A 288,358-nucleotide genomic window follows, 5' to 3' on the forward strand; every position below is an offset into this window, starting at 1 on the left:
TCAGTTCCTCAAAAATGTTTCACTCACTGCCAAGCTTTGGCTACCTGAAACCTTCCTGCTTTGCAGTCCACCTTTTTCAGACTGCTGCCTCCATTCTTTGCATTTCATTAACTTCTGTTGCATCGTGTGACATCTGACAACAGGCCCAGCAGTCATCAACACCCAGCTCATCACTCACACTTACAACCTGCTCTTCAACACCACACTGTGATGTTATCTGTCTACACACATATACATGTAAATTTTCACCTCACTGATGGGTCTAAAAATAGGGCCGACAAATGGCAAACCCATCTAGCATGCAGACTGTTTAATGCAGCAGCAGGAAAACTTCAAAACACATGTTGATATACATACATTTTAATCCCTATATCAACAGTACATTTAAAGAACTCGGATTTAAGTTTAAACTTGATGTAAAAGCGTAAAGAACTTGTTTTGATACAGTAGCACTTTCTCAGAGACCTTGTTTTTAGGTGTTATGTACGGCTGTGCCAATGACTTTCGACAACAGAGACATTCCCACATCCAGTCTGCCTGGCCAGCCTGAAAAGACCTGAACTGACCCTTTTAGACCTTTCACTTCACTGCTGCTCTCTCCCCTTTGTGTGGCAAAAATACAGTGATTATCCACTTGTGCCACCACAGCTTACCCTCATATAGCCTCTGCTTTGGTTGGTCCATGTTTGTACCTATGTTCTTGTGTTTTTAATCACAGACAACTGATGTTGTAAGACCGAGTTTTGTTTTGTTTTGTTTTGTATTTTCTGAAAAGTTTTACACACTTGATATTAATTCCCAAGAAAGGAACCCCCCCCCCCCCCATCTTTGGCCAGTGTTTGGTTTAACAGCTCTAAAACGTGAGCATCCACAGTGTGGAGTGGAGAGCTGTTCTGAGTGACTGCCTGGTTACACAACACTGCTAATCAGTGTTGAAACATCTGTTAACACAGGGACGTGTTGGATGCACAAACTGCTCACAACAGACCAGTCAAACAAAGGCTGAGTTCCAATTCATTAAGCATGCTGTTACTCACAGGGAAAAAAATAAGTGATATTTTCAGATTTAATAACTCTGTGTATTCAGAATATCCCAACAGAAAGATGAGAGGATTTCATGGACTCAAGGTTAACTTGACACAACAAAGATCCTACTTCCATTTGGCATCAGATATTGGTCGTGGATCATTGACAAAATCCATAGATACTGGGCTCAGATGTTTCCACAGTCAAACACACGACTGTCATGCAGGAAATGGATCCACATTTATGTACATTCTTGATGCACATTACAAGTCACAGTCTGTAAATATTTGCTTTACTGTACAGTGTATGTACAGCCTTGCAGATAGGCTAGAGTGAGGCCAGATCTCATTCAAGCCAGCAGGTGTCACACTCAGAGAAGATTTCTCCTTCGTGGACCCCACAGCTACTCTGCTTTCTGCAGTGTCTGTTGCACAGTGCATCCAACACTGAGACGTTCCTGTCAATATGTGATGACAGGAGAAAAGAGGACATTCAATTTAAATTTATTTATTTTTTTTTTTTCACCAAAGAAGTTCTACATAAAATTACTACTTCAATTGACTGGAAATTATTGAAATAAAGCAAAAGGGGGAGGGGGGGGGGGGGGGATCACCCTTTGCTTGAACTGCCTTTATCTCATGGACATACTATAGGCTATATCTGAGAACCGACTCTGACTATTTCCTCTCCATCATTCAAATATGCAATATGACTACTATCCATCTTGAAATTGAAACATGTTCTCTCCAGAAATTGAATGAGCATGAGGTAAAAAGCTTCCTGCTGTGCTTCATTTCCAAGCTTGAAAATGCTCCGTTTTTTTTTTTTTTTTTTTTCTTAACTCAGCTGTCTCAACTTTGCCCCAGTGATAGATAATGTGCTGCCAAAAGTATCACTTTTATCCTTATACCTTCACTGAATTTCTTACATCAGGTTTCCATGACAACTCAGCTTGAAGGGTTGATGGAGAATGGTCAGTGTCCGATGCTGTCACTGCTTACTGATCAACAAAACCCAACTTAGAAAATGATCAGATTTGAGTTTGAAACTTTATCATGAATGTCTTTATGACTTAAACAGAGCTGAATGATGCCTGTATGAAACCCTGGCTTTCCCCATGGTAAGTCTCCCCTTTTATAAACATGCATTAAATCTTATCAGTTTGCTGTTTGGTTGTGGCAGGTCATGGGAGTCCAATAACACACGTTTCTTCAATTCCTCTCACCACTTGGTCATACATTGCTGCAGACGGCAACGTAGCAGTCTTTATTTCAAGCTGCCCAAATAACTGAGACTTATAATTAAAACAACAAGAAAAGTGTGAAATAAAAGGTGTGTTAATGTTGTTGTATGCTTATTTCCACCCTCATCACTTGATGATCATTTAAAGATTGTCCAGAATTTGAGTTTATAGATCACAGTGCATTCTGGGTAAGAAATCCAACACAAGACTGACTTCATTGCTGCCTAAAACTGCAGAAAATGTGACATACCAGTGAAGGAGAGTCTCTAGACAGCCTTGAAGTGCCAGCTACCAGCCAAGTCAGATGTACATCCAGTGCAGCTTTACACCTGTAGACAGACTTGTGTGTGTGTGTGTGTGTGTGTGTGTGTGTGTGTGTGTGTGTTAAGAAAACAAAACGATTGTTCAGAAAGGTTTTCGTACCCATATTGTATAAAGTGCAATGCCCATGTGTTTCCGATTATAAAGCAGGTCTAGGTTCTATATTAATACTGTGAAAGTATCAAAGCCTCAGTCCACAGAGAAATGCACACAGCCTGTATTCAGAAACTGAGCCTTAAAACCAGCCGTCAGGACTTCTGGAACTTTGTGATGTCACAACAAAGCAGTCACTGCCCTCAGTCATGCCCCAAGCCCCGCCCACCTGGACCCACCATCCAACCTTGCAGGATTTGGTTTCTGAGTGTTTACTTGAAATCTGCTGTATTTTTATTCCATCACCCAGAAAGCAGTCAGCCTGTAACTGCAACCTGTTGTGACAAGAGCTCCAGAGAGAAGTCTGGGAGATGGGTTTTAGTTCTTAAAACCACAAATGCATTTTTTATGGATGTCAACACTTCAAATAAAACACAGAAAAAGTGCAAAATACTGGACCTTTTTTTTTTTTTTTTTTTTTTTTTTTTTTTTTTAAACAGATTTTACCTGACCTGTAAGAAGTCAAGTTGTTTCTATAATAGAGAGAAAACCATCCATCAACCATTTATGGAAGCAAAGTTTAAGACTGAAAACTTAAGACAAGCAGGTATAATAATAATAAAAGATGGTTTATTGTTTAACCACAGCAATTCAGAGTGGTCTGAGTCTCCTTGGTGGGGAATAAACAAGGGAGCCGAGGAATCCAGCAGGTGAGTGGCGTGGCTGGTACTTCCCCAAATATTGTTACACTAAATCAAAATCTGAATGTCAAGTGACTAAAGAAACCCTATTACTGACTCCGTTTTCCTCCACCTGTTGACATTTAACAGTATTCTGATTGCTTTTAAGCACCAGACTTTCTACCAAAAACAAACAAACAAAAAAAAATGTAAGCTGTCTCACATGCTTTGCTGTATGTAATGAAAGAAAGCTTTGTCTTGCTATTTCCATTTAGATAAATGATTATTCTTCTGGCTGGAACTTCTGATGTTGAAGTTCTTAAAACATAAATCAGTACCAAATCCAATCAAGCTGAAAAGTTCAACTCATTGCTCTTTAGGTTCAAACTTTTAAACAGTTTTTCAGTCCTGTCTCATTTAAAGTTATAGGGTTTTTATTTATTTATTTTTGGTTAAACACACATCAGTCACAAGCTCTAATGCATTCAGCAGAGCACCGTGGAACTTGTGGTTTTATCAGTGGCCTCAAACAGCTGAGTAAGAGGTAATTAATGGTGAAATAAAGTAGAACTTCACCCACTAATGCTCTTGTGGTTGACTGGAAATCCCTGCAACCAAGCAGTAGATTAATACCCATGTATTTAGAATGATATGTTCAACTACCACATATTGGGTGTCCAGATACATTTGGACATCCTTTGAATTTCTCCTCTACATCACAGCAGCCAGTCTGCTTTTTTTTTTTTTTTTTTTTGTTGAACAGGTAAATAAACTGTCATCAGCCCAGTGACTGCAAAGGAAAAACAAAAATCAAAAAATAAATAAAAGGAAACACATGAATTTGGATGGATAATACATTATGAGTTGATGGACATCCTGTGAGCTGGGTCTGTCTTTAGCATCCATGCTGCCCTCTCATTAGCACCAGCTCCTGTAAGTATTGCAGTAATTTGCTGGATGAGCAACGCGTGCCCTCCATGGTAATGTTCCCATGTGCCCTCTGTGGTTTGACTTATTACCAAATATCACTAAATTACATCTAACCTCATTTAGCAAACACACAGAGGCGAAGCTCCAAAAAATAAAGTTAAATGAGGACATTGTGTGAATCAGCCTTTTCACACAATCTCTTTTGCCAGGCAGGCTATAACTGCCACTAAATGGACAATATTCAGAGAGCACCGGTCACATCTCATCGTTTTATTAACAAAAAGTGGATGACCCTGGCACCGGAATGTGTTAAATGATTTGCCTGCCTATCATTCTACTCTACTCCTACTTGGCTTGTCTTCTGTGTCTTCCATGCTTCCACTTGTTTAAAGAAAGGTATGACCTTTTGTTTTCACAGTGCTTTTCTTCCTTCCCCAAGAGCTTTGCAGAGCCCGAAGACTGACCGCACGAGTCTCACGAACCAATTTCTGCCTCAGAGTGTTATAAGTAATAAAACACACAGGTATGGACAAAAAGCAAAACAGATTCTGGAATTGTGACAGAAAGGGAAATTACTGTCTGACTGTCGTCATCAGAAAAGTGACAGCACTGGCTATTTGTTCAAGTGCTTTTAATAATCCACTTTTTTTACCTTACGCCTTGGCTCTCCTACATCATTTGATCAGTCTTCTTGAAAGATTGTCTCCCGATGACTGTCGTCTTTAAGTAGCACTCAGAAAGAAGGGTGTCATTACACAGCCAGAAACACACAAACACAACATTTCACTGTGGAAGGCTCAGATGGAAAAATAAGTTAAAATTAGAATGATCACCGTGAGGCTGAATACTTCCACGAACCAGCCAAATTGCAGGAAACATGGTCACAATCTCACCTTCCATTACAGTATTGAATAATTGCCAGAGGTGTTTTTGCAAAACATTATGAGGTAACACTGAAGTTGACTTTTCGCCATTTGGATATAAAATGTTGTTGTGTTATCCTTATACACATTTCAATTAAATTGTGTCATTAGAGTGTGAATTTGTAAGTTATGGCCAAAAATGTGTTTTATTAGGTCACAGTAACCTTGACCACCAAAATCTAATAAGTTCATCTTTGAACTGATTAAACCTAACCATATACAGTTTATGTATAGAATATACACAGTATGGCCATTATAGATATTTATGCATTCCACAAGCAGCAACGTCTGGGGCTAAAAAATGAACTCAACTCAGAAGCAGCAAAAATTGCAGTTCCTTATATGGCCACTTGCTCCAAAGGCAAGTCTCCCATGTTAAAACTTTACACAGTTCTGGTCTCTATAGCAAATTTTCCTCCTTCATTACAACTGTGATAAAGGAGTATGGGGGTGATATTTTCATATCACTTACCTGTTTCAATTTTATTAAAGCTTAAAGTTCTGCATAATTGAGGGCGGGCGGCACGGTGGTGCAGTGGTTAGTGCTGTCACCTCACAGCAAGAAGGTTTTGGGTTGGAGTTTGCATGTTCTCCCCGTGTCTGTGTGGGTTCCCTCTGGGTACTCCAGCTTCCACAGTCCAAAGACATGCACATTAGGCTAATTCGTGACTCCCTCTCCCCAGGGACCTTGTACAGATAAGCGGTATAGAAAATATAGATGGGTGGATAATTGAGGGCTGCTTTGAGTGACAGGTGGGTGAGTGTATGTTTACCACAAACAGGCATTCACACATGTCCCACCTCTCTTCGGCAGTCAGGCACTGCCAAGATGGCAAAGGCTGAGCAGCCCACTCAAAACCCCTCCTCCCTAACAGTGGGTAATTAGTAGGAGAAAATGTGACTATTGACACTGCAGTTTGCATTTTCTCTAACTTGCAGTGAATGGTGGTGTCTTGTTACCATGGAAGCAAATCTTTTTTTTTCTTCAACCTTAACCAAACCGTTTGAGTTTCCTACTTTAATAAGACCTTAATAACAATGATAATGGTGCTGGTAGTTCAGAAAACTGTCATTATTTGTGTCATTTCTAAAAGACACTTACAAATGACCTGTTGTGTGATTTATCTACGAGAGAAAAGCACAAAGATTACATTTCATACACTATATATCACAACTGATCAGTGACACTGTGGTTTTCCTTTAGAGGGATACAACGTGTGTGTGTGTGTGTGTGTGTGTGTGTGTGTGTGTGGCTGTGAGGTGAAACTCTCATGGCTGGTAATTGAGAAGAAGGTAAAAGAACCCACCTTATGTGTCATGCTGAAACATACCGTACTGTTAGACTCACTTCTGCTGAAGGATGGGGAAAAACAAATTACCAATGAGGTGTTAAAATTAAAAACTGCCACTGGTACTTGAGTCTAATTAACACTTGTTGAAGTTACAGAAGTTGCTATGTTGTTGTCTTGCGGGCACACCTTTTGATTTATGTGATAATTTCTTTCCACCAGACTGTTTTTATCTGTGGGAAGCGAGTTCATGATGGCACAATGTAACTGTAGGAAAATGAAAGAAATTAAAGTCAGTGTGGGCCTCAATCAAACCTAATTACAGAGCTGCAGCAGAGGTGGACAGTCATTTGCTGCTTTTATGAAACGGCCTTATCAGATGCCATTAACTTTTCTGTGGTTACGCAATAAACGGAAAATGTACTTGGGAACCATGTGGACAAAAACAATATAAAATGAACTCAATCATACCACAGCTGTAGTCCACCTCTAAATTGACACAAAGACCTTTTGGTTTAAAGACCTTGTTGTGTCAATCTCTGCCTCCAAAAACATCAGATTGTTTCTGGTGTTGTGGACTTGCTGTTGTTCTGAAGTGGGAATTTTCCTTAATCTGTGTCATCTTTCACCACTGTTTTGTTGAGAAAAAGCAACAAACTCTTATTCCCCTAATCCTGACTTTTGATTCTGAAACTAAAGGCTATATCATTTGGCCTGAAATGCACAAAATTAGTCAACTCCAGAGGGATCTATTCCAAGAGAAAATCTCCAATAATTACATATGACACAGCTCAGTTAGGGCATGTCATGCTTCCATTTGGCCCATTTTCTTGCACAGCAAGGGTTGCTCATACTGCTGTGTGATTTAGTGTAATTGCTTAATTTTAACTCATTTTTGTGGGATGTAGGAAGTTTAATGCACCAAGTTGAATTTGCTGTAGGGTCACAAACGTTTTTACATTGTCCTGGTGATTTTTTGTTTTATTATTTCAGCCTTGAGAATAAAATGTATGAATCTCAGTCTGGTGACAGATGAAGATTTGCTGTTGACCCACATAGTCCTGATGAAGCACGTTAAATCTTAACAAGTATTAAACTCTATATAACACTATTGATCATCTTCCAAACTTTAACTTTAGATGTTTTTTATTTGATCATGCCTTTCTAATGTTATGTAGTAATCCTCTGAAACCACTTTTTTTTTTTTTTTTTTTTTTTTTTTTCAATAAACTTTATTTTTGATAGGTACATGTTTTAAGTATCTATGACTGAAGAATTCATGCACAGAGTAAAATTTAACTATAACTATCAAAGACCCTCTCTCCACTACCTGAAAAGAGCCAGATATTTCCTTCAGGAGCTGGAGGAGACCAAAAACAGAGCTAAATGAGAGGGAATACTGGACTTAAATTCACTCTAAATGAATGTTAATGTTGTCCTGTAACTGCTGGATGTGTAAATAATAGTAATAATTTTCAAAAAACCATGGTTTGGTCTGGACCTTGCAGGGTGGAGGTGAGGGTAGCAAGGAAGAGGAGCAACAGCAGCTCAAATTTGATAATCAGACAATTTTTATGACATCAGTGAGCAAAACTGTCCTATTATTTAACAGCTTTTTGCCGATTTTGCTGATTATTGAGCAGTATTTTAGATGATCCAATGCAATTGTATGCATTGCCTGTAAGGTGCAACTTGGAGTAAGGCATAGGAGAAAAACAGAGGTGATACTGTAGTTGCAAAAACAGAGCTGTGTATAGTAGTATAATAGTGTCTGTCCCTGCATGATACTTTAAGTCTGGCACAACTGTCTACACATGTTATAACCATCATTTAGTGGGGCAAGTGTGACATATGGTAGAACATTATAGGTCTAAACCAAAGTGAATGGTGTAGGAACATAGTTAAAGTTTCTATTCCTACCGATTTGTTTAACTTCTAATAATATATGTCTCAACACACCTATAAAACACCCAGAGGTTATAAAATTTGTCTCATCTATTGTGAAAGAAATCATTAAGTAAAATTTCAATGTCAAGTATATGTCTGTATTTCTGGATACAGTATGAATCCATAGCATTTAGGAGATTCATCTGTTCATTTGTGCTGGTAATAACCTCTGAAACAGGTAATTGAGGACATCCTTGCTGCAGCACTCAGCTGAGGCAAAATCCATCAGCTTCATTTTTCCTGTGTATTTCTGCCGACATCTTGACAGACGTGGCAACTTCTCATCTGCCTTCAGTGGTGCAAAATTGGATAACTGGCTAAGTCATTCTGCTGCAGAGCCATTCAGCCATTTGTTCAGAGTAATGATCTCTCCCTCTCATTGAAGGAGCACTGTCTGTTAGCAGGAATTAAGCTGTTGTAAATAATTATGGGAAGTTTGCTGTTGAGGTTTTACATAGTGTCAGAATATTTTGACTTCATGCATCATTAACATTTTATATACAGGATATACTATATTTCAAATAAACCAAAAACTATGAACACTCTAGGAGAAAATTTCAGAGTACACAAGGAAAATTCAATTTGTTTAAGTGGCAAGTGAAGGTGACCAATGATCCCAAATCCCTAACAGGGCAAAAAATTACACTTACATAATGTAAATAATTATTATGCAGAGCAGTCCTTTGTCAACTCTGGTACAAGGTGACCTCATTTGAAAGGAAGCTGCCCAGCTACAAATCTAAGGCCAACATGACCCACTGCTGCAAATGTGTGTGTGTGTGTGTGTGTGTGTGTGTGTGTGGCCTGTGTATGTGCCCTAAATGTCAGACTGACCAATTTCCACTTAGTGCGTCCACCCTATGTGTGTCACATGTGGTGGTAGGTGCCCAGGCACCTGAGGACCCAAGTGGAAGTTTCAGTGGCTGGAAATGGAAAACAGGTGAGCATTTATGGAACTTGAAATGGGAATAAAGTCCAGGGACATCTGGTGGGCAGGTGGAGTCTGACAGAAGGCTAATAAACAGGACTTACATAAATCATGACAATCTGTGCAGATGTGTGTGTGTGTGTGTGTGTGTGTGTGTGTGTGTGTGTGTGTGTGTGTTTACCTGTAAGGCTGTCTTTAATGAGGCCTGATTTCCTGCTGGTGAGTCGAGGCTGTATCTAGCTGAAGATAACAAAGAGAAAAACAGGACTAATTCACTGGAGCAACAGCATATTGAGGACATGTTGCTTTCTTCCAGCGTGCTGGTTCTCTAATGTTCAATCATGGTCTGCTTTTGAAAACTAAATGCGTCACTGTCCCAGTCTTTGTATGTTTTTTTCCCCCCTTGCTATTTACATAAGTTTGCAGCAAAGAATCAAACCCAGTCTTGCTGTGCCTCTATCCATGGTGCTGAAAGAGTCAAAGCCAGTCTCTTGCTGTGCCTCTCTCCAAGGTGCTGAAAGAGTCAAACCCAATTGTACTACTATATTTGTGGTAACAGGTTATACAGTAACAATAAAAGAAAATCTTGAAAATCGGAAGCAACTGAGTTAATGCCCCAGGAATGTGGAGTGCTCACAAGGATGTGATTGCTATGTCCCTTGAACTGCTGGCTCAACATAAAACAACTAACAAATCACATTATGTGTCTAAATTTGTGTGCACTCTTTGTGTTATGCATCCAAAGCCCTGTTCCTGGTCTGGATTTGTGGATCTTATAAGTGTTCTTGAACACCACTCCCAGACAAATGCCAAGAAAAGTTAGACTCCACAAGTCTCTCCTCGGACTAAAAGCCAGTGACCAAAAACTTTAGAGTGATTTTCGATCTGACCTTTAATGGGCAGGGAAGGAAGGCAGTACAGTTTGAAAAGGTCAGCCATGTTGTTTTTCTTCATTTTTTTTTAAAATGGAAACACTATATTTCCACATGAGACAGGCAGACTTTAATGTCTCCAACTTGTTCAGAATACAGTTATAGAGACCAATCGAGAGACTGCACCTCCACTAGTATGTAGTTCTGTTGCTACAGTCACAAATTATTTTTAGAAATGACTTTTACATTTTACTGTTCACCTTTTTTAAATCCTTTCAATCACAACGAGCTATGCACCCAAGCTATGATTCATCCCCATGTCAAGTAAAGCACAAAGTGAGATCTCTGTGGAGGGATCCTCTGACTGTTCTTTATTTGTCACACAAGACTGAAGGTGACTGAACTTTGTGATCAGAGACTTTGAGAAAATTAGATTTCCTGGATCAGTATCAATGCCTGAATATCTTGTTTAGACACTTGTATAAACTTGGCTTCATGTTACCAATCTTGTCCCTAAATGTTTCTCATCTCACTTTTCTGCCGTGACTTTATACTTTGTGGAATTAGTATTTTAAATTTTATTGGTCACATGATGCAAAATTAATGATTTTGATTTGATTTGAAAAGTGGATCTCTTCTGAAGATGTAGAGGTGAGAATACCACAGTTCTTTGGGAAATACTATATGTTGGAGCATATTGTAACTTTTAATGCCATGTAGGGCAGGGCAGGACAAACTATAAATTGACAACCAAACAGAAATCATATCAGCAACTTATCCACTAATATTACAATGCCATGTTCTTTTCTTGTCATTGGACTAACAGAGCTAAAACACCTGTTTGACAAAAAGGTCCCCATTGTGATAGGTAAAACACTATTGCCTCTCTCCACAGGTATTTCTAATCCGAATTCTGACTAAATATAGTAATGTGTAATAATAATAATAATAATATTGTACTCTGTGTCTTAATCTGTATCATAAGTGAAAGAAAAGTGCTGTGTTTATATAAAAAGAAAAAAAAAAAGGTAGGTTTTTGCTTATAAGATGTGAAGACAGAGACTCTGTCTTTGTTTTGTCCAATTACTTTCTCTACACCTTTACCATGGTAACAGCTTTTAAAAGGTAATTCATTAAGAAGAGAAATGGCCTTGACTGTGTTTTCCATCGGTGTTCATACAATCACCTGCATCAGACACGCATTAGGTTTATTGGATTCTTTGGATGTGAATTCAGAAGTGAGTTTTAAAGTTGTATTTTTATTATTATGATTATAATTACTATTATCATAAAAATAAATCTTTAATCTTTGATCTATATTTCTATATTTGAAAATGTAACCACGAAAGATGAGTTAACTCTACTCAGTATCACAAAATGTATTAAAGGGGCTATTTGCAAGTTTTCTCTGCTGCTGTACATGGTTTCTTGCTGGGAGCAGGGGGTGGAGATGGTTACTTCCAAAGAGCTTCAGTTGTTGTTGCATTTACAATACAAGGGGTTATAATATGCCCAATAAGCAGCACTACATCTTCAGAGCAGGATGGATGTTATAGTGATTTGCTATTGGAAGGTGGTGAGATGAAATGAAGTTGGATGCTGAACTTGTAATGTTTCTTCTAGACTAGCAGGTAAACAGCTGTTGATGCTAACGTTGGCTATGTAGCAACAGGAAAACTTACAAACTTTTAAATGAATGATTGGCAGTTCTTGTTCTGGTACAACTACAATTAATGACTAATGGCTGTTTACGTTGTTGGGCTTGATAGTTCTGGTTATTCAATCCACTTTTAATGCACTGGATACAGTAATGGCTTTCATAAGTGAGGCTTGCACTTTCAGATGTGTTTTCGGGGGTGTTAAAGACTGTTCCGGTTGCTTGTACTCTGAAAGGTGATGTCTTGTATTTCATTCTGTTTGGTAAATTCTGGTCAGTCCTACTGTAACACTTTAAGAATTTCCAGACCCAAATGCAGTCACACACAAAAGCTGGTAGGTGAGTGAAGCAAAAAACAACCTTACCTATAGAGAGATGGAAAAACTGAAGACCGGGCAAGCTGGCAACCAAAACTTAGGAAGTCCAATGCTGGTAATCCAAAACTCAGGTAGCAAACACATGGAGGAACTTAAGGACAAACGAAGGGTACCAACAGCACATAAGGAACGTGAGGGATAGCCTGCTACACAGAGTAACTGACATGGAGGACTGGGAGCACAGAGAATAAATTAAGCACAAGTAATATCAAAATAAAACAGGAAATACAGAGTCTAAAAGGGACAGATGTATGGGGGACAAGGCTGCAAACCCACTGTGTAAAGCAGTAAGTAAATATGCACATGCATAGTTAAAATATGTACTGAAAGGCATGTCATAAAAGATTAAATCAGAAGGCAGTAATTTTTGAATTAAATTTCTCAATGCTTATAGAAACCTCTCAAATGTCTCCTGCGGCATATTCCACTTTTGTCTTCTTTAACCGAGCCAGACATCATTTCATGATTACATTACGAGTTATTAGATTATTTGCAGTAAATTCTTTTTCGTCACTCCAGAAATGTAGCTTTTGTGGAAATAATGACTCCATAATTACTTCTTAGTGATACTTGTTAATTACTATAATTTCAACTGCCTGTCTTATCTGACTTACCTTTGTTTTTGTAACAATATTTTACAAAAACTAAATGCTGAAAACCACCACGTGCATACTGCGAATAATAATCATTGAGCTTTTTATTGTATTTATACATAACTACAGTTAACTTTTTGACCAATAATTACCTTAATTGCTAAATATATGAAAAGATAATTACTGTACTGTGACAGTGAGTGCTGCTCTGCCTCCCACAAATAAATTCATGCCTGGTCTGAAACACGTTATTCTTGTGAGAGTGACGGTCCTTTCACCAGAGGGTGTCTGTCTGCCTCATCTGTGACGCCCGTCGTTAAGAATGCTCTCTTGAGACGGTGGCTTGTGTTGGTTAAATATCGATTTGTCATTAGCAACACTGTCCCAGTGTGTTGTTGATGCATGTTTTTCAGCCCATTTACTGCACAAAGCTGATATTAATCAATATGACAGGAGACATTTTGTAAGCAAGTTAGGCGAGCTCATTTACCTCGCAGGTTCTCAGAGAGCTGGAGTTGTTGATGTGTCATCACTGAATCCATAATCAGATCCTTTCATGGATCAAATGGAATTATTATTATTAACACTGTCATATGACAAATCTCCAAGCACTAAATGCACAGAGGAGGAAAAAGATCATGTCTCATAATATCTCAACATCTACTGAATGAATTGGGACAAAATTTTGTACAGACACACTCATGGTTCCCAGAGGATAAATCATCGACTCTGCTGATCCTCTTTCCTCTCGCTCCACCAAGGTTGACACGTGTGGTTTCCAGTGAAATGTCTCAACGACTGGATGGACTGTCAGGAAGTTTGGTTGACTGTTATAACTTTGGTGACCCCTTAGCTTTTCGTCTGGTGCTGTTATCAAGCCAGAATTTTAATTAGTTCAGTACTTTGGGTTCTGGAGACCTAGGTCACTTGTGCAAGTAGCTTATTACAGCCAGTAATTACATTTTATTGTTAAGCAAAATCCAGCAGTCATGTGAAACAACATCAATTATTGTAACTTTCAGCACATTCGCTTACCATCATCACACAGGTGTTGACTGACCCTGATGAACTAGCATACATTTTGACAGGATCTGTGGGCTCTTTTCCCTCTAAATGAAACAAAGCGCAGCTGTTCCATCTGTTTATTTCTTCCTAGCAGCACTTGCTGGGAAACAAACCTGCATTACAATAATCAAGCCAGAGCAGTAAAATGCACGTACAACTTTTCATAGGTCAGTAATTGATAGAAACGATCTGATTTTAGAAATGATCCTGAGCTGGTAACCACATATTTGACTTGAATATCAAAACTTATGTTGGCATCAAATATTAACCCAAGATTTCTATCAGCCGGCTTAATATAATTAGAAAGGTCACCAAGATTTGTAGCGAGAGAGCTGATAGACTCTGATAGCTGATAAACACAATCACCTCAGTATGGAATATCAAGCTGTGTATACAGCTGTGTATAAGATTGTATACAACAACTAAGGTTTAAAAATAGTCAATAGCAAAATAGAGTGATATTGGATCTTGTCAGAGTTGTGCCATGAAATGGGGGAAAGTATATTTTGAAATATATGAAATCTATTCACTGACTTAACAGGATTTAATTTCCTTCCAGGTTCACCAGCATTGTAGCCAGTGTATTGTATGAAATATTACTATTACATTCATATTACTAATAATGTATTCATCATTCATAAACATTATTCCATTTAATGTTAAAAGCCTGTAACTCATTACTGGAGGCTTCTTAAATCCATTCATTTTAAAACCACTTCATTCACATGCGTCAAGACAAACTTTGCTCCTCCCCCCACCTCCTCCTCCTTCAGCCCATAGGACGAACAGCTAGAGAATGTGTGTTGTGTGTGTGTGTGTGTGTGTGTGTGTGTGTGTTTGTGTGGGTGTGTTTGCCTGGTATAATAGAAGTGAGACAGAGAGAGTAGGGACCACAGTAGCCTGCAAAGTGATGATCTGCCTGCACTCGCACACAGAGCTGCTGCGCTCTGCGCTCTCCGCCTCTCTGTTCCCGCTCACTGTTAATTAGTCTCACACATGCTCCTTCCCACACATGCTTTTCTGCTCTCTGCTTCACTCCTTCTATTTATCCCTCTTTCATCTTTTTAGGGAGCATTTACTCTAAGTTCTTACTACACAGGAGGAGAGGAGAGCGGATTGTCTTTGGCTGAGAGTTACAGATGTTTGAAGAAAATTCAAGAAAAAGCTGGAGGACGCAAACGGGGAGTAGGAACACTGGCAAAGCTTTTTTCATTCCCCTTTGAAGGCACCGAGGTTGTTATCCAGATAACAAAGATGACTGAAAGCCACACAGGCTAAGACACTAGATGGACGAATAACCACAGCAAAAAAGGAAGACTTAACCCACAAGGACAGGGAACTAAAAAAGGGGACATCATGAACACCACAGAACATCACGGACTGATCCAAGGCTACCACAACAGGAGCCAAACCTCAGCCACTTTGCCTCTTAACGAAGACTTATCAGCCGAGGACAAGGACTCCTCTGCAGGATGCTACGAACAGCTGCTGATTTCCACAGAGGTTTTCCTCACTCTGGGCATCATCAGCCTGCTGGAGAACATCCTGGTTGTTGCTGCTATAGTCAAGAACAAGAACCTTCACTCACCGATGTACTTCTTCATCTGTAGCCTTGCTGTTGCTGACATGCTTGTCAGCGTCTCCAATGCGTCTGAGACTATTGTCATAGCACTCATCAATGGAGGCAACCTGACCATCCCTGCCACCTTAATTAAAAGCATGGACAATGTGTTTGATTCTATGATCTGTAGCTCTCTGTTGGCGTCCATCTGCAGCTTGCTGGCTATCGCAGTCGACCGCTACATCACCATCTTCTACGCCCTGCGATACCACAACATTGTCACCCTGCGAAGAGCGATATTGGTCATCAGCAGCATCTGGATGTGCTGCACCGTGTCAGGTATCTTGTTCATCATCTACTCAGAGAGCACCACGGTGCTCATCTGCCTTATCACCATGTTCTTCACCATGCTGGTGCTCATGGTGTCACTGTACGTCCACATGTTCCTGCTGGCGCGCTTGCACATGAAGCGGATCGCGGCGCTGCCGGGCAACGCCCCCATCCAGCAGCGGGCCAACATGAAGGGCGCCATCACCCTCACCATCCTCCTCGGGGTGTTCGTGGTGTGCTGGGCGCCCTTTTTCCTCCACCTCATTCTCATGATCACCTGCCCCAGGAACCCCTACTGCACCTGCTTCATGTCCCACTTCAACATGTACCTCATCCTCATCATGTGCAACTCCGTCATTGACCCCATCATCTACGCCTTCCGCAGCCAAGAGATGCGGAAAACCTTCAAAGAGATTTTCTTCTGTTCGCATGCTCTCTTGTGTGTGTGAGCTGCCTGTTAAATGTCAGCAGAGCTACGACCTTGACAGTCACAGTCTGCAATGTAAATGAAAGCCGGCCACCGAGGACTTTGAGGTTTTGAGCTGTAATCACTGTGGACCGATGTGGCTCTGTTGTGCCCAGTGCTCTCACAGTCGGCTGTAAATGATTGAAGGCTGTTGTGAGTCAGGTTGCTGAAGAGGTAGGTTTACGAACACCCTGTAACATAGAGTATTGCTCTGTAGACAAATGCTATCTTGTTTTGTGGTAAATGCTGCTCTGAAGTGCAATTTAAAGTAAATGTGACCAGCATGTAAATAGACCAATCACATGCTGAAACTGTGGTTCATTTACAAATCTTTTATCTTTCTCAATCTTAACTCTCTATTTTCCTTTCTTCTAAATGGAACCTAAATGCCACAGTGCATGTACTCTGTATGTCATACTGGATATAAAACAAAGAGATTAATATAATTTATGACAGACTACCTCCGTGTTTGAGAGTGTAATCCCCCTCAGAGCAGAAGACAGGAGAGTATTTTGCAAACTGCAAGCAAAGATTCATTTATCCTTGACATATTCTACCCATACTAATACCGGGCAGGGTTTCCCTTTGCTCTCTAACAGCCTCAGTTCTTTGTGGCATGGATTCCTCCTTTGAGACTCTGCCCAGTGCATCACATAATTTCTGCACATTCATGCAACCAATTGCCTGTTCTACCACATCCCAAAGGATCTACTGGATTCAGATCTGGTGACTGGGGAGGCCACTGAACTCATTATCATATTCATGAAGCCAGTTTCAGAATTTTGCTCTGTGACCTGGTGCATTATCGGGCTGGACATAGAAGATGGTGAACTGTGGCCATTAAGGGATGTTCATGGTCAGCAACTATAGACATGTGGCATCCAAACCATGATTGATTGGTATTAAAAGGCTCAAAGTGTATAAAGAAAACATTCCCCACACCATTACACCACCACCTGCCTGGACTGTCGACACAAGGCAGGTTGGGTCCATGGATACATGCTGTTGATGCCAGATTCTGATCGTACCATCAGCAGGAAATCTAGATTCATCAGACCAGGCTATGTTTTTCCAGCCTTCACCTGTCCAGTGTTGGTGAGACTCAGCTTTCTGTTCTTGGCTGACAGGAAGTGGAACCTCAACATCTGATGTGTTGTTCATTCTGATGCTTTTCTGCTCGTCATAGTTGTAAAGAGTGGTTATCTGAGTGACCGTAACCTTTCTGTCTCTCCACTCTCCTCTGACCGTTCTCATCAACAAGCTGTTTCCTCCACACAGCTGCTGCTCACTGGATGTTTTTTTGTTGTTGGCTCAACAATCTTGCCTCATTCTGATGTTCAATGTAACATTAACTGAAGCTTCTGACCTACACTGCACTGCTGCCACACAATTAGCTAATTGGATAATTGCATAAATAAGCAGGTGTGCAGGTGTTCCTGGTAAAGTGCTCAGTCATTCTGCTCTCCATTACAATGAATGTAAAAAAAAAAAAAAAAAATTTAACGTTTACTTTTCATGTGATACATTTTGCAAGGTGAATTACGGCCACGATGCCTCGCTTATTTCCCTCATGTATTATGTGTTGATCATGAGGGAAGAAATGAAGACAAGCGCAGGGAAAATTCTGCATCACTAAAGTGTCGTATTCATTTTTTTATTAAGGTGGCATTTTGATGAAGTAGACATTCAGAAATCTAATACAGGGGAAAATAGCTCATTTCATTGGCTAATTTATAGAGAAAAGGTGTTGAATGTGATGGATAAGAGCACAAATATCAGACTGGATTTCACCTCATCAAATCATCAAAGAGAAAGAATAGCAAGAGAAAAAAACAAAAAGCACCACATTACTGTTGTTTCATTTGCTGCTGTTTCCCACATCAAACCCCCTCAGTGAACTAAACACAGGCTTGTTTCTGTTGTTGTCTAAAGTGCAGGGTGGTGCAGTTGTAAAATTTATGATAGTAAGGAAAATGTCAGTCAGTGTAAATCTCAGACACCTAAAGACAAGTGGGAGTGGCCTCGAACCTACTGTGCATTCCCAGTTTTGGACTCCGTGTTGGCAATCACGGCAATCAGGGATGCAATTTTTGTAGATCCTCACTTCTGATTTCTTTTTGAGGCAGGGCAACAAAACTGAACATTTTTCCACATTTGAATAGAAAGTTACTTTAAATCATGATTTCCTGCGAGCAAAGAGCTGAAACAGATCATCCACAGACCTGATGAAACCACCTCATGTCCCCTCATGATCTGCTGATTTCCAATCAATGCTCTTGTGACTTTGTGGTTTGTGTAGACATTTGTGTAAATTTGCACATGTGGGTTGTTCACACGCGCACTCACAGCATGTAAATGTAACTGTATAGAGATCTATTTTTCATCATGTTGGTGTAACAGGGCAAAATTTTGCTGAGTGTATTTTTATTGTACGTGTCGTGTTGTTGTGTAACTTGTTGCTTTTTATCTTTGCCTTAAATATGTCGCACTGTGATGTAAAGAGCAACCATATCCTCTGTGATCAGTATTTCAGACACTGATGTAATCTGTATTTCTATGTGGCTAAATGCTATTTTCAATATTGCCTTATTTATTCATGCCTGTTCAGACTTGAAGTGCATTTCTAAACTCGTAAAATACACAAGAAAACTGACAAACAGGTGTCCGTTTAATTTCTATTTAAAGCTTTGCCTGGAATTTGATTCACGTGTGCCAAAGTGAAGGTTTTTTTTTGGTTTGTTTTTTTTGACCACTGCATCCTGTGTGAATCACTGCTGCAAAGTAATTTTAATAAATCATGAAGCCTTCACAGCAACACCTGAGTTTGTCATTATTCCTCAGGTACAGGCTGTAATCTTTACATAAAGACGGATGTGAAAGATGGATCTCACACACAGACATATGGACTTATATAAAAAGTAATGATGCAAATAAATGTATTCTGATACCACTGACAAAAATGCATTCACACAAGCACAACTGCAACTTTGGCTTTTTGCACAAACTTGAATTGAAGAACTAGAAATGTAGCACAGCTTCTTCCCTCAGGTGAGGAACAGAAGTTTCTGTGCGAGGAAAAAAGTGCACAGGGTATTCAATTATGGTGAATAATTTAAAGTGAAGTAAACAAAAACATTTATAACCCTGGAAAAGTACTTACATGTGATTCAGCTTCCAGCCTCGGCCAGTATTCAACACATAGATTCACAACACTACTTTGAGAGCACCAGTGTGACAAATGAATACTAATGGAGTCATAGATTAAACTAAATACTAAATCTGCAAAATATCAGGGATGTTTTCTGTGTCTGAAATACAACAAAACAAAAAGTACAACAAAACAATATCACTATATACTTGTTTAAAATAACAATAATTTTACAAATACCAAGTTGGCTTTATAATTACACAAAATATCCTCTGTTAGCCAGCATTATCCAATCTATACAAACATAAAAAAAGATTAGAAAAAAGAGAATTTTAATATTTTTGTAAGTGTTTCTTATATATCATTGCAAATGTTGATATCATACAGAGAAACATTCAGCAGGGCACAAGGGGATGTGCTAAAAGCTCAAAGCAAAGAATGTAAAATCGAATATGAATATAAAGAAGCAGCGATGCAGCATTAAATACTGTAATCATCTCAGATTGACAGCTTCAATTAGGCCCCGGTTGTATAAGATCTGCCTCTCATCCAGCACAGTGTGGTTCCCCCGGCTCGGTGCTGCACTTTTGTTTTTTCAGCGGGTCACAAAGAATTTACCTTAAATATCAGTGGACTCCTTTTTAGGTTTCTAAAGCCTGAAGTAAAAATGGAACAAGTCTGCATTTGGACACCTACAGGTTATAGGTTCCTGTTCCACTGGGTTCCACTGATACACTGAGGTGGCATAATGGGAATAACAAGTGACTGAAAGGATGAGTTTCTGCAGTTTCATACAAGTCATACAGCAGCTTTTCATCTCCAGTCCCTCTGTGTGTGAATGTGTTGGACGTCACTGGTATTTGTGGTGCTGAATGCAGTTGACTACCTTTTTCAAATCCATATAGCAACAAGTTATGTAGGCTATGGTTTTTGCAGAGGGTTTATCTTGGGCGTTCAACTGTTCAGTGCACCCACCAGCAAAAACAAAAAATTGGTGCCTATGATCTGGTGACGAGTTGAGTGAAGAGTTGATGAACTGGTCAGAAGCAGATGTGCAGGTGATTTGGCAGGAGCAGGAGTCTGGAGGGCCACGCCCAGCAACACACAAACACGAACAAAGACGAAGTGCAGACAAACAGGAAATGTAAGGAAGGGGAGAAGAGCAGGAACACAGGGGAGTGAAGCAGAGGCAAAGCTGATACCTAACAATCAAGGCTCTAATTCAGGTAGAAGAACAGTTCAGGCAGCTCACAGATGCTACTGAGACACTGTGGGAGTCACTACTTTTTCTCTTTTTCTTTAGCCAGCTCCGAGAAATGAATAAAAATCTTCCTCCATGATGCTTTTACCAAACAATGACTCAGTTTCTTTGCTATTCAGTTTCAGTTTTGCATTTTGGTTTGGTTATTGAATTTTTGGCAGGGTGGACGCAGACATTTCCGGATGATGCAGTGATTCAGATAAAATCCTGCTGACACATGCATTACTCTGCAATTTTCAAAAAATAAATATAATGAAAAAGAAATATAAAGAAATATATAAAAGAAATTCTGTCTTTTTTAGGAGGGTCAGTGGATTGAGATGTGATGAGTTCTGTTTCCTTCCCAGCAGCCTTGGTAAATTATTTAAAAAATGTCCATAATGATACATTTCAAATCTCAAGCACAGCTGGAAAGATACTTCAAGATTATATAAATGTACAGAGACTAGATACCAAAAACAAAACAAAACTTTCCAACCACCTATTTGCAGTGAGAAAGGAGCATGCATAGAATCACTGAGGACAAAACATTGGACGATGAGTAAACAGTTGCTTGAGTCGAGTCACAAAGAAAAATCTGACATCTAGTGAGGACACAAATTCCTCAAAGTTTCTCCTAGTATGGATAAAACATCAAAAACAGTTTGTCTTAGTGATTTATGATGCACTTTGTGTGGAAAGGTCAGGGATCTGTGGAAAAATGCTATAGAGAGCTGAAAAGACACTAGAACGCCCGGGTTCTGTTCCAGCAGTCACAAAACCTCATTGACATTTTTTTGTTAAACACTTAATTCCAGCTACAATACGTGAGTTTAACCATCCAGTATCAACAAAGACATTTAAATAATCTTGATGTGAACGAGAGGCAGTTACTGGATCAGAAGGCTAATGATTTAATGCCAGTTGTCACCACCAATGCACCCTGGGCGGGGTTTCATCTAAACTGGATTGAAAATAAAGACAGGAATTCACTCAGTCAGACTGGTCATGATGCCCACATAATAACATTTATTTGTGTGCTTTGTGAGTTGATCCCTACATACACAATTAATGTTGTCATTAATTGTGTATGTATGTAGGGTCAATGAACAACACTGACTGAAGATTGTTGCACCTTGGACTGTCCTCATCAGTTAATCCATACATTCTCTTTGTCTTCTTATCCACTGAGTAATACATTAAACTGAATTCCATCCTTTTCTTAAGGTTTCCAAAAACTTCAACAAAACCCACTGTCTGGTGTGTGGTAGTTATGTAATGCTTCGTCTCTCTGCTCTTCAAATTGTGGTATATCACCTTTAAGCCAGACTCCAGGATGCAGCTGAATCCAATAAGCTTGAGGGAAAGCCGTGGTATCACCGGCTCCAGCATGCAGTGCCTCGTCTGACTGCTTCCCATGTATCCTCTACACACTCATTACTCCACACAGCCAATTGGTCTGCAGATACTCTCGGAAATTATCAATTCAATTGCTCCCTCTTAGCATTGATTCAGTCTTTACACACAATTTACAAGTGGATAAAGGTACTGTGTCTTTTTTTTATCTTATGTATTTTCACTCTGCTTTACCTCTGACTCTTACTGCTTCTATCCATCCTTATCACGCAGGCTTCCTGGGGATTTGTGCACAGAGCTGCCTGCATTAAATTAGTCCGTGTTGACTCTACTCTTGTCATCCCCAGACAGGCCAAATAATGCTGGAATCTATTTCCAAGTCAGGTCATCTCTGTTAAGTTCAATTAACACCCTAATTGGGTTGTTAAAAATGCATTCGCAGTGTCCCCATTTCTAAAACAGCAATTCTCTGACAAAGACTTTGCGGGCAGAAAATAGTCACCCATTGTTAGTCCAAGAGGTATTGTAGGGGAATTAATATTTCCCATTAATTTGAAGAGGCATTCAATCTGAGCCATACTTGAGTCTGGCAATGTTCCAGTTCTTTGTCGATTTGATGATTGCATATTCTGTAACTGTATTTGTTCATCCCTTGGAGTATATTGGAGTGTGTGTGTGTGTGTGTGTGTGTGTGTGTGTGTGTGTGTGTGTGTGTGTGTGTGTGTGTGTTCGCCAAAGTGCAGCCAATAGGTGTTATAGTCACCATAACAACACATTTCATCTAAGAAAATATGCGAGTGGCCAGAGTTCTTGTTTTTCTCCCTCGAAATAAATGCCCAAGTGCTTCATAAGCACTCCTACAACCTCACACCCCTGCATGACACACACCAGAAAAAAAGATCATAAAACCAGAGGTTACAAATAATAGGGTTTGTCAGTGGTGAAGAACACCTACGTTTGGAGGGAAGATTGGGGCAAAGTCATGCTTGTTTTGACAATGACAACAAAGCTGCTGATGACACATCTCATATGTGACAAACCTACAGCATAGTTCCAGCACAGGTAATTATTTTTGTCTTTGAAATTGCTTGATTTTCTTTCATATCTGCAGTGCTGTATTTAGTTTAACACTGGTTTACAAACTGAACATGTAATCAGCGCTAGCTTGTTAGCCAAGAGGGCCCGCTATAAACTACCCTTAGTAGCATATAGCTCGCTGTAGACTGTTAAGTGTCAAGACTGACTTTTGAGCTGGAGTCGGGGCTAGTTCAGAGAGTAGGTTTGCTGTTTTGGTGTTGGCTGTGGCTCAGAGTAGCATTGTGTGCTATTCGCTAATAAATTACCAGCAAATCCAGATAATGTTTTGTAGCGTTTTTACTGAGCTTTGTCAAAATCTTGCAAATACTTGCCCCACATGTTTGGATGCCCAGCATTTCCCCAATTACAAGGTCTGAATCAGCAGGTACTTCAACATCTGGGCCAATTCTGGCACAGAAAATCTGCTCAGGCAAGAGGTTTCAATTTTCTATCAGGGACTAGCTACATACATTTTAAAGGAATAGTTTGATATATTGGTAAAATGCTTATTTGCTGTCTTGCTGAGAATTAGATGCTGCAGCCAGAAGCTGCATGGTTAGCTTAGCTTAGCACAAAGACCAGAAACAGAAAGCTTGACTCTGTCTAAATGTAATGAAATTCACCTCCTATTTCTTCTTCATAACACGTTTTACCTTGTTTTTAACAATGTGTCTAACAATCCTTCAAACACTGTTTTTATGAGACAAGCACCTTATGATATAAAACTCACTTTTGGAGATTTTCCCCTCGTAAAAAAAACAACCCCAAAGGTGTGCAAGCAGCTTATTACGCTAATAGTGTTTTAAAAAAGCTAATAGCTGGATTGGCATCATAATGTATGCACATTCACACTCCTGAGGAGAACAAACCATTGATTTGTTCACCCTACAACCTTTCCTCTATCACAATCATCGAGGCCAAATATCTCAGAGCAACATGTTGAAATGTATTGACCACACTGGCACAAAAGTGTGTGTGTGTGTGTGTGTGTGTGTGTGTGTGTGTGTGTACATTCACTCGTCAAAGTGAAAGGAACACATTGATTTAAGACCCCGTTGACTTTTCCTGTAGTACCAGTATCAAGCCAACTGTTCAGTTTTCCTATGAGTGTATCTCCTGATGAAAACATAGCTTCTCCAAAGACAAAGAGATATATTCGTGTAAGCCAGTTGACCCTGAACCCAGTTCTCTCATTATATTCTCTACTTTTATGTAATACACTGTACAATGTTGACATTGAAAGCATCACCATGGGAGAGTAATAGGTCTTGCACTGTATTGAGTGAATTTTTGTTCAGCTTAGCACTAGACTCACTTTTTTTTCTCGAGTAAGCACAGGTATTATTGTATGCGGAACTGCTGTAAATCTACAGACATAAATGCTGTTGTGTGTTACATCTTAACCACTAATGTTTTCGCTTTCTCTGTGTGCGCTTTGTTGTTGATTTCTGCACACTAGAAGATCAGCAATCAACAGTATCATATGTAGCTGTTCTGGACCTAACACACAATCAAACAACGTTAGGCTATTTGTGAAACCCAACTGTTTCTTCATCCAGCACTCAACTCACCAAACATTTTAACTGGCAAATGATTCTGTACAATTTGAGTCAGACCTGTTTTGACTCTGGTTTGAAGAGGGAATTTAGCCAAATCTGTTATATCATGCAAGACAGAAATTACTATGTTTCCATGCATTGTATTTGTATATCATTTGTAAATCAGTTAGCCAGTCAAACTGATGAAAATATCTGCAACATTTTTTGGGGGCGATAGAACTTTGTTTGAGCAAGGGTGCAAAGCTTGTTTCAAGCTGTTTGAATCAATGCAGCCATATCGTAGCCATGAAGCCTGCTGCGTGGACTCAAAAATGATCAAAACATATCTGCAGGGGGTTGATATGATTGTTGATAAATACAACTGATTCAGTAATTGCTTCACGGAGAGCTGATGTGTCTAGTTTTCAAAGCATTCAGTTTTGGAATAATGGGTACGTGGTCCAACATACAACAGTGAAGTAAAAGAGGTGCTGCAGCTGAGTTATTGGGATTGTTTGACATTATTTACTGTGATGATCAAAAATAAAGTAGCATTAACTCAACAAAGTCACAGCTAACAATTACATTATGTTAATTTTTTATGAAATGCTCATCATTCAAAACATGTAGAAGTAAGTGACACAACTGGCCTCAAGTGTAGGTTCCACCAAATGTGCCTGATCAATATGATATTTAACTTCACAGAGACTAATTACCTGTGTAACAAGCAGCAGTGGTCGCATTAGCACAAGGTCTTGCTGTGCAGCCAAACACTGTTCAAACCAAAATAACTTTACTTCCAGTTCTACAGGTGACCCCAAAGCTTCCAAATACCAAATAGTGTGCACTAGTTCAGGACATTCACATTGAACATACGTCTCCTCAGCTTTAAAGTGAATGTATTAAAGGTTTTATTAGATTCGTCAAAAACACATGCAGGGACATAGCAGACGGTCAGACAGTTGTCAAGCGGTCTGAGACTGGTTGCTCTCTAAGGAGTACATGCGGCACATGGAATGAAATTAGCAATTAGTGAATTCACAATATCTCATTTTGGCTACTTTGCAGCACAGACTCCACGAATGTCCAAATTGCTGATGAATGAAACTGAGAGGAAAATCTCTAACAGTTTGCTCATTTCTGGACCGTCTCATGGGATTCGTGAGCATGGGCTGACACTCAAGCTGCAAATAGTGACTAATGTCCACTGCCTCTGCTGCTGCCTGAGGGGGCCTTCAGATTTATGCATTCCTTATCACAATTAGAACTTTGAATCAGATGCTTTTAAATCTATTTGTATGCTCTTTGTGAAAGGAGCATGGAACTTTAACCGTAGTTAGTTAAGTTCACCGTACACTTTATCTTCAAGTTTCACTTTATTTCCAGTTAGCTGCTGCCTTTATTAGAACTGCAGACTCTCCGGAGAGCTTGAGCTGGGGGCTTGTGGCTGTGCAAGTCGAGGGAGTCATTCAGTAATTAATGGACTCGATCTCCAGCGTCTCCTGTCATTATGTCGATGTGAGACACCGAACTCTGATTACTCCTCACGGTTACAGCCACTGCCTTGCATACTAACCTACTGCAATTGATATGTGAGAGTGAATGTGTGAACGAGAGGCAAAAGTGTAAAGCCCTCTGGGATAAAAAAAGGGCCACATAAATACAGTCCATTTACCATTTACATCTTGAAAGACAGCATGTATAGTGAGACATCCATAAGCACTTGGCACTCTGGTATCTGAAAAGGCTTTCAGATGGACCTCCAGGTTTCCATGACAAGCTAATGTAGTAGAGTAGACATTCAAAGACAGTAAATGGTTTTTGGTTTTGAAGGAATCCGAGGGATGAGCTTTCCCTACAAACATCCAAGGCCTTGTATTGATAACTTATCAGTATCCAGAAGTGCTAAATCAAAGGTACCGGGATTGTCTGTTCTTTTCTTTGCTAGTCCTCCAAGGATTAGGATTTGATTGCCTACAAAAAGTAGGTCAGAACAGGTGCAATAATCTGACTTCCTTAAACGCTGGTATAATTGTTCGCACCCTTTGGCACAGCTGTGTTAAGTCTTTCACAACCTTTCATCTCACATCTGTTTCACTAAGGTAAATGGAAGAGGGCAACTGATATTAACGTTAAGAACTTTTGAGATGACACTCAGGTGGAAAGCCACGCTGATCAAAACAGCATCAGGCAGGTTGTTCTGACGGAGCTAAATTCCTTTTTAAATGAGTGTACAAATCCTCCTCGCCACCTCGCACTTCACATTTAGTGAAAATGTAATAACCTCCCTCCACCGCAGCTCTGTCAGCAGCAAGGTTAAGTCAATATTTACTGTAAAGTCATCAACCACTTTGTTTGTAGGCTGCACTTTCTCCGTCAGAGCAATACAGTAGAGAAGTGATTATATTCTCAGTGGTGAACCTGGTTGCCTGCCACACAGCTGCATGACTCCAGAAGAGAGATGCATGTCCCGGGTGTTGTCAGGTACACGAACCTCTCTCTTCTTCCTGACAGCAGCTGACATGGTCATCTCCCCTCCCATGCCCCTGCTGCTGGCTTGGTGTGTGCTGTTGGCATACTGATCATCACTGTTGCCTCTGTGTGTTGTTTGTGTATCTGTTATTTATTCAGTTTTCATGCTCTACTGCCCAAACTGTTAATTACCCACTAGGTGACCAAGCTTTGTGATACTGGATGTCTACTGGGAAGCTACCAAAAAAAAACAAAAAAAAAGATAAATAAATTAAAAAAAAAGCAACACTGGACTACTGATTAGCACAAGAATTAATTTAGTAAGTACTCCAGAATGAAGGACTGTTTTTGATTTGTGAAGCAAAGAATAAAAGAAAATGTCTGACAGCAGCTTTTGTGTAATTACCACATCTCTAAACTTCTTCAAACAAATAACACCATAAACCCATTTAGACAATTAAGCACATTTATCAGCCCTCGTGAAAAAAACAACTGGCAGAGACATGAAAGACTTAGGGTGAAATTCCTGAAAGCTATTGAACATTAATGAGAGACTCAGCTGCAAAATTGTTTATTTACATGCTATTTACACGTGACATGCTCTAGTTCATGTAGGCATGGCAACTCTCTGCCTATTATTTTTGCTTTGCACAACAAAACATTTGCATAAGCTACAGTACTTTGCATGCATTAATGAACAGGACATGGGCGCAGATGAGCCATGGCTGCTGGGTGTCATTATAGGCAACGCTTGATACCCAGCTCTTATGTAATGTGAAATAAATGAGTGGATCTTTAAGCTTTGTAAAGTGCCATGTGGTGTGCAGCAGTATGAGGAGTATAAGTGTATAGCATTACCCTGTAGTAGCAATCAGGAAGCAGTACCTTGGCAAAAACCTAATTTAGGTGAATTTTGCTCACAACTTTTTTTTTGCTTCACCCTCACTCCTCTCATGTTTTGTTGTTCAATGAAAACCCTATGTTTATCTTTTTCATATCCATGTAAATAATATAAGACAGATATGTCCCTATATGAGGATATTTTATTATCACATTTATACATACTCTTTATGTATGAAGACATACGTTTATAACATATGTGAAATGCCCATAGTAAAAATTGTATATGTACATTTATTAAAAATATCTATATGAAGATTTTTTTTATTTGCTATCACATGCAACCATATTTTCTCATGATCTAGCCTATTTTTAATCACACTGATAATCACACTGGCTTCTGAACACTTCCATTGAAAATCCTCCTGATCATGTTCATATCCCTCCACGGCACGCACTTATATTTCTGAACTTCTAAAACTGTATTCTGCACTGAGATCAGTCAAGTCCTTATTTACTGGATACCTTTTTCCATTTAACTAATTGTTTTCATGCTTCGTACTTTTATGTTGCTTTTTTTCTATTATTAACCATGAAGCACTTTGTAACTGCTGTTTTGAAAAGTGCTTCATATGTAAATCTCTTATTATCACCATTATTACTATATAACTCAACCTGGTAAACCTTAGAGGTAAGAGACTAACTAAGACACTCTCTAAAATATTCACTTAATATCCATTTAAGTTATCTCTTTTCAATACAAAACAGATAAAACTATCACAAATGTGAGTTCAAAGTAACAGGTAATATCCAAGGCTTAGTATAATGGAGGAAGACAGTGGCACAATGAAGCCTCAAGATCTGACTGCATAATGAAAGGCAGCAAGATTTCAGGTGGGAGCATCTCCACATTTACTATTTATCTATTCTCTTTCTGTGCTGAAGCAAAGTGAAAGCTCTTTCTCACTGCAAAGAAGCAACCTGGCCTGCTCAGCACATAAACTATGCCGAAGACTACATAAAAATCCACAGCATTTACATAGTGGAAGGCCTTTAAGGCAATGCTAATAAGGCAAAGAGGGACAGATGGGATTTATGCCGTGATGTACATGTCATACAGCAGACAAAAATCTCATAATGTCATATAAAATAAAACACACAGAACTCTGTAACTCAGGACAAAAGGAGCATACAATCATATTGACAAACAATGAAGCTGCATTGATCTGGATGGTCTTTGCCTCCTACACCAGTGTGGTGTGGTAGAGAAATCCTTGAGTTCAGATCCTCACTTGTGCCAAACAGTTGTACATAAACACCTCTGTTTCTGCAGACTGGGAGTTCTCCATCTTGGCTGATTTACAGCAGTAACTCCGTCCTCTCAATGGTATAAACTACAGAACATCACTCGCACCACATATCATTGAAAGTAACCCACTTCTTCATAATGTAAGCATCTCATTAAACAAACAGAACACTCAAGAATGATTAAAACACACCTGTGGAATAAAAATACTTCCCACATTGGCCCTAAAGCTAAGTATGGCAGTGAAAGGTCAGTCCAACACTTTGGTCCAGACTGAGCTATCAAAACAACTGCTGCAGTTAGCATGGCTGTAGACCCTTAGTCAGATTGAAAGAAACAAACAACAGGAGTAAAAATAAGGAATATAATAAATCAACATGAAGCTGGATCTATATTTATCTTTAAGTGGTTATGGAGTAGATACAAATCTTACTCAAGCATTTTGGGGCTTCTCCTGTATGTTTTCAGTAACACACAACTAACAAAGCCATCTACACCGAAAACCTCCTTCTCACCGTGACTGTCACTCTCACTTCTTTCACTTGTAATTAGGTGTTTTTACAGTTGCTATTTTTTTGGGTAAAGAATCTGAACACTTAATACTGAATACCAAATAGATCTGAATACCACTGAGTGATGTGGTGGTACAATCAATGGGTAAATCCAAGCGGCAACCTCCAGGGCCAATACAGAAGTGCCACAAACTGCAGTTCCTCAAATGACCACTAGAGTCTGGCTCCAAAACCTAGTCAATCCTCATGGACTCTCATGGTAAAAAGCCCAACTTTACAGCAGAAATCAACATGTTTACAGCCCTGTGCAAAAAACTGTTTTGGTCTCTGGAGCTAATTTCCTCCTTCAAGTCAACTGTACAGGGGGTGAATTTTTATATAACTCACACATTTAAATTTTATTAAGGCTTAAAGTTGCACATAATTGAGGGTGTGGCTTTTTTGAGTGACAGGTTGGTGACACTCCACCTCTTTGCCCATTTTTGGATTAGCCAGAAGTTGGATGGAGTCAGGCAGTGCCAAGATGGCGACAGCGCAGCAGCCCACTCTGAACTTCCAAACGACTCTTCAGAAACCTGTGGGTGAAGTCGCAGAGGCTATGTCCATTATTATATGTCCGTTATTTTACAGTCTATGATAAAGTCCAAAACTTAACCCTTGCATCAGCGTCTTTTCTTCTATTTCACAGTCATTCTGATGCAGTTAGCACTATATTAATACCTACATGACGTAAGTATACTTTGAAGAGGTTATGCTAAAGGAACAATTTTTCACCCATGGTTAAAATGCATTTTGCTCTGCAGCTTTAGAGGCTGTGCTGTTAAAAATTCCATTTTTATTTTTGACAGCTTCCCCACAACTGACCAAACCTACTATTTTCATCTGGGGAAAAATCACAGGGTCTCATTACCATCATTTCAGGTCCACTTTGTGATTCACTTTAATGACACAGTTGTATTTTTGGATAATAAATAAAAGCAGTAGCAGCTTCAACTTCCTAGTACATTTTATTTTCCTCGCTCAGGAGCTTTGATGCCTCACCAGACAGTGTGGAGCCTCTGTTTGGGCCATTTCACAAAAAGCTCTCCACACATCCTATCTGACTTGATAGTATTAGATTTGGTGTTATAGTCTGTGGCCATACCACAGAAGATTCCCTTGTCTTTCCTTGTAGTTTACCCTCCCCTCTGTTCCCAGGCTCCTCTATATGTGCCTCTGTCTCCGTCTGTGTGTTGATGCGGTGTCCGTCTTCAATTCTTACTTGGTTTCAGGTGTATAGTGGATTGTCGGTTGTACTTTTACTGATCTTAAAAGCTCTGACAACAAAGTTTTGCCAAAAATACTCAAAATACTAATACCTTTTATTAATTAGTTTTGGCCAGACTGATAATTTTCTAGTGAACAAACTAGCGTTCAACTGGCACCGCTGTTACCCGGTTCAGGATGTATCTGATGGCCCCATCATCCTCAGTTAACCTGCATGGGTGACTCGTCACCGCGAAGTGTATGTTGCACAACAGGTTGTAAACACTGTGGGTCACAGTTTGTTAAACCATCATATGAACCCCCTGGTGGATGTGACCGAGAGATCCTTATGTAGCTATGCTGGTGACGCAAAACTATGTTTGACGATCAGTACCTGTGGAAGTCATTGCAAAGGGAGTGTCACATTAAATCATGACAGGAGATAGAGAGATGCTCAATACTGGATCATCAAACTAAAGAAATCCGGATTTAAAATGTATTGCCCTCAGATCTCTCAACAGATTTACTGATTATAAGTATGTGCCCATGTGAAGCAGAAAATCGAAAGATTTTTAGCATTTCAGACATTCAGAATTAATTGTAAAAAAAAAAAAATTGGGGCTACGGAGACTTTTCATCTAGTGCCATCATCAAGTCAAAATTTTATTTTGTCTCTGAATCCATATGCTGCAACTCAGTGTGAAATTCAGCTTTTGTGTGAAAATAGAAAAAGTTGAAAAATTCCTTTACCTGTCACATAGATAGAAATGTGTTAACCCCATCATAAAGGCCTATTTGGGAGAGCAACACCCTGTAAACTGTTAAGTCCAGGACAGGTAAGTACTAGTTTCTTCTCTTCTCCAGTGTGTATCTTGTTTTCTTTCCGTTCATTGACAACATAATGACTGAATCTTTCTGGAGAAGATGAGCATGATGGGTAACACAATTTTCCTACAGGATGACCACATCCTATATTCTAACTTATTATAACTTATTTGTTAAGTTTAAAACTTTTTATGCCCCACCTTCACCTATAATGTTAATCCTGTCCAATCAGGGCCTAAGATGGTAACAATGGTAAATGCTTATTTCTAGACCTCAGCATGTTAGCAGTGTAATTGACAGCATGTTAGTATGCTGATGTTAGCATATAGCCCAAATCACTGTTATTGGCTAGTTCTATAGTGCTATTGTTACTTTAATTACCCACCTGAGCGCAGTGAAAAGTTTCTTTTACACAACTCTTCAACCAGTACCTCCTGTAACCTTTAAAGAAGCATTGTTGACCTACATAGTTAGAACCATCTTCACAGCCCTGGAGGAGCTGTTCTTCATTTTCTTTCCAGCTATTATTTGTTCCTGCCTTGCTGTGAAGAATTAAGGCACTTATCGTTTAGACATTTTGAAAAGGAAGAAAGTCACACAAGAGAGGTTTCAATAGATCTTTCTCAGACTGCCCAGAAGGTGCCTGCTGGAGCTACTATGTACTGTTTTTGTGTCACATACAGGAGATGCACATGTATGTATGATAGAATGATCTTAAAAAGTTGATAAAAGCATTTTTTTTTTGCTATAGAAAAAACATGGGATGTAAAGTCAATATTTCCTTCAGCTCTGGTTATTATTATGTGAAGACTTCATCCACACCACCTGGGAAGCTGCAGGGTGAGCCATGATACGTTGACCTGTCCTCTTCCTAAGGCTTTGATGCAAGAGGGTTTATCCAGCCCTGCTGTGCCAGGCGTCTGCAGTGTTTCTCTGATGGTGGAGTCCCTGCTGCTCATCAGTTTTAAAGGTCAGTGTTTTGGTGTCTCTCAAGGAGAAGCAGAGGGAAAACACTATGACGTCTTTGGTTTACTGAGGAGTCTCCTCTGTTGTCGATCGCAAAACTGAGCACTGAATGAATTTTTCCACTTTGACTGGGCTCTCGCTGACCATCAGGACTGACTTGACTTCACTATTGTTAATCTACTTCCTTGCAAACCTTCCTGGCACATAGATCCTTTGTTTTAAAGTAACTTGAAGAAACTGGAGGCAAAAGTAAATCTGAAACTGCGATGAATCTCTCACTCCACCACTATCCTGTCTATATTTCTTTTGATTTAGGACTTCATGCACAATGTACGAACACAACTAAACAACAATGAACAGCTGAAGAACAATTATTGCACTGGAACATCTGGTTATTAGATTATTATTGGTATTGAACTGCAATGCTAAGGCTACGTCCACACTCATATTTTTTCAATGAAAACTTTACAACGTTTTAAAACAAAAGCATTCTCTGTCCAGATGACCATTTTAATTCTGTATCAGAAATGATCTCAGTCTATACTAGCACTTCGAAAAGTACCACTGAAATGTGTCTTGACACAAGTGTCATGAACCAAAAGCCACCATCCACTGTCTGCTGAGGCAGGTTACCTTTCTTACTTATTGTTTAAATAAGATTACACATAGATAAGGAGACAATGACACAGCAGGTGCAGGTTTATATCAAAATGCTGCCAATTTTACACAAGGCAAAGTCGGGGACAGTTTTGCTGAATGTGTTTGACAGATAAAAAGAAAAGCATTCTTTTTACCATCCAAAACTTTTGATGTTTGATAAAACCACTCACTTTCAGACAAAATGCTGTATACTTTAGATACTTTAGAAAGCATAAAAATGCTTTGAAGGTGAGATGAAATGCTCTTGAAAAGAAACTTTTGTTATATTCTGGTCTCTCTCTTTTCATTTTTCAAACTCAGGCAAAAATGTCAACAAAAAGCTCTTCAGAGCTCAAAGAATGAGCAGGCTGCATGCTGCTAAATGCAGCACAACCTTTTAGAAGCTCTAATGAACCATTTATACTTGCCCACAATGCAAATTACCTTACTTATGCATTTTTAAGTGTTTTTTTTTTTTCTTTTAATTTTAGGGTGCCAGTCCTTTTCCAGACCTTTCTGCCCCCCTTCTGATCCATTATCTACAGACTCACTGCTCATTACACTAATTTTATAAAGTGTTTGTCTGAGTGCCAGATTGAGGACCCACTAACTGATTGCAGGTCACACATGTAGTGTTTGATGTTGTGTGGACAATTAACCAAAAATGGTTAAATGACCAAAAATGGTCAAACAAATGCTCTTGTTCTGGCTGCCGCAGACTTCTCCACCATGTTACTGAGGGCAAAACATTTCAAGTGCTACTCGGGTCTGTGGCTTTATAGCATTAGTGACAATGCTGATTTACATAATCACATAATAAATCAAGGTGAGGTCACAGTCCTAATTTACCATCAATGTGTACTGCAGCAGAGGGGGCACAGAAATTTCACTTTGTTTCTTTACCTGTAACTGAGAAGTTTGTTTTCATGTGGTTCAGCTGCTCTTCAGTTGAGAGGTAAAGTTATGTCGTGACCTTAGAAATTTGTCAAAACAATCAAAACTAGCTTTTTCCGGCTGCCTCTAGCAGTTTGTATCAGTTGCTCGTGTTGCTCATTTGTCAAATAATAACCACCTGTCATCATGATGGAGGTTCCATCATGAGATGTCATCTCTGTCCACTGATGAAGACTATAGCGCCTTTTCCACTGCTCAAAAACAATCTGCTAAGACCTGCTAACACCAGGCTTTTGTTGGCAATGTAAAAAGGTACAATCTGCATTCACACAAATTACTCTACAGTAGACGGCTCCAGCTCGGACGCCATTGATGTAACCACAACACCCAGGTGAACACTCTAATTTTCCCCTCTTTCACTGCTGTAACATCTTTCTGAGCACACTCACTGTAAACACACCTGTCACCTTACCAGCAAGGTGCTGTTAAACCAGAAACTGCATGGCTATACCGCACTCTGGGATGAAAGAGTGACCTGCAGCCCTGAAATAAGTTATAAGATTTAAGTTAGTTTTACAGCACCAACCCAGGGATGAGATATAATAGTTTGCAAGGTGGCTAGCAGCTCACTCTCTCTCCACTGCGTCTGTGTGTGCTCTGTAAATGCATGATGACATCACTCCTTGCAGTTGTGTTTGACCTCAGTCCGAACAGAAAGGCAAACTCGACTGGCAGTGGAAATGGGGTAATTCTGCTTTTAGCAGGTTTACCCATGGGTTAAAAAAACCCACTTATACCCACTAATTTTAGTGGAAGAATTGTATATGAGGTGCAATTGAAAACCCTGGAAAAAGCTCACTTTGTCAGACTGGTACACCTGGTACGCCTTGGAAGAAGGCTTATCTAACAGTTTGGTATTCTTAACAAGCAGCATTAGAGAATGCCTGTAGTCTCTTGTTTCTCTATTCCTATACTTTTATTCATCTTGGGACGCCTCAGTGGGAACACATGTAATTTACAAACTTGTTTAGTTAATGGGCTTGCCATGCGGCAGTGAACATGATAGTTATTCAGGATTGCAATCATCATGACTGTTGCACACTGACAGTGTGAAGGGACTGAGTCCTGCCAGGTTGTGTGGAGATGTGGGTTTTCCAGATGGCATCGTGGGCTGAATTACAAAATTTAGATTGCTCAACATTTTCAATTGCGCGATTGGTGAGGGCAAGCAATCAGAACTACACAGTAGGCACATATTCATGCTTCGAGCTACATTAAAAGCTCTTTGCATAATCTGTCAGGTGTGTATGAAATTTTCACAAGAAGATTTTGTCCGGTTCTTTCCATGACTTGCAGTTTACATGAGACTGTAAATCTAGCTGTTATTAACTTCTCTGACCTGATTCAGGTGATTAATTGAGGATTTGGAGAGAGACGCAAAGAAAAATGGACCAATAAAGATGGATAAAAGGCAGGTGCTGAATACATAATCAGAATATATAATCAAACCAGCTTCACAGCCCTATCCCTTCAGAAATACAGTTCTGAAAATATTGCAAGAGCTCCTGAAAGAAAATAGAGATTTACCAAAGGTTAGAGGTTAGAAAAAAGAAATCTCCTTCAAGGTTCTTAAATTGCCAACTTAAAACTGAAGGGACAGCATGCTTTGTGAAACAGCAGTGATGTCATTGGCACCCACTCATTTGTGGAGGTGGACAGTCACTGCTTGTGCATCAAAATCCATTAGTTCAGTGATGAACATGGCTGGGATGCACTTGCGTGTTTTATATATATGTTGTATTATATTATAATACATGTACCATAATACATCCATTCACACATGCTCAGTGCTTTTAACTTCGAAAGTCACAAATCATTGAACAACAATTACATCCCAGCCAGGTTCTTAACTTTTCTGTGTCCCCTGTAAACACTTCTGTTGTGTTGTGACTATTTTCAGTGTGTTTGTGTATTTGATCATGTTGTATTTGCAGCACATGTGTTGCGGATGCTTTCTGAATGAGTTTGCGCTTTGTCTTTTTGTATGTGTTTTCTTAAGTTGCAGTGTGTTGAGCATTCAGGGTCACCATAGTTAGGTGGTCTGTGAGTTTCATTTGAATGGTTGAGTGGTCCTTGGTCTGAAAAAGTTTCAGAAACACTGATCCAAACATAGATGAGACTTTCTGAATTCATAAAAGTACCAGATATGACTCATATCACCTTTTCATGGCTCAGAATAATTAAGCAACTGGCTACAGGAGACTGTAAATCCATCATGCGCCATCTTTTCATTGCACTCAGATTCCTTTTTTTTCATTATAATGTATGCACTACATCAGTGATTTGCAAGAACCTGTTTACTGAATGTCTTCTGTGCCTATGGTTGAGTAAAGTGGATTATGTTTGATTGTTTTTGTCAGAAAACAACAGGAAATGCAGCCTGAAGTCTTCCTGCACCCAGTGACATGGTGGTTAAAATTGCTTTTTTGGAAAAATAAACTGAGGTTAGCTGAAAGTGAAAAAACTGAACTCTTGAACCATTACATAAGCATAATATTAAAATGACCTGAGTGTGGGTGGAACAGGGATTACTTTTCAATATAATGCAAGTAAACAGTATATATATATACAGGTGTTTTTATTGAGTTGACCCCAGGAAAAGTTTCCCTCATGATCCCATTTGCCCAGGGCTGTCATTTATTGTTTACTGATTTGTACCCAGTTTTAACGAAGCACATGCGAGCACAGTAAATGTAATAGTTTGATAGTTTAAACTGTCTGTTCTCTTTGCTGTTTTGCACCTCCACTTCCACTCTGTTTCAACCTCTGGCTCAAGGCAGTCCTGTTTCACCTGATTTGATTCTGGAGGTAAATACCGGGCTTTATTTACCAGTTTATATGAAAACACTTTTAAGGGTATTTCGAAATGTTGTTATCCACTGTGGTTCTGCTCAAATATACACCAGTCTTTTTTTTGTGTGTGTGTGTTCAGTTATACAGTGCAGTATGTTAGAAATCTACCATTTCTATGACCAGTTGAGCTTTTTAGTGAGAGTGGTTATTATTCATCAAGCAGGGAATCCAACCTGACCTTAAAATTAACATGTGACCACTTTCATACATGAGTTTGTCCTTGTTGTGTTGGTTAAATGGACTTAATGAGCCACATCAGTTGTCCTGACTGGATGCATGATGTCATCTACTGCAATCCAATTGGATTAAACCTTTACAGAGTCTTAGACAGGTGGATGCTTTTCTCTCTTTTGTTATGGCAAAATGAACAGATATGTTTGCCCTTTTCTCATAAGGTTTACCCTCTCAACAGACTGAAGACAGTTACATTTAACAGAACATGGACAAAATTAAAAAGCAAAATAAAAATGAATTAATAGTTTACACTTACAGAATTACATTGAATTTATAACAAAGTTATTTTTTGCCTTTATTGTGATCGCCACAGAGAGAGAGAGAGAGACAAGATAGTCTGGGAGAGAGAGAGGGGATGGCATGCAGCAAAGGGCCACGGATCAGATTTGAACCTGGACTACTGAAATTAGGCCTCAATGGTACACGCTCAGCCAAGTGAGCCATCAGGGCCCCCCCTTACATTGTTGTTATGTCCATAGTAACAGGCAATATTATTGCAAATAATATAATAATGCGTTTCCATCCTCTAATACTGTTATTATAATTAGCGATGTCAGTGCCTGTTACTCATGCACATAAAACACCTTGTGTGTGTAATGTTTCTATAAAGTTGGCACAGAGTCTGATTATGCTGCAGACAAGTTCAACCTAGTTTAAACAGTGTGAGGAAAAACTGATATTTTAAGCATCAAGAGAGGAAAAAATAGATCAGTGTGTTTTATATTTAGCTTGGTCTTACATTAAAAAAAAAGAAAATAGTGACAAATCATTTGTCTGTCCATCTACTTCTGTGTTTATCCTTCTGCGGGGTCACATGATCAAAGAGCAGCCCACAGGATTCCAAAGTCATCAGCTTAAAATGAATATGTAATGATAAACACCTTCACTTGTATGGACAAACTGAGATCTTTAATTCTGTTCAGGTCATGATTTATTTCCTGCATGACCAGTTTGGACCGGAAACTAGAGATGCAAACTTTGATTTGTTTACTTTGGATCCAGGATGGGTGATGAGTCTTTTATCAGGCCTGTAGCAGAGTTCAGTTCAGATCTGCCCCAGCAGTCGCAGTCACAGACTCTCTGAATAAACCTCATTGCTTCCATTCCCTGAGCAACTTTGCTGCTCAGCCTGATGAAAATCCAGGCCCACACACATCAGTGAATGTGATCTGGATGCTAATGTGTAAGAACATGTGCAGCTGATGTGTGTGTGTGTGTGTGTGTGTGTGTGTGTGTGTATATATATGTGTGTGTATATATATATATATATATATATATATATATATATATATATATATATATATATAAAATATACATCTGCTGCATATGTGCAATATATTCTTGTTATCTTCTTGTGATATTGTGATATTATACAGCATTCTATATATTGTGAATGCTGTATAATATCACATACTGGATATTGTCTGGTTTATTTCTGGGGGTCATAAGAGAGGAAGAAAGCCTGATTAGCAGTGTATGACACAAATTGTGTGAGCCCAGGTGTTAAGCTTGCTGTTAATAATATTTCTGCTCTCAGGTGGACACAATAAGAGAAGTTAATATGCCCATTGTTAGTAGGGATATAAATATATCTGCCTATATGGCCAAGAGACACTCATGTGAAATAGCTTGTCACCGTGTGATTAGACTAAGTAAGTATTATTATTAATTAACTAAGTATTTTCATATGAAATATTCATGGCTTTATCTTTGGCAACTTTAAATTGACTGACTTAACTGTTTTTGTCACTTTTTTGTAGAGTTCGGGTAACTTGCATTCTACATATATGTTCTGACTTTTAGCCCCTGGTATCCACAAACAATGGATCCTTTAACTCAGCAGCATCATTTAATAAACCCCCTGTTTGCCCACACCATTGGAAGCCTTTATATAACTGATAAGTGAGATGATTTTCATTCTTCTTATTCTTGTCTCAGCAGAGAAATATCAGATATACTATGATATTTAGAGATGTTAGATTATTAGCCAGAAAAAGACAGTAGAGCTAATGGATGTTGTTAACCTTTGTATATTTTGAAATGTCATAGAAACTAATTTGTTAACCTAAAATGAGTAATGAAGGAGTAAATCCATTCACAGTAAATTGGATTATTTAATGACCCATAGTTCTGCTGTCAGAAATCGTTCCAACTTTTTCTTTTTACTCACAAAATGAGAGAAAAAAAATCCTCCTTTGATACTGTAAATATGACACATGGCGAGCTGACCTTTATACATCCATTTGTTGTGTTGCATGTTTTTTTAGATACAACAGATTGGCCTTGTCCAGGAGTCATATCTTTTCAAAAGTGTGGTTTGAAACGATTGAGTTATTATTTATTTGAGTTTCCTTGTGTCTTGTTTAGTTATGGTTATTTATCACAACAGCTTTGTTCAGATGTCCTTCAGCAGGATGTCGTTCTGCAGCTGAGCCAGGTTTAACACAAAAATCAGTGCAGCAGAAAAAGTAACAAAATGATACAAACATATATAGTAGAGTTGCATTGATATGATATATAGTAGTACAACGAGTGCGTACGGTATTTTCAATACTTCACATTTGAACAGATGATTAACTAGAGGCTTTGGAAGGGCAGGCAGTTAAACAGCACTGGACAGTTAAACATAAATAAATAATACAAGTTTGAATATTTAACGTGAATAAGCCAAAAGCGAGCGGCCCGTCTGCATTAAAGGAAAACCTGAGGTTCAGATACAAGCAGAATTTCTTCACTTGTTGACACAGATGCATCTTGTTACAAGAACCTATGGCAGCTGGCAACAACCACCCATTGTAGTGTTTCCTTGTCACTGTGGAGCTGGAAGGTATTCTGCTACTGACACACCGGCTGTGGAGGGACTGCAAAATGTTATATAAGATGACAGTTTTCAGCATCTACCTCTGCACTGTCAACAGATCTGGTCTGATGCTTCACGGAGGATTGCACTTAAAACAACAGCCTTGTAAGCAGGTGGCTGGGCATGCACAGAAACACTTCACTAAAAATCTATGAGCTTCCATTGGTTATGAATTACAAACAAATGCAGCTAACCATTTTAGCGTTATTTCACAAAAAAAAAAAAAAATGTATTTGGAATAGAGTTGCCAGGGTTCTATCCAAATGCAGTGCAAATTATAACTGAATTTCCAGAATATCTGCAAAAGAAAATGTAAATTCTGATGTATTTCTACTGTTATGTGTATAAGAGGAGCTGGTTTACTGAGATAACCAGTTTTTGTAGCAACTTCTCCAGTTGGGTTGTATTAAAGCATTGTATTGAGTGCCAGTTAAACCTCAAGCAGTGAAAACTAATGCAGAAAACATAATACAAATAGAGTACTTATGTTTGTTTCATGTATTAATTTGAGGAGCATTACAGCCTCCTCATCAGTCCACACAGATCTGATGTGGAGTGGAGGCTTCAGTGGACGTGTAAGTCACATGCTTCATGTAAGGCTCTTTTTGCATTTAGCTTTTATTGATATGTTCAACTTTTCCGTCTCATGTTTCGGGTTTTGCTTTTCAAATTCCACCCAGATTTTTAATGCAAAAACTAAATTTGACATGCAGGTGCACGGAGGAGAAGTGGCGTGCGCTGCAGGGGTGATTTAAAAAGTGTCCCTGGACATTTTCATAGTTTGCCTTCACCATGATCCTGGGTCACCATTGGAATTCATGATGTGACTCCAAGCTGACAACAGCGAGTGAGGGAGCAAGCTTCAAACTTTTCAAAGCTACCTTTCATGCATACAGGTGGTGACTGTTCTCACTGGAGAATTCCCCTCAAAGAACCAAAGATCTCAGAAAATAATTCACTCCATCCTTTAGAAAGCTACAGTTCTGCCCCTTAAGTCCAGTCTGTGGTCAGGGAGCCTAAACCAGTCAATATTTATTTCTCTTAATCTTAGTTACATTTAGTAAGTAAGGGCTGCCTCCCACTAAACCTTAGAAAAGCTGCCTATCTGTAGAATGATGTCTGCAGACTTGAAGCTGAAGTTTGAGGTGTCCAATAAGAAGAGAAGAAAGAGACTTAATGTTCGCCTCCTTGTCTCCAGTGGTGCTCACATGTCCAGACACAAGCAAACAAGTAAAATGCAATATGCCTGTCAGGTGCTCAGCAATCTGACAAATCGCCTACACTCTTCATCTTTGTAGCTTCTCACTCACACAGCAAGGCTTTGATTGTGTTAAACTGAATGTGCTGCCCACCTGGCTTGTCCAGATTTGCCCTGATTTTTGGTTGATCACTGAACAATTACAGTTACAGTGAGCAAGGACATCACAAAATATCTCAAAAAATTGCAGGTCAGGATGCTGAACTGCTTCAAAGGATGAATTAGGAGGAAATATGGTCCACAATGGCTCAGATGGCCATGATCAGGGACTGCCAATTTATAGAGGAATGAATCAGGCCAATACATTCCTGAAAGAATCCTCAGTGTGTTTCACTGGAGAATAAAAGAGACATTCAGTCCTTCTTCCAACTTGCATCAGGTTTCATTTCTTACGATGGCAATGAAATCCTTTGAGAGAAAAAAAGTGATATGTGAAGCATGAATCTCATGTCATCATGCTGGTATCTCTGTATGGAACATAGTGTTCTGCACAACAGCGTACCCTTAAGTACCCATCAACTAAAATACCACCCATGCATAACAGGATAAAAACAGATAAACATCATGTGCATTTTCTATCAAGGTTTTTCTGATGTGTACAAAGCGATACCACTTTTTATTTTAGACATTATTTTTAATGGTGTTTTAACACATTTTAATTACAGATTGAAGGGGAAATAGTTGCAATTTGTTGAGACAGCAAATTAAATGTGGGCCAATGGCCGTAGCAGACAGGGAAGGATTCCCTCGATGTTTAGATGCTGCTGTGTGGAGGAACAGACCAGAATAAATCTGAATATCATGGTGGTGATGGGGGATGTAGTGGACTTTTACAATAGGCCTGTTGTTAGCATTAGCATTGTCATTGTAGTATAATGTGTATATATATATATATATATATCAATAAACTTTTGCTGTGTCATTTATGCCCTGTCAATCCTGTCCCCACTGGTCTGCACTGATACTCAGACTCCTGTCTCTTAGCATCTTATCACTAATTGTAATACATTTAAAAATCTTACTTCAGGTAATTTCCATAGAGTTGCCTTGATATGAATCACAGCTTGGTGGATGGAGTGGTAAAACAAACTGCTGCCAAGGCCCAAGACAAAGAGACCTGCCTCTGAATGAACTGAGGGCGCTGTTTGTTTATTGTACTTGAATATTGTCACTGAAGAGCAGAAGTCCTTAAAGATGAAATGTCAAACAGCTTTTCAATTTTTATTTTATTATTGTCATAGATGTGAGTATGTGAAAATCAAAATGCCAATAGGATTTCTTTAAAATTTTTACTTTAATAATGCATCCTGTGGGAGGTGGGATCACATGACTGCTGGGCTGCAGCAGCGGCGCAGGTGTGCACACAGGGAAGCTCACACAAGTGCCTTGAGTTTTCTTTGTTCTGTGTCCTGAGCTCAAAGTAATTTCAGCTACATAACTTCAGCAGCCTGACTTATGAAAGCAGGCCTTTATCGTCTTTAGACTATGATAATTGCAAGTCTAAACTTCCAGAGTATGTTCTTCTGCTGTATTACTTCATCATCTGCACTCAATAGCTCTTCATCTGCATTGCACTTTTTCATTTGCTGTGACATGTAGTGGATATTTTAATGGCATACACAAGCGTCAGTGTCTTTTGTGTTGTCTGTGGAGTATCCTGATGTGAGGATTTCTAGCTTTAGGACATACCATAGATAGATTTTACTGTCCTTAAGACTCATATTTAGTCAAACTTGCACAGGTAATTCAAGTTTGTTCATGTGAAAACATTGTGCTTGAGTAGAAGAGATTTGTATTTGTACAAAAAAGACTTATTTAAAATCTGAACAAACCATATCAGTGGTGAGGTAACACAAAGACACTGTGAGAGGTGCTTTTATCAATGTCTGAACAGATGCAGAGCAGAAAACTGTGTAAAATTTACACATAGTGTGTGGCACTGAAGTTACAAGTAGAACTTTGACCCCATTTTTACACCAAAATGTGAATGGACAGTGAAAATCCAATCACAGGACAGGTGGTTCTGGTGCACGATACTAATGCCATAATAAAACCATAATATACTAAATATGGGACCTTTGACGGCATGCTTTACGTGCAACTAAGGTAATCACATAAAGTAACCGCAGTGCTTAAGCTGAGAACATCAGCATAAACTCACTGACCTTTATTTTTCTATGAAATTAATTTCCTCTTCCCAGCACTCCAGTGAAAAGCATCGTCTTTTGCCAGATGAAAAATGCACTCCAATCTCTGCATGTTAGCTCTGTAATTATGTGTTTCCATGTATGCACAGGCTCTATCCTGCACAGTGAATGCGATGATAAAGGCCAACCAATGAGGACAATGTTCCTCAAGAAAATGACATTATTATCCACCTCCATCTAGGAAGGGAATGTTTCAGGTTGCAGTTATCCGAATCAGAATGATCGCTTTTTCTCCTGAACAGAACAGGTTATTTAACAAAATAATGAAAAACATCTGACGAATCAAAATAGCAGTCCAGTCATGTAAATTTGTTCAGTGCAGCACAAATTCATTCTTATTCCTGGGTTTTAAAACCCCTCTTAATGAACATATTAAGACGAGAACGAGAGGAGCCTGGAGGAAAATAAGAGACAGAGTTGAGTTCTTGGTAGGTTTTCAGATCATTAGGAGGCCAAACACAGCACGGCCACACTCACATGGTACAGTTAACATCTGCACAGTTGGTATGTTGGCTTTTCGAGCAAACAAAAATGGAATTTAAAAAAAAGTCCACTGTTCAATCTTGTGCAAATAAAGCGAGGCGAAAATGCACTCTGTGTTCAGTTAACACACCTTATAGTAGACACTGCAAGCTCAGCTCATGCAAACAATTTTAGTATGAAATGGGAGATAGCTGAGTGAGATTATATGTTTAGAAACCCAAAGAGACCCAGATCTTTTTCTTGGGGCTGAAACACAAGTAAAGGTCAGACTCCTCCAACCATCTTCATACTCTCTGCTCTTTCACCTGGACAGCTGGAGCAAGCAGGTGGTGGGTGGGACACAAGGCCTGATCCAGATTTCTCTACAAAGAAGTAAGTATAGATGTGCTTCCAGTTTCCTTTTTTTTTCACTTTTTCCACCCTTTATTGAACAGTTTAATTTTGATGATGGTAAATGATGAAATTACTAGTGAGTTATGGAAGAGTTTTATATATGAAATCACATCATACATTACCACATTAGATCGTAACCTCTGACTGAAGAATTGCTACATGGAACAAAATATGAAAACAGCTAAGGTTTTTGAAAACCACCACATGCCGCTATGATCAGAAATATATGTCTTTATTTCAACAGCCTAACTGCTGAAATATCTATAGCTGTGCCCAGTCTGTGTATTTACCCCACCAGCTAATTTGGCATTGCAGTAATCATTGTCAGAGGTTCCATTTCCGCTCCCATGCACTCTTCTCATTTCTGCTTTCCACCATGCCGCTCGAGCCTCTTTTACCCTCACTTCCATTGGTTATCCCGCAGGCTTCAGAGTAATGCAAAGTGACGCACACAGCTCAGATCTGTGAGCTTCCCCTGAGAAGTTAAATAAGTAAAGAAACTGAGTCATCTTGCTTCTTGGGCTTGTTTGATCTCATACTTTTGTATGAGATTTTAATAAAAATCTACCCTTTGCTGTGGATCCCTAAAACTCGGAAATTATCACAAACATTGTGTAGGTTGAAAACATCATTACACAGATGCGTGGTGTGCAGGAACAGTAAATGCAAGCTCCGGAGCCACAGATGACTAAACTCCTTAGAAAAGCACTCTTTTTTTATTTTCACTTTACAACCTTGAATAAACAAAATAAAATAATAAAATAAATAAGCACTGGAAGTAAGTTCATCAGCACAGTTCAGCATGTATGAAAAACCTACTTAAAAATCTGTGTTTTCATTTCCAACTCGTTTACCACTGCTGTACTCAATCAAATCAAAGAGGAAAACCTCAAAAAAATATGAGTATTTAGCTATATATCATATACACAGTGTGCTCTAGACCACTGACTGGCTCCAGCATCTCATTTGCTTTGCATTCATGCTGACCTTTTTGAGGTTTTCATACACATTAATAGCACTGAAATGACACCCACAGAGACCACAGTGAGCTGCTGATAAGCTGATATACAGCACCTCTTAAATTTGTATTTTGCATTTGAATGACGCTTTATGGCAAGGATATCTGCTTCTCTCAGCCTCTGCAAATGGAAACTTTGACAGATTAGTTAATGTATAATTGCACTAATTATGAATTCAATTTCTGAATCTAAACTAAATTGAAAGCCACTTAAAATATGACATGAGGTTATTTTTCTCAGTAACTGTCTTCAGATTGTTGCAAATGAGTTGTGTTTAATCAAATCTTAACATTTAAAACTATCAATTAAATCCTTCTGATTTCACTGAGAGATGTAACCACAGAGCTCATCCATCCATTTGAGGGAACCTGTTGCATGTGAATATTCACTGACTCAACCCTCCCATGAGTACTTTACTGTCCACGTTCACATCCAGCCATTCAAACCATAAAAAACATCATTTTCTCTTTGGCCTTTTCAGCTAAAGTGAATCATTATGAGGGAAAGTAATGTGTGTTTCCATGCTCAGTATGGTACAATGTGTTGAACTTGAGAGGAGCTCTGCAGCTTGAGAGAATCTCTGCAGAGGTCTTGTTTCAATGCCAAAACTCTGGTTATTGTATGGGTTGTGTTTCACCCTTCAAGCATTGTGGTAAATAAATGTGTCATTTAATAAATCTAAGTTTCCATCTGCTGATAATGTTTAATAATAACAAAAATAATCTGTAAAGTCAGTTCAATTTTATTTGTATAGTGCCAAATCAGAATATACATTATCTTAAGGCACTTTACAGGGTAAGGTGAAGACCTTACATTGTTACAGAGAGAAACACAATAGTTCCCATAAACAGCAAGCACTTGGCGACGGTGGGGAGGAAAAATTCCTGAAAGCAGGGAGGAGCTTTACCTGCTGAGGGGGTGCAGTGCACAACCTAATAGTGAAGAAGGTTTAGAAGTCACATCCATTTAACTCGTCCCTGTTTTCATGATGTCACATTTCTGCATTTTCTTTTGAATTAATAAATCAAGTGCAGAAGATGCTTGGTATTGCATTTCCAAGCATCCCCTGCAATTTCCCAAAAGAAAATCACTTTCTTTTTTTTTCTTTTTTTTTTTGAGGTAGAGGGCGAGACCAGCACAAAGGCAGAGAATATTAATGCTGCTTGACGCGACCTGAAGTGAATGATAATGGAGTTCTCCTGACCATCAGATGTGTCACAGAAAAACCAAGAGGCCTGATGAAAATGTGTTTTTCATAAATTCTGCTGCTCTTACCTCTGGCATGTATGTGAATGACAGCTGTGGCATTTGCACCTGTGAATGTTTCTGTTTTGTATTTACTGATGACTGAAATGTTATGGTGGAAGAGACACACCACTGTCAGGTAAAAGACAAATAACATGTTTATTGCTCCAAAGACTGAATAGAATTCAGATTGATGAGCTCAGTTCAAATTGGACTGCTGACAGGTTAAAGGGGGAATCCATGTTTTTTTTCTTATTTCTAAGGTACAGTAGTTTGCTAACAGAGTCATTATAGAATGGCCAAAAATACTGCTATAAACTCATTTTAAAAAGTTAATCAAGGAACCACAGGCTATTCCCCAAATAAAAAAAAACCTTTACCAAAAATGTCCAGTCCATGTACAATATGGACAGAAAATTAAATCTTTAATGTTTAAGGAGTTCTTTGACTTATGTTTTTGTGTTTTTAATTTATCTTGCTTTATAACCATCTTTGTGTCTTATGCAAATAGCCATACATTACATCCATATGTGATTGTGGAACATGTCATTGCAAAATCATGGGCATTAATAATATGTTGCTATAATAACCCTCGCTTTTCTTGTTTCAGCAGATTTTGGAACCTGGCTGCAGGGATTTGCTGACATTCAGCTACATTAGCATTAGCGAAATCCAACCCTGATATTTGGAGACTGAATGATGAAACTGATTAATTGTCAGATGTGATAGTGAACTGGATATTTTTGCACTTTGGACTGTTATTCAGACTAAAGCAATTTCAAATTGTCATCTTGGACTTTAAGAAATTGTAATTTCCTTTCATTTTATAGACCAAGCAATTGATTAATTGAGAGAAGAATCTGCACATGTACCAGTAAAGTGATTAATAGTTTATTGTAGCCCTAGAAGGCGTTCCAGTTCATCTTAGTGATGTTGGATGGGTTGAAGTAGGGGCTCTACCACACAAAACTGTAAAACAAATTTCTTTATGGACCTAGCTTTGTGCTGGACCTGGCTTCCTCAAACTGTTGGTACATTGTTATGAGGACAATGTTTTCTAGGATATCACTGTCTGCTTCAGCAGTAAGATTGTCCGTCATTGGAAGAAAAGCGGAGCAAAAGTGAAAGTAAAAATAAGTGGAGAATGGCGTCCACATTCTTTTGGCCTCATTGTGTAACTAGCCCTCTAACAAGTGGACATGTTAAATGGTTTTACAGATGATCTCCCCAGTTTGGTGATTAGTGGTCAGAACACAACGTAGGTGTTTCCTTCAAGCAAACTGTGTGGGCCCGTGCACTTCGACCTTGCTCTTCCACAGTGATTCAACCAGTGATGATGTGTGGTGCACAACATCACAGCAGAGAGTGCAGCAATGTTACCACACACTGAGGTTAACAACTGGGCTGTGACCCACGTATTCGCACCAGGATCTCTCGAGACAGTTCAGATCAATGCGGAGCAGAGGTCTAATATGTTTCCCATTCAGAATAATGTGGGAGATGTTGCATGGACTGAGGCGAAACTGTTCCCCAGGTTCTTTAAGAATACAATAACAAAGTTTAACCTTAAGAAATAAATGTACTATGTTGGATGTGTGCTCTTGCTGCTGTCTTATTCATCTGGAAATTACTGTGTCGTGTTTCCATGGCAATGTTGCACCAATTCATTGTACTGTAATATCCAAAAAATAAAAAATAAAACTCTGCCACCCTCTAGTGGATATATGGCAAAAATACACAATAACGGTTAGGTCTTGATTCTTTTTTTTTTTTAATAGTCTCTGCTGCACGAATATTTTGTGAAAATAAAAGACTATTATGTTTTATGTATGGAAAATATTGAAAAAAAACTAAACAAGACAGACAATGTGTTAATTTACTAGATATAAATGCAATGCGGTGTATTGTTCTACTTCATCTGTTTGCTCTAAATGTGTAAATCCAGCGAATATTATTTAAGTCAGTGTATTACAAGGTCTATAAGTAAGCAGGACTGTCTGAGTGGGTGGAAATATTAAATCGAGGACTGAAGCATGAAGTAGGTTAGGCGCCACAACTGTCAACATGAAAAATAAAGTGCGTTTTTTGCTGTTCGGTTGAAATCACACACCACTGGCTTTTATCATGAGGAGGTTTCTAAAAAGAAATACATTTCATGGTTCAGATATCATCGGTAAGAAAGTGGTTTGTTTATGTGCCACAGCGAGGACCGACCGGCGAGAAACAATTCAAACTATATCGCTCTTTGATTGGCTAACGACCAACTCACTGAATGCCATTGGTCAATCCGCGTTGCTCTCCCCAATCGTTCCGGCTAGAAACACGGCCACTCGGAAAGCTTGAAACCCACCAGGTAACTCATTGTGCTGCATATACCTTCATATAATTTACCTTTTTTTAAAAGAAAATTTAGACTGTTATATTTGTACGCTCTTGATCCAGTAGCGAAGACGGAATGATGCGCGTCTTTCGCTAGCTCTTCTTGATTTCTTCCGTAATTTCTTCCCCGTTTATCCTGGCATGATGTGCTAGCTAGCTTGCTAACATGTTACACGGGTAGCCAGTGCAGTTTTAACCGAGCTGCTGGTGTTAGTTCAAGAATAATATTAATATTGGCCCGGAGTGATGACTTTCCCCTCTAACAGCAACAATAACTCAGTTGCTTTCAGTTACTTCATGCGTTATTCTTTGGTAAATTACGTCTGTTTTAGCTCGTCAGCTAATGACGGAGCAAGCAATTAGTTTAACGATGTTCAGCTGTTGCTTATAATAAAGGTAAACGATTAACTTCACCACTATTTATAGCCCCAGTTACATAGGACTATAATATAAGAAAACTTTGTTTTTTTTATAATAATAAATACATCAAAATCTCTTTCGTAAGCGAGACGTGAAAATCATTTATTTAACTACAAACTGCATGAGTTACTCCCACAAAATAATCATCACACATAGAGACTCACTAACTACTACAATTGCAAATATTATTATTTTAAAAATATAAACAAGTAAAGCTTTACTCAGTTTCTTTTTGAGTCGCAGGTGATTCTATTAATAAGTGGTATTGTGTTTCCCTAATCCCAAGCCTGTGAGTTGGACCAGTCCCAGCCTGGTCAGGTGCGAGAAAGAACTGATGAAGCCTCTTGGATGAGAGGTGAAACGTCTTCCTAGACATATAACCAAGTCCAGTTGCTTTCGATTTAAAACTCCTTTGAGAGCCTAAACCCAACTATTCATCTCTGGGACTGTTAACCATAACCCAATAAAAACACTACATTAAGCCCCAGCCACAGAATGCAGTGGCATGAAACACTTTTTAAAGGGGAAATATTAATAGATAAAAGTACTCTTCCACAGTTCAGAGTTGGCACTGTAGTCCTCTAAAATTTATTTATTCCTTGATTTGATGTCATTCTTATAAATTAATTAATGTGATTTTTTTTTCAGTTAATTAAAAAAAAAAAACAAGTAAAGAAAGTTAACTATTATTTAGACACATTTACTTCTAGTTATGTTTCATGAGGGATATAAAGTGAGTATCGGTTTTAATATGATTTTTCTGTGATGTCCACAGTCATGTCTTTCCATCAGGACCGTGGAGGTCCTAGGGGAGGAATGCCCCCAGGCCAGCATGGCTCCCCTCAAAGCTACCGACCCACCAACCTGAGGCCGCCCCCTCCACAACCTCCTGTGCCCCCATACCACTACGATCTACAGACTCCACCTACTTCAGGCTACCATGGAAACAGCAGCTACATGCCTCCACACTCTGACTTCATGCAGTACCCTCCTCCAGCACCATCCCAGACTCCCGGTTCTCTTAACCAGTGTCCAGTTCGCCCACCTTTTCCCAAACCCCCAGTGCGACAGGGCTTCCTAGAACCCCCCCCAAATTTTCCACCTCCTCCCTTGCCCAGTGCAACAGGGGGTCCGACACCAGGGTCCCAGGTATCTGCTCAGAATGCCTACCACCCTTACATGATGCCACCTGTCCCCCCACCACCATTACCACACCCACCTATGCCTCACCCCATGGCTTCTCAGTCGATGGGCTATCACCCTCCATATTCCATGAACTATCCCCATCCTCCCCACCCTCCATTCCCTCCTCCCACCTTCAGCCCTGGCTACACCCAGAGCCCCAGCTCATTCAAACCAGACCACAGCTTTAGGCATGGGGGGCAGTATAAGTATGAAAAACCCATGGACAGCAGGAGGTCTCCAGACAGAGGATATCGCCATGATGACCACAGGCAGAAGGGCTATGGCTACAGTAGCCATGGTGATAGACACAAAATGGAATTTCCTGGGGAGAAGAAAGATCGTGGGAGGAGTCCAGACAGGCGTGTCAGGCCAGACGGTGGAAGGTACAGGTCTGAGTATGACAGAAACCGGAGTCCCCCCAGACACAGGAGCAGGGATCGCAGCAGGTACACAGACAGCAGGGTCCTGAATGAGACCAATCTGTGAAATGAGTTTTTTTCTTACTGCTCTGTGTGTGTGTGTGTGCTCACAGAGAGAGGCATCGTCACAGAGAAAGTCGGAGATCCCAGTCGCCTGACAGGCACAGAAAGAGGCCTCGGAGGTACATGTGTAATCCCTTATTTGTCTTATTTAAGCTGCTGTGAAATACTAATCCCCATTCAAACTTTGAAACATTTACAGATAAATACATTTTTTGTTTTTGTCACTTTTTAGCTTTCACCCATTCTTACAACTTCCATAGTTTTGCATTTTTTGTTGTGTGTTTTATGTCCTTCAAAGTCCACACCCTGAATATAGCACTCCATGAAAGAGGACCTGCTCCCTATGTGGATATGAAGGGCTCGTTCTCAGCTAATTAAAACACAACAGCTTTTAGTTTCAGGTGAATATACACTATTGCTGATCCTTGTTTTTGTCGCCTGAAGTCGGTCCACGAGCAGAGACAGGAAACGTGGTCGCTGGGAAGAGGACAGGGACAGGAGGTCGGAGCTCTCCTCAGGCCCGAGCAGAGAGCGCAGCTACTCCTCCATCAGAAGCAGAGACTCCGATGAGGCGTTCAGTGACAGAGACCGCGAGCGAGAGAGGGAGCGGGACAGAGACCGAGAGAAGGAGAAAGAGAAGGGTGATGATGAAAAAGAGGAGGAAGAGCTGCTGAAACCTGCCTGGATCCGCTGCACCCATGCTGAGAACTACTACTCCAATGACCCCATGGACCAAGTGGTACTGTTTGCACTTTTTAATTATCTGCTCTATGTTCAGCTGCTAATTGTTTGTTGTAATATGCAGTTGTTATTATACACTGTACCATTTTGCAACAGAGTCCATAGCCTTAAAAATATCATTACCTGCATCTTGATAATAGGTAGTTACCAGAGAATGGCTTGTTTTGGTTGATTGGATTTAGAGCATTGCCCATCAACACTGGCAACAGACCAGCCGACTACCACAGGGAACTTTCCCAATCTGCTTCCTGCCATTTTATCACTTCAGCCTTGGATGGTGCTGTTGAAGAGTTATATTAGTTTCTCTCTAAGACTATATGTTTTCAGCCTCTCAGTTAATAGCGAGCACTCAAAAGACATGCCTCAAGTTGCCCTTTGCAAATCACCGGCTGCCCTCTCAAATGCTTTTCTGATGTCTTTGGAGCTTTTGGTTAGTGCCGACTCCTTTTTCTTCTCTGAAGCTCTGACCTTTACCAGGAGTCTCTGAATGCTTACTTCCTGCTGTCCTCAGCTACTTTCTCTCCACAAATTACACACTCTGGCAGAGGCCTGACCTGTCTTTCAGTAAAACTAAAGTGAAGGTAAATGTCGAGATGGAGCCTAACTTTATTTCTTTGCCTGTGTATGAACAGATTTACTACTGTTGTGTCTCTCTCTTGTCTGCTGTGACAGCGAGGATGCTACTTTCTGGAGTTAGTTACTGTCGCTTCCCCAAAAAGGGTGAATGACAGACGGTCTATGGGCCTGAGAGTGCTTTGTGAGGATTGAGACTCTTCTAGCTGTATTTGTAACAGGTCTTTTTCTCACAACATCAAGTTCTGTATTAAGTTTTTTCGTAATGTTTTATGTCATTAGTCTATTTGTGACATCTGTGCACCAGCCAAGGCCACACTCTGCCATTATGATTTCAACACCTCAGTTCTCTCCTTGTTTCTTGTCCACTGTCCTATAAAGGAATAAAACACCACCTGGACTACTTTATCAATCTGGCCTTTCTCTATCTACGACTATTCTGTTTAACATTTAAAAATGAAAAAAACAAAACAACTGTGTCACAGATTTTCATGTATTTTATTTGAATTGATTTACTCCAGGGAGACTCTACAGTCGTGGGGACCAGTAAACTGCGGGACCTGTATGAGCGCTTTGAAGAAGAGTTGGGGCGGAGACAGGAGCGAGCCAAGGACGCTCGACCGAAATGGGAGCCACCTAAGACCAAACTGGATGAGGATCCAGGTGAGTAGTGCTGTGGCATTACGACACTACACTCAGTCAAAACCTCGGCCTTTCAATTATTTTGTTCACCCCATTCAAATCAATATAATTCAGTAACACCACAAACTACATCCTCTAGAGTCATCAAACAGTTGAATGAACACCTCTTTATTAGAGTTTCAATAAAAACTGACCATTATAACCTTCATGAAGGAGGATTTACCACAGGACTGTTGTATTAGGCTGCATTGCTAAACTGAGTGTAGTTGGTTATAATACTGCATGAAGATTTTCATCTTCTGTATTGACTATATATAGATTATTGACATGTTAATGATTTTAAAACCTCAAAATTCCTGTTGTAGTTGAAAAAAGGAACATTCACATGGTTTTGTTGAATCAGTCAAAAGCCATGAGTGCAATGCAGAGTAATCTGAGGTATTTTTTTGTCTTTCAGTCTTGTAGTCCTATAGATCACATGACCTCTGTTTACCTTCAGCAGCCAGTGACTGATTCCCTTATTGAAACGTATCAGTTCACACTTGCTATCTTGTTACTTTTGTAAGTTGTTCTGGATGCTAATGCAGCAGCTAAATAACAATGAAGAGTTAATACATCTGTCAACAACCTTTTGTTGTGGATGCACACAGAAACTTGCTGTCTTCTCGGCGGTGCATTGGGCTGAGACAGAGATTAAGTTCAGTGTTTCTGATGGTATCTGCAGGGCTGTCAGCTGGATTGTCTCTTTCAGCACCACAACTGTATCAATCTCGCCCAGGGAGATCTAATTTGCTAAATATGTTGCTCTGGGCACCGACTTCACAGTCAAGTACTCAAGTTAAAATGCTGATAAGAATTGAAGACTTTGCTGAGCTAAAAGCCACAAACTATTCATCTGAATGGAAATTATAATCCTCATTTTGGCGTGATGTTTATCTCCGGTAAGGGGGGGTGATAAGTGTGAGAGAGAAAAAGAAAACGCAAGGTGTCAATATTGGCAACTGTGCTGTTCCTTCAGTCTCATAGAGATTTAACGCTGCAGACGGCGAGAAAAGTGGACATTGTAATGAACGAGAATATTTAAAGAATGAATCCAACAGAGTTATTGGTAAATCTCACCGAACTCCATTTGTTTCCCTGAAGAATTACCGAGATGTGAAAGTTTGCTGTATCATCAGCATTGTGTGGATAATTATTCCTCCACAAGAGCTGGCAAAGACAGTGCTCACAATTTGAACACTGTGACAGATCGCTTTACTGAGACTTTATGTTGTATAATACTTTGTGAGGGCACAGCTGAGCAAGGGGAGCTTAACCAGTCGACCAGCTCCGCCTCAGCAAATTATGTTTCAGTTGTCGGCCCCATAACGTTGTAATGATTAAAGACCTTTTTGCTCTTTGGTTCCAGATGACAGCAGCAGTGACTCAGACTGTGAGTCAGACGGTGAAGGAAGCACCTGCTCCAGCAGCTCTGACTCTGAGGTTTTCGATGTCATAGCCGAGATCAAGAGAAAGAAAGCTCACCCCGACCGCCTTCACGAGGAGCTGTGGTACAACGACCCAGGACAGGTCGGTGTTAACAAAGGGATCATCTTATAAAACCAAAGCTTCAGCTTCTATATTTATCTAAACAGACCAAAGCAGAACCATCTCTGAAGCAACTCCACAACATTGCTTTCATAATATAAGGCAATGGCAGGCAAATGGTGTCCAGTGGGCCAAGTCTGCTGTAGAATAATAGTCTTCCTACAGAGCCAATGTAAATCCTAAACATCTGCGTCTTTCCCAACATGAGGAAAAGCAGGCAAACCCCAGCTTCTGTCCCGCATTTCCTGCCAGGATATTTAAACAGTGCATGGTGCTCAAACAGTCCAATATGCTTTAACAGATGAATAAACCAAGTAAATAATATAATCCAATTAATTTAAATTAAACCTGCAACCCTTGAATTTTAAACACAGTTTTAATTTTACGGCTTTATCAGAAATTGTGCTGATAAGTTTTTTTCCTCAGGCAACAGCAACAGCAGCACTTTCATCCAACCGTCACTGAAGCAGGCCACTGTTTATTGAGTGTGTAGTGCAAAAACAGAACAGGCATTTGCATATATGAGTCATTTTTTGGCAAATGAGTATTAGTTAATGAGTCTAAGATGCTGTAACTCTGTTAATTCCCTATTTTATTAAAGGAAAATTATGCCGCTGGATATGATCCTAAAACAAATGGTTGTATAGATCAGTTTTAAAAGAAATAAACAGCTGCAGCATGTTGACAACCTTTAGACCTGCAAAATGGGGACTCTGCAACACACAATACACTGCAAGGCACTCATTTGTGGTAATGCTAGACTAAAAAATGGCCAGGCTGATATATGGGTGACGTAGATTGAGGTAATTTAGAATAATTTAGAAACAGTGTCTCTCTTGCATAACGTGTACAGCAGAGCTTGTGAGAAGTTTAGATTCCATCTATAAATTGTCTCAATTCTTAACTTTCTTTTCTTTTTTTATTTATTTATTTTTTGGGGGGCTTTTTGTGCCTTTGTGCCTCGGAGAAATCCCAGGCAAAATAGTTAAAAACAGGAATTAGTGACATAATTCATTTATTCATAAATTTCAAAACAGTCTGTTCTAGAGGCACTGGAGGGATGTCTTGGTGTATTGGTGCCCGTGTGTCTATAATGTAGATACACATCATTATATAATACTTTATAAAACGTTGAATGCATTTCCAACAATACTGGATTGTGCGCAGCAAGTTCAGGTCTGTGGGAGCTTTTGAAATCATTCATATTTCTTCAGTTGACTAGAATAATTCAAGGTCTGACATCTAACCATGCAATTTGAAAAATGCCCAGAGTAATGAAAAGTTTGCTTTCCTTAATACAAATTTTTGGAAAATAAATAAAATAAAGTCAGTAAAATTTAAAATGTAGTCATAGGCCAACAATTTGGCATTTTGTGTTGTGCTGTTGTGTTATTGAAGAGTTCAGACCTTTTTGTCAGAGTTTGCCTTCACATCGCTGTGAGACTATCACAAAGAAAAACTTAAAACTCAAAACTCCAGTGAAGAAGTAAAGGACAGGAGTATGCAGTTTAGAGATGTAAAATGTTCAGCAGCTCCTGTGTTATACATGGCAAGTGGAGCAGTTGTGTCTGATTTACGTATTTTCTTTCTGTCCAGATGAATGATGGTCCCCTGTGCAAGTGCAGTGCCAAGGCCAGACGTACAGGGATCCGCCACAGCATCTACCCGGGGGAGGAGGTATGACACGCTGTGAATAAATCACCCTTTCATAACCTTGAAGTTGTGCCACACAGGGGCAAGGACATTATTCTAGTCAGGCTAAATGTATTCTCTATACAGAGGCCATTTTCTGTTGTATTAGAGGGACAGTAAGTAAGAGTTTATCATCCCAAAGAGCCAAATGATGATATCACATCTGTAAGAATTTGGCAGGGGAGTTGGTCTATACCAGTGATTCATCGATTATTTTGCCTCCTGCTGAGATTTCTGGTTTTTATGACTCATTTTCTCGTCTTACTGTGTTTTAGAACAAAAACTCCCACATAGATGCATCTTCAGCAGAGGTGTGTAACACATTTCAGCATCAAAGACAACGAAGTACAACAAATCTCGAAGCTGTTTAACTGCAGCAGCGATACTACTCCTGGATTGCATTCATTAAACTGTTAACATGTCAGGTGGAAGGGAGGCTGGTTAAGGAGCAGGAAAAGTCCATTTTCCTTTTGTTTGCCTTTTATGACAAATGGTTACTTAAAGTCATGGATTACTTAATGAGTTTTCTAACCTATGGCAAAGTATTTTGCAGGGAGGTAAATTAACATCAGCCTGCAGACAAATGCTGGAACATCTCAGCTGTAACTTTGTAAATTTTTACCTAGAAGCCACTTTTGCAAGCATGTTACTTGGAGGTCATATTATGGCTTAAAAATCTATTTGGGTTGGAAAATGAAGGGGGCATGCTCCCTTGTTAGTCGAGTAGTTGACTAATTTCTTGTTATGTTCTTGGTTGACCTGGAAATGATTAGTCAATTAATTGTTTTTTAACGGGCGGTATGGCTGCATCATTAAAGGATGTACATCAGGCATCACTGGGATGTGTTCATCACATCTCTGGCTTCACAGTAATTTCACAATAATTTTCACAAATATGTTTTGCCCCTCATTAACTTCTATACTTGGTGGAATCCCTCAGTGTAAATGCATTAATGTGTGGAGGTAAAAAAAAAAGTAATATTTTTAAAGTCAAATCAACAAACTCATTAGTGGTAGAAATCCTAAGATGAATCAATCAACAGAAAATGAATTAGCATCTATTTTGATGAATCATTTAGGACATTTTTCAGGCAAAAATGTCAAATATTTCTTAGTTGCAGCTTCTTTATTGGGAGGTTTTGCTGCCTTTATCTGTTTTATATCATTGTAAACTCATTATCTTTGGGTTTTGGACTCTTGGTAAGACAAAAACATCTGAATATGCTTTGCTGATATTTTATAGACCATCTACACATTGAGAATTTATTTGGCAGATTAATTGAAAATGAAAATAGTCATTAGTTGCAGCCCTAAAACTGTTTGACAGGTAGACAAAAGGCCTCATAGTTTATATTTCTTAAATCATAATTGGCTCCAGTATAGTGTCATATATAAATATTTATATGTGTATGTTAAATTCCCTTTTAAAGAGAATGAGCTGAGTTCGTGTGTCTCTCTCAGTCTGTGAAACAGTGTCGTCCAATGAACAACAATGCAGGAAAACTGTTCCACTACAGGATCACCGTGTCTCCTCCCACCAACTTCCTGGTATGACTTTTACTTCTTTTTCAAGCCCCTAAAATAACAGAAGTTGTTGTTGTTGCATGTTTTATGGCAGTAATCAGTGTTGATATTGTGACATTTATTCAGCTGCAATGTCGTTCCAGTGTGTGACCAGCTGTTTTCTCTTTCAGACTGACAGGCCGACGGTGATCGAGTACGATGACCACGAGTACCTGTTTGAAGGCTTCTCTCTCTTCTCCCACACACCTCTCACTAATGTAAGCCTGCTTTGAATTGTTAGCGGTGTAGGCGATAAGCCATGAATTTTACACCACAGTAGTTTCAGATTTCTGACAGTAAGTGGGCGTCACTGTGCAGTCGTTTTTCTCAGTTATGCCTTTCTTTTTTTTCATAGTTTGTGTCGTTATTTGTTTTTTGCTGCTTGGAGCTTGCAGAGTATCTTTCACATTGTGTTTTTGGAGACAGGTGTCACAGTCAGTTTACTTGACTGTTTTATTTTTAAGTGTCATGATGAAACCAAAAAGTTTACAGGGTTGCTTGCAACTTCTCTATAAGCTTAAAAAACCCACCTTTCACCATCAGAGAGTCATTTCACATTCAAACAGAATGCGTGTTATACATAAAACAATGTACACAATGAATTATACATAACTTCTCTGAAGACCTGAAGAACAAAGGCTCATCTAATAGGAATAGTAAGGAGCAATCTAAATTTTTAACACTGGATTTTTTGTTTTGCTGCTTTGTCATGGTGATATTTCAAGGCTATTGTTTGTCAACCTTCAGGAAAATCATATCACAGAAACATGATCATGTTTTACAGTTAAAAACTTTTACATAGCTCTTGCACACCTTTAATTCTTATTGATATCTGCACAGGACTGAGAAGGAACCAGGAAGCCAGCCATCTTACTTTATTTCGCTGCGACATGTCGGTTGATAGACGTTGATTTGATTTGATTTGATTTTATTTGCACTTTGTTGTCAGATTTCTCTCTTTGTTTTGTGTCATCAGTGAAGATTCCTTCATGAAGAGTAGAAGTGACTGACAGGGCGCAGGGTATCTGATCCACTGTTAATTCAAAACAAACAGAACAACTACTAAACTATTTTTATTAATATTTATTTCTTAGTTTTAGCTTTGTAGGCCTGTCCTGGTGTTCCTCTGCCCTCTCTGCTCTCTGCTGTATGAGCCTGTCTGCATGAAACCTCATTACCTCAGACCAACTGCTGCTCAGTCAGCTCTGCACTGACCACATGTGATACCATTCCTCCTCCTTTATGTCTGTTAAGGCAACACATATAATTTAGGTCAGAGTGTGAGTGAAAAGTCCCGCTCCTCCTGTAACTTGACCCTCCTCAAAAATGACTTAAAATCGGCTTTTGGCTTCGGATCTGCTTCTTTGTTGCCCGGACAAAGTGCTCCTCTCTTGCTGTGCTGACCTTGTCACAGACTCCTCTCCCTCACGTTTGAAGGCCCATCAGTGGCTGTCAAACATTAGAGAGGTCGTGACTTAAAAGGACCGTCTCTTTCTGAAGCCATTCGAGCTGTGTGCCTGACTTTTTTTTTTCTTCTCCCAAGGAGGAAGTCTAAAGTCAAAGAGATATCGACAGGAGACAACCAAACCAAATCTGTGGCCGTGTGTGTGTGTGTGTGTGTGTGTTTTTTTTTTTTCCTGCATGTTTAAATAATAAACTACTTGGTCAATATCCTTCTAGCTTGAAAAGAGCCCAGAGGATTAGACATGATTTGAACTGGATAATTTAAGCAGCCCTTGTTAAAAGCTGGGGTAAACGCTTCGTGGCAGTGTGGGGATTAGGAACCTCGGAGCGTGGTGATATTAGCCCCCCTGCTAGTTAGCCGCCGGGATGGGCAAGAATGAATGTGACTCCCAGGTTAATCTCTTAAAATGGACCCCTGTGCTCTGGCAACAAAGACCGTGTAACTATGGAGATTAAACACAGAAGAGCAGGCTTATCTATTTCGAGAGATTTGAGTTACTTAATTTTTGTGTGTGTGTGTGTGTGTGTGTGTGTGTGTGTGTGTGTGTGTGTGTGTGTGTGTGTGTGTGTGTGTGTGTGTGTGTGTGTGTGTGAGTGTGTGTGTGAGTGTGTGTGAGTGTGACTGGGTGTTTGCACACATCTGGGTTTTTAAACTGGCCAGAGCTTGTTTATACACATTGCAGTGAGTTAGAGTGGGATTTCTTCCCCGTCCATACTTTTTCTGAACATGCACATGGTTGCAAGCACCATTTTGGGCAAGCTCCACCGCAGAGATGAGGTTTTAATGAGTTTCCTTGAAAAGCTGTAACCTCTGCCTAGCGCCATGGTAATGAGTCAGGCCGTCCTTTCTTCTGCTCGTCCTCTGTTCCTTTCATCATCACAGATTCCATTGTGCCGTGTGATCCGCTTCAACATAGATTACACCATTCACTTCATAGAGGAGATGACACCGGAGGTCAGTAAAACCCTACTTTATCTCCCAGCTCTTTCTCTCCCCTTTCTCACCCCTTTTGTTTTTATCTCAAACGGCTGAGTCTGAGCACAGCTGAGCCACACGTAACCCTCACACCTCACTGCCTGGGTGAGCGACGGTACTAATCCTTTCTGAAGAGGGAAAGGAGATTCTTTTTAACCTGCCGAAGTTGATTATGTCGATAAGGTGGCTTATGTGATAAAGTTAGAGAACTGGATTTGCTTATCAGTCATATCTACATTAATACACTCTTGCTTTTTTTGAGTCTACTTGCACTGTATACTAACAAAATGCTGCTATCTAACACCGTCTCTCTCTCCCGTGGCCAGAACTACTGTGTGCGAGGCCTGGAGCTGTTTGCCTCCTACTTGTTTCAGGACATTCTTGAGCTGTATGACTGGAACCTGACAGGTAGACATCCCAAAAGAAAGCCCAGCTTAACCAGAAATGACCTCTCTCACATGTTTGACATTTGTTTTGATAGTGAATATAAAAGAGGGAATGATCACAAATTACAAGTTGTAGCAAAAATGAGGTTGACTTTGGGATCCCTTTCTCTCTTTGTGTTGTACTGTGTGTCTTTGTTTGAAGTTATTCTGTAGGGGTTCACATACTTTTCCCAACCAACACTGTGAATGTTTGATATTTGCAATATGGACCAAAACAATACATTGATTTGTGTGTTTCTAGTAAAATAGATTGTTTTTGTTCATTATTGTAACTTAACCAACTTAATTTTAAGACACATTTATGATTAAATGTAGGAAATTTCAAATTTTACTTTTACAGCCATTGATAAGATTAAGAAAGCACATTAAATGTGATGAAACTGTCAAGCAACATTGTTGCGATTGTCATTTCAGCCATGATTTTACACTTCTAATCTTTAACCTGTGTCAAAAGCATGTTTTTAGTGTGAAAACTTGTACTCTGCCTGAACAAACAGCAAAAAAAAGTCTCTGCTCCTTTGTCCAGGTCCTGAGTTTGACAGCGAGGCCTCTGGATGCCAGCGGTTTCATTTCATGCCCCGTTTTGTCCGATTCCTACCTGGTAAGACTGTTAACAACCTGTATGGACCTGACTGCTCTTTGTCTCCCTCTGGTGGTCGGTGGTAACACATTTCTCCAGTTTAAACATGCTACAGAAAAGGAAAAGGATGCACATCTCCAGTAATGTCTGTCCCCAATATTGGTGCATCTGATCTTGATACATGTGGTACGTTGTGAGGTTCACTTCCAGAGCCGGAGCAGCTGTGTAGCTGCGTGGTATTCATCTTTGATACACATGATGGTGCTGGTGCACTATGATATTGCCTCTGAGTTTGTTATGACAGCCGTGCCACCTACCTTCTTTCCATCAAGAAACAGTTTCTCTCGTAGCTTTCCCAATTTAGTTCACTACAAACACTTATCTGCTTCTTTTACAAAAGAAAAAAAAACTGTCCAAACCAAAGTTTCTGATGTGATCTGTGAAGAGAGAGACGGAGGAGACGAGGAGTTACAGTGAGAGGATGATGATGGTGTGTTGGAAAGTTGCAAAGAGAGTGTGTGTGCATTTGTTATTGTCTTAATGTATTTCCTGGACTGAGAGCACAGTGGACTTTTGTGTGTCTGTCCATGTTAACACTCGTAAATGGAGGTCAATCAATTGTGCGTGAGTGTCTATTAAATGGACTGTCTTTGACCCGGTGGATTGCATGTGTGCACTTGGCTTTATTTCTCTGCACAAGCATTGATATGTGACTGTCTGCTCACTCTTGATTTTGTAACACAGATTTGAATGTTATTCCATGTGCGTGTCATTATGTGCCTTCACGTATTGTATCGCATCTGACCTTTCATCAGTGCCTGTGTTCACCTGTGTGTTTCCCGAACAATGCAATTGTGATGCATGGGGACATTTCCACAGTATGTAGTACTGGCTCAAAAACTCTGAGTTGGCGGAGGTGAGGCGGGGTGAGATGCTTCTATAAACACAAAGACTTTCTCCAACATGAAAGCTGATTTTGGGCCAAGGATTTTGAACAATGAGTATGTTGTATGGAAGCTCACTGAAACATTTTCCCTTGAGGCAAAAAGTCACAGCTTGTTAAATTCCACAAACTGCATCAATGAAGAGTGAGATTTTTGCTTTTTTTTTTTTTCAATTAACTGTGTATTCATGTTAATAAATATTTATGTCTTAGATGGCGGGAAGGAGGTGCTGTCCATGCATCAGGTGCTACTGTACCTGCTGCGCAGCAGCAAGCCCCTGGTCCCTGAGGAGGAGATTGCAGACATGCTGCAGTGGGAGGAGCTGGAGTGGCAGAAATACGCGGAGGAGTGCAAGGGCATGATCGTCACCAACCCGGGCATGGTGAGGCCTCAGCTTCTCTGCTACAACAGGAGGTGGCCTTGTCCGCCATTTCAAGGGCATTTGTCGCCCCCAACCCCGACACTGCAGGAATAAGGCTGTTTGTGTTAGCCTGTGACATGAGCAATCTCACCTATTATCCCCAAGGGCGTTTGCTGTCATCAACACTAGTCAGGCCGAAGCTTTTATGTTGCTGTGAAGTTGGTTAACCTTCTTGTCTGGCCCATATTTTAAAGAATGTAGAGTAATTGTGTTTGGGTAAAGGTGAAGATGTCATTGCTAGCTAAAAGGTTGCATATGAACAGTGAATATGATTGTGTAACCTTTGGCGTGGGTGAGTTATTGAGTCAGCTGGCCCTCCTGGCAGGACTGAATTGTTGCTGTCAGGTTCTGCACATAGGTGGGTGTTTAATAGTCTTCCATCCATAGACTGAAGTTAAAGATTGGTCTGCCAGTCAAACAAAGTCTATTAAAAAGGTCATATATAGAGACTTACTGTGTTTGGTGAAAATAGAACTATCTGTGGTGATGGTCAACTTTAGCCATTTTCACTGTCACTCTCAGGATTTCTTATAGTGAGGTTGTTTAAGTGGCTATTTTTATCACCATGTCACTCTGTTTAGAAACAAGGAGAACTGTCCTAAATCCTTCTTAATGTTTTTTGTCAAATTACTGTCGTTAGCAGGTTCCTCTGTATCACCCATAGTTGATGGTTAATATTTTCCTTCTGAATTAATCTGTCAGTCAACCCATTTAGTCAGTGAGAGACGCCAGAAAACAGTGAAGAAAATATTGTAAAAAAACCTGCCACAAGCTGCCCTCACAGTACACAGAGCAAGGCTTGAGTAACGGTGTGGGAGGCTGTAAACTTTACAAACCAAGTCTTGTCTTAAATGACTGAACACAGTGGTGGAAACAGAGGGCAGCACTGTGAGGCAGGGCAGGGCCCAACTCCTTTCTGTGGCTGCTACAATACTCTGAGCTGTGTGGTGTCCGACTGACAGCGCTGTCAGGAGCCCAGCAGGAGACTCTCTGGTGTGGTAGGATTTCCAAACTGAGTTCTAACCAAGACACCAACTTTTACTTTTTTCTACCTGTGTGGAAACCTGATATTTTGACATCCCAGATGATGAACAGAGACATTAAAACATGGGTTTCTAGGCAGAACATGAGAGTCATGTACAGGAGCTGAGCTGAACTAACACGACATGTGCAGGGGAGTGCATCGGTTAGGAGTGTCGACTGAGCCGACCCAGAAAATCCTGACTTGGGGGTAGCTCTAATCACAAGTTCCTAAGACTCAAAGGGACATTTAAAACATTGTTTTATCCAACCAGTAATCCAGGACTCAAAGATATCCAATTTAAGACATTATTAAACAGAAAGTTATCTCAAAATTGAAGAGTAGGAATCAGTCAGTGATTAACTGATTAACAATATAGTTTGCATTCACTCTGTTAATGACATAATTATTTAGTGATCAGAAAATAAGTTCTTGGAGGTATAGATTTTAGAAACATGCTGGTTAATCACTATCCTTCCAGAGCTCGGTGACCCAGCTCAGTCCATCCATGCAATCTCACCTGATGTGTTGTGTCAAGGTCACATACTCCACATCAAAGTGCCTGATGCCAATCAAACATGGCACTCTCAAGTGCTACTTATTTCACACAGTGGTATGGTTCACAGATGAGGGCACAAATGTCAACTGCCTTCAATCAGCTACGGCCCATTAAAGCACATGTAAAGAAGCAGTCGATGCTAAATGGCCTAGTATATAAATTAGCATTTACAATGTGCTTGTGTCGGGATTGTAAACAGTGTAATCATCAAGTCTTCCATCAAGCCAATCTAACCTGATTACGTCGCTTTAGAGGCAGAATCAAAGTTGGCTGGTGACCTCTTGCTCTCAAATCAGAGTTTGTATGCAGGCTGTGACGAGCGAGCGCGGCTAATGTCAAGGTGAGCCCGAGCCTGGAGCCATCTGCCGCGCAGCACATCACGCCTTCTGCTACAGCCCCGTCTTCTGAGCTCGCAAAATGCCTGACAGGTTAACTGTGGGAGTCAGCTGAGGACATGTTGTGTGTCAATCTCCTCCCTGATAAGAGTGTCACAAGTTAACGTGCTCTTTATCATTGTTGTCTGATGGCTACAAGCCGAATCTGGGCCTCATCTCATTACACCGCTGTGACAGACGACCCTCCTGGCGTGGATTATTTGTTATTTCATATATTGGTAGCAGATGATTGAATGATGGCTGCCTCGTAGCTAGATGAATGTGTTTATACTGTAACATGACTTGCTGCACTGACTTCCTTTTCCCCAGAAACCCAGCTCAGTGCGTATCGACCAACTGGACAGGGAGCAGTTCAACCCCGATGTCATCACCTTCCCCATCATTGTTCATTTCGGGATCCGTCCAGCTCAGCTCAGCTACGCCGGAGACCCTCAGTAAGATGGCACACACACACACATATATATAAATGTCGACCAGCCATCTGAGTACAGATCTCTTCCCCTTATAGCTTTCACCTGCTGTGTAGCGTCTCCCTCGTTCCCTCTACTCCTTATTCACCACCGCTCTCCCAGGACACTGTGACGGCACAATCCCTCGTGTTGCACACAGAGGAGGATGAGTATGGTGTACGTCGAAGAGGAGGGAAGATAGACGGATAGATGGAAAGGGGAATAGAAGGATGAGAAAACGAGTAGCATGACATTTTCACATGCGTCGTCACGGGTCTCAGGTTTCCGCTGGGTGCCTCCGCCGTGGGAGCTGCTGCGGTTTATGTCTTGTGAATAGTAATGCCATACACACACACACACGCCACAGGGCTGCAGTAGGGAATACTGTACTGTGCTGCTGCATAATTAACAAAAGCAGTGTATTAGATCATCTGAACTGCGGTCTCTGAGGTGCTCGGAGAGATGCGACAACACCACGCCAAGAACCAATCAAAAGTCAGCACACAACTCAGCTCCTGCCCTTTCATTCTAAATTTAAACCTGTGGATTTCTTTTTAACTCAAATATTGGGTCTCAGTCATAACAGTCAGGAGGAGGTGCTGGAGGAAAATGGTGATGATGAACACGCAAGCAAGAGGGTGATCAGTAGGAGATCCATTTAGGCAGAACTAGTTTGCTTCCTCCTTCTGACTAATGTCCCCTCTCCCCTGCTGCTGTATTTTAGCTGTCTGTCCGCTGAGCTCTTTCATCCCTGCACACCCTGCTGCCATGTCAAACTTCTCAAAGTGGCAGACAACGACAAATTTATGGATGGACTGGGACATCATTAGCTGATGCAGACACGAGTAGTAAGAGACCAGTGGAAAGGATTTCCTACCACTGCTAATGATGCGTGTAGCGAGGGCAGGAGTCGGTGTTGATTGCGGCAGCAATGCCACAGAGAGGGAGCCTTGGACACAGCAGCAGCATATATTAACTCAGGAGACTGAAGAAGCTGTGTTGTCTTCTTCAGCAAAAGAGGGATGAAACATGAGAGAAACATAATGGAGGAAATGAGGGAGGGGAAAGGCGTGCAGAGATGTACAGGGGGAATTTAAGAAAGAGAGGAGGTTGAACTCAGAGATGGAAGCACGTGAACGTGCTGTCAGTTGTACATGTCACTCTTGCTGAATAAGTCGCAGTGTCTTTTCTGTGAAAGCTGTGATTGCAGTGTTACAAGGTCGGATCTAGTAACATTCCTGCAACACCTCCAACCTGGCTCAAGTTTGAATTTACACCTCAGTGAAACACGCTGTCAGGATTCAGAGCAACAAAGTGTCGCTTGAAGTTGAGCAATGTAATTTACACTCTCAGCTCTTATTGGGCGTTTTTTTTTCTGACATTGACACTCTACCGGCGCACAGTGAAGTAGTTCATCTCCTGAGCGCTGTGTGTCTGTGTTTAATTTGTCGTGTCTAACGCCTGGTAGCTGGTTAAAGTTCCACTGAATGCTTTTGTTCTGCATTAGAAAACAATATCTGCTTCTGTTATATGAAGAAAGCAAAACAAACACAATTGGCTGTTGCCAGGTTGTGAGGACATCTGCAAAAAAGCTGAACCACTCACAGCTTCCCCCCCTTCCCACTGCTGGCCGTCTTCTGAGTCTTTGAGTTGTCGTGGGCAGTAGCAGCAGGGTTTCCTAGGTTCAGTTTTCAGTGAGAGGTGGTAAGTTAGGTGCTAATGTTTAAGCTGCACGAGCACAAAGGTAAATAATTGCAGAGGTATTAAATGCAAGGCTTGGTCTGTCTTCTAATAACACTGATTATTATTATAACATGAATTAATCACAGCCTAACATCTTGTCAGTTTTCATTATGCTGTGGCATATATGTATTGATTATATAATTATAGATTATACACAAGTATATGAAATGAATGGGGATATTTATTTGGGAATCTGTGCAGGGTACAAAGCAGGGGTGAATATTGCTTGTGTTCATGATGATTGTTGAGAAAACACTCATTCAACTGCAAAATAAATTTTAAAATCCGTCACTTGCTACCTTGATTTTCTGACCGACATTGTGAGCTCCCTCCCTCACACTTTCAATGGTCCTTTTGTATTAGAACAGCGCTATTACTGAACATTTAGGTAACAGAGACCTACTCTGCTCACTTTAGCAGATAGATGAAGCCAGCAATGTTACAGATGCTGTGTCTGAAAAGGGTTAGAGACTGGAAAGAGAAGAAGTGGGGATGAAGAGAGAGGAAGAGGCGGCATATGCTAATGAAAGCATGTGCAGGCAGTGGTGAGAGCAGCGGCAGTGCTACCCCGAGAGCACACAGCGGATCTGTGGAAAGGTCATTGGAGCGGATTGGGGACGAGGGGGCCTCCCAGGCTGCATAGACTTTCTCTCTCTCTCTCTCTCTCTCTCTCTCTCTCTCTGTCTCGCTTTCTTTCTTCCTCTCTCTGTCTTGTCTGCTCCGGCTGCTTCAGTGTGGAGGTGGTGGCGAGCTGATAATCGGGGCGGTAAAGCCGTCTCATTCCCTCGTCTCAGTCTCTAATGAAGTCCCCACTATTAAAGCTCTATAATTCTTCTATTCCACAGTACACCCCCTCGTCTTCCCTCGTCTTCTTTCCTTCCTCGTCTCTCTCCTTCACTCTCTTTATGCCTCTCTCCCTTTTTCTCTGTCAATGCACCATCCTATCCCCCAAACCCCACCACCTTACCTCTCCATCCCACCAATCATAATTGAATAACTCTGGGTAAATGAGGAGAAAGTCTCCTGAATGGGAGCAGAACGGTCACACTCGGCCCTCAGTGCATCAATCAGGAGGTCTGATTGAAAAGAGAGAAGGGGGGAGAAGTGGGGGAGGGGGGTAGTATGGTGGCTACATGTCACCTTGCCGATAACTCCCTGCCTCCTTTCAGATGCAAATGAGAGAAAAGACAATGGGGTTTTTATAGAAAATGAGAATGAGGAGGTTGTGAGCTTGCTCTTGAGCCATGTGTCAGGGCTGCTCAAATGTTTCACCACTTAACATCTTTTTTACCAGAAAAGAAAATATGGTCAACTGCAAATTGTAAGTCAGCGTGTGTGTGTGTGTGTGTGTGTGTGTGTGTGTGTGTGTGTGTGTGTGTGTGTGTGTGTGTGTGTGTGTGTGTGTGTGTGTGTGTGTGTGTGTGTGTGTGTGTGTGTGTGGACCCTTGCTCACAGTTCAAACGGCAGACATCTGAAACAGAGAATCTTCTGTGTCCACTGCCCTCACACACAAGCAGCTAATGCAATAACGGCTCCAGGCAACTGTTAAATTATGTTTAATATCAGCCAAGCCGCAGATGAAATATTGATGTGTTGTTGCGAAGCCGGAGAGTGAGGAGGAGATGGACTCCTGTCAGCCTGACACCACCTTATTTGCTTTTATCAGGTACCAGAAGCTGTGGAAGAGCTATGTGAAACTACGCCACCTGCTGGCCAACAGCCCCAAGGTCAAGCAGATTGACAAGCAGAAGCTGACACAGAGAGAGGTGGGTTAAAAGAACGCAAACACACTTTGACTTTTTTTTTTTTGTTTCTACTGACACACTCATACCTGAACATCGTCAGGTGGCTTGTATTTGGGTCTTTTTTGGTGTGGATGTAGTGCAATGTGCTTTCAACTGGAATCGTTTGGAGGCTAATTTCCCGCAGATATGAGAGGTGAAACACCGAAACACTGGCACATTTGCACACACTGCAGAAATGAGAAATTCACAGCCACTTATTTCAAAAACAAAACTATTACCATTGCTATTATTCCTGCTGTGTGCATTGATTCAGATGCTGCTTATCTGGAATCCACCGCTGGTAGTCGGAGTTATTGCCTCAAACTAACAAGGATGCTGCTTCACTAAACAAAAATGAAACAGACAAAAGTGAACTTGTTCATTTATGGAAGAACCACAGTCAGACTTTCATGGATAAAGGTTTCCCCACAACAGAGAAATAATTGAATATAGAATCCAGGGCTATACCTTGAAAAAATATTGATTTGCACATTAGTACCTTGTAAGCCTAATATGTCATTGAAGTGTAGACCTGTTCCCTTTACATAGCGTCTTATTTGATGTTGAAAAAATTGATTCAGACATGTAGTAAATGGTTTTATCATTAATCGAAACCTTACTTTGACAATACGTCATTAGCTTTCTCACCTGATGTCTATTTCAGATACACAGTAAATATGTAGCTCTTACTATTACAAGATTTTCACACAGGCCATTAAAAAACATAAAGTACATACTAATGTATTTGTGAAGGTAAGATGAGGCCTCAGCAGGCAGATATCTGGGCACCTGACCATTGTTTTAAGACGACTTGAAAAATGTGAACATGTCCTTTAATGTATAATTTAGATGAATGTACAGCCCAGAATAAGATGGCAGTAAGTTCTCTCCTGAGCTCAGTGTGAAGGTCAAATCACCTCTAAGGACAGCGAAGGGATTAGGTTTAGTGAAGTAATGACCATGTAGCCACAGGGGATCACACGTGTGGCCTTAAGTAGCCCAGCACAAGCGCTTTGTCCCAGTGTAGCTCTCCTGCAGGGACTGCTGTAACTTCTCTACAGTAGATCCAGCTTTTCTTCTCTCTGAGGCGTTGGGTGTGCTGCAGATCTAGTCTCCTCTTTTGGTCTGTTTGATACACCAATAATGAGTAAGAACTCAGAGCTCAATTAGCTTGTTTCCCAGGTAGCTCGGCAAAGCTCTCCGGCTAACAGGCCCTGACAATCCTACTGTCAACCTGCACTGGAGCAATTACCGAACCCAAACACACGCACACTCACACACTGGGTCCATCAGGCTCCACCACAAACATTAGCCATGTCAGTGTCTCTTCACTGCAGTGGCGGTGCGGCGTTGCTACTTAGCTAATGCCCGAGGGAACACTGAAGCTTCCTGTGTAAATGCTCTTCCAATGAAAGACTAAACACCTGTTCCTCTGATAGGCATTTGCTGCCATTAAGAATCATCCTGTCAGAGGTGTTCACAGCTATGCTGTGCTTCTCCAGCTGGCACTTTGATACCTCTGTGCTTGGTTTGAAGACCACGGAGCTCTAGGGAGACCAGAGGTGTGCACCTTGACGAGAACTGGCCTTCACACCAGGGCGCACACCTCTTTCCCCATTTCCAGACCCCATGCTAAGAGCGTGGTGGGTTGTGTGTGTGTGTGTGTGTGTGTGTGTGTGTGTGTGTGTGTGTGTGTGTGTGTGTGTGTGTGTGTGTGTGTGTGTGTGTGTGTGTGTGTGTGTGTGTGTGTGTGGAGATGGTGTGGCATGGAGGGACATGCAGGCTGTCTGTGTGTGTTCCACAGATGGATTTTGTGCGAGTCCCTCAGCCAAACACATGACTGGTCCTCAAATATACAAATACACTGACCATCTAATCAGAAAATACTCAACTCCATCAGTTTTTTCTGAAGCTTTTACATTGTAAAAAAAGAAAGTCTTTGCATCTTCATTGGTTTGGTTAAAAGGGTGTGCAGAATAACCTATAATGACATGGTGAAAACGTAGCTGTATTGAAGATGAAATACATAAGTATGTTACTTTGTTATCTCTGATCTGTAATTTGAATAAGTATTCAGCCCCGAGTCAGTACTTAGGCAGTGAATTCAGCTCCAAGTCTTCTCTATCAGCTCAGCATATGTGGATTTGAGGATTTGCTCTGATTCCTCCTTGCAGATTTGGCCAGGCTCGGTCGAGCTGTGTGAGGAGTATCTTTGAAAAGCTATCTTCAACTCATTCCACAGATTTTCCTTTGGTTTCCAGTCTGGGCTTCAGCTGGGCCACACAAGAACTTAAGACTGTTTTTCTCAGTCTATTCCAGTGTTGATTGGGATGTGTTCTTAAGGATCATTGTCCCGCTGCAGCATTACATTGGCCCAATTTTGAGATTCTGGCACTTCAACCTGGCTCTTCATAAGAACTTTTATTTATTTGGTCCTTAAGTTTGAGAAAACAATCTATAAAAGATACGGAGAGAAAGATGAAGATAACACTTGTAAGTTGGGCAAAAGAAGGAAAAAAGACATTAAAATTAAGATAGTAGGCAAAATAAATGACAAAATAAAACCCAAGTTCTTTGAAAGTATTGTATTTTGGACAGAAAGAACAGCCTGTTGACAATTTTGCTCTTAAAGAGTCTTGATTGTTGTGGTGTACAAAAAATGAAGTTTGTTCTGAAGGTGGTTATGAAGGACAGAAGGAAGGAGGGAAGGAAGGATGTTTAATCCAGATTAAAAAAAACCACTATACAGATGGGTGACAAATTAAAGGAAAAAACAACATCCAAACCAAACAGTCTTAGTAAGGCGTTGGGCCACCATGTGCTGCCAGCGCAGCTTTGGTTCTCCTTAGTGTTGATTCTGCAAGTCTCTGAACTCTGCTGGAGGATGAACACCATAAACACCATCAACACCAAGACATTGGTGTTTTGGTGATGGAGGCGGGGGAGAATGCTGTCCTGGACGTTGGTCCGAGATCTCCCATTTTCAGTTGGGTTGACATCTGGTGACTGTGAAGGCCACAGCATATGATTCACATCATTTTCATACTCATCAAACCATCAGTGACCCCTTGTGCCCTGTGGATGGGGGGGGGGGCATTGTCATCCTGGAAGACACCACTCCCATCAGAATAGAGATGATGCATCATAAAGGTGACCACTCAGAACAACTTTGTGTTGATTTGCAGTGACCCTTCCCTCACAAGGGACAAGTGGACCCTAACCATACCAGCAGAATGCCCCCCACATTGTAACAGAGCCACTGGGTCCCCTCACTGTAGGGGTCAAGCATTGAGGCCTGTCCTTCTCTCTTGGTGAACGCCACACATGACGTCAGTTGTGGAGAATATGGTGATGGATGACTCATCTGACCACATCGCTGTTTTTCCCCCACATCTCTGCAGACCAGTGCCTCTGGTTTTTACACCACTGAACTCTCAAATGTGCCTTCATCTTTGTAATGAGGGATTTATGCACTGGAGCCTTACTATAATATCCCTCCTCATGTAACAGTGGCCGGACTGTTCTTGCTGACACAGTCTGATCATGTCCTGCGTTGACCCTCTCACCTCACCTGAGGAAAGGTTGCTCTCTTCCTTCCATCACACAAATGCACAAGCATCACGGTCGTCAAATGTCCAATTCTTGACCCTGTTTGCTCATGTCTTTGTCATAGACTGAAATGCAGATGTCACTGCTCCTATTGAAACACCAGCCACTTGAGCATCTCTGTGTCTGAAGGTCCTGTCATTAGTGCCCCAACAATGAACCCTCTTTCAGAGTTACTTAGATCTTTTCCTCTTCTTCAACTGCAGCTGTGTGGGAGCATCTGCATTCGTTACGTTTCTCTCCTCTTTTATTCAGCTTGTTCCTTTAATTTGCCACCAGTCTGTATCTTTTTTGCACAGCTGACTTTTTTTTTTGTTTTATTTTGTTTTGTTTTTACATTACACTGCATTCATTTGGAAAGTGCTTTTGTGACTGAAGATAAGTGCATTCAACCTCCATAGGTTCATTTAACCTGCACACCTAAAAATGTAAATGCATCTCTCTTCAACAAACAACCCTTTGGCGTCGGGTCAACAAAAATGTTATTTGTCCACTGGAAAGCATGAATATCCACAGCAAATTTTAATGTTAATGTGGCAGTTACTTTTGAGAGACCTTATCCTGGTCAACCTACAAGTGCAGTAGCTCTAATCTTCATGCTTTGCATTGTTCAAACAATGTGAGAAATGTGATGAGAATAAACTAGAGCCCCTTAATAAACCTGCATAAGCACAAGTAAGCAAAGGGAGCACACATGCAACAGATGTACCGTTGCAGTCTGCAGGTATTGAATTTCAGACAGTGTCTTTGGTGTTTGACCCCAACCTGATCCAAAATGCAAACACTCCTCTCAGCAGAAGGGTGTGATGATATAAGTCAAATGTTCCATGACTTGTCTGTTTGACCAGCAGAAAGTTGGTCTCCCTCCCTCCCCACTGCTGGTTAATTATTTAGTTTTTGTATTTCTGTCCATTCTCTGACCCTGTAGAAATCTCAGCATAATAAAGTATTTACATATCATTCGCAGTTCTCAGTGATTACTGCTTTCCATATACAGTGGCTGGCTGTGCATGGAAAGACTTGTTGTGTGTGGTTGCACGTGCACGTGCTGCGTGTGAGCAAGCGTGTTCACTTTGATGCACAGTTCAAAGTAGGATGGCATTATTTATTCATGCCTTTGTTGTTCTTATTTTCTCTGCGAGTCAAAAATTCCTGGCGTTCCATTTTAGGCAGATCATGGTTAACTCAGACTGAGTTGATAGCGTCTCAGTCAAATGAAGCACATGCATGCACGCAGACGTTTAGGAGGTGCAGTGTGTCAATACATCTTCCATCTCTGTTGTTATTTGTAGGACCCTCTTGTCTCAAACTCAGCTGCCCCTACTGAATTTCCAGTTATTTGCTATAGAGCTGACATGATGCACTGTGTGTGCTTCTGTAATGATTCCTGCTGGTGTTGCTGCTGCTGCTGATGATGATGATGATGATGGAGCTACCTCCAGGCTCTTGTGAGGTGGTCTTAATGGGCAGGCAGGTGCCTTGGCTCTTGGTGGCTGGGACTGAAGCCTCAGCGTCAGCCCTCCTACACCCAGCACCATCACCACCCCTGCCCATAGCCATGCTGACCTATTGCAGTGCCTCAATTAGCCAGGACCAGCAGAGCTGTCACTGTCACCTGCTGCTCCTGTCCACCACTACACTGTATGTGTGTCAGGCCATGGAGGTTTCAGTTTATTGCATGTGCCAGCCTATCTGTTGGGAGAGAAGGAGTGAAAGGAGGGAGGGATGAGGGTGGGGTGGGGCTTTGAGGATGGGAGCTGTCTCCGTAGGCTGTGCTCCAGCGGATCAATAATTGACTGGCTGGTTGTTTGGCAGGAAGCTCTTCAGAAGATCCGTCAGAAGAACACTATGCGCCGTGAGGTGACAGTGGAGCTCAGCAGTCAGGGCTTCTGGAAGACTGGCATCCGCTCCGACGTCTGTCAGGTAACACCCATCCACCGTATGCATGCACAAACACTGGCAAATGCATACCTGCTGCAATACACACTCATGGATCTAACACGTGAATGTATGGGCGCATTCAGATGTTCAGCGATGTATAGATTTGTACAGATTTGTACATGCACTTACACAAATGCACACACTATTTGACATTTACATAATGTTTGAAATGAAACATGTTGTATACAAAGTGCTTTAGAAATAAGAAGATTCATAAGATTATTTAAAAATAAAGTGCAGAGACAGAACAGAAGCAAGAACAGTAAATAAGGACTCGGTTCAATATCAGTTTATCATGTTCGTCAGAAAAGTCTTAAAATTGTAAAAGAAAAAAAGGCTTTAAGTTCCCATGGCCTAGCAAATCCTCACATTCAAGAAGCTGCATCCAGAGTGTTGTAACACCGTTGTTCATGAATGACTTGAGAAGATGACATGATTTTGAAATAAGCTCTTTAGGCTGACTCACAGAGATGGGATGCGCTGATTGCAAATGCCTGCTCACCTGTCGACACCAGTCTCTACTTTGATGCAGCTATTAAGAACCAGAGTATTTTAGATCATGCTCTGGTATCTGTGGAGTCAGAGCCCCAGCAATCTGAAGTCATGGCAGTAAAATTATTACCCTGTGCAATGAGGGTTTATTAGTGACATTCTGGGTTTTAACCCCTAATAAAGAGGTTTAGAACATCTTGCTAAACTATTCGTTTGTCTCCTTACCATCTGTTAACAAAGTGAATACAATAACCCCTATGAGAATGATGGCCAGAGCTACAAAAATTTGTAACCCTTTGCTATCATCCCTTAAATGTGCAGACACATGCACACAGAAGTAAATCCACTCAGACAGACACAGTCCAGTGCTCGCTGCACAGCCACAGTCAGAAACTGGGCTTCTGATCTTTCCACACATTGCGTCACTTCTCCATTCAAGTGTCAAAATCTGTGTAAGGAAAGTGGACTCCCACAGAGCCTCAGCGGCCATACCCTTCATTAAGTAATGTCTCAGACCTGACAGTTTATTTATATACAACTTCACCACCACCGCTCACTATGGGAAGAGAACATGTGCATTATCTCCTTCAAGCAGCTGTTGGAGGCTAAATAAACCAGGATGCAGTTTTATCTCCACACGGGTCTTTGCTGTATGTTGTCTTGATCTCAGGGAAGTCAGAAAAACATATGCAGCTCACTGTACCATGCGTGCATACAAGTTAGCATGAGCAGCCCTAATGAGACTTGAACCATAACCCTGGATGTGTTAGTGCCACGCCGTGCCCACTGAAACATATAGAGCTGCATTTGTTCATGGATTTGTGAATGTAATGAAATTCACTAGTGTTCTTTATTTTATAATTCTTTCATTTATTGTCTGTTCCAGTATTTTCTGCCTGTTACTCTGAAAATAATTGGCATCAGCGCTGCACGTCTTTTCCCTCTGAACACATCCCCTGTCCCTGTGTGCAGTAAAGATAGCCCACAGCTGATGCTCGCGCTCAAACTTGGAGAGGAATGACAGAAAGTTCTAGCCTCGCAAACCAGACCTCTCTTGACCAGCCGACCAGTGAGGTCTAGCAAAGAAGGATCCAATCCATAATTGCTGCCCAATTATATTTGCTTCAAGCTGTACTGCTATGACTAATTGGTTCATGAATAATTTCACCTCGAACTGCAGTGGTACAGTCTGCACAACATGTGACACAGACGAGAGATAACAGCAAAACTGACCTATAGTTTCTTGATTCTAAAAGCAGGAGCTCTATTTGGAGCAAAATCATCCCACTCGTTACTGACATCGCTTGGCTACACCAAGGTTATTTCACTTGAAAGGCTCAGTCAAGGACCAGGCTACACATTGATGGCAGGGATGGGATTTATTTATTCATTGGAATTTTTTATTTTCATTTATATTTGCATGTTTCTTTTTTAATTCACTACTTTTTTCAGCTTTGTCTTCCAGCCTTTGTGTGTCTGCATCAGTTGGTCCAAAACATTTTAAGAGAAAGATAGTGTGTGGGTGGGTCTTTATTCACCCCAAAAGTGGTGCATTAATTTATCTGTCATCACTTAACATATATATTTATCCACCTACTTAAATATCACATAACCAAGCCAGAGCATGGAGGAGTCTAAATTTGTATTGATGGCAGGTAGGTAGGAAATAGATTAAATCTCCTCTGCAAATGTGAATTGCTTTAATACTTTGCATTGCTGACTATGCATTGCCTCATAAAATCCCTTAAAATAAGTTGCAGTAGAGAACTGTAAGCCTTTAGCCTTACAATGACAACTTCATTGCACATGATATAGCATACATCAGAATAAATGAGCCTTTAAACAAAAAGATGTTCAGTTCATTTTATTATTTATTACATGAGAAAGAAATGGGTGAGATTAAACCTGGAAAACAAGTAGGGGTAACCGTTTTATTGCATCCCAGTTAATAAAATGATGATATAGTTGGTTCAAGTGCAATTTAAAGTTCATGCTTGTAATATTTCAGCGAGGGGAAAAGAACGTTCAAGCCACTAGTCCAGATGGATGGTGTCCAAACGTCATCTGTGACAGTAAATTAGAAATTTCCCACCTTTTAATTACTGGAGTATCAACTCTAACAAGCCCCCGCCCTGCCTTTCTTCACACACACACACACACACACACGCACACACACATACAGTCAGTCACTCAGGCAGTCATCAGAACAGGTCAGGAGCTGTAGACATGACCAGGGCCTGGCTTTGTTAATTGGCTGCTTAACAAGGCCTGGGGAGTGTGTCACCATGGCCCCTGTGATGGCCCCAGGGCTACGTGGCTGCACTGCTTGTAGCTGCTGGGCCTTGGGCTCACCCTCCCCCGTAGCACTAATTAAAACATGCATGGCTCCCTCCTCTCTCATGTGGTGGCATGAGGTTAATGTGTGTACACCAGCCTTTGCTACAGTTTCTCAGCCACTCTGACTGGCTGACTTGATAAGCCACCACTAATGATTCTGCAGATTGGCCCTGTGACTGTCAGATTTCTTTGCTGACCACTGGCTGTTTTCTCTTCTGCTTTCATTCTCACTTCGCGTGTCACATTCCTTCGCTAACACACTTCATTCACAACTCATCCACCAGCCTCTCCTCTCCCACCCTTTTTCACTTTCCTTTCACTTTGTTCCACTCAAACTTTTTTTCTTTTGATCTCACACATGAGGGTGACAGGGCGCTGTCGGTGTTTGTCTGAAAGTAAGTGTGTCAACATGTCGAAATGGGCTTTGATTGGACTGTCCTGTCCAAATGTGGATCCCCCCCCCCCGTCATTCCCTCTCACAGTGCAGCGATTGGGTTTTTGATTATTTCATCTCTCTGTTGCAGAGCACCACTTAATAAATAATGACTAGCTGATTGATTTCTCCCTCCTGCTTTCTTTCTCAAAATCTCCCCATCACACTTTCTCTCGAAACATGCTCTCACCGTTCCTCTTTCATATAAGGCGTGATCCTGATTCTCTGTCTCTTCCTGTCTCTTTCCTTTTCCAATATTTTTCCTCCAATGCTCTCTTCCCTATTCCCCTTTTTTCCAATTCTCTCTGTCTTCCACAGCACGCCATGATGCTGCCTGTTCTAACACATCATATCCGGTACCACCAGTGTCTGATGCACCTGGATAAGCTCATTGGCTACATCTTCAAGGAGCGCTGCCTCCTTCAGGTAAGGCACAGTCATGACAACATCTTATTTACAAAGTGATGAGACTCCATGCTCCAACCCAAGCTGCATTATTTAAAGGCTGCCATAGTTGATAACTAACAGGTAGGCAAATCCCTGTGGTTCCCTTAGGCAGTGTACAGCTGGTTAGATAGCCAGATAAAAAAAGGTAAACATTTTGTGCAGAGGCTTCTTGTGTGCAGAGATCCAGGGAGGCAGCGTTTGCCTCATTATTGTGCCAATTCCACCTCTGCAGGAATAGTTCAGGTGAAAATGGGGCTTCAGAAGTCAGCTAAGGTAACCCACACACCGGCTTGAGTCATATCTCTGCAGCGAGCGGCCCAGGTCTGCTGTGAGTCGCAGTGACAGTAGTCAGGACAACAACAGCCTCCTCCGTAATGCCAGCTCTCCCTTGTCAGGTCTGCAGCCTCAAGCTCTGTGCTCTCAGAGCAAGCCCCACGGCTGCCTCCAGCAATATTGAAGAGCTGTCATAACCTGATACATTAGAAATCAATGAGTTGTAGCCTATACATAGTTAAAAAGGGAAAGGATGCATTAAGATTCGCTCAAGGCTCTGTGTGTGTGTGCGTGTGCGTGTGTGTGTGCGTATGCATAGAAATTTGCACATATTGATCAACGATTGGCCCTTTTGTCGTTTGTATAATGACGACCTGTCATTAAGAACGCTAAAAAAGAAACAGTGACCCGCTGCCAGCAGCCGACAAGCTGTGGCCCTTTCACTGAGGAGACGCCCATTTGAGGCTGACATCTCGGTCCCATGGGGAGAAGTTAATGGATTTATCCCTCCCTCTTTCTCATTCAATTCCTCCATCTTTCAAAAAATACAAACAAAAGAAAAAAATCATCAGTTTGATCAGGGCAGCTCACATACAAGCGTCTGCAGTGTGTGTTGCCCATCTGTCTGCTTCACAGTTTTATCCACTGAGGTGTTAATACCATGACATTGCTCTTTGCGTGTGTGTGTTTGTGTGTGGATGAAGCCGGAGCTGTCAGCAATTCACCACTACTGGGACTGAAATGACCAAAGTAGGGAGCCATCATCACTGGGCTTATAGCACCTTCCTCATCTGCTGCACACACACATCAGTGGCTAATGTCCCACAGTACACACACACTCTGCCCAGATAGGTTTGGACAGAATGGCTGCAGGAGTGCAATGGTGCTTGTTCAAACAGCCTTCTCCGAGTCAGAACTCATTTCAGATCCGCCATCACTTCCCATTTGCCTCTACTCTAATGGGATGATCACATTTAATGAGTTGAATGTTTTCCAGTGGCAGTCTGTTCATTTCTAACATGAGAGAATCTGGTGCCACTCTTTGATTGCATTAGAAGGAACTGTACTTTGATGCAAGCTTTGTGTGCTTTGAATTCATTTAACTGTAGTTGTATATAAGGTATGGGTGATTTTAAACTTGTCTAAACTCAGTCTATTTCAGATGACGAACACTTTAACAGTGTTTCAGAAAAGCCACTTCGCCAATAAATCACTAGATATGGTACTATCAGAATCACTCTTGAGCCGGTGGTGGGTGGTGGGTATTTAGCCAGTGAGAAGTGATGGGATGTCCATCATCCTGGGCAGCTTAGATCAACTGGAGGCCCACTCCTGTAGACTTGTCAGGTAGGAAAGGTTTCAGGTGACCATGAGCTGGTGTGGGCGCCAGAGTGGTACCAATAAGATATATTGTAGTAGGGGTCATGTCTATGTGTAGCACTTCTGGAAACAATGTACAGGGGCTGGGCTTCGGGGTTCTTTTGAGGACTTGCCCAGGATGATGGACATTGGCCAAGCGAAGTATACTAAGAATACCAAGCAGCACTGGGCTGGAGTTTTCCCTGGAGAATAAGATGATGCAGACAGGAAGGCTGTAACAGCATGATATATCCTGGTGTTAAGTTTTAAAAGCTTTTAACTTTTGAACACACACTCAGTCCAAGTGAAAGCCAGTTGTGGTTATAGTTAAAGAAGTCTTTTTAGCGAGGAACAGTACTTGGGTGGTCATTCTTGGTTTGGGACGGCTGAATTGGTTTTTTGGAATAGGTCGTTTTTTTCTCGCTGTGAAGAATAATGAGCTGTACCCCCATTAAAGGAAAGAGAATTTATTTCCCTTTTTTCATATTTTCCTTAGAAGAGATGAAAGCAGCTGATCATCTGGGAAACCAGGGAGTTGGGTGGGTCTGTACAGAATCAATGCTTGTTTCCAGCTCGCTCTCTGTAATGTTTTAATGAAAGCTTATCTGCAAATCAAAATTGCAAGGAGAACATATGTTGTAAATCTATAATCATCTATGATATACTCAGGCAGTAAAGACATGAGAACATCGTTTGATTCTCTGTGTAGCAACACCTGTTATTGCAGTACCAAATAGCAATATGATCCTGGCATGAGGCAACTGACAAAAACCCAGCCTGAGAACGGGAGCCTCTGCACTCGGCACTTCCCCCTGCCCTGCACCAGCGGAGCAACGGCCCTTTGAAGCTCCTCTTCTGAGAGCCTCCACGTTAAACATTTAACATTTAAAACTTAGGGGGTGGGGTGGGTTTGGAGAGACATGTGTTCATGGCCGCCTCATCCTCCCGCATCCCCACATCCACCAGGCCCTCATAATCCTACCCGCCCCCTGTTGTTTCATCCCCGTCCTCACTTTTGCCCCATGCTGGCAGAATGAGAGGCATCACAGAGGATCTCAATAATTTAACCGTACAAGTCCTCGGCCCTGGCTCTGATATTGCATGCTTTTGTTTATGTGCCCCCATGAATGTGGCTGTGACTCTGTATACAGAGTAGTAGGGTATTTTATTTGTTTTGTTATTCATAGCAATGCATGCCTGGCCATGTGATTGAAGTGTCCATCTTTTTCAAGTAGGCCTGGCCTGAATACCATCTTATAGGCTTTGAATATTTCCATGTATTTCTGAGTCAAAAGGATGAGAATAATTTTTCATATTATGAAACAATGCAAGGCGCGTTCTGGTAAGTCATTATTACTGCATAACAAATAGTGTATATCAAGCATGTGGCCGATATTAATTATATAAGCTGTACAGTTGTGACACGCTTGAAGTGAATCAACCAAAATTACACATGGGCTAAACTTATTGATGCTGGCACAGAGCCATGGTAAATGGACTGCACTTGTATAGTGCTTTTCTAGTCTTATCGACTACTCAAAGCGTTTCACCCATTCAGCCGTTCACACAGCGCTTGTGTCTACACATGTAACGCTTCTACCATTCACACACACTCATACACTAATGGACCAGCCATCAGAGGCAATCTGGGGTTCAGTATCTTGCCCAAGGACACTTCAACATGTGCACTGTTGGAGCCGGGGATCGAAACCACTGACCTTCTGATTAGTGGATGACCTGAGCCTCTGCCGCCCCTCAATAAACTATCAACCATCAATAAACTGTTAGAAAACCCTCAGAACCTGAAGCCACAGCTGAAGCTGGATTTATAGCTGTTGTTAGGGGTGAACAGCAGTCCTGGAGTAGGTTTTGATTTATAGTTTAGTGTCAGATTTCACTAGATGGTAGCACCACGGCAACAGTAAATGGACGTAATGTCCATTCAGGCTCTGTAATTATACTTCCCACAATGTTGATGTTCTATTGCGGTTGGTAGCTGTAAACTTCTTGTGACTTAACACACAAATTCATCCCGGTTTAGTCTGTAACTGTAAATAAGTTGTGAACACAACACTGATGTATCCTCACCTTTTACATAGATATGGTGAACTCATAAGCAAATAGTTGCATTTACACACCCAGCAATTACAGAGCAACATGTAGTTTCATTTGGAGTGTTGTTTCTGGATACCTGCCAAACTCCAATCCAGTAATCCCTGTCCTTCAGCTCTGTTTTTGGTCTCCCCCAAGTCCTGAGGGAAGCATCTGGTTCCTCAGCTGCTAATTGTGCCACTGTGTTCACCAGCTAGCTAGCTGCATCTGTCTGCTGTTTGGTGCCGGGCAGGTAGTGTACAGTGGGTTTTCAGCAACCAAAAATTATACTGACAGTAAATTTATGGACCACGCAGCTAAACAATGAGCTGAAACTCAATGTTAAGTAGTAGAGTAGCGTAGTGCTGCAAATTTGGATGAAGTCTCTGTGGGTTCATCACTTTGAGCGACCCTTTCACATGGTCGCATTGTTTTGACATTGTCATTTGATAGATTGTAATCATAAAAGTATTGATTATAACCACTCTTAGAAGTAATAATGTTAGAACACAGACACAATCTTTAAACCATAGCCTCACTGACAAAGCACACTATAAATCCACCATAACGACAAGCTAGCAAACGCCTGTCGCAATAAATCAAAAATAACTCACCACTTTGCATATTGTGAGAAGAACAAAATGACGAAATGAAGTGCCAAAGTCCTCAAAGAACAGAAAATCCAAACTTTTGCCATCTGGCTAAGTTGTTAAAATTTCCTTCCATATTTTATTTTCTCTGTACTCCATAAATATCCAGAGCAGTTAGCTCGTTTTGGCTGTTGCAGCTTGTTGGAACTCACTGGTGTGATTGTCTAGATCAGTGAGTCGGTGGGACAGAATTATTAGAGCACTCCATGTCATTTACATTAAAAGAGATTGAATTAAAATATTTTGGGTGGTCGCAGTCCATTACCTCGTTTTTTTTTTTTTATTTTAAACCCTGATTCACCTGTGTAAACAGTATTGACATTGCTGGGCTCTGTTTGTATAGCAGGCACTTTGCCCATTAGCTTCCCTGCATACGGGTATAAGAGCCACACTCTTTGCAGTCAAGCCTGTCGCTCTCCACTGAGCGATGATGTTTATTCCTGTTTAGCCAAAGGCAGTTGAGCAGCAGCTGAGGCAGTGATCACTAAATCCAAATCCCTGCCATACTTTACACAGTCATTATGTTGACAGGAACAGTTGCAGACGTCAATCCTCTCCACAGATTCAGCTTAAAAGCCGTTGTTTGATGTTGTCCTTAACTGTGAAGGACCTGCAGTGTTCACAAAACTACTGATGTATTCCTTCTTGATACGTTTCTTTTAGAGAACCAAACTCTGTAGTTCAGGCTGTGTAGTAGGCAGTCGTTGACTTGTGTCTGACATCGCACAATGGGGGAGTTGAAATTGGAAGCAGATGTGGTTGTTGTTGTTGTTTTTATTTATATTTATATTTTTATCAAACTGTCAACACGGCGCTGAGAATTGCTAGATTTCTGCTTGTGTCATGTCAAATAACCAGCTCTTTCCTCCCTCAAAAAGAAAACCCCAGGATAAAAAAACACACAACTGCTGGTGAATTTGTCATCTCTGTGTTCAAAGCTACAAAGCTGAAGGCCTCTTGAGCAACTATAAATATTGAAACCTCTGTGTTAACGTTTTACATATATATCTCATTGGAGCTTGAAATTGATTTGAAGTTGGCTGAAAAGAGACAAGCATTTTGAAAAGCAAGCCCAGGGGGGAGAGTAGATGGATTTCTTTTTTTTTTTTTTTTTTGGCTGAGATTAACATTCTCATAATGTAAGATTGATAAAGGCTTGACATATCCTACTGAGCCCTATCTTTTTCCTTTTTCTTCCCTCAGCGAGTTTGAGTTCAGCTGCAGCAGTCTTTCCAGGCACAGCAGTTTTTGTCCTCTTTTCAAACAAAGCTGAATGTCGACTAATGCGCTTGCTGCAGGGTTATTTTACCTTTAATTCCCATTTTTGGCTCTCTTCACAAGTTTGAAAGTTTAATCATTAATTTTCATACAAACAACTTTCACTGCGACAAAGAGCCATGAGGGATACTCTGATTCTCTATTAGTGGCTCACCTAAGTGCACCTCCCTCTCCTCTTGTCCCCTGAGTGATCGCTGATCAAACATTATTAGACAGATTTGCTTTGACCATTATTATTGTTTGTAATTAGTCATTAGTCAAAAGAGGAAATGGAATAGATCAAGCTCTTGGAGGGTTTTCACAGGGACTGGGGTTGGGCCATGTTGTTGATGTCTTTTGTTGCTCACTGTGTACACTATCATCCCTTTGTGATCAGTAACTAAGTCTTAGCAACTATATCTAAAAGCCTCTTTGGTGCTTCTGAAGAACCATGACGGTGGAGTAGACTTGATTATCGTGATTTTTTTTTTTTTACACTAGATAAGACAACAACATATTGTCCTTGCATGCTATTTGTAATTTGAAACTCTCATGTTTGAGTGTGAGCTGGACAGCAGATGTGCAGAGGTGGAATAAGAAACTGAAAAGCCCACAAAAGCAAGATGTAAGTCTATAAAAAGGTGTTTGCCTTTTTTTTTTTTTTTTTTTTTTTTTTTTTTACTGGTGTTATTTCTGAAAAAATCAAATTTGAATGAATGATAAATATTATGTAGTTAGATCGAGTTAATGTGAAAGTAACCCACATATCATCATCCTAAGCTTCATTCATTCATCTGCAGCAGCTCAGCTTCCTCGTTTTGGCTACAAGTGAAGGGTCAAGTGATGCTCGAAGAGAACTAGTTTGTATGACACGTTCAGACTGGCTCTCCCTGAAGCCTTTTGTTGGGTTTTACTGGGTTGTTCACAAGAAAAGTGACACAAATAATTTTGTCAAGGATGGAGAAAAGAGCCAAAAGAAAAAAAGGTTGAATCCCCAACAGGTCACTTCAGATCTGTTGTCCTTTGCATTTACAGAGTTTCGCGAGATGTGATGCAGAATACAATATTCTTTCACATGGTACATAGCACAGTTCACCAGCTTCTTCCACTTAACTAATCAAAGAGAAAGACAATGGCCCCGAAAACTGACAGGGAGGATACAGTGGATTTTATGAATGCTGTCTGATGGTGCACTTATAAACCCAGTTAACTCTGAATTCCTATAGATCATTACAGATGATGTTTTCCCACATAAAGTGACAGCCCTACTGGAAGGTGTTTCTTTTTCTGCATTTTTTCTTTAGCCTGCTTTAGAAAGTAACTGCTCTGACTCATTCAGTCTTAGAAAGCTCCTGAAAATAGTGCTGTTGTTGAAAAGTGTTAAATTACTCCTGGTTGCTCACCTTCTTTTCCTCTCCTCCAGCTGGCCATGACTCACCCCAGTCACCACCTCAACTTCGGCATGAATCCTGATCACGCCCGCAACTCACTTTCCAATTGCGGCATCCGCCAGCCCAAGTACGGGGACAGGAAGGTCCACCACATGTACATGAGGAAGAAAGGTGGTCATTTTCACCTATGTACCCCTTTCTCTCCCTGTCTTGTTTCTATTATCGACCACTCTGTCTATAACAGTCCCTCACCCTTCAGTCCTGTGGCTTTTTTTTTGTTTTACAGGAATCAACACATTGATTAACATCATGTCTCGTCTGGGGCAGGATGACCCTTCCCCCTCCAGGTAGGCTGCCTGCGGGCACATATCTGTTCATGCTATCACTGACCACAGGAGCAATCAAAGGGACGATTCTTGTGATTAATATACCCGGCAGGCCTGCTGACAAGAAAATTAACTTTAACCGTGAAAGGAGGGGATATCTCAGGGGAAATGAAATGAGCTAATTTTAAGGGCAGTGACTACTTATTATTGAATGTGAGCTGCTGTTATTCTCAGAGCGCTGATGAGCTGAACAGCTGTGTGTGTGACTGTGTACGTACGTGCGTATGTGTGTTTGCCTAAAGTCTGTCTTTCTTGCTGCTTCTACAACTGCCCTCACATGCTCTACCTTTTCACCCCCCCCCCCCCCCTCACCTTTAGGATCAATCACAACGAGAGACTGGAGTTCCTGGGTGATGCTGTTGTCGAGTTCCTCACCAGGTGAGATAGCACTCCTGCATCTTTGATAGACGCAACTGCTAATTGAAGTCGACTTCAACACTATCAGTCTTTCTCCCCCCCCACCCCACCACCCCCACCACTGCCACCGCCATACCTTTCTCACCCTCTCACTCTATTTCTCCCTCTCTCTCTTATTGTCTACATCTATCTGTCTGTCACATCCACGCTCCTCTCCTACTTTGGACTCATTCAAGACAGTGATTTACTGGTAATTGGAACTGGGATGTAATTTTTCCCCCCTACCCCCTGTTAACGGCCTGAAATTCTCCATGACAACTTGCAATTAGCTGTCTAGGATTGCTGTCTGGAATGCTGACTGTGTTATTGACTCCCAGGTGAGTGCGGACGTTGCTGCCCGGCACTTACCTAAGCATACTGCTAATTATATGTAGCTATTATTAATCTCATACACTACCTGGTGAGATTCTAGGAAAGTGTGTGAGAGGAAGCTGCCCACCTACCTACTATCCCTCTACATCCTCCTCTGAGTGGATATTACTACTAGAAAATGAAAGTAAAGGGCTTTTTCTCTCTTGCCACAGGGTTCAGTACTCACTCGCTCACTCACTCATGTACACACAGGTTGCAAAAAGGAAGAACAGACTTTTTCTGACTTTCATTTGCCCAGCAGCATAACTTCTACTCCCAAAATGTAATTTGTAACCCTCGATGCTCACACTTCCACAGCAGTGAACATTCATGAGCAGGCTGAAACCTTAATAGGAGCTGACACTGGGGTACACAGGACACTGCTTCTGCTCTTTATGCAGCAAGAACAGTGTCACAAAGAAGGTGGCTAGCCTCTGTTTCTCTGGATATCTGTGGGCATGTTTTGCCACCCCCCCCCCCATTTTCCTCTGCCTCCTTCTTTGATTGTTAGCGTCTGACGAGACATGCTTGGCCTACACTCTGGCCCTCTGAATTATTTATCAGCCTCTTGTCCAGTTAAATGGGTACAGCAGATCCAGCCAGCTGCCTCATGCACCTCCAGTGTGCGCTGCCCTTGGAGGCTATCTGTGCTTCTGCTGTCCAGCCAGCAGAGTATTTTGCACATTTGAATAGCCCCAACACAGGATGTTAGTGTTGAACGAGGATGGGGGTCAAGGGAATATTTATTTTAAAAACAAACCAAAAAAAACACAATAATTGTGGTGCTCCTCCTTTTAATCAGGAAAGGTAAGTTCAGGTAAGTTTTAAATTAGTTACAATTATTAAAGATCAAGGCTAAACTAGAAATCATCTTTCAAGTACACATCACTTCTGTTTTTGGGTTTTTGAGCCATACAATTTGAGAATCGCTGCAGCAGGACATGTAAAGGAGAGCACATGAGAAAATTGATTACAGATGAGCCTTAGAGTTATTGTCCTGAAGGAGCCTCAGATTTTATGTTCACTTAACGACCCTTTGATGTACTGGGGGGTCAACAGTTCACTGCATCATAAAGAATATGTTTGAAAACCATTTTCTTTGTGATTTAAATTTATCTGAAAGGATTCCCAATCTGCTTCTGATTAATAAACTCAACTGTTTGTGCTACCTGGAGATTGCTCTGCAGCCCAGTCAGCCAGTTTGTGTGACTGACACTCGTGCCAGCAAACCAAGTGTCTCTAGTCTAATTATTTTTCATTACATGAAGTGGTTTTTATTAATTCCAAGTGCTTTGTTTCCACACTAAGATTACAATACTCTGACAAATGGACCTCTTGTGAATTTGGAAAACAGAACGCCACCTGCTTTCCTCTCTTTGCATTGATTAGAAATGACTGAATTAAATGGCCTGTTTTAATTCAAATGAAATCAAATGACACGCTGCGGTTAGGGAGATGCTGAACCGTAATGAAAATGGAACCTGCTCGCCCGGAACCCAGCTGTGGAACCACTGAAGCGTCTGCGGCCATTTCTGGGATCCAACACAGACCTGGAAGGCTGGAAATCTCTGGAAAATTAATGAAGTGATCTTGAAAAAAATGGGCAAATGCAGGATGAAGGAGGATGACACAAATATCTAATTTTCGTTGCCATGAAGAATAACTGTTCATGCTACTGTTGCTTATCTTAGTATTCAGACAAGAAATTAAGCTGCTGGAAATTTGCTGCAATATGTTTTTCATTTCTCTGTCCACAGCGTCCACTTGTACTACCTTTTCCCCAATTTAGAGGAGGGCGGCCTGGCCACATACAGAACAGCCATCGTACAGAACCAGCACCTAGCCATGCTAGCCAAGGTAAACTCACCTCCTGCACCTCATAACGAGTCCTCCCTCTGCAGGTCAAACTGGTGATAGGTCTGAGATCTGACAGGAGAACACGTTTGAGACAGTCTTATTGTTTTCTGTCTTGCTGTTATGACATAGCTTCTTTCTAAGGGGGCACTGGGGAAAAGAGTAATTTTGTCTTGCTGGCATTCGCACCCTTTTTTTTTGCCCCCTCAGGTTTGTAATTGGAGATAAAAGGTTGTTGTTTTGGAGGACTAGACTAGTGCAGCTGGGGTCCCAGTGGGCCCCTAGAGGTCTTCCTGAAACACTCTCCAGTTCCTGTTATCGCTAGGCCCCCTTGCTTCCCTCCCTCTCTCTCGCTGGCAGCGTTGTAGAGCCAAGCCACACTCACTGGCACGTTTGTAAAGAACACAACAATAATCGTCCCGTGATGTGAAGAAAGCAATTAAAAACTTCAATCTTTCATGTTGCTCCCTGCTGAATACAAAGATGCAGCCGCCCGAATCTGCATTAGTGCTGTGTAGCGGTTTGGCTTGTTTCAATTTGCCGCTCGCGGTAAAGTGAGTGTGATACAGTGTTCGACGTTGCCAAGTTGTTTACCAGGCTTCTCTAAAGCCGTCTGCTCAAGAACACTTGCAATTATCTTTCAAAAAATATCTTCAGCAAGCAACAGCACAATCCACCACTTCTCTTGGAAGGCTTAAAAGTCAGAACGGGTTCCCTCTGAGTTGGAGTATTTATGAATTGTGATTTAATTTGTGTGTGCAATCACCGGGGGTGGGATACCACCAACAGTTAGCAGCCATAATTAAATAGCACCCTGACTGTTTTTTGTTGGGTATTCATCTGTGGTGCTCTGCCAGTGAAGTGAAGTTGGGCTACTTTTGACTTGGCTCAGAGAAACTGTTGGAGAAAGTTTGACTGACCCACAGCCCCACACATCACACACTTATTGACATGAAATGCAAACAAGATAATTATCATCATCGTTAGAGTGAGCATGTACGCTTCTTTATGAGATGTCCTGCTTCATTCTCAAACCTACAAGTTAACTCCACTGGACGTTGAGTGCAGGAGTAGCTTGGGTGCAGTTCTTGGGTCCGTTAGGACACAGTTTCTCACTCAGGTTTTTAGTACATGTTTTCTGTGACCCTGGGGTCACAAATAAGTATATGTTCACACCAGACACATAAACTATGTCGATGGGCTTTACAGGTCCACATGAGCAACTGTTCCTGGATGAAGTTAAAGTTCTTTGACAAAAAAAACAAAAAAACTCCCAGAATACCCTAACACATTAGGCAAGTAAATAAAACTTTATCTATAGAGCACCTTTGAAAACCTGGGTTATAAGGAGCTGTACAGTAAAAATATTTAAGAAATACAAAGAGACATGAGGTAAAATAAAAACATTAAGAGAAAATAATAAAAACAATAAAAGCTACACAGTAGTAGTTTTTAACTTCTTAAGACAGTCGACTGAGATGGCGTTTTTTACTGCCAGAGGAAAACGACTCCAGAGGGTGGGGGCCATGACTGCAAAGGCATGGTCTCCTTTGGTTTTTCGCCTTGAACTCGGGACAGCACGGAGGCGCTGGTCAGTCGACCTCATTGATCTCCCATAATCAGTGGACAAAGTAGCTGTGATACGTAAGATGGGGCCAGCCTGTGTAGTGCTTTCTAGGTGATTAAAAGAAAAACAATGGGAGGCAGTAGTGACAGTAGAATAAAAAAGATAGATAAGTCGAGCGCTTTAATAATCCCAATGGGAAATGATGGTGTTGCATGAATCACATGAATCACAAAACAAATGGACACTCAAGGAGGAACTGTAGTTCAGTTAAAAGCCATTTATAATAAACAACGAGAAGAACACAAAGAATCGAGATCGGAAGTAAAAACTCGAACCATACTCTAACGTCTACTGAATATATATTACACATTTACATTGCAACACTGTGCATTTGTCATACATGAAGATAGTACTGTGTACAATACATATGTGCACAATGTTGTGTGTTCTGATTTGTACATGTAATGTAAAACCAGTCGCAGGTGGAGGAATGTTGAATACAGATGTACTAATACAGGGACATGGGGTACTGACTACTTTTCAGAGAATGAAGGTCACTGTACTATTTCACAATTTATCTTGGGATTATCCAGTGAGTCTGTGTGTGTGTGCCAATATAATTTTGTGTGTGCATGTATGCATATGTGTGAACATTTTTCCTCCTGTGCCGGTTTAGTGCATCATGCCACAGCTGGACAACACATGGGCACATCTGTCAGTGCCATGAAGTAGAACCTTTTCCAGCAAGGGCAGGCAATCTTTCTCATTTCCCTGGAGTTTTTTTGGCTCCTTCCCCATCCCCCATTCTTTTCCATGGAGAGCCTGCAAAAATGTGCAATACCAAAAAATGCTATTACTTTTTCAAGAGGCTATTACTGAGGTGTCGGTGGCAGCACACTGATATGAATGTGTTTGTCTTTTTCCAGAAACTGGAGTTAGATCGCTTCATGCTCTACGCTCACGGACCGGATCTGTGCCGGGAGTCGGACCTGCGACATGCCATGGCCAACTGCTTCGAGGCTCTTATCGGTGAGGTTCCCGCGAGACAGAGATAGAAGCCAGGATGATGGTTGTGCAGGAGAACAAAAAAAGAGGGATGCAGTTTGACTGAACTAAATATGTAAATCTATTCCTAAAAGGACAGATTTACATACACTGAAAACAAATAGTGTCTCTCCGCTCTTATGAACACACCACAAAAATTAGTAGGGGGTTTAAAGCTCTTTAATATCACTAGTTTTAGTGCAGTGCTGCCTGGCTGGACTTTGCAGCAGCATGGATGTATTTAATCTGCAATGCTTTTATGAATAAATGTGTTAAATTCATCTGCTAACTTCATGTGTTCAGAATAAAACTGAATCCTTTAATAGATTAATTCAGGTTTGTCTGTGTGTTAAACTGTGTAAATAGCTGCAGTGGATCTCCCATTAGGCCGTGGAAACATTACACAGCTGTATTGATCTCAGGAGATGTGGTTTGACCTCCGGGCTGGACAGGCAATCCCCAGAGCACTGCTCTCCTTTGCCCACACCAAACACATACACAAGCTTGCTATTCATCTTGCTAGCAGTTCAGTGATAGAGTTTGTGCAGTGATTAGGACCCTGTGCTGGAAAACACACACACAAAACACTCACACACACATAGAAATCTCTTGGTGGGGCCGATTTCCCTCTCTTCCGTCCAACCCCATGGGCAGCGCTAAGCTGAGCCTTACTCCTGGAGAGCTGCAGAGTCGACAGCTTTCCTCATCTTATCACCATCTTGATTGAACCAGTTCAGCCATCTCTGCGCTCCCCTGATGATAGATACAGAAAGTGGGTGGCTTTAAAGAGATCTCCCACCCCTCCCGCACCAAAAAACAGCAGTGTGCAAAGAGCGGCGGGGAAAGTGCTGACTGGCACCATGGCCCCCTGTCGGCCCCGGGGCCCCGTTCTTGTTACGGGTTCATTATCGGCAGAGACGGAGTCATAATCTATTCTGTCCCATGGCTGTCACCGCCTCATTGCTGCACACATCCGAGCAAGGTAGCAGGGCCACGACACTGGATGCCTCTCTCTCTCCTCCTCCTCCATCTGAAGTTTCAACTTAATAACAGTGATGAATAAACATGGCTGCCATTATATCGGAACCTGTGAGAAAACCGCTGTCAGAGAGCACCCTGTGGTGATGAGTTTTGGATTAGTAACTCAAAAATATCACCCCACCCCTTCTCACCACAGACACACATGCTGAGGGGCAAAACATGCACACATACACACAGATTCAAGACATTCAAAGTCACTTGCATTGAGAATGCCGTCTGATGTTGCCTCCTTTCTTTCAGAGACTTTTGTCATCTTCATTTCATTTTTTTTTAGCTCAAACGCCTCCTTTAAGACGTTGTTGTCGAGCAGTCTATCTGTCTCCACCCTCCTCCGTCTCTGACTTACTCTTTATGATCCTTTGCATTCCTCCATCTCTCCATCTCCCCCCACTGTGATCTAGAGTTTGGGTGTTATTAGGTGAAAGATGTGCCACGCAGATGATGAGTCATCCTGTCACTCTGTCATCTCCTCCGCCAGCCCTCTGACTCTCTCACTGAACACAGCACTTTCTCCTTACAAGACAGACTCAGATCGCTCGCACGTGCCTCAGGATGGTACAAGGGGCACACAAATGCTGTCATTTCATCCTCACGCACGCCTCTCCATCTGACAAACGTCAAAAACCAACACTTTCCCAAAAGCAGCAGGCGCCACGTTAACAGGCGTGTCACTGCCTTGTTGTCTAAAGGTACCTTCATATTTTTGTTTTTTTTCCTTTTTAACATGTTTTATTTCCTCTAGCGTGCACATGTGTAGAATTCAAATGGTTGTCTCTCCATATACTCCAATTTTGAAAGCGATGATGGAATATGACATGCTCATAATATTTCCAAGGCCCTGGCAGATAGCTTTAACGGCTTACTGTGCATGTTTTCTGACCTTTTGTTTTATTTGTTTCTCAGCCACAGTGACCGTTGAACCTGGGCTGTGTTGGAAATGGCAGATAATCTCCTGCTTTGCATGGGCAAAGCTTTCCCTCTGTGGACTCGAGAATGTGTCTATCTCCTAACCCCGAGGCAGGGCCATTCTCTTGCTCGAGACAGAGAGAGAAGGAAATGGAGGGAGCTGGAGAGAGAGGAAGAATGGAGGGAGAGCAGTAGAGGAATGGAAAGCAAAGGCATCTGCAATGCAAATGGGTGCCCTGCAACCCTGAATAATTCAAAGTGTTGAATGGAAATCTTGCTTTTCTGATCCCCCGTCATTAACTTCTGCCGGAGTGGGCCATTCTCATTTGGGCTCTTTTGGCCTGCGCACCTCCCATTCTGTACCACCCCCTCCCCCTTCTCTCTCGCTCACCCTCTCCCTCTGTACTTTTGCTCTTGCCCACTTTACCTCTTCGTCTTTAGAAACCACTTTCTCCCTCTGCTTATTCATAGAAACTCTGCACGCCTGTTGCCCTCCCGTTTCCCTCTCAGGTCCTCTTTACTGATAAGCGACGCTGCTTCCTTCCTACCGAACTGTTTGAAAAGAATTGAGAGAAGAAGAAAAGCAGCCCCACTCTGTTTTTATGGCCCTAATTTCCTTGTACAGTTGATCAGTGGATTATATGCTGCCAGCAGCCATGGGGGATACAGATGGTGAACCTTTGTGAGGGCCCTCTCTAAGCTCTCCCTATTAAAAGAACGGAGAGAAAGGATTATCTCTCACTTGCTGAATATCAGATTCACACACAATGCAGCCTCTGTATTCACTGAGCAAGTACTGTTCCCTTTGTTAATTGCTGCGATGGTAGCAGTAGAGGAGTTGGTTTCTTGTGAGCCCTCTTTTTTTTTTTTTTTTTTTTTTTTTGTTTCTCCATCTCAGCCTCTGCTCCAAGCCTCATATTTGGAAAATAAGATGTTTGATGTGACAATCTACTCAGCCTGCCTTTGTTGCTGCTGTGGTGAAAATTCTATTTTCATTTTTTGGTTTCGTTTATTTATTTATTTTTTTGCCTTTTTAATGTGTAGTTTTCTGTGTCCGTCTGTTGCCTCAGCCCCCATTGAGCCAAGAGGGAGCGGCTTAATATATTATTTGATGGATTAGAGCCTGAGCGTTTTTGAATAATTCATTCTAGGTTATTAATGTGACTGTCAGCCGCTGGTGTTTCATATGCCCCTGACTCTGGGTTTTTATTGGTCACTGAAAGCCCACAGACATTGGAATTCTATTCCTAAACATAACACTGTACAGTCGGCATGGCTGTCTGAATTAGACGTGTGACAGATGTGGAGATTCATTAGTCCCTGGCCTTCTCTGGCTGTGACTGATATTCTCTCCACAGCACTGGATGAAAACTTAAAGTTTTTACACTGTTCTCTCCGACCTGAGTCAAATTTGTGCTGTGGAGTTTTTAATTTATCAGTTTAGGGTCAGGCTTCATTAGGCTCTGTTTCCATTTTTTAGTCCAGTTCAAAGTTAGGAAAATACCCAGCCTCATTATGCTCAGTATCCAGTGAATCTCCAAGTTAAAGATTGCAAAGAGCATTGGAGATAGCGCTCAGGGTGAATGGTTATTAAACCGGTTATCTACCTTAAAAAAACCCGACTTTTAATGTTTTGAACTCCAATCTTCTTAAACACTGAGTCCTATATAAGTTTAATTAGGTTTTGAAGAGGCAGGTGGATCAAATCATACTGTCCTTAGGGGTCAAAAGGGCAACGGTGCACCCTCAAATCCAGTACGAGTCTTCATGTACATAATCTTGGCAGGTTGATCTCAGTTGTAGACTTCCTGTATTTTGTGTGGGCTTCCCTGGTAGGGTCAACAGCTCTGAGACTGCAGAATGATTTGGCCAGATAATGATGTTACTGCATGATGAGCTGTGGAGTGATGCTAGCATATAATCGTCAGTTGAGTTGGCTGCGCGTCTTTGTGGGCTGTGTGTATTCAGGGCGTCAGCTGCAACTTTGCAAGCTAATGTGGTGGACTGTGAAGCACAGATCTCTGTTTAATGATTGCGGCAAGTTGTGCGATTGATTGAATTGCTTTGGGGCACACCTTCTCCTTGTCAAAAGTGTTCTCACTAGAATTAACTGCATATCTTGGTTTCTTCATCTATAGGCCCTTTGATTGACACCAAAGGTGTTGCTTTGAGATTTTTAATATTGTTTTAAATCCCTTGAGGCTCTCTTGGTTTCTGCCTCTCCCCCTGTGTACTCCCCACCTTCTCCTTCCTCTTGGAAGAAGTTTTGAAAATGTAATCAGAAGCAAAAACTTTGAGTTTCAGCGATTTTGAGGCCTCCGTTTGGGGAACTTTTCCAAATTTGCTGTGTCATCGTAATGTGAATAAAACTGCCTGCCAGTCCCACCCACTCCCCACTAGCCTCACACACATGAATGCGTTATGAGTGGTAGTTGAAAGACAGTCAAAACGTGGTCCTGTGAGGGAGTTCTTATCCTCCCACATCTGGTCTCCAGAGGAAACATCTGCGATGTAGCAGTGTCTTGAACTGAGGTCCACATTATGGCAAAACCACAAATCTCAGTGCTGATGCTTAGTGGAAAACATCCTGTGAAGAACCACTCCCCTCTGGAGAGCCTCCTGTGGTCTGCCTCAGTGAGATGCTCACCCCATCAGGCCAAGATTACAGAGGCTTTCCTCGCTCGTACACATCTGCAGCAGCATGCTGCATTTGTGGACCTCAAGAAGAGTCTGGATTTATGGGTTTTGATTTACAGGCTTTTTGTCTTCAGAATCTGAATGGTCATAACCATTGCAGGAAATGACTGTCAAAAATGGCTGGTACCCTTGAGAATTTCATGAGCTATTTTCATTATTCCACCACTCAAGTAGATTTTTATATTAGTAAAGGGCCTCCAAATGAACGAGAGTCTGCTGCGTGCAGTGGCTGCTCGGTGAGACAAAGTTGTCAGGCTTAATCAAATTTTAGGAACATTTGGGTGATGGCTGGTAGTAATTTCCAACTCTGTTTAGAAGTAAAGGGCATGCAAGGCAGATAGAGTGGGTGCGTAACTGTGTTTGTCTTTGAGCTAGGTGGTTTGTTTGTATTTCTTTATGGTTTTGGTCATCTAGGCTGCATCTTCACTCTTTGTGTTTGTGTGTAAAATGGCCTGTTAGCCATCTGAAAGCATTTTCCCTCCCCAGATGATGAATCCCTCATATGTTTTTGATGTCATCCATGAAAGCAGTTTGCGCATTTAGACTTGCAACCGCACCGCGCCCCATTTCCACTGGCTCATTTATGCACATAATAAAAACCGCTGCACGATTGTATACCCAATTTGCCAGGTGGTTATTGCTTTCTAAATTGAATGAGCCACCCTAAGTGTGATGGTTCAAGCTTGTACGCAGCTTAAAGGGACCATGATAGTGCCTCTGATTTTAGTAGAAACAGTTGAAGAGCAAAACAACAAAACACACAACGGAGAGTTGACTTGTGCGAAGGATCTGACTGTTGCAGCAGAATGAGCTGGAGGTGCTGCATCTCACTCCCAGAGATGGAGACATTTGGGATACTTGTCTTGTTCTCTGCTGGCTGCGACAGCAGCGAATTTCTTTCTTCTGTCCCTTGTTCCTACTCACAAGTTGTACAAAATGTGTTTTTTTATTTTATTTTATTTTTTTTAAATTCAAGTTGAATTCTGCACAGATAAGTCATATCTGAGTGTGTAGGCGAGTCATAGAGGACATTATACTTTTGTTCACCCTGTCCATGAATGGGTTTGAGCATGAAATACACAAGTCTGTGTGTGAGCTCCTATGTGTTTGTCAGGCCTATTATACCTGTGCATGTGACACACACTGCCGCTCTCAATTCAATGATGATGTTTATGTGACCTTGGCCAGCTCCATCTCAGTGTGGCGATACAAGCATTCCTTCCGCTCCTCCTCCTCCTCGTCCTCCTGCACTCTGACAAGGGGGAGGTGGATCTGCACGGGAACCCCGGGGTCATTTCACCGTCAAAAAGCAATAAAAATGCACTCCTACTTTTAATAAAGCAATTATAACTCATTGCCGAGTTCAATTAATTTTAAGTTTTCCATTAGGAGAGAAGTCTGAAATTGCCTCAGAATTGCTAGAAATTTTTTACACTAGCAATGCAATGGTGGAACGTCATGCTTTTTCACAGTTGTGTGGGTGGGGGTTGGCCACTGATTTACCGTTTCGCATGGTATAGAAAGTATCCTGCACAGTTTCCAGCAAACACTCCACACAGTTTGCACACTCTTCCTGAATAAACTTTGTTGTATTGATTTTGTCTTGAGTCATCCTTAGCTTCTTGTTTCCTGCTTTTCATCTGTGTGCTTTTTCTCTCCATCCCCCCACAGGTGCAGTGTATTTGGAGGGAGGCTTGGAGGAGGCACGGCAGCTCTTTGGTAGACTGCTTTTCAACAGTGAGGTAACTCAACTCTAATTTGATTTGTGCCTTCTGCCACTCTGTAGTTTTATGTAGGGGGTGAACATCACGTGAACGTACACATCAGTCACAGAGCTGAGCGGCAGACACACTGGATGAGATATTGCTGTTTTGTTCTGTGGCAGACCGAACTGTAATGTTTCACCAATCTGGTCCTTTTTATTCGTTCAAACCCACACACTTTATGTTTTGGCAAAGGACCACGTATTGCACGATAGTGAGGCCCAGCCAGCCTGCCAACCTGAAATCTCACATAATCTCACTGTATCCTGCAGTACTTTTAACGAACTGCGTTTTGTGTGTACACTGATATGCACAAAGATGAGACAATAGGAATGAGAAAAAAAATACGATTTGGATAAATCCATGGCAGCAAAAAACAGGCTGAACATGGCTTGCGTATTTTGCAAAATGAACTGGAGGTGTTGAAGCAGTTTGCCAGTCATGAGCAGGACACCTGCTATTGTTTGTGAGTGTGTGTGTGTGATCAGCAGGCCTGAATAATTAATGAATGAATCAGTATTTGCGTTCATCTTGGCTACAAACGTTAGGAATCCGGTAAACGATTGCAGCAGGTCTAGTGTGTAGCAGCAGGCTTGGTTCTAATTGGCTGTTGAGGGAGTTTGTCTAAGATTCAGTTGGTGACTCCCACACACTACAGGACACACAGTAATCTATCAAACATGTTCAATCAAAATCAGATCAGAGGCTTCAGGACTGAATCTTTGAAAACAACTGGGGAAGATTATCAGTAATCAGTGATCAAAAGAAATTTGCTGAAAGGAAAAAAAAAAAGAAAAGAAATACATTTTTTTATACAGTAATCTTTTTTTCAAGGTTCAAGATCAGTAATTGAACTTTAGGTTTAAAGTTTCAGCTTTGTATTTATTTCTTTTGCTTTAAGCGACAAAACATTTGGTCTTGGTTTGTTTTCATGCATTGAGTCTCTACACTGCCAGCAGCTGTGTTTGAGTGCTGAGCGCGTTACCGTCACCCTCTGGCCATGAAAGTTGTCAGCACTTGTCAAGTTACTGAGTTGTCACAATGTGGAGGTCTTTATTTGTATGATGAGAGATTCTATGGTAAGGGCTGACTTTTTGGAACAGTTGAAGAGATGGAGATTCTAAGAACTCTATTATTATAAGAGCAGTGCAGCATCTGTTGGAGCTGACGGAGGAAAGGGTACACCGTGTTCAAGACTGTGATCAAAAACTCAGGGGTGCACAGTGACAAAGTACATTTACATGAGTATTATACTTAAGTATATTGTTCAAGAATATCTACTTTACTTGCGTATTGGTTTTTTTTGGAAACTTGTGACTTTTACTGCACTAATCTTAAAAGACAAATATTGTACTTTTCACTCCACTACATTTCTGTGAAGTACTTGTTATTTGAATCAGAACTTTTAGTCAGAAGAATAAAATTTATTTTGTTTTAAAAAGTGCAATAGGCCAAACAGTGTGTTCATCCTTGTCCTAACGATGGCAGAACATTCTTCACCAGAGCAGCCATGGCCTTCTCTTAACCTCAGAAATAAAGAGACTCCTTGTGTTTTAAATGCTGTGTTTACTACGAGGAAACCTGCACGTGGAGGTATGTGATGTTTGTTTAATTCCAGATAAACCTTTAACAGAGAGGTTGTAGTAGCTACCGTGTTTATGCTAACTGACTTATGACCATTTCTATAGGCTTTGTAGCATAATCTACTGGCTTTTTATACAGGTTCTACAAGCAAGTGGATTCAGTTGGTTGTTTCAGAGTCATTCAGTTCTGTAAATGCAGTGTGGAGCAATGTGTTGACATAAAGAAATAATTTTGAATACCTAAGTATTTTTAAAAGCGAGTACTCCAATACTTTAACTAAAGTAAAAATTTAACTGAACAACGTTCACTTATATTGGAGTAATATTTGACCAGGTGGATCTGTACTTTGACTCAAGTAATGAAGCTGGGTACTTTGTCCCCCTCCGAAAAAACTGCAGTCAACATATAGATGATGAGAAACAGGCAGGCACAATTTTGTCTTGTGATGCAAAAGAAACCAAGAGCAGTGAGCACATCGATATCCCATGGCTACAAAAGATGCCTGCTGTTACACGTCTCCATGATGGTCTTGTTGATGATGGGACACAGAGTGTAGTGTTTGTTTCATCACTCACAGATGAGAGGAAAGTTGGGCGCACTTATGATAGAGTTTCCAGATGGAGCATCCGAGTAACAAAAAGACAAGGACGGCACCAAGAAAGGAACACAAGTAGACAACTCTGATAACATATGCTGAATTATTAAAACTGTGCTCCATCTTGGATGAAATCATTGTGTGTTAAAGATTATGATAATAATAAAAACTATATTACAAGAACTAACATTAATGGTGAATAAGGACATTCAAGCTTGGAGTTGCAGACAAGGCTAAACAGGAGCTAAACCATTCAACACTTAAGTAATCAGTGAGATCTCAGAATCAATTCTAAATGGGAGCCTGTAAAAAGGATGCTCAAATGGGGGATATGTGATCTATATTCTTTGTTCTACTTTTAAAAAAAGCCTCTTCAGTAGTTTGAATGAGCTGGAGATGAGTGTGCACGAATAACATTCTTTAAATTTAGAACAGAACCCGATTTAATGATCCCTTGTACGCGATCTTCAAGATAAATGAGTATAAAAACCTCTGTCCTTTGTCAGCTGAAGTTTAAAGATAACTATTTCCCAGTGTCAACCAGGCAACTCTGCACAGAGTTCAGATCAGTCAGATTGTACATACAGTATAATCGTTCACAATCTGCAGAACAGTAAAAGCAGACACCATGGCCCTTAGTGATTTTACTATAAGGGAGCATGTCAATAAAAAACCAGTGGGGACCAAAATGGAACCTTGATGCACTCAACATCTGATGTCTTTAGGAAGTGGAAATACCACGAACAATAGGAAACAGCTCAGTAGATGGAAAATAAACTTGTGTCTGTGATTTCAACACAGTAAAAGTTAAAAAAACAACCTTTAACCTTAACATTTTAGAATGCCCTAAATGAATTTCATACTATCAGAGGGACTCTATGTGATACTGTTGATGTCCTCAATCTCCATCTCTTTGGCTGTTGAGCACTGAGCACCTCGCCTGCCAGCTCTGACTGGTCAGTGCCATCTTCTATCTCTTGCAGTGTTACTCCCTGACTGTCTCTAGAATTTCTTACAATGCCTACATATTGTAAATGGAAACACAAACAGCCTTCCTGTGGAGTGGACGGCCAAAAACATTAGCACTTGTCATACGCCACTCAACTCTAAAAGGGAGCTTGGTTTAAAAAAAAAAATTCCACTATTCTGTTCCAGCACGCCTTTTTATTAACCAAGGGCCAATCTCCTCCAACCTGACAACCAATCATGTCAGGTGTGGACCTGTGACAACTTTCTGTACAGTCCAAGGTGCACAACTAAAAAACCTTTGCAATACATAACAACTAATAATAATCCCTATGAATTAAAACTACAGGCCATACATGGTTGCTGAGGTAGCATATTGGCTCAGTTGCGACTGATATTCCCAAGAGAATTTGTGCAAACCAAAGTTGAGTCATTTTCAACTTTGGTTTGTAAGTTTTCAGACATGCAGACTGAGGATTGAAATAGTATGGCTGGTCACCCCCCCCCCCGCTGAATCCTCCTGATGGCCGCTCTGTCACACAAACTGAGGGGAAACAGATGGACACAGATGGGGTTGCGGAGCTGTGGGGCTGACCAGGGAAACAGACAGACAGCGGGTGAGATACATTTCTGTGTTCTGCAGGACCACTTGAATCCTTCTGTATTTCTGGCTTAACGTGTCAGAATGGGTCTTCACACAGCACATTACCAAACTAATGAGATGCAGTGCAAAACTGAGGGACAATGCATTTTCCTCTCACACCCTGGAAGGTTTTGCTGCTCCAATTTGTTGATATGATATTCAATTCACACATGGATGATCAGTGCCATACCCTCCGTTTCTCTCTGTAACAACAGGATGCTGGCTGGTGTCTCTTTTGTCCCCCTTGTTTTTTTTTTGTCTTTCTTTTCCATTCTCTCCTCTCTCTAACACTCCAGGATGTCATTACCCCCACAGCTGTTTCACTCTAGTTCTCCTATGACAAGTCAAAACAAAGGCTCCACAACTCCGGAGTTAAAATTCAGAATAGACTACCTAAGGCAAAGCATGCATGTAATTTCCACCTCAAGACCCAGCCAGACAAACAGTGGCCCCAGTTTTTTTTTTTTCCTCTCGCTCTCTGTTATTCCCTAATTGGTATGGCATTCATGACTGGAGCGCAACAGTTATTTCCATCCCCTTGTTTTTCTCTCAACACATCACCTTGCTGGCACTGGTTCCCAAACAACAGTTCTCTTGCCGTGGATGGAATCTAGCTTCATTGCACACTGAGGCCCGGAGGAAACAATAGATTCTAATTTGCTAATGACATTACTGTGGAGGTTATTAAAGCATCAGCAGAGAGGCAGGAAGCGGCTTCTTCAGGGGGAGCTGCTCGATTGCTCCCAACCTGGACTCAACAGCAGTGCAGTGTTGCTGGGAAAAAGATGTTGATGCCACAGCTATGTCCTGAGGGAAGTGCCTCTTATGAGGAGCAATCACGATAATGATGATCTCACTAGTTGCCTATGGGCTAATCTGTTGGCTTTTATTAACACCACCCCACCCCACAAGCTTTCACACTCAAACACCAAATGTAACAGAGGTTGCTGTGACAACTGAGTTGGGTCACCATGGCACTGCGATGGTTCCTTTGCTTGTGTGGCATCGCAGCCTTTTTCCAGCCTCCCCCACTTCTGGGTGCAGTGCCAAAAAGGGTTTTAGGGCAGCTTGCCTTCAACCAATTCGAGCTGAGCTAGCATAACAGTTTGGATCTTTTAAACCTTTCATTTCAAACCACTTTGACATTGTTAACAGTGCCGGTATGTATTCTGAATTGTGTGGGTTTGTAGAAATTGCCTGTAAATAAGGCTTTAACTGTATGACTTACTATGACATTATTTTGGTCTCTCGGTACACCAGTAGAGTGTGCTAGGCTTACATGCTCATACAGGTGAAAGGCTGGCTGACAGCTCCCTCCACATGAAAGCCACCTTTCTTGCTCGCGGCAACAGTAACCCCTGTCTTTGTAAGGTGGAGTCAAACAAGTTCTTTCTGCAATAACACTTATACAGTTGTGGTCTTTTTTAAAAAAAAAAAAATCCACTGGACATGGGTCTTACTGATAATGAGTGAGTGTTTCTATTTTCTGTTGTATGAACCATAAACCCACAGTTTTCTTTTCACTCAGCCAATCTTTATCCCTTCAACACCCCAGTGTCCATCCTCTTTTCTGTTGAGATCTGTGCAATTTGTGCGCTTTGTCCAGTGACAACTATGGCTAATATTTTCAATGTTTGAATGAGAGAGTGTATGCCTTCTCTACTGTGTCCTTGGTTTGGTAATAGCCTGGAGAACGAAAGCATGCACACATTCATTGGCCATTTTTCCATTCACATGCACTTTTCTGCCCACACTCCCAGGAACTATAAAAAGTGTGCTCTTCACCTCAACCATAAATTGTGTGATAGACTCCACCAACGCATCAACATCAGTTTTCCCATATTTGGAAGAGCACCTTGACCATTCACTGACAGAAGCCTCCGTTTTGGAGTTAGGTCTGCTTTTATGTTGGTATTGATCAGCAGCGCTATCTCTTATCGACTTCTCTGCTGCACTACTGCGTTTGATGGATTGATTGGCAGCCTGTAGCTAGAGACTAATTTGTCAGGGAGCATTGGACCTTGTCAGAGAAGAACACCATTATGTCCCAATCATGGATGGCCAACAATCCCAGGGGGGTGTGTGGGGGGGTACTGTGTGTATGTGTGTGTGTGTGTGTGTACGTGTGTGGGTAGAGGGACTAGTGGTCTTGCCTATTCACGGATGGCTTGTGAGACCTGAGTATGTGCAAGACTGAGCCTGTGTCTGGATTCCCCCGTGGGTTAGAGCAGCACTGATTGAAGTCCACCTTAGAATAGAGATCATAGGTGGTTTCACCAAGTTGCCTTTCATTTTGCTTTTAATTTCAACTCTCATTATGGGTAGGCCATTAACACTCAAATAAACATGTTTGCATATGTTCACCCCACCCCCCCACCCCTTTTTTTCTGTTTCTAGCACAAGAGCTCCATCCTCCAAATGGCTGTGATTCAGCTGCTGCACATGATGATTTGTGCCCCCAGTAATTATACCTTCCTCGTGCCGGGAGAGAGAGAGAGAGAGAGAGAGAGAGTAGGGAGACAAAACCTGTTGTTATTCTTAAATCCCCACTCGATGCAGGCTTAATCATTGTCTGCCTTGTCTTTGGAATGGCTGTAATTGAAACATTAGCTGTTCGGGTCTATATACAGCATGTGGGCGGATCGCGTGCACCCTGTGGACGGATTTTAATCATAAGCCTCGATCATAGTCGAAGCAACTCGTGTGTACTTCACTTCCTCTCTCTTTCTTCCTTGTTTTCTACATGCCTTTATGAATATGTGTCCGATGCTTAGATGCATTGCTTTCTTCTGTAGGTTGCAGCAATTTGTGTGGCAGCAAAATCACTGTCAAAAGCAAGTGATCCATTAGCCGGCGCTATTGACTTTCCTTTAAGTGATGCCATCCTCCACAGCCAAGAAACCTGTATTGTATTCACAAGCAGGCTCTGTGTTGACTTGATACCCGCTATGAACTGAGTGCTCTTCAACTCCAGTTCGAGGCTAAGAGACAAGCTACCAAAAGGAAGCATTTGCTTCGTATTGACTGCTTTCATGAATTTTTCATCGGCTGCTCAAGGCAATGGGTTGCCAGCTGGGTGGGTCGAGAAGATGAGGCGCCCATTCGATGCCGCTGACCACACACAACTCCCCAATGGGCTAGCGCTGCATTTTAAAGGTTTATCTCCTTGAACCTTTTAAACACCTGAGCAATATAGTACTTTAGAGGCCCTCGCCACATCTGTATCACCCCTATGACTCACCCAACATTAGACCCCAGGCCTAAAGCTGCCTGCGTTGTCCCTGGCAACAACTTGAGAGCCGGAGCGTTTACACCCTCTCTCTCTCTCTCTCTCTCTCTCTCTCTCTCTCTCTCTTTCTTTCCTGTCCTCTTTACAGCCTCTGTCTCTCTACCATTCAATCTTGCGTGGTTACCCCAGAGCAGGGTTGAGGAAACATGTTGATCTTGCACATATTTCTCTCCACAGTCGGGGGAGGCGAAAGGACTCTGACACTGTCAATGTGTGTCTCCAGAGACAACACACCTCTCAAAGCCAAATCCCACAACCCTCCGCCCGCGACACCCCTCGCCTTCTGCTCAAATCCACATCGCCACCCCCTACATCACTCCCCAGTGGGTGATCAATACACAGACCTCTGGGTCTGAAAATGAGATGCTGACTCATTTGCAGTTATTTCACCGCCCCCAACTGGGGCGCTGATGGCACCTCAAATAACTTGGACTAAGGAAACCAGAGTGTCCCCTACACAGAGCATTCAGTGGCACATCATCACAGTCTCACTGTTTTTATTTCTTTTTTTTTTTGTCCACCACAGAATCATAAATAACAAAACTTTATCATTACCCGTTAAATTGATTCTTAATGTTGAGAAACAGAGCTTCTGTCTCTGAGAGTGCAGGTTGTCAAGGTCCAAAGGTAAAGTCTCAGAGGCATTTTAAAGTCTCATGTCCTGCAGATTTTTTTTTTAAAAGCTGCACTAATCAATATTATTATATTAACAATGGATCAAATGACTCTGTGTAATGTTTTCCACACAGAATTATGCACAGACTCTTCGGTTTTTCTCAGCTCTGTGAAGCATTTTAGTGTCTTTCAGCCATTGTTTTAGTTTAGTTTTTTGGGGTTTTTTTGCGCAAAAAAGCTCTGATTAATCTACTATTCACTACCTGCCCACCACCAATGGCAGACCGACAAAATTAGCAACAAGTTGGGGGAGTATTTAGCTGCCGAAGAGCCGGATATTTCCTCTAGGTCTAAGCAAAACAGTGCTACGTCGGACATACATTCCTTCGTGAGTCCAGAAATGACTCCAAATGAATGCTGACGTTGATTCGTATCTGCTGGATGTTTAGCTAAATAGGCAATTAAAAACTAATAATTCCTATCTATAAGGTGATAATATGCCAATATTGTGTTTAGAGCTTGTTCCACTGCCCCCATGTGGCAAAAAAAATCAATGAATACAGCTGTAATTAACATAGTTAAACAGGATGAGCATAGTTAACAGGCCGAGAGAGAGATGCTCCTTGTTATCGTTTTGGACGGCATTGTATCCAGTGCAATTTACAGCTGGTGGCTCTGAGAGACAACATATTCCCCAGCCTATTATCCTATACATCTGCACAAATCAGTTACATGAAAGCAGTCCACAGACGTCTCACCTGAAGCTCACACTGCAATATTTCTTCACATGTACAGGTTGGAACTAGAAGAGTAAGGGTCCCTGTTGATTAGAGTAGCCGAAAAAAAAAACCATTTCACTTCAACTGTTACATCCCTGAAAGTGCACAAGGCTGATGAAATTCAACACAAAAATGTCTGAATGCCTAGAAATCCACATTTAACCACAAGGTTTTTGCTGTGAAGCTGGGACCTTAATTGTTGGTGGAGCAAACAAATATTTGGAGCTCTAATTGCCTCCTAGGGAGGGAGGGGAAATTACACACATTTTTTCCTAATGTTCAAATCACCCTGGCACCTGTAGAGAATTAAGTCCTTTACCTATTATATATTATACATTGCTTTTAATATTTATAATAGTGTTGTTATATATAATTCATTGCCATGTTTGTTTACTGTTAATGAATCGTTGGAATGACATTTATCAACACAGATGAGCCTGATGTCCAGGGAAAGGCTGTAATCTCTGCCCTCTGCCTCACCCCCCCCCCCCCCCCCCCTCTCTCTCTCTCTCTCCCCCTCCCCCTCCCCCTCTGTCTTCACAGGACCTACGGGAGGTCTGGCTCAACTACCCACCCCACCCCCTGCAGGTTGGTAGAGATATGTTTTATTATTGATGTTTATTTTGGCTAGGTGCCTCTTATTAAAACTCGCCTCACCTCCAAGACACAAAAGCGTTCTCCCATCTTTGAAGTTTTCCAGCCTGAATGTATGTTTTTCCTTGTGTGTTTGTGTGTGTGTTGCTAACAGAGGTGGGCAAGCTGTTACTTATTTAGCCTGAGGCTGACTGAGTGCTTTATAGCTGTCACAAGGCCCCCAGTAGCCTTCCACTCGTCTCCGTTGTTCTGCTCCTGTGTCTCACTGCTCTCCATTTTGGTTGAGAACCTAATCCGCTTTTTCATTTACTCCATCTCTCTTCCTCTTCACCATTGCCCCTTTCTCTCCTCTTTCTCAGCCGTGCCATTCTCCCCTTTCTCCATCGTGGTGGTTTTTGCACTCGCTCTCTCTGTCTCTTCACTCTCTCTCTCTCTCTCTCTCTCTCTCTCTCTCGCTCTCTCGCTGCTGTTCTTTGCTTTACATGATCTGCCCAGAAACATTGAACATGTCAACAGGGTTTGTTTGAAATTAGGATTTGGAAGAAGAGATCAAAGATGCCATAACAGGATTACAGTCCCGAATCACATGGGGCCTCCAGGGACCGTCAGGCATCCTTCTCTCTGATGTGTTTGTGAGGAGAAAGTGTTTCTTTGTGCGTTTGCCGAGACTCGTCTTTAAGCAATTCATTCTCTTCATCTTCCTTCGTGTGTAGCTGCATTTTCTTATGTGCGTTTTTTTATATCCATGTTTGGCCTAAAATAACATTGTGTGTCTGTTTACATACTTCTCTGTCTCTACATACCTATATTTATTTTTTCCATGTCTCTGCCTCCTCACCCCTTCATCCCCAAACGCTGGCAATCCACAGAGCGTCTGTGTTTGTTGAGCTCGTCAGTTCTCGATATAAATGCATTGTATCCAGCAGTCTTGTTTACCTGCTGAGTCGCACAGCGGACGCCCCAGCGGTGGGCACCATGGTCAGGGTGGGGCCCCGGGGTCAGCCCTACAATCGCTCTGTGGTGGGAGGGGAACCTCCACAGTGTGCTGCATGAGTAGTGATTAGCCGCTTCAGAGCCGCAGCCTCATTACCACACACTGCGCGTGGCTGAGGTTTCCTCTGGGTGGTCCCCTGCAAGTGGGGTAACGCCTGTTAAATTGTGCCAAGCTCTTGGTAGCTTGATAGCATCCTGACCTTTTGGCTTGAGAAGATATAATCTAAGCAGTTTCACACAAGGAAAAAACACCTTCCATTTTTTTTATTTATTTATTCTATAACTGATGGGGGCACCGAGGAGCTTAGGTGAGAACATTATGGCCAAAATTGTTGTTGTGAGGTAATAAGGTGTCACCTCCTTCCCCTGCTTACCAAGATGAGGATGACAAAACGGAGGTGAAGAGGAGCTGCCTTAATGAGGTTTGAGCGGATGGCAGTGGCAGCTCGCCATGGCGTGGGTAATTATGCGTACACCCGTCTTTGGCATACACGCATACATTAGCCTTGCCACCGATGTGCCCCGCAGAGCGCAGTGGTACGCTTCGTGGTTGACAGGCACATCTTTATGTCTTTCGTGTTTGCTCGATTCGCACCAGCGCATCATCACCCCGGGCTCTCCAGAATAATTTACCAGAACGTCATTTACGTTGAGTCTGGATTTCAAAATTTCTCCTTTGGTTTATCAGGGAGATACATGAGTGTCAGGCTTTTTGGGCCTCAAAAGACCTCGGCTCTGATTCTGCTTTCTGTCTGGACTGAGCTGAAAGTGATGCTTTGAAGCCATTTCAAAAGTGTGTGTGTGTGTGTGTGTGTGTGTGTGTGTGTGTGTGTGTGTGTGTGTGTGTGTGTGTGTGTGTATTTTTTATACACACATAACTGCTGTTGATTTTTTATTTTTTTTTCTCCTCTCTCCTTTTCGTTTGAAGCCTTGCTGCCGGCCATTCCCCCTGAAGGATAGCTTGCGCCTGTGAGTGCTGAACTCGTCAGATGTCGTTAGTTGTGATGCATGACATTTAAACGCCTTTCGTTAATTAACAGAGTGAAAAACAGCAGGAATGAAGTGTTTCTTAGGACATATTGGATGATGGAACCATGACATTACCGGCAGCACTCCAATTAAAACACTGAGTTTAAAAATACATCTCTGCTTTGCGCACTAGCTTGACATGGGAGAGAAAGCTGTTTACTTGTCATTTCTTCATGAAAACAGACAAAGATGCTGGAAAATCTGGGGAAAGTAGCCATCTTACCCCGGATAGCTTTCAAAGTTGCATTCTTTATTCTTATTTTTGGGACACTTTAGAGTGTACAGCTAAATGGAGCAAGCTAACAACCCAAGATCAACCCAATGAGCTTTAAATGTACATATGAAATTATTTGGCTCAATTTTTCTGTTTTCTTTGGAAAAGATGTCTTGGTCAAGCTTACAGCTGAACCACGCGGAGACCAATTAGATGTTTCTAGCTGCCTAATTAATGCGCCCATAAGGATATCTCTTGATTCAACAAACATTCATGCACATATTTTCCTAGCATATCATTTCTTTTTCTAACGAGCACAGGCATGAGCAAATACTATAGTTAAAAAAGAGCAGCACGTTTTTGCTGAGCCCCTCTACCTCTGAACTCACGAAGCCCTAAAGCAATTGTTAAAAGCATAATCTACAGCAGTGTTCACAACAAAAAGCAAAAAAAACATTCTTTCAAGACTCATCAGAGTCTCCGGGGTGGGAGTCTCAGATGTAGCCTGCTTTAAAACAGTGTGACTGAGTCACCAGAGATATTAATTGACCGTTTGAATCACCAGATTAAGAGAGAGAGAGAAATCCGAGCTGTTTGACTTAAAACTTAATGACTAAGAGATTCCATCTGCTGCAGATCATCTGAGTTTGTTTTGAGGCAGAGTAAAAACACACACTCTAAACAGGCCCTCCAGCAGCACGCACTGTAGAGGTTCATTTCAGTTTAGGAGTTTATCTAATGCAGAACGACTTCATTGAGTAAGCAGGGCTTTTTGTGTGTGCTTGAAGGATCCTGAGGGCTCTGGCACACTGGATGTGTCCCGTGTGCGCAGCGGCTGCTTAACGTCTTGATTTTCACTTTGGCGCCCATGTTAATGGATTAAAGCGACATGTACGCACAAAACACACCGCTCACGCTGAGAAAAGACCTGTTGACAGTCAGTTTACATCATACCAGCAATATTACACATAACTGACACCTTCCACTACAGTCTCTATGTTGAGGCTAAATCTGGATATGACATGACGTAACATGAAAGATATAAATATATATTCTAACCATTTCTACTTTTTCCCGTTCCTTTTAATAATACACCTGCTTTTAGAAATCAATCCTGAGCATCCCCTTCTGGTTCATGAATCACATGCTGAGTCAAGAATCTCAACACATGGCCAAAAGTATGTGGACATTGCCGGCGTTCTAGTTCATTCCAAAGGTGTTGGAATGGGCTGTGGCTAGTAAAATACCGATGCTCTGTAAAAACTAGACCCCACGCAGACCCACATTTTCATCACCAAATCACCTTTGTAATACTTTGTTCCCCCTTGACCAGGTCCAGGAGCCGCAGACAGACAGACAGCTGATTGAGACGTCTCCAGTCCTTCAGAAACTGACCAGCTTTGAGGAGTCCATTGGAGTTTTGTTCACACATGTACGTCTGCTGGCCAGAGCTTTCACCTTGAGGACTGTTGGCTTCAACCACCTCACCCTGTAAGTACAGTGGCAGTTTGTTTGTTGGTAATAGAGTTATAGCCAATAAAAATGCAAAGTGAGGCACTAGTTGGCCAGATGCAATTAGCAAGTATGCAGCAGAAGTAGCCAGAGTCTGTCTGCTGCTCCCTTTAGAGGTGAGGAGGTTTGATGCATGATAATATATAATGTGATCTGAGATTCTGGGAGTTTTCTCATACATTAGGCATTTTAAATTGTTGTGGTAGCGTCCTCCTCCCCCATCATCATTATGTTTGCCCCCCTGCAGCTTATACATTTTCTTGCAGTCACTAATTCTGCCTGTATGACAAGTGATGCGTTGAATGTCATGTTTAAAGCACCCAAGAGAGAGAGAGAGGGGCCCAAGGGACTCTGAAGTCCCCATATCTGTAGTCTGCCTGTACCTGTGAGGCCATAACCCCACTGCCCCATGGGAAATGGGGTTTTGATTCACTGGGTTGTCCAGGGCAGGAGGTTTACATTTCTCTTTTTTCTTCCACTAGAGCCACATCTCTTCTTTGACAGATATTTCCTCCCCTCTCATTGTCATGCTTCACTCCACCCTGTGACTTCTGGGATTCTCACTTATTCAATCCAGATTTCATTTAGACTGCATATGCTCTACGTAGAGTGTCTCAGTATGTTCTCTTTGGAGAGGTTTCTGTTTCTTCTCAGTTAATTGCAGTGCATCACAGTGAGGCTGCAGCGATTTAGCTCTGATGCTGGAAATGTTTTATCCTCTCAACCTCTGCTGTGACATTTGTTCGATAGCCTGCAAAGTTACAAACTTCTACAGAGATGACTTGGAATTGATCTGGGAGAGAACGGCTTGGTCTGTTTATAACAAACGTGTCATCGTTGTGTAGGTGCAGCGTAACCTTGCTCGGTCATTGATAAATGGAATAATGCGAGTTTGAAGCGACTGCCATTTTCATATGAAAATATTTCCACTAATGAGACCGTTCACTCCAATTTAAGGGATTTCTGATTCAGAGTATGAGAGGGTTATTTGCAATGGAAGCTGAACTCACTTCTGAGCTTTACAACACAACACAATAGTGAGTTTGACAGCTACAGCAAATTAGCCTTGGCAGCACACCTCTGATATCTTATTGGCAGGCTGCACTCTGTAATTGCTTGCTTAGTTTTGCCACAAGGACATTGCTCGGGTGTGTGAGTATGTGTCTGTGGTTGTCTGTATGATGCTGTGCACATGTTCACATATACAGTACACAGCTGTGTACTTTCTAATCCATCACTTAAATGTCAAACCTCTCCTCACTCGTGGTCAGTGAAGTCGATTAGAGGTCTAGAGGTTTGTCTCCCACTGAGCTTTACTTTGAAGAATTTTTCAGCTCAAGGTTGATGCCAATGATATTTTCTTACCCAGTGGCATAAAATCCAGGAGCCTAATGTATATTTTTATTTCACTGAATTGTATTGTTACTTTTCCTGGAGCAAAAAATGAATGAATTTCTATATTTTCAGGGTGATTTATGTTCATTAGCTCATTAGTGGCCAAAGGCAGGTTGACCTAAATAGAGCCGACTGACTTGAAAGCTGGAACTGAGCAATGGCTGCCCATGAGGACCAAAGGTTATACCAAAGTAGGTCACGCTGTCATGGTGGAGAGAGGAACGAGGTCAGATAACAGAAAGTAAGGTCAGACAATAAGGTAGGCAGCAGATGAGGAGACAGGACCCACGTTGGCCTTCGGCCTATCACTTTTTGCAGAAGTAGAGGACAAACTGACCTAGAAGAAGACAGGATGGGAGTTGACCCTGTCGAGAGGCGGCGGAGACCAGAGGCTTCCATCAGACAGCAGAAATGCAGAGCTGTGGCCCCCAGGTGCTGGGCTTCCTATCTCCTCTCGCAGCGGAAAAGCTGGGTGTTGCAAGAATTTCACCGTTAGTGAAAAAGGCTCCATCTCTCTTCATTTTCGGTATTGTTTCCTAAATCAAAGTACGTCTCACTGTGCAGCTTTCACAGCAGCTATTTGAAACATTTTCACATGCAATTAAATTTTATTGGATAGATTTAAGTTGCACAAAAGAAAAGTTATGGAAATAAACTTTCTAAGTCTTGCAGTTTTTAAAAGCATGATTTATTTCTGAAACTAATATGTGGTAAAGGAAGTGCAATAACTAACACACAGGACTTGATGCTGCTTCAGTTTCAAACATGATTGCGGTTTATTTCCATGAGTCGTTTAGCAGTCCATTTCAGATGGAAAATAATGCTTAATGATGATGAGATTGCACCTAATTTGCTGTTTGTAGAAAAGTGAGACTTTTGAAATTACTTGATTAAATAGCTTGTCTATAAATATTTTATATCATTCACATTAAAACTTTAAATCCAAGGCAGTACTTTTCCTCTTCACTGAATTTTCTGTTCAGTGCATTTTTTCAAGAACAGACCCTGAGATTCCATTATAGTGAAGTACCATTTTGAATTTATATAGATTTTCTGATGTAGTAAAATGTATTTTATATAATGGCTTTTTTCCTATTGCCTTTCCCCAAATTTGCACTGAATGTTTGAGTCCAAAGTCACTGGTTCACTTGCCTCCCCAGTAACACTTCATCCGAAGTAGCCGCAGTTTACACATTTGAACCTTACACAAGCATGCACATATGAAACAAGAGCATAATTTCCCTAAGACCCGGGAGGAGGAATGGCCTGACAGAATGGAGTGCTCCCCTCCTTTGGAGTGGGCAGCCTGTCGCTGCCTCTTCAGTGGGGCTGTTAAAGGTATTTTAGATCAAAGTCAAAGGCGAATAAAGACCTCGGCTCCACACTTTACTTCAATTTCCCCCACCTTACTGGAGCATTGTGCCTCTGCTGTTGAAGTGAATAAGGGATGTCTCTGTGCTGCTTCACACAGCAACGCATTCCTCTTTGACCCGCTCTATCTCTTCTTTTCCCCTCAATCTCTTCTATTTTTTCCCTTCGTCTCTCACTGTCACTCCACTGTTCCCTTTCCCGCTCGGCCTCCCTATTGGACGTGAAATTATCACACTTCACCTCCTCAATCTGTTACTACACCGCATGAGCTCCTCTCTCCCGGCTCGTAGACGACATATATGGTCGATTGAGAGAAAATCCGCAGCAGGCCCGTTAACTCACATGTTGAACTGTGCTGATGGGGGGAGAGCTCTCTCAGCGTCACCTCAGCTCTTCACGCTCTCATGTGTTGTGGTAGAGCCTTTTCATTAAGAAGCTCTATGATTATGTCTTATGCAGGAGTGTGCCCCCCTCCCTCCTAATGAAGCTCAGTCCTGGGTCTTAATAGTTCAGGGGTAAAAGAGAAAGTAGTTTTTTAGAGTTCTGTCTCATCCTGTGTCCCTGCATTATCGGTAGTTGCTCAATTGACAGAATATGAATGAACAACATTGATTATTGCTCATTTATTTAACAAAAATGCCAATATTTGCTGCTGTGCTTTCAAATGTGAGGAGTAGCTGATAGTTTTTGTTTGACATTGTAGATTAAATATCTTTGGGAGCTGAATAGGGCAAACCAAGCGATTTGAAGACGTCACCTTGAGCTGGGAAGCGACAGGCATTTTGCACTACCAGACATTTCATAAACCACACAATTAATAGAAACAATAATCAATACATGGATCGTTGTCAGTCGGCAAAAGGTTTTCACACATTTCCAAAAGTGCTTTCACTGTGGTTCAAGTGATTTCTCCCTCCTCTTCTGCTTTCTTATGTAACAGCATGGCTGGGAGAAGTGATGCTAGAACCATCAGTCCTCTGATAGTGGAAAGGCAACGATTCAGATCCCAAATGTTGAATTGATAAGTTGATTAGTTGATTGAAAGAAAATAGTTGAGAATACTTTTGATGATCAATCAGTTGCTAAAGATTTTCTTCAAATTCCTCTTTGTCAGGAACAGTTTCTGGTTCTTATTAAAGGTGAGAATGTACTGGGGTTTTTTTTTTCAGTTTTGTGTCATCATGCATTGGGAACATTTGTGGTTTTAACTGTTGGTCAGGCAATCAATTTGAAAATTACAGTGGGCTTTTTTTCAGTGTTTTAAAATATAATCACGAGATTAAGTGATGACCAAAATAAGTCCTGCTCAAGATGCTAAAACTGTGGTTTCACCGAGTCTTTAACTCAGATCTCTCTGGCTCAGAGCCGCTGCAGCTCATAAAAGGTAGAGGCGCCAGGAATCGGACAATAAACTTTGACCTTTCTCTCTCTTTGATGTCAGCCTCCTCCTTGTCTTCTACCTCTGCATCTTTCTGTCTCATCTTCAGACTTTCCTCCCCTGCGAGGAGCTCAAAGCCTTCGATTGATATGTGCTCTGATGCTGCATATACCTACCTGCGTGCATCGCGCTCACTTATGCCCCCCCCCCCCCCCCCCACTCAGCACTTCCTGCCTGCCTGGCACAGCACCAGCCCACATCTGCAATGCTAATCTATAATTCTGTTTAATTAATGACCATTACAGCAGCAGCAGTAGCGCCCCCCCCTCTTGCAGCCCTGTTTAACACTGTGCAGAGAGTTACAGCGTGCTCCCTGCCTTTCAGTGATGGTGAGAAAGGCAGAAAGCTGATGTACAGTATCACAGAGATGCCATTAGCATTTTCTAGGAATTGTTAGAAGGTTGAAAGTTGTTCTGCAACGCTCGCCGCTTTCACGGGCTTAGGATTTTGACAGGCACTCCTGCAGGTGTACCAGAGGTTTTTAAAGCATGTATTTTTCCATTTATATTTGAATTGCAATCAAAGCCCAGCGTTTTCTTCAGAAGGGCTGCTACTTCAGGCAGCCTTCGAGTTGTCACACAGCCTGTCAGTGCGGCTGTTCCCAGAGGCCACCCATGAAATGTACATCAGCCAACTTCACCGTTTCTGCTAACAGACTAAAAGCCTGGTATAGCTGTCGAGAGAGCATGATGCCTTTCATGCCTCACTGATGTGAGGCTAAATAACCTCATGTGAAACCCTCCCTGTCCCTTCTTATTTACCCCATTTCTCCCTGCCCTCCCATCTCACCCATACCATTTCATTTCCCCCTTACCCTTTTGTGACCTTGTGTTTTTTTTTTCTTACTCATCCTTTTACCACTTTATCCATCCATCTTTTCTGTCTCTTATCCAGAGGCCACAACCAGAGGATGGAGTTTCTGGGAGACTCGATCATGCAGCTGGTGGCCACAGAGTACCTTTTCATCCACTTCCCTGACCACCATGAAGGACATTTAACAGTAAGATCAAATCACTTAAACCATATGTCATCACACACACTCCTCACAGGCTTTTCTCCTCCTGCCCACAGGCTCAGACTTTTTACATCTACATCTGTGTCTGTGCACCTGTGTTTTGTCTTTATTCTGTGTTGGTGCTTCTGCTGCCTGAAGTTTCCTGAAACCACAGTTCACCACAAGTTTACATGAAATGAAAGTTACAGCTGAGTTTTTGCTTTTTTGTGTGTTTCCTTCCCTCTTATCAATCTTTGAATCTCAAAGTGCCAGCCAGACCGCCCCCCCCCCCACACACACACACACACACACACACCCCACCCTTCCTCTTTTGCTTGTTTCCACAAAATAACTCTCTTCCACTCCTCACCTCACACTGCGCCTGTACGTTTACAGTGCTGCTTGTGATGGGCATTGTCATGAGACAAAATTGTACAGCGGTTTTCAATAACACATCTTTGTTGGCACATTTTTACTGAAGCTGTCAAGTGTCTGAAAAATAAAGTTGCTTTGTGTGTGTGTGTGTGTATACCAGCTTGCACAGCTTGGAACACAGGTACAAAGCAAATGATCACACTTTGAACATGCAGGTCCATTTTCTGACAGCGTCGAACAGCATTACATCTCCCTCTTTTCATTCGAGCATCAGCGTTTCTCTGTAGAAGGCTGACGACTCCAGGCTGGAGGGATTGAACTGGTATAAAACTGAAAAAGAACCTCTGCAGACAGAAGCTTCTTCGTAGATATTCCTTATAGATGGAGGCTATGATGTTAGTTATATAAAAGCTTCCAGCGAGCTTTCGCTGAGAGACTGAAAGCTTCAGCAATGCTTATGCCCAAGAGTCAAGATGGGGTACATCTGAAATGGATTTCAAATTGGGGGAAAAAGTGCTCATTCAACTTGTGTGTGTGTGTGTGTGTGTGTGTGTGTGTGTGTGTGTGTGTGTGTGTGTGTGTGTGTGTGTGTGTGTGTGTGTGTGTGTGTGTGTGTGAGTGTGAGTGTGAGTGATTGTGATTGCGTGTGTACTGTTAAGGAGGGCACATCACAGCAAGACAGTCAGACAGTCATATTTCATTCCATTTTCTCTTTTTCTGCATCTTGTAGCTATATTTAACATGTTTGTGTTTTCCCTTTTAGAGACGTAAATGTACCTCACCCATTCTAACATGTTGTCATCCGCTCAAGTCTCAATGTAATATTTAACAGAGCAACGTGCAGTCTCCCTGAAACATTTACTCTGCATTACCATTTCTGTCTTTGATGAATTATTCCATTTGGTGGTTTATTTTGATGGTTTATTTTTTTGTGTGCACTTCTGTAGATTTCCTGTGTAAAGTCTGTGTGTTGACATACGTTGATACCTTGAGCATGTTCCTGACAGGTGGACACGAGAAAGTGATGCTCTGAGTGTTTTGTCCACAGCTGCTCCGCAGTTCGCTGGTGAACAACCGCACACAGGCCAAAGTGGCAGAGGAGCTGGGCATGCAGGAGTTCGCCATCACCAACGACAAAACCAAGCGGCCAGTTGCACTGCGGACCAAGACTCTGGCCGACTTGTTAGAATGTATGTTCACAGTTCTTTGATTCATCCATAGATCATTATAGACCACTGCTCAACCCTTTCTTTTTGGTCTGTTTCTCCAAAATGTGCAGTTTAAGATTCCATGAAGTACCGGTATTGATTTCTTTGTTCTCTTTGTGCTTGATGTCAAACAGTCACTTCTCTGCTGATGCTCCCAATGCACTTAGTGTGACTGGAGGAGTCAGTGATGATTTTTCTTTTATTTTGTTTTAATTTTTTTTAATGCCACCAGCTACAACTGCCACAGTATCCCACAACTGATAATCTATTCGTGGTGTTTTCTTTGGGGAGTTTTTTTTTTTAAACCAGAATAAGACATTGAAAATACACTTAGTAGAATAAGTGGATGGATGGCAGCTTTAGAGAAAATTATCTGCCCTCTCCTGTTGTTGTTTTTTTCCCAGCCTGAATTAGGTAGACCCAAAGACCTTGTTGCTTGCAGGATATTATGCAAATAGGAGTGGGCAGTTGTCTTGGAAGGCACAGTGTCTCATAATTAAAGCATCATAAAAAATTCCAACTGAAAACACATCCAGTCTATGTTCATCAAGAGTGGAAGCTTTTTTGCGCCGTGAGAGTCAGACCAGCATTTTATTTGATTCCTTTCTGACATACATGTTTCACGCTGTATGTGGTCGTAGCTGAACTGAAGCAGCTTCCTATTTGATAGAATAAAAGGTAGAAATTCATCTGCCTTTTCCTTTAAATAAGTTACAATAGCATCGTATTAATACATGTATTGTGTAATTAAAGAAAATATAATGTGCTGCAGCTGCTGAGGACTCAAGTTTACAGTGGCCCAATCAGAGTGAACAGCACACGTGTCAGTGTTTGTGGGTGGGAGGCCTGTCAGGGATTATTCTGTGGAACTACTGAGTTCTGCTGGTTTTGTCCAGGTGAAAATATCTCCTGTCATGTAGAAAAAGAATCCACAGCTTTTTCTCAGACTGATGCCAGCTGACCTTTAATTCTATACAAAGTCACTCTCATCCTGGTATGAAGTCTGGAGTGACAGGAAAACTGTGGAATGTACTCACCACTATCCACCATAACAAGGGAACAGCCATTGGCTTGTCTACTAGAACTACACAGATAAATTAAGAAATTGTGTAAGAAATTACGGAAAATGAATATGTCAAACATGTTTGAGGTCATTTAGAAACAGCATCTTCATACAGTATTTCTACCACTTATGAGTTTATATTTCAAGTGCAAAATGTCAATCTCTGTACTTACTGTGGTCTAATATCAATACTGATATTTGACAGTTCCAAAAAAATCACCTAATGATATATCGGCCCTTAGTCACAGTTTTCATAAACACAGACTTTATGCTCTCATGTATTTATATCAGTATCAGCCTCAATAAAATCCACTATTGGTTGGGCTATAATAACAACTGAGAAATAGTTTTCTTGTTCACATTTTATCACATAGCCTACTGTTCCAAAATGACAGCTTAATGTTCTCAAATCCCCGAACCAACAAATGTAAGATAGATGTTAAGTTCTTTCTTTAATGCTCATCAAATAATTTGATAGAGAGACAAAATGATGTTTCTGTGTCTTTAAACTTTACAACACATTTCCCTGATTTCAAAGAAGTCTAAGGGAAAGTTTAGCAAAGGTTTAGGGAATGTCCAAGTCCAAATGAATATTAACAGAGAATGTGGTGACTCCTCCACACGAACAGAAGAACACACAGATGGAGGCCGAGTGGAGAAAGCAGGGGCGTATAGGCCTCACTGGTGCTGAGCTCGTGCATCAGATGAAACCCATCGCAGACCACATTAGGCCAAAAGAGGGCGCTGTAATATGAAGGGAATGAGGAATTGACTGGATTCTAGATTGACAGAAAAAGAGTTGAAAAGAATGGGAAAGACAAATAAAGAAAAAAACATTAATGTGCTTCAGGTCAGCAGACCTCAGTGCCTGAATAACACACACATTCACAAACACACACATATACACACACACACACACACACACACACAAAGACACACACACAGAGCTTCATATCATTTGCCTTCCAAATTATCCTTCGAAGTTCAGGCCGGAGCAGAGACAGTGACACAGGAAGGGCACGAGGGTCAGTGCTGGAAATGAGCGCAGCTCTTCCGCATATGAACAGTCGTGCCCTGCAGCTACAGCAGGCCCTCGCTGCCCCCCTGAAATATTACCTATTATTCCTCCCTCATGTCCCGCTGTCTTAGTCACGGAGATGAGTGAATGCAGTGGCAGCTAATGGAAGAGGAAAACAAAGGGAAAGCCACGAGATGAAGATGACACCCAGCACCTAGCGCTTACATTTCCCATCTTTTTTCAGTTCAGTGAGACTGCCAGTTACTCTCAAGTCAGCTCGGCAGAGTTTTATTTTATATATTATATAGATGTTTCTGTGAACTCTGCATGGCCCTTGCTATACCAATTTCCTGTTTGATGGAAAGAGGCAGGCAACTACAGAGCCATCCTTTCCAATTGTTTACATTAACATCACATCACTTGCTGTGGAGGGCCACAGCTGAGCTTTTCCTCTGGTCTTTGTTAATGTTTTATTTGCTTCAGCAGGAAAGGAGCCAACTGTTAAGCAGAGCAGAAAAAGAGGCCTCACATCAACAACCATTTTTTAACACTTTATTTTTTTTCTAAATGCCCTCTTTCTTTTTCTCTCTGCAGCTTTCATTGCCGCGCTCTACATTGACAAAGATCTGGAGTATGTGCACACCTTCATGAATGTCTGCTTTTTCCCCCGCCTGAAGGTGAGTCCCTATCAATAGCTATTCACCACCCGCAACTGATCAATGAGCCGCTGAGCCGGACATCTCAGAGAGAAAGAAGCAGGGAGACGATGAAGAGTAGGCTAATGGCTGGGCCCTAATGGCGCCGGCATCGACGCAAGGCCTGAAGTGGTGCTCGGCTCTTGAATGCCTCTCACAATTGCAGCTTGAATTGCTATTTTAGTCATCTTTAACGGGAATTGCAACGGTGGAGGGACGCATTTATTGGGTTGTTGATGTTAGTCGTCAGTGTTACTCCATTGATCCAAGAAGTGCTGTTGATGGCGTCCACTTCTGGAGTGTTCCAGGAGTTGGATAGATGAAGCTTCTGTGGAAGGACAGGGATTCTAACCTCAAGCACCTCTGAATTGTCCAAATTTAGATAGTAGAACCTTAAAGCTGCTCTTTTCCCATTAATGCAGCTGCTGTGGTAAAACTATTACATGCACTCTCATGTCTGAATGGGCATGCGCACAAGTGTGCACACGTGTTCGTGTACGAGTATGCACATAGTGTGGACCACTCCTTGAGAAGCCGCTGCAGTGGTCTGATATGCCATGCTAATTGCTGTCTTGTGTGCCTCTCCAGGGAGAATCCCCAGCTCTGGAGGAGCTGAGCTTTGCGTCATGGTCGCTGCAAGAGAGCACCTCATTTCCACTTCCAAGAGAAAAGTTGTGAAACAGCCAGCATGTCTCCTTACATAGCCTTCTGGAAACCACAGCACTGTGCTGCTTCATCCAATTTGGATGGAAATAGAGAGGGAAAATCAGGGACATAAACGCTGCTCTCCTTACGTTCACATTTTTTGCTGCACTGTGTGATTACACATATAGAGGGGTTTGCGTGAGTGTCAGTGCATCTGTGCACTTGAAATGGCTTGTACCAGAGCTGGGCTGCGCTCTTTTCAAAACAGCCAAATTTCTCTGCTTTAGGCAAAAGGAGTGTATATGCCCCCCAGAGAGAGGGAAAAGTGGGAAGGAGAAAAAGGAAAGTAAAGCGCGGAAGCAAGAACAGCAGAGATGGAGGGGTTGGGAGGCAGTTAAGCAAGAGAGTAGGAGAGCTCGAGCAACAGAAGCAGAAGCAATCTTTGTAGAAAATTAATAGGAGCAGACAGTTCTGGATTCAAAGTCTGCCTTTTTATGACAAGGCTGCTTCCCTGTTAATGGAAGGGCTTTTAGAAGTCCCCCTTGGATAAGAGAAATGTATCAGGCCTGCACACCTGGGAGACTCCCAGACGCTCTTTATTTCTGGCCGGGGATTGGCTTTTGTCTTAAGTAGCCTGTGATTTGTACTCAACGTGAAGAAACAGATGGAGAGCCAGTCAGAGAGAGAGCAAATAAGTGAGTGCAAAAGGATGGGGGGGTGGAGTGGAGAGGGTCATGGCAAGAATGAAATAAAAGCATGAGCGACCGAGGGAGAGAGAGTTTGTAACTGCGGCTGATTTTTATTTCTCATGTCTCTGATTCTCTGAACAAAGTTTGAGAAAGAAGAAGTTTGATTGCATGTGTGCTGTTTGGTGTGTGTGTTGCAGGAGTTCATTCTGAACCAGGACTGGAATGACCCCAAGTCTCAGCTGCAGCAGTGCTGTTTGACCCTGAGAACAGAGGGCAAGGAGCCTGATATCCCGCTGTACAAGTAAGACTCCAGAAAGCACCGACAGGCACACTGAGGCTAGCTGTTTGGAGCTGACGCAGGTGCTGAATTTTTGAAAGTAAAACAGTCATTTCATCCGCCAAGACTGACTTTTTCTTTTCCCTAAATTTAGCTTGGTATTTTATTTTTATTTTGCCACTCACTCACTCACTCCTTTTTAAGAAAACATATACTTGTTGTTAATCAGGATGTAGAAGCTCTAATATATAATTAGACATAGACATGATGGTTAATATCCTCTATTGAGGTCATTTTATATTTTCATGCCTGACAAGTCAAAGTACATCAGTTTAAGAATAATATAAAAATCCAATATAACCGTAAATCAGTCCTGCAACATTCCCCACAATGATCTGTTACAGTGGTTCCCTTCAGCTTCATCTATGTCAGCTGTTTATTCAGCAATTTTTAACAATTTAAACAATTTAAAAAGCGCCACTTTTAGCTATTTAAACAATTTATTCACTACTTAAAACTCTTCTATTTTAACCATTTATTTGTGGCTCTGGAGGTGGAGTGGGTCATCCACGAATCAGAAGGTCGGTGGTTCGATCCCTGGCTCATCTAGTCCACATTTAGAAGTGTCCTTGAGCACTATCTTGAACCCTAAATTACCCCGATGATGCACCATCGGTGTGTGTGTGTGTGAGTGAGTGAGTGAGTGAGTGAGTGAGTGAGTGAGTGAGTGAGTGAGTGAGAGAGAGAGAGAGAGAGAGAGAGAGAGAGAGAGAGAGAGAGAGAGAGAGAGAGAGAGAGGGCATTATGTATAGAACAAGTTCTGTATGAATGTGTGTGTGAATGGGTGAATGTGACCTGGAGTCTAAAGTGCTTTGAGTGGGCATTAAGATTAGAAGAGCACTATATAAATGTTGTCCATTAACACTGCTTTAAGCTATTTTAACTGTTTATCACTCACTTGAAGCTATTTCAAGTTTATCTAATACTAATTATTTTTAGCTGTTTTCACTTCTCTAGTTTTCATGCCCTGTAAACAGCTGGTGTTACAGCTGACTGCAAATGTGGATGTATTTTATCTATCTATATATACATATCAGCCTAAAGTCCAACGCTAAGTACGATTGATCGTATTGAATTCTATTTATTACATTTATTTACCTGAACCTGAGATTAGTATCCCAACATACAGGGAGAGAAAAGTGCACATGCCCACTGTTGAGCGTGACCCTAAGTCCAGAGCTGAGATGGGATCATTCAGGCATCACATGGACCACAGTACACATGCCGCGAAATGAAATGGCACAAACATTATTTATAGGACTTTCCTTCTTGTTATTGATCCCTGAACATTGTGAATAACTGTGTAAAGGTCTCTGTTGTTGTGGTAAATAAACATGCCCAAGGAGACCTCCTGTTTGACAAAAGGTCAAGGAGCAAGTGTCATTTGACAGCACGCTTTTGAGAGCTGCTATGAAGTGTGTTTGTCACCATGGAAACTGACAAACACTGTTTTCTCTGATAGAAAAAAAAGGGCAGCGGCTCAATGTGCAAGGGCGGACAGGGATGGAGCAGTTTTATGTGCAGTGGACAATCCAGCATTTAATCAGTTCCCTCTTTCTCTCCCTCTCTCTCTCCCCTCCTCCTCCTCCTCGTATTCATTTGAATGTCTTTTCAGCTCTGCTCTGTTTATTATTCTGTCTATCAGCCTGACGGATGGTGATTTTTGACACAGCACAACTCTGACACTACAATCAACACTTCCTTCCAACTCAATTGCCCACCAGAATGTGAACAAGAAACAAATAGAGCTCCGGGGTGACTTGAATTTCAACATTTCAGCACACAATAAGAAAAGACCCAGGCTTGCTATAAGCTTGCCACAGTTGAATTTGAGGCTTTTGCCACACCCCTGTGTGTGTAATCACTACTTCCTTTGCCCCTGTTCACTGATAATACACAGCAGCAGCTGATAATCTCAAGGACTTCCTTAACCTCCTCATGAGCTGACCTGACCCCAGAATCATAAACAAATCTGTCAGGCTGTCTTTAGGGTCCATCTCATTTGTTTACAAGTGTAAAGACCAGGAAAAAAAAAAAAAAAGACAGGGTGAGACAAGAGTGTGAGTCAGACAGAAAGCGACTAAATGACCGATGGAGGGCAGGAAAGGACACAGAAAGGGGGGAAGGAAAGGAGTTAATGCACTGAGCCCCCTGCTAAAGGTTCCCTTGTGAATGTGTCTAGCTGATGACAGATCCACACCTCAACCCCAGCACCATCACTTAACCGTACATCTGGTCTGGGCAGGACACACCAGGGAGCAGACGCATGCACACTTTAACATTGTGCACAGAATGGCCTGAGTCAGTAAGTAGCTGCTTTTAGCATGAGCTGAAGCCCCCACAGACCCTCTATGGCGCGCTCTCCTCTTCTTTGCACACTTCCATCTGTGTGCAGCCTTGAAGTTGACAACTTCCCAACAGCCTCACAGATTTCCTTTTCATTGTGTCTCGTTATTTTAGCGGCATGATAATTCCAAGTGACACACACACACATACACACACACACACACACTGCATGTTGAGACTTGGCTGGAGCGTCGCGCACAGGAGTCTTATTTGCTCCACACATGCTATGTGCTTCTTCATTTGTAAGTGAGAAAGGAGGTTGAATTATTGATAAAGTGTCATAAGTGACCACATTGCATTAAAAATGAATTGCTCTCCTGAAATAAGTAAATTGTCTGTGAATAATTTAGGTGACTCACAGCTTGGGTCTGAGATGTTTATGCTAATGTTAACATTTCAAACATCTCCCAAGTTTTGTCTGCCGTCTTGTACATATGTCCCTGCAGAAGTGCAACAAGATTGACAGCTTGATTTGTTTTTTTTATGACTTTTAAACATCTGTAAATTAGTTGAGTGATATTCTCTTATCATCCTTCTCTTAGATCTCACAGTCCCGCTTTTATCTTTTTCATTGTTTACCCTTCAAGCGCACCAAAAGCTTGTGGGTCTCTCAAAGACTATTGTCATTCTTTAATTTCAATTCCTCTCTCAACATGTCATATTTTTTCTTTAACCACACACGGATCTTGAAATCTGAAGATGATGGGTGTGGGGAGTTGGGGAGGCTTTAAAAGTTGTTTATATGTCCCTCAGATTGCTTCTGCGCTCTCAAAGTACACTAGTGAATCAAAGTGCTATTCCCCCTCTCTCAAACCACTGCTTGAGATGAATTATATTTGTTCCAATTGAAACCTTTTTTTTTTTTTTTTTTTTTACATTCCTTTCTAATGTTATCTCTCTGAATGACAGTGTCCCTGAGTGTCCTTGCACCTTTCTCCTGGGTATTTTTTGTTATTTTTCAACTCTACCCTCCTCCCTCTCACCCTGTATTTCTGTGTTTGAATTTTCCAGGACCTTGCAGACGGTGGGGCCCTCACACGCCCGCACCTACACCGTTGCTGTATATTTCAAAGGGGAGCGTATCGGCTGTGGCAAAGGCCCAAGGTGAGTAAGACAGTAGAATATAATCAGACGCAACAGGACAAGGCGCTCTCCCTCTCAATGCACCGCTAATGGGCTCGAGAATAATGGCTGTGTTTTATTGATGGTGTTTATTATAGCAATTAAGCTCTTGTTGGCCTATTCTATCTGGAGAGACATTATGCAGAATGAAAATGAATCGATTCATTATTGATTTGACATAAATTGTGTTATGGAAATATCACTTTGTGTAGGAGAAGAGTCTGTGATGAGGCGACACTGCATCTAGGGCTGTGCTGAGGTCTACCTGGGATATTGTGTTCACATTAGGTTGTGAAGAATGTGTGTCTGCGCCTGTGTGTGTTTTTGTGTTAAACTGCACCTTTGTGTGTGCTCACACATTTCACGCTTTTGTAAAGTAAAGAAAGTGAATCTCTGCACGAAGGCCTTTTCAGGGTTGGAGGGGTTGACGATAAAGCTGCAGCTGAGCCTGCGAAAAATGAAACCTAAATCCATCAAACATCTTTTGCCCCCCTCCCTCCCTCCACATGTGGAAATCCCCTCCACGGCCCCCTACTTGAAAGCGCTCTTTCTTGCTCTAAGCTGGCGATAAGTTTGTCCCTTCCATAGGATCTTTGACAGCTTACTGTTTTTGTATTTACATGACTTAAGCTCCCAGCCACCTCCACTGTGGGCTATGATCACACAGCACATAATGTATACGGAGGGACTGTGAATTGGAGGCATAAACAGTGCCCAGCACAGAGCCGCCAATAGGCTTACCTTTTTGAAACGTGTGCACTGTGTTACCTGGGATTGTTAAGCAAAAGAGCTCTTTCAAAACAAATAAAAAGCACTTTTCATAATCCTCTCAATATTGGACCGTTTTTTTTTGACAGAATTTCAGAAAAGGGACATTTTGAATATGCTAAAGACCTTTTCTCTGCTTTCTCTCTCCCTCTGTCTCCTTTTTAAAAATATTTCTAATCTAGCATCCAACAGGCGGAAATGGGAGCTGCGATGGATGCACTCGAAAAATGTGAGTTATTTGGCAACACGCACCCCTCCTCTGCACACACACACATATACACATTTTCACACTTTAAGCCTTTCACACGCTTTGCTTCAGTGTTGAATATTAGCCTTGGCTGTACAGTATGCAAGATGGCTGGCGAAGAGCTGTGGCCTGACCAGCCGGTTGGCTGCAGCATATAGGACATTAGGCTGTTTGAAGTGCTAGCCCAGAGTACAGGCATGGGGCCTAGCCAGAGATGGAGAACCAATAAAACAAGAACGGGGGAAGCTAAGCATTCTCTACCATGTCGATCATCCTGAGGGACCACAAGAAGTTTCTGTCGAGGGCCGTACAAAGTTAGTATTTTTTTTTGTTGTGTTTTCAAGCCCTTTTGTAAACCATGAGAGCGAAGCTTCGCACTCTGAGAGACTCTCTTGTGCTCAGGGCTCCTCTTCAGGTTTGAAGGAGTGCGGCTGATGCGTCCCCCATGTGCCGCTTCACTCCTTGGCTGTTTTTCATCTTGTCATCAACCACCACTTAAGGAAAATAGATAGTGATTTTTAGGCATTTACAATGTCTCCTTCACTGCCAAGTAAAAATACAATTACAGGGCTCTCAGAAACACATCCACGAGCCATTTCCATCATTTCCCATTCGCCTCTTATACTCGATGCATATGTATGTGGATGCATAATATCATGCATTGCATTGCGTACATTAAGAGTTTGGTTTGTGCTGCAGAATAATTCTTGCACCAGAATCTGTTGCTATCCTTGTGACCACCACATTAATCAAATGTACAGTTTGTTCATTACTCAACTAATTAGCTGGAGGTGAACACAAATGGCTTTGTTGGAACAGACCTGGAGAACTTGCAGAGGGCAGGAAGGTCAAACTTTGATTTCATTTGGCTCATAAATGAGGCCTCGAGCCACTTGTGATTGATACTGTTTGTGCACCCAAGCTTAAGCGTTTTATGAAACATTAGTGTTAGGGTGTTACTATTTAAAACTGTTGATCTTAGTCTCCCTCTCTGGCTGCTTCTGGCTCCCCCTCTCCCTCACCTCCCTCACTCCTTATCAGAGGGCGTAGTTCAGTGCACACACTCTCTCTCATGTGTCTTCCTCCCTCCCTTAATTCCTCCCATTTCCTCTCCCCAGTGTACACCTCTGTCACCATGATTGATAGATGCTCATTGCTAGTAAATGAACATTTCCCCCCTCATAAATTGTGGTTTCATGTGACTAGATTAGCAATGCCTTTTAAAAGGTCAGTTAATTTAAAATCATCTCTCCAAGTCTTTCTCCCTTTGGTGCAAAATACTTCCAGTTTAAGGGCTTTGTTTGACTTTGTTGTCACTTAATTCAAAACGTCCAACTCTGTGCTGAGGTGAGTTATTAAATTATTCCAATAAATTAATTGACTGAAAAAATCAGCTTAAAAGATTAAAAATAACCACATTAGCCTTGTAAGAAAATGAGGACAAAATGTTGATTAGTTGATTGACAGGAAAGTCAAAAAGACAAAACACAATGTATTTGCTTTTTTATATAATTGAAAATTGAACATCTTTATGTTTTGGACTGTCGATTAGACAGAAACATGCAGTTTATAGACCTCAACTTAGTTTCTGGGAATTATCATAGATATAGATAATAATCTTATCAAAACAGACTGATCAATACTGAGAATAATCATTAGTTGTGGTTGCACCAGGCTGAAAAATAACAACCAATGAGTTGTTGGTTGTAGTTGATCAGATCTGCTCCACTATCCATCATTTAGAGTTTGTGCTCATTATTTAGAGGTCGTATTTTTTTCATGAAGTGTTGCCAGCCAATTTAATTTTCAGAATTCAGTAGTCGAGACTAAATTAATCACTTTGGTATGGGAAGTCATGCTGTAGCATTCATATTCTGTTATTCCACTATTTGGAACATCTTCTTGTTGAGATAAATATGCAAGGTCAGTCAGCGTGGTTCAAACACGCCTTTGAAGGATGTGTGTGTCTCCTGACCATGAGCTTATATAATGAGACTTGAGCTCATCTGCTTGCAGAACCGCCTAGTGCATTAGCTCCTATTGGAGCCGCATTGTCTCTCATGTGATTGTCAAGGGCCTCGCTTCATTTGTTCGCATAGCAAGACTGATCAAGGACATTAGCCCTGGTGTCATGTAATTCGTCATTGATTGTCTTGTTGGCCCTCACTGCAGCATTGGCTACACCATTACTCCTCTTGTACAACAGCCCTACCTTGTGTTACTCTCGGATCGAAAACACCTTCCTGCAACGTGTCAGGATTCATTTCCATGTTTTATTTAAGGCCTCTTCGGGTATCACGAGCACTTTGAGCAGGACTGAAGTTTTTGTTCCTGCTGTAGAGCTTTTCCTGGCTGACAGGATCCACGGCTCCAGCGGTGTCAGAGAGGTGAGAGACATGGCTGTGTTCAGTCAGACAGCTCAGAGCTCATTAAAGAGACCGGGGCCCAATATTTGGTGTGTGTGCTGTCTGTAGCCGATCCGCTGGTGGCTCAGCTGATTCTCATTTCATTATTTGATGGCCCACGTTTTGACAGTCTCCTGCCTGTATCTGTCAAGGCAGAATTAAATGTTAACCAAGGCCCAGACTGGGAGAAACATGAGTGCAAACAAATCGAGCAGAGAGCAGCCAGGTAGGGGAACAGAATCGACGGAAGGAAGGAGTTGGCGGTGCAGAGTTTCTCAGGCACTGAGGCTCCATGCACCACGCGCCGTTAGGTCTAAGGCGACATCAAATATACATGGAAACGGCTTAACCATTTATCATTCATCCTTGCAGATAGTACTGTCTCTGTTTAAAGTCCCCAGTCTCTCTCTAAGACTCCCTCCCCTTCCTATTTTTTTTCAGCTTCCTCGCAGCTGCTTGTTTCTCAAACAATGCAATATCTGTTGAATAAGAGAAGGAAGCTCGATCGGGCTGGTAGCTGGAAGGGAACTACATTCTTTCCTCGGCTTTTTCTAAACCCCTTAATCTCAGGATAAAGGCATTGGATGGTTAGAGGCAAAGTAAAGTACAGTATGCAGGCTCTTTATTCACGGGTTTGAGTCCTTTCTTTGCCCTTTGGCATGGCAGGGAAATCCCCTCATCAGCACTGCTACACAGGCGCTCTATTGGCTTGTTGACTGATGTGGTGCACGTGAGCTCTAGGTGACAGACTCAGCCGCTGCAGTGTATTGTGGAGTCGTCTCATAGCCCCAGCTTGGGCTGAATAGTGAATGACTAAGTGAAAGGACACTGTATGTTCTCATGCCCTTAAAAGGGGGAGCTGATCCCTCATCACAGACTCCGTCAGTGGGCACAACAGGCAGCGTTGTTGCAGAGACCCAAACTACCAGCGCCGCTGCAAAAGCAGCTACACCCTGAATTTCAAGACTGCAATCTCGTCCTTGAGAGGAATTACTGCATTGTCGATAAACAAAAGACCTGTGCTGAGCTAAGTGCGTTAACACCTTAAACAAAGGTAATTAGTATGCAGAGTGCGCCATTCCTCAAAGGTGCTTTTCTCCAGAACGCAGGGGCGGCAGAGAATTCTCAATATGTCTTTGTGATGCCCAACACAAACTGAAATAAAAGCCTTGTGTATTCTTTAGCAACCCCATACTTTGAGGCCTGCTCTTGTGCCGCATGTTAAACAATGTAAATGGCCAAAGCTTTTTTTTTTTTTTCTCCCCTCTCGAGTGGGTTATTCTCAAGTCATCTCCTAGGGAAAAATGCTGGTGATTTCCATATTTTAACTGCAATATGTAGTTTTCTCTCTGAGGCTCACCAAGTGTTGCTTACTCACTGAAAGCATATTGAAATTGATTGTGTGTTTCTGTGTGTGTCCATGTATGTGTGTATGTCTCAAATTTCCCTCAGAATGATGAATTTTTTTTCTCAGCCTATTTTTTCTACAGGATTTTTTATTTTTTTTATTTGATCCGTCTTCTTTTTAATAGGATATTGCTGTTATCTTGCATTTTTCCTCTCTGTTGCCATAATGACAAATTAGAGTGTTGCAAGAGAGAGAGGACATCCTCCTACTCTATTCACAAGTCAGACACATATGTTACGTGTTGTGCAGTTTCTGTCAGTGTTTCATTTTCGTTAGGAGCTTCTTGAATTCTGATCACTAGAGCTGGTTACAGATGACCAAAGCACTGCATGGCCTTTAGATGTTCATGGCCAGTTCCTTGTGACAATCAGCTGAATGAAGTGTCATTCTGATGCTGCTTTTATTTATGTCAGAAGTCGGAGCTGGGAATGAATGGGATTGTCATACCCGTTCCAGTACAAATCAGCTGTTGTTGCTTGCTCTTTGTTATTGTTATTGTTTGAAATACCAGTTTATAGCAACACATTACGCAGTATTTTGTATAGAGAAACACTGTAGCAGCATGTCCACTGGTAGAAGCAGGACAGTTCTGTGTATGACTGTTTTAACAAGACACAAATGAGATAGAAGTGCTATTAAACCATATATTATCAATAATAATAATAATAATAATAATAATAATAAGCTTTATTTACATTGCACCTTTAAAAACACAGTTTACGAGTTTTGCAAGACAAGATAAAATTAAGGACGAACATTTTGGCATTTTTAACCTCTATATTAAAACTTCTCGTTTCTTTCTTTGAAAATGTCGAGGTGCACTGTTGATTTAGAGGCTTTCCACTTCTGCCCTGCCCTACGTCTGTCCCTCTTTATGACACCTCTGCTGTCTGTTATCCAAGGCAGGGAAACTTTAGACTACAGCTTTGAAGTTCCAGACTGGGAACTCGCAAATTCCGAATTGTCAGTTCAAATAGAACGCACCATCAGGCCCAGACTGAGGCCAAATACTGATGACTTTATAAAATGTCTCCTTAGAGCTCATGGTCATATCTTTAAAAATGTGTATTTTGTCTGACCAACAGCCTAAACCCAAAGAAATTGAATTAAAATAATCAAAAGTGAAATGTTCACACTTCAGGAGCTGGAAATAGAGAATTGATGTAATTTTTAACTTTTTAAAATGATAAATTAATTCTGTCAGTCAGTTAAGTAATGGTTTAAGTTCCACATTTAACACAGGAAAAACAAATAAATGTTTCAGACTGTGCTCTTTATTACACATTAGCTGAGGGATTCTTCAAATAAACGGAGTGATCTGTTTTCAAGCGACTGGTTTGCTAACTAAGTGCTTATCAGCACCAGAGAGGTTAAACACGATCCAGATGGATAATGTGTCGCTCCAACATGGGAGAACCATCTTTACTTCTGCTCCTGCAGTGTGTTTCTCCAACCATGGATATGGCTCTGCAGCAGTGGGACAGCGGCAGTTTCCAGAAAACACAATATCTTCTCTAGATAGTTGAATAGTTGGCTGAAACCCTAAGGCACCATATTATCAGCTGTGAGTCCACTGTCTGGACAATAGCCATAATTAAATTTTCCCATTTATCGGAAGACAATATACACTATCTTCCCATGATACAGTTCAGGCCCTAAGTATTTAGACAGTGACACATCTTCTGTTGTTTTGGCTCTGTACTGCAGCACATTGGATTTGAAATGAAACGCTGTGTGAGGTTAAAGCGCTGACTCAGCTTTGAGGGTGTTTGAGAGTGTTTACACCCACACTGGGAAAACAGTTGTCGACAAGTTATGACAGTGCAGCAGGAAAGTTGTCTCAAATGTACAGCCAAACAAACCAAGGAGTGTTTTTATGACCCATTAGTTGTAGGATGTTTGTCAGATTCTCTCACAAGTCTACGTTACCAGGGAAGATACAAGTGTCTGCTGATGTCTGTGGGTTTTCAGCAGACATTTACAATAAAATATTCAATATTTGTCATGTTAATTTGTCCAGTGTCTGTGTATAAAAAGGGCTACAATCCCTCCACTGTCAAACTCACCATGCTGAAGTACAGAGCCAAAATAATATAATAAAAATAAGTAACTTTTCAGACGCTTCCAAATAATAAACCTCTAACAGAGAGGCCTGAATGAGAACTATTATAAAATAGAATTTTTATTCAGGTGCAGATCATTGTGCTTCCTTCACATCCTCCATCAGAGGCTGACTTTAAAACGTGTGTAGGAAAAGGGACTGTCTGAAAGACTCATTTGTTGGAGTTTGCATGATAATGGTCAGTGACCAGAAAAACTGCACAGTCAAATGTGTGTCTCTGCGCGTTGACACGAACCGCTGGGCAGCTGTCACGCATGCTGTTTTAAACTGAAGTGTGCAGTGGGTGGACCCAGTAAAGTAAACACTTAATGGAAAATTACCTAAGCTATAAATATCAAAATGACAAGACCTCCCACTGTCATGGCTGAAAACTAAAGCCAGAATTTCAGGCTCCCCTATGAGTTGCACATTCATGGGTTTTAACTAGAGCTGAAACTATTAGTTGATTAGTTGATCAGCTTCTAAAAGGGAAATGATTTGCTACTTATTGTAATTTCAATATCTTGGGGTTTTGGACTATTGATTGAAAAAAAATAAAATAAATTTGAATATGTCATCTCACTATTGTTCATACTGCACTGGATGAATGATTAATAGATCAATCAAAAAATAATTTTAAAAAAGTAATAATTAAAAGTAATAATTTAAATTATTGTCGGTAGCAGCACTTAAGTGGATTCATTGATTTACAGAAGTAAGCAGCAAAGATTTGGATAATCAAATCATTTTTTGAAATAAAACTTTTTTAGTTTCTCAGGTGTAAATTTTTGCGTCGTCTATGATTGTAAACTTGATACCTCTTGGTTTTCGACTCAGACAAAATAAGTTACAGCTTTTGGGAACTGGTTAAGACCAAACAATTAATCGAGACAATAATTTTTATTGAAATAATTATTAGTTACAGTTGTAGATTTAACCCATATGAATTTACATAGCCACAACTGTTTTTCTTTTATGAAAGTTTGACATTTTTCACAGGACAGGGTCACAGTGTGGGCGTGACAGGGCCTGCAGTACCACCAGTGACCACCAGATGCTAGCAGAAGAGAAATCCTCATAGGGTTCCATTATGAAATTGCTAATGACTTTTTTTAGACCTTACCAGATGAAAACTTATTTGAGATTTTCAAATGAATTGTAAGAAGTTTCTTTGATTGACTGGAGCCCCAGCCTATCAGATTAAGTGGCTGTGGTTGCCACCCCGGCTCAATTCATATTTGCCAAAATTTGGATTGTGTTGCTGCAGCAAAGTTGGCAGTGAGTGAAAAAGCAAGTGTGGTCTCAAAACTTCAATTTGGAAATGAACGGCTGATGCAGTCAGTGCTACATTTATGTTTTTCCAGTTTCCTGTTTGAAAGCCAAGTAGCAGTGTTTGTCAGCTATAAAAGAGGTCTGGCAATGAGACAACACGAGAAAATTCAACTAATTTAAAGATCATCTGTGCTCCCACTGCATCAAGAACAAGCTCTTTTGTTATTTTGTCTACTCCCTATATGTTAGCATCCAATCAGCCTGTATCTGTTTCTGTTGTGTTTTTCCGCTGTCACAGTACAACATCTTATTACAGATCTCATTTAGAAATGTTCACGTTATCAGATCTCAGAGTCACTGTGCTGAAACCAAACAAGGCCTGTCTAATTTCTTGTTACTTCATCATTATTAATGAAATAACAGCACGAGGGCAATTTCATCGAAATGCTGCCTGCAACATTTTCTCTCATTTGACCAAAGTGACAGCATGACACTTAGTATGAAAACTATAGTCAGTGCAATTTGAGCCCTAAATTGCTGTCCTCGCCCAGTTGGAAGCCGACCTTGTCTCTTCACACCCCTGCCTCTGTGTCTCTCTCTTTATCTGTTCTCCTTGGTCAACCTCTGTTTCCCGCTCTGCCTCTCCCTGTACCAGATAACTTCCCACAGATGGCTCATCAGAAGCGCTTCATCGAGCGGAAATACAGACAGGAGCTGAAGGAGATGAGACGAGAGCGGGAGCGGCAGGAGAAGGAGACTGACGAGGTGGAGGAATGTAGGAAGTGACAGCACCTTTTTTTGGGATGGGATGGAGCCAATCAGGACCCGTGTCTGCACTGCAATAAGGAGCCCTGTCTGCAAATGTGGGAACCGTCCAGGCAAGAGTTGGCAAAATGGAGGTGCCACAAGTTGATCATGGAGGTGTGTAGTTTAGTAGGGATGAGTGAGACTGACTGTTCCCCCAGTTCTACATGAACCTCATGGGACACAGGTGAGGATTCGTTGGGGTGATAAGACTCTAAACTCAACGATTTATGGTGAAATAATTTTTTGTCCACTATTTTCAAAGTTAAAGTGGGATAGAAGGCAACCAGAATTAGAAATGAAGAAAGATGTTTCATGCTGTTGAGTCTTGTAGCGCTGTCAGAGGTGGCCTTACACTGTCTTCTGTTCATGTTTGTCGGCTAAACTTTAAATATTGAGCTGATGACTAACTTTTAACTCCAAAACCGACAGCAGGAGCTCTCATTGTTGTGCAACACATGCCAAAAAAAAGAAAGAGAAGATGTTTTTAAAATGGAATATTAAATGTTAAATAAACATCAAGGCTAATATTGTAAATAAAGTTCCTCATTCTGTTCTGATCTGTCAAAAATCTGATTTCTTTGTAAACCTCTCTATGCTCCTCTTAGATGCCTAATCCAGAAGAAGGTTGAGTCAGTTATATTCAATCACTACAATGTCACCATGTCTCATATCTGCCACTCATCCTTTAATAATCAAAATGTGACACCACCCCCCCCCCCCCCCCCAGCCACTCTCTCTTTTTTTTTACCTTTCTCCAAATCTGATTGGCTGTCAAACAGATCTTAATTATAGATTGTCTAATTAACAATTTCCTCAGCTCAGTAGCCTCTGGATCCAGCTATTTAACAACGGCCATAATTTTAATAACTATCTGACATGTAGAGTTGAGTCTTTTATACTGTGAGTTATTGTAGATAACATATACATACCTGTGATGATGGTAAATTACTTGCCTGCCAGCCTGTGGCTGCTATCACATCCTTTAGATAAGTAAAATTTCCCTCCATAACTAGAGAAACAAGGGAGAGGAAGTGCATTAGAGCTACCACACAATTACATAAACCTGTCAAATTATTACCCATCCAATGTTATTACCTCACAAAGAAAAGAGAGAGGCTGATTTTAAAGATATTTAATTGTGTCATATAAATATTCAGTACAAAATATCACATTTTACAAAGCAGATTGATGAATGGCCAATGATGTAGGGCCCCTTACACTACCACAACCTCTCAAATTGTTTCTACATTGACAAAACTCAACTGCTCAATCACATTGTCACCAACATAATATACCGGAGTAGAGGTGAGCCCCGGGGCCGACCGTGTCTACATATCAACAACCACAGATCTATTGTATCTGGAGAAAGAAAACATCAGCGTCACCATCTAGTTACCTCAACTTTAAAGAAAAAAAAACAAACCAAACAAATCCAGAGATGTGGAGGTGCGGTACGTTACGATGTGCAGCATTATTCCCTTATCTTAGCTGAGCATGGCGCCAATGCTCGGAGGCAATTACACTCTCCACAGGAAAACACGAGCACGTCTTCGTAATGGCAATACGCTGACATCTTGTATGAAGATGGAAAATAGTGAAGACTGAAGTAAAAATGCTTTTGATGAGTGCTGCTGTCATGTTGATTTCCATTTGAGGCCTCATGTCGTACCTTGAGGCAGAAAAGCAGTTTTCTCAGAGTGAAGGGTTTTTAAACCCATTAAATGCTTATCATAGCAGCGTTGCCACAGTCTGAAATGGCCACTTACACAATTGGAGCCTCAGCAACAAGCTCATAAACAAAACAACAGGCCATGTGTATACAATAACCGAGCATAAAGAATTTTCCAACCACTGTGTCATCAACTGGATTGTTTAATGTACTGCACCGTCGGCGATGTCGAGCCTGATTCATAGGACAGAGAGAAAAAAAGTAGCACTTTGGCAATTATGCCATTGTGTTTTGTTATTACTGTTTCAAATGTCTGATAAATGTCAGCCTCTTCACAGGTTGGCCTTTTGCTGAAGTGAGGGCAGAGCTTGTTTTAGCTGGCCTGTTTTTTCTTGTGGATATCATTCTGCCCTCCTGGTTCCACCAACTGTCTTCATTTCAGAGCTGTTTATTCATAGTTAGGTGGTCAGTAATTAACAGTAATTTGACAATATTGCTATTTAAGGATCATTTTCTTTTTTTTTTCTTTTTTATTTTTATTTTCTTTACTAAATCACAGTTAAAACTAAACCGTGTTGTGTGTTCTTGCAGGAGGATAATGTTTTGACCTTCTCTCTAAGCCGAGGACACACCTCTGGGTTTAAGAACCTTATTCCACACAACTCAAAGGTCAGGTGCCCCTTGATAAGCATCTTTATGGAAAAGGCTGCTCGTCCCACAGGAAATCAGTTGAGTAAAGCCTGAACTCTTGGACTGGCTTCATGTTCAGCACTACATACAGTACATGTAATGAAGGGCAAGTACCAGAGTACAGTCACAGGAGGATTTGTGAAGGAAAATACTGGTGTTCTTTGCTTTTTGGCACATTTCTATTTCTATTTCTTACATTATACATTCAACTGTGCAGGACATGAAATCTTGATCAAACAAGTGTAGATTTTATCCTTGAAGCAAGAGAAACACTTATTTTAGATTTATTTTTAATGTTTCAAGTTGTGGTACATTTAGATGAATTTATTTTCTGACCTCAAAACCAAAAGAAATCTAGTCTGTAGGCCATTTGTCATTGTTGATAATTTAAGGCAACTCTTCTGATTCATATCATGGACTTTGATCCTTTGTCACATGAAGTATGAAAGTTTACAGAAGGACAGAGTCCAAGTACACATAGAATTTCTCTATGAATCCCAATCAGCAATATCGTTGTTCTTGCTCTGTGCATTAATGCAAACGCTCAATTCCTGGTTTTCTTAATCACCTGAAGTGATAAGACAAACCATTTAGGGTAAGAAAATAAAACTGCATGATGAATTTTAATGGTAACTATCCATGAGATGTTTCATCTGATCTAGTTTGATGCTGTAGTTTCAGGCTCAGTGGCGTCCTCTCAGCGCAGAGTGAAACAGGTTTCTTGAATAAAAATGAGCAAAAAAGTCCAACAAGACCAGTATTTTCCTCTTAACTGAGCCTGACACATAGTAGATTGGTGTAGCATAAAAAATAACACTATTCTGTATACTTCATTTTTCAAGCAGAGAGTTGGCTGCACAGAGAAAATGGTTCTGACGACATTCAGCTCAGTAAGGAAATATTTGGTATTTCGGCTCACCACACAGCAAATGCAGAAAGCTGCGTGGAGATGAAAATCAGATACTGCAAAAATGACAGACTGGTGTGTTTACGGGTGTTTTGTTGTGGCCCTAAATCCCACAGTCCTTTACCACAGCTTCAGGTAGGCTTTAAAGAACATTAGCCACTTGTCAGCAGCCATGTGCCACAACTAACACAGATTTTGATGCTGTATACATCATGTCCCAGCGAGCCTGTATCCAGAAGTGACAAAACCAAAATTCTCTGGCACTTGCGGCTCAAGTGCAGCTGTAGATAAGTGGCTAATGCCAGACAGCCGTCAGTGAGCGGGGGGGTTCATCTGGACAATAGAAATCCTTAGAAAAACAAAACAACTGTACAGCGTATTGTATCATATTACCATACGTACACAAGCTAAGATAGAACTCACAATATGCAGCATGTTTTTGTCCCAGAAACACTGAAAAATACATAGGCATATCTGTTGGTTTACAAAACTGCGTGTTGAGCTCGTCCATCACAGGCAGCTTTGGAAAAACAAACAAAAAAATATTGGTTTAGATATATTTGGGCCTCATGTACACCCCATATACACACACAAAAAAAAAAGTCTCGACACAAAGTCTCTTTTCACTGTGCCCTCGCAAAAACGTAACTAACACTGACTGGACATACAAAGCCTACGTCTGGTCACCCGAGGGACAAGTGAATGGTGAACGGTGATCGATGGCGTTGAAAGAGCACTTGGACAAACTGTGCTCATTTCTTGGTCCTTGCGCCATTTTCCTCGCCACACGCACCAGAAGTTTCAAACATGTGTTTCACTTCACATTTCTCTCTCGTCTGTGTGCCAGGCTCTCGTTAGGAATCCCTGTCGCTGTCGTCGCCCCCGTACATGTCCGCCAGTTTCTTAAAACGGGGTCCCCACTCGCTCAGGTAGTTGTAGTCCTGGTCGCCCTCGGTGGTCACCGACTCGAGTGAGCTGAGGGATTCCGCTACGGAGCCATTTCCCTCGTAGGCGTAGGTGGCCAGGGAGTCGTAAGGCGGCGCAGTCGGGTCGCTGTCGTTGTCCTGGAGCCTCTGGTTGATGAAGTCTCTCACGTCCCCGTTATTGTCCCGGGTCGGGGGCAGCACAGGCCGTCGGACCGGAGGGTAGAAGGTCTCGGGGACGATGTCCCTCCGCTGCTTGCTCTCCTCGATGGCCTCTGGGTTGCGCAGTGTGCCGATATCAAAGGCCTGAGTGTCCTCCTCTCCACCCCCTTCATCGTTGTAGCTGACAACGTTGTCTCGGACATCCTCTTTGGAGATGATCAGAGGCTCCTTCTTCCTCTGTCTCCTCAGGGCAGCAAACAGCACCACGATCACTGCAGTGAGAACAAAATAAAGAGAACAAATATCAGAGTTTGGTGACATTCTTTCTTGTTTCTTTGCTCTTGCTCCTTGTTCTGACGGCCAGCGAGTGTCCAGGGGGAATAGCTGATGTTGCATGAGTTTTCACTGATGTTCAGGGACTTTGTAGAACAGGCTCAGCTACCATGAGGATGCATTATGTATTTTTCCCTCCTCAGGGCCACTGCTGTTTAAGAACACAAAAGAATGCAGTTTAACAACACACACCTAGTGTGCTAGAAACGCAACTTATGTACCATTATGACATTTGAGTGACACCTGTGAAGCTGACCTATCCTCTTTGGGTTACATCTGTATGTCCTTGTTTATCTAGTTTCAAAAGCCTGTCACTGCAGGTCATTGAACACTGTGCTGTGAAAACGCTGTGGCCTTAAAGCTGGTTTTGTGACATATTTGAGACCTTTTTTTTCTGTCTCCAGAAATTGAACTTTTGAACTTTTCATATGGTAGACAAACAATTCCCTGAACCACTCTGAGAGGACAGATTCTTAACGTTGTAATGATTTGAGTGAAAAAGCTCTTTGTGTAGAATACTTCAACTAAAGCATCTGTAAGGACATCTGGCTAATAATAAGAAGCTATATCACTGCTTAAAAGGCCCCTGCCCTTCCATCTAAAAGCACAGTGAAGACTGAAGTGCTGTAGATCTTTGCTGTTCAAATTAACCTTGTCAGAATTTTCCACCCACAGGAAAGAGATTAATGAGAGAAATACAGCACTGTCTGTCTAAAACTTGTGAAGCTCTGAAGGTGTAAGAAACACTAATGTAATTTTCAGCAGTAAAAAGAAAAGCTCAAATTGAAAAACACACGTTTGCAGTTGCAATTTGGGTGGTTTTCTTGCAGCCAGTACTCACTGAGAAGAATGATGACACAAAGCAGGATGGCCACCAGGGCTCCGGTGCTGAGTCCTGCCCTCGCTGTGAGCGCCTCGGCGTTGCACAGCTTCATGTTGCCCTCGCGGTCGCAGGTGCACACTCTGATGGTCAGCGTGTTGGTGCTGCTCTGCATCGGGACGTCTCCGTCAGAGATGACCACGGGCACGTGGTAGATGCTCTTCTGCAGACTGTTGTAGCTGTTCCTCCGTGTTAGGATCCAGGCTGTGTTGTCTGAAAACAGCAGGATATCTGGTTACTGTGCAGCAATCAATAACCTGAATAAATATTTCAATAAACTCCACTAGAAATTTCATTTGGTCTGTGAACGTGCTTTTAGTGCTGTGGGATGAGGAACTACAGAATATCAATAAATCACAACACGTTCTGTATGACAGCAGATGTGGTTAAATGTAACAGCAGGTATACGGTAAGTGCCTTATGGGAACATTACACAGAAGATGGAAGTTAATCTGATGAGCACAAACGTGAGCTGAGAGTTTATTACCTTTGTTATCACGGACAGAGAAGTTGGCCTTCCCAGCAGCCTCCTGTGCTAGACTGAAGAAGAAGCGTTGTCCTCCGACCGGATCGTCTGGATCTGTGGCGCTCACAGTTTGTATCCTCTGAGGTAAGAAACATAAACCTTTAGCAGCCATACTGAAGGAACACAACATTTCTATAGTTGACAAATTTGATATAAACTACAGTAAAGTGGCTCTTGGTGTAAACCAACTAATAATCAAACATACATCACTACAATCTCATTTACATCAGCTGCTTTGCTGAGTAACCCCGGGTCAAAGGGATAGTTTGGTTTTTGGTGAAGACAAATATGCTAACGAGTAATAAACCTCACTCCTGATTGCTCAGATACACTGAAACTGTGACAAGACACAAAAGGACATCCAGTAGCAAACAGATGTACACCTACAACACCTGTCAGTGGTTCTTTTGTTGCCTGGATAGACACAAGATTTTACACAGTGACATGGCTTCTAATGTCAGTGGAGCAGTGATGTATTTCCACCTGATACATCTCTACACATCTGCTCTGCTTATTAGAAGTAGATTTTGTACTTTGTGATTGTCTGTAAATGTATTGAATACAGTTTCTTTTAAGATCATTATTAAAAAAAAATACAGTCAAATCAAAATAATGATGTATTATTATAGAATAAACTAAGCAGCTGTGAATAGTTTTAGAATCAGCCCCATCAAGCTGACACACTATTTACACACACATTATATACTATATTATTTTAAAGTGATAAATAATGAATACTTTTACATTTAGAACATCAAGCATAATTTGATGCTAAAGATTTAGTCATATTTTTAATGCTGTAGCAAAAGTATTGGTGCTGCTTTTCCTGAGGTAATCTACCGCCACTGCAGCCAAGGTCCAGCATCTACAAGATAACATTGTGAATTGTCACTTTTTTTTTTCTCCTTTAAATACTCCAGAGTACAAGCCAACAAATAAGTCGAGCCCTGGGTCATCACACTTCCTGTGAACACCGATAAACTCTAGACAGCCACATTTGGCTCAGATCTGAGTGTGAGCGCAAAATATGTGGTGGAATTTACCAGCTGAAGACTTGGTGTCAGAGTTTACATCTGATGTGTCACAGTGTTTTGGGGTTTTCAGCTCAGGAGAAATGGCAGAAGTGCAACTGAAAGCCAACTGTAAGATGGTGATGTTGTGTTTGAGTGTTAGAGTAAATTGTCTATACTGCAGCAACTCTTTTTGAACCTCTTGACATCTCTTGACTGTGAATGTGCTCTTGACTTCTTTAATCTTATGGGCGTATTTAGAGGTTGAAACTGTATTTCTCCACCTGAAAAAAATAATTTAATGCATTCCCAGATGTCCTACCCATTTAGTACCTCTAGCTTTAAACAAATGATGTACAAATTCTCTCTGAGGACTGCTAATTACATGCCGAACAAAAAGATGAAACCATGACTACTGCTTTGTGTTATCATACCAACCTGATTAGCCTTAGCGTTCTCACATACAAACGTCTCGTAATTGGTGGCAAATGTTGGAGCGTTGTCGTTGATGTCCAGCACTCTGATGTAAACAGGCACGCGGCTGATCTGTCGCGGGTTGTCTAGGAAACACAAAGGTAGACACAGTGAATTTACACAAATAATTATTTCTCTACCCAAAATAATTGTACTGTAGTACATGTGTAGCCTGTGTGTGTGTGTTTTGTATGTGGTATGAAAAGGAAAATGTTAAATTACTATATATACAGCAAATAACTTACAAAAAAAAGGATCAAATTAAGGTCTTAATTAGTCTGTACACAATTTAATTTCCTGTGCTTAACATATCAGATTTCATTCGGGGGATTCATTAAAACAAATCAAGACGAACCAAAGTTCTCAGATAAAAGCTATTACTCAAAGAAAGCAGCATGAATAAATAATGGGCATGTAAAAATGCTGCCATAATGTCTCACATTGTACATTTGTTGTGTAATACCAGAGCACAACAACAACAAAGTATACTATATACTACTATATATACTATATATATACTATATTTACAATAATATTTTTATGAATTTCTCATGACAGTTTTATAACTTATAATGTGACATTTTATAACTTACTATATTATGGCTTTTTATGACTTACTATACTGTTTTTTTTAACTTACTCTATGACATTTCTTGCTTAGTACTTTAACATACTATAATATTAAATTACTATGACTTTCATGACAGGCTATTCTATGATATTTTTATGATTTACTATACTATGACATATACTATGACAGACTACCTGCAAATGTTTCATCTTAGAAGCCAAAAAAAAAGTGAGGGACTGTGCAGTGGTTTTACACATTAGTCGTTTAAAAAAAGAAATTGTCAGGAATTTGTTGAAAAAACAGGTAAAACAACTGCAGTAACATCAACAGGAGCAGCTTTAAACAATAAAAAGGTTTGCTACTATATAATCAAATATACTTTTAAAACAGGGACAATTTGGAACAATAGAGTTTCCAATATAAACTTGTTTTGAACTGGCCTAGTTAAAAATAAATAACAGCCCCTGCCACTTTTTTAGAGTGTGAATGTACTCGGGGAACAAACATTAGCTACTAGCCAAAACTGGGTGAACTGGAAGTGTCTGCTTCTAGTACTCTACAAGCCCCCCTTTTTTCACTTCACCACACAACATTCAGAGGTTAGTATCTATTCCAAAAATCCAATTTGGCTGGCAGAGTAAGAGGAGGTGGGCGAGCAGAAATGCCTGCTTCCCGTCCTGCTGCACTTACTGAACTCTGTGGCGATGACGGAGATGTTGTGCCAGGCGTTCTCTTCTCTGTCCAGCTCCCTGAGGATGAACACTGACCCGTTGCCTGCATGGATGTTGAACACTCTGTCCATGTCTGTGCGCCGATCAATGGAGTACCTGCACAAAACATACACACAGGGATCCGCTTCTAAACTCATGCACTGAGGCTGTGTGGAAGTGTGTTGTGTTCCCCGGGGCGAGGGGTGCAGGGTACAGTCACATTTACAGAGTTTCTCAGGTGTGAACCAGAGAGGAAATAGTCACATTTACTGGCGAGCCTCCGTTAAATTGACATTCTGGGTGGTTAGAGGGGTTTCAGCAGGCAGGAGGTACTCAAAACAAGCATGATGGGCTTGTCTGCACTCTGCACTTATTTCCTTCCTTTGTTATTCATACCACTCAAGAGTGCATTAAGAAATGGGTGAATTTTAGTATCAATCCAGGATCGTATCCAGGCAGCAGTTTGCCCTCAGAAGGCCAGCTTTGTCAAACAGAACAAAATTGGTTTTCACCTGCACAGACGAGCCGAACTACAGGAGTTAATGAACAGCCTCTAAACATTTTCAGAGTGTAATGTAAAGGGTCAGTTTGCACAAATCACAATAAAATATTTTCTCAATTACCCTTTGTGTTATTAAAAACATAGAGATAGTTTCAACTTTATGTGTTACAGTTACAACTAAGGTGTTCCTCAAAACATTTTACCTTTAACAGAAACCATGTCCTTTAAATGCTGGATAATTTACAGTGCTACAGCCTACATGTTTCATAGGGACCAATTCTTTTATATAGAGTAGATCCAGTGAAACCTGTTCATAGTGACGATCCAGGCTTATCAGGACATCGTTGCATTGAAAGATCTGATCAGCGATCAGATGTAAAGTGTAGTGTCCTGCCCACCACAGAAACCCAAACCAGGGCTGGCCTCAGGCGCTGCTGTCACTCTTACACATTTTCTCATCTGCTTTGGCTCAACCCTATCAATCACAATTTTCAAAATGCTGTGAAATTCTCTAAATTAACAGCCCATTGTCTCCCACTGTATTTCACACAGAATATAAATGTATAAGTTCCAGAGCTGGGCCAGCGATGTGCCGAGTTAAATCAACATGTCTGATCAAAATGGAATGATTTCTGTTAAAGTGTATCCGCCCTGTGTAAATAGTCACATGCAATATATAGCAGCCAACTGTGACAACCTTTCAAATATAAACGTTAACGTTTATGCCACAAGAATGAATAACAAAGAGCACATGAACCCAAAACTGTCTGCAAGACTCAAAACAACTACTGCAGAGCTAAGTGAAACAGTACGTGATTTGGGTGAATTGACCCTTTAACATACGGTCTTCAGTCCTTCCTGGGGTAATGACAGATTCATGTAAGTGTTTGCAGTCACACACAAACACACACAGACACGCACGAGCCAACAGGTTATCCAGTGGAGTTGTTTTTCTCTGCGTCGCGGACCTCTGTGATCCATCAGTGTGATTAATGGAGTAGCAGGCATCAGGAGGGTCTGCGTAAGAGGAAGGAGACCCCCGAGGGGAGACTATGAACCAGGGCTCTCAATGCACCACCGCACCGCTGTCCTCTCTCTGCAGATCCACCCCACCCCCAACACACACACCTCTACTCTCCCCAGCCATCCCCACCCCCCTCAGCCCGTCCCTGCTGCTTCTCCTGCATCAACCATTTTAGTGTCTTTATCTAAACACTCCCTCCTCGTTTCTGCCCCTCTCCTCCTTCTCCTACCACCTACCCCAGACCGACAGTATTTCTAACCTCGTTAAATCTCCGTTGGCCGTGGGCTTTACTAATTGCTTTTCTAATATTCCCAATAATTCAGCTGGCTGGGCCCTAACCCTTTCCCCTGATTAATGACAGTGAGATAACAGCGCGCCTCGTCCTGACCGGGCATCCAAAGTGCTGCTCTCAGCAGGCAGGCAGCTGGCTGGATGGGAGGCCAGGCAGAAGGACACGGAGGGTTACAGAAATGTTAGTGATCAGCGTGTTGGGGCATATTTCCTCTTTCCTCTGTACAGAAGCTACATGGCCGGCTGGCTCACCACAGTATTTTCAGAAGGCACGCTTTGAGAACAAGAGTCAGAGGGTAGCCAATACTTATTACAGGATGTGTAGCTCAGAAGGTAGCTAGTTTGACACATGGTCAACTTGGAGGAAAGTTTTTTAAAGTTCTTCTCCAGCCATTTTTTAATCTCTGTAAAATGCTCTGCTATGATTAATATTTTGTTAAACATGGTTTTCCCACATCAAAAGTGAAAAAACAAAACTCAAAAACTGGGGCTGGAGGCACATCTATTCTTACTTCCTCATTGAGAAACCTGGATCAGGCCTTAAGCCCCGCCCACCACCTGCTGGCTCCAGGTGTCCAGGTGAAAGAGCAGAGAGGATGATGTTAGAGGAGGAAACATCAGAGACTCAGCCTCATGTTGGAGCCTCAGTCAGACCCAGGTTAAAAAGTTGGGTCTTTAAGATGCCTAAGTTACATGTTCAACATCAGTTAAATCATTTTATTTCAGAACTGAAACTCATGATTATTTTCGTTGTCTGCCGATTTTTATCAATAAATTAATTCTTTGACCTTGAAGAGTGAAAACACTGTTTCCTCAATCACAAGGCAAAGTCATCAAATTGCTGTTTTTTGTCCAACTAAAAGATATTTGATTTCCAGTGATAGAGAAAAGCAGCAAACACTCACAACTAAAAAAAAGAAATAAAGACAGGTTTGAAATTATTTTTCAAGCAAAGACGCCAAAGATTGATTTGATATTATCCAAAACATCAGCTCTGATTAATCAACTAATTGTTGCAGCTGGTCCATATTTCAATGTAAAGCAGGTCCTAACTACATGATGAAATGTGGTCTGTTGAAAGGCAGTTACATGAATCTCACCAGCAAATGATCTTCATCAGCAGGTGAAGTTTTTATTTTGTCGTGGAGTTGTTGATGTTCAAATTTCTACACTTTAAGGACTTTCTGTCCATACATAGGCTGCCGTTCACCCAAGGACTGAAAGCTCCAGAATATTTACTAAATGGCTCTTGAGGTGAAACTGTTGTTACCAAGCTTAAGAATGAACCTCAAATTTAGCCCAGTTTAGTTACGCGTGCTTATTGAGCACTTGTGTATTAACATAATCTGTGTGTGTGTTGGTATTTTTAAACTGAAGGACACATGATTCCAGTGAATATTGAGTCTATAACACTTATAACACTTTTTAGTGTTCGTTTGCTAAGTGCGCCCTGTTAGTACGCTGCAGACTGAAACACCATGTACAATATCACAGCATTAACTGCCTTCATTGAAAAAGGACTAATAAAATTGCAATAAAAGAGTTTTTGAGACAGCGTGACCCATAATACCTACAGTGGTAAAACCGTGGGATCAACTTGTGACTTGAAAAGAAATAAAAGGTGTGAATGTGTCAAAAGAGAAGAAAACCTTCATCCAACAATTTCAAATTGCACCACCTTGAAAGTCAAGGGTTAACTTCCATCACTGTGACACTGACTATCTGATGTAAAACAGCTCGTGATGGCGCTGATGTATCAGCTGCCGAAGGCTGTCTGCATCCTCGCTTACAGAGGAGTTTGTGTGCATCCGGGCCTAAATGGTGCACGTGTGCGGTGGCCGGCCATACGAGCTCATAAAGATAACCGTCTCTGTGACTTCCTCATGCCAGGCAGCCCTCAGGCTTCCCGGCGCTCCTCCTCCTCCGCTGCGCGGCTCTAAATGCCACGGGGTAGCTACCTCCTTGATGATGGCCGATAAAAGAGAATGATATCATATTTGACACCTGCAATAAAGTGGTGGAACTTCAACCTTGAGAGCCAGCTCCCTTAGTGCACCATAAAAATGAAAAAGTCTTTGAGACAGAGTCGAAGGCGCAGCCTCACACCTCACTGCCATGACTCCCATTTAACAGAACACTTGCATAATTTTGTCTCCCCATGAACTGAGCTGTGGAAGTGAACTTTTGTCACATTTCAGTATTAAGTATCACTTTGCATGTCTAATAGAATGATGTGTATCTCATAATGCATCATAATGCATATGAACCATTTACTACCTTCCAAGCTTTTAACCATATTTCACATCAGTGATTAGATTTAAATTATTCGCTCACTGGGAGCTTCTATGTTGCATTAATATGAAAAGTATTACGCTCTACAAGTGTCGTTCATAAGAACCATTATTATCATGTTTGTCATAATACTCAAGGTTCACTTACCTTTCCAGTAGCTTTCAGTCATTACCCTCAACATTCTTCCTGATTGTGAGATATGACCAAAAACGACCATATACATTTTTTGAACATTTTATTTAGTACAGCTACTGATTCTTGGATGTATTTTTCATTGACAGTAAGTGTCTTGGTTTTTTTTGGTGAAACTATCACGAATTAATATAATAGAATAACAATAAATTGCTATAAGATTGGCTGTAAAGTCAAATTTATATGACCTTTAGTAACTGGACTGAAACATGCAGAGGTGATGTGGATCAGTACCTGACGAGACTGCTTTTGTCGTCCGGATCATTCGCGCTGACGGAGCCGATGACCGTGTTCCTGGCTGCGTCCTCTTTGACTTCCATCACGTAGCTGGCGCGCACGAACACCGGCGGCTCGTCCACGTCCTCCACGATGATCTTCACGGTGGCCTCGTCCCTGAACGGGCCCATGGAGAAGAAGCGAGGGTTGATGTGGACGTTCTCCACCTGAACGCGCAGACTGTACTGGCGCTTGCTCTCGAAGTCCAGAGGCTGCGAAACAGAGCAAGATGATGTCTGACAAACATGCTGGAACTTTACAGGCTTCTTTGTTTTCTTGAAAGAAAAAGAAAATCCTTCTGTGATGTTTGGTTTCTTTGTTTTAATCATCAGCCTTTGTCCCTTAATATTTACTTTTAAACATTCATTTGTATGCAGCAGCACGTTCAGCTGTTGATTTTTGGGAAAACTAATCTCCATTCATGGCATCCTGCAACATTTAACTTCAGATCAGATTGGGATTTTATTCATTTAACTGACAACCTTTTTTCCAGAGCATCTTCTAATGAGCGCATGTGACGGGGCTCAGCGTCTTGTTCAAGGTGGACACACATGAGCGGCTGCACAGATCAGACCTGTGCTCTTTTGGGCATGAAAAGGCTTCTCTCTAACTGCCGGCCTGAATAATGGGACTGATGTGGCATTTTGGTGGAATGTAACAAGAAAATGGACGGGTTCATTTACAAAAAACAAGACTTCTATTAGCATTTTTAAGACAAGAAATCTGATTGGTTGTTATTGTGACAATATAGTACATAAACTTTTTGTTTGAGGAGCAGTTTGAATGCAAAATAATGCACGTACTATATACACATTTTCATTTCTTTTTCTTTATCCAGACAAACACTTGCCACATTTTCAATCAACTCATTTGATGTTTGTGCTTTTCAACTTGATTTCCTGATCCTTTCCACATTCTGTGAAACAATAAATCAAAGTTGTCTCCATGTTTGCTGGGTGACATCTGTTCATTTAGGCTTTTTGGGTTTTTTTTGTTTTTGTTAAATGAAGAGATCAGTACAGCAGATTAGTCTTACATGCAACAGAGACAATGTTGTTCGGTGTGGAGTTTCATTACCATCGCCAAGGAGACGGTATTTTCGCCTGTGTGTGTCTGTTTGTCAGCAGGATTACGTAAAAAGTGCAAAAACAATTTGCACTGAACTGGGCAGAGGGACGGGGCACCGGCCGGGGACAAACCCATTCAATTTTGGCCAGATCAAGATCATTAACAACGAATTTGAATTTTTTTTCTCTGAAGTCTGGTGTATGTTGTTTGACATTGGCTCTGGCACTCTCAGAACACTTTTCTGGTTTGACTATGAGGGAAAATACAAATCATAATGCAGGAAAAAATATCTACTATTTTCATTTAAGGTTGTATCAAGGTTGTGCACATTTATAAATTTCCATCTATTAATAAGGATGAGTAGAGAAAGATTATAAAAGAACCAAAACACAGAATAAGATACACAAAATACTATCTCAGGTTGTGTTCTGTTGAAGGACACATCCACTAGTTCCATGTTTATATTTGAACTGTTTTGTTCACATTGAAAGGATGATATTGATAAAGCATTAAATGAACTTACTAATAGAAATGGGTGTTGCACACACATTGCTTTGGAAATCACAACCTCCTTAAACACTTAATAAGGCTTCATTTTGTGGTTGCTGCCTTTGCCAGTAAGAGGTCCTGCTGTATTTATGCTAGACCTTTGCTGTTGGTATACAGGCTTTCATTTTATCCATTTGTTTGCTTAAAAGGAAGCAGCTTTGTTGCTTTTTATGTAAGATCCTGCATCTGCTGCACACTGCTCTTACATCCAATAATTTATGGGCAGTGCACGATGATTAGTAGCCTGATTCCTGCCCGACTGCTTAAGTTTTCTGTCGTTGTGCATTTTAGTGGTATGTTTTTGCTTTTATGTTCCTGTTTTCTGAACTTTTTTTTTTTGAAGTCGTAGCCACTGAAGGTATCCGCCTATTGATGGAAATAATTGGGGAGCTGTGCATTTTAATGACTGTGCACCCCGTGCTGAGCAGGAGCAGCCGGATCAGAGTGAGCCTCCTCGCAGGCTGACTACTGTACATATGAAAGGATGCTGGGTCCGTGATCGTTGGAAACAGCCCATGAAAGCTTGAAGGATCCAGATGGAACAAACCGTTTTCTGAAGCCATGAATAATAACATAATATGAGTCATTGATTTCCGCTGTTACCTGTTAAGGCAAAGGAGGGGACCGCACGTCAACGGGAGTATGTTGCTTTGAAGGACCCGTGCGTGCAGAGATGGGACGGACTCCCACTTGACAGGCCCGTTTAATTAGTAGGTTCAGAATTAGGGCATACTCACAACCCACACACACACACACACACACACACACACACAAGCACTCTGCCCCCACACTGCATCCACTACAGCACCTCCATGACTACAAAAGGCAATTATGTCATCTTCCACTTAATGATGGCATGATGGAAGTGATCGATCGAAGGCTGCAGAGAGGGCGCTTGATAAGGCAACTGCCAGATTCTGTTGAATGCATCAGAAACACACCACAGCACAGCGCTGAATGCTGCGATCCATACTGAGCATCAATATTTCTGCTTTGGTCTCAGCTGAGAGGAAGAATGAATCTCGCTCAAAACACATGTAGTGGAAGTGTGGGCAAGTGTAAGATGAAATCTAATAACTCTACTGTCCATCTTCTGGCTGTCTGAGCGTATGGTAAAAAGTTTTCTTTGTCAAATGCAGTTTGTGCTCCTTTTTTTGTCAGTATGAAGAGTGTGAGAAGATTTGTTTTGAGAGAGCACAATAATGTCGAGGGTCCTTGAACAGCGATAGAAAGCAAAACTATTACTGAAACTATGTGAATGTTATTTCTTGCTTTTATTCCTATCAATCTAGCCGATAATACCTTATGACTCAGGTTAAAATCCCCTTGAGTTTCATTGATAGAGACCAAATATAATGATGGATAATATCTATCGATATAATAAAAACACTTTCCATGAAATTTGTAATCCTTGAGACTTTCATGATACCAAACCCTGTGGACAATGCTACTCATGGTGAATAGTGTATTTGGCAGTGTCCATCCATTGTGTTGATATTCTGGAATAACCTCTCCTTAAAGTGGCTTTCTCTGTTAGTGGTGGAGTCCACCACTCCTGCCTGGAATCACACAGGAAACAGTGACTGAGCGTTAAGTTACTGCTAATGTGAGTCACAAAATCTGTCACTCACATTAGCACTGACGAACTTGATCGTTCACTGCACAAAAAGACAGTTGTGTTTTTTTTGTTTTTTCTTGGGGGGGGGGCAATTAAAGTGGAGAGTCTCTGACCTTCCTCAGCACGATGACGCCCTCCTGCGTGCTCCTGTTGGTGACGATGTCGAACATGCCGGGGCCGTCGCTCCAGATGATCCTGTAGTCCATCTCTGCGTTCTCACCGATGTCGGCGTCCATGGCTCGGATCACTCCCAGCCCAGCCCCAAGGTCTTTGGACTCAGGCACTCTGAACTCGTAGAGGGCTGCAGAGGAAGAACAATTATATCTTTGTGATTCTGTGGATGTTGGTGGATCGGGGCATCATGGTCATGATGTTGACAGCAAAAACACTGGAGACAGAAAGGCTCAGGACTGAAAGCCAGTCTGACATTGAGTGTGTCAGCAGGGCCATGACAACCAAAATTATGTCCTTGGAGTTTCTTTTCATGTCCATTTCCATTTTTTCCCCACACAAAGAGGCAATTCATTTAACAGGAGTGCATCAATACTTCTATGAAGGTTTTATGATAATTAAAAGCCTGATCCAGAAGCATTAACGCCCTAAAACGCACCTCAAGATAATACACAACAAAACAACAAGGACACACCAGCCAAAAAAACAACCCAACAAACGTCACAACCTGAGCATTTTTTATGACCCCGTTAGTGAATAAAGACTGAGTCAGAGAGCAGGACTAGAAGAGAGCAGGTCAGGAAGAGAGTGAGCCAGAGCCAATCAGAGAGCAGCAACACAAGAGCCAGCCGGGGAGGGAGAGTGTGTGAAAAGAAGAAGCCGAGTGGGAGATTTAGTGCTGCAACATTTGTAGATCAGCTGTGGAGCAGACATTTCATATGCGGTAAAACATATTTCATTTCCAAAACAGACATTTGGCCTTTGAACAGAAGTTGCTACGAGCGTATTGACTCAGCTCTCGGAAGTTTAGGATGTGACATAAATTCTGGGCCAATTTGCTCAACATAAATTAATTGCTTCTTCTTCCTCTTCTCTTTTTTTCCCTTTTTATTTTGTGAGATGATTTCCTGGTTTGAGGCGGATGAATTGATGGCTGCCTGTCGGCCGCGGCGGCCCCGGCTGCATCTCGTATGCTTAAATAAATAGCTGGACTGCAGGAGGGAGCGGGCGTGATATACACACTGCCTGCGGAGACAAACAGCACTGACACACTAATAAAACATGCTGACAGTGTTTTGGCAACGCCTGAGTCGGCAGGTCGCCGTGACGCTGACACTTGCCTCCACACACACACACACACACACACACACACACACACACACACACACACACACACACACACACACACACAGTGAAAGTGACACACCAGGAGAAGGTTTCCCTAGGCTAACAGGTATTTAGCATTGGGTGGAAAAGAAGAGGCATCACTCCGGCAGACAACAATGATATCGCTTCCTGACACTCTACCTCCTCTGGGTGTCCCATTACAATATTTCTTTCGCTTTCTCCCTCTTTCAATCTCTCCCCACCCAGCCACCCCCCTCCATCACAGCCTGTCTCTGTGTCGTCTGCCTCACTCTTCCTCTTTCTTCCTCTATCTTCCCCTCCTGTCATCTCCTCCATCCCTGTCGTATCCATCTCCCTCCCTCCTCTCGCTGTTCATTCATTGGCGGTGAAGCTGAGATGACAGCGTCTGTCTCCCCATCGCCCACCCCTCCCTGTCCCCCACACAAGCTGCTGGTGGTGGTGGGGGTGTGAGTTCTGCCGTGGCGTGTTTACCCTGCGTTCGCGGCTGTACGCACACGTCGCCCACTGTACAGTTGGCACTCGCTGTTACTGAGGGGAAACACGGCAACACCGGTAATCTGTCAATCTGATCTGGCTGCCGTTTGCCACGTGCACCAGAGGAAGTGAGACTGGCGGGGGGGGGGGGGGGGTTGAGAGAAGAAAGGGAGACAATGTGTGAGACTGAAAGAGAGTATCGGGAGGGAGTAGAAGGGAAGGATTGATGATTGATGAGTGAGAGGGTAAAAAAAAAAAAGTGGGAAAAATCCACCAAGGACGGTTGGAGCACTAAACTGAGAACACTGGTTTTATGGAGTAAAAGGCAGCAAAGGAAAGACTTAATATCAGGAGATAGACAAAAGGAGGAGCAGAGGAGATAAAACCCAGTGAATGTACTCTCTTCATTTAATAGGGATTACAGGGATGATCTGATGCACTTTGCAGGACCCTTCGCTCTGTCATATGGCTCTATATTTAATTATTCACTGCCTTTAAGAGGCCTGCCTTAGTGGCACAAAACCCAGAGCTCCCTGCAATAATCCAAATTCATTCTGAAACTGACACCAGATGGGGGCTGCCTGCCTGGCAGCGGCTCGTACTGACGAGAGATTTTCATGGGCTGAGGATTGGTCAGTCCATGTGTGAGAGTGCGAGTGGTTTCCAGGAGGCTGTACTCACTCTTGGTGAAGCGTGGCGGGTTGTCGTTCACGTCGGAGAGAGTGATGCTGACTGTAGTGGTTCCTGAGAGGCCGCCCATCTGTCCGGCCATGTCTTTGGCCTGGATCACAACCTGGTAGTTTTCTTTGACTTCTCTGTCCATGCCAGGCAGGGCTGTCTTGATCAAGCCTGAGGAAAAATATTTACAGAGAGAAGTCATTGTAAAAGACCATCCATCCAATCAGTTTATTTAGATGAAGGGCTAAAGAAGGTGTTTCATTTTATTTATTTTTTTTAAATTAAAGAATGAGTCCATCACAGTTTAGTTTGCAAACTGGTGAAAATCTAGGAAACAAAAACAAACAATAGCACAAAAAAAAATCCCATTTACAGCACAGAACTCCGTTGTTTAACCACTTCTCGTTATTACTGTATTTACAGGTACTCTGGTGCACAATCAGCAGCTCATTTGTCCATTTTTCTCTTCACTTTTTATAACTGAAAGCATTTTCTGAGGAGTGCTCAGCACAACAGCACCTTCTGACCTCGTTGACCCTCCAGCTGTGGTCGCCAGTGTCATTTTGGAGCAGCAAACATGAACCTTTGGATGTGTGGGAACATAAAATCAGCAAGCGAACCTCAGTTTAAACCTGTGCTTTGCAAAAAATCTGTATTTTTAATGAAATCCATGAAAAAATGCAAACTGGTGATCTTATTTTATAATGTAGAGCTCCTTTCGAAAGTCATTCACTCTATTCTCATGCAAACATATGTACATAATATTGGATACAGCAATGTTAATTTTTCACTTTCGCTACAACAACATACAATCTATTATTTATCTAACCAGCGGGTGCAAACAGTCGCAATGTGCCTTAAGATTGTAAATGAAGATGAATGTATGTGCAATATAAACAATAAACCAACAGACAGTATGTACAGTGCATGTCACAGTATTAACAATAAACCAATACATAGTGTAGAGCTGAAACAATTAGAATAATACAACTGTATTTTGATAATGAATCAATTCAACATCCCTAATTAAAGCTTCTCTATTGTGAATATTTTCTGCTTTTCTCTGTTTATATAATTTATATATAACCTGAATATCTCCAGGTTTTCTTTAGAAAAACCAGACATTTACCTTGAACTCTGGGAGACTGAGGCAACATTTGTTACGGTTTTCTGGCTTTTTTAGACTGAAATTTTTACAAATTCATGAAAACAATAATCAGAGGATTCATATGCATGATGAAATGAATTGTTAGCTACACAGTACGTACAGTACGAGTGATGTCACTAGAGTAGAACATAAAGAGCACAGCTTCATTAAATCAAGCCTCCATGTGACATAAAACGAATGAACTGTTTCCACAGGTGGACTGAACATATCTAAAAAAAAACCCTGTGCTCACCTGAAAGATTTGGAGAAATAAGCCGCCTGCATCGGCTGCATTGAATTAATGATGTTTCATCTTTTAGATTTATGCATCTACGGGCCAGATAATTAAACCACTAAGAACATTTTATTACTGAAAGGTCAGGGTCTTGCTCAGTATGCGCGGCAGCATGGAGCTCAGTGGCCACCCAGGAGCACATTTTGGTGTCTGCGTTCTCATGATTTATCTGGTGAGTGGACCAAAGGGCCGGTCTACCAAAACCATAGCGCATTTCTTTAATTTCCTAAGTGTAGCATTCGCCTCCAAATGCATTCCTCATCATTTATCTCCTCTTTGGAATTAAGACTCTGTTAATGTTCAGCCTTTCAAGTGCCGTGCAGTTGCTTACTTCTCCACTCTGACATGTTAGATCTCTAATTTGGAGTCAGGACAGAGACCGAGTGAAGCGGTAATTGGCAGCACATTCAAAAGGTGTGCTCCATCTCCCATCAGAGCCGGTCTTAAATCCTGTCTGCTATTACACATTTGAAATTGAAGCTTCATGAAAGAGAAGCAGGTGGAGGGGGGGAGGAGAGAGAGAGAGAGAGAGACAGAAAGATGTAATAGAGTGGGAGAATAAAGGTGAAAAAAAACATTCACCCTAAATAAACTGCTTTGACAAACTTCACCACTTTCAGCCTGAATAGATGATTCATTGCATATCAAACAACAAGGGAGAGGGAGAGGCTGACGTGGCACATCACTCAGGCTCAGATCACGCTGGCCTACACTCTTCAAAAGGCCCTGCAACTTCTCCTTTTCTTCCTCCCATACATAACATGGCAAAAAAGGAAAAGCAGGCACAACGCAGCTCCCTATTTGCCCCCCCACCCCCACCCCACTTCCCCCTGACGATGTGCAATTTATCTCACGGACAACGCGCCATTAAAGAGAACGGCGATCGTTCAGGCGGCGGCGCAGGACAGGAAGCGAAACGTATAGCATCTTTAGAAAACAGCATCACGCTCGCTCTGTATCTCTGTCTACCTTTGTTATTGCTTAATGGCTACAATACATGCACACACGCAGAGGAGGAGAGGGGAAACAAATCCTGCTTATAATGTGATGTCCAGGCATGTCTTTTTGTAAGAGGGGATGTCAGCTTACATACCACATGTGGGATAAACCATATTACTGTTAATCCCTCCGCTAATCTGCAAATGGCTTTTTTTTTTTTTTTTTGTCGTTTCCCTTTTGTTTAAGCAAAAAAAGACACGAGCGGGATGTGTTCCAAAGCGCACATTAATGAAAATTAAACTAGCGAGCGGCTAGATTTTGGGGTTGGTGATTTGCCACTCTCTCTACTATAAATCCTCCCTCGCCCGTCAGCCTGCCAGCGGAGGCTGGACGTGTTGGTATTTTTGGTTCAGTTAAAGGAAAAGTTCCTGCTTTCCAGGAGTTATTTTGTGATAAATTGTTTTAATTTACTTTCCTGGTAAAGCCCAGCTTGCCTCCTCTATTTCTGCTCCAGTTAGTGATTTGTTGTGTTTCCCAGAATGGCCACCTCCAGACAAAGGGTGTAAACTTGTTACGTTCAGCTGCAGGTTACATATGTAGGTGCAGAGTGCAGCGGCGGTGGCATTGTTAGAGCAGGAGGACAAGAGGTTTTCCACTGAAGGACGACTGAGGAGTTGTGCATATTAGTCAGAAAACAGCAGTCTTTGGGGCTGCAGTGCACACTGGTCTTTTCTGTGTTGCTTTTGTTGTTGTTTTTTTTAAGATACAGGCATTTCATTTCCTGAACATGTTAAACACAAGTAAAAAAAAATCTTCTTTTAAGAAAATAGCTTTTTAGGACTCAGCTAAACACAGACATGACGTCACATTGTCAGCGTTTCAAAGGAAAAACAACAAAATGGAGGTAGTAATACAAAGTACACCATCAACAGCTGCGTATTGACTGTGTGCGAGAGTTTCCCCCGGTGGGTTTCACATTTAATTCCACACTGACCGGTGTCTGGGTCCACGGAGAAGTATGGCTGGCCCTCCAGGATGCTGTACACCACCTTGGCGCTGTTCCCATACGTGGCGTCGTCTGCATCTGTGGCTGTCACCTGAATTACCGAGGTGCCTGGAGGGGGGAGGGGACAAGATTCATGACAATGATTTAGATCAACTCTTCAATACTGCTGAAAATTGCCTGCTGGATAATTGGTTAAGCTGATGCACCTTCTGATGAGGTGTCGGATCCTCTTCTAATCATGCTCATGCAGAATGTGACTGATCATTTCTGTCCCTTTGCATTACCCAAACCAATCTTTATTCCTCAGGCACTTATACCCTTATACATGATTGATTTTCTCGGGTAATCAATAAGTCCTAATGTATTTTTCTAAGTATATCTCTCTAAGCATACAAGCGGCACCAATACCAGCTCTCTACAAACCCCAAGAAGCCTATTAGTGCATCCACATATCTGGAGTGTCTAAGAAGCCAAATATCTGATAGCAGGCGAATGACTGTGATCCATTTTCTCTTCCAGAGAGGCAGAGGCCCTATTTCAGCAGAACAAAGGGAAGCGGTTAGCCAAGTGCTACCTCCCAAATGGCGCCTTGCAGGGCCAAGTGTTGCCTCATTACATGCAGAAGAAAATTAATTGAGTAGAAATATTTAATGGCAAAGTGGTATAAATATAGAATTGTGCAATACAATGAGATAACGACCTCATGAAACTTCCCTAATTTGATGTCAGTCGAGATCTGAGAGGATGAGAGGAGAGTTTCCTTCTTTTAAAATCAATGTCATTTCTATGGATGGAGGATGCTGTAGAAATTAAAAAAAAGGCAGAGAGAGGAAGACCACGGCTGTCTGATTTGGTGTAAGTGACAGTCCGGGAGGATTCTTTGGCAAGTTCACCGAACCTTGATCGCTAATACCTTTAACTAGGGAATTAGACTCAAAGAGGCTTTTCTGACATGGCGGCTTTTAGAAAATATCACTGATCCACATCAGCCATCTCATCGCCGACTTTAAGCTTTTGAGAGAAGAATCTTCTGACAAACAAGCCAGGAATAATCACAGTTTTTGTGCAGGCGGGGTAAATTACCTTGACTGTAATCATTCAGTTGTCAAAGGAGGGGCGCATCAGAGTCGTCCCTGACTGAGAGTCCGGGAGAAGAATGTCAGAGCCGTGAGACTATAATAAAACTCAAAGTGTATGTCACATTTAAAGGGGCAGTGTTTCGACGCAGTCACTTGTGAACACATGCTCTGCCAAGCAGTGACATCACACCTCAGTTGTTGCCATGGGCACCTGTGCTGCCCTTAGATAAGTGCCGGCCTCTCTCTTGGGGTTGCTGAACCAAGTGACGACTCTGTCACATGTCGGGGCTGCAAGACCGATCTCCCTCAGTCCCCGAAGCACCACAGCAGCAGCAGCAGCAGAACAGAGAGTTCACTCCATGTTTTCATGCAAGTATTGATTAGGAGCCTTTTTATATTGTTTATCTATATTCATGAGGCCAGTGTGTACTTTTAGACATGGAGTGAGAGCCAGAGTGCATGGTGAATTAAAGTTTAATTTGGTGCTGAATGACAAGAACAAATGATAATACGAAAACTGGTGCTGTCTCAGAAACTGGCACTCCAGAAATAGAATCCGCAATTATTCACTGTGATGACACAGCTGACAATGCTGGTAATTAAATTAAATACTGTTTTAATAAGATGCAATGCTGTATTTAAGAGATTATCTGCACCAGTGCTGTAACCATCACACAGACGCTTTACCTTGTTTGTTCTCTGGTCAGAAAACAGCTCCCGGTCTTTCTCGTTTAATTAGTCAGGCCCTCTTTGTTGAGTCGGCATCATTATTATGATTGATAAAGTCCCATTGATCCAGTAAGACTGGCAACTCTATCCCATTTGAATCATAAGCCTTTTAATCCAGACCCTCACACACACACACACACACACACACACACACACACACACACAGACACACACACACACACACACACACACACACACACACCTTAATTTGTGTAAACACTTGATTATTGTCCGTATTAAGATCAATAAATATGGTTTTAAATGATGAAAACAATTCGCTTTGCCAGCTGTACACACTCCAAAACAACTATGTCTTATTTGTTTTTTACTTCTTTATCATTTATCTCATTAGAATTACTGTTATTTATTGGTTGATTTGCTTTTTGTTTGCTTTTCTAATCTATTTACCTCGACTTTTCCTCTGTGGCAGAAGAATCTGAGGGATGGGAGGTGGTCTGTGCAGCTACGAGGGTCTCGTGAGTGCGGGGCAGCACAGGGGGCATCAGATGCTTTAAATACTTTATGATTTATGCTTAGTTTTAGATAAAACATTTACATGTAAACAAAGGGAAACAAAAGGAAACATTTAAAGAGCAGCCTTTAGGTTGACATCCTGAGATTATCAAAACTAAAAAAAGAAATCAATAATTACTCTGCAGCGACATTTGGAGTGACCTTTATGAGGCAGTTTCAGTAAAAAAAGAAGTTTTGTCTCTTCTGACGAAGACCATGGGAAGCCGATGAAAGCAAGTAAGTGGACCTTGAAAGGGGATGAGCTTTTATACTCAATCACGTTGATGTTCACTGCCATTACAATAACCACTGCTCCATTGTTGAGCATAACATCCGTGGACTTCCGTAACAAAGTGACACTACATACCAGGGATATTTTTGGCGGGAACTTACCAATGTCGGACATTTCTGGGACTCGGGCCATGTACGGGTCCTTGGTGAATCGCGGCTCGTTGTCGTTGATGTCGTGGATCTTGATGATGAACTCGGAGTCGCCCTCCAGCGCCTCGTTGGTGAAGCGGTTGACGGCTTTGGCGTGGAGGATGTAGTAGGCCTTCTCCTCCCTGTCCAGCCTCTTGGTGGCGTGGATGTCCCCCGACTTCTCGTCTATCTTGAAGAGGGTCCCCGCCCCCTCCCCGGTGAGGACGTACCTCACGCTTCCGTCTCCTCGGTCTGAATCTGAATGAAGCTGTTGGGTAAAAAAAGAAAAAAAGAAAGATAATAATATGGATCCCTGCAGCACCAAAACAACAATTTCAAGCAACAGTTTGTGGTGTTTTCATTTTAATAAATTCCCACTTTGCTGCTCTCTATTGCTAATTGTTATAGCACAACAGTGATTCAAACCCAGTTCATGAAAGCTTTCACATTTGCTTAATTTGCTCTTATGAACACTTTCCAGCGAGAAACCTACAGTAGTTAGCATGAGCAGAAGGAGCCACAGTGAACACAAGATTAACCTACATTGAAAAACAGCGTTGGCTACTCTTTGATTGACAGGTGATCTCTGAGAAGTGGAGTGTATAAACACATCCCAGAGAGAAGCACTTTGCACCATAGATCGTAACCAAATCAGTTTTCAAAGAGGAATCACAGTTTTCCACTTTACTATTTCTGCAGCACTGTGCACACATCAGTGGTCGGACCAATCTGGGCCTTGGCAGAAAGACACTGACAGCTTTGATAAGTGCATTTGGTGTTATTCAACAGATTCATATCATCTTTAGTAAACTGTCGGCAACGATACACATCCGTGGCTTCACCTCATCCCGGCGATACTCACATCCTGCCAAGAACAAAACACACACAGCCCGAGCGTTTAAAATGCTGCATGTACTGCCATTGTTACATGCAGGTTGTCATTGCGCCTTTTACCTCAGGGCCGCGGTGGCATTTTCACTGTGCTGTAAAACAGAATGCCAGTGGGTCGAAGTCTGAAGTACCAGCGTGAGTGTGCGCACGTCTGCCGCCGCCACCGCTGCCGCCTGCCAATCCCTGATGGATCAGCAACATGACCAACATGCCAGAGGACCATGAGAGTCCACTTCTCTGCCGAGCTGCTCGTTATTATTTGTTCTCTCCCTCTCTATCTGCTGTTTAATTTTTTTTTTCTGCATGAATAGCAGCTTAGCATGCTCTGACATTTTAATTCCGCCGCCAAATCCCCCTCCCCCCAACATATTTATCTCAGAGAACTCATCAAAAGCTTGTCCAGTCATTTCCCCTCCCACTGATTCCCTGACTACTTCCCATTCCCCTGCTTTAATAACCAAGGACATGGTAATAATTGCAGGGCGAGGTAAAGGGCAAAAGGAGAGCACATGTTTGCAGACATGGGCAAACATGTCAGGCACAAAATGAGGCAAATGCCATCTGAATGTTTTCCACAGATAAGTGGATGCTAAGACGTAACTCTGAGGTCTGTAACTGACACCTCGTTAACTCAACTGAGCCGGCAACATTTGATTTTGACGGTTTGAATGCATGTTTTTCCTCTGAGCTGGAGTTCTTTTTTTTGTTTTTTTTGTTATGTCTACAAGCGTTCTTGGCTCTGCCGGTGGACAGACTGAGGGGGGATATTGTGCGTTTCAGCTGGGTCACGTGGGAGCACATTGCAAAATCTCCCTTCTCATCATATATTAAAAAGCTTTTCATCCCAGGTGCTCGGAAGCTTTACTAATTCATGCTGTTTTATCAGGGCAAAGCTGGCACATGTGAGATGAACAGCTTTGTGGATTAGCATCTTTAACACTATTTTGTTCGCCTGCTTGGATGCTGGTAAAAATGACTGTTTTCATTCCTTTCTCTGTCGAACAGAGCCAGTCGAGTGTGTTGCTGAATTTTAGCATCTTCGGATTAGGATCTAGAGTCGAGCACTGTTTCATTCACCCACTTGAATTCTGGTCAAAACAACTCTTGCTTTTTCTTTTTTCTTTTTATTCTCCCTGTCTAACCAAGCCAGGAGAATCTCCTGCAGAATTTTATTTGTTTTCTGTTCTGCTTTACAGTACATGCTCCCAAATAGAGAATCTGGCCGAAAACAATCCACTTCAAAATTATTATCTTCCTCCTGCTGTTATAGCTGCAATGTCCTTTTCTATGATTGTCTATCAAGCTGCCTATCTCTGCCGGCACGACAATTCAGTTAATAACTGTTGAGTCCTCTCCTTTCGGCTGAGATGGGAGATAGACAGTGTGACATACGCTGTGTCGGCTGTCATTTCTATGGAAACGGAGAGATCTTGTGGTTCTGAAGAGTTCCTCCTCGCTCCCCTGAAGGATATTACAAGGCAGCTCTGAGTATCGAACTCCAGCGGCTGCTGCAGTGACCCCATCCCTCCCAGTTGCCCACCTTGCTGGTGAGGAGAATTTACTGCTGCCCTTCTACTCAAATTAAGAGGGGAAAAAAAAAACACCTCTCCCAGAAATCAATGTGGCAGCCCAACGTGCATTCACAATGGCCCTTTGATCAATTTATATCGAAAATACAATTAAACTGTCACAGGGTGAGAAAAGAAAGCCACATGTGCATTCGGTATGGTCACCAAGAAGCCCGGGCACATCAATAGCAAGGCTTTTCTCCTCTAACCTCCTACGGTACCAAATCGTAAAAAAGGCAGAGAGCATGACGCTATATCCATTAACACTGAGACTTTTGGTCTTTTCAAGAAACAGAAGGACATTAAAAAAAAAAAAGAAAAAAAAAAGCTCTCCATATTATCCAATTATTCTGTCTGCAAAAAAGGACACATTTTTACAGAATAGACTGACATTTAGGGGAATATTTTCTTTCTTGCAGAGTGTCAGATGAGAAGATTGATATCACTTTCATGTCTGTCTGGAAAATATAAGGCTACAGTCAGCAGCTAGTTAGCTTAGCTTAGCTTAGCCCAGAAGTTGTTTTAGTACACACTGCATTGGGTAAGAGGTGCTGGCAGATACATTTCCAGTACAGACATGAGAGTGGTGTTGATCTTCTCCCCAGTTATTGGTCCAGATGTGGAAATAGTATCTGACAATCATGCTGCATCTGGGCCCGATTCGGCCTGTAAAACTGGGCGTATACTGGGCCAGAGGAACAAGCACGTGGTGCGAATATGGGCTGGATTTATTTTGCTATCTGGGTCATAAACCTCTTTGAAAACAAATAAGTCAAACTACTCCTTTAAAACAATTTCAACCTGTATCACCTGTATTTGCCATTTTGCAAAAAAAAAAATTTAATGGTGTCTGTGTAATGAGAGAAAAAAAAGAACAAGGAAAGATGCTGTACTCAAATGAATAAAAATTCAACTTAATTTCAGAGAAAACTTGAAACGAGTTGATTTGCATTGAAAACAGGTTGAAATATTCTCCCATGCTTTGAGAAAATAAGGCATTAAGAGACTCAATAACAGACATAACTGACTTGACAAAAATATTCCTCTGCTGTGAATCAGTTGTAAAGCAAACTATTAAGCATTCACGTAAACCATTATACCATCAATGAAACGCTATATATTTCAAAACCTTCCACTCAATTAGCCTTCTCTGCTGAGTGATACCATAATATTTCACATGGTTGGCAATTTTTCACAGTGGAAAATATTTATTTCTTTTCCTACATGCTTCATCTTCCAGTCTGAAGTGGGCTGAGAAGTGAAGTGGTACTCATCAGACATCTGTGCGTGAGAACTTATGAGCGAGCCGTCTTTGTTTGTGAAATTAATCAGCTTCAAGTGCAGCAAATGTTAGTGCAGGCTCGATCTGGCCGCCATTTGTGCTTCACTCAAGTTAGGCCAAAAAGATGGCACTGGAAATGGGCTGCTTAGGGCAATTAGCCAGTTAGCCTTTAAGGCCTTGTGTCCTGGCCTGTCGAGAACTGGCTGCCTTCTATGTAGCCAGATGGTAGCCTCAGACTGTGCACAAAAATAGCCTATCAAATGTCTGATGATGTGTAAAGTTGAGACATGCGGTCAAGAGCTGCAGAGAGTTAAAGGTGAAATGTCAGTTACCATACATTTCTCTCTTGTGGACATGTTTTGTTCTGTGTCCCATGCATAATTTACAGCGTGCTACCCTTTAATTACGGACAATTCTCTACTGTTTGTATTTACTTTGCTACAGGGCCGAGGCTACAAATCAGGACACCGAGGTCACGTCCTCACTGTTGTTTCAGAGGATTTAGGGGGTTTTAACAACCTGAGATGGTGTTTACACTCCACAGTTATTCACAAGTTACATTTGATGTCTTTTTTTTAAAGGTTTTTAGACTCAGTATCTGCACATTTCACAGTTTTTTACACTGTAAAAATCTTTTAAAGTCATGATTTTTCTTAAATTGTAAAACAACAAACTGCTGGTGTAGAAAGAATATTTCAAGAATTTTCTTGACTCAAGTTCGAGTTGTCTTGACTCTAGTGCAGCAAACTGCACGTATTTACGTTTTTTTATAAATACAGGAAAATTCTTCAGCTATTTCTACTGTAAACACATTGAAAATATAATTTTCAACCTTTCAACCTTTTGCTTTTTTTCAAAAACTGCAAGATTTTAGTGGTTAATTTATGAAGAAATGACTCAATAACATTGGGATTTTTTTTAAAGTGTGGACAAAAATAAACTAAATAAACACCATTAAGACCACTATATAGGCTGAAGTACTGAAAATATTATTAAATGACAATTTACAATAGTCTGAATTTTTTTGTTTGTTTGTTTTTGGGTCAAAAATGTATTCACAGGTGGTGGGGCTGCATGGGTGAATTTGGACTCCTGACCTCAGGCTAAAATCCTGGCTACGGCCCTGCTTCACTGTCATAGCCACTCCCCCCTCATTTGAAAACAATGTGGCCGACTAAATACTGAAATGCAGAGGAAAAGCCTGAACGTTTGATGATAGAAAATCAATTAATCTCACCCTGACAAAACCAACAGGTGTCTGAAACAGCAGCAGGCAGGTGACAGCATTGAGACGATTGCGAGGTGCCGTGGCAGTGTTGGTGTATCTCTCTGAGACATCGCCTCGCCCCTGCCACACTGTCAGACAGATGTTTGCCGGGCCTCGTCGCAGCATGACCTCATCACACCCTTTTCCTCCGCCGCTCAAGCTGTGAAGGAGGGGAGCATAATTGAAGTCGCCCCCTCCCAGTGCACAAGCGGGAACTTATTGCCTAATCAACAAACACGGCCGATGTGTGCTCCAGGTCGCCGCTGGGGACCACAGGGGTTGCCATGGCACGGGTACAGCCAGGCCTGCACCATATTGCAAACTCCATGCCTCTCTGCCAAGGTGAGCAGCTGGTAATGGGGGAGCATGAACAGAGACCAAAAAAAAAAAATCACCCCATCCCCCCACAAACAAACACACAAAACCCTGCACCTTTCCACTCCGCTGCCATAAGATGCTTGAGTCTTTCCCCCAGGATGCCTCAGCCGCTGAGTCGTACAGGACTGGGAAGCATATTATGTCTGTGTTCATCTGCCTTTCTCTCTTTCTTCTGATTTCCAGCCCATTACTGGAGGCTAGTGTTTGCAGGCATGTGCGTTTGTGTGCACGCTGGTGTGTTTGTTCACATACAGAGAACACAGCTCACTTGCTGGGGACTATGTTGAGGAGTCTACCCACCAGGCCCAGAACCACTGGGGCCTATCAGGGGCTGTAAATACTTTATGAGATATGATAGTGCAGCACAAACACTCCTCAACCACAGGCCATTAACCATTTTCAGTGGATATGTGCCCTTTGGTAAAGTAAGAAATAATGAAATAAACAAACATTCTCTTCCCCCAGTGACAGCCCAGGCCCTCCGAGGCCTGTATGCAGCTTGCCTGCTAATGAGAGGCAGTGTACGTTTCCCCTCCTGCAGGAAAAAAAAAAAAGAAAAGAAAAAAAAATCATTGGCCAATACAGCAAGATTAGCAAGATTAGCAGCCAACCAGCTCCGCAACAAGACACTGCCTGAGTCTCCTTTTCCCTCTCGTCTCAATCGCTTCTCTTAATTCCTTCCTGTTCCAACTGCTTTTGTTACGCTTGTTCAGGAAAGATTGCAATTTGATTTGTTAGCTCTTCACAACTCGATAAAGCCGTCGTAAAAAAAAAGAAAAGAAAAAAAGAAAAAGAAAAGCAATAGGGAGAGTGTGAGTTTACCAAATAACTGGAGACAGGATGCTGTAATTCAAGTGCAGTTTCATCATTCCATCTTTTACTGTGTGTCAAGAGCTGCTCCCTTGTTTATAATAACATGCCATTGTGTTATTTCCAATTCATTTTTTCAGCACAAACAAAAGTGGTTTTGTTCCATGCTGTGCTCACTGGCTGCCACGATGTCACTTGCAATGACAAAAACCCCTCTCTTTTGTGTTGCTCACAGTTTTTTTTTTTTTTCTTCCTCTTCTTTCAGGCCCACTACATTGTGAAAATATGGCCTCCACCTGAGGATACAGATGCAGATGGTTGTTCTCCATGTGTTCAACTCAAAAGCTATTCATTCCCTTTAGGGCGTAATTCATCACTTGTACTTTATCTAGCAATTAACAAACAGTAATTGCAATCAGATAAGATCTACGTACTGCAGTCCTATGTGACAACTGGCTAGTGAGCCGACAATGAGGGAGAGCGCCCAGCTGCATGTACTTTGGGGAAACAACAAGCGCTCGGAGTCATGATTAAGTGTGGTACTCAAAGGTTGATGCCTTAATGGCGTCTTCAGGAGACGGGCTCTTAGGCTGCAGCCCCTGGCTTTCTAAGTGTACACCGCACTCAGATAATCCATTCTTCTTTTGCTATTAGTCCTTTTACAACCTAAAAGGACGAGTGGCACATCAATCACCACTCTCTAAAGACAAAGTGGTTTGATCATGCTTCGTACTTACTTTTGATCTTCATTCTCTGTGTTTTTTTTTTTGTTCTTTTTAGCTTTTTCTTTTTTTTTTTTTTTTGTTCTTTCTCGTACTTGCTCGTCTCGTACCACAGCGAGCTATGTAATCCTTTTAGGCCAGGGCTGAAAGTCAACCCTCACTCCGCTAGGACGTATGTTGCGGAATCTCATTTGGTTGGATGATTCTATCCTCCGTGGACACACGATAGGAATGCAAAGCACCGGCTCCATTCAACTCCTCGCACAAAACAGCCTTTCTTCCTCCTCAGTCATCCTGACCTTGCCACGACGCTTCACAATCTCCTCAATTACAGTAGGTTGGAACAGGAGACTGATATCTTGACTTCTGCTCCGCTGCATGTTAAGCAAGCATTATTTGGCCCGTCTTCATGTACATCCCCAGTGTTATCTGGGTCGACACTGTGTTTTCATTTTGTTGAACAAATAATACCTTCGGAGGAAGTCGTATTTTACTGTGGGGCAGGACGGCTGCTTTTGGATGGGTTGATGTGAGTGGAATGGACATTGTGCAGGCAGCCACAGAGCTGACAGTAAGCACAAAATATATGGGACAGCGAACAGAGAAAACAAAGCCCGCGGACAGACGGACGAATGGATGGAAGTCTGATATAAGAGCATTAGATGATCAGAGTCTAATGTCATGTCTACTATCAGATGATGGGATGATTCTCGTTCGCTCAATACAGTATTTTTTTTTGTTCCAAAGCATCTCATTAAGAGATCTTTTCCTTCGGGTGTAGAGTTTGGAGAGGATGATTACATTATCTAGAAATCCAATATACTACTGAGTAAAGGCACCACAGGTAGTTAGCTTCCCTGCTCTTAAAGAAACTTAACTTTCCAAAATTGCTGTATCACAAATTCAGATGTGTGTGTTTGTGTGTGTGTGTGTGTGTGTGTGTGTGTGTGAGAGAGACTGTAATATGCAAATGAAGCAGTATCTGGAGAAATTTGCATTTCTTTGGTTTGATGGATGGGAAGGATTTAAAAGAAAAAAAAACATAGCAGAACTCTGTCTTCATAAATATGTATTGACAAGACAGTACATAATGAGACATTTTTAAATGAACAAAAAATAGCAACTTTTCAAATGCCGGCATGTAAAAAGTTCAAGTTGTGTTGTGTTGATGGTGACTTCCTGGGAAAAAAAAAAGAAATCCCAGTAGAATAAACAAACAGAAGAAATTGAGAAAAGACCAAATAGGGAGAGAGACTCCAGGAGACTGAGAGCTGTAGATTGGATTAGCAGTGGCCAAAGGCAGTTTTTTGAGTTTATAGTTATAATTTGTGAGATGGAAGTTGTTGCTCCATCATTTGTTGTTAAAGTGATGACCTCTGCGTGGTGTCTTCACTTCTTAGAGACCACTTATCAGCTCAACAGTGCAGCCAGTCACCCTGAGCTGTCTAATGATGAAGTTTAGAGTATGGTGCCCCCTTTCTCTTTCTCCTTCTCTGTTCGGCTTTAGTGGGCGGTTATGGCTGCTTACATCAACCACTGGGTACTTTCATTCTTTCACTCTGAACAAACTGCTGTTGAAATTGAAAAGGGAAAGGGAAAGAGTTTAAATTCTGAGGGAGTTAGGAGCCGGGCTAAGCCCCTTCAACGGATCTAAGCCCCTCTGACAACTGCAAGTTTGGATGGGTCAGAAAAAGTGACAATTTACAGTCCGGAATATAAACAGAAGTCTCCACCGGTGCAATGATAGTTAAAGGAGAAATGCATTAACTGGTAAGAACTAGTCCGTTAACATAGATGCGGTACATCAGATCTTACTGATGACCCCCTTTAACTTCCTCATCAATTAAAATAAAAGAAAACTAGAACTGATGCCAGTGCACAAAGGAGCAAAAACAAGAACACTTTGTCCACATGTTGGTTTGAACTTTTTTTGTTTTGTTTTGTTTTATTTAATAAAAAAGACACCAAAGATTTTGGCAGAGCTCTGCATAAATAAAACAGTGTAACAATAGTATTTTAATTCAAATCAGGACCGATCTGGTCAAAGAATCAGGAAACAAGATTACAAATCTGATCAGGCAGTTAATGCCACCTCCTGGTGCAGTTTGCTCTGAATATGTATTGGTCACATTTTAGTTTAGCACAAAAAGTGTTCAGGTTCAATATCCTGTTAGAATATCCTAGTTAAGATACTGTACTGTGGCTCATTGTCATTCATTTTAAATTTGCAAACTTACTTGGTTCACACACTGAGAAATCTGCGATCTAGATATTTAAATGTGTTGTCATTGAGAGGTGTTGTATTGTGTAACAATCACATGGTGTAGATCAAGTCATCTGGTGGACTCATCTACGATCGTCACATGAAGCTGCTGAGATTAGTCAACAGCAGGTGGAGGTGTAACAGAGCAGCTGTAGTAGAAAGTGGATCAGTACAGAAAGTAGATTCTTAAACTACCTTTCCGACATACTGCATGTCTGTCCCGGTGTACTCCTCCAACAAAAAGAACTGGTTCCACCTCCAGCCTCGTTTGGAACGCTTGAGGGGCACTCCATTGGCGTCCTCCCCTGTCAGTCCCGCAGACCCTCTCCGCCCCCCTGTAGTCCTTCGCAGGGCCCTGAACCCATAACCTGGAGAGCTGAGGTGGGCCATGGCCCACAGAGCCATCAATACGCAAACTTTCCTTCTATCCATGGCCACACCACCACAGCCTTCTGTCTTCTTCCCCCCTCAGTGGTCTGTGTCCAGTGGTCTTTGGTCAGAGTATCGGATCAGTCCTCATGCTGTAATCTACTGAAGCAGGAACGGCTCCTCAGACTCACATAGGGTGGCAACCAGCACCTGCAACATTTACACAGAAAAACAGAGAGTCAATACTGGGAGGGGAGGCAGCAATTTGTTACTGCACAAGCTCTCGTCCTGTTTCACAACCTGTAGTCAAGACCAACTCAGGGAGTTCAGAGCTTTTTGAAGATGCAGTAGAGATGAAACTCAGTCGAGTCCAAGTGCAGACCCTTCAGGTGCTTCTCAAAAATCAATAGAGATAAAGATGTATGTTCATTTCAATTTGGGTCAAAAGGTCTGAAACCTGTACACAAGGACTGAATAGAAAAAAATCTTAATTGCAACACTGTCTCCAGTTATTTTCACTTTCAAATCCTTTACATTTGCTTTACCTGTGCAAACATCTTAACGTGAATGTAATGTCACTTTTATGATCCCTAAAATAACTTCGCTAACATGCATGTTATGAACAAGCCTGCTAAGGCAGGCGATCACTTTAGAAAGCCTGCCCCATGTCCACAAGTTGCCAAAATCCAGGAGTAAATGCACACGGTCTAATAAAAACATCCTTGCTTTTAGCCTTCAGATTTCTTGTTGCCTCTTTTTATTTACAAACCTTTTCCCTTAGGTTTGGATGTCTTGTTTTCAGTTTTGGTTTTTAACTGACGTTTTTCCTTGTTCCTTCAAACGTTTCGGCCCCAAACTGAGTTCAAATAAAGTGCTGAAATACTTAGTCACTGATTTCGTTAACCAAGTCACTTATCAAGTAAATGTGCCAAACCTTCGCTTGGATTCAGCTTCTCAAATGTGAAGATTTTTTTGTAGTTTTTCTCTGTTTTTCATGTTTGGAGTAATAAGCAATTGAAACACATAGCATCCTCTGCGTCACATCACCTTGGGAATTTTTAATAAACCAAAGAGTTCAATCTAAAAATTATCATGAGAGATAAATTGATAGTGAAAAATAACCATTAGTGTCAGCCCTGCTCCTGTAAAAATCCATCTTCAACAAATCTGTTCATTAACACCGAAATACTCAAGGAAGAAGATGTTGATTAATCAACTTCAGGTCAAACAAAAGCACATGAGCAAAACGATAAAAGCAACGTGGACAGTAGAGTTGAAATCTCTGTTCTCACACACACACACATTCCCATCTAGACAAGCCCTGATATACATTCATGTGCACACACATGCTGTATGTTGAATGTCAGTCATGTAATTGATGGGCAGGCAGAGTGCTGCCTAACCTGGTACATATCAGATTAGAATTTTTTTACACATCAGTGTTTAGGCTTACGTCTTGTACAGCACATGTAGAGCTATTTTATCTCCATTAAGCCCGTGAATCAACATCTAATAGAGTGCAAGGCTCTATGTGGAGCGGCCTGTTCTATCTTTTTAAACAATCTGTTTCGGCACACTTTGTTATCAGACCCAGCAGAATGCCAATGGAGACCCTGGGCAATGTCAACCCCAGTTTATTACCTTAAGATCAGTGCAAAGATACTGAACAAAATGACTGTTTGCAAACCACAGAGAAGGGCCCTGATGTGGGCAGCGGAATATCTCGCCTCTCCGACTCTCAATCATTTCTCCCACCCTTCCCCTTTTCTTCTGTGTCTGTCCACCGTCCTCCGAATGCCAAAGCAGTGAGCGCTGGCAAATGTGAGAAGGAAACGGAACAAGAGGAACAACGTAAGACGGAGGTGGAGGAGGAGGAGGGGTAGGCAGAGAGAGAAAGAAGGCCATGTATTCTGCTTTTGTTCTCATTATTCCTCACAGGCTGGGCGATATCCAGGCTGCCAGTGTTCCTCGGCTGAGGTTTGGTAGGAGGGTTATCAGTGGGTCCGCTGGGGAGCGTCTGCAATGTTCCTCCGTATCACACGTTCTCAGAAGGCATGGGAAAAGGGTGGGGAGGGAGGGAGGGGAGAGGGGAGGGCAGTCTCCCCCCAATGTATGGCAGGTCTGGTCGGCTTCCCTCACACAGTGTGTGGGGGAATGAGGAAACGGTGTCTCCGGACATGAATTAAGTACCCTGACCTGCATGCAGGAGTAGAGGCAGACAGGCTGAAGGGAGTGAGGAGGGAAATGGAGCGAGAGAAGAGGGGTAAGGGAAAGGTGGCAGCTGAGGGGGGTGGAGGCGGGCGGCGGGAGCTGTCACAATACCGCAACTTTGTCTTGGATACTAGTGCTAAGTTTAGTATCTGAAAATCTGATACAACACACAGAGAAATGCCATCAAGCAGCGTCACAGAACAACCGCTGAGCTTTATACAAACAGATGTCTCCCCGCATCGATTGGGACAGCTTTGTAGCAACTTTTGTGCAGGGGTTTTGATGTCGACTGGGTCTCTTTGTTGGCTCGATAAAACAAAAATACAGTAGCTGCACATTTCACTCTTATGCCCGTCTGTCAAGCCACTTGTGGTAAGGACAGATTCAGTTCAAAACATAATGGAGAGTTTGATAGTCTGTGTGTTTACAGCTATTTGCCTCTGTCTGTTCCACTGGCTCATAAAGACAGTTTGACTATCTTGTTTACTCCCCCCCCGACAAACCCATCCCAGAATGCACCGAGGGCACAGACTCCAACGTCATGGAAAGACTCTTGCTGACAGCAAACTATTCTTTTATCAACAATGCTGTGGTGTACCTACGCACACCATGGTCTGAATAGAGGATGTGGTATCAACAAAACAGTAACTGTCAATTAGTTTATTATCTATAACTAACACGTCATTATTTATCTTTGCTCAAAGTCCAAGTTGAGTACAGATAATTTTGGCCTTTCAAAATAAAAGGGAGCCACCTCAGCTGTTCAGGCTGCTTGTATTTTGGTTAAGAAACATGAGGATAGCTGCTGCTGGGGCACAAGATGGCAGGTGTGTGCACTGCATTGCAGGATGCTGGATGCCTTCCTGAGCAAGCATGATGACGACAAAATTGTCTTCATGAACTCCTTTAAACAAATTCCAACCCCTGTGTTTGTTTACAGCCTCTGGATGTGATGGTGAGGCGGAATTGCAGCATGCAGAAACACTCGCTAAAAAGTTTTTGGTATCAGATGTAGTTAGCGTGACGACACTTGGGGGCAAAAAGGGGAGAGAAAGAGAGAGAGAGAGAGGGGGAATGAAGGAGAGGTAGAAACGTCCTGTCAGAGCAGTGTCAGCAGTCAGACCGGCCCATCCATTACGCTACCTGTCTTCCAATGGCAGCCAAGGCATGCCCTGCTTTCCCCTTATGAGGCAAATTGCGAGCAGTTGAAGCTGGGGGTTAGGTCCCTTCTTTCTCTTTTCCCTCGTGCGTTGCAGTTTATAGCTCTCCCCACCCCAGCTCACTCCCACCCTCCCCCCTCCTGCCTCAACATCCCATCCCCATCCCCCTGTCTCTGCCTACTTTGCTTGCATAGGCCCTAGCTGATATGCATTATCGCTGGGCTTTTCGCTGAAAGCCAGTCACTTTGCATGTGTCCTCTGCCTGGCTCAGCACGGGAAGGGGGAGGGGGGGAGACTCCTGGGTCAACAGTGCGTGTGCTGATGGAGGCAGGTGAAAGTGAGATGGACTGTCAGGCTTCTTAATAACACCCGCAGAGAAATAGTCTCTCAGACCACCACGCTCTACTTTCTCTAAGCTGCAACCCTCGTGGCAGAAGCTCTGCTTCCTCTCCAAATTTGCAAGATGACTGGATGATTTTTCCCCACTTTCTCTCCCTCTCTCTCTAGTATTTCCCTTTTTAGTCCCCCCCTACTCCCAGCACACTCGACTTTATGAATTTACTTAATTGACGCTGGTGAGGAGCATGTGGGACTTTGAGCTATTGATTTGCTCTAGGCTTCAGCATTGTTGGAAATACCAGTCAGTCTCTTGGGTAGACTCATGAAGCTTTCTACCTCGAGTCCCCCCGCACTGGGAAGCCGGCCTTTTCAATGGATTTCTTCATAATGTCACTGTGGAAAGCTAATGCTTTCACTGTATGGAGGGCTCCGTCGTCCCTAAGGAGCGTTCGACCCTTGACCACATTTGTCATACCCTGGAAGCCATATTGTACAGCTCCCTGCCCTGATAATTCTCTTGACAAGGGACTACGACCAGGAGTAAGTCAGCTAAAGCTTTATTTTGCTACGTCAAAAAGTGTCACGGCCGGTTAAGAATGCTATAGTCCCACATGTAGCCCAGTGGCTATGACAAAATGCCTGCCTCTTTACATTTGTACTGTACAAGAATGAAGTTGAAAAGAAAAGATGGAAGGAGACTTAAGGGGAATTTAAGCCTGGTGTCTTTCAACTTGGGTCTTATTTGTGATGTTGGCCTTCATTTCTGTTGGCACCCAGTTAATTACTCAGATTAATGATGATGATAATTTGGCAACATTGCTAAGAGTAGGTCAAGAAGTACAAGGACAATAAGTTTTACACTCACCCTACACTAAACCCGGTCTAGCCTCCCTTATTTGCAAGGAAAAAAAGAGGGAAGCAGTAAAATTATTACCCTAATTATTTAGGGCAAGCATCCATCCCAGTTCACAGACTGAAGTCCTGATTCATCTTTGACCTTTTCTACTTTTGGTTTTTGTGGCTGGTTTAATTACAGATTATCAACATTTATGGTGTTGCCAGTTTTACTTCCAAATAAAGCTCCTTATTGTGGCAATGTCACTGTGACATTGACAATGTCACTGTCACAATACAGAGCTATTAAAGGTCCCATATTTTACACTTTTCCAGTGTTATATTTGAAGTGTTGATATCCAAATAAATAAGATATATTTGTGGTTTGAAGAACCAAAATCCATCTCAGTATAGTTTTACATCTCCCCCAGGCTTCTCTCTGGAGCTCTAGTAACAACAGTCAGTGAGCCAATCAGAAGAGAGGATCTGAGCCCCTCTTCGGATTGGCTGAATGTTTTCTGTGTGACTGAATAAAAATGTAGCAGATTTCAAGTAAACACTCAGAGAAACCAAATCCTGTAAGGTTGGATGATGGGTCCAGGTTGGCTGGGCTTGTGGCATGACTTAAAGCAGTGACTGCTCTGTTGTGACATCAGAAAGTTACAGAAGTCCCGATGGCTTGATTTAAGGCTCAGTTTCTGAATATAGGCTGTGTGCATTTCTCTGTGGACTGAGGCTTTAATACTTCCACAGTATTAATATAGAACCTAGACCTGCTTTATAATCAAAAACACGTGGAAATCTCACTTTATACAATATGGGACCTTTAAAACTCTTGGAAATTAAGGCCAAAACGACAAACCCAAGTAGAGGTAAGGTGGAATTTCTTTTAAAAAACTGAAAGTGCAGCAAGACTGTGTAACCATGACAGAGAAGGAGTGTTCTTGTTCACAGCCATCTTCCACGAACGCCCGTCCCTGTAGGTGATTTTTGAAAAAGAGCCACAGGTCTCGTCTTTCCCTGTTCGCTTTCTCAGGGAGCACCATCATCATAATGAAGGTGTGTAATAGAACATGACACCATAATTATATTCTCCCAGTTAAGAGGCAGTGTTTACAACAAGCACACGGCTGCCTTTATTTTCCCCCTCCCTTCACACACTCACTTTCTCTTTGTCTCGCTCTCTCGCCTGCCCCGTCTACACTTCATATCATGTGCCATTTAATTGCATTTTTTTTTTAAATTCTTGATGAAAAAATGAAAAAACTAAATTGCTTTAAATTGCCTGTCACAGATTGTGTGGAGTCGCCATAGAGCAATAAGACTTGTGCATTGTGTCGGGTGCTGGGTAAGCAGGATTAATGTGTCCGCTGCCAATTTTTTCGAATGGCCCGTGATTCCACGCTCAAAGAATTGCCTGGGATAACATTTTTAATCAGAACAATTAGCTATTAAATGTATCTATTGGCTTTATCGAACACAGGACTGTGAGGATAGAGACAGGGACACAGAGAGTCACACAAATGCATTTGTCAATACATATTGGATCTGGCCAGCTAATGGCCTTTCCAGTGCGCATATGCGATTAAACACAATAGGCCTGGGTGGCATTTTAGGCTAATCTAGACTTGTGAGTGACCTCTTAAAGCAGGCCTACTCCTCTTGTCTCCTTCTTACCTTCTTCTACCTTTCCCACCTTCACTTCTTGTTTTTTTCCGTTTTCATTTTCCCCTAACGAGGGGTATGAGCGACATGGCAAAGCACCCTATCGTGCCCGTTGAGCCGAAGACTTCCACAGCAACCCAGAAAGAGCCCCAGGGGTGCAATTAAAAGTGAGAGAGGAGAATGTCAGCCAGGGGGGTGAGCAAGGGAGAAGAGCAGGGGTGAGGGAGGCAGGGGCGGGAGCAGGAGGGTTGGGCACTGGTGCCACAGGTAACGTGGTCATGTAACAATCCACAGAGGAGGCCCTTAAAGGCTGCTAATGCGTGGAGGTGTCAGCAGTAGCTTGTTCCACCAACGCTGCTCTCTTTGGCCTCCTCACTTCCTGCTCCTGACCTCCTTCCTCCGCCTCCTCCTCCTCGCCTCCTCCTCATCTCAGACTGAGTTTGTTAAGAGGACTCAGACTCAGAGGAGGTGTCATTCACAATACATGTTATGCTGCTTGCTGGAGAAATTTACAGATAAATCCCAGGTGTGACTTGGGGAACCGTGCGCTCGCCCCAAATCTGGGGCTCTCCATTTGTCTTATTGCCCATGTGGGTTAGTGGTTCACAACTGAGTTCCCGGTGGCAAATTACCAAAAACTGTATAACAACTGTATAAAAACAAGCCTGGTGTCCCTTGTCCTTGCAGCAAAATGTGAGCAAACAGAGAAAAAAAAATTCCCTCAGAGCCCTGTCAATATATATTGATCTTTTGTTCAGCTGAGAAACAGCGTCTAGACACACTGCCGCATTGTCTTGAAAATAACTTTAAAAAAATAACCCCACTCCAATATGACGTTCAGACGCGCAGGCCTTACAGATTAAGGCACGGAAATTGATCACTAAAAGAAGATTTCAGACAGATGGGGGATATTACCACAAGGAAAATAAAACGTGTCTACAGATTGAGGAGGGCACAATCATCATCATAAAATGCGGGCGAATAAACAGATGAAAATCCCCAGTCAAATTGGAATGCAAAGCTGAACCGAAACTCCTGACTGAATGTCAGCACTGTAGTGCAAAACACCGGAGTCCTCTAGTCGAAATTAGGATTCAACCTACAACGCTGGAATAGCACCAAGATTTAGTTAACGGTTCTCTAAACCCTCTTTCTGCTTCTAAATAGCACATTAAGTTTCACTTCAAGATGTGTTACCGACATTTCAACTTACTCTTACCAGTATGATCCCAGTTAAAGGATGTTATTGGATATTTACCCACAAACTTCCCTCATGCCTGAGGGAGAAAAAACCTTCAGGCAACAGCTTCTTTCTTCACAAAAGATACACAAAGTCTTTGACATGAAACCCTCAAATTACAGACTTATGGGGTTAATTAGTTTTTTCTGATTATACAAGGCAGAGAGGTGACACCGTGCCTTTGCTGTGAATGACAGTAATCCAAACAAATTAGCTCATACTATGCCTGTCAAAGGCAGAGGTGTGCCCACAGCATTCATCCCAGTGCACCGCTCCAGAGCTCACTGCAAACACATTACCTTGCCTCGCTGCCCAAATGCATACCAAATAACCCATATAAATCATACAATCTGGGCCAAGTCAATGAGAGCCCCCTATTTTCCCTGTTTTCTGCTTATTTCCACAGTGCCATCACTCAGCAGCACTCGCATCACTCAGTCCGAAGCTCTCACAGCCATCGTCGGAGTGGCCCAGTTTAGAACCCACAGAGGGCTCCTGAAGTAACCCTTCCTCTAGTGCACTTGATTTTATGTCTCCGCAGTCTGGACTAAATTGCGGGTTGCCAGCTCTCCACACACCTCTCTTCCCTTTTCTTCGTCCCTGTTGTCACTTTGACAAAAACAAAGATGGGCTTCTGTGAACCTGGGCCAGTGTTTACGGCAGTGTTTGCAATCGAGCAAACCAGCAGCTGAAGAGGACCCTCTCTCAGCGCATTATTTTAAAGGGTCCCTCCTCTCCAAAGTCACTTCTGATTCTCTTAGTGTATTAGGGTGCCACAGTTTTGTTCCAGCTCCAGTGCCAAATAATGATTTCAGCGTTGAAATGTGGTATTGAACTGTGCCATCATAAACAACAGAGTCTCTCACTTTTTAGAGAGCAGTTTCTGATTCCACTTCTCAGAATTAATTGACTAAATGGGAGCTTAAAGTCATTATCTCCCCTCACCAGTTCTCCAGTCCTGCACTAGGGGCTAATAAATCGAGGTTTGATTTCGCTAAATGTCCTCTCACAGATTAATAACGCCTCGTACCCTGGTGGCAAACAGATGTGGTCATCCTTGCTCGATGGCGGAACAAATGGGCACGAGACATCCTCACAAATAAAGAGCAAAGAAATAATAGCTCACTGGCATTCATCCTGTGACACTTTAGCAGATGAGACATCCTCAGTTGTTTGCTTTCCTGTGTGTTCACCAGAGCACATGTTTTGTCACCAGCGGCAATGTGGTCTGACACAGCTCTCTTCTGAGGGACTGACAATGACAGCGTGGGGGAGGGATGGGAGGACGGAGGAGGCTCAATGGAGGGGTCTGCCGGCTTCCTGCTTTCCCCACTGTGGCCTTTGTGGTAATACACTGGTGGTTATGGGAGCCTCCATCTCTATGCAAATCAGTGTTTGCTTCCCGAGTGTTTGTGTGTGCCATGTGCAGTCAAGCACACGAGTCTGTTTTCCGTACATTCGGCGCTGCAAAGTCTGAGGCAAAAGGCCAGAGCCATATCAAAGTAGGAATAATACTCTGCTAAAGTTAAAGGCTGATGTTTCTATATCGATAATTATGTTTACCCCCTAATAATATTGCCCTACTAGGATATTAGATCATGCTGTAGCCTTTGCTTTTCAATGAAAAGTGCGTCTCTGGAAGTAGAAGCACTGATTGGACTACGCAAAGGTCAAACTTTGCACAGCGAATTGAAAATCAGTGAGGGAGTTGTGTTCCCACGTTTGTCTCAGCCTCCCTGTTGTGACAATTACAGGAGAGGGAACGACGTGGAAGCACATTTCCATTCAGGCGTATATCGACTGTAACAGCGGGTCAGCAGCAAGACAGCTACAAACACAATTGTCACACAACACTAAATAATACATGGAGCTAAAACAAAGACATCACACACCTAAAATATGGCCCCAATAAAAGGCTGCGTGGAGAAAATGTGTCCCCCCCTTCGACTAAGAGTAATGACCTTTCCTTGAAGCCCACCATAAAATAACACAGCGACAGTTAGGAGCACCTGTTTTTACATTATTAATAGTGGAGGCTTCACATGCACTCAAAAGCTGGAGAGGGGCACTGAGTCTCTGGCTTTTGACTGTTCTTAAATTGGACCAAAAAAACTCTAAAACTGCACCCAACTAAAACCACTGAGGCATTGGAGTGTTAAGAAAGCCATTTGTCACAGGCAGGACTTCTGCCAGGGTATCAGCCCAGCCTTGGGATAAAAAACAAATGGAAATAATGTGAATTGTATGAATACCATTCAAGAATAAGCCACGCTATTTGTAATGGCATCTGAATACAAATGCCTCGTATAAAATACGTATTTCGTTAGTGATGCTGCTCAAGAAATTAAAGGGGGATATTTGCTGGCTTTTCATTTCTTGTGCTACGCTTTCAATGGATCCTGCAGTGTTGCTGCTAAAATATGGGTCTTTCTGCACAGTTCTCAATCCAGTCACGTCAAATGGGATTCAAGTGTCCTCTGAGATGAACAACAGACGGCCATGATCTCCTCTGACCTTAACTGTGACTCATGTTTATTTACCTCAGCTAGTTATCCCTGAGGGACGGCTGCCTCATCACTGAAATGAGCGCTGTGATGGGTCGTTTTTTTATTGCCACTCCTGGGAATGGACAACTCTAATGAACAAAGAAGCCTGATTGATCCAAGTTACCATGTGATTCCAGAGCAATGCAGAGACACACAATTCAATATGCTGGCATGCCGGTGGAGCACCCCTTGAACTTTGCTGTACACACATCTTTAATCACACTCACCTTTTCTCATGGCTGGTGTGACTTCCAGCTTATTTGTAATTACCGAGCTCCTCGGGAGGGTTGGCTCAACAACAGGCCCGGCCATAGGTCAGGGAGAGATACTGTAGCCGGCCATATGGGCTCCAGGGCCCAGGGGCAGAGAGTGGGTGGACGCCGGCATTGGCATCGGGAAGTTACCAGAATGGCTGGAGCAGGAGATTGAATTATTCGGAGACAGGAGACAGCCTTATCGAGCCGCAGCCACATGGCACTGACGTTTGCACCCAGTTTCTATTTCCCATTTCACACCTGGACTATTGCCAGATAGGATATGTTGAGCCACCTCATTTTACCCCCAGATTCACAATCGCCAGCCACCAGTCAAAAGAGGGTATAGCATGTTATCTATCACCACCGTACCACCCGCGGCACCCTCCCCTCTATCCTCGAACCATCTCCTGTTTCCCCCCCACCCTTGTTGTCACCAACGCAGCAACAGCCAGTGGGTTATTACAGATAAACAATCAATACTGCATTAACGTTTCCACGGAGGCTACCTGGAGTTAAACAGGCAGACGAGGAAAATAATTCAACCCAATGTCATGGGTGGACTTCAAGCTACCAATCTTGCTCATGCTTATGAACTGGCAAACCGATATCACACACACACACACACACACACACACACACACACACACATATATATATATATATATATATATATATATATATATATACCTTGAAAATTCAGGCCACTTTCTTTCATTATCCTCAGCCATCATTTCTTTGTGTTTGAGGTCACCAGATACATTTCTTTTCCTTCCTCTCCTCACTGGTCACAGAATGAAACCTGGCTGCATTATAGAAGTAATACCCCACTTTATAGCAAAGGTGACCATGGATATTGGAGAGCAGGGACCCATACGATCGATTTGGAGCGAGGAATGGAAATTCTAACATGATTCCCAGCCAGGCATTTTAACTCAGAAGTATTGGACCCACTCTTTTGATGACTGCTTCCAACTCGACTTACTACTCCATCTCAAAAATCCTGATGACGTCTTTATTTAAGGGAAAGGGCAGTTGAGTGAGGCAAGCCCCGGTGCCCTGCTGATGGCTGTGTGGTCCTATTGCTCTTTGCAAAGCCTCCATGCAGCACATTTGCATCTATATTCCCAACGCTGCCATTGAAGAAAAAGACGGCTTTTTGTTCAGAACCTCTGTGAAAAAATGAAAACAAAGGCGTTCTTATGAAGAGCCTCTCTCTCCCAGACTGGAATTAAATACTCCTCATTCCATCCTCATTCATTAGCCCCCACGCCCACAACCCTTCCACCGTATGGGGGTATGAAATACTTTGCACACACACACACACACACACACACACACACACACAATAAAGGAGTTGGACTTGGCTGAATGATTGCAGAGACTGTTTACTAATACTGCTGCTCACTCTGCTTTATTACAGGGTGCCAGGCTTTCCATTACTGCAAAGGGAGAGAGAAAGAGAGGGGGGAAGGGGCAGAGGAGGTGGGAGCGGACAGAACAGAAAGGAGAGAGGGAGAGAGACTGCCAACGTCAGATTAAAAGAAGGAAAAAAAAAAAAAAAGAATGGCTCAGTTGATTTACACCTTCATTACTCTCCCCTAACTCTGCTTATTGCAAATCATGATGCTGCTTTATGAGCTGAATCCTCTATTACGACAAGGCCGGGAAGACAGTGCTTTAGTCCATAAAGCAACCGTACAGTAACCGCCACCCACCAGCACCCGACCCACTCATCCTACCACCCAGCTGCAAGTGGGAGGGGGGGGGGCAAGACCGAGTCGCAAAGTCGCTACCGAAACTTGTTCCAGTGCACAAACCCTGAGCTCGCTCGTTTGCTTGCTCGCTGTCCCTTTCCTGGCCTCGTGCCCGTGGACAACACGCCCAGATTTCTCCGAGCCAGATGCCAAGGAAGTATGACTTAGTGAGTGCAAAGCTCTGTGGCTGCACTGGGAGAGGAACACACAGCGAGTGTTTAATGTTAAGTGAGCTGTGCCATATTTAAGTCAACAAACATGTAGGGCACTGGGGGTGTGTGTTTACCACCTCCCCACCACCAAGTGAGGAGGTGCCACTGATGCGTTTACTCAAAGAACTTTTGGGGGGAAATGTGTGTATTTAGATAGAGACCACAATGTATCTTCTCACTCGTTTATTGAACGAAGGGGAGGTCTTCGGAGCACGTTGCTCTTTTTCTTGCAATGATTGAATTTGTTTTTGTGTGCGTGTGTGTGTGTACGTGGCCAGCAAGTCCAAGAAGAGAACGATGGAGGAAGGCAGGTGCAGGACCTAATAAATCAGGAGGTAGGTTGAGGCGTGTAGGTGAGTGCGGGTGTCAGTGTGCTGATGTAAACAGGGCACGGGTGCATGAGACATGCTGGATGAAGGTTTGTTATGTGTATGTAACACGCTGCTCCGGCCTGGCCTGTCTGACTCCCATCTGGAACAGGGTTGACAGAAAAGTTGACAGATGCTTCACCAACGTCCATTATTTATGAGACTGAGGAGACCACACTGCATTTCACAAGTGTCTGCTTCTGCTACTGTAGGTCGAGTTCTGACATTGTATTCTGTGTGTGTCCACATGTGCGCACACACACACTTCCACTTGCTTCCTGGTGTTTTGTGGGCAGCAGATGAGTGGGAAGCTGAATGTACAGGTTTTTTTTTTTTTTTTTAGATTTGCTCAACTGCACGAGTGTGTGCTTACATATATTTGTGTTTGTATTCGCTATAGTGTATGCCTGACCCAAGTAACCACTTCACCTGCCTCTGTGAGTCTAACCCTTGACCCCTGGAGTGTCACTAAATCCCTGCTAGACAGGCAGCCCTTCAGCTCCTGCATGGAGGACCAGCAGACTCCAGCTCTCTTAAAACCCACTTAGAGGCTTACAGCTGGGAGGCCCGACCATCGGATTGAATTAAGGCTATGATTAATTGAATCTAGTGGTGAGTAACTTGAGTGACTGATGTCTCGTAGGACCAAAGGTCTAGACACAATGCTTCAGAATAAAGCTATATTCATTCATTCAGTGACATCACAGGCGGTTTCAGAGTGCCTCAGGCATGGATGGTTGCCTTTAATATTATTGCTTGGAGAGCTGCTTTAAGCCTAATACCACCAGCAGCACTGCTGCAGCTGCTAAGAGCGCCAGTGTTAATGAGAGGCACAATATAATTAATACAAATGGAATGTTTAATGCAGTTTTTCCATTTCAAAGAAATTCCCCTGGCATTTTTCCCAACAATGAATTCAACTCTCTTGCATTGTCCTCGGGCAAACAATAACCCAAGTTTGGCATCGCCTTCATTAGATCAAACTCAATTATTGCAGAGCGCTTGCAGCTCCTCCAGCACAGGGGTGTGTTCTGAGGCTGCCTCCTTTAGCAACGTGAAGGTCCTCTGGCAGGTCCTGCCCCATTTGTCTTTGACGGACAGCGGCGTCAACCATTAATTGGCAGCCTTTGAGACCTGTACACATCCGTTGTCACTTATTCATGTCCAAGCAGAGTGTTCAGCTGTGAGGGGTCTCAAAGAATGACCTTTTCTCAAAGGAGACGGGTTTCCCCTTCTCTCTGAGAGACGCCCTGGGTATTATTCAGCCCGATACAGCCGAGCACTGTTATCACTGCATGTCCCATGTTGCTGCAGAAAGCTTGTATTGTGTCCATCCCTGAGGAATATATATGGTCCCTGAATGGTACGCATGCTTTGATTCTGCAGGTAGTTTGTGTGGAGCTCTTTCTATTTCTCCTCATTCACAATGAACCATCCTAATGTTTTGAGAGGTAGCAGAACAATAGCAGAAACCTCTCTTTCTCACTCTGGGGATAGAAAGTAAACAGGACCTTTGCTGATGTGTTTGCCTGTTCATTTACAGCACCTCAGAATGCAGTTTGCACATTGTACCTCTATGCAAAAAAAAAAAGAAAAAAAAACTCACAAAGGCATTCTGCAGGACAATAGCATAGTGGAGGAAACAGACACACAATGGAGTCCAGATATCATTCACAACATAGACAGGAGACCATTATCCACAGAAGGAGGGGCCCGTCTGAAGGTGACAGGTTTGGGAGACAGAGGAATTGTGCGCAAGGTGCTGCCACCAGGATAACAGCCTCCCTGAAGCCTAACCTATAAGGACAGGTTTGTGTAGCGCCACTGCCCGCTGGGTTGAGGTGTTACACGTCATCTGCAATAACCTGGGTCATTACTCCCGGAGGCTGTTAGAGGGGAAAATCACATCACTCTGCTTTCACCGCTGCCAAGAAAAACTGACACGCTAAAAGTCACACAAAGACACACCTCAATATGCACACGCACGCACAAAGGCCCAACAAACAGCCTCACCGTCACCGTCTCTCACAAACAAAAAACACACGCATATAATTACACTCCCGCAATCTATCACATACTGTCAGTGGTGTCTCGGGGGTTAACATACCAAGTGGCATCCCAACAGCGTCCCACCAGCCAGTGTTGCCTGAAGCTGACAGCTCTCGCTGCGGCTGCCTTGCAGGAGTTAAGCAAGCATCATTATCGCCTTCTCTCGCCATACCTCTCTCTACTTGGAACAAGCGTAACGCTCTTTCAAAGTCTCCCTTCTTTTATCCACCACCCGACCCTTTCCCTTCACTGCCTTCTGTCTTCATTGTACTCCAGTCAGGCGCTAATGCTCCTTGTCCTGTGGCTGGACTCTCTGATCTCCTATTACCCTCTCGTCATCCGACAGTCAATATTTTCCCCCCTCGTTCCCGACCAATCCTCCCCTCTCCTTCCCTTTGCTTTCACAAAAGTCTCAAAAGTCAGACAGACAATGTTGCCGCCCCCCCCACCCACACCCCCTCCACCCACCCACACCCCCTCCATTCCTTCATGCACTTGCTCATCTTCCATACTCTTATTAACTGGCTGTCATGTTCTGCAGCCTTCCCCCAGACAGTGTTTAGCGTTCCTCAGTCCACTTACTGCAGCCGGAGTTAAGCCTCTGGGCTTTGCACAGACAGGAATCCAACTAGAGGGGAAAGGCAGGACCTGCGGACATGATCTGTCTGCTGCACTCACTCACACTCTTCCTCCTGCACGAGCTACCTCAAGGCAGGGCTGAAGTGCACACATCATAGAAGACATTACCTCCAGTGGGTTTTTTTTCTTTATTGTAGGACAAAGGAGAGTAGCAGAGTAGTAGAAGTCAGAATAATTTATTTTGAAAGTCAAATTACCTAAAGATTATGATTTTTTTTCATTATCATTAAATTACATAATTTTCCATGTTTTACTAGTTAAATATCTCAAAAGTTTGACACTCCCCCCATTCGGCATAAAAAGTATGTAAAACATAATTTTGACAAAACCACCTCATCTTTGATGAATGAAGTTTCTTTTTGCGATGGATCATTCCAGCCACGACACAGTTTTTACTGCTAGCTACTACATAGGTGTGTCCAGGACTACATTTTGCCATGATGACACACACACACACACACACAGACAGAAGGTGAAAACAATGCCAATCCTGCGGGTGCAGCTGGTAATCAGTGGGTACAGTTTTACCTCTGCAGAGGAAGTTGTATTGTCACCTTTTGTCAGCGGGGTGTCTGAGACACTCATGAACAAATTTCCATGAAATTTGGTGGAGAGATCAGCCTCGAGCCAAGGAACAGTTGATTAGATTTTGATAGTGATCTCGATCTGTCGATCTGTGATTTCCACTATTAGATGATCATTGCGCCCCCCCCCCCCCATATTGGATGTAGAGATTTAATTCCAAATCCAATCCAAAGCCTACCGGCACGCTCGCAGGGTCAAGAAATCGATTTCACCTCAAATTTAAGTGAGAGGGAATGTTCTGCGTCCTTGAACGTGGCTTCCTTCCTTCTTTTTGCTCAGATTTAGATGGCACCAGAACAGAATTCAACTCCCAGGCACAACTGGGCTTTGTGTGGAAGCTACAATACTGGATTTGTCATCTGCCCCCTCCTTCTTCACCTTCCCCCTTCCCAGGGCAAATGGTGTAAGAAATGAGATGTGGCTGGTGGATAGACTTTCATGCCCCTGCTTCACCAGTGTCATTTCCGCAACTCTGAAATTGTGCCATGGTCTACAGGGCTTTGTTGTAAATCACTATCTCCCACTGTCAGACTGCAGTCTGCTGCACACTGTGGATGCCTGGCTTTCTGCTGCCTCCTGGGTGACTAATATATCTTGTTAAATTGTGCTGAGAAGCGTGCGGAGAACTGTACACCTTGCCTCTTTGTACTATGTTTGTTTACTTGCATTTGTGCCTGTGTGTGCGTGTGTGTGTTTGCGTGTGCCTACTTCAAAATGTGTGTTAGCCCTGTGTGTCTGCATTTTGTGACTGAATAGGTAGGTGGGGATGTTACTGTCGCAAATATGTTTGCTAAACTCCACAAGTCTGTCAGGCTTTGTCGGTAATTCAGTTAGATTGCTATTCGGCCAGCTCCTGCTCACCGCCACTACAGTATCGGAGTTGTGAAGCTATCTCTCAGCCACTTCATAATTAGAAAAGCTGTGGAGCCAAGCCACGGTTTCAGGGGGAAGAGGGAGAAAAAAGCTGTTGGCAGACTGCATTATTCAACATTGGCAGCAATTTACTCCGTTTCCCACCCCAAAGACATGAATCTAAGTGTTTTCATAGTCACATCCGTCCTAGTGTGTTCTACTGTATAAAGCTGGACTATTCTCTTATCACCAGCTCTTAAGCCATGCACTGCATACTATCAGCTTCATCCAGCACTGTACGTACAACACAGCACACGCGGCGCATCTCTCCAACCACTTTGAAAACAGATTTATGAGTATATTTCTCTGTAATTGGTGTTCTCCTGCACAAAGCAGGGAGAGATAATTACCCATTGTTAAGTGAGGTGTAAATTGTCTGATCCATGTGTATTTATCTCCTCAGCACACAGAGAGCAAAATAGGCCTTTTTAGGGGGGGGATTTAGTCAGACTCCACAGTGACGTTCTACTCTCATGGCCACCATCCAGCTCTCAAATCCCTTTTGCTGAAACCTGTCGAGAAACAGCCTCGCAGTGGCTTAACTGTATCCCGTCTAATTCGAACGTCTTTCTTAGTCATAGAAAATTCAATCTGCGGCTCAGGTTGACCTTCAGAGGGAAGGTGACAGCGGCCCCCGCTGATAAGCAGATTTAACAGACGTCACAATTCCTGCTTCTGTGAGAAATCATATATCTTGCCTTATTTTGGTTTCAGTGCAGTTACAGCTCTTGACTGCTCTGTAAATAGCCGTCTCTGAAGGGAATGTGTCTCATTAGCAAGGAGCAGTTATAAAGTTGCCATTTTGCCGGCAGGAAATTTGCTCGAGTGGTCACAAGAAGCCTGGAGAAATAAAAGAAAACGTCATAGAAAGAGGGGAGGAAAAAAAATAGTGCCATTCTTCTTGAAGTGGCTAAACAAGCCTGCGCAGCACAGCAGGGAGCATCGTTCTGGAAAAGAAAAGAAAAAAGAAAAAAGAAAAGAAAAAGAGAAACCTAGTTGGCTGCCACTGAAGTAGCATCTCCAGATAAATATTTGGCACGAGAAAATCTTCGGAGGAATCCCAGAGCACTCGCAGTACAAACAACGTCATGATTTATTATCACATCATACAGACCGTGACTAATGCACTCAAACAATCAAGGTGCATCTACTGAACTACGGTGCCCAGGGGTGCTCTCTGCCACTGACTTCAAACATTTGTAAGCAAAGCACACGCACACACACGCACACACATAGAGCCACTCGCTGTGCACGTGAGCTCAACAAACGTCCGCAAGTACCCAAACACGCAGGGAAGAGGAAAGAAGGCCGTGGACATTCCCACAGGGATCGGAGTGTGTGTCCGCGCACACAGCAGCCACTGGGACATGGTTTTTATTAGCTCCAGATGCTGCTGTGCAGAGGACTTGAAACATTCAATATTATGAGCGGGACACATCAAATATGATGCTGCCCATCTGGAGCACAAATAATGTAATCAGCTCGGGTCACCGGTCATCATCGTCTGGCCGTCGGGTAAACCCACCATCCTGTGACGTCACTACTCACAGGGACAGGCTGGAGCCGGCCGGCAGATTGAGACTCCAGCTTTTTTGGAATATCCCCTAAGCCGCGGAGCATGAACCAACAGAGTGAAGATATTTGGGAGAAGAGGGAGATGAAATGTGAGGGACTGTCTATTGTAATCTGAGCTCTGCTTCAAAAAATGCAGATGGCTCTGATGTGCCTACTCCCCTACCTGTCACATCAGTTCTGCAACATTACTTTTAACATCTTCATACAAAACACTCGTACACCTCGGATCACATACACATATACACTTTGTACTGTATGTTCCCTACACACATGCGCGCACACACGCACGCACACGCACGCACGCACGCACACACACACACACACACACACACACACAGACACACACACACACACACAGGAACTCTATTTGCAGAGCCTTTAAATATTCAGTACCTGCCGTGTTTTCTGTATGACTTTGATCAGTCACAGATTCTACCCTGTCCCTTTCATCTCTGAACTTCAAACCCGTGCATGAACAACCTGGACCACAAAACCTGTTCTGGTTCAGATGATCTTCTCCTTTCACCACGCTGCTCTCTACCATATAAAAAAAACAAGCTGGAAGTTGTTCAGGTCAAAAAAAAAGCAAAAAAAAAAAAAGCAGTGTTAACGCTTCTTTTTCAGAACCTACATCATTACCCATTCTCCCCTTCATAAGTGCAAGTCCTTGTTTGTAATTTAAAAAGTATGTGTGCAGAGGAGTGATTATTGCAGAATATTCCTGGGGTAGTTTGACAACTCCCCCAAACAACTTCTTGGCCGCCTTCAGGCATATTACCTCAGGCTTACACTGAGCCAGCGCACTAACTAACATGGAGCAATCTGCAGGCAACAGGAAGGACAGTGAAACTTTCCAAAGCACTGAATTCAATTTTCAGGATTTGCACAGGCCTGTTAAGACTCACTACACTCTTGCTCTGTGAAATACCTAAAACTTTTGAGGAAAGAAGCCAAGTCAATTCTTTTACAGGCCTGCCTGCATTATTCAGAGTTCATTAAATATTCATGGCCACATCACTGATATCATCTTGTTGTCAATAAGGCTTGAGGACATGTTGTTTTAGAAAAACTTGAGTCAACTCCAGGGGTGCTATCCCAAAAAGAAAGAGAAAAAAAAGCAGACCCTTCAGCTGAGCTCTGAACAGAAAAAAAGCAGGCAGCAGAGCATCACTGTGCCACTGCAGGCAACCACAGACAGACAGTCATCCGCCTTTATCAGAGCATGCTGTCCCACCTGCATCGATTCACATCCCGTGGATTTGCCACTGGCTGCTGCAAGATCATCGGTGGAAGGGGAGGGGGCTGGGTGGAGAGGAGGGGGGGGGGGGGGGGGGGGCACAAACAGATCCAAGCAAGCGTTGGAAAGGCCTGAAGTTTCAAACGTGACAAAATAAGGCGAAAAGGTGCGTTTACAGCCCAGGCCTGGATGCCATGCCATGCCGTGCCAGGCTCGCCTCACTTCAGTGCGGCGGGGGCAAACGCACCTCCTGCGTCGTGCAAGACCCCTGTACCGGAGGGAAGAAGAGGGGGGGGCGGGGAGGGGGGTACGTTTATTTCCGACAAAAGGACCAAGAATTACGCGCAGAGATAAAAGAGGAAAACAGAAAAGTTGATGAAGCGGCTGCTCATCGACCGAGCCGCGCAGGGAGCGCAGTGAACGGGCTGCCAGCGCCAACACTGACAAGTTCCCATTCAAACTCATTTCCAATTCAGAGCTCGAACTTATCCCACTAATTAGTCCACAACAGATATGGATTTTTTTTTTTTTTTTTTTTGCCCCACTCACTAATTTCATTAGAATATACACAAGCCCATATCAAAGCGACACAAGTGTTTCGCATTAGTCATTAGAGTGAGAGTGAGCAGCCCTGGATAACCCGGCGCGGACATGACAGGCTGCAAACGCCGCAGAAGAAGTAACCGGCGAAATGTGAAGCACAAAAGCAGCCCATTTCCACAGCGGATAGAAGTTGTAAGCAAAAGCCCCGCTCACCTGATAATGAAGTTTATTCTGGGAGGATTTTTTCCCGGGGGTTAGCGAAGGCGCACGCCGGAGCCAAGTGTATCCGTTCGCTGCAGATTTTTTTGTTGCCCGTGGTGTTCCACCTCAACTGCGCGTCTCAGTCGCGCTGCATCACTTCTCGCTGTGGATGTCAGGGAGGCTGAGAGGCTGAGGGGACTCAACCCTCCCATTGGCTGCCATTCACAAGTCCCCAGCAGAACACGGCACAAAAAAAAAAAAGGAGAAGGGGAGGAAAAAAAAAAAAACACGACCGACAAAACAAAAGGAGGATGGAAGAATGGGAGATTAGAGCTGTGGTGGGGCTGCGTTTCACTTCAATAATAAGCCATATGTTTTTATGCATGCGCTTTTATGTACATATATATTTATATATTTGCATAATCCCTGATTAATAGTTGCAAAGTCAGAGGTTGAGTGTGGGTTTGAATCAATCAATACATGGTTATTTTAGTAAAAGCCTCCAGTTGGATTCCCTGCTTCCTACAAAAGCTTGTAAGCCATAGATCATGTATGATTACAATAGCTAATTAAATTTGGTCGGCTCTGTATGAAGTAAATGGATAAATGCACCAGCAGATATCATGCCAGCACAAATTAGCATGTGTTTTTATACTACCATGAAACTGCAGCCTACTGCTGTTTTCTAATAATAATAATTTCCTCACCAGGCTCATGCTCATGATATCCTGGCTTTTATTTTTTTTCTTTGGTGCATCCAATAAAGAGCTGCACAATTAGTACAGATGGACAAAATTCATCAATTCTATGAATTAAATGAGTAACATTGCTGCTGCAATTACTAGTAGCCTACTGCACTTCTACTACTGATAACAGCCATGTTGTTGCTTCTGTTATGCTACTGCAGCTAATACAATTAGCATTGGTACCAACTTATCAAATGCACTCTGGTGCCAGTTTATTAGGTACAGCTGGCCAAAACTAATGCAGCCATATGGCCCCAAAAAACCCAAATAATTCCACCAATAGAAATTAAGCAAGTCATTCGCTGCCTACACTTTTTTATGCTGTGTCTCAATTCTTGTACTTCCATACTCACACTTGCTATTTATTATTAGTGTGTAAGTGCATTCACATTGACAAGTATGGCAACACGCAGTGCATTATAAGTACCTGGATGGTTCACTCAAAATGGTGAAAAAGTTGAGTGTAAAATGATGGAGTCAAGTCTGACCCTCAACGGTCACCATCTTGGCTACATAGCAGAACTTGTGAAAATGACGACTGAAGACGGAAGACACGTTGTCGGCGATGATGAAGGCCAGATTTCCATGTCACATGACACAGAGAGGCAGACACAGTAAAGTACAATGTACACGTTGACGTCAAGCGAGAAAAGCAGCTGACAGTCTGGTGACAATCGTGGTCACATGTTGTGAACGTCATTTCCAGTGAGTGTTCACTTTGGCACAACACTACCATGTTGAAATCCACACAGTGCTCCAGTGAGCATACAGTGTACACAGTGTACTACATGAGAGGGTACTGACTGAAGTATCTGATTTGAGCAGCAGCATCAGCCTACATTAGGTCCACCATGTGTTTCAAGTTTACCACATCATGTCCCCTCAAAAACCTCCTGTATCCTCTCTGCCTTTAGATGGCTAAACTTTGTTAGGGTCATTGTGTTGTGGGTGGGTGCTATGGTTGTGATTTGTTTAGTTCTGCTAATACAGTGGACGTCAGATTTCTTTTAGGAGAGGGTTAGAGGGAAATCTGATTACTGACCAAGCCTGTAAACTGTGGCATTTTAAAGTAATCAAACTAATGCAGCTCATAAATGCTTTATCCGGTGCCCTGCCTCCACCAGATTACTCTGTGATCTGTTATATTTTATGTGTAATACTGTTGTCATTACTGTGCCTAGGCTTAGCAAATTAAGGCAGAAAAATGTTCATAATGCTAGCTTATGTTCATGATGTTAATTTTGGGAGATAAATTTGTTTTATTGAATTTTAAGATTTTTGGATGGAGCGACATATGAGGAGGAAGCTCACATTCATTACAGTTTAATGATAAAATCGACTTGACTGAGGTTTTCAAAAAATCTGAATCTGTCTGAAAGAGAAAATAATTTAAACATGGACAGGAGTGAAGTGAACATTTCAGGCAGGCTGTCTCTCTGTTCACCTCAAAGCTAGACAGCTACATCTGATCAAGATTGCTGGTCAAACACTCGAGTCAAGTTTCCAGACTGCATGCACTGAAAGAATATTGTCTCTGGCTGGTCATATTTCATCACACCTCTCATATTTTATTTGAAGAACATCAGCTTTGGTCATCAAACAGAAAGATTTAGAGCCCCACAGGCGGGAGTGGACAGACTACGGAACTCTGTTTTGTTGTTTGTTTAAATGTGGTGTTTTTTCTTTTTTTGTTGTTGTGTGTGTGTGTGCGTGTGAAGAAGCATACATATTGGGATGCAGGAAGACAATAAAGCCAATTCGAATCAAATCAAATGTGTGTTTTTTTGCAGACATTGATTTTTTTTAAAAATGTGCTTTATTTTCGATGAGTGTTGATGATGATGATGATGCACGTGCCCACCACGAGGCAGACGGTGACATGATACTGCTGCAGAAGGTGTTAATGCACATCAGCAGTCGGTGGCTGTCAAGTGTGTAGCAATGCAAAGAAGAGTGTAAACCACAGTAAAAGATGCTGATTGCTTCAGTATGTTCATAAAAAGGTGCTGCAGCTGCTTTAAGGTGGATAATCTATTCACCATGTTTGTAACGCCACAAGGATGGATTTTGGTGCATTACATGGAACACGAACAAAGATTTATTTGCTTAGAATCATCCCAACGCTCATCTAATCATCTCAGTGACGACCAGTTAATTATGCATGAGTGTTTGTCTGTGTCATGACCTTTGAGCCAGTGTTGACCTTTAAGAGAAGAGAGGAGAGTGCGGGGATTAACAGCACTGAGCTGAGATACGACATTTTGTCCAGGCATGAGATTTTATTATAGTGGGGGCACAACACATGCAGGCAGACACTGCAACCACAATCAGTCACATAATTAAGTTGTGATGTCGTGAAAGCAGTTCAGTGCTATCTCATCATGATGAGACACTGAAATTATAATCACAAGTAAACAAAGTCTGATTTCTTAAAGATAAAGGGATAATTAAGTTGTGATCTTAAGATAACAGGAGTAAAATAAGAAAATAGACGTTAGCTGCTCTCTGCTTCCATGCTACTTAGTCAACACTGTAATATGATTGTATATTAATTTACCAGACTTAAAACACTGAAAAAAGATCTGAAACACTTAAGTACACAGCTCCATCTTTTATTATTTATCCCCATAATTTTCAATACACAGCTTTAGCGAGATGTGAACCACAAAACATATGTCACGTCTAATAAAAATGTAGTGCACATAAAATGTGCAATATGAAGATTGAAGGAAAGTCTGCAGGCGTTTCATGGTTTCACTTCTTTCTCTCTCTCTCTCTCTCTCCCTCTCTCTCTTTTTTTTCCAAGCCAAAGACCCCACGCTGTGCATGCGTTACCACCCATGCAGTGTTTGTGTCATGATGACCACTGGCTGCTGTTAGATTCATGAGTTTAATCCCTGGAAGCGCTCCAAGCATCCACTTTGCTGCTGTCCTGTCCTCTCAACCAAACATCAAACTCTTGCCTATAGCGCAGAATGCAGTGAGCCAAAGGGATGTCTGCATTTGGCATCATGTTCTATCAGGAGATCAGCCTGAGATGAATAACCGCTGCCCTTGACTGCATCATTGCTCCTGAATGAGCTTACATTGCCTGAGTATTTTGTGCAGTTTATTTAACAGCCTGCCTCTGTAAACTTATCACAACTGTAAAAGCAGTCTGCAAACACCAATTTTATCCCAATGACATATTTAATACTTAAACAATAAATAAAAGGTAGAAGTGCAGTTCCTTACTTTGTGATTAGTATCTTTTTACAAATTAATACCAACAAATCGCAGTGTAGGAATATTAAAATATGAGCCAGAATTTTTTTTAAATTCTAAAATATCTGTAATATTTATTTTGTAAAACACTTCTTCTTATTCATCCTCATGCACCATGTGTTACGCCAGAGATAAATGACATTTATGGGGCATGGACTTAGACAGGGGATGTAGAGGGCAACCTCCATACAAATTTATACTCCTATTAAGCCTGACGGCTGAGATACTTCAGGATTTGTCAGAGGAAGGAGTTGCTCAAAGAACAGGATCTGAAGATGCAACCTTATTCGTTACCAGGACTCTACACCTCTGTTTTTACAGGCATCCACATTTCATTTGTCTGTGTCTCACCTTCACAGAGCCTGTTTAAAAATGACAAAAAAAAAAATATATATATATATGGAGGGCACAATCACACCACCTGGCAAAAGTGAATCCATCAAGCCTCAGACCCAGTCCTCTAAGCCTTCACCCCAACCCCAGCTCCCCCCTCTGGCATCAGTAATCATTTCTGTCTTATTCATTACAGAGTGCTTTGACTGTGTTTGTTAGATTTAAGTCTGCAGTTTACTCCTGTACAGATGTGTTCTGGGTGTAAACACAGTGACAAAAAAATGTAATTGAGAGTTATATTTAAAGATAAATGTAAACAGGCATCCAAAAATTTAAAGATCAAAACCATAAATTATGTGTCACTCAGCTCTGAGCCCATTGATTCACTGGGTGTAAAAAAAAAAGCCCAGTAGTTTTTAAAACAGCTGGGTTCTGTAGCTTTCACCAAACACTACTCAAACATGTATAAACAGTCTATTTGTTGGGGAGTGTTTTCAGTTGCGTTTTCATACACATATGGCACTCTTGTGAGTATTTACAGCAGGAGGGTGGTGTACATAGCAACGCCTCAAAATAAATCACAGTACTTATATTCAAGGTGATAAAAGAACACGTCACCTACTGCAACACTGAGGCTCACTGACATTAGTATCAGTTTTTAGACAACAATGGAGCTGTATGGCACAGAGGTATAAGAAGGTATATGACACATCTTCCATCATATCTTTTGAACTACATCAGTTTTAAAATGTCCTTTCATATCTCATTTTCAATTAGAAGCTATAGTACTAATCTCCAAAATGAACAATATACCTCTGCTTTTCTTTTACAGTAGCTGTGCCAGTGCTGAAGTGATGGACTTAATGTGCCTGGGCAGTGACTGGCAGTTTGTTTGGATTAAAAGAAGAAGACCCAGGTAGTTAGAATGAGCAGCGATGGTGACAAAAGGAAAAGCATCACCCCTGCTGTGTCATGCACAAGTCGATTCTCCACAGTTCACTGCAGAAAACTAAAACAGAACTAAAACAAAAATACCTTAAACACACAGTTTTTCATTATGAAGACTTATTATGTATGATTAAATTGACTTATTTTATTATGTACTTAATTTTATGGATGAGACTCAGAGCTCTGTTGTGGCAGAACCCCAAAAAAGGAAATCAATAGGTCCCCTTTTTAGACACAGAGAGTCCTATAAACAATCCCAGAAAAAGATCAATATGCTACAGGAAAGTGAACAAGGGAGCAGGGAGGAGTCAGGCGCCTGAGCACCCCGTATCACAGATATCATAGTCTTTTTTTAGGGAATATCAGATACACTGTTGTTCTGCGAGGCAAAGATAAGTTTTTATCAACAGAGTTTCCCGACTCCCAAGAGAAATAAAAGCACAACAAAATGTTTGGATCTCTCTACTTGGAGGATTCCGTGGCATAAATATTCACCAAGTCACAAATACTGCGTCTCCTGCATAACCTGGAACTCTGCCTGAAGTCGAGCATATTTCTTCTGTCATCTCATGACGAGGACAAAGTGACACTTAGTACAAGGAAGCAATTCAGTCTCATGTGTTTGTAGCACAGATACAGTACTTTGTGTAATTATCTCTGGAGGCATTTCTTGAATCAGTGCACTGTTTGGAGTACCCCACACTTAAAACAGCTGATGGTCACAAGTTTTCCACTGCATGGTACATGGTGTCCTCCAATGCTTAGAGGTTTGACCTTAATATTGGTTTGACATGGCTATATGATGCACATTTCCTATGACTGCTGACCGAGGTAAAAAAAAACAAAAGTCCTGGGTATGGGAAAAAAAACCTGGTAATCAGACAAAGATGGAAATGCTGTATTTCTGCAAATTCTAAAAAAGTGGAAATTGTAACAGATGTAATGAAGTTATGAAATCTCTCTTTCTCTCTCTCATGCACCACCGAAAGAGATGTTGAAACACTCATCCTATTCTTTTCGAGCCAATGTAGAGTTGAAAATATGACCCAAGCTAAGTGTCAGAGGGCTATTCACACGAAGGATGTCGTCTCTGTGCTCCTTTAATGACTGTGGAACATGTGACATTACCTTTGGTACATATGAAGGGATAAGGGAACTGCTGTGAGAATCTCTCTGTAGAGTGCAATTAATGGCTCACATATACACACACTTTCATTTATAATTCTGCTCCAGGGCTCATCTGGCAGAGGACAATTTGTACCAGAGTAATAATGACACTATGCAGATAGTGTTTGGTTGCAGGGAAATAGTTAATGTTAAAGGTTTCTCTAGATAAACCGTGGTCAGTCCGGCATCCAAGGGCTGAAGTTATGTTAGGGGCTTTTGACTTGCTGAATGTGGCTTAAAGCAAGACATTGTAACTTTTGACAGAACAGATAGCACATGATTCCTCTCGCAAATGAAAAAGTTGAAGTCATTATCAGTAAAATGCACCTTTGTTCACTTTCCCACAGCCTTTCTTGGTCTGGTGTGACCAGTAGCTCATGGAGGCTAATTTTAGCTAATGTTAGCAAACCCGACACAGACATTACTGTTTAGTGCTCCTAAAATACTGAGCCAGTTAGTAAACTTCTTGACATTTTTTCACGTGTGAAACACTAGGTTTTAGCATTTACCATTATCCTTTAATTAACTGCTGTACAGCAACTATTACACAGGTTAATAATAAAGAATCCTCCAAAAACATATGTCTTGAGTATCAAACACCAACCGACTTTCAGGTAGCTCTGAAAACACGTGCAGCTTGCTCCTTTTGCGGGGGATGGCAGCTTTAGCCAAGTAGCTAAAATGGATTTAGATGGTGACTCAGAGTAACAGTCAAACATAACACACATAACACGTCACATAACTTCCATGTAACTACGTTAGCTTCCAAGGCAAAAGGCAAACAGCAACAAACAGAAGCTACACTGTGGCATAAGCACAACAACATACAACATACTGCAGCTGTTCGGCCCACCATTTTACACCATTTTAAATTGTGCTCCTTTGCAAATTGCAACAACACTAATATGGGATAGCCTTTTGCATTTTGTGGTTGTACATATGATCGTAATACTGAGTGAAAGATAAACAGACAAATAGTGCAAAATAGGCGAAGTTTAATTATGATATCTTGTTCTGCAGCTTCCAACCAATCAACTTTTTATAATGACCCAGGAGTTGTTGTTGGAGTGGTAAATCTTCCACAGAGCTACAGAATGGTGCAGTGCCTTTATATATAAAGTGGTTAACATGTTCTAATAGGACACTTGCACAGGCACCTAAGCATACACTGAAGCCAATTAAACTGTGGATCTGCACGCTAACAGTGAGACAGACTTTAGTGTGGTTTCTTCTATGCTCATATTACTAATTTGGAGAAATGATAAGGTCTTTGCACTTGTGTTTGGCCTCTATGTGTACATACTGAACATGAGGACATGGGTTCCTCTGATAATTCCCAATAATGAGATGACCTTTTCCAGTTTTCAAAATACCCTTTTCAGCTTCTGCTGGAAGTTATTAGTGAATAGTGTTGCAATTCACTATTTAAGATTTTTTTTAAACGTACAAGGCAGGGATTATGATCTGTCTTTTGCCATCTCTGTTCAGTTCCCACACTGAAATATTGTGATGAGTCCCCACTGGGAGGGGATTGGTGTTATGCAGAGGAAAGCAGAGCAATAACTGTTTCTGGAAACCCCTCCACAAACTCAGTGCAGACTTTCTGACATTGTGCAATAATCAACATAATTCTCTGCTGACAAAATGGCAGCCACACCTCATGCTGATCAGCAGATTATAGTCAATAGGAATATTTTAAAAGGATTCTCAGCTGCTCAGATGGCCAAGAGACTAATTTATCCCAGATCATGAACAACTTACTGGCAAACATTCATATTCCTAACAAAGAAATATCGCAATAATGTGACCTTTTTTTTTCAGATGAATCATACATGGAGCCACATCATCTGGTCTCAATTGTTGTGTTTATTGACAATCTAATGGAACAGCATTAAAATGTCTTCACTCCCCAGAAGTTCTCACAGAGTCTCTGCAGCTTAAGCACACCAGGAGAGCCAGTTTTAAAGGGGGCTGGTGCTTTTGAACCAGTTCAGTTATGCCATTCAAAAAATCACAGTGAAGCATTTGAAAAGGATTTTAAATGGCACTTAGACCCGGATTTGAGGACCTCATGCTCTACAGAAACTAAAAAGCAGAAGTCGAAACCATACTTCAGGCCACCGTAACAATAGTGAGTGGAAGTGGCACGAAGGGACTGTATCAAACATGCAGTGAAATTGCCAAGGGGAGTTTATATTTGCATGACACTGTGACACCCTGTGTTTATTAGCATGCAACCTCAGCTTTTGCACTATGCGCCTGCAAAAAACCTCTCCCCTCCACCCATTACCCCACCCCTCCCCTCCCGAAGCCGGATCCATTCCACCTCTTTAGCGGTGGGCCTAGGCATCCGGGCATGCTCAGTGAGCGTAGCTAATCAGCCAAGCTGAGCCGTGTCCTTTCACGGGGAGAAATCCCTCTCCCTGTCGGAGCACCACTGCAGATGAACTGGTGGTGCTCTTGCTCTGGCGGGGGTAGGAGGTTGGGGGGGTGGTGGGGGGGTGTTTGTCACGTTGCATTCACTCTCCCAGATTTGGCAAGAGATGCACGAACAAAGTGTCCCGTTAAATAATGATAATTCCACTTATTCCAGACTTTTGCAAAGGTGTGTGGGAGTATTTTTCACTGTGCCTTCAGAGGTTTGAATAGCACAGCTTCATGCATATGTAGAGGTATAAATTCAGCAGTTCACCATATACGGTGATATTCAAAGCCTAATAGTGCCTTCTATGTAGATGTGCAGCTCTGCAGGTTTCTCTGGTAATTGGTGCTAACATCTGAAGACTATGTAGGCATATAGTATCTAAGATACTGCACCTTTTCAGCAACAAAGACAGAGAATGGTTTCTATCACAGCATCGTGGAATGAGGAAGAATATTAAAAATGCTGGATTAGCATTTTAACACACTATATTCAGGCAGAGCAGATAAATGGACACTGACTGCTAGAGATTAGTTGTTCTTTTTTAGATGTGAGCTTCGCAGCACACCGGGAGATAGAGGCATCTAAGACAACACAGTGACCCTTGGTGAAGCAACAGAAAAAACAGTGTACATTTTGACGGCATCATAAATCATGGGGCGCATGGCAGGCAGCCCAATTGTGCTGCGAGGGCAGGTTGAAGCTACCATCATCCCTCCTCCTATGTCCCCTGGCTGTGTCTGAAGAAAGAAGTGGAACGGCAAAAAACATGTCTGCTCTCTCTGCCTCCTTCTCTATCAGCATTGATCTCTCAGTGGGCGGGGTGAGTGGCTATAGTCACGGCGTAGTCATCATACAGTGCCGTTTCACCGTTTTGTTATAGATTTGACAAAGTATGGACAAAAACAGCACATGATCCCCTTGTGCGTGAGATTTAACGTGGTTGAGATGCACTGAAATGCACTCTGGGAGGAAGTCTTCTCAGGCTTTTAACTTGGAGAGAGACAGAGATAGAACTTGAAAGTACTATAAAAGCGAGAAAGAGGAAGTGAAAAGAAAAGGCAGACAGTGAGAGTCTGCCAAAAAAAAAAAGAATCTAAGTCAGATTTGGTGTGTGGGTTTGGAGGAGGGCCGGTGGAGATCATCTTTATCCTGAAAGTGGAAGTCTCCGGGCTTAGTGATCACAACAAACATGGTCAGCCTGGGTTTCAGCTTTGGTTAAGATGACTCTAGGGAGTATGGACAGTGGGAGGAGGCCTTGGATGCTTTCCTATCTTTTGCCTTTACTTCTCATCCTCCCCACCCACTCAAGCAGCTGTTGACGTGGGCCATCACGGGGAATTTGTACAGTCTCATTCAATCGGAGGGAAGGATTAGGCCTGAGCTCAACTACAGATGGACTGAGACTGCCCCCTATTAATAAATCCTCCTGTGATGCTGTATATTCATCTGGACATTTTTTTTTTCCTTTCTGGTTCCGAGTGGCTAGTGGACATGAACACAGCGGCATGCTAATCTGCCTGTTATAAAAGCTACAGAGAGACAGAGAAAAAGTGACATGACGAATTGAAAGAGGGTGGAGGGGTGGGGGGCGGGGGCTTCTTCTTCTTTTGCATAATTTGGTTCCTATTAGCGACATCATTCAGTGGGTTTTTTCAGATGATAATTTGGAAATCTGGGGTTGCGGCGCTAATCCAGCGGCATTACACTTTACCGAGGGATTACTGAGTGACAACTTCAAGTGAAACGAAAGATGTAAGGGCCTCTTAAGCCGTGTTCCTATTAAAAGCCACAGTGCGGCGTGACACTGTGGCAGGCTTCATTGCACACTTGCCAACTAGTTGGGGATATATATCCCCTGATAAACGCTCCAACGCTCATAGGGATTTCTTCATCTTTTTTTATTTTATTTTTTATTTCTTCACTTTCCGCATTCAGCCATTTTTAAATAGTTCAGTTTCAGTCTGGCTTTTATCTATTAGTATTATTTTTTTTTTTTTTTTTTTTCGCAGGTTCACTGGTTGTTCGGGCTGTTTTTGAAGCCTTGTAGTGTGTTTAACATCTGACATATTTAAAAGAGAAGGCTGAAAGTCTTTTTGATGCTTTTCCATGTCAGTCTCTCTGATGCTACTTTGCTATCTGAGGAAGCAGTGAAGTCATTTATTGCTTTATCCAGGTGACTCTCAGACAAAGTTTGATGAGTTTTTCTTTCCTTTGACCACCTTAATTCTTCAGTTGTGCAAAGAAAATACAACACCTTTAAAAGATGAATCTCTTTTATTGCAATTTGGCTTTTATTTCTGTAGTTTTTATCACCTCTAGCGGCTTCATGATACTCACCAAGGTATGGGACAGGAAAAATGAGCAGTCAGACAGGCTGTAAACAAGCAAACAGTGGATGCAGTTAACTAAAGTGCTGTAATTGTAGGTAAAACTAAAAGTGAGGATCCCTGAAATACCTAATTGCACAGGAAAATGCTTGACCTTAAATTTCATCAGGATACACTGCAATACAAGAACAGTGCTGTTCCTTGATGTCCATGTCTGCAACGATAAGCAAGACAAGGCTAAGAAAACAATTATTATTTATATAAATTTTAAGTAGGTGCAGTATGTGATAGATTGCCTTGTAAAGTAATTAATTTTGGAATAGCTCAGCAATACTTTTTCTCTCCTTCACAGAGTAAACAAAGAACCCAAAGAAGAAGAAGCTATTACCTTCCCAGTATCTCCTCATGGGGAGATATTGGTGTCCTATGGCTCTGATGAAATGAGTCTGACTCTTAAGCCATATGCAGAGATCAAAGAGACACACAGGAGGGTTAAAGCAGTGGAGGGGGGAAAAATAAATAAAAAATGGGCTGTTTTTTTCAACAGTGACCTAGATATACAGCCAGTTCAAGACGCATCGCTTTCCCTTCCTGTCTGCTGACTGCATCCCTGGAGAGGGACAAAGTAACTGTTCAATCCCAGGTAATTAACTTCACCACGACCCAGGGAGCACTCGCACCAGACACCACAATCCTTTAAGCACAACACTCCATTAGTCACATCCCACAAGGCCTTGCAAATGGCAGGACAAAAACAGGGGCATGCTGGGGGCTCATCCTGCCCATATAATCACTGACACACAGAGGCAAAATATGTCTATTAGCCTGGATCATAATGAGAGGGTGTGTGCAATAGATACAGAGCGAGCTGGGATAAATTTGCTTTATCAGTATCAGTCCATTTGGCAGTTTTTTGTTTTTTCCTTTTCCCCATGAGGTCGGTTCTCACTGTAACGTTAATCAGTGCAAAGCATGAAAACATAATGCAGATGTAGTCGAAAAACAGAAGGGAGGCAATGCTGAATCAGGTCCTCGGTGTAAAATGGACAGGTGCTGTTTGGATGGAGGGCACAGCCAGGCCCCTGTGTGAGAAAACTCCCTAGATGTACATAAAGAGCTGCTTATTAGATGATATCCAATGTATGTTTCTCACAAAAACATACATGAATTCAAATAATTTTATTAATTAGTGACTTGAGCCAGTAACTAAGTACATTTACTGAAGTATTTTACTTTCCATTTTCTGGAAATTTATACATCTACTATACAAAAATTAACTGGGAAATATTAAACTTAATATATTAGACTTTTTTCTCTACATTTACACACGTGTACATGTATCTAACAGCTGGATTAGGATTTCACATTAAAACTAATTAAGATCAGGATTTAATATGGTACACCATTATCATAACACTGCCCAACAGTGTATTAAGTAATTAGAAATAGCTTTTCACCATTAAATTACTGCTATATTACACTATAAAACTAACAGGGGCCATTGTCTTACTTTCAAATCTCTAGGATATTAAATTCAAGTTTAAAAATTAAGTAAGCACAAAAACACCCTCTGTTATTTTTTTGTTCACAGTTGAGTTCTCTTCATTGGGACTGTGGGTCCTATATTTAAATGTTGCTAAACTTTGATTGGTGCTTTGAGATATATGTAACCTCACAATTTCCCACCCACTTCAGTGCAGTGCTAAAAACCATAAATATAGAAATCTCCTGTGAATTCTTCTGACTGTGGCAGAAAATTGTGTGTTTATACACTGTAGGACCCAGCTCATAGTAAGAAGCTGATTGAGGAAATAGGTTTTCAGGGTCCTTAAGTGCATTTACTGATATTACTTTTACTAAAAATAAGAACTACATCTTTGAATGTCGGACTTTACATTTCATAGTGTAGAATTGTTATGTTTACTTTGGTAAAGAATGTGAATACTTCATTAATGAATACTTTATTTATTTATTTTTCACAATCCTAATTTCTAATGATTATGCTATACTGATAATGCAGCTGCACTCAAAACAACAGGATGCAAATCCTTTCAGCCTCACAACAAACATAACGTTTAGCTGCCTTATTATCAGTCCCTGTGTAAAAAGCCTTGGGACTTACTGTATTAATGTACAGACCAGTGGTAAAGTGCAGAGATAGTGTGGACTGTGCAATGCCTTATGGACCCATTTACAGTCATTTCAACCAAGACTGTCTAGAAAAAACAAGGCGTAGGTTGATAAAAGTTTAGTCCAGTACAGTTAACACAATCAAAGTGTAAAAAAAACCCAACTTCTTTATGTATCTAACGTACATAATGTTCTGATCAAACTCTATAGCAATTACTTTCATGCAGACGTGTGGTGTTATATGAACAAAACATTATCAACATGCTTGATCTTTTCTTTCAGATGAGCGTCTCGACTCATTGTCAGATGAAATATAAATACAGCCCATGTCCCTGGGTGTAAAATAGAATGTATTCAGTCAATAGAATATCTGCAAATGTCAGAGCGGCTTGAATCAAAAAGCTTATTGAAATTTCAATGCAGCTGTATGGGTGTCTCTAATGAGGTAAGAAGAGAACAGTGTTTCTCTGACTGTGCAGCAGTCTAACCAATTATCAGACTTCCCTGCTGCTGAACCATGGGAGAAAGTCCATAGGTGATGGTGGGGAGGACGAGGGGAAGCCACGTTGTTTAAGTGAGAGGGAACAGATAATGGACTTGGAGCTTCTCTCGCTGCTCCCTCTCTCCCTTGCTTCCTCCCTGACACTCTCAAAAAAGACAGGGCTAGCGTTTCTAGCCGACAGCCATCAGAGAACCGGGCGTGTGATTTGACTGTATATGTCAAAGAGAGTTTGATTGTCTTTGGAAATGTTTTATTCATCAGATGGGGTTTGGGCACTGCTTACCTCTGTTTCTGATTTGCTGGCAAAACAAGGCTGTCAGACAACATAATACAGAGCATGTAGCAAACTGTAACACTTGCATAAGTGCTCATTTCAACTTTGATCACTTCAGCTTTAAAACAAGGAAGAAGGTGGTTGATTTTACTGCTAACCATCTCTGAAGAAACATTTGCTCATTGTCATAGTCAATTTCGATGCATTTGGAGAAATTCTGTATTTTAAATCACCTGTGAATCACAGCTACAATGCTGTGCTCCAGAGTCTCATGAAAGGCTGCAGATGTACAGTGCAGCATAATGTGATGTATTTAATGTGACAAGCCGTCGATACTGTATGTTGCGGTGCCCAGTGGTTTGTTTTCTTTTTCTGTCGACCACAGTTGAAGTTTACTTTGGTGCATTTTTGCATTTGGCTCATTTAGATCGGCACTGCCCAATTATAAGCCAACCAGAGCTTGTAAACAAAAGTCACATGGACTCACATGTAGCTTGTTAATTGGACAAAGTTTTCGTAACCTGTCATCCTGCCAGGTTAGAGATTTGGCGGGTGCTGCAGGGGGTAGAGGTGGGTGGTCGGGAAAATAACTCTGACTCCCCGTAGCATTCCTTCTGCTAATCATTATTGAATTCTCTGCTGTTAATACACATTGAAAAGTAGCTGAATATGAGTTTTGCCCCCAGTTAATCTTGTTTTGCTTGGCTTTCAAGGTATAACGAGCTGCTGGCCATCAGATTCCAATATCTGCCTCTTCGCACTCTTATGTTTGATATTAGTTTACGTGGTCTGGATATAATGTTTTGCTCCCAACAAGCTGCCCTGAAGTTCTCCTGAAAGAGGATGGCAAACCTGCATTTTCAGGAATGGGTATTTCACACCACCTGAGTTTAAATGGCATTGTCCTCACCTGCTACAGTAAAGCGAGCAAGGACGCACCTAAAAAAGTCAGCAAGCCAACTAGTCAGACCTGGCGGCGGCACTGGCAGGCAGGGAAAGGGACCTGAAGCTTGAATTGCTTCTCTGGGTCATGCAGGAATCAAAGAGCAGCTATTCCAAACAGGTTCCTGCGGAGTGGAGGAAAGGCGAGCTGTGGCAGGCCGGCCTGCTGCTTTTGTCAGTCAGGCAACGAACGGCGGTGAGTGGAGGTCGCGGAAGAGCAGGAGATGACTGATTCATGGGCTGGCTAGCAGGCTGTGTGTGGACTTGTGTGCCTCTGTGTGTGTGTGTGTGTGTGTGTGTGCCCTGCAGTGGATGACAGATTGGCAAGGCCACGGATGGGCCAGACTCCATCAGCACCGCGGGCTGCTGTGATGTGTCCATTCTCCCTTCACTCACCACAGCCGGCCAGACCAGAGCTGTCTGTGTGATTGCCCGGACGTGTGGGTGTGTTTTGTTGTCTCTTTCCCAGTTATGGGTGTGCTGTTTGAAAATCAGAAGCACAATCACTTTATTTGCCAAGTACAATAAAGGTAAAAGTTTGTCTTGGCGCTGCTGTTGCAGAACCATGTCAACAGCTAACACGGGGACACAGCTGCTGGTTATGCTGGTGCTTTGTATTATGTTCCTATTTTGTGTGTAAGTGTGTGAGTGTGTGTGTGTGTGTGTGTGTGTTGGTAGACGTTCTTGGGTATTTCAGCCCACATTTGCGTATGTCTGTGCGTGCATATTGTTTCTGTTTACAGATGCTTGCACATTCACATTCAGGGCCTGGACAAGATAATAGAAAAGCCTAACAATTAGTCACAATGAGAGCTGCTGGCTTGTGAAACAGTGTGCTGAAAGAAAGCAGAATAACGACATCTGTATCATTTCAAAACCTTCTCAAAATGAATTTTCTCAGAATTAGCTGTATGATTATGGATTTATCTTGTATTATCTTCATCCATGTGATCCTCTTATGTATTAAAAAAACAACACTGTATGCTTTGTATATACATGAATATGATCATGTTACAATGAGATCCACATCTGTTCTATAAATGATGTGCATGATACAGAATATGTGGATAAGTGGACATAAGAAATCTACAAACATTGTATATGGTTAGCTTTTATAGACTTTAGCACCTCCTCATGTATTCATTTAATGTTTTGTATCACTGCTTGGAGAACTTTCTCTCCTCTCAATGTTATTTCAGCTCACATTTTCCAGTGGTAATAAGTGTTGACTTTTCCATGACTTTTGTTTCAAGTGTTGATTGGAGTTGTTTGTCTTCCCACAGTGTAAAAATGGCTCAAGAGAAGCTTTTTAAAAAACGATCAAAGTATCAAACTAACTTTGATGAGCGTGGTCCTGCCTTCGGTAAACACTCACTCACCACTGCGCTGAACTAGTACAGGCTACCCCGCAGTGTGGTGTTTGATTGAAGACGAGATATTGATGCATCATGAATTTGCTCTCATCCTTTTCAAAGTGGCGAAACAAGAGTTCAAGATGAAGGGAACATTTTAACCTCCTGTTCATCGCACCTTGACAGATTCTGACTGATGAAGCAAAGAAGGTAACACGCCTGGCACCTCACTGACAGTGCCCTCCATCCTCCACTTGTCAGTGTCAGGTAACCATTTCCCAAGTGCCACCTTCAATTACTTCGGATATTACTAATGATTATACATTGTGTGCGAATGCAAATGTGTGCCAGGAAGTTTCATGATATAAAGCTCAAGTCTGTTGTAGCATGACTAATGATGTTCCAAATGAAGGGTGGACTTCAATGAGTGTCTTAAAGAGCAGAAGAGATTTTAATTACTCATCTGTCTGGCTGCTTGCATGACCTTCAGTCAAGACCTGGACAGAAGTCAATTACAGTGCTGATGTGCTGTCTCCATATCTGGCCGTTTACCTTGCGACTGGGCTGGTCGTGGAAATGGCAGACTGTCAAAGGTCATTATAATATTAATCTGAAGGTCAGGAGGAAAAAAAAAAGTTTGAAATCAACTGTGCAAGAGTAGATTCACCGGTAATATCATCAAGATTTCAGAGTATGGCAGAAGGCGAGTACACTCTGTGCTGAAGGTTCTTGATTTATTACCCTCACTTGTGCTGCGAGCAATTTGTGTTCAGTAAAAATAAAGAAAGCTGGTCAAGTAACACTGTGAACTGTATAATTATTCCCTCATTCATTCATTTTTTAATCAGCCACCTTTTGGCTATTTATTTCAGTGTTTTGAGTAGGTTAGCAACACCAATAAACACACCAACTCTTGGCGGCATCACCACCCACAGCTGCACTGGGAGAGAGCTGTTTTACTCAGGAAGTCAGTTGCTCTGAGTCTATTTGTCTTTTGTAATTACCATTCAATAAAGGAGAACCCTTGGTAATTATCCTTGGCGTTCAGTGAAACCAATCATCGCGAGTTAACATAAACACAGACCTGTTTTTAAAGAGGCTGATTCAGAAGCAGCAACTGCCTCAGCGAGGCTGCAGCACAGCTCTGAGATCAAACACAGCGGCGAATGCGAGCGACCAGGCCCCATCTGTGGCCGTGCCCCCTTAGAGAGCGGGGTTACGACCTCATCTTAGAGTTCAGAGTGAAAGGGAATCTTGCCAGTGTGGCGGCCCCCGCTGAGGACCGCATCATGTGCATCATTGGTAAAAGGATTGTCTGGGTCAAGTGAGACATGAAGACTTGGGGGAGCTCACTGGCCTCTGCGCTGATGATGCCGAGGCGGCACGTGGCTTTAATTTGATTGAGTGGGAGGGGAATGTTGGAGAGGAAAACGCAAAACACACTTTTACTTCGCAAAGCGAGTTTGTTTAATCTTATTTTCTTTATTTATTTTGAAGGCGTGGGACAGTGGCCTAGATAATGCGACTCTTTCTTAATGAACCATACTGTAGAGCACTCGAAGGATGAGTGTCTAGAAATTCATTTGCCTCCAGTAAATAAAAGATGCTTAAGGAAGTGGCATGGATACGGATGTCATTCATTGCAGGACTCTTATCAGCACTCACCAGTTCATCTCAACTGAAACTAGGGGAGATAAACTTTGTATCGGGTGTGAAAACAGCATTGCAGTCTTACATGGAGAGACTATAGCAGTCAGCGTGCAGCATCTGTCAATACCTTGAACTGACATGTATACAATCCCTTGCTCTCTACCTCTACCCCCGCATTGCTGAATGTGCCTTGACGCCGGTCTACTATCTGGGCTTTTATCTTCCTGACACGCCTTTGCCACTGACATTTACATGAAAGCTATAGGCCTCGCTTGGAATAATCTGCACTGATAGGAAACGTCTTTCAGCTGCAGGAGGAAGAGGAGTTGGAGTGCAGGCATCTTTCGAGTCTGTAGTCTGCTGCATCGCAGGGCTGCTTTTGGGCGCAGTACATTGTGTTTAGAAATGCCTGCAAACAGCATAGAGATACAATCACAGATATAGCTACTGCGCTGTACACAGCAGAGGAGAAGATGCACAAGATACAGTGTACCTCTGTGCAGAAATATTTGTGTACACAATATATGTTGAAGTTTCCCTTGTTATCCTTATCATTTCATTTAAATCGTTTCCATGTCCACAAAATATAGTGTATAGTGTATATACAATACGTGCAGTCACTCCAGCCTAAACTTAGAAAATACAAAAGAGGAGTAAGTCAAAGTGAATTGAGAAGTGTGACTTTTCGAGATCCATTAGGATCTGAGGGGTTGCCAATTATTAGCTTCTTAAATACAGCGACTGACGTTGCTGGTAGAAAACTCGGAGGCACTCAGCAGTCATCATGGGAGCAATATGACAGCTCACGACAGGAAAGGCAAGCTGTTATTACTCAGAGGAATGAAAGACTTGTCTTGAAGAGAAATAGCCAAAAAATCTTAAAGTATCTTTGAACGCCATGTCTCTCACTATCAAAAGGTGTCGAGAAACTGAGAAGGACTGTGATCAAAAACAAAAGGGGGCCTGGCAGACCTAGATCGACAACAAAAACAAACAACGAGTTCATAAGTTGCTCTGGCTGGCATAATACAAGGCTGGCTGCAGCCGACATCAAGGCACAGTTCATGTTGACTCACAGAATGAGAGTCAGCATGAGAAATTCAACTGTGCAGAGAAGACTTAAGAAGTGGAGCTGATGGGTCGTGTAGCGGCTCGGAAACCTTTATTAAGCCATCACAACGGGGTTCAGAGGCTTGCTCAGGATGAGGAACGTGAACACTGGACTGATGGAGGGCGGCAAAACGTATTGTGGACTGATAAATCAGAGTCTGGCATTTTGAGTTCATTAGGCAGCTTCCTCATTTCCAGTAAAGCATTTCTTACTTTGTATATAACTATTTCTTATGTATACATTATGGCATTTACAGCTGCCCAGTGAAATTTTCTCAAAACGCTAAAATATAGGATGCTCAAAAACTTTTGACTGGCAGTGTACCAATGCATAAAAACATCAGGATAACAGCAAGGGGAAAACAAGACGCATTGCTAATTAGCTTCGTGGTTAACACAAGAGTTGGCATGGCAACCAATAAAGCCGCAGAAACCATGCTTAATGGGAAATATCAGCATGGAACGTTTCTTTGACAAATTAGATTGTGTGGTTGTCGTATTGGATTGTGCATGCGTCCGTGTGTGTTATGTAAATGTGTATACAGCATGAAGAGAGATGAGGAGTCTGATTCTTTCTGAATGCGTGGCACATCCAGGGGCATTAGCCCAAGCACGTATCTTTTGAATGCATTTTAAACACCCTTAAAGAGTTCTAGGGGAGGGAACCGGCTCTCCAATCTCACAATGGACATATTTTCCTGTGTAAAAACAAACCTTGGGCATAAAAAAACCACAGGTGGAAAAACAAATAAAAAAACTATACAAAACAAATCTTTATGAATGATGAATGAGAGTGCTTTAAGAATTAGAAGTGGTGCTTAATAAGGAAGCTCTGTCTGTGTATTCATCAGCACTGAAGCCAACAAAACTTTTCTTCACCTCATTTGTCTTGAATAAAATCCCCCGCAATAATGATAATTGTTCAAAATTGGTGGAAAATTAATCTGGCAACATGTCTGTATGAATAAATTGTGTCATTATTACCTCATAAGGGAACTGAATGAGGGAATTTACACTGCATCATAATCCAATCAGCTCATTAATTCTCGCAAATGTCTTTTATTCTGCTGTTGCAGGGGAACATGTGTGACTGAATCAATATTACACCCATGCTCCCAATATGCAATGTTATTCACATCAAATTATCAAAGCACACAAGGCTTTTAAAATGTATGTCTAATCAACAGAACATTGTAAACCAGCAAAAGATGCATCTCTGCAAGTCATTTTCTCTCATATTAAAGGCCAATGTAACTTGTACCGTTTCATTATATGATGATAAAAATGTATTTTATGTTTGATTAGTATTGATATTGTACGCCTGTTTTACGCCTGTCAGTACAAACTCATATACAACTAATTTGTTTTGTAAAATACATTTTGGATCACACTGCCAATGTTTTTTTCAATCGAGATGTGATGCATCGTTATACTGCTGGGACGTCATAAAAGAGGTTCGACTGTGATAGTTGGACATACAATATCTAAGGACACAGGTTCATGTCCTGCATCCCACAAGTTGGTAGATTAAGGCTACTACAATGGTTGTTAACATTAGGGAAAAACATGATTTTCTCAACACAAGTGAGCATTGACTTGTTGAATACTTAAAGATGCATTAATCAACACTTTTAAATTCATAGTTTAATGTTAATATATCTTAGAATATATCTAAAAAATATTGATAATATATCAGAAAATTATGAGTAAAATATTCAAAAACTGTTTGTAAAATATTCAAAAATATTTGAATTTGAAGTTAGATATAACTTTTTTTAAAGTATTCAAATAATTAGATATAAATAAATTATTAGTCAAATATTTAAAACTACATAAAATATCTAAAATATTGGTAAAATATTCAAAAAATGATAAAACATCCAAAAAATATTAGTAGATGACCTACAAAAATGGTTTCACAAAAATTGTGACTTAAAGTCCTATAGAAGCTCCGTTGGGGAATGATTTACTTGCATTACTTCATTGTAATGCTGCCACGGCTCCAGAAAAACCTTCAAACAAGTGAAAGTGAAATTGTACCAAAACAAGTACAATTACATGGACTGATTCAAAGACATTTTTACCTATGCGGGGGAAAGTAAGGCTGTTATGATGGAAAAGCTTTTGGAATGTGGCATCAATAGTAGTGAAACCCAGAGATGTGTCACATGGGAACCTCCTTTGTCATTTGTGATAAAGCAGGGAAAAAAGGAGGACAGTATCTGTCATTTTCAGGTAGAGGGGTGTTGAGGCAGAACCTATTCATTTTGACCTACATAGGATTGGTCGTCTAGAGCGAGGTTAACGCTCCAGCACCTCTTTCCAAGCGTCATGGGATCATTAGTATCCTTTGCTGTAGAAGCTCAGAGCTCCTTTGATGCCCCCGTCTCCAATGAAACTATACTGGGGGACGGCCCATTTTCTAGGGCCTCTTTCAAAAGTGTCCATTTCCATTTGGAGGATGACTCCCCTCCTCTTCTTCTTCTCTTCGTCTTTCTCCTCCTCCTCCTCCTCCTCTGTCTCTGGTTGAGTGCAGCTGTGTAGAAATGTGACGAGGAGGAAATTGGAGCGGGGTCAGTGCTGAGTGTCGACGGCGACACTGTCTTCCTCACCTGGGAACGTTCACCTCGACAATAAGTGAGCCACATCGCAGGCAGATTGGAATATATTTTCGCAATGCAGAGATTCCATTGGCAACAAGATAATGGAGGCAATGACAGGAAACCATTGGTTTGGTTTGGTAATGAATCACTGACAGGTGGAGGGAAAGTGGCGCTATGTCACTTGATTCAGAAAAAATACAGCAGTTAAGTGGATCTATTCCACTTTACATGCCGCCTGTCAACACTGTATTCTCTCTGTATGATTCCCATTGAATGTGTAACAGATGTTCAATGAAAATATGCCTTTTTGCTCATGGCGACACAAAATATTGATTTATAGATGATGATAAACCCACAGTGGTGTCTCCATATCCCCACTGTGTTTACTGGAGACTCTCCTGCTCCTTATAGAAACATGTTTCACCACAGACTACCTGAGAGTTCAAATTCATTCTGATACAAGTTTGAAATTTCTCTCGGGCTTCAGATTGACTGCGACATTTGAGAATGTAGGGCAAAACAAGGCCTTGAAATTTAATAAGCTGCAGCAGTTTTCATTTGCATGAATACCACTGGAACTGACTGGCCTGGCCTGTCCTTGCAGCATTGTAAAGGCTTTTTTGAAAGCAGGGGTGCCTTGCTCGATCAATTTCTAAACCTATTATCCATTCATTTTCATTTGGACCAAATGTTAATTTGATTACACATAATCTCACAATAACCTTTTCTAATTTGTCTCCTTGCTCTCTTTGCCCTTATATTTTCTATTCTCTGCCACTGTGCTCCAAGTTTGTATCACTCCATCCTCCTCTGCCTCGCAGTGCCAGTATCAATGCCCTGAAATGTTGTCCTCAGCTCTCTTTTCTCAACAAGCCTCTCAGCTTCTCTCCAGCTGTGTCTTTCTCTCTCCTCTGCCATTTCTCAGGCTAATTCAGGGCCCTTTACAGTTATTCTATGTTCTTCACAGGCTGTCATTAGGAACTGTGTTGAAAAAAATGCAACACCTTGCCATGTAATTGTACAAGCTGCAGTTGCTTGAACAGAACAGTCTAACCACACCGCCTCTTTTGTTTCCTGTCAGACTTCTACTCCCTCTAACCGTACACAGTGCTGAACACTACTGCTTAATGATGTAAACAGACAAGTCTCCCAAGGTATTAGGTTCATAGTGGGTGTCTCTGCAGGACATTTACATCCAATGCCAATATCCAGTGCCAATGCAGGAGGTAGTGACCTTTCGGCAGCATGGCAAAAAGTAAGGGTGAGACATTCAACTTTGGCACTGGAAACTGGATGTCACAGTCTGTCTTAGACCAACAAGTAATTGTGCCTTTTTAAAAGCCAGTATACGAAGGATTTGGAAATTATACTCTTGCACTAAGCCATCAGAAGCGGCTCAAGAGTCGCTCCCATCAAATCTTTTTGTCAGCCAATACAGGAAAAAGAAATATGTCAGTGTCTCTTGTGTAGCTGCATTGGTTGCCATTTTTATTCGAAGTGGACTCCATGTTTCTGCGAGTGGTACAAGGAGATGACTTGCACATTCGTATGTAAAAGTACGTCTGCATACATTTTTGACATACATTGACAAATTATAGCGGCGGCTTCAAAATAAAACTGTGACACACAAGCATTAATGTCTGAAAGCAACATGTAAATTGCACCAATTTTCTGGGAGGTTGTCAAAAACAAACTTGTGCTATGAGAAGAATTTCAAAGATGTTTGAATCACACATCCTGGTCATTTAGATTTTACTTCCGCTGGGAGGAGTTATTTTGTCCTAACCAATCAGTAGTGGAAATATCTTAATTTAATAGTTATTATTCCTCGAGGATTTGCAAAATTTATCATTTATGTTTGGAGAATGGTTCAAATATAACACAACAGGTTATGAAAGTTTTCACTCTTCACTGCTTTAAACTGCTTGCTACAGAAGGAAAACCTGTGGTGCACAAGTGGTTGTGGTGTTTCTATAGTTTTCTCACCCTAAGCATCAACAACAAGGATCTTACATAATCTGCTTCAATAACACGAGCAGCGCTGGACTAACATACACAAGATGCCACTTACATGCAATTGAGAGCTAAAAAATATCAAAGGGAAAAGTGTCAGCACCAGCGGCACTGAGTGGCTGACAGGTGTAGACTAGACACATCACTGCAACGAGGAAACAGCACCTGAGATAAAATAAGAGAAGAAGCTTGTGGACAACCTCACTTCCTTCCAGTCTGAAATAATACAATAAAATGATCTAGCTCAGAATGGAAATAAATGAATTTGCACTTGTTGCGTTTATTGTTTTCATGGCTGATCACTCACTAATCGAGGTTTTATAACCAACTGCAGCGTGAAACACAAACAATGGCGTCCTGATAATCCTGGTCAGTGCTGTTCCACTGGAAACCACCATTATACAATCCCCAACACGAGGCAGGTTCTGTGGAAAAACACCCATTTATTCCTGCCTTCATCCCAAACAGCTCATAAAGACCCCCCCGCCTCATTGTGGCTCACAGCTCAGCCCCTTTGGCCTCGGTCTCTGTCGTGCTCCTCTCCCATCTCCTTGCATTCCTGTTCTGCCAATGTTGTTGTGACACTCGACTTCCATTACACCCCCATCACAGCCTCTGTCCACCGCCTCAGAGAGGAGGAGGAGGAGGAGGAATTCACTGCTGCACCCTTCACCCCTGTCCTCTACCCATCACAAGCTTTGTCACATAGATAGATAGATAGATAGATAGATAGATAGATAGATAGATAGATAGATAGATAGATAGATAGATAGATAGACAGAAAGAGGAAATTGTAGAACTAAAGAAAAGAGATAGATATAACAAAAGTATAAAAGCTAGAATGTTGGATACAAGAGATTGATAGATAAAAAGAACAATAGAAAGAACAACATAAATAATGACAGATAAATGGAGTGATACAATGATAGATTAATAGAACACCAGATAGATAAAACAACAGGACAGATGGACAGACAGAAGGAGCAACAGAACAACAGAACGATAGATAGATAGATAGATAGATAGATAGATAGATAGATAGATAGATAGATAGATAGATAGATAGATAGATAGATAGATAGATAATTTAATCCAGGTTAAATTCAGATTTGCTGATGTTTGTGTGTCGGTGTGGATCTAATGACACAATGTTATACAAAGGGGTGTGTCTCTCTGAGGTGCACACTTTGTGTGACTGGCAGGGAACCACATGTCGTCTCTTAACATTGTTTTACTATCACATTCTAACATTTCTGATTTTACCAGACTCCACAGAGACCTGGTGGCTGGCAAACTTGGATTGCCTTCTATTTTTGGAGCACACCAAAATGACCTCTAATTTCACTGTTTTATCAGACACGCAGAGTATACTGTAGGAGGGAGGAGGGAGGGTGGATGCAGGGAGAGAAAATTGAGATGGAAAAAATAAGAAGGAAAGGTTTAGCTGGATTACCGTACTCCTTTATAAAAAAAAATAAAATAAAAATCTATCACTACCACCATGAGTAATGCAACACCACTGGCTTCCGCAACAGATGTCAAATAGCATTCCCTTGGCTGCGTGCAGACGCAGTTAAAACAAGCTTGTCAATTATAGCTGAGATGATGAAAGTCCTTTTGCAACCCACAGAACTGAGTCGTGGACCACAGGGAGGCGTTGGTGGAAACTTCTCCATATGGAGCCCATGTGCACGTGGGTTATCCAGTAAAAATCTTGACAAACAGTTTAATTAAAAAGAATCATTGTTTTATACTTGTAATTAAGCTACACATGTGCACAGATTGTTTAGAATGAGCACAATGGCCCGAAACACACACAAAATGGATTTTAAATGTACAATAGTTTGTAGAAATGGGAGATAATGCCTCGCAACTGACAGGAAGCTGAGTTATTATGAGCCAATATTGAAACAGTCCTTCTCCTCCAGCTGCAGCAGACTGTGCAAGGCCCTTGTCATTGTCCAGGAATCAGGTGCAAGGAAAAGAAAAATAGTGAAATTAAACATAAATGAAATTCTGTTGACTGGGCCTGGAGAGCTCAGCTGCTCTGCAGGAAGTTTCAGAAATATTCCTTTCATTGTGCATCAGGGTGCCCATAATTCAGTGCTCCTCCTCGAGTCTCTCCACGGCAGGAATTCACAAACACAGCTCGCTCCTGTGTTATTTCTGAAGAGGAGCTGCAGCAGAACTGAGGCGCGGAGGAGGGATGCAGCAGATCAGTTCTTATCGGAACGCCGTAGACTGATGCTTCCATCATTCAGCGCTCCACCTGTACCTTCCAGAGCATTCAGTATGTTCCTGCCACGTGCTTACATAACACTCTCTCCGCCGTGCACCGACTGATACCGTGAAGATATCAGAGACCCCCCCCCCCCTTCACACACACACACACACACACACAAACAAAACTCTACTTGCCTGCTTCTTCCTCACAGTCAGGAATTGTTAGATGCTGTTAATTATATGCTGTAGATGGTTAGATGATGTTTATGTAATTATCCTCGTTTGCATTCAGGAACCAAATCCGAACGGGGTTTGGAGAAGTTCATCAAAAGGACCGGTTTAAACAGTTGCATTTGTTTTCAAAATAGCAGTAGGCCTGGTGGGTCTGCTGCTGGCTGGCTGGCTTTATGGGAGGTTTTCCTGGCTGTGCATACTATAGTCTTAGGGAATATTGTCTATGGTTTTTAAATGAGGGGCTCAGCTGTTTTCGAAAGTTATAAAGGAATGAAAATTAAGCAGCGCAGTGGCCTGGGAATCTATTGTGAGCAACAGCAGCAACAAGCTGTATTGTGTGTCCATGCTGCAGTATTACCTTGGTAAAAAACACATTTTGTGATCTACCCGCAGCGTTGCACTTTGAGCCTTCCTGAGGAATTGCTGCCCATGATGGAAAAGTTTCAAAACACAGCCCAAAATCTCACCTAGCGGGTCATCTGTGTGCCCTGTTATCTAATATGATCTAATCTCCAGGTTTTTTTTTTTCCTCTGGCAGGGGACACAGCGGCAGACAGCTAAACATGTCAGGGATATTGGATGTGTTATGGTGGTGTTTGCTAGAGGTGTCTTCCTCAACTTTGCCTTGCACTCTGATGAGCTGAGGGACCGTTATTCCCCAGGTGATCCTGCCCGAGATTAACTCTGCTGATTCCTACTGTGTCATTTCCTTGTGTGTGTGTTTAGCACCAGAACCAGTTGTCTCACACAAGAATTGGTGAGGTTTTTCTTTTTCTTTTCTTTTTTTTTGGTGTGGGCTTGTTTTGTTGGGGATATCTTTTTTTTTTGATTCCTAAAAGATATATCTATTTCCACGTTATTTTTCAATCTTAAATTCTCTGTTCCTCCTTCAATGAGAAGTTTAAGGAGAGTTGAGATGGTTCACCAGCAATTCTGCAAAAAAAAAGGATGCAACAGTATAATATTCTATCAGATGAGCAGAGATAGAAACACTGCCTTGAATCTCAGGTCTCAATTATATGTTGACTAGAGTTGGCAATTTCATGTTTTTTGTTGAGGGATGCCTGCAAATTGAGGATGGTACTTGTAATTCAAAGCGTCCTCATACTGTAGATGGCTGGAATTAATCTGTGGTGGAAGTAGATCTGATTTATGCGGGCCTTTTTTACTCCCTAAAATTTGTGGGAAGCAACACCAACAAGCCATCAACTGAAGTTTTTAAATAACCAAAATTATTGAGAGAAAATTTGCAAGGAGACATTTTGATAGTTCAATTCAGAAATGCAAAAACTGAAATAAAAAGGCAAAGGAGATTGACTGGAGCTTGACCTTTCTGATACACAACACAACAAAGGCTGAGTCACAGGGCAACCACAAAGAATCGTGAACTGTAGCATAAACAAAAGATAATTAATTTCCTTTGCTTCTTGCTTGTGTGATTAATTATTCAAAGAAACCTGCAGGCTGGATAACACGATAACATGATGATACATGTTTCTGTATCGGAAACATGATATTTCACATAAATTACCCCTTGAGCTTTTCTGAGCCTTGTAAGAATCATATCATTTATCCTGTGCTTTTTTTAAAAATTTGGCCTGTTTGTGTCCAATTACCAGCAAACAGGGCTTCCAAACAAAAGCAGCTTATCAGCTGGGCAGCTTTTTGCTAACCTGTCATCCTGCCAGGTGGTGATTGGAACGGATCCGACTCTAGTCCCCATAACTTCAGCGACGCATGATGGACCTGTCTGAGAGCTGTGCTGTAATTTACCTCCTCTGAGAGTCAACTCATTGGAGTTTGAATACACGCTTGCCGTGACTGCTTTACTGTGATTCACCCACAAAGATAAAACTGTCCCCCCGCAGCCTCCAAGCGACAGACTTTTCCTATGAGCCTCTGATGGATTGCTGGCATTATTTTTATCACTGTAACATAATCAGCCTGTGCGGCCCCTGTCTGTGTGGCGTGTAAGCTCTGTTAATGTAACTAAAAATACAACCATGTAATATTTCATTCTTTGCATGTGCAATTTATCAGGTGAAATTGTGGGTGAAAGATCATTTACTGTATAAAATATGCATGAATTATTGTGGATCCTCCTGCACAAAGCCATCAATCATGCCTCACGCAAGCAGGAGGGTGCAGCTGATGCACAATAAAGTCAGTCACCTCACAGGAATTCTCTCACCAATCTCTTTCAAATCACAGAGTATTGATAATACAGAGGATGAAACTGCCGCATTGTGTTTTGGAACTTTTCTCAGATTTTATCTTGTCAACTTTATTGTTTCTGAGAGTGTTTTGATAAGCCACTCAAGATGCACGAAGATACATGTGGGTCATAACACCCCAAATTAGGCCAATTTAAGATTTCTTTCCCTGCCTCCAAAGCTGAGAAGGTATAACTAGAGGGCTCTAACAAATAAATTATGAAATGCCTGCAGTTTTTTGATAGAGATAAAGCAGATACACTATTAAATCCTTCCCAAATTAGTGGCGGATGTATAATTCAGTAGGTGGTGAACATCAGCTGGGCTGAAAGCAGGCACTAATGAGATGTGGGCAAAACTGCATCTGAGGAAACTGCCCTCCTCTGTCTCTCTTTTCCCTCGTTCTGTCTTGCTCTGTCTTTGTCTCCCTCTTTAATGTCTGCCTCTCTCTCTGGTTTTTTTTGGCTCAATCAACCACCCCACAACACCCATAAACACAGATTTGCTGTAGGCCCTGCGCGCACCAGCGAATGGGATGCTGAACACATGGCATAGCACAACAAAGACAGGCAGTTTCATCAGAAATGGAGCCAAGCTCAGCGCTGCAGACATTTTTATGAAACCGTGTGTTCCAAAGTTGTTGCGATATTACCAGATTAAGCACCTGAAAAGGACACTATGCGAACGCACATATTCAGCGCACATCCTTTGCTTTCCACACAACTGGAAGAACCTTGTCTGAATGCTTTCTGTGTCCTGATGGATTTCAGGTGCTGCAAGATGCTGATCTACCCAAAGAACAGATGCCACCTTTCACTGAGGAACATTTTGAGATGCTTTTCTTTTATCAGATTGCCATCTATAGATGATGAAAATGGATGTGTATTATCTATGGCTAGGCAGTTTTCTATGGGTTTTCTTTGCTTTCTACACCATCTGATGGGTTTGGTGTGTCTGTGTCCTGTTGGATTTAGGTGGTGCAAGAGGTACTGTTACATAGGCTGTGAACTGCAGCTTTAAAGTTTTTAACTCCTTCATTTTTTGCTCTTTGTAGAGTTCCTTTGGTTTGCTGAGTTGCACTACAAAAAGTTGCACTACAAAAAGTCACCAGACAAGACATCAAATTGCTCCTGTGTGTAACTGCTGAACATCTCTTCCTCAAATCACGGGCATGAATCTGCTGCTGTAACAGCCTCCGCTCTTCTGGTTTCAGGCTTTTCACCAAACTTTTTGAGCTTGTCTTGGATTTTCAGAGCCCTGAGTATCTTTCTGCTAAACCTCAGCTACTGCACCTTTATCACCAGGCATTTTGCAGGGCTGATACATGGAGGCTCTCTCTCCACATAATGGTGATTCAATTCATGATCATAGAAATGGTAACATTTCATGTTGTTACTTAATCATACGAAGGCCAGTAGGTAATAATGTGTGTGTAATGTGATGGCCAGACCTTTCATTTTTCAACACGAGTGTTATTCATTGCCCACTGTTCTGCTGTACATCCACATCAGTATACACAAAGAATAGGCAACACTAATTATATTGAAAAGCTGTGCTGATGTTTACCAGGAATAAGAGCTGATACTCAGAAAATTCAGTTTATTACAAATTGAGTGTTGTTTTTTTTGTAGATTTGTAGTTTTGACCATAATTCCTAACAGGTATGATAACAACGCCCCCACCAAAAGAACTGCTGAGATTTGGGAACATGGTAGCATTGACTGAAAATCCAGGGTGGTAAGAAACACAAGCAGCTACACAATCAGAGAGATTGTGAAAAAAAAACAACCAAAACAGTTTAGCCAGTCTATAAAAAAAAACCCAAAAGTGAGCACATCCAAAATGCAGCCAGAAACTCGTATGATGGCATATGAGCTACTTTTCAGATGAATCGTACAGACCGCCTCATTAAGAGCTCCTATATTTAGATATTTCATTTTAAAATAGCTGCTAAGCAGTCTCGGCATGTTTGGCGTAGGAAAGCACAAAGCAGGATGAGCCTGGGTTAGCTGGTTAGCAGCGACTGAGCTTTCACTTTAAAGTGGTTAGATACAAGATACAAGCTGTGATAAACCAGGATGTATCTTTAATTAAAAGTATTTCTATGTGGGCTTTATTTATTCAAAGGAACATAAGTGCAGAAATTCATATTATAAACAGGACATCTAAACCCTTCATTTTCAATCATTTCTGCTGGTCATGCACTGTGGGCTTGTACAGATTATAGTCTGGTTTCAATAAAAGTTATATGGAACTGAGTGGCTTTTAAAGCTGTTATCAACTCCTCACCCACTTTCCTCTTGCCAAGCAGAGCTATGTTCACACAGTAAAATCGCCTGGGTACAGAAAGGGAAACAGACATTTTTGCTGGTTGCTGACGTCTACTGAGTGAGAAAAGTTCAGCTTCGGCCAACTCTTCTCGGCCAACAAGCTTGTTGACTGTCCACATGTCAGCCAGGGGTCCCTGGTCTCTCGGCTCTGTAGGACATGCTGACTTGTTGTTCACAGCCCTCTCAGTGCGCAGTCACAGTGGCTGTGCTGAAGAGGTGCCACTTCAGGATTTGGAATTGTCAAAAAAATTTAATTAAAGCCACTATCAACATCAATCATTTCCTCAGTCAGTCAGTGAAAGGATGTGGCACTAGGAGGTGTGTTTTAAGCTCAGAATAATCACCTCTGCACATTGTGAGCATATCACAGTCACAAAAAACATGTCATATTGCCGACTAAAAGAGGCTGCCCGTGCACCGCAGGGAAGCATATTAACAATTAACTTTAGCAACTGCTGCAGAAATTATCACCTTAGGGGACCATATGGGTCTACATAGCAGAGGCAGCTGTGGAGCTTAACTAAGTACATTTACTCAGGTACTGTACTTAGATTAATATTTAAGTACCTCTACTTTGCTCAAGTATTTCCATATTCAGCAACTTTGGGATTTCACTCCTGCAGTTACACTGCAGTTTGATGCAACTGCCCACATGTTTTACTGCACTTTGTGTATCTGGCACATTGTGCTGTTACTGTTCACATAGAAAATATGTGCATTTAAAACAGATCTATGAAAAGCTTTTATTTTTTAAAAATTTTAGTGACCACCTATAGCACCAGAATGGAGTCAGTATATCTACATATGAGCTACATGTGAGGACAATTACATAATTTTGTGAGCTAATGAGAGTTTAAAATGATAGCATATATAACTTGTACTGTCATTTGTTTTTGAAGCACAGTAAATAGCTTCTGAATGACGTATTTCAGCTGAATACTACCAAAGAAACATTCTTATGTTTAATTCATAAAAAGGTTTTGAGTCCTCTCTGATCTGTCCTGATGTGAATTAGACAGTAACAGTTTAAATTAAAAGGCAATCACAGCACAACTGCCAAATTAGCTACAACTGCACAGAGTAGTTTTCTATAGGAAACATTCTGCAGAGAATAATGAGTTACAGTATGATGCTGCGAAATGGACCAACATCAGTCTGACTACTTTACTTAGACTCTTGTGTTTATTTGCCACGTTGTAGCAAATAGTGACATAAACGGTGACAAAAAGTGCAGTGTCAAACACAAGCAGATGTGTTTGCTGCCACACAGCTGTCACATGTGGTAAGATGTCCTCCTATAGACACCTGGCGCTTTTGACAGTGACCTTTAAAGATGAACATATATATGGCCACTTGATAGCGTTTTACAGCTTTAATTGCATGAAGAGAAAATAACATGAACATTTACAGTTGCATTTACTGCTGTTAAGAGTTCATTATAGTCTTCACAGCAGGAGCAGTGGCAGAAAGTGGCATATGGAGAGCTACTCTGTCCGATTCTTACCTCAGACAGCACTTCCCCATTCTTCTCTGAACTATATACATTGCTCTAATTTGATGTTTGATATGTTGAATCCACGTTCACATGACATCAGTCTTTGGTGTATCTGCCTCACTCTTTCTTTTTTCGAGGCTTCTGTATGAGAAACACCATCTCAGTGGCGATGTACAGCTGGCGTCGGCTGGTAAAAGGTGGAGCACTGTATGTTTTACAAATCGAGCTGCTCGTTGTACCGTTGTTGAGTTTGGACTGCTGCTTCGCCTTACTAACATTACTGTTACCTGTCTGACGGTCCTGTTTAATGGTGTTGAAATCACTGGCGCTGCTGTTTGTGTTAGTCCTTCTGGTTCTGGTGTTTTGTTTTGGTTTTGTTTCCAGGTATGGTACATTTACCACATCTTTACCTGCCTCTGAGTTCATATCATTTAAGCCTGTCTGTATATGCTTGCAAGAGATACTGCAAGAGCAGAGAGGACTCAGTGAGTACATTTCCAGACAGTCATCCCACATTCCGCACCAGAGCAAACATTGGCTGAACGTTATTAGAAATTGCTGTAAATGTTTGCAGTGAAATTCAAGCCCTGCTCAAAGTAAATTTTTTACTTTAACCTATGTATAAGATTTGAAATGTGGAACTTTTAGTTATGATGGAGAATATAACTTTATTTTAAATAAGTTGTTCAAGGTCTTGGATATCTAAATACATTTGGGATATAATGATTAAATGAATAAACATATTGAAGTTACAACCACCAACATCTCACTAGACACAGTCCAGCAAAAACTGAGGACAATCGGGCCATCAAGAGATCCTTCCCTTCTGGCAAACCTTAAAAATGTAACAGATAGTTTGCTAACAGTGTGTATACACATAATATGTTCGATTTGCACTTGCACTTGTTACAACTGTGCAATGCAGGACTGTAGCAAAACAAAGAAAACAAAAAAAAGTGAAATCATTGTCAGATGCTTTGTGATTTTAACAGTTTAATATTTTGTTCTTGTTAAGAATAAGCGGCACTGAGCGTCCAATATGTGACACACAAAAGGATGAAACACAAACTGACTTTGGCTATTGCTCATTGTTCACCATGACTTTTAAAACTCAGAATCAGGGACTGTCCTCAAAGTGGAAGGTCACAGGTTTTCATCATTCCAGCTGACAATATGCTCACAAAACAGTCATGTATTCTGCCAAAGTGTCCTTGAACAAGACTGCGAACCCCTGCCTGCTCACTCCCTGCAAGCCACTCTGAATATGAGCGTCAGCTAAATGCCTTAAATGCAAATGCATCCCATTTTTCACTCCAATCAGATAGATTCAGCATAAATGATGCACCTGTACCTGTACGGTGGCAATATTTTTTAGAGGCTATTATTTTGTGTTGAGGACCTGAACAAATGCTGCTGAAACAATTTATTTTCATACACTGGAATTTACATGATATACATATTCTGACGACAGCAACAATTAGGTTTGTTAATTGCTAGGATCTTCATTATCTACCCCAATAAATTGTAATTTTATTCAGTTTTTTTTTTTTTGGTTTTTTTCCACACGCAGATGTTTTACAATTAGAAAACTAGGGAAGACATCTATTTGCTCTGTGTTTTGATTTGAAATGAGTCAGACATATCACAAATTTAGAGTGCCTCATTGAGTGGTTTAGCTTATCAGAGGACTGCCTGCTTGGTTTATTGCAATGCATTCCCTCACCATCCATCACCTTTTAGCACCACTGATTATCCTGGCAAAAGATAATTACACAGCGCAGCGCTGTACCGCAGAGATGCACGCTAACAGTTATCTGACCAGCTGAACAACAACTCTGGGAGGAGAGGGTGAAACAAGTGTGCAGGTCTGACCTCAGCATTGCCACTGGGCGCGCATGCAGGTGTACGTGTGCGGCGAAGATTGTGCAACTCCTGTATCTGAGTTTATATTCAGGTGAGCAGCTCATACCCAATTTATTTATTTATCTATTTTTTGCACATACTATTCTGTTGGAGAGCTGTGTTGTTTAGTTGTATTGTCAAGTCTGAACAGATTCTTTTTGAGATCTGAATGAATCACAACAGATGTAAATGTGTACATTTAATGCTACAGTTAGCTACAGGATCTCCACAACATCACAATAACCAGAGAGACTTAAATATTATTACTCTCTCCGCTTGTTAAACATATGAGCTAAAAGCTTCCTATTCACACATCCAGCAGACATCAATTTGAAGATGTCTTTCTGCTTGCCTGATAAATATTAACCCAGTACTCACTAATATATATTTTTTTTCTCTCTTTTTTGGTTTCCACCAGACTGGCTCAATAGTTGGTAGATGTTCACATTTCTTTACTGACTGGCAATTAAGTCAACAGTTTGACATTTTAGGGCATCAGTTTATTTCTTTTCTTCCCGATATTTGGATGAGAAGATCAATACCACTGTCATATCTGTAGGTAACTAAAACCACCTTTCACCATCTCTAAAGGTCATTAATTAAAATATTAGATGTTTGTTTCTTAAAAAATTAACTTAAATAAAACGACAGGTTTTGGTTTTTACAAACAGTTATGTGCTGGACTATTACTTATATTTCTATAACATGTTAAATCAATGTACAATGGGCCTGTCAGAGCTTTTTCACTGCAAACAGCTGCTTGAAAAAATTTGTAAAAGTAGCAAACAACCAAAACAATAAACTAGGACAGGCTAACACGCGCCACAGAGCTGCAGAGGTAACTGATCATTATAGTCATTTGATCCATTTGTAAAATAGCAAATAGGGATAAATGGAGCTTTGAGTTTCACATGTGAAATATGCAAAGAAATGTCTTTACAACAGTGAATAACTTCTTTATGTCTTCTGACTAAGCCTTTATCATCTGTCTTAAAAATGAACTGTGAATACTGCTAAAACCACCTCAGTGACTAAGGAACAGCAGTGTTTCATTTTTTAGGTTCAGCTGAAAATAAATAGGTAGTGTGTGCTGGTGGGAGGCAGTTTTGTGTGCTTGGGTGTGTGCGACTGTACTGTATGTGTGCGTAATTATCGCCTCTGTCTCAGTGGTGGTCGTCTTGTCTCATTACTGTCGTGGTGGGGTGTCCGTGCTTTCAGCGAACAGCATGATGTCTCCTGCCTCCCAGCCCCTTGAGCGGAGGACATGGACACAGAGGTGTCCAGTTGTCTCCTGCACACCCCCTCCTAAGCTCCTGCCACAACTGTACCTGAAAACCTGCTGCTAACCTGCTGCTAATGGGCAGCCCCTATCTGCAAATAAGGCCCTATTTTACCTTGGATACAGGGAGTGATGCATTCACTTGGCCAGACCTATTATTCCCATTGCCTATAATTCTCTCTCTCTCTCACCGAGCATTGTTTTCACCACCTCTCCCTCTCTCCTCTCCCCTCGCTGTGTGTGATGTGGTCCTCCTCTCATACAGAGGGAGTCGTTATCTCCACGAGATAATAATAACACCAATCTAAAGAAGATTTTTTTGTGCCAGATTTAAAAAAAAAAAAAAAAGTGTGCCTGTCTGCCACAGCTTAGGTTGCGCAGCACTAGAGTCGAATCCGAGCTGTTTGGGAAGGTGTGCTTCAAACTACTGATGCTGCGTCAGGGATCTGAAACTGTGCCCTTGGGTGTATTTCAGAGACCCCGTTCTCACCTCCGGATCACATCTGGCACCTCCAGCCAGAGCTACCGAGGTGTCTGTACTTGCTCAGTGGTAATTGCTAATGGTAATTACCACCCCTTTCGGTGATTCAAGGGGCTTATATAAATAAATGACTGGTGAGGTGGGCATGGCAATTTCCCAGCAGCGCCCCATATCTCTAACACCGTCCTTCACCCTAATTCCACCACTGGGACCTTGACTGGATCTCAGGTTCTCTGGCCTGCAGACTGCACCTATTATCTTCAACGGCTGAGGCTATTAACCAATGCACTCATGTGCTGTATGTTGGCTCTCTTATTAGTTTGGCCTGGTAAGTTTCTTCTCCTCAGTTCCCGAGCCTCTCTCCCCATCATTTACTCCAAAGCCTCATGTGGGCTGACACCTCCTGACCCTTTTGAAACTCTTTCAGAGGCTGTGTCTCTCAAGTTGGTTTCTTTGAGCCTTGATACTGCACTCCCACCACAGATAGTCCATCTGCTGAGATTGAGGACTCCTCTCTGCATGACTACCTTTCCCCCCGGCACTTTCACCAAGGCCACCTGCACTGCACAGACAGAAAATGGCTGAAATGGCTGTAGTGAGATTTGCCTCCAGTGCAATCCCCTCAACATCCAAGTTGGAGGCGAGTTCACTTCATAAGGCTGCAGGGATTCAGCACTGCCTCCTACTGTGGAGAGAGTTGCTGTGAGAGCAGTGGAGAGAAAGAGACAGAAGGGAGAGGGAATGTGAGGTGGGAGCAAACAGTATGTGATGGTGAGTGAAATAAAGTCTTCTCTAATTAGGCACTAGGCCTTCATTCTGCACATTTATAGTCTAATAAAGCATGGAGGGTATATGGTGCACTGTGATTAAACAGACGTTTGCTTTAATACATGGTGGCTGGAACAGTACGTGGGGGCTGGTTCTGGATATTTGCCACAGACACGAACAGCCCCTGCTCATCTTCTGGACTAATTATCCCAATGTTCTCGTCTTCATGATTTTAGCGCTCAGCAGACAGCAGGACGGGGCCCAAGCAAGCCAAGGCAGCCACGGAAATTGTCAAAATCATTTAATCCATCTCCCGAGCATGCTAATGTAATTGCTTTTTGATTAATTGCGCCGGTGGAAAAAAAAAAAAAAAAAAAAAAAAAAAAAAAAGGAGCTTGCTGTTGTTGTTGTTGTTGTCAGATTATAGTTCAATGAGATTTCTCAAAGGGATTGGTTGTAAACATATCCCTTCATTTCAGCTCTTAATGAAAGACTGCACTTGAAATCTTCATGAAATGTCATTTTTAATAATTATGTTTTGAGGTTCATCCAAATGTTGCTGCAAGGGTTGTGACATTTTCTTTCACCCCTTCATCAGAAAAACTCAGTGTTTCAGTCACTGGAACTTTACTCATGTGTCTGCTCCCAGAAAACTATCCTTGTTAGGTTGAAGCCATATGCAGAATTTACATGTATTATTACACTTGATGCCCAATTAAAAAAACCCAAATCAAACAAAAACCAAACCAACTGGGTTTTGTCATAGACGTGTTAATTATGAACTCAATGTTGACTTAATTCCATTTAGCTACTTCAGTTTTAAGCTCAGCTACAGTTGTAAAGTAAAAAAAAAAGTTTCCTAACCACTTTCCCTTGACCTCAATGGAAAAAGGTCAAGGACACACGTGAAAGAGAATTCATAAAAATCCAACTGCTCTTACACTGGGCTTTTTCTTTTCTTAAACAAACTTTTTTTTATAACACATGGACGATTAATACTGGAACAAACAAGTCAAGTAAGGTTACCTGTCCAAGACAGGATCACACCTTCTATGAAAGGATGTCTTCCATTTCTACATAGGATTTAACCATCAGTTACTTATAGGAGCTTACAACAAAATACAAAAACAAAAACAAGCATGTTGAAGTAATATGATAACATTAAAGGAATGTCCAAGGAGAGAAAGCCATTAAAATGACAATTAATATAAACAAGGAATTGAGACATATATTCAGACATAAGTATATAGAGTTTTCTAGGATGGGCATGTTTGATCTTTCTATATGTTTAAGTGGAGAAACTTCATTTTTTAGTCCATTCCACATTTGGGAGATTTAGTTAAATGACATTTATGTATATAGTATTTTGTTAGGATGATGATGTTGTTAAATAGATGATATTGTCAATATACTTGTTCTTCTTCCTAGCTGGATATATTTGAAAAAGAACTCTATATTTCTGGATTTGCTCAGCCAATCATACAAGAATCTCCGTAAGTTTTGGAGTCACAGGTATAAAATAGGTGCTGTGCCGTTTCTACATTTCTGTGGCTCTGCCACAGTGAAACTACAACGGTGTGTCACTCGAAGGAATTGTGGGACGGCATTATCTCCTTTCCTTTCATAAAGGATAGCCCAGTGTATCCTTTGCTAAAGGAGATAAGATAGGAAGCACTGAGGCTCCTTTCCTCAGCATTCAGAGAATTCGAGCAGCTCTTATCATGGCTGCCACTTAGAAACTTCCAGGTCATTTCACTCAGTTAGGAGCCTTCCAAAGCAAAAAAAAAAAAAAAAAAACCCACAAAAAACCCCCCCAAAAAACCACAACCCTACTATTATGCATGTTGGCTCACTGTCTGGGACACAGAACAGAGCCTTTGTTGATGTTATTAGTAACACCTGTGTTTTTCCTACTATGACAAGTTTAAAATGGCTGCTGTCAGAAAGACCTGTTGTTTTGCTGGTTGGAATCCATTTGCTGCAAATCACATATACTTTACATCACAGCGAGCCATTCTGCAAACCGTGCTGCTGGATGTATTTTTTTCTAGACTAGGCAGCAAATGGTTTCTATCAATTTCAGCATGATCCAGAAATCTATTGGCAGGCTCTTGAAACTTGTTTGAACGGATTATTTAAAATAATTATATATGATGTGTATTGTATTATCAAATATATATTAACATGTTGCCAGTGCATTTTATCTCAAGAGTTTTCTTGGAGAGATTTGAATGTTTTTGGCTGAACTGTTGTATTGTTTACAGCCTGTAGTTATAAATAACTACCCTTCATCTCCCCCCCTTCAGCCGTATGACAATTATTCATTCCTGATATAATTGAAATTGTTCGAAACAACATGCAACTTTCTCACTACACTGGCAGAATCCCAGATCTTAAAGCTGAGCTGTTCTGTGAGCACTGACTGTGGTACAATAAAGAGGCTCTGCAGTGACCGCAGGTTCTTTTACATTCAAACTCACAGACAGTTCTGTGCTCTTCTGAGGTTTAGAAGTGGAGATGTCGGCGGTATCTGCAAGCGTTTATGGAAGCAAGAGGAAGAGAGAGAGGCAGGAGGGAAGGACTGCACATGGAATAACTGTGCCTCTAACAGACAGAGCTGAGGCCAGTCTCCGGTTCTCAAAGGGAGCCTGCCTGTCTTTTGTAGAGACAGAGACTGCAGGCTACCATAGTCAGATGCAGAGCTCGACTACTAAAGAAGAGTTAATAGCTTGGCCTCCCTCAGAAAAGCAGCAGAGAGAAAAAGAGCAGTGAGGACGGGAGACGGAGAGAGATGCAATGTGGTAAGGGTCCATTAGCATTCCTGCTGTCAACCTGACACTGACAGCTGACACTGACCCAGTGTCCAAGGTGAGCAGGAGACATGGCACAGGAAGCAGAAACCCCCCAGAGGCAAACCACCGTGTGTTTTTATGCTGTTCTCTGTTTCCTTTGTGGTTGCAGTTGAGTGGATTCTAAATGTCACAGTTCTGTGACACATGTAGATGACTTTGACCCTGTTACACCCCAGCCATACCTCTCCTTTATCACTTAAATCTGCACAAAGCAAGAATTAAAAAAAAAAAAAGAATCTCAACCTCTTTTCAGATTCAATCACAAAGGGCTTGCGTTCTGAGGAGTGTTTCATCCAGCCTCATTGATACCCTGTAGATTTGCCCAAATGAAGTTTGTGTGTCGGTGACAGTGACCTCACCTCCTACAGGAAATGACACGGCTAAACTCAAGAACTTCTGCAGACACAGAGTGGTTTATCAAGACAAAACTGGAGTCTGGTCCTCTGGGTAGGGGTTTTTACATTTACATTTACTACGCTTTACCGCAGCAGCAAAAGTGAATTTCCTACGCATCAAAATGCGAAAGTGCGGCATGAAGGTGAGATGTTGGACAAATATAAAAAGACAGAATTGGTTGTGGTTGTGTTTTCTGTGTGCGGCATTCGTGTTTGACTGTGCTTCAGATACAGGCAACGTGTCTGCTTCTGCAATTTTTCCAATCAAGATGAGATTGGCTGTAATGCATTCAAAGACTTTGGCAGCTGATAATGGACATCTGGACTGGAACAGCAGGCAACCTCTACCTAAACAAGAAGCATGCAAATAATTATGTTAGTACAGAGATTCATATGCTTCCCACAGCACAGATATTGTCATTATCGCGCCCTTTTCCCTGTGCAACTTTCAGATTTGATTTGAATTCGTGACTCCACCAGCCACACAACAGGGTGAGAGAAAAACGGGAAGAGTGGGAGAAGCGACAAGTTTTAATTGGTCTTGTCTTGCAGTGCTGAGCTAAGGTGGCTTCAGGAGACAAGGATGCCCTCTAAGATTGTGGGCAAAAAAACATCCCAAAATGTTGAGGTGAAAAGATCAATCCTTGCAAAAGCCAGTGAGGTTTTTTTTGACAAGTCACTAACCCTTTCCGCTTCATTCTTTAAATCTAACTCTGTAAAACACGAAGCCTGTGAATATTCTCATTTGTCCAGGTCATAGTATCTCAAAGGAGTTTTAAATCGAAAGCAACTAGACTTGGTTATTTGTCTAGGAAGACGTTTCACCTCTCATCCAAGAGGCTTCATCGGTTCTTTCTCGCACCTGACCAGGCTGGGACTGGTCCAACTATCTGGTGTGGAGACCCAGGTATTTTTAACCTCTGGGAGGGGCTTACACAAGGCTGATGATGCCATTGGTTCCCTTTGTGCTCGTTAGAGTGACTGTCTTGGTGGAGAGTTGGTTTCGACTTCATTAGAGCCCTATTATGTTATAACGACAGTCGTTGGAGTCACATGCCACTTGTGAACAGTTGTTTTTCTTTGAGGTTAAATTGTTGAATCTCCTGGGAAGGGATGAAAGGGCAGCATTGTAAATTGGAGATAGGTGGTGTCTGAGGCCTCCTCCCCTGTTGAGGGATGGTTTCTCTACTTTCACATAGATGGCTTCTTTCACTCCTCTTTCGAACCACCTGTCCTCTCTGTCCAGGATGTGAACCTTGCTGTCCTCAAAGGAGTGGACTTAAAAAATTTCGTAAAACACGAAATTTAAAGACCTCCTTTTTTGTCTCAGACAGGTGTTGCTACCTCAGGACATTATATCACCTCATATACAAAGGCCATGAAGAGGAACTGATTCAACCTGTTAATGAAGTGATAGACTGTGTTGTATGGTGTCGTTCCAAACCATCTGAGGAGTCATTCCACCATCATACTTTTAGTGACTAAAAAAAAAAAATTAAAAAAAAAGCATCTAGCAACTTTCTGAGCAAACTTCAACTCCTTTCCTTTAAGGAGCTAATAATTCTCAGTGAATGTGCACTTTCGTCGTTGTGACTCTCCTGACTGACTGTATTCAGTTAAAGGAGGAGGGCAGTGACACGTTCAGTCAACCAATCATCAGCCAGAAAAAAGAGCGTGAATGAGCTCTAAATGTCTTTAAACGACCAATCGCTCGACTGTTTAAACTATTTCTCCTTTGTTTTTGTTACTGTCAAATACAGCTGGACTATTCTAGTTTAATTGTTTTCTCAAAATACAATACAACACATAGAGGTAGTTTCAGATGCATACTAATGTGATAATAGAAGCTTTGAGAATAATAATAGCTAATAAAAGGTAGTTAGAGTCAGTTATGTCAAGATTGACTTCATTTTTAACTTTAATGTTAATATTTATATAAATATGCCAGTTGCATTATGATCCCGACTATCCCAACTATCAAATAGCTGCACTAAGATGCTACAACCATGCTAGCTGCTCTGTAAAGCTGGTCATTTAAACTAAATGCTAATGTCATGGTGCTAACATGCTCACAATGACAATGCTAACATGATGGTATTTAGTAGGTTAAATGTTCCTCATGTTCACCATCTTATTTTAGCCTGCTAATATGCTAACATTTTCTTGTTAGCACTTAGCACAATGTGCAGTCTATGCTCATGTTAATGAATGTTAATAGCTTAGCAGGTATTTGGCCATGAACCAAATTACGAATAAGACCTGATGGTTGTACTAGAAGAAAAGTGAAGGGATCACAAGTTTCAGTGAGAATCATTTTCGAGGCACTCATGAGTTATAAGGCTATGTATTTCAATGTCTTCAAAGTGTATGACAAACTGTAATGCTGATGGTTAGATTGTTGATTCAATGTATAGCCACTTCATGAAAGCTTGCATATGTTGTGTAGGTCTTGGACTGGAAAAATGCCTTGACAAACAGTGAATGGCCAGCCATCAAGAGGAATGATGCCCACGCAAACTCAAGTGTCAACAGCAGAAAGTTACAACTTTCCACACAGTTTAGTCGCCAGGGGATTTATTTGTTATGTTTTATGTAGAAATTAAAATAAAACCACAGGAGAAGAGACTAGAGTTGGGCAAATAGTTCATTTCCAGCGTTGCCCAGGCAGATAGATATCGATCAGCTACTCAGAATCGCAACAGACCAACGGCTGCTTAGTAAAAAATATGTTTTAAAAAATTGCAGATTACCATTTTAATATACCACTAACAAAATTCTAATTAATGTCTCTCAGCAGTGATAGGTGTTGTGTCTGTGTGTGTGTGTGTGTGTGTGTGTTTGTGTGTGGATGGAAGGGTGGCTGAGCAGGTGTGTTTGTATATTTGTTCTGGTTTTACAAAGCTGAACTACTTGTAGCAAGAAAACAGTCGGCAGATGTTTTGAGGTCGATCACAAGTCTCAGAGAGCACTCCCCTCAGTAATTTTCCAGCACTCTGGAGAAGTCTGCTATGTTGAAATCAAGGTTCTTTCTGCAATTCTGAGCAGCAATCAATCGTATTTGAGATGCCATATGTGTCAGAAATGCAATTAAGTCTGTGTTTTGAGTGACTGTAATTTGTGGTATCAACAAATTACTTCCAAATGTCTCTTAAGTTCAGGTTTATTAAGGCCAGAGTTCTCGTATTGGACTGTTGAAGGTCAAATTATAGAATACTAGAAAACATTGCTGGGTTATACCAATTTCTGGTAATGTTTTTCAGTTAACTGGGGCTACAGAAGGTTAACAGTGCAAACTACACCATGACGAACGTTTCTGATCAAGAGAAACTTTGCCCTTGATCCCGGATGTTGCTTTAGTGTGAAGTGAAATGTACAGCAACCTTGCGTAGTGAATGATATTTAATGGAAAGTAACATCAGCCCTGAAGGTTCTGTTATGCTACTATTTCCCAAACTAGATAGACTAAGCTTTTTATTTTTGCTATTATTCTCTTCTCTTCAACCATCAATAATTGTTGGATCCATATATGCATACTGTGGGAGAGTCAGAGAGTGATAGGAAGTGGTGAAATAAGGTTATAAAAGAAGAAGTGACAGTGAAATGTCTGCAGTATGTCTCCATGTCTCCATCATCACGCATTTCTCATCTTTTGAAAAGTATGAGACTTGTTCTAATGAATGTATGAATGAGAACATACAGCGTTTCAGGCAACAAGTGCTCCATCCTGAACTACCATACAGGTCTTTATCAGTACCCTTGATGTGACCGGTAGGGGTGTATCCAGCTATAGTGGCCACACGGCAACAAGCGTACTGGACTTTCACCGTCATGGTTACAATGATAAACATGCAATTAAGATAGAGTGGTTATGGTTAAAAGAATCCATGGCTGGTTTTAAATAGGGCAGCCAGGTCCCATGTGTTTTATTGACCCATCCATCCAGCTACACCAACCTCCTCCTCCTAAGGTGAACTTTGTTGCTCTTTATACTACATCACCTGATTTCCTCCTTTACTCCCGTCATAATTACTACGCCACCAGAGGTCACCTAACAATAAAAGGTAACTACGGGTCATAAAAAGCTGCAGGCAGAGATGACCTATAGGCTTTGTTTTTACTGGAGGACAGTCTTGTTTCAGGTGGTCTGATAATGTAAAACGCACCGACAAGGGCTGAAATAAAGTGGTACGGCAGAAAAATGTGCAGAGCTCCTCATTAGACCACTTAGCACCGCATGCATTGTCTTTCATCCCTCCCGATGCATGAAATTTATGTATACAGAACAAGTCCAGCATTGACCCTAACTCCCATGTGCATTGACAAGTCCTAATTTCAAAGTACCATATCGCCGTGTTTCAAAAATTTACATAATATTCTTCTAAATCTACATGCACAGAACCTAGGATTATTTGATAGAACACGCTCAGTATATGATGTCTTGTCTGTCCACATCAAATCACGCATTAGTCCCGTATACCCTGCAGCCGGTACATTACAATCTTTTATGTGTGTTTTTCTCTTTTGATCAAATGCTGTTGTCAGAGGACTGGACAGGTGACCCCTGGGCAATGTGCGTGGAAATCTCTTTTGGGGTTGCATGATTTTAACTGGCAAGGTGTTGTCTCTCTTCATTAGTCTTGCAACCAATCACGAGTAATTCAAATGTATTACTATGAGCTCTGTGCATTTTCAACCCTAAGAGCTTCTGGGACAGAGATGACTATTACCAACAAAAAGCATGTTTGTTGCTTCTTCCTTTGATTATCTTAAGTTACAATAAAAATAATGTATCTCCACTCAAGATATTAAGTATGATCGGGAGTAGTGTGTGGTTGTGTGGAGGGTGCACACAATAACGGCTGAGTGCTTGGACGAAGAAGGGATGATAAGCTGGTCTGGGTCGTCATTTCAAAAACAGCAAAAGCAACATACATTATCCAGAGAGGAATAAAAACGACTTATTGAATTTACTTTTTTTGAATTTAAGAGCAAGTTTGAATATTAATTTGACAGGATGCTAGAGTGAAGTCATCACTTGTAACCTGTGCCTCTCCTGAATTTACACAAGGAGTCAGAGCTGCTTTTAATTAATCTACTGAGTTTACAGCTCCATCTGTTTGTTCTGCCGGCGCATGTGAGTTTTTCTCAGTTTATTTATCTTTTCACTAAGTGTGACCTCCCTCTGTTCACCTGTTCCCCTTCATTTCCTTCACCCTGCATAGCCAGTAACTCGCTTTGTGATAGCTCATTGCACATTTTCTTAGATTTAAACTGACAACAGTGAGGTGGTACACCATTAGATTACTTTGTTATTCACGCTGGGAGTGCTTCTCCTGAGTGTTTTGTGAGTTTGTAAACAACACAGATCTCATTGCTGGGGTTAGGTGGTTATTACAACAATACTGCCCTCTATTAAAACTGACAACTTCTAAGTTGGTTGCTTTTTTACTGACACGGTCTAATTTACAGTTTGCATTGTATCTACTTTTTCACCCATGAATAATGACCTACAATATGTTATTGATGTTCTGCACACAAATGCAGTCGGATCATAAGGATAATTATTGAATTAATTTAAAAACTCCTGTAAATTCTCATATGCAGAGAACTGAATTGACCAAAAACAACAGCTCTTCTAATCTCCTTCAAATGCTGCAAATTTGCCTGATTGGCAGGATTTCTGTAATTGTTTAGTGACTTCAGCAAATCAACACTAAGAGCAGTTGTGACTGTTGACTGGAGTTAATCTAAAACTGCCTGTAAACAAACACATAATTCATGATAAACTGCAACCGGCCTGGTGTTAAAACGTCTCACTCAGGATTAAAACTGCGGTCTCTGGTGTTGCAAACTTCTACTTTGCCAGCTGAGCTAATGGAAAGCAATGTGAGAATGAGACTCATAAAATCATTATGGCTGCATCCTGAAACAACACACACATAGTAATGGATTTTGACAAAGACTAAATGATAACTCGCAACAAAGAGGCCGGAGTTTTGACCATAATTTTAAGCACTAAAGTCATATTTTATCCAGAACAATTTCTGATATTAGATAATGGGTAAAATTAAATTTTTACTCTATGAGAACACTGCTACAATTATAATGGCAAATGGTCACATCTAAAAAGTTGAATATGATATTAATCTAAATTATTTTTTCTACACCAAAGCTAACACTATTTTAGAAGTTGTGGAACTGACAGAGCTGTCACAACTTTATAAATTTAGAACTACTAATTCACTTGCAGTTCTGTTTCCAAAACACTGATTCTGAGCTGCTTTTATGTCCATTAGCATGTCCAAATTGTTTCATCATAATGTCAGCCACAGTGTTGGTTAAGACAATTAGCAAAACAACAGGGACATCATGCAGTTGCACATCACTGATTAAGTTCTTGGAAATATTAAGCAACTGCAGTGAGTAGAGCAAATTAAATATGAACCAAAGCAGTGTGCCTCGTTAGATTGGCTCATAATAACCCAATGAGGTTTTAAAACGGCAACCTTTAAAAACCAAGGTCAGACACCTTTGGGTGGAACAGATGGCTTCTGCCACAAACACCCTACATGATACAGTCTAATTGGCAGTACCATATTATTTATTGACCATTTACTGAATTGGTCAATTAGGTTAATAGGTTACTTCACTGTTTACTCTGATTTACAAACCTGCAAATCATGAGCACCTGCCTAATTCCAGGTAATAACAATCACCCATCATACGGATGGTTAAAGAGCATATACATACTTCAAACTCTATGGACTCTTGTGTGGTAGTTAATTCAGTGTAAGGTTTCAGGGTTTTTTTCCAGCTTGGACTCACTGTCTGTGAATGTTTAACAAGATGATCATGTTTCATTTAAAAGGCTAACTTGTCTCAATGCACATTTCCTATGACAGATGTCACATTAGCCCTAAGAATCTGTTTAAAGAACTGAACCTACACTCATTTAGACCAGTTTTTTCAGTGTCAAGGTACAACTGACCTCGTTGAAAGAGCTTTAGCAACCTTGACAGCTCAAGGATAGTTATCTTTGAACCTAGATCCATATGCTCGCTCCCTTTCCCCTGACAAGAGCTCTGCCCGTCTTGGCGGTGAGCTCTGGATCTCCTGGCACGTCAGGTAGACAGGAAGCTGCAAGTTTGGGGGATGTGGAGGAGGGGTCTTTGGCAGAGCCCTGACTGCCACCCGGTGTCATACGCAGCACGATACCAGGCACCTTGTCTTAATGAACACCTCAAGCTGTCACTATGCTCCTCACGTCCCAGAATCCACTTCACTTTGTTTATTTATTCATTATCTCTTCTGTTCCTCTAATAAGGTGGGGCTTCTGCGAGACACACTGAGGGGTGAGACGTCTGCAGAGGATCTGAATGGAGGTGCTGTCTCGGGCAACAAAAGTGCCAGCGTTGAAGGGTAATGGGCCCACCCACAGGCTGACAGATCTAAAAGGGTGATTAACGAACACCCTAGGGAGAAAGGCAACAGGGGGGCGAGGCTGTATGTGTGTGTTCATGGATGCCTTTAGAGACTTTCTCTTTGTTTCTAGCACTATTTCTTTTTCTATTCTTTCTTTCTGCTTTCCAATCTATGAGAATATGTGAACACATTTACTCACTCACCTGTTCCAACACCAGATGTGCATAAAGAAACATAAAACCACTGTACATGCACAAACAGATCTTACTTTTGCTCACTCATGTTGCTGCACACCGGGTTCCCAAGGTAATCGGGATCATTTTGCTCACAAACACGCTCATGTTGAGTTGCTGACAGGCTGAGCAGCCTCTATCAATCTAAATAAGATTCAGTGATGTAGCCCATACATTTTTTCTGCCTGAATGTCCTCCCCTTGAGAGTGAGTGTTCACAAAAGCAGCTAGTCCTCAGATGGTGGGATAAGTCGAGCTCAATCTCCAACGAAACATGGAGGCCTATTTTATCGAGCTATATAAAGGCCAGGTTGATGGGGTTCTAAAAATATGGTGGTCTTAAATTTCTAGACATTCTTGGCTCTAATAAAAGGATGCAGCGGCTCATCGCTCTACTTTTTTTCTTTTTTTTTCTCTGATGTGTTCTGTATGCCTGTCCTGAATTCCAATGGGGGGGGGGGTCTTTCTTCTATCACTTTGTCTCTCCTAATCTCTTAACCTGCCTTTTATTTCCATGTTTCCACCAAAGTCTTCAACCCTGCTACTCCTCCCATTTGTCACATCTTGTTCTGCTATTCCCAGCAGGCAGTGTGACGCCTCAGACCTCTGGCTTCCCCAATTACAGTCACAATCTGAGCATAATTTATCTCGCTTGTGATCGAAATCACGCTCGGGCCATAACTTTCCTCTGGCGGAATATTTATGTGTTTAACACCAGATTGCCAACTCAGTGTGTATACACCAGATGCGTAGAACTATAAAGGATGGTGATGATGATGGATGATAATGACGATGTCAAGGCTGGCAGGGAATTTCATACCAACAAGAATATTGGGGTTAAAGCCCAGATGGAAGGGGTTAAATGATTGCTAGCCACCTCCCTCTTCCTGCCCACTTTGGAAAATGATAAACAAGCATATCCACGGCAGTTAAAGAAATGGACGCCCCCCACCTTGTGATATCAGCAGTGCTTCCACACTAAATCTGGCTGGTTTCATTTATTCTCCTCATCGTCCCTCAATTTCCACTCTTTCTGTATATCATCCTCATTCTGTCATATCCATCTGCTGGTCATTAGCTATATTCTGTCAGTGCAGGATTAAGGGAAAAGTGAAGAGCTTGAGTGGCTCCAGCAGCCGCCACAGTCGCAATAGCAGCAACAGCCGAGGTGCCTTGTTTTCAAATCACTGACCTTCATCAGACATATGCTCCTATGTGTGTGTTGCTAAGAGCGCTGCTGAAAAGCATATGCAGATATGTGACACTTAATGCTCTGCGTCCCAGGCATCTGTCACGGCCACTGGCTTATGTATTCGCTGGGGAGTTGCCATGCGGGGTGCTTTGAGCCGAACACAAACGCTTTGCATTGCTTTTCTGCTAATGGTGACATGGCTCCTCCTTTTTCATTTTGCATGTTTACGACCATCCGCGTGCTGACACGGGGGTCGGCTGTTTGATCTCTTCCTATGTGGTGACAACGAGCAAGATTGTAGCGTTTCCACGGGGAAGAAAGGGATTTCTAAAAAGACAGGCCTATTACTGAGGCCGCAGATGGAAAGAGGGTGAGACAGACACCCAACTTAGTTTTCTATTCAGTTAGCAGTGGGAGAAAAATGAAATGCAATTTGTACACTGAAAATTGGCCATTGTCTTCAGGAAGATTGTTCAATTCAAATTATGACATTGAAACGACATTGGCCCAAGTCTGCAGATGGCACAAGGACACAGCAGAAAAGACATAGCTCACATGAATAGGGACTTCTTTTTTCATGATTATGGCACAGTTTGGCAATGAGCGGCAGCATGAAATTGAAAATGGATTGATTGTGAGCTGAATGAATTTACTTTGTTTTTCATCTTTTAGAACAATACATATCTCTGATCAACTCAAGTCTTGTTTTCATGCTGATAAACAACAATCTGTCTTTGGGGCAATGGGCTCTCTGGGTGGCCCCTCGTCAGCCTCCATGTGTGATAGTCTGTTCTGATGGCCGCCTCAACGTTCTGTTCATAAACTGTGTTTTTTGTTCTAATATTTGCACATTTCCAATATGTGCTCATTGACATTTGGATTTCCCAGAGAGTGTCGAGGCAGGATGCCAGTCCTCCCCTTTTTTTCAGTTCCCTCTGAGCATGAATTTATAAATTGAAAAACCAGGCAAAAATGACCTTAATCCGCTCTCCGTCATTCTGCAGGAAATGTTCGTGCTCTGCAGGGACTGGGTTTACAGCCACCATCTGTTGCATTTTTCATTAACAAAATCTATTTCTTCATTTAACCATGCATGCTCAGACAATGCTATGGCTCCCATAACACCCCTAAGTCCTGGATTGGAAAAGAATGAAAACACCAACTTGCCATAGAGAACATGTTTTCAGATTAGTGCTGTAATTGCAAGTATAATGCAAATATATTCATCAAGGATTATGGCCGTGACATTTTGTATGTATTCAGGTAACAGGGGACAACAAATTCATCTAATAGAGCTGAGTCAGAATGGACCTGAGAATAACTTTATGTAATGACTTTGCTGATTTGCTTGCCCTGAGAATCTTATAATGCCCAAACACATAGGAGAGTTCACTGCATCTAGCTCAAGGAAATTTGGAAAAGACACACAGATGATGTTTGGACTTGAACTTGCATCTTCTTTGTGAGAGAACTTCTCCAGCCACAAAACCAGTTTATGCTGCAGCTTTAAAGGCCTCAACAACACTAAATCTTACTTTCCGTGACAAATGACAGGCTAAGACAACTACCGATAAAGTTTTGTTTTTACTGTGCACAGTTTATGATATTTTAAGTAGTCTATATTCATCTTTTCATGGCTGTGCCAAGTCCTTCTGCTCTTGTGGAGTGGCTGCCCGGCTAGCATATATCATGTCACCATTCTCTGATAGGTTTATTGATTTTGCACTCCCCTCAGCACCATCTCTCAAACTTTTCAACACCAGAACTAACTGAGACAGATATTTTCCAACTGCTCAAAATAGATCATTAGCCAATTGGAAAAGATGGACTTTAAGGCCCACAGATCTATACAAAAGATTAGGAGAGATGGAAAGAGGAAAACTCCTGACAATCTGCAGCATAAGTCCATGTAGAAAAGAAAGGCTTTGCCTTGTGTTCTGTGTGCTGATGATAAATGCAACTGAGTAGGAGGGACAACAGCTGGGCAATGAAATGTTTATGGTAAATATATGAGAATAATATCTTGTTGGGGGTGATAATAATATGCAGCTGCGCCTGTATCTTCCCTCCCAGCCTCATACCTTCAGGACCACAGACAGAGAGATGATGGACAGCAGAGAAGCAAAGACCATCGCTGCTTTAAATCCTCTCCCTACTGATATGACTACAGGTCTCTATCACTGTGTCTGAGCACATCCATATCACAGGGGACAATCTACCCTCTGGTATGGGCTGCCATCTGAATGGTTTCTGCCAGCTTCCTCTTTCTTGGGACAAATAGGGTAATAATCCCATCAAGGAGAGAGGATGAGGGCAATAAAACATGCGAGAGAGGGAGGGGGGATTTTTTAATGTGCTTCGTTGTCTCGGATGCAATTACAGTGCCCATCATGTGATGCTTTATCTTTCAGTCTCCATGGATTCTAGCCTCTCTTGTTCTGTCTCATTCGCTCACACACATGGACATGAAAAACCAGCAGAGTGGAGCATGTGTGGCAAAAAAAAAGGAAATAAAAACAAGCAGAAGCCAAAGTGCCATGTTCAATTTTAATTTGTTTGTTGTTACAGTACAAACCTGTTCAACAATGTTCTGTAAGTTAAAAAAAAAACAAAAAAAAACAAAACACCTTGAGCCAAATAAATTATGATAGCACATTCCCAGATCACTTCCCCGAGAGTAATCTGTGAGGATTTAAAATTAGGCTGCTCTCTATGCATACTAATTGCAAACAGCTTGGGATAAACATATGATTTGAGAATTTTTAATGTAGTTAGTCATTGCCATGACATTTTTTTCTGACTCTACTCCGACTTCAGGCAAGGTCTTTTCTGATCAAGTTAATTACTTTGAGGGGAGCAGTCAGTGAGGCTAATTAAGAAATATGTCTAACTGAACTATGGTCAATGACAGCCCTACTCCTACCACTGGGTTCTGGCCTAGATCACTAATGCCTCCTATTTAGGAATTACCACATGACAAATATCCAATCAGACCTCAAGAAACTGCCCTCCATCATAGCAGCCTGAACTGTCATCGCAGGCAGGTTTCCTGGGTGGCTTATAAAGCCACGAGTAATCAGCAGAGTTCACGCCAAGTTGTTGATTACCTCAAATTAAGTGTCTAGAGGCCACAGACACCCAACTGTGTCACCCATGGCTCAAAAAAGACGGCACAATAGGACACAGTGAGAATTATAATCAGTGATATTGGTGGACAGCATGACCTTGGCAAACTGCTAATCAGTCTCCTAGCTTTACACGTTCAAATTAAAAAAGTAGCTTTGATATTAGAAAAAAAAAAGTTTGAGAAAGAAAAAATCAATACAGACTTTGATCTCTGGCCATAGACATCTAAAATGCTGTGTAATATCTGACTTATAGCAGAAAGCACTGCAGTGGCCTCAGACTCCCATGGGCCTGAACACATAAGAGTCCTTGAAAGCACCAGCTTCACCTCAAAGGTTCTGAGACCATTTGGTCTCAGTTGAAGGGACTGTGGTTCCATCAATTGTATTTAACAGATTTTGCTTCTGGGACATGCCAGTTCCATTATAGTTCCACAACATTTTACTGCAGTTCTATTAAACAGATTCTACTTCTGTAACACATCAGCTAAATTTCTTAGATTTTAGTACAGTGCTGCAGTAGTTAGCACTGTGGCCTCACAGCAAGAAGGTTCTGGGTCTCTGCGTGGGTTTGCTCCAGGTACTCTGCTTCCTCGCACGAGCCGTAGTCATGCAGTTTGCAGTTTAACTGGTGACTCCAACTCACCCGTAAGCTTGAATGGTTGTTTGTCTCTATATGTCAGTCCTGGCTAATGAATGGATATTTACAGAACACACTGCTTCCATTTAACAGATTCTAGAGTTTTTTCCTGCCACCAGAATGTTTAAATAGACCGGAAACAGCCTTATTTAAACAAATAGTTTGGCATTTTGGAAAATGAGCTTGTTCCCTTTCTTGCTGAGCATTAGATAACGAAACTGACATCATTCTCATGTCTGTATGGCTAAATATGAAGTCAGCCTAGCCTAGGAAAAAGACTGGGAATGATCTCTAAAGTTTCTAGTAGGTTTGGACACAACTTGACTGGCTGTTCCGTGTCTTTCTGCTAAACTAGGTTCAACAGCTGCTCGCTGTACCTTCATAATTAGTGTAGACATAGTGAGTGCTGTCTGTCCTTCCATCTCCAATTGGTAATAAAGTGAATAAGCATATCTCTTAAAAAAGTCAAACTATTCCTATGTGTGTTATTTAATGTTATTTTTTTTAATTAAAAAAATCTGTAATTAATCAGATTTTGGTTCCAAAGCACATTAGCTTCATTTAGCAAATACCATTTCTGGAACACATCAGTCCTGATTGTGAGCTTCCGGTTCCAGAAAAACATCAGTTCCATTTAAATGATTCTGGCTCTGTAACACAGCCCCAGTTAATGGCTGATGAGAAATGGATCTAGCACCAAGTGACTAAGAAAGACCACACGAGAGTTGGTCCAATGCTAAGTGAAAAAGAGACAGAGAGAAATTCAGTCTGTGTGTTGGGGGAGGGGGAATCCAATACAGAGGTGGGGTGACTTCAGCGGCCATAAACAGTCTTTTTCATGAAAATATCCCATATATTCGGAGGCGCCGCTGGCCATAAAGACGACTGAATTATTTATGAGCAACATTTTGGAAACAGCAGTGAGAATTTGTGGATAGGGTGATGCATGTCCGGTGGCCTTATTCTGTGGCACTCCTCTAATGCTTTGATAAATGGCTGTTATCTACACCCTTTGGTGTATGACGGCCATCTGCTATGGACTCCTTAAGGGCCAATTGGAGACGTTCAGAAATCTGGGTCAGCTCAGGTGGCTGCATTAGAGGAAAAGGTTGCTGACCGTGAGAAGTCCAGCAATCTTGGTCTGTGTCACACAGCCACGCTGACCTCCTTATCAGTGCGGACAGAACTCAGTTTTCAGTTTGTACTCGGAGGCTCGCCTCAGAGGGATTGGCTCTGAACCAGGATAGATTTACCCACTGGACTGCCATTTCTGCACACTCATGTCTGCCTGGGCAAAGCACCACAGCTTCTGAAAAAGTCAAGTTTAGTTTCCTGTGCATACATTTGGTTCTTGCTCACAGGGAAGAGACGTAGTCAGCTGCTTGTGTATGCTGCATATGCATACACAAGCAAGGCAGTCTGAAAAAGTTAACAATGAAAGTAAATTATAACATTTTTATATTATCACCTGTAGAGGATTGCACCTGGATGCTTTAACCTACCGAATGCAGGGTAACCTTCAAATATCTGCCCAAAGAAGCAGAATGACTAAGAGTGCAGTGCTGTAAGATTCATGCTTCCCTTGTGTCCATGGCTGTCAGAGTGTATCCACGTGGGTGAATTGAGTAGTAACCGGAGGTAGAGGAAACACTAAATGGTTAAGTAGGTTTGTTTGTTCCTTGGGGGTTCAGTGCCTTTTCTGGACTAAAAGAGATGAGTCCATCCGAGCTATTAATCATGCTGGTATTGGCATAGTGGATACTGTATCCACTCAAGGACAGCTTTAAGATGCATTAGGCCGAGTGCTGCCAATCCCGGGGCACAGCCAGCCCGGGGGGGATGCACACATCTCTTGCTAAACCACGCGTCTCCCTGGCCTTCCTCTCACCTACTTCTATTTGGGTACATCGGCACTAGTGAGCCCTTCTAATGATTTGTTACTCTGAGCTGCTGGAGCTGTTTGGCTCTTTCAACCTCTTCTGTCAGAGAACAGGAAGCTGATGTGTGTTCACAGCTTCACTCTTCCTCGTATCGACTACGCCGCCAGTGCTTTAATCATCCTTTACAATAAATCTCAATCAATTCAGCACTGAGGATGCAGTACACGTGCAGATGGCATGGGCTGATAGTCCTGACACATTGCAACTCAATCAAACGGTGGCACAATAAAGCAACCCCCCCCACCCCACACACACATACACACTCCCCACCCCCAGCCCCTCCCTTTCTCATAGGACAAGGATCTGTGAAGCGGCATTCTTGCTAATCTATGCCATCACTGTGCCATGTAATCAGAGCTAGTATCATCCTCCTCCGCTTTCCAATGTCAAGCCTTGACAACGATATGAGGACTTATTAGTTTAATAGGCAACATAAACAAATCACAACCACTTAGCGGAGCGATCATTTCAGCAGCACTCAGTGGACATCTTCTGCAAGATTCCAAAATTGAGACTGTGGTCGAGGGGATTGGGTTATGGTGTGACGGTGGTAAACAGGTGGCTCTATCGGCGGTTTGCCAATACACGCTGCACCAAATGGAATAAAATGGCGAAACAGATGTTCTGCTGTGCTGTGCCTTGATTTGAGTGGTGCTCACGCTTTTAAAGCCTACTGAAGTATACACTGTGCCTGGCATGGCTGACGGGCCTGCTGGAGGACTTGACAGCGGCTGTGAACCCAGTAAGTACTGACTCTGACTCCTTGCTGGGAATGGTCTGACAAGGGTGTCAAGCAAATGAGAGCAGCCTGTGGAGGGGGCGAAAGAGAGAAAGAGAAAGAGACAGAGGAGGCAGACATCTGGTTGTATAAGCAATGCAACCGATCTGAGACATGCAGTGAAAGAGAGAGAGCGACGTGAACAGAATGCATCGTCGGCCTAGGTGTTGCAGAACTGCTTATGTCAGTGACTCTGGCCTCTGTTGGGCTTGCATTGAACTCTGAGAGCATCCAAATGTTTAGGTACCTTTGGCAAAAATCACTGACCTCTTCCCTGCGAGGCAATCAAGCAGCATTTAATGGCGGTTAGAGAAGTAGTAAATCTGCATGACAGTGAGTCAGTAATAACATTTACAGCCACAGATGAGCCACCCTCAGTCTAGAAGGTTATTGCGACACTCCTCCTGCAACAGCGACAGTTACAGGAAAGAGACTGGATGATCAACTAATAATTGCCATTTTGGGTTTGATATGCTTTTAAGAAAGGAGGAGAAAGTTCACAATGAGGAAGAGGGTCTGAAAGCCTGTAATGACAGCGGCCTGCACACAGAGAGATGGAGCGGGGGCGGATAGTGTGGATAGCTGTGAAATTGATGCGACCTTGAAAAGATCTGGAAACAGGGAGAGTCTGCCTGGTAATTACGGTGAAAACGTGTGTAACTAACTACCATGTTCAGCCCGCCAATGAGCACAGACTCCCTGACCACGCACCATACTCAATTACAGGGGAGAGAGACGAGGAGAGAGCCAGCAGGAGAGAGGAGAGGGAGGAACCAGGGTCATTTTCCCCTTCGATGACCTTCAGACTAATGCGGCCCAGGAGAGCCAGCTATTTTCTGAATCTCACTGGAAGATGTCCCTGTGCTCTTAGAGATGTTTTTCTTTCCCAGCCCACATCTAAGATGCAGGTGGGGACAGAGGAGAAACTGGGAGAGAGTAAACAAGATAAAGTAAACACGCCTGCTTGAGTTAAACAATGAGGAGTAACTTAATTGGTTGGAAATTTGGTTCATTATTGAATTGCATATTTGCTCTTTGTGTTTGCTTGATTTATGTCCTATTCTGTTCCACATAGATTAAGTTTCATGTGTTGAATGTACAGTATGCTTCTACAGTTTCTTTGATAATCTTCTGTCACTCTCAGGTGCAACATCTTTTATTTCTGTGAAGCGCCTCCCAGGATGCACTGGTGCTTTCCTGCTGGCAGCTGATCTGGATTCCCACCACAACAGATTAATGCACATTTATTTTGTGCAGCAAATAAAGTGACTCTGATGTGAATGCAATCTCCATGAGGCAGTTATTTATTTTAAACTGCCATGATTGGCACAGTGAGAGAAACTTTTGAGATGTTTGAATATAATTAGAAGGATGATGAAATTATTTTCTAATCGCAGGCTCAAAGCTCGTGGTGTGTTAATGAACTTTGCCTCCTAACTTTGAAGCCCCAAACAGATTGTCCATCTGCACGATGCCATATGCGACTAGAGGCTGCTACTACAGAATGAAAAAGACCCTGTGTGATCACACAGCCTGTTTGTTAGGAGACTGTGTTTGTATATGAACAGCTTTGTTCCAAAATTAGACATACAGCATCAGAAGAAGGGTGACACTAGTTTGCATTAATTGATTTATTGCACAAAGTAAAGAATATACAGAATATCATTAGCCTGAAATAACATTTGACATTGTGACAGTCTAGATCCTCTACATTTGTCAAGCTCAAGGAAAAATTGTATTTACTTAATGATATGTAGTGTTTAAAGGTCTCATATTTTACTATGTGAGATTTCCACATCTCTTTGATTATAAAGCAGGTCTAGGTTCTATATTAATACTGTGAAAGTATCAAAGCCTCAGTCCACAGAGAAATGCACACAGCCTGTGTTCAGAAACTGAGCCTGAAAACGAGTTGTCAGGACTTCTGTAACTTTGTGATGTCACAATAAAGCAGTCACTGCTCTCAGCCACACACAAAGCCTAGCCCACCTGGACCCACCATCCAACCTTGCAGGATTTGGCTTCCAGAAATCTCCTATATTTATATTTGATCACTCAGAAAACAGTCAACCAATCGGAAGAGAGTTCTTAAAACCAGAAATATGTGTATATAACATACATATCAGCCCTCAGCTCAAACAAATAAAATATGAAATATGGGACCTTTAATGTTTCTTTGAATCATACTCTGTGTATGAATAATTAGTGTTATAAAATTCTTTTCACTCCATACCCTCTAACAGTTGTCCTTCAGTGGACGTGTGTATTCCAACCATTCAGCTAATATCACGTTTTGCAGGTCAAGCACAAAGTATAACAGCTGACTCCAGTTTGTTCAGATTTGTCTTATTTCAGACTGAAAGGTGAGAAAGAAATTCAGTCACCTTATATCCCTGCAGCCATGCATTTTTTTTTTTTTGACTGAAATTAATTTATTATATTATTTGAAAGTATTTTCACACCCAAGAGAGACTGAACAACTGAAGCAGCATCAGGGTTCCATGTGCATATGTAATTATCTACTGTAGGAAATAATCATTCATCTGAGAAACTGCAAGAACAAATAACTTAACTTGTCTCACCAGATGACAGCTGCTCTCTTAACTCTTTACACCAGTTCAGTCAATTAAAGGTATTAAGCACAACAGCCTCTACTGATGCAATGCTCATTGATTGCCTGTCACTGCCATATACAGATGTGCTCTATGCAAACTACAAACACAAATAAATCTAAACTGAGAAGAGGAATATGTTTTTTCACTTTATGCCTTCATTTCCATTTGGAAACATAAATTGCAAATGAATGCATTTTGATATCATGACATTTCTGAATCAGTGGAAATGTATTCAACCATTTTGGCAGTGACCTTGCCCAGATATTCACACATAAACCTGCGTATTTGTGAAAAAAAAAAAAATAGTGTGAGGTTGTTACTTGACAGTAGCCTGGTTCCAGATCAGAATTGCTGCCCATATCACCCGATTCCTATTTCAGCTGTTTAAATAGGTCTGATGTTGTGCTCATTGATGGCTCCTGGCCTAGTTTTAAAAACAACCAAACCTATGCTTTGAATACTGGACTGAGAGAAAACTGCAACAGAACAAACTGCAATCTCACCAGCTGTACAAGCTGTTGTAAGTCAAGTTACTGTTAAGACATAACTCTTACATTGGGATATTATTTCTTTCAACAAGAACTGCTCAACTGCATCTCTGTGTAGCTTTGTAGTGAAAGTTACATTGACAGAATCAGTGACTACATGTCAGGGGGATTAACCCCAACCCTGCTGATCAAACAGATCAGATTGAATAGTGAAGCAAAAACTAAGGGTCTGATTGTCAGACTAACTCCACAGTAACCTGTAACTTAAATACATTCCATCATTATCATATTTTGGCTTTCCCCAACTTGATAACCTGCAAGACTGACCTAGTTGACTTATGTTACTTTTTCCAGCTGGGGATTTAAGGAAGGATGGAAAAAAACAAAACAAAACAAAAAATCAAGGCCCTACTTGAGGTTTCCTGCACTTTGAAGGTGCTCTTATGCTCCTGAAGTTTCTTTCCAGTATACTTTCTGTGGAGACATAAAACAAATCTGTACAGCCACATTCTGTCTGAGGTTATCATTTCATCACAGTGTTATAGCCGGTGCACACTGGGCTCGGCCACAGAGACTAGATGCTGGAACCACATGCTGAACTTCCTACTGTAAAAAAATCAAAGGAGTGGATTTTTATGAATCCAAAAATGAATAGTAAAAATGCCACTTGTCAATAATTGGAATAAACCTCATACCATCTGTTATTAATAGCGTTTGAAGTCTTCATTTTAGCTCCATGTTCGAAAATATCTTCTAATGCCTCTTATGTTTTTCTTTTCCTTCTCTCAGTTTGGGTTCTGGTTATTCTTGTAACATAATTATGCTGCCATTTTGGCCAGGACTCTCTCTGAAATGAGATTGCAATCTCAAGAGGCCACTGTGATTAAATAAGTGTCAAATAAACAAATAAAATACATGATTTTTCTTTTGGTTACAAAACTACCTCATTGCTGGAGGTTTTAATTTTTCAAATTGTGGCTGGAATTTGGGGCTGAATGGCTTTGTGTTCATTTTTTAAAATGCTAAACAGCAGTGTCAGAATAATGCATGTGAATGGTTCTATAAGACCTTTCTTTACTAAAGCACTCTTTCTCGGCCACAGCGAAAAATCTAATTAAAAGCTTATGTGCATTTTCCATCATTAGATACACATGAACCCACATGAAACAAATAAACAAAAAAGTGGGTCCGTTTTCTATTCAGTAGCTGATTAAGACACTAAAAAGAACAAGGATTCCAAGAAAATATAATTTAAAGCAGACAGCTTGACTATCTTCACAAACTCCAGTCCCCTCTTAAGTTGGGAACTATTCATTTAGTCTCTGTCCCCATCTGTTTTCTATCTCATCTTGAAATTGTCAGTTTCACTTATTGTGCAGCTTCCTTGAAAAATAATATTCCAGTTGAAATTATGCTCATAATGATAACATTCACAGGCTCCCCCTTGTAGATTCAGATCAAACGCTTTTTTTGAAATAGTAGATAAAAGAATGGAGAAGAAATTACATTACAGAGTGCCACTGAGATCGACCCATCCAAGAAATTCAGTGCAAGTAGAATCCAGGCGCTTTTGCAAGGCACTTGCAGCTGACATCAGAGAAACCGAAGTCTGGGACCATTAAAAACATATTCCAAGTTAAATTCAAGGATTTTGTTCATAGTTGTCATGAAGAGTATTCATTAAATATCTCCAAATACACATGCATGCATAAAAAAAGGAGACAAAATAATTTACAGCACAGTTTATATAATATTAAAAGGTTATCCTGCTTATGGTGAACCTGTGCATTTTTATCACCACAATGATTAAATTCAGTGTTTGTTACTCAGTTTAACATTGTGCTTTACTCATGTCCATTTTGCAGGGAGCACTGCTCCCCAAGACACATCCACTCATCTGATTTAACCTTCACCAGCTGGGCCTGAAGCATGATTACAACATTTATCTTTTGTATGTTAGGTCATCATGGCTATGATAATATTGTATTTACCAAGGTAACTGAATCTAGCAGCGCATCACTAAAAAGAAACGATGAGCACTTGCAGTCAGCAGCTTTTCAACAGCTCCTCAGGCCAACTGAAGATATTTGAAATGGTAAATAAAGCTGGAAGGGTGAAGAAGTGCCCAAACTGTTCACTGCAAACATCCGTCACAGTTTCTGGACTAACTTCATTATTACAGCTGCTCTCACTTTTGGGTTTACCTCCAAATAAAGTAGTTTACATATTCTAATTTCAAACACTTTAGTGAGCACAATATTATCAAGTATGTCAGCTATCTGCAGTCACAGGGAAACAGCACTTGAAACATCTTTATGTGCCTTAAGTGTTGTATTTAAGGGTGAAACCTAAAATGTGGGCAAAGTATAACAATGATAATTTGAAGAGAGAGGTGGGCGTGGCTTTGTGAGTATGGCTGAGAGATACAAAGCTGTGGACGACTGTTTGCCTCCACCCCATGGATATGGTGCCGCTCCTCAGCCTCTCTGCCTATTGGTCCCAGTGACCCTTGGTGTTGTAACCAAAAACAACCGTTGACAGGACACCTCAAACCACAGCGAGGCTGGTCAAATATTAATCTTTGTATTTGTAATTTTCACGCATGTCAACTTTCATCCATGTTAAATTTTCCCAGTACCTAGAAAAAGGATTTTTATCACAATGTAAAGTCTACTGGCCACATGAGGGGCCAGTGGGGAAGCTCTAATGCACATGTGCATTTGATTACACAACACCAACTAATTAAGTAATTGAAAATATACAAATTTCCAGCCCTGTCTCCCAAAAATTACATGTATATTCAATTATTTTGCAACAGCAAGCAAGAAGTTTTAAAGAAAACATAATCGCAACTGGCCCAGACTTTCACAATGTAAATGGGAAAGCATTTTAGTTGTAAATGAACTCATAATTTCTAGGAGACAGGGTTGAATATAGATCATTTAAAACACAGTGTAGATTTAGCTTTAAGAAACTTGGAAGGCACTTCAAAACTTCTGCGAAACAACTACATTTAAAGCAATCAAAATGGAATGGATATGGGAAGTACCTGAGGAGCAATGTCCTACATCAATACAATGTGATACGCACTCACAGTATCTTGTAGTGCATCATTTGTGGCACTCAATTTAAAACTGAAAATCAGACAAGAACAAACACGTAAAGACACCCTGATAGCGACAAACGGGAATACTGTGATGATATGGAGAGTTAACAACAGTGATTACTCCTCTCTAACCAAAAGACAGGGAATTTTCAATTGATTACCAATTCAACCAAACGCATGATTTGGCCTGAATAAAAGCAGCACAATGGAGTAATAATCCTCCTGAAAGCCTCAGAGACTCTTTTTTTTGTCATCAAGGATACAATCAAGCATGCAAATCTCTGAAGCTTCTCTGGGACAAGGCTTATAGTGCTGGAGGAAAAAAAAGAATAATGAACCTGGTTCAGCCAACGGCCTTTTTAAGGTCTTTTTAATGTATCCAGCTACTGTCTCTCACAGCGCATTTCATCAAGCTTCAATAAAATGATACATGAAAAGTGACACATTATTACTGAAGGCAATCTGAGCTGCTCAGAGACAAAACAATCAAAGAAAGCAATCTGAAAAATCACAGACAACAATCTCGACAAGTGCTGGGTGAAATTAGAAAGGATTTAATTTTGGCGGCACGGTAACAATCAAGGAGTGCTTCAGGCTTCAGTAACATTAGAGGGCTAACTTCCCATGATGCAGGCGGACATGGTTTGTTTGATTGCAAATGAAAAAAGTCATGTCAGAGGTGTACTTTTGTGTTCAAACAAAGAACACAATCCCATTAGAGGGTAAAGCGCCCATTGTTGCTCTCTGGGCTCACAATCAATAAAGACTCACTCTAGTTCAAGTTTCTAAGATTAGATCCAACGTTTCAATGGGCTGAATGCTTAAGAGTGCTGCTTTGGTGCTGTGTTGGTATAACAAGGTTAGATCTGCCAGAAAAGGCTTTGGGTACAAGCAAAATTAATTTAGGTGGAAGAGTAGACAACAACACAGGTCTCAAACAATGTCTTGTTTAAGATAACTGGGCCACGCAGGGTTATGAAAGCAATTATTGAGTTATGCATTTATATAAAACAATATCAATGGATTTTTTTCTGTATATTCTAGGGATTTGAAAATGTTTTCTTCCCAGAAGACTGACTGATCCTTTTTATTCACTCAGTCAATAAACAGGTTCTGCTAAAAAAATTTTAAAAAGCCAGATGCACTCTTTGTTGTAAAAATACCACACCGAAGCTTTTAGAAGAACTTGTATGATCACTTAGTTTGGATCACTGGCTGGTGAAGATTAGAGACAGAGACTGAGTCATATCGACTTTAAAGCTCCGAGCTCAAATCACAAGTAGCCACTCAGGTCTGTGTCTCATCAGAAGAGCCTAAACTGTCATGTGTTCTCACTGCTTGGTGATGTGACTTTATTCAAGCATTGATTTTGGGGATTTAGAGGTGAAAGATGTCCAGATACCAAGATTAAAATTAGGCGAAATTTGGTTGATAAGTAAAGATAAAAGAAATACAGCAAGATTAGTTGTTTCATAGCTTTTAAATGACTGTACTTCAGTTTACAGCAAGTCCTCACTAATGGGTGAAATAGTTACTGAAATACTGAAACAGCAGCAAAGGGGTCTACAAAAACATCAACTATTTAACTAAATTCATTTCAGTTAAGAGTCAGATTCCTGGGGACAGTATCTCTTTCCAACAACCACTGAAAAATTTGAAAAACATTTGGCAGTGGGCCTACTGACTGATGAGTAGAGGAAACATTTGGGATACTTGTTTTGTCACATCAAAAATCAATTGAAACAATTTTGTGCTTTCAATTTTAAGTTTGATTCACATGAACAAAGAAAATACTGCACCACAAACCAAGCAGTTCCGGTTGTCTGGGGTATCATAATGTATCAAGAAGAGTCTGCAGCTATGTTAGCAGTTCTGGCTACATCGTTATATTCACCATCTTCACGTAGCCTGCTAGCACGTGACCTTTTGCTAATTAGCACTTAACACAGAGTGCTAATTGCAGCCCTTGTAAAAGTCATTTGCCGTGTCAAGAGCCGCACCGCCAGTGTGGCTAAAAACCTATGGCAATATTACACTATTGGATGTATTTCTTCTGTTACACAACACAATCAACCGCATTTATTAAAATAGGAGCGCACTGTATCATTCCAGCAAACATGCTTGAGATAGACCACTGAAAAATGTGTCTGAAACACATCAGGGAATCTGGTCTAGAAAAGGTGACAAGGTGGGCCAAAACGTTTGAACAGTTCCTAACAAATACAAAGGCGAAAAGTACAATGGATTCAGGTCCCTTCAGTTCTTTTTATGTTGCAGCCTTATGTTAGATTCATTTTCATTCTGGAAGTTTCTCCCATCGCCACAGGATCTCTGGATTTCAGCCGGGGTGACCACTGGGTTCTTTGTCACCTTACCAAGGCCCTTCTCCCCTGATTCTCTGCCGAACTTTAGGAAGAGTCCTGGTTGTTCCAAAGACCTCATGGTTTGGTTTTGTCTCTAATATACATTGTCAGCTGTGAGACTGTACAGTATATATACAGGAGTGTACCTTTCCAAATCCAAATGTCCAGTCAACTTAATTAAAGACTGCAATCTCCAACTTCGCCAACTCCATCTCAAAGATGATTAAGGGAAATGGGAGAAGTGTCTTAGCAAAGAGTCTGAATATTGTCAATGTGATATTTCAGTTTTTCCTGTTTGATAAAATAAATAAGATTTTGTTGTCACTTTGTCATTATGGGGCATCAAGTGTAGACTGATGAGGGAAAAGAAATTAGGTCAAACGGCTTTGGGATGAGGCTACAACATAACAGAGTGAGAGAAAAGTGAAGGGGTCTGAACACTTACTGAATGCACTGTATGTATTTTAATGAGAAGCTCCTCTTGTCTCATACAGTTGCAAAAGACATTTCAGGGACACAGTTGTGACACTAAAAATGAGCGATCCCTCTTATGGCACTTGTTATAAGAAAATGATCAAAACAGGTAAAACTACGCTGGAAACCAAATGATTTCAGCCTTCACTGCTCTGCTGCTGCAATCATTGCCGCTGCTCGCTGTTCAAGTATTTCACCAGCCCCACTTCCACCTGTGCACTGTAATTCTGACATCTTGTCTCCTCCGGATGTGACTCACTTGAATTTTTAGTCACCCGTCTGTCTGATTCTGTACAGAAATGCTTTCATTTTACCCAACGCGGCATATCCTGCACTGGTGTCGTCAAGGCCTGGAATGGTTTCTTATGCCTGAAGGCTTTTCTGTAAGTTTGATGAGGGTGCATACATAAGGCTTCTGCCCGATCAAAAGACATCAATTCACTGATATATATACTCTAAGAGCCAACTTCCTTCAGCACTCTAAAATAAACATTACAGCAGGATATATAGAGGACAAGCAAGGGAGGAGACAGACTGTTGACCTCAACTCAACTTTTACTGCAGTGAACAGTAACATCTTCTAGCAACGCACATCTTTGGTAAATCAAACACACAACATGGCCAAAAGTATGTGGACACCTGAAAAATACAGTCACATGCAATGGCTGAATATCTTCTTTCAAAACCAAGGGCATTAATCTGCTGCCCTGACAGCCTACACTCTTCTAGCTGCAGGAATTCGCTCCCATTCAGCCAAAGAAGCATTAGTGACTAGATGCTGGGCAATAAGGCTTCCCTCGCAGTTGGCATTTGGACATTGGAGTTCAGTGTTGGAGTTCAGTGGGAAAAACATTTATTTATGGGCCTGCCTTTGCTCATCAGTATTGCTCATGAGTATTGCCAAGATATTTGAGTGTTCTGTTGCCTTGGTATACCCTGGTTTGGACCTCGAAATATATCAGACTTCTGAGTTTTGTGGGGTAATCAAGCATTGAGGTGTTGCACACCTTTCAGATCACATCAGTGCAATGGAAGTAATGCAATTTATACTTTATTATACTTCCAGTGTATTAAGTAGTAGGTTACAAGGCAGTGAGTTTAAGATTGCAATGTTTCCCTTTTGATTACTGGCAATTACAGTTTGGTTTAATATAAGAGGTGAGAGGAGGTAGGAGCTTTTGTTAGTATTAGTCTGTGAGTGCAAGACTGTGGCTCTTTTCCAAAACACTATGGAGCAATGATGGCCCAATGTAGACTCCCTTTACTTGAACTAAAAAAAAATCTGATGAAAAGTACTTAGACAGGGACATATAATGTATCTTGTACCATGTAGATGTTAGTATTATGCTTAAGAAGGAAAACATGGCTGCCATGGTAACTTTACCTAGTTTTAACCTATTGCTCTCTGGAAAGCCTTTAAACTGGCTGGTTTGTCTTTCTTCTCTTTCACTTTCTCACTTACCCTCTAGCAACATAGCAACATGGTCCCATCAATACAACCACTTGCTTTTATTCCCTTTAGCGCTCTTTTATAGCTTTAAAAAAACATAACTACCCACAGAATTTTTAACTCTGACTCTGGTAACCTCTCTCTAGTCCCTTAGTGGGAGAGTTTTACAGTGTAGTGTAGTGTTTCTGCAATGAAGATAACAAGTAGTACGGTGAAAATAAACATTCACACTTCAAAATGCGTAACAGAAATTGGATAAACTTCACAAGCAGATTAAAAGGCAGAACATGTGTTTGCCAAGATCCATATTCAGGACAGACAGTCAAACAGTGTCAGTTTGTTTTCATTTTAATGTCATGCCAAACATTTAGCCCATTCCACACGAATCTACAAGACAACATTGTAAATAAATCATCAAAAATTCCATTTTCCGTCTACAACATTGCAGATAACATTTCCACATATATGATTTCAAATACAGGCACAAGGGCATTAACTGGCTTTGCAAGTGCAGTGAGCATATGAGCATTCACCAGAATAAGCATTTGTTACAGAGTGAAATATTTTGTTAGGATGCCAACTGAGTATGCTACGCCGTCAGAAGCTAGCATGTTGGAGGCCTGTGGGACAGCAATACCCCCATTCTGCATGGGGAGATGGAGCAGACACAGCCAGGTATGAGGCAGAGTTGGTTTTTCAGAGGAGACGGGAAATATGCCAGGTGGTAACAAATCACTAGAATGCCAGGCCAGCAGGCAGACATCCCTGAGACGAGACAAGGTGGGTGTAAATACATCCTCTCAACAGGAGGCTAGATAGGTTCTGCAATGCAGGGTGGCTCTAGAAATGAGTTTTGCAAGTGTGTGTTCATATGTGCATGGGGATGAATGTGTACGTGTGTAGGTTGTTTTTAAAATGCTCATATTCTAAAACTGTGATGATTCATCTGTAATAATCTAACTGATTTATACAAATTGACAATAGCAGAAAGCAGAAAACTGATAACTAAGAACCCTCCAGCAGTAATAGAGAAAAAAACACCTTTCAATATTTGGTGCACTGAGAATGAACATCATTCTCAAGAGTATTTTATCCTTGAAACATATGAGGCACACATTTTCATCACAGGCATTTGAGGAAAACGCAAAGATCCAAGGACAGCTGCTGCAGTTTAATAACCTTATCTTCATTTAAATGGGTATCTCTCTCAAAGGAACTGTTCCACCATCACTGCTTGAAATCCATTCAGACAATATGATGGCCACCTGAGAGGTGCATCAACTAGGATTCTATGGCTGTGAGTTGGTTTGGAGAAACATAATGCCTTCCTCTCTGCAGAATCATCTGCTCGGAGATAAGTTTGGCTATGGTGAATCGGTGCACCTCAGTCCTTTCTGCCTGATGTGTGAGAGTTACCTGAGGCGGGGATGAAAGATGGAGCACCCTGCAGTGTGTACATCACCACCAGAAAACTTAATCAAACTCTGTTTACCAGGGAAGACTGCTGGAACTAATTGTGCAGTATCTCAAAGCACTGGACCTGAGTCATCTGTACGCATCTTTAACTGCTGGGTGTTCAATATACTGTATATGCTTACAGCATATTTGCAAAACAGAGGGAAATAATTACAGCCGGTGACTGAACGCAGCTTAGGGAGCTTGACTGAACTGTGCATTTTATGCATACTTAAACCCCTCTTATCTATATATTTATAAGAAAAACAAATTACAACACTGCCTCTAACCTAAGAGTTTAATGTAGTGATGGACCATCAGAGACTTCTCACTAGACTTTGAAGCTCTACCAAGCTTTTTGCCCATTTTAGCTCATTGTTTTTGTTTTACATCACAGTTACCCTTTGGTTCAGTCCCACTGCTCTCATTAATATCACTTCCAGCAGCCACAGGCAGATGAAAAAAACAAAAAAACAAAAACAAAACACTGATAAATCTATTGTACACTAGCTACCTGCCCAGCACCAAATGACCAATAAAGTTTATGACTAGCTGGAGAGAAGGGTATTTTTTCTCAGACTGTGTGTTGTGTGGTTTGTGGAGACTAAACGAGAACTAAAATCAATATTCACCATATCGACAGAAACACAACTCTGAATTAATGCTAATGTTCTGTGTCTGTTGGATGTTCAAGCAGACAACAGTTTGCTAACATCCCTTTTGTTTTGCCTCTATTCTATCCCTTGTTTTCTTCACTGAAGTTAACATGCTAACCAGCTAGTCCTGGTCTGGCCAGACTGTCTTAACACTTTCTGATACCTACTGTAGAGTCCAGTCTGCCATGAAGAAGTAGCTCTGCTCTGTGGGTGTATTATAACCTCTAGGTTATAAGCTCTTGGCAAGACTAGTAAGTGAGCAGCTGTTAATGCTAACATTGGCTATGTAGTAATAGCAAAACTTACAAATAACTCCCTTAAATAAGAGCTGTAAAACATCTGTGCAGGAAGTGTTCAGGTTCATAGCTTTGCAGCGATAAAAAAACAAAACAAAACAAACAACAACAAAAAAACAGCAAAGTGGAAGAAATTGTAAATAATAAGATTAATAATAGTATTTCTGCAAAAACAAAAACAATACTGGAAATGTAGAGTTTACAAACAGCATATCAAACTGGCAGCTAAGAAAACAAAGAAGATTCTTATTAAGACATGATGAAAGAAACTTAAGAGACTTAGAAATATGGCCCTGTTTCTAACAAATAAAATAAATGCTACATATTTCTTAAATTCAAGAATGTACAATATACAGATTTACAATTGTGCAAAGAAGTACATTTTCAGGTTGGTATATTTTATACTGTATAGCTTACAGTAAAACATTTTTTTATGGACTCTAGCTTATATTACAGTGCATGACATGATGGTATCTAACGCCTACTAATGTTGCACTTGTATGTCATAGTTGGTTGAGCCAATAAATCACCTCAACATTTGCGGGAGCGAAATTCCTTGTGTGCACCACAATTAGAAGTGGATAATGTCAACCCAAATGCTCCCAACGATCACCAACTGAGCCTCTGAAATCAGATCAGGGCCCACCTGAGTTTCTGTGCAATAAACCGTGGCCCTCATGGGTGAGAGCTGGAGCTGTGCTCTCCCTCCACGTGCTGTAATGACTTCAACTAAGCAGGTCCTCAACAGATGGTGACATTCAACACCCCAAAGGTTGTCTCAAAGCTTAGGCCGGGAGTTTGTGATATTGTTTTTCATATGCAGGGCCAACACCTGTCAGAAATGGCAAAGGGGCCCAGAAAAGTTTATCAGTGTGAATCAGAACAAGTTCCAGTTCTCCATCATGCAGACAAACACTGGCAGTAGGGTGAAATACACTGCCAGATGGGCGAGACAGTCCAACCAGTTTCCAGTGATTTTTCAAGTGTTGTTTTGTAATATGTTTTCATTACATTTCATTTTTCATACTAGTGTAGTGATCTAAAAATGTTAAAAAAGAATATATGACATGTGTTATTTAAAAATGTGAGGCAAAAGCATCTCCTCTGTGGCACTGCTAGCATACCAAGCATGTCAAGTAAAACGCAAACAGAAAGCTGGTGAATGAAACCAATCTGACATGTTTCTTTGCTCTGGCAAAGTCTGGAAATCTTAATATTTTAGCAAAAGAGAAAACAACAAATAGAAATGGGCCCTGTATGGAGGCATTTCATATACAGTAAGCAACTGTACTGCCATAATGGAAGACCCTTGGCTGTCTTGTCAGTCTGTGTTCACCTCCCAGGCATGGAGACTCCACCATCTGTCCTCTGTCACTTCAGCCACCTCTGGGCCTTGAGGAATAAAACTGATCCGTGCAGCTTCCTTACCTGACACAGGCTGTGCCTCTGCAGTTTTAAAGTCTACTTTCTGCTGCAAGTCATGTAAGGCTGCTATAGCAGTTTTGGAAAACGCTTTTACACAAAGGGAGGATTTTATTTGCACTAATTGAGGGTGTGGGTGGAGAGAGAGACAAGACAATTGGGCTGTTGGAGAAGCATTTTTTCTCCTGGATGCTAGTTTCACTCCATGTACTACATCCACAGAATGTTTTTTTCCAGTAGAGTGGATTTTTTCCAACACCTTTATATTTGTGTCTGGCAACATCTTTTGTGCATTCAAGATGATGAAAATAATGTGGATTGACACTGAGCAAATGTAAACAATGCGGACTCTACCACGAATCAAGCAACTCACAATACAATAACTCCCCACTTTCAAGTGTGATGAAATCTTTGCAACATCGATGCCCCCAGAGTTCTCGCAGTGTCGAATGGGGCATGTGACACTTCTGAGCGCGTTAGGAGCAGTAGTCTTTGTGTTGGATTCATATTTCATGACAGCACAACCAAGAGGAGCCATATGGTAATCCAGACTGGACCTGCCTTAAAATCTCCCCCCAGCTAGAGGTGGTGGTGGAGTGACCTAATGAAGCAGCCGACTGTGTGCTGCCTGGGGTCAGAATGGGAAAGGAGTTCAGATGGCTGTGGTCAGTGGCAGCAGCAGCTAAGCCCTGTGCTGTGAGCCCTCCAGAACACACAGCGCACTGGCCAGCCAACCACACAGGACAAGGCCCGATGTTCCCAATAGCGGCGCTGTGCCAACAGGGATGGGGGTAATCTAGCAGGCTTAGTCATGGCTCTGTGGGGTAGGTGTGCATGTGTAGGTCCACATGTGTGAGTGGGTGTGCATTTGTGTGTGTTCCTTTTCTTTCTTTGTGGTTGAAACCCACTTACCACAGATTAAAAGCCACGTATCCTCTAACCTAAGAGTAATCTTTCCCACATGTCTAATTCTAACCTTGAACCTAAACCTTCAATCTCAGAGGGGCACACCAGCAATTTAGTACTGCACCCCCATAAGCGGCAGATTTTGCTAAAAAAAAAAAAAAAAAAGGGTCAAAATCAAAATAGGACAGGCTGAGATCTATTGAGTTTTTTTATAGCTTTATTCAAGCCATAAGATTAAAAGGTACATTTCCCATAATGCAATAAATGGCATCATGTGACATAGCAGTACAGTATACTGCAGTACTTGGTTATGGATAGAGAAAGGTCAAGACAAATAAAGTGCAGATTAAGGATAGGTGCAAATATCCATATGTACATTTAAAGGCTTATTAGGCCTTTCTTTTGGTGGCAAAGAGATCCCTTCCTGTGATTTCAGTATAAGTGATGGGGGGCAAAATCCATCCCCACATAAAAGGCTTTCTAAGGTTTAGCTCAAGCTTGACCCTCTGCAATGGCTCAGCAAGCAAACCCTGTCCGAGGAAGCACAATGATGGACACTTTGCTTGATTTGCTGAAGCCTCTTATTCACTTGAGAACTTTAAAGTACATTTTTGCACAGAATGAAGAGTGTGGATTTTGTAGCCTCTCCACTTGCATTTGAATTGCATCAGGAAAGGATAACAGGAAAGGTTGTCTTGATGACCAGTGTGGACAAGAAGAACAATTACAGCAACCAAAAGCTGTTTTACTCTCCACATGGGCATGCAAGTGTTGCATTTAGATACAGTAGAAAAAAACGTGAACCTATCCTTCAAGGTTGAGGAAGCATCATGGTCATGATCTGAAAAGGCTGACCTTAATTGCTGGTTTGAGACTTCATGTGCAGGAATGGCTTCAGCAGATAGTTTGGCTAGGATGGGCATCTCCTGTGCTGCACAAACTTCTAATCTTGTGCTGGAAAACTATCCAATTCATATGGAAGTGGATCTGAAAATTACGCGTTATAAACAATCAGCAATGTGTGTTGCATATAAGAATGTTTGTGTTGTGAGTCTAACTGAACTCAGCACTGTGTAGATGTATTTAGTGACAAAATGGACTCAGGAAAAGCTGAAAATGCAGATGCACTGTGAAGTTCTCACTCTGCTTTGTGTCAGTAATTAAGGAAGAGAGCCGCAACAAAACAAGTGACAACACAAAGACCGCAAGGAGAGCAAGAGAGCTTTGCCTTGTAGGTAACAAAGGCAACACGCTGCACTGTGTACCACCACATCATAATGAAAACCTCCAGCCAGTGCCAGCGTTTCAGTCTTGGGTGACAGAACCTAAAAATGCGGCTGTTTGTGTGTATACACTGTGCTTGTTTTTCAGCTGTTCTTTCTCCAGGCAAATCAAGTTAACTGATTGATCTAATTTGGCTCAAATATGAGTGACATTAAAAAAGCACTGTAGGGTAACACACCAAACTGCAAACTGAACACAAGGTTACATTCTTTATTCCTGCCCTCATCCCAAAGTCAGGGACTAAACCAACCTCACGTGGAAGCACAGAAAGGCAAACTATCCTTGCTTTGAAGGATTTTTCTTATTTTTCTGTCTGTGAGGGGACATTTGGACATAAAATATATGAGCATTAAGGCACAAACACAACACATGTCGAATAATCATAATGTTTTATTTAACACACACATGGTAAATGGAAAAGATGCTTTAAGGCCATACTAAAGTCATAAATATGTGCGGGCAGACGTCCAGTGACTTTTCAGATTTTTCTGTCCTGTGGCTCAACTTGGCAGTCGAGGCAAGATCCATGAAGTCTGTGCCCACCTCCTACCCCGTCCCCCATCGTCCTCCTGATCCACATCTTATTGGTAGAAGCCAGCGGAGGAGGGCTGTGAGGAGGGGCTGGTGAAACGGAGGAGTAGCCTTGGGCGATGTAGAGACTCAAGTTGGCATCCTAAAGTAACCTTTTAAAATGCAAGCATGGTACTGAGAAGCCAGACCTCACAGGGACAGGTTTCAGGATGAGCGCTTATCTATTCAGCAACAACACCTAAGTCTGCCAAAATACCGCACTAAGCAGTGCAGTAGACCAGGGAAAGGTCATACACAGCCATATGCAAAACCCAGCTGTCTTCCCCCTACACACACAGCCGCATCTTTGTGAGATGCATACAATATTAAACAATTGGGGAGTGAGAGAAACGCAATTTCAAGAGACACATCTGATCGATTTTTCAGTGAAATAACCCGGATCTTGTGAAGTGTTATTGCTTTCATATCATTTTGTGGATATATTCATAAACATCCCACCAGCAGATAGTGGTATGCTCAGCAGAAATATGTGACAGATAAATGAATCATATAGCAGGCCAGCAAGGACATTGTCCCTGAGTTTACCCTCAAGATGGCTACTTCCACAAGGCGCTGAGTAAGGATTCCCCCACACAAGCTTAATATTCTTGATCATTTATCTGGTTGATATACAAACACCAGGAAATAACAAAATGTTTTATGCATTCAGTTGCTATTGGCAACATTCTTTTTGCTGTAGTCTTTACTGATAAATATTCCATTAAAGAGATAAGGCTGCAGTATTGAGAGCTACGGCATACAAAGAAATCTATATGCAATTTATTTTGTTTTCCTTGGATTTTTAGACCTCTGAACTACTGCATATTGCACTTAGACTCAGTTTTAACATGAAACAATGCCAGTTTACACGTCACCCAGTGCATTAAAATAATTGTGTTCATTATCATCAGTGCTTGTAAAAAGCAGCACAACAGGGAGTTGAAAACAGAGTTGAATCACTTCACTTTCCAGAGTTGTCTTCAGATTTCATGAAACATGCATTTTGATCTCGATGGGAGAAAACTGATCTTGAAAGGGAACAACAAGAGTGATAACGCTTATCCGAGAAAGCAGGGCAATGCCCAATACTCAAAGGGATGTTCTACTATCTGTACAAAGTATTATTCTTAGAAAAGGGTGGTCTCTGATGTTCAGGCTCCAGGCTTTGCACCTTGCACTGTAATAGAATAAATGCCCATATCTGTAAAAAATGAGATTGGAACTGTGCAACTGTAATCTAAAGTGGAGGGAGGCTTTCAGTGTAATCAATCTCCAAAAAGGCTTTTAATGGAATCAATGGAGAGAAAGGGGATTGATTTCTGCACAGTATACTGCCATTTTTAGATATTCACTCAGTCAAAACTCTCCTCAGTGGACTGAAAACTTCCATCCAGCGATATAGGTTAATTGCATATTGAGCAAAGCAGCCCATTTGTTAAGTGGCACACTTTTTCTTTAGTGACCATTAAGTTACAGAAAGCAATAGAGCAGTGTTGAAATATAACACTGAGGTGTGATCTCAATCCTTAAAAAAAGTATGGCCTCAATTGCATTCTTAACTCATGTGGATGTATTTTTCTCTGTTTCCTTTCAAAATAAGTTTTTCCCAGTTTCCTTTGAAAATAAGCTCTCTACCTGTTGAAGACTTCTTACAAAAAAGTAAAATTGCTATTGACAATACCAGAGGAGCGCTGGTGGCAAAGTGCTGAGTAAATATTGACCAACAAAACTTAGACAGTGTAAGGGAATTGCACTTACTGTCTATTTTTCAATGTTTGGGACAGACCTCTTGGTTCTAATGAAGAGAATTGCTAATACTGTATCATTTGATGATATCTTTGACAATTTGGTTCCAATCCTTGCCCCTTTCACACGTAGTAAAACATGTGATCTGTATCTGGATATTGCATCTGATTTACAGGGCTGCTCAAGAAACATACGTATGTCCCATTTCTTTTTGCTTTGTTGAGAAAGGGTTAAGCCTGCATTTTTAAATCACCATTTCCCTCAAAGGAAGACAAGCTCTCAGCTGTTATGACATGAAGCTTTTGTCATTCTGCTTGAAATAGCAAGAGGCAGAGTTAGGTGACCTTTCAAATAGCTGGGCGTTTTTTTTAATTTATTTATTTTTTTCCGGATGAATGTAATCGTGCTGTACATCCAACACCTTGGATGGGATTGAGGTCCCTGGAATGGTGATTATAAGCCAGGCCTTATCACCCAGTATCACTGTTGGACCTCACTAATGCTCTTGTGGCTGAACGGGAGTAAATCCCTTCAGCCTGCTTCCAAACTCTAATGGAAAGTATTCCTGGGAGTGGAGGCTGGTACAGCAGCTGATTTATGTCCATGGGTTTGGAATGAGATGTTGAGCAAAGACGCATGGGTGTGATGTTTGCATGTCTACATACTTTCTGCCAGGCAGCATTTATGAACTTTATTGAAGTAACTTGTATGATTCTTTTTCGAGTAAATAGGAAATTGCTGGGCAGAGCAACACAGCACAGGGGACGGACACACACACACACACACACACACACACACACACACACACACACACACACACAAAAAGTCCTACCCTTTCTCTTAAGACAGTTATGTATTTACAAGTACACAGACATCATTATCTTCCATCTACACCGACGGAAAGTATGTGACCTGTGATGTGACTTGTCAGAAAGTTACACCCTCTTTACATATGTCCATATATAATGATGTAAGTCTGTAATATGTAAAATTAACAGCATGACAAGATGTCAGATTTATCATCTTTAACGACCTGGTTTTTATTCCAGCTTTGATAGTGTGATAAAATTGTGGTTGTTATTTTAATTATATCCTTTTAACCGATTGTCCTGTGACAGAAAGAGGGTAACATTAGTTGGACACGTTTCTCCCTCAGTCAGCGCTGTTAGATCAAGGTTGCTACCTCTGGACTCCAAATATGAAATTAGTGAATCCTGTTATAAAAAGCATCCCCAGTTGTTTTTGGTGTTGTTTTCCTTTGCCAACGGCAGTGATGGCTTATGATTGCCTTTTTACATCTCAATTTATTATGTAGTGATCAGAAATAAGCACAGGATTAAGGTGTTTGTGCAGCTGACATAACAAAGCAAGATAAAGATACTTTGGAACCTCATCAAAATAATTACAGGCCCACAGCTAGGTGCACTGGGTGACTTCGCAGCAAATGGCATCAGCAGTGAAAAATGTGAGCTTTAATGCTCGCAAATCATGTGACATGATGTCAGTAAACTGCAGACAGGAGGCAAATGTTTACCAATGCAGTCGGTCTGTGATCCCTTTATCCCAAAGGCTGCCAGAGGGACCAGAGAGGCAAATTGACCAGAGAAGCAAATTATCTAACGCTGCTGAGTCCATCTTTCTGTGGACGGAGCGCTCAGTGCTCTTTCAGAGACAGTTCATATTTCAGTGGTGAGTGGAGATGTGACCAAACCCGATACCTGAATTTCATTTGGAGGAAAAAGGGTGATACCAAAGGGCAATGGTAAAACCCATCCTGAAGTTGTTACTGCAAAAGCACAGGTTTAAAATAGACATTGTGTGTACCACTCTCTGACATGTTCACACTGCTGTCATGCCGGATCCCCTTTTTCTTCCTTTTGCCCCGCCTCGCTCCCCACCTCCCTTGTTCTCCATCGCTTAACTGTGTAGGTGTTTGGCAGAAGCCTTGACAAGTTCAGCGTCAAATGGAGTTGACAGATTGTTGACATCTTCACTCGCGGTGTGCCTGGATTAAATGCTCTTGACAGGGACTGTGGTTTTATTTCTTGGGTGAGATCTGATGAATTATGAAACAGTCATAGTTGCATGTCAGCTCCCATGCCCGCGTGACTCACAGCGGTCATGTCGGCCCCTGTCCTTTGTAACGTATTCTCTCTGTCAGCCATTGTGCTTCCCCCGTGTCCACTGTCAAGCCCCAACATCACACGGGAGGAGCGTCTGGGGACCAAAGACTTTGAATTGATACCCTGAAACAATATATCTTATTCATACACACGGGACAATGTTTGTTCATATTAAAAAATAACATAAAAGGAATGAGGTTCAGATATATGCCTCAAGGTTGTCTGCTTTGGTTTCTCTCTGGCATTTTATCTGTGTTTCTGTATTTTTGCTGTATTTTCTCCACTCTGTTCGTTAAGAATTCTCTTGCAGTGATGACCGTATGGTGGAATGATATTCTAAATTTTCAGGGTTTGTATATAGCGGCTCACACTTCCTTCAAGCTCACCAAACATTCTCCTTACCTGCTGAGTACAGACTTCTCAAAGCTTTGATCATCAGAAGGCCCCCACCCCCAACTGCACCACGCACACAAACATGCACACACTATTAAACACACCAAATCTATGGGTTGTTGTGGTAGCTAGCTGAAAACATACCCCACAAGCTTTTATTTTGTTTAACCATTACACCTTGAGCATCTCAGCTTCAGACTGGGTACGCACAGTATGATTTTCTTTTAACACAGCAGCACCTTTTTCCATGCATTATTAATGTTCTGGACATGACAGGCACATCTCTTCCAAACTACAGGATGTAGCTTATGTTTATAATGAACCCATTTCAAACGCAGCCTCACTCCACTACAGCGATGTGAAAATAACCCTTGAAATGAGCGCTATCTCGGCAGTTCTCTCGGACCAGATGATGAAACCTCCTGCGCTGCCTTCTCCCAGTCCGACATCACGGTGCATCAACCTCAGATTCAAGAGAGGGCTAACGATACTTTTTTGCAAAAGCAAGCAGAGAAACTTTCACTAAGTTTCACTTTTGTCTTTATAATGAATTAATGTTGTCTCCCGTGCACCACTAAGTTAATTTGGTATTACTAAATTCAATGCTTGACAAGTTTGTCTGTGTTTTTTTTTTTTTTTTTGGTAACATGAGTGATGGTGCCCTCTCCGGTTATGTTTTCATCAAGCCTCTCGGAGTAGAAAATCAGACCTAACCAGGCAAAATTCTCACACTCACACATATTTGCTCGTTTTTAGGCTCAGGGGTAAAAGCACTTTATCAACTTTCTTAACCTATGAAATGAGTCTTATTTCTGCCAATATTTGAGAGATCTCCAGAGGTGTCGGAACCTGTTAGGAGTTTTCATGAGAGTGCTGTCAGGCGGAGAAATGTTGGCACATTCCATTGGAGAAGGGATGTTTTAGGAATGTTTGATGAAAATCAGCTCATTTAAAAAATGCCATTTTGACAAAAATGTAATGATTTTTTTGACTGACCTTGTGGGGGATGCAGCTGCTCCATCAGTCATGAGAACACACATTTCTGCAGCAAACAAGATCCTTGCCACTGTACAGTTTTTGGTGACAGGGGAAAGGGAGCTTTGTGACAGTGGTGATTTTGATGTGCCATAACCAGCACTGTGGGTGAATCAATGTTAAATCACTTAGAACACTTTGAATTGTGCAGATTCATTAATTTCCCCACCCCGCAGTGGAAAATCATGGGGAAACTGTGCTTGCTATTAGAGGCATTGTAAATTTCTCTGATTGGATTGGATTAGGCCCATTTATCCAACCTTTATGGTCATTCATAGATAGATAGATAGATAGTGCGTCCTTTATGTTGGCATGGATGTTGAGTAATACATCCACTAAGGGGAAGCTCAGAGTCAAACATTTCTGACAACAACACCACCTGGCTTGAACTGTCAGTTACACTTTTGTTTCGTAAGCTTTCAGAGAACGTGCACAAATATGAAAGAAGAAAGAAGGCTCTGTCTGTAAAGCTTTCTAACACTGAGCATAAATGAGTCTTTAGTCTAACTTTTTGATTCTTTTTTATCTACCTTTATTTTTCAAGCCATGTGGATGGCTTAAAGCCTACCAGACAAATCATTTACATATTTCATTTAAAATATCATATATGATTTAAGATATATATTCACTTTGGTATCATATTTTTGCACAGTTAAAAACTGTTAACTGGTTTATTTGCTTGTACAGATAAATCTTACACATTCTTATGCTTCCACATATTTTTTTTGTTTCTTTGAGGCTAAGACTGTTAATAAACAGCAAAGTCACACTCTCTCCCAGGAGTCTCTCTGCTGTAGGAAATGTCATACTCCTGAGTCCTACACTGAGGTCTGTTTTTGGTCCTATAACTAGAGAAGATGGAATCAGAGATGCTTGATAAATTTGGGCCCAAACACTCCTGTTACTAGTGATGTTTACAGCTGCGTCTTGTGGTTAAGCTGGACAATAATAGCATCCTATCTGGTCACTGCCTCAGGTGTCTTAGCTGAGGTTCGCTCTATGTCAGTGATACAGCCCACTGTCCACTCCTCTACGTCAAGCAGAAAGTTAGACAAAACAGATTGGTATCATCTGACTCGGTGGCGTCCTTATCGTGATCCTCATGCTGTTGTTCCACTAATGCCTCCCTGCTCCCCGTGCTGGGTCTCCCCCGCGCTGTTTCCGCAGTACTAATGTCTGTTCTTCGGGGTTTGGTTTACACAGATCTGGCATCCTAACTGTGCCATTTCTCCCCTCCTAATCTCAGAAACATGACTGCTATCTGATCCTCACCAAAAGCCACTTAGACAGACTTACACGGGGTCTGCTTTGCTTGGCAGACAACACAAGGCTGAGCATTTCTAGCTGTTAAATCACTGAGTAATTTGAGGGCTCCACTGCAGTGGTCAAAGAAAATGGGCCATAATTACACAGCTATACATTATCAGGAATAATGGGAACATGAATTAGAAAGCTGGGTTTGCTCGTCTAGTCTTTCCAATACACTGACACAGAAAAGGGGAATTCTTGTATTAATTAAAGTTGCTAAAAACCCAGAAAATTGTGAAATAATTGCCAGAGATGATTTATCTACAGACTGTTCATGCATGGGAAAATTAGTTTATTGTTCACACACAATACAGACAGCAACATGCAGTGGTATACTTTGGTTTCCTTTCTGTAAAGGTCACCAGGTCACAGTTTTCATCAGTAGTTCACAAAAAGGGCCTAAATGAACCTTTTTCACAACCATACTTTCCAATAAAAACTTGCTGTAATGTGTTTTTTTTCACATACATATATATATATATATATATATATATATATATATATATGCATATGTTGCAAAAGCAAGGACACAAAAGAGACAGAGAGCAGGATGGCGTGGTAGTGTGGAGTGAGTGGAGCGTGGGAGGATCCTGCCTGTGTGTCTATGGTAAACACCCCGGCTGCTCGTGGCAGAATAGGGAAGCAGATGGGTCACAGGGAGAAACATATCAGTGTGTGGAGTGACATCCGGAGGTCATTACGTCCAATCAGAGCAGCGCAGGAAGTGCAGACCGATTGAGATTGATGGCACCAGACTGCTGCCTCACAGCTTTGAATAAATGAGGAGACGAAAACAGGGCCACAGAACAACAAAACCAGTGTCCTCTCCATTTCTCACCCATAGAGAGAAAAATGCCCTCTCTGTTCTTGTTTCAATGTGCACCATTATGTGTGAGTGTTTGTGTGTGCTGCTGTTCAAGCTTGTGTGCACATGCTGTACAGTTTGTGTATGTGGAGAAGTTAGGAGGGATGCAGGCAAGAACACAGGGAGGGAAAGTGACAGGAAGAGAGAGCTTCACTAATGGTCTCTTATTTTCTCAATATTGTTGAGTTTTATGTTGCAAATATACAGACTGCGGTTACTCTGCAGTGCAATGCAAAGCAGAGAGAAACAAATTACTGTTTAAAGAGGCATTATCAGGCTCTATATTCTAAGTGACTGAGTAATAGATGAAACTTACAGTGTCTTTATTTTCATGCAAATATCAGTTAACTATAAAAGACAAGAAATATAGAGAATTCAACACTATAAAATAAGATGTGAATTATTTTACCGGTATGGGGAAATATTTCTTCAGTGTAAATATATTATTTACTTTTACATTTTCACTTCATTACTGTAGATGTTTGTCAGTGTTACCTGTGTATACAGAGGCTTTTTTCTTTAATGCGTCAAGCATTGGCCAAATGAAGGCAATATTCATGCTTTCCATAAAAAAAGAAAAAAAGAAAATTGTATTGACAAGTGCAGGCGGACATCACTGAGGAAAAAAGCTACAGCGAAGCAGTATTAGGCCACTGTTATACTTTCTGCTTTTATGAGTATGAGAGAGTCTGCGTGATGTAAAATTTCATTGTTGCTCGGTGTACGTGAGTCTCCGCTGAGTCTGCGTATACACGTCGTACATACGTCAGACAGGTTTGCGTGGCCACTACGCTACAAGGTAGTGTAATGTGTAAGAAGGTCTGCCGCAACCCTCACTTCACCTATTCATCATTAGAAGACAATCAAATGTGTTGTAATTCATGGAGGGAAAGTTTAGATGACACACTGGTGTCCACAGCTGGAAAAAAAAAAACAAGAACCATTCCATGTATTCTTTCTTGTAAGTACCTGGTGGCAGCAGAAATTCAGGTGCTAATGATCCTGGTTATGCAAATAGCAGCTAATGTATCTTAGGTCCACTTGCCTCAAGCAGAGATGAGGAGTGGGCTACAGAGGTTTGGTAAACTCGCTTCTCTCTAACTCCAAACTCCACTTTTTTTTTTTTTTCACTTTTCAAACTTGTAGTTCAGCTTCAACTGATGCTGACTTTGTTGTGGGTTTCACTCTCTCTCTCTCTCTCTCTCTCTCACACACACACACACGTTGGTAATCCCTCTGCACTACAGAATTACTCAATTACTAGCAATTTCTCTGCAGGTTTGTGTTCATCATTCAGGTGCCAGTAACAAAAAATACATAGAAAAAGTACAGACTGGTTGTACACCAAAGTGGACTATGAAAAGACTTTCATACCAAACTGATTTCATGTTTCAGTCATACTGAAGTGTGTCCCCTAGAATTGCTCCAGTATTTTGGAATAAATCCACTGAAGGGCAGCAACCAAAACCAGAATGGTTTTTTTGACTTTTCACACACATAGAAGGCTGCTTAGTTTAATGGCTGCTAACAGGGTCCACGAAGAGCGGAGGACAAGCTGATCCGTGAATCAGTTCAGTCCAATGCATGTTATTCAACATAGAGAACATCAGAGGACATGATATAAAGAAAAAGAAAAAAAGTCAAATTATAAATTATAAACAAGTCATACAAACAGCCATGTAACAAATGAAAGCACAGTATAAGCAGATGTTAGCAAACTCACAGTTTAATTTACAGAAGTCAACGATTGTTCAGTGTTGTCCATGAATCAAAAAGTTTCTTTGTTTCTGATGCAAAGACCTTTTCTTCTAAATATATAATCTTACCTACCTACACAAGTTGCATGCACAAATTGCACGTTTGAGAATAAATAGGAAAAGACACAAACACGCTGCATGCTTTATTTATAGGATTATTCTTCCAAGGCTGGCACTGTGGTCTGAAGCACTTTTCACAGATACTGATGCATACATGACATTGTAGGAACAATGGCAGTCTCAGACATTTGAATCTATTGCAAAGTCCTTCTGCGTTCTGTGTTATAACATGGTGTTTATATTGACTTTTGTTCCCTTGCTCATACAGAGTGTGAGTAAAGTGCTTTACGTGTGATTTATATACTTACAACAGATGATAAAAGGATTTATTTTCAGACAGATCTATAGGCCACACTCTCCAATCATTGCATGCAGTGAGTAAACAGCATGGCATTCTGATTCGTTCATTTTATGATCTACACTCCCTGTGTAGCTCTTAAATGAATCAGAGCCTCGGTGTGCAAAACTACTATAACTGCTCCAGCCAGACATTCTAATAACAGATCTGATCCAAAGGGGACATGCACATCCAAACCTATCAGGTCTTCTCCGGCGCTTGAGAGCAGACCAGCAGCTTGTGTTGGAGAGTAGATGTCTATCTATAATCAATACACCACAATCTGGCCTTATCTGCCTCTCTGATATGCTGCACAGCCACTTTTCCACACCCTCCAATGTCCTCCGGCATCGCATCTGAGCACGTTGACAGCAATTATGGATTGCCACCTTTTTCCAATAACCCTACAGTCAGCAAAGCCCAGCCACAGTCAAAGATTCTAAATTTGGTAAAATAACTTTTCAAAGAAAAGGGGGAAACAATAAATAAAGTGAAGACAGTGGAGCCTATTATTTTCCCAAATATCACAGGCTACAGCACTTCTAGCAGCTTTCTCTTACTGTATTCACCCTCCATGCACCATTAGTTTAACTAAGAATGATTCCCACATCATGTTGTCGCTCCTCTGTTCTCCTGCTGTGGTTTCGTCCCTGTTGAGTTGCTCTCCCCAACAGGCTGGTGACCTCGGAGTGAACACAGCCCAAGGCTTTCGAAGAAAAAGAAGCCTCCCGTCTGAGGTCGCCCCACACCCACGCACTACCTCGAGTCCACTTGGGGAATGTCACTGCCCCCTCATTAATGCCCTGGGGCCTACAGGGGCCAGTGATTTACAGATCTTATCTCCATATGGCCAGGGCTTTAAAGAACATCTGACAGACAGGATGTTTTTTTTTTTTGCATGTCATTTCACCCTTCATATGTAGACTATATAATATTCATACAGTACTGACCCCGCATCATTCTGCATATGGCACCTGAGGCATAATCTGTCAGTTGTTGACATGTCAAGACTGTTTTTCTTATGCAAATTTTTGTTTACATGCCCTTTTGTTTCTGATGTTGTTTAGTTTTTTATCCCTAGGATTTGGGTTATGTAGCGAGGTTATGCTTGGCTACAAGTATTGACAGAGGATGGTGGCACAATGGAGTGATGGCATGGCTCTGAGATGGAAAGAAAGGAAGAAAGGCAGGGGAGAGGGGAGAGAGAGCGGTGGCAGAGTGGAGGATAGAAGCGGCCCTGCTGGAGGCTCGCCACAGGCTACGTCTGACATCCCTCTCTCTGACGGACTGATGAGATTACCCTGACATTTTTTCCTTCTAACTTAAATTGCATTACCACAAGGATCTTATGTTAGGCAGATCTCCATATTATTCTCAAGGGATTTGGGTTCCATTTCGCTCTCTGCTTCATTCTGTTCTCTCCTTTTTCACTCAGACTCAGAGGGATGAAATCTTCTTTACAGCCTTGCATGTATTATCCATTGGCAGGACTGCATGGATCCCATTTCAGAGACTGTGCAGAATATTCTCCACCATATATCACGGTAATGCAGTGCCCCCTGCTCAGGCCCCTCCTACAGTAAACTAGAACGATGCAGGTCACTGTAGTCGCAAGTGAACTGTGACATTTGATTAGTCAACTATCCTTGCACAGTGGACTATTAACAGAATGAACTAACCAAGCAATTCAGCCTTGGGGTCACTGATAATTAAAGATAACCCATTTAAAAAGCAAATCCAAACATAGACCGTGAACTATTCCGATTGGGGTCACAAGAGCATGTCTTTTATGCCACTAATTTACATTCAACCTTTGCATTTCACTGGCAGTTTCACCTTGACATTTAAGGTTAAGTGACAAATTAGGGCGCAGTCTTTTTGGGGGTGTGTGCACTGGGCGTCTGTGTGCACCACCGGAGTCGGCACTCTCTCTTTGCTGTGCTGCATAGCATAATGGTCTCAATTAGTCTAAAAGTCACCGTGGGTAATAATTCACCTCTCTCAGGCTTCATTTCCTCAGATTCAAGTCAAGCATAGCACAGGAAATGACACTTCAGGAGCTTTTAAAAAATGATGAGGACAAGCGGAGCGATCAAGGCGGTAAATCAGGTGAGTGACTCGTGGACGGAGACAGCATGAGGTGGCGGCAGAGCCTGTCACTCCCCGTGGTGACATGTTCATCAAGGTGCAGGTGACATCGCTCAATCACTGTATCCGTCACTGGAAAGAGTGGTCAGTGGCATCAGACACAGATCTTATTATTGGAGGCCCTCATGCTAAAATGAATCACTGACAGTTTGGTTCATTTGAAAAATGAATGTCATCTGTTTTGGGAGGTCGACATATTCACATTGCCAGTTGTTTAATCTTACACTGCGCGTTAGCATACAACCAATACAGCCTGATGATGTCAGTCTTTTTATTTTTTGTACAAGATAATAGACAAAATTCATTCTGTATATTAAAAAAATGTAATGAGTCCCTGTTGCCATCAGAACCAGAAAAGAATTTAGACCAAACTGTGGTGACTGAAACACTGATAGATGTGATTCTGTTAGGTAGGTTAGCAGCCCTTTAAGGTAGATTGATTTACTCCACCTGGGAAACGTTAGCGAAGATTTCTCAACCTTTTCTGGCCCGTGACCCCATTTTCAGGTCCCAAAATTCTCATGACCCCAATTAGAGTTGTCAAGTTGTCATGTGGATTTGGGTATGGCATACTTTTGTATTCTATTTTAAAGAGTTTAGAAAGAGGTGACAATTCATCGTATTTAAACGAGGGTTTATTGGAATTTATATGATCCTCATTGATGTTTTTTTCAGTTAGTTTTTAAATGTTCTTGTAATAAATGTGAATACGTTGTTTTGTCTGCTTTTAACGTTTTGTCTGCATATTAGTTGTTTTGTCTGCTTTTTGTGTTGTTTTTTTCAGAGTTTCCTGTTGTTTTGTCTGTTTTTGTCTTGCTTGCCTGTTTAACATCAACCTGCCCATGAACTGTGAATGAAAATTTGTGTTTTGGCTGTATCGGTCATCTTTAAATCATATCAGTATTCATTAATGTGTTTTTTTTCTCCTTATAAATATATGAATAAAGTAGAGTAAAACATAATTTCTATGACTTATGAAAAGCACTTTGAATTGCCCCTGGTGGGAAAGGTGCTAAATAAATATGTATATCCCATATTTGTATCATGAAATATGTCCACATAAGCTAATTTAGTAACCCTACACTGGGGCCTTACCCCAAGACTGAGCAACTCTGTGGTATTGCATTGGTGTAAACTTGTTCTATATCAGTAAATGTGTAAGTACACTGTGAATGCAGGGTAGGCTATATATTAAATGTTTGTGCCCTTTCCTCATTTATTGTTAATTACACGTTGAAAAATGGTGATAAATGATATGGCTTGTGTCACATTCCACCATGCTGGCTATGCAAAATAGAGCAAGGGAGCAAGTATCATTTGCACCTTGTAAAAAAGTTCCTGGTAAGCACCCCGGGGACAGGAGATCAGTGGTGACCTTGAGTCCACCGGTGGATAAAGATCTTTTCCATATTCATTCCAATCCGGAAACCATGACTTACCAATCATTAAAAAGCTTATAGATTTGGCATCCCTGGGCCATCTCCATTTATCATGCAGCTGGTGATAATGGCTACTCTGCTTACATACAATACTCCCTCTATTTTCCATTCAGAATAGAGGAAATACAATTACAGAAGTGCAACTTACAATTATCACCTTTCATTGGTGTGCTAATCGTTCCCTGTATTTTCCCTGTGTTATGTCATGGGAGTACTTGGACTAGCTGCTCTCACAATTAATTAAAATGATCTGAAGTGACTGAAACATAACACTGAACATTTAGCCTCTACTAATAACATGTGAACAGTTATGATTTTGCTAATTTGTAGTCTGATATATAATAATAATATAAAGGTCAATGAATGATGTAATTTATACAATATATAGGTTGCAACATATTTTTAACCCAAAATTACAATTATGCTTTCTCCGGATTGTTAGAGTAATGAAATATAAATATTTATATTATACTGCTTTCCAATATGCATTTTATCAGTGCCTGGGAAATATGATGATGTCCGTATCATACAGCTGCTACATTTCTCACCATGTTAAATAGCACTGCAATGAAGAAGTCAGTACAATCTGAAATTAAAAATATTTTTCCATACATTACCACATTTTTTTTTTTTGTACAACTCTCAAACTTCCCAAGACACAAAAATGATTAATTTCTCATCCTTCCACACTTTCCAGGAACCTACAAACCCTTTGAACAAGTTCAATACAGTCAAGTTGTCAGCTTTCGAGACGAGAGCAGATTGAGGGTAAAGAGCCTCGGGGGTAATGGGATGAAGTCTGTTGCCACATTGTTGCAGCATGCGTGGGATTCCCATGGGAGGGCTGGAAATGGAGTCAGGACACCGCTCCTTCCTGACATCTCAGGCCCACGTGCCACTGCCTTCACATCTCTCCCTCAGTGTTTGATGTCCAAATTGAGCTCTGCTTCATCGCCTTCACTGCTGCCTCCCCTCTGTGCTCCTCCTCTCATTGCCTCTCCCATGGTTCTCGCAGGGGAGATGTTGAAACTACTGTTAAACTGATAAATTGGCTTGCTGATACATGTACAGGGCTGGGTTTGGACAAACATATTGTCCGCTGCCAAATGATCAACACCAGCAACATCTATGAAAGCCTGAATGAAATTTAAAAATGCATATGTTATTTATTTAATTACACAGTTAATAATTCATTCTCTATGTCAATGCAGTGGGGGACTGTGTCTCAGTGTTTCTCTTGACAATGACTATGTGGAGTTGCTCACTAAGCATAATCAGGTCCAAACCCTGAAAAGTTTTACTGTTAGACTGTCAAAGCATCTGTAACAGCAATTAGATCATTATCTTAAAGCAGTATCATCAGTGGTCAGAATCAAAACTGCTGTACATTGGCGAAGATGGAGGTGAAATTCCTGGAAATTCAGACACTAGCAATGACATGCCTCTCAACCCTGCTGGCCTCCTGCTGGCTAAGTAGTCACAGTTTCTGCCTCAAAATTCACCTCATTGGTCAGATGAGTTTCCACACATTTCACTTTGAAATGAGAACAGTGGAGAGATGCAGCTACCGCTGTTTCTGACATATTATACTGCTCATCTGTGGCCACTGCCTTTATTATTACCTCTAAGCAAATATGAATGCATACAAATCACCAACTGCTGCTTTAAAAATACTGAGTGATAATTAATGGCATATAAGTTCTTTAAAGCATGGTAATTGGTCAAAGTGGAGTCCAAGCAGGACTTCATGTCTGTTGCTTATCTCTCCTTGGCTCACTTAACCCTCCTCTGTGACCCTCTTTGCGAGTGCCGGTCCAGCGCTCGCTGCAGTGTGTTTTGGTGTGGCGGTTGCTCCGCTGTGCCACACACTGGGTAGGAGCAGGAGAGAGCTGCGAGGACCAGGGGTGGTGCTGGTGTGACTGTTGGGGTTATGGGGCTGGTTGGAACAGATTGGTTGATATCACACTCTCACCCCCTGGGGATAAAGGACCAGGAGGCATGGTGGGATTGGAAGTGTGTGCATTCCTGAGTGAGCATGTGTGTGTGAAAGCAGTTGAGGGTGAGTAAGGAATTGTGGGAAATACAAAATCCTCAGATTGCTGAGTTTGGATGCCATGACCCCACACCGACCCCCATTTCCTGTCTCAATTGCCTCAGCGTGAGCTGGACTCCATTTCACACCACTGCTGCTCTTGTCCACAATCATGTGGACTCATGTGGGAGTCCATGCCGTCTCTGTCATCATGAGTAAATAATGACAAAGGGTCGTTGTGCGATCATGTGTTACAATGTATGATCCTGTTCTTGTGATTTCTAATGGGAGTGACTCACATATTAATGAGTGCCACTGTTACAATCAAGCCTCCTAGAAGACTGAAGATTTAACTGGCCAAGCATGACTTAACAATAAGTTTGTGTGCAGTTAAAATGGACATTTAATTTAGATTAAAATACAAGTATTACTCTCAGTAGACTGTAACAGTGTAATCGTCCATTACTTTGGCTTCAGGCTCATTGAGCTACATGTTAAACATATGGATGATATCTTGGGGTAATGAATGGACAGCGCATAAGCATCTTATATACATTATATATATATTCATGCTTGCGTGTCAAAGTTGAAGTTCTGCAATATCTTCCTTTGTGCATGATCTATGTATCTTTGTGTGGGCATGCAGGTAGAGCTGAATGAGAGACCGTAGAGGTATTGCAGCATTAAGACGACTTCCCTCTTTCTCTTTTATGTGAATGGAGCCATTTAAAATCAGCCATCACCAGCCAAATCAAGGGTGACAACTGTAAGGAAATCGCCTCCTTAAAGGGAACGTTTCCACTTCAAAGCCATTGTCTAACATTGATCATCACACGTGACCTGGAGGCACCAGCTGTGTTGTGTATTCTTCAGTTTCTTTTGTTTTATTTCCTTTTCTGCAAGTGACACAAATGAATGTCACATTTTAATTTCAGAGAGGCACATTAAGATAGTTAATTAGCATGGCGTCACGCTGTAAATCCTTTGAGATCGCAATTTTTGCTCTTTATTTCCACACTAAAATATTGGTTTTGTCTGTGTATAGTCAAAATTTTGACAAAGATTGGTCGAATTTATAAGCAAAAACGTGGGCAAAATCTAGATTCTAGAAACTATTTAACTGATTCTAGTATTGTTCTACAATAATTTAGAAGCACTCTGTTGCAGCAACTAATTAGCATGATCATTCCTATTAAATCTCTGTTTGTGGGTGTGTTTTTTGAGCTGCATGAAGACCTGACGAATGGGGACCTAAGTAGACACCAGTTTGAATTGATGTTCTCTGATAAAAAAAGAAAGAAATCAGTAAAAGTAAAACACAAACAAAAAAAAAAACCAAAACAAAACAAAAACTGTGAGCCTCCAAAATACTGTTGTTAAACACTTGCTTTGTCATTTGCACTTCTGGCAAGGAAAAAAAGGATTTTAGGTGCTGGAGTGGAAGTAGCACTGTAATCTAATGTTGAGCACTTGAAATCCAAGTAGGTAGGGCAAGGGGATTGGGAGCATCTTAAAGTGCCAAGGACTGAGGAGTTGTTCCACCTGGCAAAGTAATCCCTCACTCATTAGCACTGACCAACAATGCTATCAACTCTCCACAGGTGCATTATAGTTCATTTGTGCTATGAGGCAGTAAAATCTATTAGTACCGCATGTTAAAGAAGGATGCAGCATAGAAAACAACAACAGTTCGCGACTCAGTTGATGATATGCATGTGCTATTGTAACTGTGAAACATTTCATGTGAAACTAATGAAACTAGAGAGTGTGCCTCATTGCATGACCATTAATGATAGTGAACAAGGTCCAATCTGGGCAAATTACCCCAGGCCTTGATCATGTACCGTTCCTTCAGACAACTATTTCTCCCAGGCCAATTTGCTATTTCACTCCAGCCTGGTTTGTCACCAACACCGATGCGCAAACCACATCATGACCCCCGCGCCTCTCGTGACTCATATGACAGCCTGAAATACAATTAAGCTGACACGCTGAGAGTAGCACATCCCCAGTTTGCAGCGACTATTATGCCGTGGCTGTTACCTGCGAAATCACACCCTCCTAAAATTCCATTATGAGCAATGGCGAGATCTTATGATGGTGAAAAAACATAGTCATTTCCTTGTGCTCTCTCAATCAGTCACAGACCAAGTTGGAATCAAAAATATTGAGAAAGGAGCCTCTTGTCTATTCCAGTTGCACTCCACAGTCCCTCTAAATCACCCCTAATGGGCTGGTGGAGGGGGCACACTCTGTATCACTGTATCAATCATTCACTCTGTTTTCCTCCTCCTGGAACCATCCACAGGATCACTTTGGTGCTTTAATGAGCCATTACAATTCCTATCAGACAATCTCTGTGCCATGCGTGCCTTTGTCTGTGCGCGAGTGCGCGCATGCTCTAACTGTTGTGGACTTACACTCATGCTGATATTAGATTGTCTCAGCAGAGTTTCTGAAATAGCAGTGATCTCTTGTCTATCTATTTCTCACCCACTTTCTCTCTCTGTTGGTCTCGCTCGCTGCAGTGCTGTGTGCATGTTTTTTATGTGTGCGTGTGTGTGTGTAGTGGACAGTGGGCACGGGTTATAATTGCATTGCGTTGCCATCCCACTCGGTCTATACTCCCATCTGTCTCTTTAATATCCAGCTAAGCACTCTTGACCTTGAAGCATCCATGACAGCACAGAGCCACATCCACACCAACACATCCATGGCTGACTTCTCTCAGACACCGCCGAAATGATAGAGAGGGGGGGTGATAGAAAGACAGGAAAATGAAATGGGGAGTAGAAAAACAAGGTGCAAAATGTTGTCTCTGAGACAAAGGTGAACAAGAGAACATGATGGATAGATCCAGCCTGTGCAAGAGGAATCATATAGAGTAAAACAGAGTGAATCAGACAAAGAAATGCCTTCAAGGTCACCAGCAAATTCATTCAATTCGGAGCTGACTTGATTTTACAAAGGTTGTCCACATGGACTCCTCAAGAAAATGTTGTTATTTCAACAGAAAACATGCAGGATTAGCTGGCTGTCTAGGAACCAAAAGATATGTTATTTGCCTCCTGGCATTCCCTTTATGCTGCTCAGAAGGATGGTTCATTCTTGAAGCTGTGCCTTTGGGCAGTCATAATGAATATTTGAGCTAACTCTTCTCAGTGTATATTACCAGAGCATATGCCTTAAAGGCAGAGCTTGCAATTAGATCTTCAATCTAACCTTAATTTATTTGATCAGATATTTGAATACAGTTAAGCATGTTTTAGCTTCATCCAGGGAAGGTTTGCAGCGCATCTTGAAGAGAAAACAAAATGCTGAAATTGTGAAATTGTTCATTTCACAATGCACCATTCTTACAATCATAAGGTACCAAATGTTCACTGTTGCCCTGCTGAACAATCATTTCCTACACTTAATTAAGTAGTTTGTATCCATGCTTGTTTTAGCAATGGCGGTACTGGTGCATCAGCTGGTTTGTCCACCCATTTGTTCCAGACTGTAATATCTCAACAACTATATGATGAATTGCCATAAAATTTGGGGCACACATTCATGATTCCCATATGATATATCCTCCCAACTGTGGTGATCCTCTGTCTTTTCCTCTAGTGCCACCATGAGCTCGACTAGGTATCTGCAATATCTTGGCAAATAATACATTGTTTGCAGGCTCTACGTCTCCTGATCCTATCTGTGCAAAGCATTTCAGGATCCCCATATCATCACGACAGCTGTTTATACAGATGGCTCCAAAGTGTTTCCCAAACAAAAGGTACTACTACAGCCCCTTTTTTAACCAAAAACACAGGTGCTACAAATGAAACTTTCATTTCCACCATGTTTGTGCCTCTGTAACTTTGGTTCAGTAGCTCTTATACTCACACTGGCTTTTTGTTTTAAAGCAGACCAGAGTTGTGACTGTAATCAAAAGGGTTGAAGAACAGGAACATTATTTTGAGGCTTGTGCACAAAAATTCTGGGCATCTACTGGCAGGTTAATGCTGTCATAATGGGCATGTTAGCATTCGACTCAAAGTAAAAGCTCACAGAGCTCTAAAATCTTAACTAAGTAATTTTATTGGACTAATACTTCATTTGAAACATTAAGTTTCAGAAGGCACTGACAAACGCTGTCATCCTGTTGAGGGCAACAGATCAGAAAACGCTCAGAGATCATTGTAGAAGGTAATGACAACCTACTTTGTCTTTTGGGTTGGGAGAGTTGTTAAGGTAAAGAGCTTACCTGTGATTTTAACAGACAACTCTTCCTAAGCCTATAACCTCTTGGCTACCTCTACGAACTCCACTATTATCAAAATAACAGGAATAACATACTCGTTGGGTATGTCTCCGAGCCCTCTTATCAACTCAATGTCATACATAAAGGATAAGGATAATTCTGGGCCAATCTGGCATTTCAGGTGTACTATAGTAGGATGACTTATTAAGAAAATGTTAACTCCCTGCAGCATGGTTATCTTTATTGAGAAACAAAAGGATTAGTAACATGATTGATGGGCCTTGTCTCCCAGGGATTATGCTGTAGAGCACCACTAATTGCTCTCTCTTGCTCCCTCCTCCTCTATTTATCTCCCTCTTTCTGTCTCATTCCATCCACATCCGTGCCCGTGGCCAATGCAATACACTTTTAGCTATCACCTTTGCCATCACAGCTCACGGGGCAAGGGGTTACAGGTGTCACTGACAGGCTCCAGGCTCCTGGGTAAGCACTAAAAAGAGTGAACTGTCCTTAAAGTTGTAGCCAAGGGACTTAATTTTGCATTCAGGCTCAAGTGGTTTGTTGAACACATGCCAGGCCTGAGCCAGAAGGACAGGGGGGTGGGGGAGTCCAAACACTGTATGGGTATGGTAACGCACCGTGTAATGGACTACTGTACAACTGGATATAATGTGCTGAGTCATTTAGGAAAGCTATTAAGCCGCCTGGGTGACTTTGAAATTCACTAAGCCTGTTCACCCTCTACATTTATTCAGGAATAGAGCAGCTTCAGCCCCCAGCTCACTATACCCCCCCCTTCTCCCTTCCTCTGTTCTCCTCTTTGACATCTTTCTAACTAAATGCTGAGAAGAAACTTAATTACAAATAACTGGGGGAGAGAAGGCTTATCATTAGGTAGCATGGAAAATAGTATGGCTTCTGCCAACGAAGCTTTGTTAAATACAGTACAGCTGTGTATTTCCCCACACTTAATTGAGCATGTGTTGTATTAACCTTGAAAGCATTGTGGTGATTCTATTTTCAATTAATCTTCTAAAGGAGAAGACATACAAATTAAAATGGGATGGAAACACAGTGTTGCTGTCACAGAATATTTCTTCAGCAACAATAGGCGACTTGTTTCTTTTTTTTTTTCTCCCACTAAGCATCCTAATAGGTTACTGACCGCTTAGATCACTGCAGGCTCGTAAGACAGCGAAATGCTGTGTGGCAGTTTCAGAGGCCACCAAAGCACTTATTAAAATTATTGAAATTATACCACACCTCCCTCTGAGCCATGTGTGTCCTTGTCATTTATCATTAAACCAGCCGCTATTGCAGACCAGACGCAGGGGGAGTCATCAGACGCAGGAACAGATCCAGAATGCACTGTGGACTCACTTGCAACATTCTACCACATGTAGCAGAAAGAGTGCATGATAAAGTTGGTATCAAATAGCATTTTTCATGACCTGCCTGAACCCTGGGTATAAATGACATGTAACCCCAGGCAAAGCTCTAGGGGAGGTTGAAGAAGGCCTGCTGAAGTCAAATTTTATTTTTCAAAGATGTGATGCTAAATTTGTAAAACAACAAATGTGGCAAGTGGTTGTCAGTTTGAGCCTTCAGCACCCACCAGTGTTTGGGTTTGACTGCTTACCAAAGCAACTGACAGAGACCATAAAATGTAAATATTTCACGGCGGCTTCCCAGGTTGGGATGTTGTTCAATAATGAATGCAGTGCTTTACATTTCCCTCTTTTGGAATCAGTTCAGATAGAAAGGGCCCCTGTCAAAAGGTACTGAGAGGTTCAGAGGAGAAATATTCACAAAGCCTTGCGCGCAAAGGTGATATGAAAAGGGGAAAAAAACAAGGAAGGCAAGTCAGAAATCAAGAGCAATTCAACACAAAATTGCATGTGGAGACATATCATCAAAAAGAGGGATGTGTGTGCTCACTTTTGAGTGAATGGATAGCCATGGGTATCCTATTGCTCTGACTAGAGGCTCCAAAAAAAAGCATGCCAGTGTCTTAAATTTTCTTTTCTTTTGCTACTTTTGTCATCCATCTCCTCACCATGTCTATTTTCTTTTTATAGTTTGCCAATTAATACCTGCCCCTCTGACTCAGGAAAGGTTGCAAAACATGCTCGTTTGAGCAGTGAGATCTAGAACAATGCAGAAATCATTTTGGGGAGCGTGACATGATGACTGATAGCATCTTAAAAAATACAATTCCAACATAAATTTATTATCAGCTTTTAAACCTCTGTGACGAATGTCCTGCTCTCGTAGTATAATGAATACCTGCACCCTCTGGGGATTCTTTCAATAATTAGTCAAGTGAAGTCATGTCTCTAAAGGGAAAATAAAAATCATCATTTCATGTCGAAGGTAACAGAGATATTGGCTTGCCATGTCTGGGGTCATGAGCCAAAAATGGTCGACAACCGCTGCCCGAGACCATCATCGTTCATCACGTGTGTGCGGGTATCCATCATTGCTTCCATCCATCAGTACTCTTTAGTCTGGTAAATCACAATGAGCAGAAAATGACTCACAGTGGCAGGGGATACCTGCAGCTAGAGCTAATTTCAGGGCCAGACACGGCAGCGCCCTGGAATCCATTTTTTGTGTGATTGCTCGGAAAAAAAATAACAATTTCACTATTTATTATATTACTCATGCTTTTCTTTAGATATTTTTAAGGTTTTTCTTCACAAAAACACATGACAAATCAATCCTTTGTGGCTCATTGAGGGGGAATACGATCTTTGTGTAGTTTTGTAAAAGTGTGATGTATGCCCAGTTCATCACATAGAAACCTCATTCAGTTAATTAATGTAATTAATGGCATTGCCTGCTCTGCTGTAGTTTTCTTGGCAAGAAAGTTTTGAAAATGTTTTCACTCTTTATTCCCACATTAGGTCTATAAATGTACAGCTATGCCTCCCCTTCAGTCATAACATACGGAATCTAATTAAAAATTGCAATGAATAGAAGTACCACTTTTTGAATTATGACCATAGAGGCAAAGGGAATAAGTCTAAGTCTCCAGTTCACTCATAGTGACATCTGAATCTCTTTGTTCAGCATAATTTATTCAGAAAACATCACTCAATTTGCTGTAAGACGACAATAACGAGGTGCAGGTTCAGTCTAGACATCGGGTCTTTTGAAGGACACACCTTTACTGGCTGCATTTTGCAAAGGATCTAACTCTTGAAATGGAATACATTTGCAGTTTCTCTCTTTCTTTTTAGTACCAAAATATGTTCGGTTGAAATAGCTTTTTAGTGGCTGAGCAGATGGTGAGATTTTGCACCAATTTGGGAATTTTGGCTTCTGGTTTTTGAGATCCAGATACTTTGGGGAAAAGAGAATGAGAAGAGAAAAAGGAAAGAGAAAGAGGATGATCCCAACCACAACCCTCTACAAAATGCTCAGTACGGACAAATGAGGAAACACAACATGAACAAATGATGGTGAGTATAACTGTCTGGAAAACACAAGAAATTAGGTTGTTTTTCAGAGTTTTTCACGTTGAAGTTGTTGAGAAGTAACTGCATTGTTGATCCCTGGATAGTACAGTGGCAAACAAACCTCAGCCCAGGTATGATCCTTCAATTGTCTGCAGAGACAGATATGCACCAGGTAAGCCCTTCCTGCTCTTTATTTTTCCCCAGAGGGGTCATGGCTTAGTCTTTCAAGGATGGACAAGCTAAATGGTACTTTACTGTACCATAACCCCATCTCTGGAGACCAAGGACGTTGTCCATTTGATACTTTCCCCACATCGATGGGCTCTATATTTCATCTCTCAATTACCCATGACTTCACTGTGGAATACAAGGCACCCCTCTGTGACATGTGACAACCCTCCTTCCTCTTATCCCCCCAACACTAAACTGAGCAGGGCAACCATACTACCCTGTGATGGGTTGCAGAGCAGGAATAAAAGCTCACCATGAGCAACCCCTGTCTAACTGGTTGGAGACAGCTGGATTAGAAGCAGCAGCACCCCTAGAACATCCCAATTAAAATCAAAGCAATCACCATCGCAGAGAAGTCATTAGATTGAGAGGCTGTTTGAGGCTAAACGCTATAATAACGCGGGAGCTGCAGGATTTCAAAAGCCTGTCAGACACTGATTTCATACATTGCAAAGTTTGATGAATAGAGCCTTGTGAGAGGCAACTCTTGAGCACTGCACTATTACGGAAAGCTTTGCTGGGGATTAGAGAGAAGACAGAAGCTTTCATTCCTTCAGTAAGTCAATGTATGAATAATTTACTCAGTGGGTATCTCTGCGAGCTTCCCCTGTAAGCCCTGGTAATGTTTTATTTGTATGTTTTCTGTCAAAAGTAATCTAGCATCCGGAGTGAAAATAGTCGGTGGAGATCCGCTGAGTGCGGCGGGCCTCATGCAGCTCACATAATACCTGTTTGATGTGACGTTTGTTGTCAGTGATAATTAGCTCTTCACTGGACCGTGTCCATTCCCTGTCCCACGATTAGAGGAACGCTGATAAGAGGAGCTCTGAAAGAATGCACAAGGAGGTTTTCCCTCCCTTTATCTCCCTGTCTTTGCTCTATTTCCTTTTCTTGCAGATTGGAGTTTTACTTAAACGATAATTAATTCTTTTTTTTGCAAGTTGGATCTTGTTTGGCCGTCATTTCTGTCAGTTATGATGTTGCTCACTAAAGTGAACCGCTGAAATCTGGGAACACAGAGATACTGCTGAAACTAAGGCCAAAAGACAGACAGTTAAGCTATTCTTTCTACTAGCTATTCTTTTGACGTAAAACAGCTGAATGCACCTGAACTGTCTGAAACAATCCCTTGTTACACAGGAGAACCAAACTGAACCAGAAGGTCATTAAAGTGTGACAGAAGTCCAGAGTGGACGGTTTGGGTAATGATTTTGCTGTTGTTTTGTCATTCTAAAAAATCTCTTTCAAGCTGTATTATCATGCACTTTTTACTTTTTAGCTACATCACTGCTTTATCAGCAGATCTCACCAATTACTTTAGTGAATACATTGTTATCATGCAAAAATACGATTCGAGTTATAATAAACCAGTCTTAATTATCCATTAAATTAATCTCTCACAGCCAAGGTGGTACCCTTTTCCTGACTAATGCTACATCCCATTCAAAGTCATAAATTGGAAATTCCCAAGATTGCAATTATAGTATAACCCCTCTGTGCTGCAATGTGTCCAGAACAAGAGGGGAAAAAAAAGTATCGTGAAGGGAATGGAAAAAAAATGCTCCTGCCATGACATTTTTATACATGTTTAGGCTAGAGCTCCCTCTTTGCTGTTTGGGTTTAGTTAACTTGCCCTGTAAAAAACTGTGGATCATGCACTCTGCCCATCGAGGTTTAATTCAACCACTGAAATTATTTCCGCCTCCCTTGCATCTCGGCCTCTGCATAATACTAAAACGCCAATCAGCCTTTACTCGTGCACTCTGACTCTCTTTCTGTTCCACTCTCTCCCACACACATGCATGCACAGTGGCTTGCACACCACTGTATGCTCTCTTTATCTGTTTCACATGGGCATTTCAGCACCAATTGCACTCAAAGTATAGACACACACACACACACATACACACACACGCGATAGACACACACATGCACACAAACAGAGCTGGAGAGTGAGAGAGTGAGAGAGAGAGAGAGAAAGAGAGACCCCAAACACCAAAACAGTATTAATCCCCTGAGGAGGTCTCTAAAAGGGTTTCTTAAAGCTGATTTCCACCACACAGAGGCTTTCCAGGTCAGCACTGTTTGTGGTGGCAATGGTGCTGAAGCATTCAAGCTCTACGCCTTCACCTTTCCACTCTGCTACTTCCCATTTCTTCCCCTCTCTCACACAGTCTTTCGTCCTCTCTCTTTCTCTTGCTATCTTTTCTATTCTCTGCATTTGTCCCTGCATCTATTTCGCCATCAGAGACTACAGCCACACTAATCGGAAAATGCTGTTCATGCCTGAAAATGACTTCCATGCAGACCCGCATTTTCAAGTCTGTTCTGTACAGAAATCATGAGAAAAAAATGAATATGAGCACAGGTTAATGACAACATCCATGCTCTGTGATTACAGTTTTTGAGGAGAGAGGATTAGAGGAGGCAGTTGTTGTTTCTGCTACATATCTATTGACAAGGCTGGCAATGTAGTTCACCAGAAGCTCTGCTGTCCCTGTGTACACTTAAATGCATAGGCAGTATTTGCATATTGAACAAATTAAACTTTCAACCTAACAAAGGTGCTGGATGAAGAATTAAGCGACCACCAAAGGTCTGACAACTCATCCTGAGCTGGCTCATACACCTCTGCTCCAGGAGATCACAAAAATCATGTCACAAGGACACACTGACTGGGAATCATGAAGGTCTATACTAACTTTTCTGCCAATCCATCTTGTAGATGTGGATGATGTTTCACTGGATAAATGAATTAACCTTGACCTTCCAGCACTAAATGAAGTCAGGGAATGCCTTAAGTTATAAGGATTTACCCTATTGTTCCAGATTCCATGGCAACCCATCCAGTAGTTGTGAAGACATTTCACTAAAATCCAAAATGTCAACTTAAGATTTGCTCTATAGAGAGTTTCACCAAAGTCTGTAGACTTGATCTTACGGGGACCACCAATGTTGGCACAGAATTTAATATCAAAGTGGTGGAGCGACTGGCCAGCCATGCTCAGAGCCACACTGCTAACATGACTGAAAGAGATGAGTAACACTACATCATCCAGCAGGACACTGAATGTGCCAATCAAACATGTACAGGTGCACTTACTGGTAGATTACCCAGTTACATCGATGGCTTAATTCCACTGTTTACCTTCTGACTGCCACAACAGATGATGAAAAGATCAGAGCCCAGATAACTCTCCAGAGAAAATTAATTAACTTCTGTCCCATACTGTTATAAATAGCTTTACAGGGCTCTGGCATCTGATATGCCTAAAACAATCATGAATTGAGAATCCAAACTGACCTCCCTGAGTAATATTTCATCATCATACAGTTACCTGAAGCAACACGCCCCCACTAACGCGGTGCTATTTTCAGTCTGAACACCCACAGAGAAAGGGCTAAAACAGAAAGAAAAAAGATGTTTTCAAATTTATCCAGCTCAGTGTGGACGTACCCTCTGCACTTTCTCTCCCTCTTTGAAGCTCTCCCTCTCCTTCTCTCTCACGCATCTGCTCCCCTTTCTGTCAAAGCCAATATGTTTTGCATTTGAATCACACTGTTATTTAACATAAATCGAAGCAACTTTAATCAACAGCAAAATAAATGCACGTTGCCACTGTGTATGTAATTAGTTGGAGGTCTTTAGCTTATCTGTTTTTATAAGACCTCCAGGCTCAGTAATGGGATAATTAAAATCAATACAGTGGCATCATTGCATGTGACTTCCTCTTAGATCTGATTTCGGTGGGGCCTGATAGAAGGCACAGCACAACACAGAGGCAAACAGAGGAGGGTGGTTTTTGTCCCACTGCTTGTTTCTTACA

At 41.6% G+C, this 288,358-nt stretch overlaps 3 protein-coding genes and 2 long non-coding RNA genes across 7 annotated transcripts; 4 read left to right on the forward strand and 1 right to left on the reverse strand.

Annotated features, from left to right (window-relative positions):
- Positions 1-1,631: 1,631 nt before the first annotated feature.
- LOC139625753 (uncharacterized) lies at positions 1,632-2,818 on the forward strand. Its single transcript, XR_011692007.1, has 2 exons — positions 1,632-2,624; positions 2,659-2,818. It is a non-coding gene; the product is annotated as an uncharacterized lncRNA (long non-coding RNA).
- A 12,046-nt stretch (positions 2,819-14,864) lies between these two features.
- On the forward strand, positions 14,865-16,487 carry mc4r (melanocortin 4 receptor). Its single transcript, XM_071484625.1, has one exon. The coding sequence runs from the start codon at positions 15,301-15,303 to the stop codon at positions 16,282-16,284; it is 984 nt and encodes a 327-aa protein (XP_071340726.1). The 5' UTR covers positions 14,865-15,300; the 3' UTR covers positions 16,285-16,487.
- A 32,737-nt stretch (positions 16,488-49,224) lies between these two features.
- drosha (drosha ribonuclease III) lies at positions 49,225-134,405 on the forward strand. 3 transcript variants are annotated; one of them, XM_071484627.1, is made up of 32 exons: positions 49,225-49,324; positions 50,546-51,401; positions 51,488-51,556; positions 51,882-52,176; positions 53,273-53,414; positions 54,802-54,962; positions 56,577-56,657; positions 58,134-58,220; positions 58,367-58,453; positions 60,583-60,654; positions 61,002-61,083; positions 61,648-61,722; positions 62,858-63,027; positions 65,351-65,475; positions 68,900-68,999; positions 74,439-74,546; positions 78,145-78,252; positions 85,327-85,465; positions 85,581-85,641; positions 85,999-86,058; positions 88,206-88,305; positions 90,796-90,898; positions 97,229-97,299; positions 106,335-106,379; positions 109,955-110,112; positions 115,232-115,337; positions 116,755-116,896; positions 119,590-119,672; positions 121,222-121,325; positions 124,719-124,811; positions 125,780-125,826; positions 133,686-134,405. In XM_071484627.1, exons 2-32 carry the CDS (start codon positions 50,548-50,550, stop codon positions 133,814-133,816), a joined length of 4,059 nt encoding a protein of 1,352 aa, XP_071340728.1. In that variant the 5' UTR covers positions 49,225-49,324; positions 50,546-50,547; the 3' UTR covers positions 133,817-134,405. The 3 variants fall into 3 exon arrangements, with proteins under 3 accessions (XP_071340728.1, XP_071340729.1, XP_071340727.1); XM_071484628.1 differs by lacking the exon at positions 49,225-49,324 and adding an exon at positions 49,723-49,746; XM_071484626.1 differs by lacking the exon at positions 49,225-49,324 and adding an exon at positions 50,104-50,125.
- Positions 134,406-136,016: 1,611 nt separating this feature from the next.
- LOC139625046 (cadherin-10-like) lies at positions 136,017-189,141 on the reverse strand. The gene is made up of 12 exons (XM_071484629.1): positions 188,994-189,141; positions 168,481-168,864; positions 159,078-159,372; positions 156,352-156,471; positions 152,980-153,147; positions 150,618-150,805; positions 147,228-147,481; positions 142,673-142,809; positions 141,376-141,497; positions 139,889-140,006; positions 139,363-139,614; positions 136,017-138,460 (listed from the first exon to the last, which is right to left on the reverse strand). Exons 2-12 carry the CDS (start codon positions 168,715-168,717, stop codon positions 137,958-137,960), a joined length of 2,394 nt encoding a protein of 797 aa, XP_071340730.1. The 5' UTR covers positions 168,718-168,864; positions 188,994-189,141; the 3' UTR covers positions 136,017-137,957.
- Positions 189,142-239,310: 50,169 nt separating this feature from the next.
- Positions 239,311-245,542, forward strand: LOC139625716 (uncharacterized). The gene is made up of 3 exons (XR_011691989.1): positions 239,311-241,558; positions 244,995-245,176; positions 245,413-245,542. It is a non-coding gene; the product is annotated as an uncharacterized lncRNA (long non-coding RNA).
- Positions 245,543-288,358: the final 42,816 nt, after the last annotated feature.

The sequence above is a fragment of the Trachinotus anak genome, unplaced genomic scaffold (genome assembly GCF_046630095.1).
Source record: "Trachinotus anak isolate AG129_WGS33_773 ecotype Australia unplaced genomic scaffold, CSIRO_AGI_Tana_v1 ptg000009l, whole genome shotgun sequence".
Taxonomy (NCBI): Eukaryota; Metazoa; Chordata; class Actinopteri; order Carangiformes; family Carangidae; genus Trachinotus; species Trachinotus anak.

What these genes read in the sequence shown, in the direction of transcription:
- mc4r (XM_071484625.1), top strand. Translation starts at nt 15,301, where the DNA reads ATGAACACCACAGAACATCACGGACTGATCCAAGGCTACCACAACAGG.
- drosha (XM_071484626.1), top strand. An exon ending in ACCTAGCCATGCTAGCCAAG is followed by an intron (nt 88,306 to 90,795) that starts GTAAACTCACCT and finishes GTCTTTTTCCAG; the next exon opens with AAACTGGAGTTAGATCGCTT. An exon ending in GCTTTTTCCCCCGCCTGAAG is followed by an intron (nt 119,673 to 121,221) that starts GTGAGTCCCTAT and finishes TGTGTGTTGCAG; the next exon opens with GAGTTCATTCTGAACCAGGA.
- LOC139625046 (XM_071484629.1), bottom strand. Translation starts at nt 168,717, where the DNA reads ATGGATAGAAGGAAAGTTTGCGTATTGATGGCTCTGTGGGCCATGGCC. An exon ending in CTCCGTGGACCCAGACACCG is followed by an intron (nt 153,148 to 156,351) that starts GTCAGTGTGGAA and finishes ATTTTTCCTCAG; the next exon opens with GCTTGATCAAGACAGCCCTG. An exon ending in TTGTGTCATCATTCTTCTCA is followed by an intron (nt 138,461 to 139,362) that starts GTGAGTACTGGC and finishes TTCTCACTGCAG; the next exon opens with TGATCGTGGTGCTGTTTGCT.